The sequence below is a fragment of the Lates calcarifer genome, linkage group LG18 (genome assembly GCF_001640805.2).
Source record: "Lates calcarifer isolate ASB-BC8 linkage group LG18, TLL_Latcal_v3, whole genome shotgun sequence".
NCBI classification, from domain to species: Eukaryota; Metazoa; Chordata; class Actinopteri; family Centropomidae; genus Lates; species Lates calcarifer.
In genome coordinates this window covers 7,514,700-7,719,630 of record NC_066850.1, presented here as the reverse complement: position 1 = coordinate 7,719,630, position 204,931 = coordinate 7,514,700, and the positions used below count along the sequence as shown (strand labels likewise).

At 42.1% G+C, this 204,931-nt stretch overlaps 4 protein-coding genes across 5 annotated transcripts; 2 read left to right on the top strand and 2 right to left on the bottom strand.

The window, feature by feature from the left end:
* Positions 1–8,023: 8,023 nt before the first annotated feature.
* snd1 (staphylococcal nuclease and tudor domain containing 1) lies at positions 8,024–172,402 on the bottom strand. Its single transcript, XM_018670981.2, is given in 25 exon segments — positions 8,024–9,052; positions 11,353–11,397; positions 24,148–24,351; positions 28,163–28,276; positions 30,676–30,745; positions 32,849–32,868; positions 32,870–32,973; positions 47,073–47,214; positions 70,228–70,416; positions 119,530–119,639; positions 128,995–129,136; positions 133,241–133,313; positions 134,920–135,030; positions 136,678–136,778; positions 144,667–144,768; positions 154,456–154,560; positions 160,147–160,237; positions 160,775–160,881; positions 160,986–161,144; positions 161,866–161,957; positions 163,628–163,788; positions 167,854–167,935; positions 168,356–168,476; positions 169,300–169,449; positions 172,179–172,402. Coding segments are annotated over 25 exon segments (2,736 nt in total). The 5' UTR covers positions 172,254–172,402; the 3' UTR covers positions 8,024–8,986.
* On the top strand, positions 93,906–99,602 carry lrrc4.1 (leucine rich repeat containing 4.1). The gene is made up of 2 exons (XM_018670980.2): positions 93,906–95,745; positions 95,871–99,602. The coding sequence occupies exon 2, from the start codon at positions 96,165–96,167 to the stop codon at positions 99,027–99,029; it is 2,865 nt and encodes a 954-aa protein (XP_018526496.1). The 5' UTR covers positions 93,906–95,745; positions 95,871–96,164; the 3' UTR covers positions 99,030–99,602.
* A 4,368-nt stretch (positions 172,403–176,770) lies between the features above and the next one.
* pax4 (paired box 4) lies at positions 176,771–180,678 on the top strand. Its single transcript, XM_051077652.1, has 10 exons — positions 176,771–176,892; positions 177,080–177,210; positions 177,368–177,583; positions 177,677–177,767; positions 178,061–178,201; positions 178,302–178,384; positions 178,468–178,540; positions 178,695–178,768; positions 178,912–179,017; positions 179,842–180,678. Exons 1-10 carry the CDS (start codon positions 176,859–176,861, stop codon positions 180,153–180,155), a joined length of 1,263 nt encoding a protein of 420 aa, XP_050933609.1. The 5' UTR covers positions 176,771–176,858; the 3' UTR covers positions 180,156–180,678.
* A 1,841-nt stretch (positions 180,679–182,519) lies between these two features.
* Positions 182,520–204,650, bottom strand: hgfa (hepatocyte growth factor a). 2 transcript variants are annotated; one of them, XM_018670994.2, is made up of 18 exons: positions 204,380–204,650; positions 200,624–200,786; positions 200,376–200,488; positions 199,610–199,724; positions 195,946–196,088; positions 195,625–195,745; positions 195,317–195,435; positions 192,918–193,089; positions 192,570–192,721; positions 191,578–191,671; positions 190,327–190,466; positions 188,119–188,151; positions 187,792–187,900; positions 187,620–187,694; positions 186,587–186,724; positions 186,237–186,343; positions 186,002–186,135; positions 182,520–185,428 (listed from the first exon to the last, which is right to left on the bottom strand). In XM_018670994.2, the coding sequence occupies exons 1-18, from the start codon at positions 204,441–204,443 to the stop codon at positions 185,252–185,254; spliced, it is 2,169 nt and encodes a 722-aa protein (XP_018526510.1). In that variant the 5' UTR covers positions 204,444–204,650; the 3' UTR covers positions 182,520–185,251. The 2 variants fall into 2 exon arrangements, with proteins under 2 accessions (XP_018526510.1, XP_018526512.1); XM_018670996.2 differs by having other exon boundaries at positions 192,570–192,703.
* Between the last annotated feature and the right edge of the window lie 281 nt (positions 204,651–204,931).

Below are 204,931 nucleotides of genomic sequence, written 5' to 3'. Positions count from 1 at the left end.
CCTTACTATACTATGACATTTTTGACCATTTTTGACCCCTTACATACTATGACATTTTTGACCATTTTATACTATACTATGACATTTTTTGACCATTTTTCATGCCATACTATACTATGACATTTTTTGACCATTTTTGACCCCTTACTATACTATGACATTTTTTGGACCATTTTTCATGCCATACTATACTATGACATTTTTTGACCATTTTTCATGCCATACTATACTATACTATTGACATTTTTCATCATTACTTTATGACATTTTTGACCATTTTTTGACCCCTTACTATACTATGACATTTTTTGACCATTTTTCACAACATACTATACTATGACATTTTTTGACCATTTTTCATGCCATACTATACTATGACATTTTTTGACCATTTTTGACCCCTTACTATACTATGACATTTTTTGGTGGTTTTTGACCCCTTACTATACTATGACATTTTTTGGTGGTTTTTGACCCCTTACTATACTATGACATTTTTTTGGTGGTTTTTGACCCCTTACTATACTATGACATATTTGGTGGTTTTTGACCCCTTACTATACTATGACATTTTTTGACCATTTTTCATGCCATACTATACTATGACATTTTTTTGACCATTTTTTGACCCCTTACTATACTATGCCATTTTTTGACCATTTTTCATGCCATACTATACTATGACATTTTTTGGTGGTTTTTGACCCCTTACTATACTATGACATTTTTTGACCATTTTTCATGCCATACTATACTATGACATTTTTTGACCATTTTTGACCCCTTACTATACTATGACATTTTTTGACCATTTTTCACAACATACTATACTATGACATTTTTTGACCATTTTTCATGCCTTACTATACTATGACATTTTTTGACCATTTTTGACCCCTTACTATACTGTGACATTTTTGGCCATTTTGTATGTCTTACTATACTTATTATACATTAGTCATTTTTGATGCCTTATTTTATTACATTTACTGTTACCTCTAATATCAGATTACTTCCCCATTACATATTACTTTTCAAATTACATATTAACTCTAATTTTACATAATAACTTTCACTGTTGCAAATTAGATTTATTAACAAGAGTATTTTGACTATTACAGCTTACTTCTGATAATGCTAATTACTTCTACATTACTTCTATTATACAGATTGCCTATACTTTATTTTTATATGGTAGATTACTTGTATTATTACACATTTCTGATATATTGAATACTGAACATAAACATTGTCAGTGCTCTGTGTTGGACAGTTGATGTAAAGCTGTTTGTGAATTACCTTGTTTCTGAAATCATGGGCAATGTTTCTGCGATCGTGGACAATGTCTCTGCAATCGTGGACGACGTCTCAGTGATCGTAAATGATGATGTTGACGAAGTAGTGACACCTGGAGGGAATTAAAGACAAACATACAAAGGAAAATGATCAGTACACTACTACCTATTCCTCATCCACAGTTTAACCATGAAAACACAGATAAATATTCAACATTACGGCTGAACGACAACATTTAACTAGACATGTTTATGCCTTACTATACCATTTTACTTCTTATAATGCAAATTACTTTTACATTACTTATATTAATACAGACTACTTATATATTATGTTTATATTGCAGATTACTTTTATTCTAACACTTTTCTGATATACTGAATATTGAACATATTGGACAGTTGATGTAAAGCTATTTGTGAATTACCTGGAGGCCTCAGTCCTGGTCTGAGAGAACTTCTTCAGTGTACAAAGACTCTCTGTGATCACGGACAATGTCTCTGAGATTATGGACAAAGTCTCTGCGATCATGGACAATGACTTTGTGATCGTGGACGATATCTCTGAGATCATAGACGGTGCCTCTGTGATCATCGACAATGTCTCCATGATCGCGGGCAATGCCGTCAAATCGGTGACCCCCGTCTCCGCCGATTCTATCGCAAGGTCTCTACGAAGCATGGGACAATGTCTCTGATCATGGACAACGTCTCTCTCATCTTTGACAAGGTCTCTGCGATCATGGACAATGTCTCTGATCGTGGACGATGTCTCCCTCATCCTCAACAATGTCTCTCCGATCATGGACGAAGTCTCTGCGATCGTAGAGGATGTTATGGACAAAGTGGTGTCACCTGGAGGAAATCAAAGAGAAATATACAAAGGAAAATGATCAATACACTACTACCTATTCCTTATCAACAGTTTAACCATGAAAACACAGATAAATATTCAACATTACAGCTGAACCAGAACGTTTGATGGCTTTACATGCCTTACTATACCATGACATTTTAGTATAGCAAGAAACATATCATGGCTTTTTTTTAATGATATTTTTAACGACATACTATTTTACTTTTTTAATGACATACTATTGTCTATACTATGCGATGACATTTTTGACATTTTTATGCCTTACAAACTATATCTAGTATTAGATTACATTGATTACTACATCTTACTTCTGATATTACTCATTACTTTTACATTTCTTCTACTTAATATATATTACTTTTACATTATTTTTATATTGCAGATTACTTCTGTCATTACACTTTTCTGATATACTGAAAACTCAACTGAAACAATTTAATGTCAATGCTCTGTCTTGGACAGTCGATGTAAAGCTATTTGTGAATTACCTGGAGACCTCAGTCCTGGTCTGAGAGAACTTCTTCAGTGTACAAAGACTCTCTGTGATCGCGGACAATGTCTCTGAGATTATGGACAAAGTCTCTGTGATCATGGACAATGACTCTGTGATCGTGGACGATGTCTCTAAGATCATAGACGGTGCCTCTGTGATCATCAACAATGTCTCCATGATCGCGGGCAATGCCGTCAAATCGGTGACCCCCGTCTCCGCCGATTCTATCGCAAGGTCTCTACGAAGCATGGGACAATGTCTCTGATCATGGACAACGTCTCTCTCATCTTTGACAAGGTCTCTGCGATCATGGACAATGTCTCTGATCATGGACGATGTCTCCCTCATCCTCAACAATGTCTCTCCGATCATGGACGAAGTCTCTGCGATCGCGGACGATGTTGTGGACAAAGTGGTGTCACCTGGAGGAAATCAAAGAGAAATATACAAAGGAAAATGATCAATACACTACTACCTATTCCTTATCAACAGTTTAACCAAGAAAACACAGATAAATATTCAACATTACAGCTGAACCTGAACATTTAACATTTTATGACCATTTCTGACGCCTTACTATACTAGGACATTTTTTGAGTTTTTGACGCCTTACTGTACTATGACATTTTCTAATGCCTTATTATACTATGACATTTTTTGAACATTTTTGATGCCTTACTAAACAGTGCTCTGTGTTGGACAGTTGATGTAAAGCTGTTTGTGAATTACCTGGAGGCCTCTGTCTTGGTCTGAAAGAACTTCTCCATTGTACAAAGACTCTCTGTGATCTTGGACTACATCTCCGTGATCGCGGACTACGTCTCAGTGATCGCGGACAATGTCTCTGAGATTATGGACAATGTCTCTCCGTTCATGGACTATGTCTTTGTGATCGTGGACGATGTCTCTGAGATCATAGACGGTGTCTCTGTGGTCATCGACAATGTCCCTGATCGCGGGCAATGCCGTCAAATCGGTGACCCCCGTCTCCGCCGATTCTATCGCAAGGTCTCTACGAAGCATGGACAATGTCTCTGATCATGGACAACGTCTCTCTCATCTTTGACAAGGTCTCTGCGATCATGGACAATGTCTCTGATCATGGACGATGTCTCCCTCATCCTCAACAATGTCTCTCCAACCATGGACCATGTCTCTGCGATTGTGGACGATGTCGTGGACAAAGTGGTGACACCTGGAGGAAATCAAAGAGAAACAGACAAAGGAAAATGATGAATACACTACTACCTATTCCTCATCAACAGTTTAACCATGAAAACACAGAAAAATATTCAACATTACAGCTGAAACATAACATTTAACAAAACATGTTATGTCTAACTGTAGTATGGCATTTTTTTATATTTTTATGCCCTATTATACTGTGACGTTTTTGACCACATTCTATACTCATGAAACTTTGTGCAACTTTGTACAACATTCAAAAGTGAACACCCCATTCAGCAGAAGAAATTCACACCACATAACATGCCCAGATGTACAAAATGTCTTCTGATGCCATGACCTCAAACCAACAGGAAGTCAGCCATTTTGACTTTAATACACAAATGTTGTTCATTTTTTGCCACGTGGGGACATTGTATTTGAAGAAACTACTCCTAGAGATTTAATCATATTGACTTCAAACTCAGTCAGTATACTTTTAACACCTTTGTGATTAAAAGTTAGCAAAAGTTTGAGTTTTTGTCAAATGACATGGCTGTGGCGACACCTTAAATTTGCTGTTTCTAACGTTGACATCCAGATGTAAAGCAGCCAGATACAGATGCAATATAACACAAAATGACCATAAATACAAAATGATGACAATGACTTGACAGACCACTATAAACAGAGTGATCAGGATGGAAAACAAAACAAACAAAAGTGTGGGGTGCGTCCCACCAGTGGGGAGTAGACATGTCATTATTATTTCTTTAGCTATAATAATAATAATTATTATTATTATTACTACTATCTACATTTTGACTTATTCTGTGTATTTGCAATGTTGTCTTTCTCTTACCTCATCCCCCCACCCCCTCTCTGTCTAAACCCAACCAGTCGAGGCAGATGGCCGCCCACCCCGAGTCCAGTTCTGCTTGAGGTTTCTGCCTCTTAAAAGGAAGTTTTTCCTTGCTACAGTCGCCTAGTGCTTGCTCATATAATATACAGTGCTTCGAGATAACTTCTGTTGTGAATTGGCACTGTATAAATAAAATTGACTTGACTTGACAGGTGAGGCGCGACGACTGGGAGGAAATTTAACTTTTTTGACCCTATCAGTATTACTGCTGTTATTGACAATAAAGAGAATACACTCAAAACATTCACACAAACAAACAGTCATTAATACATGTAATTTAAAACAATATCAGATCCAGGAAACCGGGAGGAAAATGTGACGTTGAACCATAGTGCGAAAATGATAATTTAACGTCGGCATGTTAATTGCAATGGAATAATAAACAAACTCTCTCACAGAGAGGCAGTAGTGAGCATAACGTTAAGTAATGGATCAATTCACGACAAGAGCGACAACGAAAACAGGCGATGCGGTGCCAGCAGAGGAAAACCGGACTGACGGAACTTTATAACCAAAAGGCAGCCAGAAAGAAAACATTAAGAGGCGTATCTTGCTGTCGGATTCACGGTGGGCGTGGTGGAGGCAGCAGACAACATGAGACCCGACAAATTAAGACGACACTTAAAGACCACACACCCCAATCATGTCAATGAGCCACTCAACTTCTGTCTAAGAAAACTGCCAGAACACCGTGAGCGTGAAAATCACATGGTAAAATCTGCATCGGTAAACAGCAAAGCACAGATGGCTCCATTCAAAGTTGGATACACAATTACTCGGGCCAAGAAACCACACTCCACAGCTGGGCAGCTCATTCTCCCTGCTGCTGTAGACATGGTGACAGTTATGCTTGATGAGACAAATGCTGCAAAACTGAAAGCTAAAATTGAAAGTGCAGGCTCATTGCAGCCACTAATGCAGTGATACGACTCGCGTATTGACTTGTTCACCTTTCTTTCCAAATACATTTGCAGGTTTTTTTTTGTTTTTTTTTTTATCACAGTGGTACCACAATTGCACTTTCCCCCCATTTTTGAACTTGATGTTATGTGATGCAAATGATGATACCCCTGCAGTATAATTGCCTGTGTTTTCAAACTTTTAACTTGGCCTATTTTGCAACCATTTTGTTGGGGCTATGGGGACCAGACAATCAAGAGCTCCTGGTGTTTTCACCCGTCCACGTTGGGGGTCCACAACTCATGTCACGGACGCCTCAGTCACAGAAACACAAACACACTCTTACCCATGCGATAAAAACGACTGAAAATGGAAATGAGGTCAAATAAGGAATTAAATGAGAAGGCTAATGCTAACACTCGCCGCTAACGCACATGCTTACGCTAGCCGCTAGCTAGTTTGCTCCTTAGCCTTACCTCTGCGCCGCAGGTGTGCTCAGTGTCCAGCCTCACTCCTGTTCGACAAAAAACAGCTTCAAAGCTTATTTTAGCATCCAGGCTTCTTCCGTAAGAACATTTTCTCGCAGTACTGACAAACCGAAGCGCCCGCTCAGACCTTAGTTTAAATCTGGTTTCCGGCGTCGTCTCTCCGCCCCTCTGCGCTCCTCTCAGAAGCTCGTAGCCGGTGACGACACACGCAAGCCAACAACGGCAGAAAAAAACGCCAATATGGCCTTCTGATTCTGTTCCGCTTAGCAACCGCCTCTGATTTGTCTTTATGGATGTAATATTTGTGTCACAGTCGGTAACGAGGAAAAAATTTTGGACCTGAGCAAAAACAGCAGCCTGTGGATACAGCCCCTGCCGGTAGGGGGAGCAGTATGCCAATATGTCGCCTAGTGACGTAGACAAGACGTGGAACAAAACAGTGGAACTCAAACCAGTCGTTTCTTCAGGAGCAGTGTTTTCTGCTGATTGTAGGCATTTGTTAAGGAATACTGATGTATTTATTCCAGCAGGGAAAAAGGGTGTGCAGCTACTGATTTCTCAAAAGTATGGGAGTTATTAAGTCGCCGTAAAGAATTTTGTAGTCTAACACCCAAAGTAAACACTCAAAGGCATAAAGAAATAGGATTCAAATGTCTGACCAGCCTGCTCTGAAATTATAATCCTTATGAGAATCAAATAGCTGTAAGACATAATAAAGGTTTAAAGTTTTCTTTACATTCAGTTCTGTCAGTATAGACAAAACTCTACACTGAGATAAAATGTTTTGAACACAACTTTGCTGGCTTCATGAATTCATTTTATTTGAACTAAAGTTTATGTCCTATGATCATAACATTTCCAACTGTTTTCTGTCTTTTGTAGAAACCAAAGAAGGAAAGCAATACACAATATTCTAAGTGAATAGAGGTTGTTATACTGTTGCTATTGGATACTGATGCTATGAAGACAACAGGACAGACCGGAGCCCAGTGTTGTACATTGCTAAAATGCTGAAATGCATGAAATGTATGAAATGTGTTTATTAGCCTGGGCTAATTAGTGTGATACTCATACCTTTTTTTTCTAGCCTTTGAGTGTTGACGCTGGATGTTGGACTTCAAAAATCTGTCACTCCTGGTAAGACTCAAACCTCCAACCTCCAGTCTACAAGGCAGACATCTCTTAGCTTGAGCTAAGCAGTCTGATGGTTGCACATGTTTTCTTTTAGCCTTTGGGTATTTATTTTGTGTTTGTGTTTGTGTGTTGGGAGTTAAAAATTTACTGCACCTGGTAAGACTTGAACACACAACACCTAAAAACATGGGAAAATAAAACCCACGTTCAGAAATACTTCACCTTTGGGTGATCCTTTTAGAGATTCATGTCTTATCTTGTCTCTAGGTAACACATTTCAGACATGCATTCTTCAAAACAGTGCCCTGAAAAAGGGAATTTCATCACCTCATGTAAATTCAGAGGTTGCCCTCCTGCACAACTGGCATAAACTAGCAGCCTTTAAAAAGTGTAAATAGTCTTTTACATTATTGTTACGTAGAAACAGATAAGCAGAACTACTGCAAACTCATGATAAATTTTAAAGGTTAAACTAGTTCAAATGGAGACAGGCTTCTAAGCATTATCAGCATTGCTAATTTCAAATTCATTGAAAAAATGTCCAAGCTTTTAGTCAAAGAGCTTTATCAGAGTGTTTTGTATTACAGGTAACAAAAGCTGTTTTCTGTGCAAAAGTGCTCTTCTATCGTGGCACCAAAAAATAAAAAAACAACAAAAAACCCATCCAAACTCAAATTCTCAGTCAACCCCAGTCTGTGAGTTTGAGAAAATGCATGCAATTTTTAAATGAAAAAATGACTACAGTAACACTTTTAGTTTGCTTATTTTTATTCAGCAGATTTTTAATAGAATGCAAAGGTCCATTATGTGGAAATAAATTCAAACACTGTTTCTGCTATGGCATACAGAGACAGAAAGAGAAGAGACTGCCAGAGACAGGATCATAACCATTATTAGAATGTAAACTTTACAGGAGATTGATGATAAAATGCCACACAATGGCGTCCATATTTACCGGTCATAAAAGTGTGACATAGTGAATAAACGACAAAACACTCCCCACAAAAACATCCGCAAATGTCATCATCACACAGATATACACTGAAGACAAAAATAAACTTGTCCTTTTTTTTTGTCTGTGTGGCTCCACCTACAGTATGTCTCTAAAATAAATCCATTTACACTTTTCAACATATCCTCACATTTACATGAAATTCATTAGGGAAGCATTTGTTTGCAAATAGTTGAGCATTCTCCCCCAAACACCCAGTCCCTTCCTGTACAGAGGAAAGCAGGGATTGGACAAGAGCATCAGAGAACAAGGAACATGATTGGCCGAAACTCATATGTAAGTATCATAATTATCATTCACACAGGAAGTCTGCTGAAAGGGTAACATGGCAAGTAACACAGATTGGCAATAGTGCAGGCTGCTTGAGCTGGCAGTGGCCCATTAGGAAAATCAAGGATGAATGGAAAATGATTCTTGCATGATTAATTTTTTTCTTTTTTTGCTAGCATGCTCTAGTTGGAGCTACAGTGGGTAGCTGAAAAAAAAAAGAAATGGTATTCACAGAGGAGAAGTCAGGACTAGAGGGATGAAATGTCAAATAAAGAGGAAGAGTGAGTCAATGCTTGTCGTTTAGCTTTTTGTCATTTCTTTACTCTGTCTTCCGTCCAATGCGTCACTTGCCGTCCATGTTGGTCTTTGGAATGGTGTTGATTGGATGGTCGATTTTATTTTTTCACTTCTTTATTTTTTTCTTCTTTTTTTTAACGGCTGTAACCAAACTCATCAGCATCGTCTGCACGGAAGTCTCCGTAGCGCCAAATGTTGAGCTAATGAGAAGACAGAGACAGATTTTATTGACCATAATGAAACAAATAACCATAAAATGCTGTAACATTCCCAACTGCTTTGAATGGGACCTCAATAATCTCTCTAGCACATTACATGTTAAATGATCAAGAGCAAAAGAAGAAGGGAAAAAAACCCCAAACAAAATGCTTTTGCAGGCCAGTGCAAAGCCTGCATCATCATCATCATCATCACCATTTAATCTAACTCTTTGTGCTTCCCCATCCAAGCTGGAGGCCCACAGTGTCTCAAATACCACCCAGTCTATTACTTCCCCTGTTCCATTACATTCACGCTCCAGCATCGCTTCATGAACCGTCACACGCCTTTCCCGGCTAAATGTCGCCTTTATCACAATGCAATTGGCAAAGTGTGTGTTGGCGCAGCATCCAGTGCGGTATGGGTTATTTAAATGTGATGGAAATTGTGCAGTCTTAGGGGTGTTTTTGTGTGTGTACGTACACCGGTCCGTGTCTGTGTGGGATGCTTCTTTTTTGGCTCTCAGAGGCACGAGCGCTCAGCTGTTAATGCTGTGATTCATAGCTAATTAGCGACTGTGCTAATTAGCACTAGTTATTAGGATGAATGAATGAATGAAACCATTTGTATGTGTTGCCATTCTGCGTCTCTCACTTCGCTGCATTTTTTCCCCCTCCCTGACACCCTGAAAACATGGTAGTAACTCTGATTGTGATTAGAGTCAATTCCACCTTTGACTGACTCATTGTCTGGGTATGCTGTATAACCACTGGGTAACTGAAACAGCACAGGGGGGGGCAGCTTCCTCTAGGATTTTGAGGCATCATGCTTGACATTTACATGAGTAAAAACAAAATATGATCCAGGAGTCTATGCAGGCCCCCCCCCAGGGTTCTTGTGAAATGCACCCCGGATTTGTACAAACATTTTGCTGTGACTGTCTAAAAAGTGAGCCTTTGCAAACACAACTCAAACACTGACCCCTATTATTGTTTCTTATATAATTTCTTAAATATTAAGAATAAAAAAAGGCTACATTATTTTCTAAAACAGCTGGGCATTGTAGTTTTTAGCTAAATGTTACTCAAACAGGAGTAAATCATGCATTTGTTGGGGACTATTTTCAGTGGTGGATTTGTTGTGCTAGTGAATATTTACATCACAAGGATGGTGATCAACACACTGGGTGACACGTTCCTTCTTGGCATCTCATTAATGTTTTTTTTTTTTTTTTCTTTTGACAACAATGGAGCTCTGTACAGTTTCCCATGCATAGACTCTATTTGGGTGGCCCACCCATATTGGTAAAATCACTTGCTTTGACCTTAGGTTAAATCTTAAATTAGAACGCCTCATTACACCTCAAACTAACTAAATATTGGACCTGTCTGAGTTACATGCGCTGCAGTGATTGAGTAGGGGACTAAAGGCTCGTCTGTGCTCAGCTGCTTAGGTAGCATCTACCAATAATTTGCATGTGAAGCATTTAGGGTACATCAGTAAATTGCAGCTTCAGAAAATAAATTGAGTTAAACTGTCCCCCTCTAAACTGTGCGAGGGCCGAGTCTCAAGCTGTGGAAAACACTGCTACAGCACAAAGAAATAAGCTATATCGGGTTTTTGCAACAAAGGCAATACATGTTAGCAGGATTAATGTATTGCCAGACTTGAACTTTAAACATAGATTTGCTTTTACATGATGATTAATATATTTTTTGTGATAGCCATTAATAGGTCCTTTCATGTACCTTTCAGGTTTTAATTTCCTATGTACCTTTTAGTTCTTTTGCTGTGACTGGCCAGGTGGTCTACTGGGCTCTGATTAAGACATTTCCACTGGACAGTGTTACATCAAAACTCTCAGAGTGATTTGACTCATCTCATGTCATTTTTCCTGAGATGGCACCAGAGCCCTGTGTGTTATGTGCTGCCTCCTATTTGTTCTCCAGTTCTTTCTTCCTCTCTTTCTGTCCCTACTACACATTTTTGCACACATCCCCACCCCCATTTTCACAGTATGGACCTGCACAGACTGTGGGCAGCAATCCATATGGGACAATGGTGACTGCCAATGTAAAGTGTGTCACATCTTGAGAGAGAAAGAGGGAGGCAGCACAGAGAAACGACACTTTCTCTCTGGTAGTTGGTGTCGAAAAGTAATTAGCGTTGTAATGTATTCTTGTTTTGGCAACATCAGATTTATCACAGAGTCTCAGACAAACCACAATTATTAGGAGGCGGCAGCGACAGAGAAGCTGATGAAAAGACAGAGAAAGACAATGGCTGGGATGGAGTGACTCACCCTGGCACTCTTGGCAGATTCTTGACTGTTCAGGTACTCTGTCACCTAGGGCAGAAGGAGACAAGTCATTAGCATATCACATCACTGTCACACAAAGGATTTTAAAGGATTAAGGTGAATCAGTGCATTCTTTCAACCCGCTCTGCCCCTGGAGACATTGGAGACAAGTTTTTTTCATAAAGTTCACATTTCTTTTCAGAGGGGCACTTGCTCACCCTCCCAGCAACACTGGATCGAAAGATCAGAGTTCTCTGAGGATCAACAGGATCAGGATACACACACATAGACACAGAGTGACTATGTCACTACAGGGAGTGTGGAGGGCACAAACGAAGTGTGCACCCAACGCCACGTCACAGCTCACTGTCCGGGGGTCACTGCTTTATCTGCCGTGCGCGGGGTATCACTTTGCGCTTCATGCTACAACTCACACTAGCTCTCATACCCCCCCCGTGCCTGCTCGCCTCAGGCCAACACGTCGCTGGTTTGTAGCAGCAATTTATAATCAAGTGCATTTACAGGACGCCTTAAGGAAGCTACTGGCTCAAAGGGGATGAGCCCAAGATCTACCTGTGTTTCATGTAGAAAATAAATCAGAGCTCTGTTGTACAGTATGGTGGTGGAGCAGGGTGGGAGACAGAGTAAACAGGAATGTTGTTGTTTGCTGATATTTGCTGATTCTTTCCTTCGTTTCAGTAAGACTGTAACATTTAAAAGAATAATACTCTTGAAAATGTTATTTTATAGGGAATAAAACGCTCAATTCAATGTCAGCAGTAATGAAAAAAGCTTCCCATGGTTTCCCAAAGTCTAAGTCGACATCCTTAAAGCTTGTTCACCTGCCCCCCCAAAAGACAGTCCAAAAGCCCAAAGAACAATCAATTTGCAATTAAAAAGATTAAGATTGAGAAGAGAAGGGAAGGGAAGCTGGTGCCAATAAATGTTTGCCATTTTTGCTTGAAAAATTACTTTAACAATTAATCAATTAGCAAGTTGCAGATTATTTTCCTGTCAGTTCACCAATTGAGTAATTCCTTCAGCTCTAGTCTCGTAATGACCGTTAGCTTGTAGTGGCTAGTGTTAGCAGACTTTTGATAGATACTTCTGAACAACAGACATTACACAAGCAGTTTGGTAACCACCGTTACACAACATTTTAACATTTACCCATATTTTAGCAAAGTAAGTCATTGTTTTGAGTATGCATTTCTGACCCCAGACAAACCTGTCACATGTACACAAATGTCATCCACACCCCTCTCACAACCATTAACGTCATCCTGCCGCATGGGAACATTAAATTCTGTCACCTGTTTGCTTCCCTCAACACAAAGAACCTGACATACTGAGTGTATGGAGAGGATATAAAAGATCTGGATGAAGAGAGAGGAGGAAGCCAATGTGCAGTGCTGAGCATATTGACTGTTTCTGCTAGAACAGCCATTTGAACAGAGATGAGAGAGAGGCAGCGTTCAGTCAGACGGGTTCAGTCTAAGTGGATGTATGGACCTTGGAAAGCTCGGATGGCCGACCCTCTGAGTGAAGAGGTCCTCCACCATTACAATGTCAGAGTGGATACTGAGTGGTCAAGCCCTACGCAAGGCCTTCACACACACACACACACAAACACACCTCACTGACACCAATGTTTAACCTTGGCCACCCACACCACTCACATTCCATCTGTGAATGGTGGATGTATAGTTCAGAAAGTACAATTTATACAGCTGAGGCCTGTGAATTTGAATATGACTGTTGCTGGCTTCTTATTAGATGGAAATAATAAAGTGACAGTAAAAAGGAAACACTTTAAATAAATAAACACAAAGAAAGCACAAGTCACTTGACAGAAGGAGACAGTAAAGAAGAGTCATTGTGTTCTTGCAAAGGATTCAATTGTGCACCACATTTTGTAGCTTATTATAGTAGCAGATGAGCTGGCTTTCACACTCAGACGCACACACACACCAGAACAAGGATGCCAGATGTTAAAACTGTCGAGTGTGGATTGGGCTCTAGAGTTTAATTGCTTAGCTAGCTCATGCACATAGGTTGGTTTGATAGCTACGGCTGCACATGGCACCACCGAGATAACAGACCTGCAGCTGGATTGTGCCACGCCACTATGTCTAAGCAAGTGCACGTGCGAGTGTGTGGCTGGGGAAAGTGCAGCGGCTGCACAAGTCATCCATCAAAGCCAACTAAAGGAGAGATTTTTTGGAAGGTGCTGGGATATGGCATCTTGGTCCCATCAGGCAGATGTCACCATATGGACGACCCAGCCAACGATATTTCACAGACACAAAAGGCCAGTGATGCCATTTTGGCTTTGGAGGGGCACTATCGGTGCCCATAGCACTTTGAGCTGTCTCTCCTAGTGCTGCACTTGGAGAGCTAAGGGAGAGGCTGAAATGATGTGGAGGGTTTCATATCTGCCAAAGTGGATTTGGCAATATTCAAACACAAAACTGAAAATTACATTTTTGAGAGAAATGGCAAACTAGAAAAAGCTCAATATATATTCCGTCAACTTTTTCCAAACTCTACACGGCTGAGAGTCTGCATCCACATGCAAAATATCTGTGAAAGACGCAAAGTCAAGAGCACTACAGCGCAATATGCACAGATGATGGCTGCCATATTGGAACTATCACGGTGAGCCTTCTTTGTCCTCTGGTTGGGAGGGTGCCTTTCCTGGCTCGCTCCTCATCTTTCACTGTTATGTTCACTTCAGCTCAGTGTAACACAACGGCCAATCAGCACACAGCTGAACACCGATGATGACTGCCTTCGGGTTCTGTACAGCACCACGTATCCTGTCCCGGAACCTCCTTTCACAGCTCTTCTATTGGCTCCAGTCGGGAGGCATAATGGCTCATTTACAACACAAGTAGACACAAAACTCATCTGGAGATGACTTAAGTGGCAAAGGAAAGGAATGTTTCACGTCATGGGGAAAACAAGAGCGCCGTTAGATACAGGGGGAGAGGAAGCTGAGGGAGGGTGATGGAGGGAAGGTGTGATGCGAAATTGTCAGTAAAAAGAAATGATGTTCCCCCAAAGCTAAGAGAGGCCAACAGGCTGTTTAAATGTTCCAGGTGAGAAGCAGTGAAGAGAGGATATGGCAGAACAGAAATAATGACAGTGAATGAGGAGATGAGGAAAAGAAAACTCAGTGTTTGGGGGGAGGTTAGGGAGGCAGAAGGCAGCGGGTGACGGTGTGCTTGTCTGGATGACCCTACAGAGCTCCCATATGCCAGACAGATGCCATGTTTGGTGAGCAGTGGCCGTGGACACTGGCAGTAGCAGAGAATATGCTGTTCAGCTAAGGAGGATGCTGTGTGTGTGTGAGTGTCCCCTCAATGTGTGTGATTAATTCTTAGCATCCATTTAACTCAGAGCTGAACTGATTACAGAAGTCAATTTATTGTAATTTCACGGCAACAGTTTACGTTTAAGTAAATTTATCGCAGCATTCTGAGACTAGAAAACAACTATCTGATGCTCCATGCACATTCAAGAAAGAGGTTATTTACAACTTCTGTCTGAGTCAGTTTTAATTTATGCAGGTAACTAGCGGGAGACTGTAACTGTGATGCTTTTCGTTAGATGAACGACAGGTGGTGTGGGTCTGGTGTTTTGGCGCGAGTCTGTGTGTCTGCCTGACTGTGAATCTGTCTGCCTGAGAGTGAAAGAGGGAGAGAGCGACTGTATTTCCCTCCGCTGGCCGGCAACGCCATGCCCAGGTGGTGTTCTAGTAAGCATGGTGTGAAAGAGATGGATCTGAGAGGGAGAGCTAACGTTGCAGCTCTTTTGACAGGTTGTGCGCGTCTGGTGCGTAGGTGAGCTGCCACTTTTTTGGGGGGGGGGGTTTCACAGCACGCAAAAACGCTAACTGAAACTAGATTTTGGATGGGGTGCATATGAAAAGCGAAGTGACTAATCAAAGTTTCAGCGCTGGGTGTTCTCTCTCTTGGTCCTCTCCCTGCCAAGATGGGATGTCAGGCGACGTAAAAACTGCTCGGGTGGAAAGGGAACAATGAGGCTTGTCCTCCACGCATGTTGAGCTTTCCTCATTAACAGCAATGACGATCAGACACTCAGCCTCCCAGACACCAGCAGTCAAACCCCAACCAAAAACAAACTGCCTCCAACTCGCTTCTGTCACTGTTTCTTTGTTGTTGCGTTGCTCTTGTTTCTTCATTCTGCTCTCTCAATCCTCATTTCATCTTTTTTCATTCTTCCTCCACCTGCCGTCTCCTTCTGACTCCACCTAAAGCAGAAAACTCAGCACAAGACAGGTTGTCTGCAGAGCGTTTGCCGGAACACGAAGCCTTTCATGTCATGTAACTCGCACTGTTTCATGTTGAGTGTACTTGGCTGAGCTGTGAATTGTAGTCCTAAGAGACATCTCTCCATTCAACATGCCACTGCATGAATACTGCATGGCAAGCGGAGAGGAGGCCAGGGTTTTTGGGAGAGTCTCTTCAGGCTTATGTACAAGTGGCTCAATAGGGAAAGGTTTGTTATATATCCAGCATTGCCAACCAGGGAAGGAATCCTTGAAAGCCTGTTGTTTGTGTGTGTGTGTGTGAGGGACAAATAAAAGTGTGTTTGAGTAAATGCAGGGTAAAAAGACTTTGAATTGGTTCATATTTATAGATACAAAAAAATGAGGGTGAAATTTGCATTTAAAAAGTAAAAAGATCCAGGTGAAGACTAACAATTTCTTGTGTTTAATTACCTAGAGTCGTATCAATCAGCATCTGATTTGCATGAGCTTCCAATTGTTTTCCTAACTTTGTACTACATGAATCATTCTCTGAGCTGTCACTGTAAACCGCAGCAATCGCCTTTTCTTCCCTTTTGCGGTAAATACATTTTGGATGTGTGTGAGCAAAGTAAAAATCAGTTTATGCAGATATGGTCCTTCTTCCAAATCTGACCATTTCTCTGTGAAAGCCGTGATAAAATGAAAACAACAAGACTTTTGTGTACATCATGTGTAGGAGTGTCATTGTCCCTTTATGAGGTAAACTAGGATTAGGCCCTGTTGCACCCCCACCTCCCACCCCAGCATGACTGTCGGAAGAGATCAGGGTCTTTGGCGGGAACGTGGTATGACAAGCCCACCAGCATGGGTTCATAGAGCTAAGGAGGACGTGCGCACACATACACACACATAAAATGTGCACAAACAACAAATGCAAGGACTAATAACGTATACTAGAGAGAACACTCTCCAGTGCTTTCCCAGGGGCACTGGAAAGAAAACGGGTCTTATGTAAACACTACTGTATCATAGAAATACATCGCACACCCATGCACACACACACTTACTTTTATAAAGGCTGTGTAAAGAGTTTGCTCTTCCTTTTCTCCAATATCTATTCTCCCCTCCCGCGAGGTCTCACACAACTCAAAATAATCTAAGTTTGAACAACCTGGTGCCTCAACTCCCCTGCTGTCTGTCCTCCAAGCACCCCCAGGGTGTGTGGGAGGGAGGATATAGTGTACTACTATGTGTGTGTGTGCGTGTACATCTGTAGAAGATGGAATTGCATTTGGGAAGTGGCGCGTGTCAGCTAGGACATGTCAAAAGGGCCCTCAGAGCAGTGGCAGCAGGCGAGGCAACTGCGTGTGCAAGTGAGTGTGTATGAGAGTGTGTGTGCAGTCAATAACAGGGGGAGCAGAAAATGTCCATTAAAAGGTCCCATCTCTAACTCTACTTGTAAATTAGGTATTGAGCCATTGGTGAGGAGCGGTCATGCTGTCAAATACCCGCTCAGTGGGTGTGTGCGTGCGTGTTTATATGTGCCCTGCGGTGTTTTTTTGGGATGAGGTGGGGGGGATCTTGATGGGCTGTGACAGGCGGGCGTTGGGGTTGAACACGGAGGGCAGCGACCTGAAAGTTAGTCAATTGGTGGTCCGGATGCAGCTAAAAGCCATTTGTAGATGACACGGTGAATAATTTTTGGGTTGGGGTGGAGGCGATGGAAACCTGATCCACCGTGGCAGGATCCACAGGGTGCTTACTGGCTCTACTTAGACACAGAAACCCCTCCCCCTCTACTTTTGTTTCTCTTTTTTTTATTCCTTTCTAGCAATTTTTATCCTCTGTTTTTCCTTTATCAGGTGTTCTATTTGTGCATTGTTCTCTACATTTTAAACAAAGAGTTAAAAGTAAATGTGTTTGTGCTCATGAGGGACCAACACATGTACTATGTTTGTCCTCTGTTCGGGGACAGCCCATAAGTAACAACAGCCGTGCTACTACATGAAACATTGTTTACCCATGAGGCCTCATTTTGTTACAGTGAACCTACTGTAAAGACACACCAACAGTCCCATGAGGCCTATCATCAGTGTCCAAGCCAGTGCCTTAACAGTGCGGTCTACATCACATGAGCCACCTTGCTATGCAGTATGTGTACCAAACAGCACAATTGTGCTTTGATAAATGAAACAACCCATCCCTGGAGGCATCCTGTGTATGTGTAAGCCTCCTTCCTGATTTCCAGTATGGATTCCCCACATGCAGCGGCAAGTGTGCCTACACCTCTCAGCACGCCATTTAATCTTCATCTACGGTTCCAACCCCCCATTAACACAATCACTGTGCAATGCAACTGCTGTGCTATTAACTACACTGAGAACTCTAACTGCAAGCTGCAAGAAAACTACATTACCCATGAGGCAGTTGATGTGACGCAGACGCAGGCTTGAGGCTTCAGTGTGAATACCGCAACAATACACAGAGAGAGGATAAAGGAAGAAATAAAACTACATTTCTCAAGGGGCAGCTGGGTAATTAAAGATTCTAGGACTCTCATCTGCTGCTTCTGCTCTCAGGGAACCACCTTACAGCTGTTTTCCCCACAGTCTGCCTTCAGCTCACACACACACACACACACACACACCATTTTAACATTTTAATAAAGATGTGTCTTCACAAACATTTGTCTAAGGTGTGTGAACACTATTTCTATATTGTAATCCTCTCACTAGGGAATATAATGGAAAACCGAGCCTCGGTCGATATAGCAGGCTTCGTCTCTGTTGGTGATTGATAATAATTGCGCTGGCGAGCGAGTGACAGACACTTCCGTGTTTGTAATTGACTTGTAATTAGCAAACGGGAGATTATTATCTTGTAACACTAATGAACTTTGGGGGCTAGCACTGATGCCAGTTAGATGAGGTGACTGGGCGAGACGGTTAGCACCCGGTGGCCTGCCAGAGTTCGAATCAGTCATGTTGTTTGGCAGCTGCTGACAGAAAACAGTGGTGAAAAGCAGCAGAGCACAAAAGATTGCGCCTCCAACAACGCAGCCTTCTTCCAATTGAGCTGTCATGACAGACTCATTTCAACTACATCTGCAACAAAAAAATATCAGATCTGGGTGTGAGTTTTTGTGTGTTGGTTGAAGATAGCTGCTGCAGGCACTGACTACTTGTGAACCCAATCAGGTACAAAGGAAATATTATTAATGTGTCTTGTTATCTGTTGAGCCCTCTACCTTTTTCACTTTCTCTCTCAAATATTATCCGACAGAAACACAGTACTACTCTACCATGCCATCACTTAAAATCATAAAAGAGAGGCATTAGTTTCAGCAAAGTGTGGGCTCACAGGGCAGAATCAGCTGATTCAAGTTACAAATAATTGCAGGTAACAGCATTTAAATCACAGCTCATTATGAGGCCAGCATCAGGTCTGATCTGAGCGCCTCTCCACTTTAATTCCTGGGGATTATTGTACATCATGACATAGAAGTGAAAGACAAAATGCAAATTAGCAAATTAGCGCATGCAAAAAGCCAAACAAGCCGCCTCCCCATCCGCTGTCGAAATGAAGTGTTCAAGCTCATTTTGGATAACTTGAACAGCAAAGGTTAAAAAAAAGAACACATGGAGAGAAGGGTGGGTGTGTGTGTGTGTGTGTGGAGTGAGTGAATCTCTCAAGGAAGAAAAAAATAATAGTGACAAGTACGGTGAAGTGAGGGAGTGATGTGCAGAAGGTGGAGGAATGGAGGGGTAAGAGGAATGGAGAGTACAGGTGCAAGTAAACAAGAAAGGAAGTGATGAAGAGGAGAGTACTGGAAAGATAAGAGGACATAGGAGAGAGAGAAGGAAAAATTGAGTGATGCTGAGAAACTGGAAAAGACAGAGAGGAAAGTACGGGAAAAAAATCAGACCCTGAACAATGAGTGGAGGGAGACATTAAGAGGGATGAAGGACGAGAAAGAAGTGTGTTAGTGAGTGTCTGTGTGCCAACGTGGCAAACTGCCATTCTAGCAGTGGATAGTTGATGGAGCCAGGACAATTTAAGGATGGCTTAGTACATCTACTGCGCCTGGGGTGGAGAAGGCATGAAGTCAGTGTGAGAGTCTCAGGTCAGAGCAACAGATAGAGAACTCTAAATGTGGTGTTATAAATACAGGAAGTTTGGCAAACATCCATCACTTTTTGTTTGCCAAAGTTTTCCATTACTGTTGAGCTTTGCTAACAGCTCATTTATGATGCTAATATACAATTGGCAGACGGTTGTACCTGCCAGTCGACTGTGTACAGCATTACTGTGCCTTAGGGAAAAGTAAAACAAAACACATTTGTACATGCTCATACACTCTTTTGTGTTACAACTTGATTTCCACAGAAATAAAGGTTTTCAAGCTCTGTATCCAAATAGAAAGTGTCTGAGTGCTGACAAATGAGGAGGAAGAGCAACCAAACAAAGATGAGTAATGTAATCCAGTAAGACAACAGAGACATATGAAAGAGACAATATGGTAGAGAGCAGAAAGGAAAAAAAGGTCCTAGGCTAGAACTGAAATCAACATGACATAGTTGCTAGCCCACGATGCCTGAAATACTGTAGCTACTGGATATAATCTAAAGTACATAATGTGTCACAATGCTGCACTGGTGATACAGCAATGATATCACTCTCTGAGCCTCATAAACAGAAGTACACATGATATGCCAGATGCATGACAGATTAAACTTTATACTATGACATTAAAGCTGTTCGTCAGCTTAGATACAGTATGTGTGCGCACTCTAAGCATGTGTAAAATGGATATGAGCAGTGCTGTGTGTATATACACTCAGTTGGCAGTTTATTAGGAACACCTAGCTTAAACTAATGTAGCCTAATACAGCAATCCTGCAGTAAATCCTCCCTTCATGAAGGTTAATTTTTTGTTGTTGTTGTTGAAACTGTGTTAAAGAAGTGTTTATTCCACTATAGCATCATCTTGGAGGCTGCACTATGTGGTGCTGTTGAACAGTACTGCATTATACAGAGAGGTGTGTCTGTTGTTCAGTCTAGCCTTACTGATTTGAATGAGGTGGACAAAATAGTAGGACCACCCATCAGCATAATGCAATGAAGTTTTAATAAAAACTGAACACTGGAGACCTTCATGAAGATAGGATTTATTACAGGGCTGCATTTGGTTTAGCTAACTGAGTGCATATGGGCGTTTTGATTCCATCTCTGATGTTAGCCTATAGTTTTGGATCATTTCCATGGTAGCGAACAAACTGTCAGCTGTACTTTAATCCCATGCTTTACTGTCCATCTGTACCTCTAGGTCATTATCTGTTTCCCCTCACTAAGTACACTTATATCAATCATAATTTGGTTTACTGTTTGTCCACCCACCTCTTACTTCCCTGTTTCCTGCTTCATTTTAACATCCCACTTCCCTTCAATCAGATACCAGCAGCTGGCACGGCATCATCTTTTCACCTACACTTTCACAATGACTGTTTATCCTTTGCCATCATACTGTTGTATAGCTGCAACAATAACTATATAGTCCATATGGTGTGCATAGTGGGCATCTATGAGTGAAGGGTTTAAGGCTCAAATGCGATTGAACAAAGAAATAAAACCCCAAATGGATGAATATCCCTCTCTGCTCTCCCTCTGCTGGGACAATGCCATTCTCAAAGACTGGTGTTAACCTTCAGTGCACTTATGACTGACAATTGATAGTCGCTGAAGTGCCAGTGAACATTACAGCCCATCTGTTACGCAATGCTTAGCACTACAGATTACAATGACCATGTTCCAATCCCCTGGAATGGATAATGAATAAAGAATAGAGCCAAAATGGAACAGATAGGAAGGACAAAAGTCACTTATACGAGGAGGCTGATAGTCTGGATGAGTGAAAAGACAAAATGGAGGAGAGAAAGAGCCCAGGGTGCGCTGGCTTCGATACTTCACTATCAAAAGCTCACGGGGAACTTTCTAGAAGATGAAAAGAATTGGAGGCATGGATCCAGAGGTCAACAAAAGGTTGTATCTTAGAGCACTTTTATTTGGCTCTATTGCCCCTGGCAAGATAATGTTTTCTGTTGTCGCACTGGCAGCAGCTGCAGTACTGCTCATAAATATTTGAGCCAGAAGTGCACCTTGCAAACAAATGATTCTAGGTCAACTCCAGCAGAAAAAAAGATAGTGTACAGCAAATTAAAAGATTAAATTGCAAATGCCTTCATCCAAAAGAGCATGCAAGCCCATACAGCCTAACAAATAGGGACAGGTGAGACTGAAAGAGTCAAATAACCACAATAGTTTTGATTTGCAAGAAAAAGACTGTCCATTTCAAGGCAGCAATTAAATTAATCAGCCCATTATCCCCTCAATTGTTTAGTCTACAAAATGTCAAAAGAGCCCATGGTGAGTCTTTAAATGTCTTGTTTTACTAGAAAAAGAACAGCAACAAATGTTCAGCTTTGAAAAACTATGATAGAGTGGATTTCTTGAAAAATGGAAGGGAAAGTAAATCGATTGTAATAATAAAAAAAAATTCTGTTGAACAACTTATCAATATAGAGTTGATAATCCAACTGTTCCAGCCCCAGCACATTTAAGTTCAGAGAGGTTCATCACCGCCAATGAAGGCAGAAGAGGAACCATTCAAGTAAAATTACTGAGTCTGATATAATAGATATTTACACTGTTAAAACCCTCAGCTCTAATAACAAACTTCCAACTGAGTGATTAAGCTATTGTGTACAACAGAATAAGTCCACACATTCTATGAATCAAAGGCACATTTACTCCATTTAGAGTTTGAAAAGTGGCCTAATGACACTTCAGCTTGCTTTTACCGAGGCGGAAACATGCAAGATCTCAGCAATGCCTTTGAGTGTGGAGGAAAGACTTGACAAGTGGAATCAACAAGAAAATGCTGTAGAACGTACTTTAGCACACTCTTGTAAGCAACACCGCTGCCTGTTAAGCTTTCTCCAGATGAAAATATTCATCTGTAGCTGGCAAGGTAGAAGCAAATGCTGCAGACACAGCTGCTGAATACTAAAGAGAACCTAACCTAAATCTGTGCAGTCTATAAGGCTATTAGTTGTATGGCTAGGAGGTTTTAATCACTGTCCTTTGTCTGTAGGGTCCATTACCCAGAGGCTGCATTATGGTCCCTAGCTACTCTTTAGAGGTTAGGGGTCAAAACACTCTAACAATGATCCACACTGCTTTATTGACAGGAAGGCAGGAAGTGCTTTTATTGGTGCTGTACAAAAAAGAGTCAGTAACTTCATCATCATGTGTGAGTGAATAAATATTGTGAAAGAATGTGTTCAAATGTGTCCTTTCCACCAGCATCTAATTTATATAAATATACATTTTGACATGTGTATAAGTAATTACACTCTGGTGGACATTTTTCTCAATTTCTTTGTGCGTTTCCGTTTTTAAATGAACAGTAGAGTGATTAATATCGGAGATGTGCGGAAGCAGTAATTGCAGCAGGAATAAATATCCTCCATTTTCCTTTATCTTTCATGTACAGAGTGACTCTGAGTCTACTGTGTGAATTAGCATAATGAGAGGAAAGTAAATGAGCGACGCTTGGTGGTTGACAAAATGGCCACCATCCGAGGCAAATTATGGCGGTGGGTAAATATATATTGCGGAGCGGTGGATTGACAAGGGAGGAGAGATGTTTGCAGTACAAAACCTACGGCCATTTAGTGCAATACATGTATTTCATGTATCAAAAAAAATCTATACATGACAAATGCTGAGATGGAAACGAGTGGGTAGATGCATGCTAGCATGGAAATGTGATAATTATTGGACTGTCAGAAAGCCACGGGCAGCATGTGGACCATTTAGTATCAAGTAATACACAAGGGGCCCATTTGCCAATAGGAATGCTAAACACATTTACTGTGTGCTTAAAGTTAAATAGCACCTGCTACCATTTGATCAACTCACTTAACGTCTCTGTCTATTCCGAACAGTGGTGGCACAAATATTGATCCATACTGTGCATTTCGACAGCGCTGTGGGCCACTGAATAACAAGCAAGAAGTATGTGGCGAAAGGTAAGTAATATTATAAAAGACCACTCTGATGGCAGAGGAACAAACTACAGTCAGAGTAGTGCTGGGAAATCAATCTAAAAAGTACAGAAACTGACATTATGACCATAAATTCAGCATTTCATGGTTGGACCTTTGCTTCTAATGCATCTGAAAGTACAACAATAATTCTCATCTTGCTCTAAGTGCAAACAACGAATCACTCTCAGTCAGCATTGTTTTCGAAGTGTGGATTCACGCCAAACAGAAAGTCGAATCTGCACTATTCCACAGGTTTTGGTGATATAATTAACCACGAGTGTCCAGTCTACAGTCCCAGTGAGACCAGAGACAGGGACTGTACCAATGCAACACAAGAAACCAACCTAGAATTCAGTTTTTGGTTGAACTGAAGAGTGGATTGCTTTATTTAACCGTGCTCTCATTTTTGCTCACCATCTTCTGCAGGTGCTTTTCCTTGCGGATGTCCACCATGACCAAACCCTCTTTGACCAGGCCGAGGCCCACGTCGTCCTTGGTGTCTCCGAACTGTATCGTGACGTGTGGGCAGGTGGCACCCGAATACTCCACGTTCAACAGGCACTGGCTGTTCTGGATGTCCCGCACCACGCAGTCCACCACGTCTGCACGGGCGTCCTCCTGAAGAGAGAGAGAGGTTGATAAGGGATGGGAATAGGAAGTAAGAGAAGGAGAGTAAATGGGGCAGTAATAGATGGTGTGATCAAAGAGGGAAAAATGATTGAGGAGATAATGGAAGAGAAGGAAGGGAAAGTGTCAGGAAGAAAAGTGAAGGGATAATTAGCATGTTATCACTGATGATTCCTAAACAGACAGACATACACACACACAGACATGCAAACACACTAAATATGCATAAATTTAACTGTGATTACATCAGACCATTCTTGGCAAGGGGTTCAGTAAGAACGCAATCATACACATCATTCACCAATCAATAACAATTACATGATCACTCACACAGCAGTCTGTCAGTTGTTTTTATAGCACAGCAATTATCTACTCAACCAGTTCAAGAGATTTTAGTTTCTGGCAGAACTATCTAATGGTCTGACTCTCACCTGCCCTCCGCCTCCTCCTCCCCCTCATCCTGTCTCTTTTCTTCTCATTCTTCAGCTAGTTACCTCACCCTTTCTTATCCCTAACCTTCTTGAATGTGAAAGGCCGGTATCTGATTGAACACATGGTGGAGGAGGAGGTGGAACAGCTGCGATTGCAGTCCTGACCTCACGTCCTCCGGCAGTCGGGGCGAAAAAGCAAAAAAAAAAAAAACAAAAAAAACAAACAAAAAAAAAACAAGGGAGCTGCTGCTTCTTCAAAGGCAGGGAGACACTTAAAAACAAAAATCGGTCCCTGGCCATCGTCCATCCCTCCCCTTACACCATCCATCTCTTGGCTTCCCTTCTTTCTCGCCCTGGTCTTGTCTCCATGGCAACCCCCTTCGAGCTAGCCGCCCTTGGGTATGTGCATGTCTGGTGTGTGTGTGTGCGTGCGTGCGTGTGTGTGAGCATGTGTGGGCAGGGAGGCTTGTTCAAGGCACAAAAACTAAGGGCCTTTTTGTCCCCGCTCTCCCCCTGGTCAGCTTGTCACAGGCGCTGCAGGGGAGCTCAGGGGCAAGAGGGAGAGAGAGAGCGAGGCAGAGGAAGAGTTTGTGCGTGACAGAGAGAAAGAGAGAGAGAGACGGCAGACACAGGAGGAGAGAGAAGAACACAGGGAGAGAGTATTACTGAACAAGAATGCACTGACACTGGTGAGGGGGCAATACAAAATTAATGAGAGCCTCCTAGTGACCCTCTCTTGTCGACCATATGTGGAGAACAGACCTGGTTAAAACACTGACGTGTTAGGCTAACATATTTCAACTTTACTTACTGTCAATCAGTCGAACTGGATGTTTTTTTTTTCTTTAGAAAATATTCAACACTTGAGCCGATTTGACTTCTCAAATTTCAGCACCACTACTTTATACTTTGATACCTTCTTTGAGAAATGCAGTTTTTTTCTGCAAAACCTTTTTCTTTTGACATGTTTAAGCCAAACCTCTCAAATGCATTAGTGTGTAACTTCACTTTGACACAAAGCATCTGTTTAAGAACTCTGTAGACAACAAATCTGACCGAGCATTTAGTCCCGAGAGGGGGAAAGAGACAAATTTCAGTAGAAATGATGGTAGACGGTGGTGTGTTAGAAGTAATGCAAATGAGCAAAAAAAGGAAATATGCGTAACCTCCAGCAACCTTTTAATCTGAGTGTTTTTTTCCATTTGTTTACAAACCAGTGCGATCATGGAGTGGCTATTGTGTGTTTTTTTATGTGGCATTTTTTTAGAATTTATTCTGTTGTTGATCTATTTTACAAGCGCACTCTTGGCATAAAGTTCTTCCTTCAATTAGCTGAGGAGGCATAATAAAGAAGTGGCAGGGTGTCCTGAGAGCAGGCAGCTCAGAGGTCCCAACATCCGCAATAAAACTGGATTCAATAGTGCAAAAGATGCTGTAGGATGGAAGTAACTGCTACACTTACATAGCATGGAAATAACATGTGCTGTGTGTGAGTGTTTTTCCTACAAAACTGACATTTTTTGAAGATATTGTCACTTTATGGAACAGCTTATAAAACTGCACTGGAAAGCAGCAGAATGATCTCGTCCTACTGGCAGAGTTTTGGTGTTGCGAAAAGAAAGATTTTAAGCCGTGTAACTTGCAAAGACAGACATTTTGTGCAGGGCATCGGGTGGCAGGTTGAGAGACAAAAGCAACAACCTTGCCTATGTGCAGCAGCAAAGGCACAGCACAAGTGGGGCACCATGCTGTCAGTGTGAGTGACACAGTAAAAAGCTTCAGACAAAGCAGACGGCAAACACATGAAAGGAAAACCAAGAGAAAATAGAAAGAACGGGGTAAGAGTTAGACAGATGCAGAGTGACAGAGGAAGAGTGAGAAGGAGGGGTGGAAGGTGCGTGTCAGCTTGCAACATGTGGTATAGCCTTGTGTGTGCGTGTGTGTGTGTGGTGTGTATGTCTGGGGGCTGTAAAGTGTAGGTGATGCCTGTGTCCCCTGGGCTGGACCAACAGATGGGCCACTTCATCCTTCAGGAGACACTGACTCATGAGACAGGTGACAGCATGCACGCAGGCAGTACTAGCTCACACACAAACACACACACACACTGATGTCTGCACAAACAGCTTCCACTGAGCCACTGAACTGAGTGAGTGATGTACAGTTAGAGGCCGGTGGGTTCAAATTCTGTTGGAAAAACAGTCTTGTATTTAAGTGAAAGCACAGTAACAATAAATCTTTTGAAATGTAATGATAAATAATGATTTAGGATTCAATAATGTTGAGGTTCATGTTGTTACTGGTCCTTCACCACATAAATGAGCTAGAATAGCATAAGCAGAATAAGTAGAAAACCAAGACCAAACAATCCTACACGTCTGTATAGCTCTTATGCCCCATCTCACACTGTTAAGGAAAGTGATTCCTGGAAAACAATTCAATCACTTTAACTATATTATGTGTTATGTTTTGTATTATAAAAAGAAGAAATAAACAATAAATATCAAAATCAGCATATGAAAAGCACACTGCTAATGATCATGACATCTAACAGCCGGTTGCCAGTTGTCATAGTAACGTAAAATACTTTGAAAGGACATTACAAACATGCAAAGTGGAACAAATTCAGTTTAAACTAGCACACTCCTGAAGGCACGCACACACAACCAATTAAAGACGGGGCTTAAGCACTGCTCCAACCAGGCACATGCCAGAGAACTATTCTGGATGCTGCTGGCTCAGGATGCTACCAGTGAGCTGACCTCCTGACACACACTCAAAACACAGTCACTCGCACACACAGAGGCAAACACACACAGGGGGTTGAGTAAATACACTGGGATGTAAACAAGAAGATTAGGGCTGCAGAAAAAACAGTTACTGTTGCTCGGCTATCAGATGGACATTAATGCACAAACACATTAAGTACCTGGATGTTTGTATCTAGCTATAGAATGCTAGTTACTACTACTGCTGAGGAAATATAGTATATGTTATCAAACTGTTCATAAAACATTTATGTCTCTGTGCTACTATGTCATTATTCTCTAATTTTTTGCAACCAAGTAAATCAATGGCTTGGTGTTTGTCATTGCTCTCTGTCAGCTTTGTACTACATGCATAATGTATGAGCACAATTTTCACTAACACTTGCTGGGAATGAAAACTCGACCCTGTCTGTCAGTTACAGACTTATCACCTCGTGCGATAAGTGAAACTCAAACAGTTTTTATGTCTTGCCAGGAAAGTCAACTTTCGAAAGCTGGCAGAAAATGAGACTGAAGAAGTTGATATCTCCAAGTTAATTTTGAAGCTTTCAGCTGCGACACATATCTCTGCCGCCCGGCGCGCGTGCTCGCCCGTGCACTTACGTCCTGTGGGACCTGGATGAAGGCGAAGGTATACTCGGTGGCCTGTGCTGGCAGGGTCCTGATGCTGAAGGCAGGGGGGATGGCAGCCAGACGGGTGGACGACACAACTTCTCTCTGAGGGGAGGGGGGATGAAGGAGGGACAGAAATCAGACCAAGATATAGAACATTTTTCAAAACAGCCCGCATGATGTTGATCTGTGCAACCAAACGTTGAAACACAGTGACATTTGTTTTTCACTCAGGCTGTAATACTATGTGCAAATACTGTAGGTGTAAAGGTATTAAAGTCTGAGTTCATGGTTTAAAATATTTACTCTTTGGAAATGATTTGATTTATGAGTTGGAGGGTTTGAGACCGTGAAGTGAAGCTCAACAGCAACTGGAGTGTTTGTTCGTGATGATGACTGTGTCTAAGTAAACATGACAGACTATCTCTTGCTACAACTACACTAAAAGAAGTTGAGGCGGATGTAGGGAGAAATGTCTGGCTTGTTCAATAAGGATTCAGATAATAAAACAGAAAAATGGAACAAGGTTGTCAAAAGCTTGTAATGAAAGTTTACTTCCTGAATTTCTGACGTTACAGAAAGCACCTCTTAAATCAAATGCCTCTGTAAGTGAAGGACATTCTTAAACAAAACTCAACAAAACTCTGGCTCTAATTCATCCTGTTGCCTGTCATGTAATTCTACATTTCCTCGATTCTGAATCAATTCTTCAATCCGTGTGTCACTTTAACGATGATAGTTTACAACTGTGAAAAGAAGGACAGATGCCATTTTGTAGCTTATGGGCTGCATGCTTGTATATGTCACCTTACCATTCATCTCACAGCTGTTTCTACTGAAGCCCCTTTCACTAAGCTCCATCTGCTGTCTAGCTCAGCTACAAGCTAAAAGTAAAGAAAGAGTAAAAATGACAATAGTCGTCGGGTTGATAGTCAGCAGACTTGCCAGGTTAGAAAACACCCCAAAATGAGTAGGATGTAAAAAGTTGCCAGTGGTACCGTGTCTCCGAGTACAGTGTATTCAGAAGCATTCCAGTGCTACATAACAGCGTGCATTCATAGTATATTATTATAAAAAAAAAAGCACTTAACAGAGACAGTAACCCCAGTTTAACTGTGTAATGATTACAGGCATCACATTTTATGAATTCATAATCTTTGAAATGACATGTTTACCTGCATTTACAACCTGATAAAACAACTCTGTTTGTTTTAAAGCCCTGAGGATGTATTGTTCACTACTACCGATTACAAGTTCAGCGCTCTAGTTTGGCTCTGTTCCCAAATTTAAACAAAATTCACATTGCTACAGTATGAAACATGAAGCATTTAGGCGAAGACATCCTGACACGTATAAGCCAATGAGAGTAATCATCAATCCCTGATCACCATAGGCTACTTACAGGGAGAACACAGTGGCGGAAAGTCAGACAAATAGAGCTGTTGGAAGAGGGGAGTTAATTTAATGACCCCTATATCTTAGGTTAATGTGTTCATTGGACTGTACAGTCTAGACAGAGAATACCTTCAACATTTATTATGGATTAGAAGGTTAAAATTTATCGGTGCCATATTAGATTTTGACAGCACTGTAAATGTGGGCCTTAAAAATGGAAGACAAAAGTGCTCTGCTGTGTTTGCTAATGATCACATAATAATTCAGGTACTGAGTTGCACCTGAGACAGGTGGCAGTATTACTAAGTAATAGCTCATGACACAGCAGCATGAAATCAAGGCCAGAGTGACTCAACACAAAGTGACGCAAAACTACAGAGAATGAGGTAGGTATCAGCTCCGTTTTTTATATTGTTTTATTTTTTGTGTGCCAGGTCGGCCTCGGAGAATCACACTTTCAGCAACATGCCAGGACGCATCGCGTCTGCCAGCCAAACCTCGAGCTGTCCCCTCTCTCTGAGGTCAGTCACACACTGTGCCGCTCCGCTGCATCATGGGAAATGTCCCGCAGGCCAGGGGTTGGCTGCATGAGCCACTTGGTGATGCAAGCATGCGTATGCACGTGGGTAGAAATACAGACAACAACGCACTCACAAGGACTGAGACGGAGTGTCTTCGTCATCGCAGAGTAAAAAAAAACAACAACAACAACAAAAGAATGAGACCCAGATAGAGGGGGAGTTCTGCTTCCGTCGGTGGTATAAAAAGGAATAAAAATGATATACTCAGTTGCACTCTTTGCTTCAGTCATAAACAATAGATGGAAAACAAACAAGGTTGCATCCTATTTGTCCTAAAAAAACTCAAGCTGAAAGGATACATAAAGGCTGTTAGGCTGCTTTGAACATGGAAATAAGCAAACAACTGGTGTCTGAATAGATGCAAGAAAAAGAGAAGAAATCCCTTTTCAGATACTAGATTGCCTCTGGCTGTGGGTTTGGCTATAACACCCCCCCCCCACCACACACACACACACACACACACACACACACACACACTTTGTCACACATGCGCACACAGTCAAAATTTGTGGTCACAAAGTTACTCACGTTGCCATAGTCGATGTAGAAGACATGAACCTTTGCCGGAGACTCAACTTTCTCCACTCTGGCTCTGTACCTGCAGCAGCAAAAGAATAATTGAAAGAGATAGAGAAAGATGAGGAGAAGGGGCGGTGGGGGGGCGAGAGAGAGAGAGAATAGAGCAGAGGGAAACAGAGATGAAGACAGAGGGCACAAGAGGAAAAGGAGATGAGTAAATGATTCCATGCTTATTTCCCTGGAGAGAAGGTGTTGGAGGATCTGTCTGATGTGATCGTGGGAGAGGAGCAGGTGAGGATGAGCAGGCCGGGGGAGTGAAGGGCGGGGGGGCAGAGGGGATCTATCAGGACATAGCAGGGCTGTGAAATTGCACAGAGGCCTCTTTGCAATAAAGGACAGAAATTTAAACCTATTTTTGCCTTGTAGCAAATAACTTTAGTGCATTACTGCTAATCACAAAACCCCAGCAGTTTCACTTTTTAAGGTTTGATTTCTAGCACATTTGGCAGGAAGAGGTTGAATTAAAATAAACCTGATATTTCAAGGACAATGAGATTGATAAATTAAAGGAAAAGCAACATCAAGTTTTCTTATGAATCTATGTGGAAGCTACAGAGGAGCATGTTTTCCTCAGTTCAATTTAGGAAGTGTCTCTTCATCTGACCATCACTTGTCTGACTCTCAGCTCCGACAAACAAATGAGAGTGAGGAAAGACAAATTGGCTGCGAACCAAGGACAGCAGGAGAGGGCCAAATAATTAGGCCCACATGGGCAAAGAGAGAGACAAGAGAACAAAGTTAAAACCGAATAAGCGATTAACAGGAAGACATAAAGAACAGCACCGAGTGCAGAGAGCAAGGGGGAGAAAAAGAGTGAGAGACAAAGTGCGAGTGACTGATGAACAGAGGTTTTTCCCTTTCTTTCACTCTGGCTCTGTGGTGTACTAAAAGGCCTTGAAAGGGGACGAATTTCTAATTAGCCCCCTAATGAAACAAGCTGACGTGCGTCAAAGAATACAAAAATATGGACATAGAACAATGCGAACATGAGTATAATTAGCTCACTGAATAATATGAAGCTGAATTAAAAAAAACAAACAAAAAAAAAAGACAAAAATCTCAGACATTTGCCACCTGGTGCAGGATTTGTGTTTTGCTGTTGAAATAAACAAGAAGACATACTTCTTCATTCGTCTTTATGACTCACAGGTTAAAGAAAGTAAAGGTTTCATTTTCATTTTCTTCTATTGGTGGCCAGGGCAAGAGAATAACTTTAGTTTTGCCCCCAAAAACGAAGAGGAAGAAGGAAGGAGAACACCTGTGTCGGGGGAACATTTGGTTTTTTAATCAGTTTTGTGATTTTTTTTTTTTTTTTGCCGTCACCTTCTTGTCATAGAGGCTCTCTCTCCCTGCCTCGATCACTGTGACTTCTATCTGTCCCCATGACCATCTGTAAACTTCCAACATCCGGTGTGGGAACTAGATGAAGAAGAGGTGTGTGTGTGTGTGTGTGTGTGTGTGTGTGTGTGTGTGTGTGCACTACTGTCAAGCGACTGCTGATTCTACAGGGCTAAAGCAGTGGCAGTGAGCTAATTACACCCTGTGGGTGTCTGCAGTTAACGCATCGCAGGCTTAAATAGAGACAAGGTAAAAATGAAATGTCAGGTATTCATAAGAGGGAGAGAAAAAAAACATGCAAACATATATGTAGCTCACCAAACTGTATGTAATATCTTAGTTGTTGTGGAGTCAGATAATTCTAGATAATGATAAATTGTATGTTTAAAGGTCAAGATACTCAGATCAACTTTTTTTTTTTTTTTTTTTAACTTTTTTCCAACATTCTGGTACTTGGACTCAGGGTATCTGCTAAAAACACACACTGATTCATAGGAAGATATAATAAACCAGGGATTATGGCACAATCCCAACACTGAGCTGGCAGACCACTTTAACTAAAGGACTGTAAATTAATTTCACAATGACAATGATGAAGAACCAGGATTCAAGGTGGCTGGTGTGCGCTGACCAGTACAGATCTGATGGATTGGAGCGTCTCTATCTTTTCCATTTGTCACAAGAGAGGGTTTGCACTTCAGAGTTCAGGATTCACTTTGGAGAGTATTGCTAATGGGTTATGGTCAATGTAAAGCCCTTAAATATTGTGAAAATGTTTGCTCACCATTCACCATCAGCAAACTTTGGCTATGCAGTAGTCCCCTCGGCGTGCGGAGTAGGATCCTTCCACAGGTGGCTGGGCGGCAATCTCTGCTCTCATGGTCTCCATCAGACTTTCCAACTGTCCTCCTGAAAGACACACAGACCTGAGTGAGAACTACTTGAGAGATTGCAATTCATTGCATCACAAGTATTCTCCTCTTACTTTGACACTTTGATTGAGTGATTGCCAGAGAGCAGGTCTTAAAGAAACAGCCGAGGATGAATACACTTGTATCCTACCCAGGCAGAGCTCCTAAAGAAATGCATCAATATAAATGAAATAAAGTCTGATGCAATTTTGCAGAGCATGACCGTGTGCTTCTTATGCACAGACCCAGACTGAGGGGTTTTTCTGAGGGTTGTTTGTGCTGTTTGCAACTGAATGGGAGTGCTTCTCATAATCTCTCTGCCTTTTGTTATGAAAAAATTTAATTAATTACTTGATTGCACGCTGCAGCAGAGTTTATTATAAGGTGCTCAGGTTCACGTTAAATTGCATCACTGCCTTGGAGAAGATACTTCAAATCTTGATTCATATGGACAGGCACAAAAAAATACAACTTCACCTGGGTAGAGTACACAGCTTCTCATACACACTCTAAAAGAAAAGGTATAAAAAGCTTTATCTTTGGCTAAGGAGAAAAGACAAGGATGTTTTTTTTTTTTCTTAAATACTTCAGTGCTAATGGTATGCCACAACATATCTGCTCAAAACCCAAATCAACCCCAAATGCTCTTTGAGACTGAGACCAAAAATACACAGAGGAGAAATAATCTGTGTTTTTTTGTAGCTGCTAGCCCATTAGCACCACACAGCTAATACTGGTTTGACCCTGTTGGAGAAATACAGCTTTGAGTAAAGCAAGCCATTTCTCCCAGTGGGCCTTTATGGCCTATCAAGCCATTATATCATATGCAGCAGACCTATTATGGTGGATTCAAGGCGAGAATGTGGCTGTCGATATGGTGGGAGTTGGAAAAATCAGATAGTGAGTCAGTGCTCCACAAATTCAATGACTGCGGTAAATGGCAGCCTGATTTGCACCCATCAGTTGCAATTGGGAAGCTGATTGTGAGAGCCGCTAAGTGTGCGCACCTCCTAGAGAGTCACTTCCTGGCGCTTGTGTATAATGTACAGAATATTTGTTTGTGCACGGTGGAATATGTTTACGTGCACATGTCTATTAGCACTGGCAAGTGGCTGTGTGAGTGTGTGTGAGGCAGTGTGAAGTGTGCGGAAGCAATTACAGCAGCTAGTTTAGTAAAAAGACCCATATGAAATTCCATGGCTGCATTTTTAGAACCCATTTTCACTGATTTACCACCTGGAGGGAGTTTGTGGGCAGGAGGGCCAGGAGCATGGGTAATGGTGCATCTTTAATCACATATTCACACAATAGGAGGGTTTATGGAGGCAAAAAAATAAAATTTTAAATAGAAGACACTTTTCCATAGTCAGAGCCACAGTTAAAAAACACTAACAATAAAACTGGTATTGATTTTCAGCAGTGAGGAGATTTCTTGAGAGAAATTCAGTTTCTTTGCCGTGTATGTGACATGGCTTCATACACGGCTTTCACATGTTGGAAACATATTTTGGATTTTGGATTGGAAGGAAAAGAAAATCACTGTTGCTCTGCTGGAGAGATATGAAAAGATTCTGTATTCAAAGCATTTGAATCCAAAGCCACTTTCATAAAGGTAATAACTGAAAACTGGGTAAAAACAGAACCTACCAGACTTGGATGGACACAGAAAAGGAAAACGTTTTCCCCAAGAAATATGAGAGAGACCTTCCCCAGAAAATGGAGGGAATTTAATGGCACGATATATATCTAGATAAATCTGAGCAAATATGGACATTAAGACAGTAGAGTAAGAAATTAATACCCTATTTGGCTCTGATACATTTTTCTTTCTAAATCTTGAAATATCACAGGTCCAACTAAACCAAACTGACACTAAGATGAATGTAAACAAGTTGGTTTCCACAGCTGAACAGTAGGCTATTTGTAAAATTCAATGTGCAAACAGTAAGGAAACACTGTGAGCTCGAACACTGAGTTTGTTCTCTCATTGCGCCATTGGTCCAAAAATACTTCAAGTTGCTGAATTGTCACTAAAACACTTACAATATGTCACCCTTTGGTAAAAAAAAAAAAAAAACAACAGATAGAGGAGAAGTTTGATTACTGACCATCTGCATGTAGACATGGGTTTTTACAGTAACCAGGTTACTGCAGCACAGGTTAAGACATTCTCTCATTTCCTGTCTTAACCCGATTTCTCCCACTAACCTGGTTTCTTGCATGCGCATTAATGCAGTCAGTGTGTACCTGTGTGTGAAATTACAAAGTTCTGTTTATTATGCATGTTACTATCAAACAGCTTGAGGGCAGGCAGTGTACACACCTTTCTTTGCTCCTGTACTGCTGCTGTGAGTTGTTATTAACACCTAATATTATTTACGCTAGTAAATATATAAATGTATATGTAAATAATGATGCTGTTTTCCCAGGGTTATCTGCTGAGACAGCCAGGCAGCTGCCAACCAGCAGCAGACAGGAAACCTTCATTAGCATGATGTCAAACTTAAAGAAAAACACAGATGAAGAGTACGAGGGGATTTAGAGTGTGAAGGAAAAGCTGGGAGCTCAGTTTGATTGTGGAGGGGGTCAGGCCAGGAGGGGGAGGAGCGGGGTGTCCAAACACCTCATTGGCCACCCACTGCTACACCAACTGCTGATGAATGCAGCGAGGGGAATAAGAGTATAAATATACACACATATACACACACACACCAAACAGACGCATCCTCAGCATTTTGTAGAGAAGGCAGTTTTTGGAAAACACAGTCAGATGAATTGCTTCCCAAACCCGTCCCCTCAAACTCAAACACACACACACACAAGCACAAACATACACATGGAGGTGGTGTGGTTAAATCATTATGCTCCAACCACAGCAGCTTGGTGCAGACTTACTGGAATGGCATTGGACTACAGCCGTCACAGGCAACCACCTTTTTGATTTATTAATCTAATTAAAAAAGGTTAGTGTGTGCCTTCCTTCCCTCTCGGAGTGCACTAGTGTACATTTATGTGTGCATATTTACACTGACTTCTTTCCATTCCTGGGCCATGTTCCACAGTGGGTCCAGAGAGAACCAAATATATGACGCATGAACTTTTAGAGGACTCTAGTTGCTATATATATGTATTAACACTCAGGCAGCTTTAATGGATGGCCTAGCATCTTAGCCTATTTAACAATTATTTATTCATGTAACTGGTAAAAGCAGCGCTAAGTGACCATATATAGGTGCTGCTCTAATATGTGATACATTAAATAAGGAGAAATTCAAACATGCCATGTTATGAACAGTGTCCTGATTAGCTGATGGTGAGACGATATGACTGCCAAATCTGTGTCTGTCACAAGTCTGACACTCAAATCCTTGCTGTCAAATCAGATGGTTTGCATAAACGCTCTACCACGCCATCAAGGTGTTGACTTTGAATTACACTTAACAGTGCAGTCATAAATCCTAATCACGCTTTTTCTTCCTACTTGCACGATGGCAAGGTCTTGTTTGCAAGCTTGTGCCGATTTCTCATGCTCAGATATGTCAACTTTAACCCACCTGAAGAGCTGCACAAGCCATCCGTGTCAAGCTCTTCTCTTTTATAGAGATTTTAGACCAAAAATACCAGGATTCCTAAAAAAAGAGCTGATGTATTTTAACTGATTTTCACACATATTGTACAGTATGTTCCCAGGCACCTAGAATTTGTTGGATTTCCTCTGGCAAAAAGGCACTGATCACTGCAGTTTACAGGATTTGTGGTTTTAAAATGAGCATCTTTATGTAGGCCGGCAAAGGAAATGAGCATCTGATGTACAACTGCAGGCACACATACACACTATGATTTTTCATGATTAGCTACGATGAACATGTTAAACCCCAATGTATAATGTACTGTATGGCACCGAAGGGGCTTTTTACAGTCTGTTGCATTTATTTCCCACTAGTGCAGTGATGTTTGGTACAGCTTGTGTTACAAATGTCAAGAGTCCCTTTTTTTCTGATGTCTGATTGGGGGAAAGAAAAAACCTTGGACTCTGTGTTCTACTATAAGTACTTTATGGGTTTACTCTGTGGTCTGGAAATACCCTCTATACACTATACGGGCTCTGGTTTGGGTTATGCAGTCAAAGGGCACTGTCAGTGCAGTGTTATGGATCACCAATTTTAACAAGTTGATTTATGATCTGCTGTGACCCATAGATTCACTCCAATTATTTCCAAGTCAAGTCCAGTCACACTTCAACAATAAATCCATGCCCTTCCACTGACTGACATGAATTCTGGATTCTTTGAAATTAAATGAATAAATAATAAAAACATATCCCCTAATATCTCCCTCCTCTATTTTGCTCTCCTATAATTTGATTCATGATTATAACAAAGAGCAATAAACTGCTTTATTGTAAACAAATCAATATGTGATACAGCACTTTATAATGTGCATGTCCACATTTTGCGTGTGTTTGATTTAGTATGCATAGTATGCCTCATACATTATCATTGTTGTTGGAGATTTAGTATTCTTATTTGCTGTGCAGACTTCCTGGACAGAGCTGAACTGACTTTGGGGTTGTGAATTTATGGGGAACACATCATGCCTGTGTGCAAATTTAAGTCTAGGTGAGGGCTCGCCCAGAGAAAATCATCTATGTGGCGTAAATGCGCATATCACAACACAGATAAAGATGCAGAAGAGGCAAGTACACAGAAGGAATCAGACATAAATGACCACATTAAATGATACGACTGTGACTGCAATCACCAGGGAGGAAGCTGAAATGAGCTTTACATGCTGCAGACGAGCACAGAGAGAAAACCCAGACCCTCTGGGGTCAATCAAGCAAAGTCTTATGCAAGTGCAGCATCCCAGTGAAATTCTGAATGAATGTGAACAGTCACATTAGGAAGGCAGTGCAGCCAGGACACTCTGCATTACAGAGGCAGATTCCCATTTAATGTTGGCATAAAGACAAATAAATATCTGCGCGCAGAAGGGGTAAACCGTGTCGAGCGTGAGTGCTCATTTTGTGTTGAAGGGAGAGCCAAAGCGATGATCCAAAAAGCAGCCAAACCACTGACTGCGTCTGATGCTGGCCAATTTCTCTCTGTCTTCATCTCTTTATTCCTCCGTTTTTTTTTTTCTCTCTCTTCTCAATCCGTAATTTGTTTATACACCATTATGACTACAGCTGTTTGTAAATCATATGTAATTACATTGTGAATGCCCAGTGCAGAGTGAGGGAGCGATTAGGCTTAAAAACAAGAAAACAATGGAGAAGGAGAGAAAGAGAGAGGAGAGAGAGCGAGACTGGCGACAGTTTTACAGGTTGGTCATGATCATATTTGATTATACTGTGGCACACTGTGTGAGCAGAGACAAGGGGGGGACCAAAGAGCCAATGAAAACAGTGAATCATGTGCCCTTTTGCTACGCATCCCAAGGCCATACTGAATTCTATTAAGCTGTTTACGAAAGCCATTAAACCACAGAAGGGTAAATAATCACAATATGACAGAGGCAGAGGCCAAGAGAGCAATGGTTGCTTATGAAAGCTTTCTAATTTCCTGGCTTATAAGAATGAAGGAATTAAGAGACAAAGTAGAGAGCATCTATGAAAAGGACACCTGCTGGGGGAAACAAGTGACTGGAGAGGATCCGGAAACATAAACCTTGTTATAATTGACAATAATTCATGAAGGAAAAAGGAGGACCGCATCCAGAGGAGTGAGATAGTCAAACTGAAGCTGACAGACAAATATTTCTTCCACTAACATCCCTGCTTTTCTTAGAAATGCCTCTGCTGTGCACTCTGGCTGACTGGTCAAAGATTGTGTGGACACACGGATGGTGCATCATCCACCATCTGAGAAATTCACAGCTGCTGAACATAGCTTTGTGCTTTAGCTCACCTGTTAGTTTGAAGTGTTAAATATGCATGAGGTCTGGGCGGGCTTTATCCTCTGGGGTAGAGGAATGGCTGCGTTTCAGGACATGCAAGCAACACTTCAAAAGGTAAAAGGCCGTACCGACAAACAACCAAACACAGGCTCAGTACAGTATGTACTGGCTTGGGAGGTCTGCATTTGTGTGTGTGTGGGCAAAAATATACAGCTGTTATGAATCCAATGCCCCCCCCCCCCACAGTTGGTCAACAAAGAACCAGCGCTCGCCCGGGGAATATTTGTACACTTTCTGAAGACACAGTGTGACAAGGAGGGAGCTAAGACAAGAGAAAGGCCATTTACTCCCCTTCCTGAGTGATGTTTATAGTAGTGTCAGCATCTGCCGAGCGTTGAGGGAGGCCACTATAAAAAAACAAATGATCCCCCTGCTTGACTAATGCTGCTCCACTCCCACTGGAAAGTGATATGGATTATATCTCATGTGATGCCCCCCCAACCAACCACCACCACCAATTACCCCGTTCCATTCTACCCTTCCCGGCAGTCTGGAGCCTTTTACAGCAAATTACTGTTTCTGTAATTGGAAAAGCCATCACTGAAAAATCTAAACAGAGGCAGCATCTGTGGCTCTCTTTTTGCATCAGTCTCTCCTGCTCCTCTCTCTGCCACCTGTCGAGCCTCATTGACTGCAGCTAATGCCCTGTTTTGATTGTGAGGAGTCCAAATATACTCATAAGATGGCCCTATGCACATTTGGGGAAGAGGAGCAGGAGGGTGTGTGGGGGGGTGGGGGTGGGGGTGGGGATGAGCCTGGCCAAATTTGAAGAGAACCCTATTTGGGCCTGTAAGTGGCTCACCACTGTGAAAAGTGTCATTCAGCCATTTAGTTAATAGACCCAGAAGTTGACATTAGTGCGAATTATGCTCGCTAAGACAGTGAAGAATGAGGATGAGGACGCTTATTTTCCGCCTGAAAATCAAAATCAACGGGCCTCAAACCGACAGGTGAGCTGACCTTTTAGAAGCTAAGTTGCGTATCTCATTTAATAATGAATGTCTAGGGAGGAGGGGGAGGAGGAGGAGGAGAACGGGGAGGGGTTTCATTCAGGCAGGGTCTGACCTCTAAATATTGCATCTGCTGCAGTGGAAGGGAGCTGGGAAAGTGAAAAAACAGCAGCATCAGCTAGGGCTCCTACTGCAACTTTGATTCACCTGCTTGGTTACTTTGTTCACTGTAGGTATATGGTCGAATGGCACCACAACAAGGCCTTGTACACACTTTTTGCTGAATTAAAGATGAGACATAAAAGGCAGATGGACAGAGATACATGGTCCACGATGTGGGTCAAGACTTCACAGAAAGAAGTATAATTTTTTTTTCAGCCTGTCTGAGACCCAGTAAACTTTCAGTCTTAGCTTGAAAACAATCGCATCCATAATGGGAGAACAGTATAGCAATTAAAGCCATTCTTTCTGTGGTTGAAGGGGCCCATTGAACACATTATTCAACATAATCATTAATTCAGTTGTCACATTTAGCACTTTGTTGCATTTCTTTTGTCATTTCCCTATAATCTGAGTTCATTTTTTCAATGTATAATTAGTTCCCTTACTTCATTGTCTTAATTAGACTGTTGAACAAAGAATTCACATGATTAACAAAAAAATAACTTTCTCAAATGCCATAGAAAAAAGGGAAAAAAAGTAGTTTCATAACACACTGGTGTAGGAGTTAATTATCTCAACCCCTGACTGACTTTGGCTCGATGCCAACAGTGCCACAAAAAGATATCTCATCCAAAATGGGAAAATATAAAATAAAATGAACAGTGCAGGCAGCCTTGCAACAACATTTCTAAATGTGCCCCCTTGTTTTTTATTAAAGCTCTATTGTACAAAGTAATCATCACTTGGCTGCCTTGACATGACTTCCAATTAGTGGACCACTCACCCTGATCAATATGAAATGCTACAGTAATTCTCATGTCCTCTTATTGAAATCAGCACTCTGAATACCAGTGTTACAGTGGTAAGTTGGACTTGAAAAGAGAGATACTGATGCAGTGATACTGTGAAATCACTGTAGGGAGGCCATACTGGCTGTGTATATCATTGTGAGGGAACCAACACAGAGAGGGAACAAGTAAATAAACCAATATCTCATGACAAAATAAGATTGAAACATAACATTTCATAGTAATGGAATTCAGTTTCAAAAGGCAGGAAAGGGCCTGGTTTGAAGTCTAGCCAGAGAGAGAACCACTCCCTGCCTGCCTTGCTCTATCGGTAGCTGGGTCCAGCATCATTAGGTGATGAACAGCTGCTGTGTGTAAAAGGTAGAAGTGTGAATAATGTGGACGGAGTGGCACCTGGTTGGGGGGGAACGACTCCACTCATTATGAGTCTGTATGGGTGCCAGGAAACAAGCAATAGACAGGATGTACCGCCAACTGCGCTGCAGCTGAGGCTTGGGGTGGGCAGAAAATGTGTGTTTGTTGGTCGGGGCCGGGCTAAGCAATCCAGTCCCACGGACGTGACAACTGAGTGAGGTCCAAATCAGTGGGAGGCTGCTAGCTATGAAAAGAAAACCCTGTAGGAATGTTGCCCAGTGACACAATCTGTAGACTAGGACAGCCCATGCAGGGTAGACCTGACATGTCTGAGTTTTTTAACCAACGTATCATCTGCAGGAGTAAGGTGTGTAAATATTACGTGATAAATATGGCCACATAAATGGAACAAGCATCAAGCTGAGGATATGAAAGGCCCAATTCTAAACAAGGCAAGCACTGTGTCCCAAATCCATTCCAATAGCACACAGTATGTACTACATATTAATTCTAGTAGTACACAATCTCAGCAGTATGCACACAAGACAGAAAATGATGCATTATGTATTATGTATGCCAATGGAAATCAGTCAAAAACTGGTTTTCTGTGATCTTCCTTGTGCTTTTAAATTTTAGCAGTGTCTCTTCCCCTGTGAAAAGGACACCTGCTGATTGACACTGTTACACTGTGGAACAACTGTGTCGATCAAGAGCACACTCAGAATCTGAATTCTGAGTAGACTGACGCTGACAGTTTTGCCTAAAAAAAAAAAAATAGCTATATAAAGTCCCTCTACTTGACTGTTTCTTTGTCTGTTTTTCCTTTCCAAGGTACCAGAATGTTTTTACTGCTCTACACTCTGACTAATCAAAACGAAAAAAGTCGATCGATTGTAATACCCATAACAAACAAATATTTTTGATAAGGATTATTATTATTCTATTGTTTGGTTTGATTTATTCTCTCCAGAACTCTGACCTAGATATACTTTGTACATACAGTACATTTTACAGTTACTGGCTGACCATATGTGCCAGCACACATCTGCACTAAGCAGCAGATTTATCCCTCTAAAGCTATTGGAAACCTTCCTACACAAGTACATACTGTGGACTACTGTATCTCCTGTACTATAAGTCTTTGATGAAAAAAAATGGCAGAGCATCCAATAGTCAGGTTCCAGCCATTACAGCTACAAACCAATGAAAGACTTCAGGGCTATATTTAGCAAGTTTTTAATTATGTCAACTCTCCAGCATTGTAGCAAAGCTACAACGGCGTACAGCACAGAGTCACTTTCCCCTCCTGTGCCTGGAGTGGCCTCTGTCTTTTAGTGTCCAAGGTCACACAGATCTATACAGGTCCCCCTCTGACAGTAATTACATATAGCCTCCGGAGAGAAAGCGACACACACAGAAAAAGAAACGAAAAATAGGCACAGGGAAGAGAGACAGCAGTACAGAAGAGAGACAATGAGTAGGGGGGAGGAAAGTGAGACAATGAGAGATAAACGCGTAGAGCAACAGATAAAGACCCCTAAAATAAACTGAGGATTAAAGAGCACAGTCCTTCAAGCTTCTCACTGACTTCGAAAAACCGTCGCTAACGTCCGATTAATCACTTATTGAGCTTGTGTAAAGATATCCATACATCAAAAAACCCGCACTTCAAGAGTAATTAAATGTGAATAATTAAAAGGGGTAAAATACAGAGCACTTGGGACCCCTGGAGAATAAAAGATATTACAAACTGCATTTTCTCTATAATGTTCAAGAATCACTTAGAAGATAACAGCATAGAAATTTATTGCATGGGCCTATGTATGTTCATTAAAAGTGTAACTAGAGCTGTGACTTTTTTATCACCATTGCCTTTAGCAGATCACAATAAATAAATGATAAATACATCCCGGTCAATCAGATAGCCACAACTCCTACAGGGTTGATGGTTCAGAAAGTGCATCTAAATATTAACAGCTGCAACCCTACTGTTTTTATGACTTTTTCCCCTTCGTCCTCTTCTTTCTACTACTGTAATAAATATACTGTCCATTTGCTGTATGCTACTGGACTGCTTTTTATTACTTCACTGCAATATCCGCTGCCATCTGCTTCAGACTTTATACGCTCTTATCAATTTAAGGTCATTTTGCATCATTCTTTTTTCTACTTTATGTCGTCTGTACCAAATGGCGCTATCTACAGACACCTGACCCCTATCTCCCATAATCCATTCTCACTAGTGTACAATTTTATTCCCTTTTCTTTATCGTTCAAAGCGGCACTTTCTATAGCACACTTTACCTCATGCTGCTTATTGTTAGTATCACCCAGGTACCTGGAATATTTCACTACTTTTTGTTTTCTTCTTCTTGCTGCTGTGACACTTTAATTTTCCTACATGGAATCAATAAAGTTCATCTTATCTTATTGAATCAACGGTTGAAACAAATGGGAGCTTAACTGCAGACAGAGAAATGAGTTTCCCTGCCAGTCCCAGCGGTATTTTAATCATTTTGTTTCTATAAATACAGCTACCTTTCATGATTACTTTTACACCCGCAATAAAAGCTGGTGATTACTGAAGTTAAGTAAATGGGCTCACACCTATCATCATCATGATGTCAAAGGCAAAGCTGTGGCAGTATTGTTTTATTCTCTTGTTCCAAGTTACTTTCACTGAGGCTTGCTCCTGGCTTCAAAACTGAACATCAGGACGAGAGTCCAGACCAGGGGGAAGCCAGTTACTGTAGGCTTTCTCTCCATGTCGCTGGCGTGCTATATGCCTCAAGAAGGTCAAGGTGTATTCAATAAAAGTGTTTGCTCCATCTGCCAAATGGGAGCGCTGGCAGTGGCTGCCAAAAACACTGACTGAATTTGTCTCTGATGTTAGCTAGACAAATTCTAGACAGGAGAGGTAGGTGCCGTGGTAGAGACAATTCAACTCATAGCATAATGTGGGTCGTAGGTCAGTTTTTGATAAAATGCATCAGGGAAGGTGTTAATTCAACTCTGTGGTAACTTTCAAAAGAGGGCAGCTGTCCATACAACCTCTCGAGCTGCATAAACACTGCATATTTTCAACAAAAATGTCACAATTTTAATATCGAGGGGGTCATATTTGTTACAGTGCCTTTTTGCTGTATTATATTAAACTGATATAGACACTGTTAACAGTATTGCGTCCATCTCCTTTTGCTGTGTGTAATTTTAGTTCAGTGTTCTGAATCAATTACTTGATGGACAGGATTTGCTAGAGGTTAACTGGTACGGCCCAAGTGTCATGGAACATAAACTGTGGCACAAACATGATATCCACTTTGTCATTTCTGTGAGGTGGCATGTTGTCATCAGTTGCAATCACAAGAGTATTTATGAAATTCAGCCTCTGCCTCCGAGCTTATCTGAGTATATAAATTACTTCACCTCTGAAATTGTGGGAAAGGATGGGGGGGGGCAGGAACATGTAATGATATTGCAAAGCACTCAGCTTGTATGATTTTACAGGCCCTAACACTTTGATGTGCTCTTCAAGGGGTTGGTATGACTTAATGTAGCTTTGAGGAAGCGTCAGCGAAAATGGAAGAGACGAAGGGAGAAAAAGAGATGGAGGAAGGCGGGGAGGGGCAAACAACGTGATAGAGAGGGAGATGAGGGAAACAAGGCAGGGGGTTAGGGCCGGTCAGGTTTTGCCTCCCTGCTGAGAATAACATTTTTAAAAGGGGGAAAAAAACTAGCACATAAGCTTCCTGGTGGAAGAACACGGGCCAATTAAAGGAGAAAATAAATAAATAAAAAGGACCCAGCATTGCTGGATCATCTAAAAATCAAGCCTTTATATGAGAAAAGATTAAATAACTCACAGCTCTCCTGTCAAAATACACTGAGAGCAGCAATATAAAAAATGCAGTTTGTGTACAATTTCTTAAAATGCAACACTTAGGTTGCTACTGAGGAAAAAAGTTGTAAATGCTTTGCATCTTGCAATTTCCCCAGGTCCCTTATAGATGTAAGGAATTTATGAGAAATCAATAAAAACATTTTGATTTGCTCTTTCATGTGTAGCTCCAGCACAGCATGTTTCCCAAAAGCCTCCAAATAAGGGCTCCCTTTTAGATATTCCATAACACTAGGAAAAAAAAAAGCTCCACTCCACAGTTTGCTTATACATTTCCTGCTGACAGTAAGTAATGCTGAAGGCATTAACCCTAGCTTCAGGTTAACATGTGCCATGTACTGTGCATTTCAGCCTCTTCTCGGTGACACGTGATTTTGATCAGCGATAAAACCTTGCACATAACCTCAACATCACTCGGCTTGCAGGGGAGTGAAGCTGAAGTGGCCACAGGCGGTGTAAAGGCTTTTAGATTTGAATCTACAGCTCCTGGCAAGAAGATGAATAGCAGATTGTTTCTGCACACTTAGTAACACCTGGAGGTTTCAAGAGAGGAAAGAAAGGTAGGAGGTCTTTATGAAGAACAATTTGGGCCTGAATCCTTTTCACACTTGTATATGATTGGATTATTATGGTGTGAATGATGCTCAGGCTCAGATTGGCAGTAAATGAAGGAAAATTAATTAATTATGGCACTGAGGCAAATTATGAGGTGGCCAAAGTCAATTTCATGGCCTCTGACAGTCGACTGCCAGTGAAACCAGATGTGGGGGACGGCTGAGCGAGGAAGACCTCCGCATCCCGTACCGCTCGCGCACACAAACTGGCACTGGATGAAGGGACAGTGATTGGCATGAGGGCTTCAGATCTGTTCCAGCCAGTTTGTGAATGCAGGTTTGAGTGTAATTGTATGTTTCGGAGTGTCTAATTGTGTAAAGTGATAATTAAGTCACAAAATCCAAGGTGTCAATGAGAGGGTGGCTCAAATTCTCCTTCATGGGTCAGAATTCAGTCACACTGAAGCAGCCAAAATACAGCCTTTTTGGCTACACCACATTTCTCTCAACATTACTCTGGATTATTTCTGAAAAGACAATTCTATTCTCTCATTATCTGGACCTTAAAATATTGAGTGCAGTGGTAATAATAGAAAAGGTGCTGCTCAGTGAATTGCAGCCGAAGCATAACCTCTGTCTGCCCTTAGTTACTGTTGCAACTAACTGCTCCTATGTAAGCCCTCGTAAACAAACACAGATATAGTACATATGTATACACATACACACAATTTGATTTTGAAATTACAGAAGATGGCCCATTAAACATATTACTTGAAAGATGGACCGTTACCCAGCACAGGGGGGAGGTTTTATGTGTGCATTCATTCATGTACAGAAACACACACACACACATATACTATATACAGACACAAACAGAGCTTGTCAGTGGGAGCAGCCATGCGGGAATACCAGGGATTGTTAGTTTTCCCATCTCCAAACTTTTCTCTCCCTTCCCGCCCCATGTCAGCGGTGACAAGAGGGGGATGGTGTGATTTATTCCTGTCATTCAGTAGTAATAACAAGTGGGACGTCCTTTCCTTTGTCTCTGCTGGTGGGAGGGATGCTGCAGCAAGGGATGAGGTGAATGTCTGAGTGGTGGAGATAATTGTCATTCATAAAGCCAGCCTGGTATTAAAAGGGAATAAAAAGAGAGGGAGCCTTTGCTTGCAACTCTGTGTGGGGAGATTGTTGATGCTGGTGTTTAGTGTGGGATTGCATGGGATGATGAAATAGTCGCTGGAGCATTAAGTAATACAACATGTTTACAGTGATTTCAACTTTTACTCGTTCGCATTTGATCTACCCACGTATTCTGCGTCAAACTTTTGCATTTGTCTGACAAATACATAAACATACATTACATGTACATTAAATACATTTCTAATTCAAACTGTCATCTGTGCGCTCTGTACCTGTCTCCACGTCCTGGGTGTAGAAGTGCAGGTTGTCAGTGATTTCGGTGACGTAGACTGGTCTGTAGTTAGCCACGCGTTCCTTCTCCTCTGATAGATGCACAACCTCCTCGACTGGTTTCTCCTCGTAGTTGGCCCAGATCTACAACACAAACACACACACAGGTGAGAAGGACAAGTCAGTACAAGAAATACTAGACCTCGGCAATACAAACACGCTGCTAAGACACTAGTGATTATTCTTTATATACGTACAAATATGAAGAATCAAGCTAATGAAAAAGTGACAACCATTAAAAATGTCTTGGATATGTCCACTCATTAAATGTTGAGTATTTTTTACTATATAATAACAACTGACACATTTTGCACTAATGATTTGGTCTCATTTTTATGAGAGCACCAGAATACTGAGAGAATATGAAGCAGATATACCAGGCTTTGATTGTGTATTTCTTGAGCATCAAAATCACATCAACATTCTTATTCCTTATCATCTTGGGCCAAACTCAAACCCACATCTTTCAGAACAACCATGATGCTTCAATTCAGAGCAGATGTTTGCAAAGTCCTTTTGTAACAGATTATACTGTATGATTAATGACAAAAAAAGTAACACCAACCCACTGATCTAAGTTTCTCTCTCTGTGATGATTCCAAATCAATAAAGGCTGTCATGTACAACTCTGCACATGATTAGAACCTAATTATTCTCATGATGAAAGAAGGAAAATATTTATACTGTACTTGAAAATTAAAACATTCAACTGACAAGAAAAAAAAAAATACAGAGCAAGGGAGGTGCTTAACATTAACAGCAGGACCCAATATGTCCCAGCTCATCTCCATGAATTCTAAAGACAGGATCAGAGTCACACTTTGCTTATCCATTTTGTCCCAAACAGGATCCATAGAACTTAACTCTGGACACTGTGGACAGGTCAGGGCATTAGTTTGACTTGTCATTTGTGTGCGTTACTGTACTTTTATCAACTTGAGAGTAATTGATTCTTTTCAGGGTTCAGTTCTGATTAGAGATAAGCCATGTAAATGCTGGTGGTAACGTAGCATGTAGTCAGTGAGGTTCCTCACAAGCATAGCAGTTCATGCGTGTGTGTGTGTGTGTGTGTGCGCGTGCATGCATGCGTGTAAGCAGGTTACATCCTTTCTATGCTGCATCAAGGTTAGTTCTCTTTTGGCTCCCCAGGAGAGACAGAGGGCACGAGGCTCATTAGGGAGAAGTGCTTTGCCTTGGGCCACATATCAAACTGCATGGATGTCAGTACGCGTGTGTGCGTGTGTCTGTGTGTGTTTACAGAGAGCAAGGGATGCAGCAGAAAGAGTGGGTGGTTGAATGCAACGTGTCTGTATACATCTTCAAGTACAGGAAGAGAATTAGGCGTGTGCAAAAACACAAGACGGTCAGGATGAAAGCGAGCTAATCAACTCACTGCAGATGAAACGCTGGAGAAGGGGCGTGAAGGAGATGTATAGGAGGAGACAGGGAGTAAAGATGGGCGGGAACTCAAAAGTCAAAAAGTGCAACCAAGCTTTGCAATGCTCCAACTCCTTGTGCAGCAGCAGCAGCACAGCTTGTTACCATTCATTTCCCCAGGCTATTTGGGAAGTGTTTACTTGTAAAGGTTACATAAAGAGAGGGAAAAGAGGCAGACAGATTTTTTAACAGTACAGTGATATTAGCCAATTAGGTTCTGGCTAATTATTTAACTGCATGGTATCATGGCGCTAATTAGATTAGCTAGTTTTAATGTTGTCATTTTTTCACTCTGCTTTAGCTCATCTGCAGAGCCACGCTAGTGTTAAGGCTTAGTTAATCACACCCGAGGCTTTTTTTTTTTTTTTTAATATGCTGGCTCTTCAGCATGGTTATTAGATTATCATTTTACCTCATTGATGTTATGACGTACAGCGGCACAAGTCTTAAAGGAGTGAACCGTGTGTGTGCATGTGTGCAACTGACAGAAATCAGTGGAAGAAAGAAAATGTTTCCAACTGTTAGCCATGAAACAAGTGACAGAAGAACTGAATGCTGCCGCCCTGCCTACCCACTAACAAAAGACAGGGTCATACTACCCAATTACTTTCAATTATTCAACCCACAAATGCTGCAAAAAAGAAAAAAAAGAGCTGGAGAACAGAAGGGAAAAAGGAGGGAAGGAAGGAGGAAAGAAAGCAGGTAGAAATTCTGGTGGATTGAGGGCGAGCTAGGTTAATGAAGACCGAAAACATGGCCACGCTTCGTAAACCCCGAGATCAGCCACAATATTTTCGTGTGGCATTAGATAGCCATGTGCATTATTAGCACACACATACACAGCCATAAGCGCGCATTATATGCACAGTCACAAATGCTGGAATACAGAGTGTGGTAATAAGCATGCTCTCCACATTGCAATTGAGCTGACATGGCTTGGCTTTTAATCAAACCCGCAGCACCAATTAGGGATGACAAAGATTAGAGTGTCACCATTCATTAGCCTGGTGGCCATCACTGCAACACCTTTAGGGTGGTAACAAGTGGGTGGGCTTATGGTGGGATTGGATGCCAAGCACAGCCACAAGGCTTCCTGTTGACCTCTGGCTTTGTGTTGAGTAGGGATGTCACAGCAACGATAAACAGGTACACAGAGAGATTTGCCTCCACAATGAAAGTTCTCTATGAAGCACTAGATATACTGAAATCACAAGGAGGCTGCTTAATTCAAGTTTAGATGTTGCAAAACTATATATAAAATCAATTAAAAGACACAAAGAGGCAAACAGATGCAGATTAGCTCCAACAGTACGTTCACAAACACTGATACAAAGACACAGCAGTCTCTTGCCTCTCATTAAATGTAGGCTTTTTGTGGACAGTGCAAAAAGTCCCATTTTGCTACATGTTATTTACATTCAGTTCTGATTCTGCAGATGGACAGTTGTGAACTGCTGTGTGTTTGTTCTCTGCAACATAAGGGTTATTGTTTCATTCAAGTTGCCATCCAGCGTGCTTTTTCACACCCCTAACATTGCTGTCATCTTGTGTGGCAGGTTTCTGCCGAAAATGACTGCTGCTTCTTCTGCTCTCTTTGAAGCAACACATGTTAAAAAAAAAAAAAAAAAAAGAAAAAAAGGGGGGGGCTAACATGGTGTCGACACAGGAGGCGTAGTGCAAGCAGCGCGTTAACAGAGTAGTAGCCGCCGCTTCAGTGCTCGGTCTGTGTTTAGGCACAGTAGTGAATGTAGATCACTCAGATTTTGACAGCACTCAGAGCCATACTCGCAATCACTGTAGGCATGTAAAACAGGAAAATGGACTATAATGTGAGTGACATGTGAACCCTTACTTGGCCTGTGTAGACAGCTTAACTGAATACAATAAGTGTACCTGTTCTGTCAGACAGGTGTAGAGGCACAAATTTAATGTTAAACAAAAAAAGCTGTGGTTAACCAAAGTCGCATGATTCTAGTTCCAGGAGAAAGTCTGGTGCGAAACTAGTGGAAACAGCCGTAGTTATGGTTAGTATTAAATGTTAAGTGTTTACTGGTAATTACTAACATCAACATTGTCAACTGTATATTGGTTATTTGTGGTCAAGACTTGCTAAAAGGCTCCAGTGGTTGAACACTGGTTTTCCCTTGTCTCTGACTACACCATTAGAAACATTGTAGAGTTTCATCTCTTTTTAAAACACAAATAAATGTGCACACACACACACACACACACACTCTCTCTCTCTCTCTGTGCCCAGGGCTGATGACCTTCCGTGAGCAGCCAACCATCCTGTTTGTTCCACTTGAATGCAGGTATGTGACTGCTGCTTCTGCTGCTGCTGCTGCTGCTGCTCTGCAACTGCAGCCAGACGCTAGAGCCACTAAGCTGCCAGAGACAATGAGAGAGAGCACCAGAGAGAGCACCAGAGAGAGAGGAGGGGAAGAGAAGAGAGGAGAAGAGATAGAAAGATGGGAAAAAGGAAAAAAGCAGCAGGCCATTAAGCTCAGGCTGTAAGGACAACAAGTACTAATAATGGGGGCCAAGCAGAGAGAGAGAGAGAGATGGCAGGTCATCCTGACCTTCACCACTTCTGAAAACACACTTACAGACAAGTGAGTGACAAGTGAGTCCAGCGGGGTAATGTGATGATGGGGCAGGGGTTGCTCTATTGTTGCATGTGGTGACTATGAGAACCCACATGAGAAAAGGCTGGAAAAAGTGTTCAAGCATGTGAGGCAAGGATTAGGCCTGTTCCCATTTCCATTTCACAAAATCAGTTTTCGTTTCCTCTACCTTTCATTCACTTAATCTTCTATTCCCCTGCTTCTTTTCTCTGGCTACACATCAATAATCTTATGGTTTCAGTCAATCTTTTTATCATCACATTCTTTTATATAAATGTAATAGAATTTTATATATTAATATAAAGTGAGGAGGTATGAATTAAAAGGTATTTTCTTTTCATAAAGACTTTCCCAGACACTAGCCACTCGAATTTTTTAAAGTCAAATTGGATGAAAAATGCCTGACCCTGAAGAAGATATACCTTGTTATGGCAAAATTGTTGCAGCAATTCACTGGTGGTGAGTCTTAATTTCCCAGCCTGGCACACCAGATACCTCACTGATGGAAGAGTAGCTCTTTGACAATTGGTAAGTGCAGCTCCGCTTTGGAGAGTCAAGTAGTCTGCTGATTAGCTTAGTGTTGATTTGTCTGAATATTTCTAATTTGATGAAGAGAGCGGCAGTGGCCTAGAAAGACTAGGCAACGGTGCTGCATTCATAGATTCACACATACAAGCACAGGTGGGTGAATACACAGACAGATGGATGACTGAACCCACACATAGTGCCAGAACGAGAGGGTGAGGGCTGATTTGAACACTGATTAAAGGTGGCAGTGTGTCAATTTTCGTAGTGTGTGTGGATGGTCTGCTGAAACAAAAATCTCCATTGCTACCCAAAGTGCACACTGTGCAGTTTGTTAGTGGGCAAGTGCCAAAATTATTCAGTTAAGAAGGCCATGCAAACACAAATACAGGACTGAAAATGAAGATAAAAGGGTTTGGTTTAAACCTTGACTTGTTATGAGAAACCTCCAATGATCAAATCCAGGTTTACATAAAAGCTGTTTTGAACTAAATCTCTAAAAAGTTTTCTATGATTTTCATTTTCACTCTATATTAAGGAAGTTACACCGAGTACAATTAACACGACACACTCAGAATTGAGTGCTCCTCGAAAAGAACATCATGAGCACGACTCTGAAAACAGCCTGCACAATTCCTCATTAACCTGTCTTCACATACTGCACTCACAAATATAAAGCGCTTGACAGCTGCAGTGCAGCATATGTCGCTGCCCTCTGATTCAAACACACCTCAGTGGACGAGGTTGCTCTGCCCTCGCGACCCCCGTGACAAACTTGTGTAGTTGGAAAACAATGGAGCTCACTAGCTGAGCCGCAGAGTGATATGGGCAAAGATACTGTAGAGTGGTCTCTCTTTGTACATGGGAACTTACACAGTTCCATTGTTCATTCATTACCCAATCACATTTAGAGAACAATTGAAATCAATAGGAGCATGTTATTCATAAGAGTGCACTTTGTAAATCAATTTAGCCCCTATTATATCCCTGATGAATCCCCTTTAGAGAGAATGGTTCATTAATTCAATCGAGGGCACGTTTTTCTCTTTCGGTCTCTCCGTGCTCACTTGGAGCCTTTTTTTTTTTTTTTGGAAGCTCACATCAAAAGGCTTAAAGCTACACATAAGAATAGAAAGGGACCGCATTTACTTATGACTAATATTATCCTGTAAAGATGATAGATGGGTGAGCTTATCTCATACAACAACAAAACAAAAGATGCTATCAAAGAGTAAAGGATACATATAAAAATGAAAAGTTGAACACTTTGTTCTAAATCTCATTCCTCTCATCACTCAGTGTACAAAAGCCTTCCCTGTAAAATACAGTAAGCTCCAGAGAAAAATTTGATTGGCACATAAATTGAGAAACAGCTCATTAGAAAGCTGCAAACAGCGCCATGTTAAAGACTGGGAGAGGCTGGCGTGGCAGAAAGGTGGACGACCCTGGATTTCCTGTTGCTCGATGTTGTTGTCTGTATCGACTAAGCCATTAGAAGCGGAGGATGATCAACAAGATGGACAACTGCTTCACTGAGAGGCATTCTGCCACATTGCAGCTAAGACCTGGGGTTCAGCTCCTGGTAGTAGTAACTCTGGGTTTGTTTGTGGTGTTAAGAGGTTACCTAATCTTGTTACTGCAGCCAAACAAAATTATGAAACATAAAAATAAGTATTCTCCTATCAGGGTTAAAGGACTCTGGTGATATGATTTCTCAAAGAATAAACAACACAAAAACAAAACCCAACTAACAGATATTACATACAGGAAATAACACTAAGAAATTCATTTGAGGACCACTTCAGTGGAGCAGCTTGTTATTTTGTTGTTACCAGAAATGATAATAATAATAATAACATGCTGCCCTTGATAAACAGGTGAAATGTTAATGGCTAATGAAAGATTGTATTTATAAATCCAGGTAGTGCTGATAGAATTTACTAAGAGCAATGTTATGAGGGCTATCAGAGAAAAAATCACCCATGTGTGAAACAAAAAAGCAGAGGAATATTCTCCGTGTGGCCATTTCAATGAAAACACATGTAGAAAAGTAGAAGTAGAAAATGCATGTAAGTAGAGAAATGACAAACCTGTTTCCTCCTGTTTGTTGCTAAGTGCAAATGTTTCCATTTCCAACTCTGGCTTTTCAGACCATTATGACTCATATGCCAATAACTGATGTGACAAGAGGTTGGTGTGAGGTAAATCCCGATAAAGGTAAAACACAGGCTGAGAGACTGACAGGCGGGCCCTCACTTGGATCAACTGTTTTAGAGTTCATTTGAGGAAGTGTGTACAGGCCTGCAGACAACTGTTAGCCCATTGAACTGAATTGGAGGGTTGATGGGACATGCTCGGTTGACTGGACAATGAGTTTAGTGACAGGTGTCGGGGTGTCTAAACTTCTCTTGTACACTAAAGAGAAAATACATTAACCCAGTGCAACTGCCTAGCCCCTATAAGGCCTGCCTCCAAGGTTAAGGGGGGTTGGTGATGGCACATTAACCTGGATGACTCACCTTGTCGTGGTGGGCCAACTAAGAGAAGCAGCTGTGGTAGTGGGGAACAAAAATGATTTACTAAATGCAGGACAAGCTTCCTTGTCAATCCTTCCCTGCTGTCATCACATTCAGATATAATGCGCAGCAGCCTTGCATCATAAAACACCCATAGTAGGAAAAGCACACGTGTGTGCTGTGGCCTTGGGACGAATTGTTCCAGGCTGAGCTACAATGTGGTAGCAACACTGTTCCTGGCACAGTAGGCTAATACAATACGACTGCTTATGGGCCCCTGCAAGGCCACACATGTGGACATGGTAACAAAACATGTCAGCTGCACACAAGCCTATTTGACAAGCTGTAAAAACTGAAATCACACAACACCAGTATATTATGTTCGATATAGAGGCAACTGGTTTAACACATCAAACAACACACAGAGAATTCCAGGGGCAATTCTTTTTCATAGCAAATTTTATCTGTATAAAGCTGCAGATACTTGAATATCACTTAAACTTAAAACCAACTGTATAAAGCAGGAAGAAAAAAAAAAGTAAGATAATTTATAGTTGTGTATGGGGGATTTCTCACTGGGAAGAAAAGAAAACAGCGTTATCTTGTATATATATATTATACTATATATATATATATATATATATATATAAAGAGAGAGAGAGATGTATATGTACAGAAAACTTGAGCACAGGTGAAAGTCTGAGGATTTGCACCTCCAGCTAAGCTTCAACAGTGATCAATAAGATCTGTAAATCAATCGTATTTTTGACTGCCTGCCAATGGAGAGAAGTCAAGATAGAGGTTATATGGTTTCTTGGTCTGTTGCCAGTTTCGATAGTAGCTGCAGCATTCTGAAAAATCTGGACAGGTTTTGTACTAAGAAAGAAAAAGTGAGTATTATAGTATTCTAAAAAAAAAAAAAGTATGATACCTAAAAACTCTAAAAAAAGATGTTGATGTTGTCATAGCTGGAGATATCACTGTCTCTACTTTTCTCTACTAGTTAACTGATTTCAAACAAAGAATCAGTGGTATTTGAGCCAAGGGGTTGAAACATTACAAACACAGTCCAAACCTGGAAGAGGTACAGGCCTAAGACAGATCTAGGTTCAAGTCGAGGCCACAGGGACTGTGGATTTCAGCACTTGGCTGCACTGTCCACCACTGGAACCCTATCAATCCTAATCTGCTTAAATAAGAATATTAAAAAATAGGTGTCCACTTCCATGTCCCAGGCCAAACCGCACTGAGAGGGAAAGCAGGAGACGGGAACGAGGGATGAGTCTCTCGGATGTGGTTACTTAGCAGATAAATTATGCATTAAAACTGCACAGGTGGTGCGGGACAGGGTTTTTAGGTGAAGGGAGGGAGCCGAGCAGCTGGGGAATTCATAACAGAAACAGGAGAGCGAGCGAAGGAGTGAGGGAAAGAGTTACTCCCTAGCTTCATATCACAGCCAACAGATGTTCTCCCATCAAAGAGGCGGCAGGCAGGCGGCGAGGCTACTCAATCCTGGCTTACATGGCGAATGTGACCCCCCCCCCCATGCTTACATGCACACACCCATACACGCGCACGGACCCCCCCCCCCCCACACACACACACACAGTCGAGGTCTTGAAAACGACCTAAGGCTATCGTGGTGGCAACTTGTTACACTTTTTAAATTGACACAAATTGATCCACTTAGACATGTGTGTGTTAGGGTAGGGGGTGGGAACAGGTCTGTCGGCCCGCTGACAAAGTACTTTTAGCACCAAGCACTAACTTACATCTGACAGAGATAGGTGGTGGTGTGTGCATGTGAACTGGGGGGGGGGGCATTGTGTTACCATGGAAACAGGACATGTAGGTGCATATGTAATTGGGGCGATACACGCATACACAAACCCACACCTGTGCTGCTGTCCTCATGGGCGCCACCCTCCTCGCCTGGTATGGGAAGCCAGACGGTTGAGTATGAACCAGGCATTGCTCACAGTTCAAACACACACACACACACACACACACACACACATAAAACCACACACATCATATCTGGAGGCAGTCACCCCTGTTTATGGTGTCTTATGTCAAGTGGGTGTTTTTTAGGTTGGTTGGTTGGTTTGTTTTTTGTTTTTGTTTTTTAACCCGAGCAGTGAGTGTGTCTATCTGCGGTCATTAAAGGATGATCAAGCCAAGCAAGATGTCGTCAGAGCAAAAACAAAAGCAGCGCCAGGGAATAAGCATGCAATTAAAGCCGACCAGCTGCAAGTGCAAGGGCACATGATGCAGACACTCAATCTTCAATTGGCGTTAGACGGCGAGGGAGAAGGAAAGAGACAGAGAAGAGGGAGAGAGGTAAAATAATTAAGTTGTAGCCAAGACAAACACTTTGTCTGATTGTGTATCATGATAACCTTGATAAAAAAAAAAATAGGTGCTGCAACAAGAAGAGATGGACGGCTGTACAGAGGGAGATTTGCTTGATTTCTGTTCGATAACTAGATTTGCTTGTTGTCCACTGATTTTTGCATTTGTATGTGTGATAGGCCAGATTGACTGGCTCCACTGTCATTGTCTTTGTCCTTCACATTTGGTCTGTGTTTATTCCAGCTGTTCTTATGACCTTGAAGCCAAATGGGTTAGGTTCTGTCTTTCTAAAAATGCACCCACCTGGCTAAACACCACGCGGGGAAAAAGAAGTCGGCCAAAATTAACAATGAATAGGACAGTGTTTCAGCCCACCCCCTGTCCCTTCTGCTCTCTGCTGTGCCTCTCATCCTTCCTGTATAAGATATGTTTATCAACTCAAGTGGATTATTGTCCATGAGAGCATGCTCTGTCTGATCACTGGAAATATAGAAAGGGAAAAGAGAGAGAAAAGAAAAGAGGGGGTATAAAGTAGAGTGATTAAGAAATAGGACTACCTCAATGTTACAATGTATAAGTATGCAATTAAAAGGCAATTAATCAACTTTTTAATTAACAGGCTAGTCTGTCCCGGGTTGCCACAGTGTTGCCATGACAACTGGTTTTCCAGGGTGGTGTTTATCTCTCCTGCTCTCTCTCTCTCATTTTTCCTCTCTGATCACACCTTCCACTTCATTGTTCTTCCACTCCCTCTGCTTTCTTCATTTAAATAAAGAGGGGGAAAAAAAACACCAGAGGTATGAGAAGGAGGGAGACATGCAGGAAGGCTAGCAAGTGCTGGTGGGGATTAAGGGAACAGGAGAGATGCAGGATAGCAGAGAGTGACAGAGAGGTTAATGTGGGACTGGCCGTACCGGTGGAGAGCGAAAAAAAGAAGGGAGGGCGAGAAGGAAACGGGGGAAATGGAGAGGGGGGAGGTGGGGAGGACTATGGGGAGAAAAAGATGGTAATATTATCACATCAGAGGTAAAGCCCCTTGATGTCTCTGAATCACTTCCCACATCTCACAATTTGTAAAACGATTCAAAGGAAACTTCTAAAACTAGTTTCCCAGGTTTAGAACACTGTGAATTGAGGGTGTTTATGCAGAATAGATATTCTCTTTCTTCGCACTCTTGTTGAAAGAAAGTGTGTGTTCAGAGGGGTTTGATACCTAATTCCTCTATTGCATTGATGGCTGATCCTGATGACCACAGCAGCAAAATAATAAATGGAAACGTAGGTGCTGTCCAGCATGTCATATATGGTCATTTGAACCTCATCTACGAAGACTGTGATATTCAATGTTTATATAGATTGTTATATGACCATGACAAAACTGTCTGAAGAGTTAACTGACTGCATAACTGCACAGCCAAATGCTGCGTCTAAGGTAAATGTAAAATTCTTTAGAGAGACACATACTAACTCATAGAGGAAGTAGTAGAAATAAGCAAGAACAGCAAGTAATAAATATGTAATATGTGGGAAATGTGGGGAAAAAAGACAAACAAACAGAGAAAAAGAGAGGTAAGGGGCTGAAGAGAGACTGGTACCACAGCGGGAATCGGAAACGCAGGGATGACGAGAGCCTGTTTATGTAACTGTCTCTCCCCGAGGCATGAGTGAGAGAGGAAGAGAGAGACTCTGTAAAATGCACAAAAACACAGTCCCAAAGCTAGCAGAGTGGTCCCATTCTCTAGATTTAGAGTGTTTTCTCCAGGCTAGCCAGCCAGGAGACGAAGCAGAGCAAAAGTGGACTGACCTAAATTACAATGGAATGCAGAAGAATTCATCCAAAAATTCTCTCAAACCTGGATTTTTGCAAAATAAAGTGTCATGTTGGTGAAAAAAAGGCAACAGGGGAACAGATTTATTTCTATACCTTGCCCGCCTTGTTCATAAACCCTTCCAATACCTCTTAGTTTGACTGATGAGGAGGAATGAGCTAGCCACGCCTCTAATGGTCTGTCAAAGACAAACACACATACACACTGTAAAGAATGCAGGAGTAAACACATAAATGGAAACATACATGAGCTAAATTCATTACATTTTATATGTTGTATGGGTGCGCCAGGTGAATAAAGGCTCTTGTTAAAGAAAACATTCCAAACATTTAATTTAATTTATAATTTATTTAATTTATAACTGTGGAAATAAATCGATTAGGCTAACCGTCCATCTGAATGCAATGATCATCAACCATGACAGCATAACTCACAAACAATCCAGTCTGTCAGTCCTCAGAGCAATCCCTCCAATCCTATATCTCTCCCTGCTTCATTGTATTCATCCATCTGTTCCTCTCTCCCCATGTCACCGTACTCCAAGGTTGACAGCCCATGAAAAAGGACCCATCAATTTTCTATTAAGGGCTACCATTTTTTTTAAGGTCTGAAAAACATGTTCAATGCCCTACCGCAAACCAGCAACGGCAACCTGCACTGCACCGGCATTTTATAACTTAACTGGAGTCACAAGAACAGATTTTATTTTGTTGGACAGTGTGACGATCCCAGAGCTTTTTATTTCATGAGAGGTCACTAAAATATGAGTCTCACAAATAAAACTTGAAATGACAGGTACAGCCCTCTATAGTTGCCAATAATGTGGCCCATATTATCCTCCTGCTGGTAGAGCATGACGCACAAATAATTCAGAAAACTGCAAACACAAGGATGTAGGGTAACACACAGTAGCTAGCCAGTTAACCGCTGAGCATCTGCTCTATCAAATGACTACTCTAAGACAAGTGAGCTGAAGAAGAAAGTGTCTTACTCAGAGAAACTGCAGTGATTCAAACTTCTTTTTGGGTGCTCTTGTTAGAAATTGCACATCGAAGAAGTGCCTTTAGAAAGACCAGAGGACAGCCGAAGAAAAAAAATTGCATCAATGAATCAATGCACTTTGCATTCTCCTCACAGTGAGAAAGCATTAGAGAGCATGTGAGGTAAGAGGGAGAATAATAAACTGAATGCCTAATTCAGCGCTTAGATTGGGGAAAGTGTAGAAAGGAGGAAGTGAATAAGAGAGCCAGAAAGAGAAATGGCTGAATTAAAGACGAGATGATGGGAAAAGAGAGCGATGGGGATGAAACTGTGTATGTACTGAGGCAAGAGCAAATGAATGAGAGGAATAAACAGTGGAGGAGTTGTAGAGGGGGAAAAAAGAGTCGGAGGAAGCAGAAGACTGAAAGGCAGTAAGAGTTGTCATAAAGCAAATAGAGGGAACGAATAAGCAAATGCATTTTAAAAGTGGAACTGGCTGCTCAACCAAGACTGGTCTGCCAATGAGTAGAGGGCTCTGTCTGCGAGCAGGTAATAAAGCAAACTGATGAGGTGTTCACATACACACCAGCTTTAAGCTTCTTCCCATTCTGTCTACCAGTCCAGCAGCCTGACCTGCCTCAACCTTGGTGAGGTTGGAAGTACCTGCATTTATTGGAGTAACCATGACAGCAGCAGCAATATTAATCTTTATAATAATATATATTTAGAACAGTCAGGGGTGTCAAGTGTAACTAGCTTATGTCAAAGCCCTTTTAGGTGACAAGGAAAAGTCAACAAGGTCTGATCTTAATGCCATGGAACTAATAAAACCACTACTCATTAAATGGGGGGGAGGTTTGTAGATCCCAACCAGCAGAGAGAGCATTTAAATGGTGCCCTCAAGAAACAAATATTTAGCATTTCATTAGACAGCAGAGAAAAGCAAGGGAAGCAGGGAGGGGGGGTAAGGGAGGGGTATTTCACTGCCGACCCGTACTAAATGGAGTTAAGTGTGGCTCCGAGCAGAGGCCCTAAAAAATGTCAAAGTGTGTGTAAATGACTATAACTTGCGTGTCTTATTTTTAGTGCAAACGCAGATAGCCCACACGGTTTTCCTTCCTCCCCTGATTAAACAAGGGCGATTAGAGAGGACACCTGAAGCAGGGCAAAAAAAGGAGGGGGTGGGGGTGGTTAATGTTTTCACAGCATCTGCTTGATGACTCCAAAAGTACATAAATGTCAGTTATCCACAGGGGAAAATGTCATCACCGCCTCTGCCTATAATGGGTGTTCACACGAATAGTGTGGCCAATACATCATGACAAAGATGTCTGTACAAATTGCTGCAAGGTCACAGAAATGTCATCAATATAAGCTAGTTCAAATAATCCAACAAATCAGATTCTTTAAAGCTTTAAAAGTATTTTCACACAATGACAACGAAATGACTTTTTTAAAGGATGGACAGGAAAATATGCCTTGAAGTAGACATTTATTTATTAAGGGTACTCCGAAGGGAATACTTTCAAGGATAAGTAGTTTCAAAGAAATTTGTTCAAGCATATGACGTCATTTAAGTAAACACCCATTATACTGCATCAATTAACAGCCACTGTACAAGGTAATAACCTTTGCTGCAACTGACTAATCAAAGCTCTGCAGTCTGAGGTCAAATACGCCTGTGTTAAAATTCAAGGCTCGCTGCCCGTATTCCATGTACTCCTTCTAGTGGAGGTAGGAAGCAGTCAGCCACAACCATTCTTTGGCAAACCAAGTGGAAAAGTGTCTCCTTACAGTGTCCCAGGAGGGACAAACCGGGAAAAAAGGAGAACAAATAATCTGCTCGCCCAAATCCAGTCAATGCATGTCCTTCACACTCACTTTCATTAGTAGAGACAGGGGGAGAAATTGGGGCAGGAAGAGGAGAGAAAGAGAGAGAGAGAGAAAAAAAAAGGAGGGAAGCCCCAAGATATAAGAGAGAGGGGTGGGAGGGGGAGACAAAGGCAGGCAGGAAGACCTGGGGGTTTGTGTTTTTCTGTTGCGGGTGGCGTAGCTGGGCATGTGTTAATCAGCCATAATGCAACGCACTATGTCATATCACATTATGTACTCTGCTAGCGTTTCACCTCCTCTCACTCTTTTCAGCCCTCTCTCCTCTCGTGGCCTCAGCCCTTCATCCCGAGAGCAGAGTGAAGGGGTGTGGGGGATTTGAGGGACTGCCTGAGTTATTTCTGCGCTGATGAACCAGAGGCAGCCGCAAACCTGCCCCTGAGGAACTCTGCTAAGAGCCCGCAAGAATCCTGTGCATGACTGGAGAAGGGGAAAGCACAAGGCCAAGGACATGCAGACAAATGCATATCAGCACATGCGCTGGATCATATACATAACAATAAACATGCACACACACATGCAAGTTAATGGGAATATGCAAACAAAACAATGACACATGGACAGTAAGGACCACATGCACACTGCTACAAGTACACAAAGTACAACAAAAAGGCCTACTTCCTGTTTATATGCTTCATCAAGTAGAATATTTCATCTGAGTGTGTGTGTGTGTGTGTGTGTGTGTGTGTGTGTGTGTGTGTGTGTGTGTGTTCCTCAGGATTGTCCTCATGTCCTTGTGGCTGGATGCATTTTTCAGATGACATTTTCAAAGTCAGTGTGTAATCCTGCAACTCATGTAAATGTATAATTCAGCACGCGGAAGGTGAGACCGCTGAGACGGACTCGCTTCATTGAGCGCGTCTTATAGTTTTTTAAGTTTCTATGTGTGTGTCAATTTGCCGGCGACTGGCACGTGCACGAACGCGCAGCCCGCATCGCCCGTCCGACGGAGATAAAGATGGAAAGAATGTTTGCATGTGTATTCACAAGACTGCGAGTGGAGCTGACAGACTGCTGAATTTGCAGCTTGGAACTGGGGAAAAGGAGGATGAAGACAGACAGAGAGAAAACTGGGGGTTGGGGTGTAAATAACGCACACATCACTGGGTCCACTGATCTCTTTCTCGGTCTTTCTGTCTCTCCGCCTCAAGGCACCGAGCGTCCAGCTTGCCATCTACAGCAGGGGGGATGTCCCCGGAGAGTGTGTGGGTGTGCATGTGCATGTCTGTGTCTGCACTGTCGGCCCGCACATGCTCAAAGTGTGTTTGAGTAAGCAGGAAAAAGACAGTGAGAGTATGGTGTGTGCACGTGTGGCGCCTCCCTCCATCTGCAACCAAGTTTTGTGTGTGTGCAGATGTGTACACAGCGCACTGAGAATCATATTATGTAATCTTTCAGCCATATAAAAAAGCCGCCGTCAGCTCTTTGCTTTTGTGTGGTAGCTGGTTCATTTTGTGAACACAGTGCTGAGGAGAAAGATAACGGCAGGAGTAAACTCACAGGCATACAAACATTATGGTATAGTAAACAAACAGAAAGGAAATGGTATGCGGTCACACACACAAAAATACATACACATCTGCACACATGGCACATATGAATGCAAAGACACAGACAGAATTTGTGGTATTATAACAGAGCGAACAGTCCTCTCCATCTTTTCCAGAGATGTGAGGTCTCACACGGGTCAGCTCTCCCATTGTGGCCACCCTGCAGGCAATAATGTCCCCTTGCTGTGAGCCCGCTGTCCTCTCGCACTTGCCAGCAAATCCAACAACCTTCATCTTCCTTGTGTGTTGACACGTCAGCAACGGGGCCAAACGTTCTCTCGCTGAATATGCTGATGATTTCCACTGTGGGACGGGGTCTCCCGAGCTACTGATCCGAAAGGTGATAGGCTATCATCGAAAGCTTTAATATCGTTCTGTCTCATATGGCATTGCTTTAGAAAAGCTTCTTTTAATTCCATCTTATTTCAAATTTACTGCCTCATGATTTCACTTTAATTAAAAACTGACAAAATGATTATTTAGCTACAAATTTAGTAAATCACATGACATTTCTATTGATTAATAAAAACTTATCTAGATATTATGCTGTACTTTATTAAACCGCTGCAAACTAATAAGCCTGCTGTGGTATCACAGAGCAGGGAAAAAAAAGTTCAGGCGCTTGAGGCATATTCATTAGATTGCAGCAGATATTTTCGGAGCATGCTGTTGGTTAGCTTGTGCTGCAGAGATGCTGTGTTGTATTGTGCTCTGGTTTCTAATGCTATTTCATCATCAGATGAATCAGATAATCATCATCAGTAGTAGTGGTGTTCTGGTGAATACCTAAAAATAGGGTGATATGACCACAGTAGGCTGAGGTCTGCTGAACAATGAGTCTTCAAACTGTACTATCGTACACACGGTTAAAACACTGTATTCTGATGAGGCAAGGGGGTTAGTGGTTATTTGACTAGCGATTGTTGCTGTGTTGCACTATGTAATATTGTGGATGATATGTATTCGAAACACAAGCAAGACTAGCATCGATAGATTGCCTATGGGTGAGGTGATGTACTGTGAGGTTTGGCACAGTTTTAGCCACTCATCTCCTAAAGGGCAAAAAAATGCAAATCAGCAGCAACATAATGACTCTCCTGACCCTCCATCTTTGAGATAGCTGAGAAATGCTGCCACTGACACCATTTCATTCTCCCATCAGTTTTCTGGTGTTTGAAAGGGCCTCTGCACATAGCTGACATGTTAATGTATTTGCTCTTTAAGCCATCAAGTACAGAAACCATATCAATACTCACAAGAACTGTAATAGATACAGAACGTTTAACATTTGCTCCACAAACACCACTCAATCCTGTCGTTTACAGGTAAATAACATATCTAAATAACTGTTGGATGTTGAGACATTAGTTACATTGAATCAGTGGTTTTAAATGCAACACCTGCATTATGCATGGTCTGCAGGGTGCACGCAATGTGTTTGCTGAAAGTCTTCAGCTTATTTTTCAGGCCCCTTCACTAAAGAAAAAGCACAGACAGACCAAAAAAAAAAAAAAAAAAGGAAAAGTAAACCTCAAAACCAATGTTGGCAGAAGTCCAAGTTTATTAAATTAAGATGAGGGAGTTTGCTGCAGTTGGCACTATAGAAGCAGACAAAGTGCCTTTCTTTTTTATCCAAAGTTCACCCATTCAGAGCCTCACAACGGACTGTTCTGAAAGCGTTCCAAATGGCAATTGAGGAAACGCAAACAAGCTGTGCATGCTCATGTCCCCAAGAATATAACCAAAGCTCTAAAGATCTATTAGATTATATTAAGGAATTATTTTCTATTATCTCATTATCCAATACCAGTTTACAAGAAGTCTTCAGATAAAATTCACATTCAAAGAAAAATGTGACATTTCATTTTCATCCAGGCAAAAGAGGCAGTTTCATCAGTCTACATTCACGTTACCTCTCAAATGGACTGGGCAGACATTTAACACAGTCATTAACTGAATATCACTTTCTGTGATTGGCCATGACATGGTCGTTGTTCCTATTTCAACACCACACAGCCTCCATTTGTTAAATCACAAGGCAACAATGACAGCAGTAAGCAATAGATGAGAGAGACAGAAGGGAGGGATGACTGAAATGGTAATGCAGGTGCAATCATCCTGTTTGCCCCTGAATGCCATTAGGGCTCAATTCTGCATGAGGCCTAATGTAATTTGTGTTACAAGAGTAATAATAGTAATGATTTCATATTCACCAAAAATCTCCAGCTAGGGACAATCACCAAAATGGCTGAAGTTAACAGGAGATAATTTGCAGGAGCAGCAATGAAGAGATTTGACTACAAGAAACCTAAGCTGGATGCAGAATGAGTCAAATTTATTTTTGTTATTTCACTCAAAGCCTCCATAGATGAGCTACTTTAATATTAATCCCCAGCATTTTTCCATGATATTGCCTGACGACTGCCACAGGTTATTTCTCTATGAGAGACCAAGAACAATGGGAAGGGGAAGAGAAAAAGATTGCAACCCTGAAAGCGGTTCAATGGCTTCAGGGCTTAAGGAAGCACTGAGCATGGTATTAATAGAAAAGAGACTGTCATCCATGGAAACCAAGCGAGGCTGTTTGTATGTAATTCTACAGCCTATTTACAGAAGACTGAGAATCAGCATGCCACATACATAACAGAAACAGGCCCATTGTACAAAACCTGCCTTTAAATTGAATGTAAATGACTCCAGGTAAAACATACAATACAATATAGATTTAAAAAATTCTATTATTGGTAGTGGACAGAATGCTAACCATAGCTAATTCTTGAGAGTGAAACCTGTCCACTAAAGGTAAACTGAACTCAGAGATACAAGCCAATTAGTTTCGCTAAAAGCCCAATTATCTTGATCCATCCACAGCATGTTCCTGTTTAGCCAGGTGTGTGATGTGCTGACTGCTGAGAAGACACAGCATAGATGGGAGGACAGGGAGATGTTGCTTTTTGCAAACTTTGAAAACAGAGTGGGGTGGGGGTGGGGATTTCCGGTTAGATGTCTAGATGTTTGGCTCGCTAGGCATGCCACTTGACCCCAGGGAGTGTAAGCCTGAGGCAACTGAAGTGAACTACAGGGCCAGAAACTGCAACGTACCGATATAATCAGACATGCTTACAATGCCAGTAAGCCAATCACAGCAAATCAAAGTGCTGCAATTTGCTTTGCACTACAAAAATGGTTCCTCTGTGCCATGTGTTAATGTATACTTGTGTACAGGCCCTTGGGCAAAGTGGCAGTCAAGTCGGCTGGACTTGCAATTCTGGATTCCGCCCAAAATAAAAAAAAAAAAAGAAAGAGAAAGCTGAAACAAGATTATGTACTTCAATCAGGCTCCGCCAAGGACACGTCACCAAGCTCAATGTCAAAATGATGCTGCTTCAAATACTCTGACAAGTGGCGTTGATGGACGGGTGAAGTATAAGGAGCGGCAGCACCGGATCCTGGGTTTATGCTTCCGAAGGATTTTTTTTTTTCTCAAAAAAAAAAAAAAAAAAAAAAAAGGTTTCAAGTGATGAAGTGTCTGACTGTCTGTGACCACAGAGAGAGCAGGCCAAGGAAAGAGCTGTCCTGCACCATCCAAAAACTGTAAAGCAACTAAGGGGAACAAGGGCATGACACAGGGCATCTGAGGAGACATTAATCCATTTAATAGGAAGGGATTCCACAATGATTAGTTGAAGGAGGACAGGAAGAGAAAGAGAGGGGGAACAAGTGAAGAGAGTGAGCATAAGGATGCAAGAACACTGCAGAGATTAAAAGAAAGAGTGGTCTGTGAAGGGGGCTGAGCGGGTTTGAAGGAAAGGGGCGGGCAGTGATGAAAGAAAGAGAGTCCCGTGACATGAAAATATCTTTAACAGGGGTTGTCACATCCTCTTTTGTTGTTTCTTCCGCCACTCGCTCTCTCTTCCATCTCCCACTTTCCACTCTGAGGCTCATTGGAGTGCGTTAATCTCCTTCAAGGTTGGATAATTACAGCCAAAAAAAAAACAAAAACAAAACTTCCTTGCTCAACAGAAAGCAGACTGGTTACTATTGAGGGCCAATTGTTGATTCACCTCATCATAATTAGGCCACTCCAATTACCAGCATGTGTCTTTCCTCTGCTAGCTTACAGCTATTAGGTTGATTTTCTCTCAAGCAGACATATGCCTTAATATTGACAGAAAACATGGTACTAAAAAGCATTCAACATAGGTCTAACCTGCAGAGAAGAACCAAGAGCTCCTGGAATTGCATTTCATTTTCCTTTTCATCACACATGCTTTCATTTCAAGGTATTTTATCTCATTTTTTGTTGAGTTTAAAAAAAAGTCCCTTGAGGCACAATCAAATATTGTCAAACCACACCTGTTCAATCTTAGGGGAACTTAAATGAAAGATACAGCCAGTGTCTCTACAGTCAACAATCTCTGCTCCCAATCCACTTTGAGCCAAACTGCTGCTATCTTGTCAAATTTATTTCTCTCAGCAGCAGCATGGGAATACTGGAACATCATATGAATAGCTGCAATGAGCCATCTCATATTACAATGACAAAATGCAGTGTTTTTGCAACGAGTCTTGTTTACAGAGATGCCTGGTAAGCAAGAATTAGTTTTTCTACCCCTAGGAGAATCCAAATATACACAAGAATGCTTTGCAAAACCAGGCGAGAGATTTAAGGAGAGGGCATGAGCATTGCTTGGCAACAACCGGCTCATTGTTAAAACAACATGAAATGAGTTTATACAGCGTCCCGGGTCTGTCTTCTAGCTGAATCATGTACACGTTAACACTGAGAGCATGACAATGGGTTCTGACAGGGCGACATGCTTTAGAGAGATTTATGTAAACAATAGCTCGGCCATAAATAAACATAATGGGGAGCAGAATTAAGAATGCGCCCAGGCCTACAACTGGAGTCTTCTGCATGTGTGGAGAATTGGGTTTGCTGTGCGGACAGTTCCAGGAGATGCTGATACGCAAACATCAAAACATGCTGAGCTCTAGAAAAGGCTCCTCTTCAAACCCTTTGGAAAGCTTCATTTAGAACACAATCACTTTGTCCCATTGGTCTCATTGTAGCAAAAACTCATATTCACTTAAGTCACTCGAACTAAGCAGTTTTGGTTCAGGATGCTACTGCAGCAAGCCTCAATCCCCCTTGTTGTCCCGGGTCCCTGCTGGACCACCAACGCAAAGTTTTTCTTTAATGAGTGTGTGCGTGTGTTCGTACACACATCTTCCGAATTCGCTTCATTACAACAACCTTGTTTTCTTGTAGGGATGCCTGACACAGCAGTACCACTGATGTCTTCCATATCCACAGCCGTAGGGACAATAAAGAGAGGGCAATGAGAATAGAGGAAGAGAGGGAGGGAGATGGGGAGGAGATGTAATCTGCCCTACCTAGCCTCAGCCTACACACAGACAAAGACCAGCCACGACTTCAAAAGAGAAAGCCAGAAAAAAAAAAGCCAAGCTCTCAGCTTTTCTCAAGATGGTCTCTACGGGTTAATTAGAACACCAAGTCCCACTTCATCTGCCTTCAAGTTGCATAGTATGCATTCACACACACATACAACTAACTGCCCTGTGCACACAACACACTCTCCACTACACACACAAACAAATCAGGCTGTGGTTGATCTGTGCACCGGTGCCTGTGGCAAACTAACATCAAACATAATCACTGTCTGTCTGGTCAACTCAGGCCCCATTCTGCCGTCTTTCCTCTCGGCCCTGTCCGCACTCAGGTTAGCTCAAGTCAAAACCTTGTGGTGAAAGTCAATCTGTCTCAACGCTGCAAAAGGGGGCTGGAAACCGGTAGTGAAATTGTCATCAGAGGTGTCAGGAATGTGCCTCCCAGCCCGAGTTGGATTTAACATGGCAGGGTCGGTGTGCTCACATCGCTGGCGAGATTTTTCCAGACCGAGGTTCACCTGCGTGCTCCACTCGAGATCTTTAGCTCTCTCTTTTGCCGTTTTTGAGAAAAGAAAGAAACAGATGGAGAGTATCTTTAAGAAAAAGAGGGAGGCCAAAAGAGCAAGAAAGACGAGTGGGAACACACTGACTATGAACATGATAGATTCAGAGGAGGAAAAAAAAAGAACACAACCCCTTCTTAGCTCCAGCAATACATCACATTTATACAGGGAGAAGAAGCATCTGTGACTCCTCGAGGATCCAAACAGGTAGGAGTGAGTGGAAGAGACAGAAGGAGAGAAAAGGAGAGAGAAGGAGAGAGGGAGGGAGAGATAGTAAAAGAAATAAGTAACAGAGATGGAGTGAAAGAGGACAAGGATGACAGCTGGCCGGGCACTTCATGCATCTGGCAGGGGTGACTCGTGGAGCCATAATGAAAATGCAGGGCAAGATCAGGATCAGTGTGAGAGAGGCCTCCATCCATCAAAGGACTCCCATTGAGGAGAGAAAGCTTCAACGATAACGGCAAATATGTGGCTATTCACAGCCCCAGATGGAGCATTTTATCTGTACTGTAGCTTTAACTCGAGGCACTGACTGCATGTTATTAATACATTTTAAGCAATTTTATGTCGCAGGATGACTTTCTCATCATCAAAAGGGGTGTCACGCATCAGATACTGATGTGTCCTGCCTTACCTTCCACCCTTATACGTCTTTATGAATGCACACTTCCTGGTGTGATTTTAAAAAATCATTTTTCTATTAATGGAAGCCAAAGGTCATGGCACCACCTGTCCTCATTGGCTGTCAGACTGGTAAGGGGGATGGGCTTTTGCCTTTGACAAGGGCAGTGTGTGGAAGTTAACAAGAGAGAACAGTAGAGTTGCTGTTGAGAGAAGAGTCAGGTGTTGCCAAAAGAAGCATCTGGTTTCCAACCTCTGAAAGAATGTGCTCCCTTATTAGAACAAACAGCTTTTTATGTTTTCTCCCCTCAGCTCTGAAGGGTCTTTATTCCTGTTGACTGCATCTTTACCTCTACTGATAAATAGTACTGATGTTGAAGGTGGAAACTGTACCCGGACCAGAGAGCAAAGTACAGCCATTTTCAGTTTTAGGCACAGCACAGACTAAAATATGTCCACAGGGAGTCAGACTTAGAACACATAGATTAGGGATATGAATGTCAGCATATTAAATCTTGATGTGGTAACGTTGTGACATAAGTCAGTTTTTTCATATAGCACCTGAGAGACATGACACCATGGCCTATGCTCAAAGATAGGCCAGACAAATGTATCTTGAGCTCCAACTTAACTACATGTCATGCTGGTTATCCAAGTCCTCCTTAAAATAAATTAAGGTGCTTCTTCCTCACTTCATGGAGACAGTTTTATGTCATTTGGGGGTAGTTATCACAGTGATAGTTTAATAAGATCTACAGCTTGTGCAGCTCTTGTCGCCTCTACATGGTACCTACCTTTTCTTTCCTCTGTCGGCATGCCTCCTCTGCTGAGACCAGGGTTTTGTAGTAGGCGCTGCGCTCTGCTGTGAAGTGGACCTTGGACAGAGCGTTTTCTACCAGCGCCACTGACAGATTCACACCCTCGATGTGCAGCCAGCCAATGAAGTTCCCTGCTTTGTCCATGCTCTCCACTTCAACCTCCACCTGGAGCAGAGGAACAAAGGAGAGGAAGAAAAGAGGCCGGTTAATGTTCTGCATCCGTGATTAGGTTCGAGATTCCATTACAGCAATGAAGTAAAGAGGGGGGTGGGGTCCTCGGGGGAGACACCACTGTTCTTAAATAGACACATCAATGGCAGCCTGTGAGCTCTTTATTGATTAGGTGGCACGTGCACAGAGATTTTGTTTCATTCCTCTGTGGTGGAGTTCCCAGTCAGTGGTCTTTGGTCTTGGTTGCCAGGGCACGCATTTTTTAAGCACAAAAACCCACCAGCATTGATGCTAACTTGTCCCTGACATTCTCAATTAAGCATTATTGTCAGCTTTCAGTAGAAGCAACATCTTTGTCTATCTGCAAATAATACGCTTCTTAAGTGTAGAAATCAGAGGCTGCACAAACAGTTAAGTGGTTCTGAATAAGTGTTGCGTATGCACTTCATCCTAATTAAGACTTAAATATTATTATCTACTTTTTTGTAATGTTAATCATTTTTAATTAGTGACAGCCAAGTTGCAATTCCTTTAAGTTAACAAATGAGGGCAATGAAATGGCTAACCCTGCTGACAAAGTAGGAAATATCTTACAACACTGCCCATGATGGACTGTAACCAAATTCTGCCTATTCAGGCTAATTATCTATTCATTACGTTTTGTTTCATAAGTGATGGACGACCAGGGAAAGAAAGGGGGGGAATCAATCGATTTTATCCTACTCTAAAGCCTCAGTCAGCGACAAAGTGAGAGGGCAGGTGTGTTGAGGAGATAGGGAGAAGTCAAGCGATTAAGACTCAGGCTGCTTAGCCCTGCAGCCACAAGGGAAATCTGAGGGGAATTAAGTTTGTAAACTGCTCTGCCTTGTTCTCAGCTAAGGCAAAAAGCTTTTATTAATGGATGCATAATTTTTTTTCTGTTATTAAGCATAAAATTGACAGCCTATGCATATAGCATGCATATACATATATGTCTGCTTTTTGGATGCAGTTTCCATTTGGATTTAGCTGTTGGAAAAATTGCTAATTTATAGTAACATTGCACGCACAATAGTAGCCATTTTCTATGAAATTATAACAATATGATAATTAGTCTAGTGGTCTCTGACATGTAAAAAGGTACTGTAGAGGCTCCATAAAGTACAAAAAACAGCTAGGACAGTGGTCTACCCTCCCAGGTCTTGATGGTGATACAATCTAAACTCAGTCATACCTCATCTGCTTCTGTATAATCTACTTTCTCTTACTCTCCTCCTGTCTTTTTCTTTGCCATCTCAGATACTCACCCCATTTTTATCTCTCTTTGTCTCTAAGTGCAGAAGCAAGTTACATAACTAGACTATTAGAGCATCACTGGTCCTCCGAGCACCCAAATGTCAAATGGGGAAGTGGGCGAGTGCTGGAATAAGGCTAGAATGGCTAGAACCAACTTGACTGTTACCAACTACCACTGAGGCAGCAAATGCAAAAATAAAAATAAAACAGCACTAACAACAAAAAACAACACTCTTAGCTGGGAAAAATTCCAATTTGGAGGGAAAATAGAAACTCTAATAGAAGTTGTCTACTGGGATTGGTGCCACCACTTGCAGGCCTAGAATCTGTTCCATGAGGTGCTAAAAAAATTGACACAAAAAAAGACTTAGAGCTCCTAAACCAAAAACTGTTTATAATTCCTAAAAAACAAGTCTTTTATCAGTCCTTTACTTAGAAAGGGAGGTCTAACAACCATCAATTACTTGAAAAATATAATGGTTTACGCCAGAAAGTCAAAGACAAGATATGGCTCTAAGAAATGGGATCATAGTTCAACAGGCCGAAATTACACACCGTGCACCTGCTTGTCTCTGTTTTGCTTATAATTTACAATACATTTCTCTAAAAGCTAAAACACACACATTTCAGTATGAGCGCAGGAAGCTATCTTGAGGTAAAGGAGATATTCTGTTTTAGACTTATTCCTGCACATCCAAAGGTATCCCAACGTAGCAACTAAATCTCACAGCAGGACAAGTCAAATCAGTCTTGCTTTCATGACCCAGAGAGGTGACAAGAGAAGGAGAGGCAAAGATATGCTGAGAGGAGGGAACTGTTTTAGTGAAATTGCTGGCAACACAGACAAGTGGTCCGACACTCTTCCTATCATAATAGAGCAAATTAGTCTGTGTACTTCCCCAGACCACTGATAGAAGAGACTTCATTTACCACATACTGCCAAACTTATGGAAGGAAAATTATATAATTAAATTATATTATTTATAATTATAAACAGGGCTACCGAGGAATGTCAATAATACGCTAGAATATACGCGTATTACATGAGCTGATTGGCAAGTAGCTGTGAAGTCAAGAGGCTACAATCACACAGGCTAAACATGCAGACCAACTTGTGAAATACAAACTGAGAGGACTTTCTGTATGCCCCCAGCAGAGCTGATAATTGCCAATTCATAAGCACAAACATCCAGCTTATCTGCACACCTTTTGAATTCTCATGACTCCTAGAAGCGTTACAATAACTCCAAAAATACAAGCTCTAACATGCAGATCTCAGTAAATATTACTGAACTGTGCAAATTAGGCAATTCAACATGACCGAATAATCAAGTTTGTAGCTACATGTATCATCATTATGAGAGTGTGACACCCAGACCAAAGTCAAACATATATATGAATTACAAACCATCGGTGGCCGAGACCTTGATAGCATCATTAAGAAGAAACTGGCATTTCACCGGGCAGCGGGGAAGAGATGAAAGAGGTTAATGGAGAGGCCAAATGTGAAATTAAGAAGGACAAATTAATTTGGAAAAAGAGAGCAGGGGCCCAATTTTCCACTGGCAGAATAAGATCATCCTGGAGAGGCTTTAAATCCATGGCAGGATCGCAGAGTAATACTAGTGTTAGTGCAATATGTTGCACTTAATAACACTAAAGATCTGAAAAATGGACCAATCACAGCTTGTTTATCCAGTGAGCAACCACTGCCAATGATGAGAATGAGTCATTTTCTCTGTCTTGCTGTTCTGGTTTTAGATTGTTTTAGGCTATTTGCTTAAATATATTTATTTATATTTATATGCTGTTTACAACATTACTCTTCTCAGTTGTTCCTCTGTTGCTGAGCAGTGTCAGCAGGTTAAGTTACAGCCTTTCTGACTTTAAAATAGGGTTATTTATTTTAGATAAGTTGTTATCAGCATTTGACTTATTTTTGAATGATTACTCAATTAGATAATCGGATTATGAAAATGATCCTCACATAATAATTATTGCAACCAAAGACAATCTGTTCCAACATTAACCCTGTGTGAAGACACAGTGCCACCCGACAGCTCAGGAGCATGATCTGACTAAATATCAGAGTTTTACAAAATACACACAAATTGAATTTGAGCTCCCCCTCCCTTTTAAAGTAAATAGCTTTGGTCACAATGTGGAGAGGACATGGGAGGCGGAGTGGAAACTGCTTTGAGTAGAGCCCAGATGGTTCCCAGCGGAGGTCTCCTCCGAGCCAAGATGGCTCCCGCCGGAACACAAATGGGCTCTGGTAATCTCATAAACGCTAGGATTGTGTCGACAGAGTGGACGGAAAAGAGAAAAAGGCAAAAAAATATGCATACACACAAACCCGATGCGTGTGTGCATGCGGGCACATACACATGTGCAGTTATTCACGAGTACAAAAGACAAAGCCATTTGGTACCACTGAAGTGAAACCTGGCCCAAGGGCATGTTTTAAAACTGCAGCAGATTTAATTCACTTAGCTGTTTGAAAGTGAACAAAAAAAAAAAAAAAAATCAAAAAAGACTGCGGTAGGTGACACGTCATGTCAGAGCCGTACCCCCACGCTAGAAAGAAATGAAAGAACACAGTGGGCTGGTAATTTAAAAATTGGCAAGCAATGGGACTTCCTTTTATCACCACATCCAAACAAAACAAAATTTGAATACCTGGAGGGTAAAAAGCAAATTCAGAAATGACCAAAGGTTACAGAAAACACAGAGTGCCCACTTATGTGTCCAAGCCATTTGAGAGCCCATGCAGTCAAACCGGGCAAACAGGTTTGAAACTCAATTCAAGTATTGCTTTATGTATTCATTATGTGCTATGTATTCTCTCATCGGGAAAAGAGAGCAGGCTATATGCATAATGCAAGGTACAGAGGAGATCAATCTGTCAGTTAGTGCTTTCAATCATCACTGACGGCAACTCTGCCACTACTTAAATCTGAGTTTTACTGCATATTTCAATTACTGAGATCACGGTTATCACCATAGTGATTTAAGTTTGCACAAGTCAAATTACCAGCTCTGGTCGTAAAAGTTTAAAGGCTGAGCCTCCGACAATAGCAAACATCCAGGCTGCTGGTGTGTGTGTGTCAGTGAGCAAAGTGAGGAAGTGTGTTTGCGCGTGCTTGTCAAAAAGAGCCTCTGTAAAGTGCAGATGCAAGCAGTGAACACTGGGAAAACAGACTGGCAGGTGGAGACGTGTTGGCATGTCTTCATTCATTCTCATTAAGCAACAAGGAGGTGGCTGCTTTTATGGCTACTGTTGCCTGACACTTAGCTGGGCTCTTAAGTCGGTGCATGTTTGTGTGTGTGTGTGTGTGTGTCATATGTATAAAATAAAAGTGAGTAGTAGTTTTCAGTTGCAAAATTAAGTAATGCAGGGGATACTATTTACATGAGTTAAGTTTGTGCATGCTTGAGTGGACACATATCCGTGAATGTGAGTGTTATGGGATTAGGTTTTAATCACATTAATGAATCTGGGTGTATGTGTGGAAGCGTAGCAGATGTCAGCACACACGGCAAATATGACAAGCTTAGGGCAGGCCAAAAGTTACTGACTAACCGAGAGTATCAGCATCAGTTTTTCCTCACCACCTCAGTCATGCTATCTGTTCATCTCAATCATAAACCTGACTCAGAGAAAACACATACAGCAGGCAGACAGACACAAAGACAACCATGAAAAAGAACGTCAGAAAGGAGGGGAAAAAAGAAAAAGAAATACTGGAGTCACTCCCACCTGCAGCCCTTTGCTCATCCAGCAGAATAAGCCATTTATCAAACTGAGCCTTGGAGAAGATTGAAGGAGTGATGTGGAGGCGTGTAGTGTGTGCGTGTGTGTGTGTGTGTGTGTGTGTGTGTGTGTGTGTGTGTTCCTTTGTGTGCTGGGGTAAAGAGATCAAAACTCTTCTAAGCAATGAGTGATTCTAAGCCCTAGGTTGAGGTGCAAAGTGGAGAGAAAGGGGGAAAAGGGGGGAGAACAATCAGATAATCTCTACACCTTCATTCATATTCCTAACCTTCTCTATTCACTTTAAAAAAATCAATGGCTCTGAACACTTAATTCAGAGTCATGAATGTCACATGAAAAGGACAGTTTATCCTTTTCATGGGCACATGTGGATTTAAGCGGAGAAAGCTGAGCATCGACTGGTCAGCTCCACTGCTCTGAGCCCAGTCTTGTGTGAAAATTCCATTTGGGGGTAGGAACAGCCCCAACCTACAAAAGTCCATCATTTCTCAATACTGCCCCATATGCTGGCTTATATGGATCATTTTTCTAAGTGAATGCGCAGAGTTTCTTTAAATGATACATTTGTACCTCCAAGCAGAACACACAACCACAATTCTGATCAGATTTCAACCAAAAACAAAATCAATATCTGGTGAGGGTGTTCCTGCTGGGTGGAGAGAGTTAATCAAAGCTAAATATCAAACTGAATCAAAGTGTCCAGGACGGCAGATGAGTGAGGTGAAAAATAAATAAAATTTAGAAAAGAAATTTTCTTACACCTTGAAAATGTTTATGGGGAAGTCAAGAGCACGCACATGCTCACTACTCCATGTAACCCTCTAAAAATCATCCCACAGCCCTATTATCAATAGTGCATAGCCATTACTAAGGTCCATAAACTGCTGTTAATGGAACATAGTAGCACAGCATGGCCAGGAAACAGGGGTGCACGCCAAATCCTTCAAAATAAACATTTGTTATCTGATTATGGTAATGGGCACTTTTCAGGTGTAGTTATCCTAACGTCCTACAGATAAAAAGCCCTAACCATAACAAAAGACCCCTTTTTCTTAAGTGCTACACTTGCTTAGCAGTTATCTCGCTGCCTCACATCAGGGAAGCCTTGGTATAAAATGGCTAAATGCGCAAGCATGTCATTGTGGTTGAATCGAGAGAGGAAAAGGCCAGTCAGTTCCGAGAGAAATCTATAAATATAGATCACCTTTTAGGAAAAAAAAGAAAGTCAGAGCAAGAGAGAGAGACAGAGAAGAATAAATGAATGAATTAAACAAACCGCTATTGATCCCTTAATGGCATAGATCAGGCAGGGATGTAAATAGTGTGTTAATGGGGCCTGTAATTAAAAAAAATCTTCACATGGGGAGAACAGCTGCATCCAGTGTTGAAGATAGGTAAGCTGGCAAACTGGTTACCTCTGTGGTCCCCATAACAAAAAAAGGAGTTAGGGTAAGTGAGGATAAAAGAGGTCAACAATAACCCAAAGGTGGTAAAATGTGGGTAATGAGACTACTGCTGGTTTTACAGATTTACATCAGATAATGATGATAATGATTGACCTATTTTTTTTTATATCCAATCACATGAGAAAATAAAATATTTAATTGAATGAGACATTATCAACCTCACGTGTACTGTTTAGAGGCAGTGGTGGACATCAAATGAAAGGACAAAAAGATGACAAATCATGTCAAAACATAATCTCTCAAAAAAAATGAAAACAAAACTTTGCTGGCATTTTAATATTTGGTTGGTAATGGGATTTCCTTTTATCACTATGTCCACACAAAGCATATTTTAAAAAACCTGGAGGAGACAGACTACATTATGTGCAACAACAAAACAGTGGAACTTTTAGAATGAAAAAGGTCGGATGAGGTGAAGCTTCCCCCCGTCGGCTATCCTGAGCCAGTAGGATGCCTGTGGGTGCCGGTTATTGACTGTTCCTGCTTTGGCGAGCTAGCAACACAGCTAAGCTCCAGGCCAAGGGCCAAACCTCTGGCACCAACCAATTCCAAACTAGGTTGGTTCATTAACTATCGGACCACGGGGTCATGGCAGACAGCTATTTGTCACATGTTGATCGAGTTAAGCCTGGGGAGGGGGAGGTTGTAAAATATGCTGGGGGAAAATAACATGCTGCATTACTTCTAAGCAAGGGTTTTTAAACATGCATATAGTGTGCTCATACCCTGAAACAGGAGAAGTAAAACCCAAAGGGCTGGTCTGGACTGACCCACAGCTTCAAAAGAGTTTCCATTGTACAAGAACAAGAAACAGGTGGAAATGGAGGGCAGAGCTCATGTTAAAAGAAAGAAGCTCTCCATTTACAGAGTGGTGTAAGGTGAGGATTGGCCTCACCTCGGCAGGATATTGCTGTCCACACTGCTCACTGCAGAGCTGAAGTGTATCTCAATCTGGCTGTCTAAACAATTTGGTGGCAGAATGACTGTTTTGGGGGTTTCAACAGTAGTTGCATTGAAGAAAACAAATCTTTTTACTGGCTCTACAGCAAACAAACCCAAGCACATGTCCAACTGTTCTAGAACAAAAAGTACATCTCTTAAATTTTCAGGAGAAGCAGGTTAACTTTGATTGACGCTCTTGGCTGTTACACAACAGTTGTGCTTCTATATCCTGTAGGAATGACACCCAAAATTTGATTTTGACCAATATCAGCAAAGGATGGTGCTGCCAGCAGTGGTATAATAACATGCACACTGGGCAGGAATGTATTGGTGTGTGTGCCTATGTCTGTATAGACTCTCCCAGGGTGATCAATGTGACTCAGGGGGTCCCATGCATCACTGTCAACGGAGGGCTGCTGTCTGTCGGTGGCAGGGTGGGGAAAAGTCAAACAGCTTCTCGAACGGCCAAGGCCATTAATGGTCAGGTAAACAAGCATGATCCCCACCATTAAACCTGCCTGATGCCCATTAATGAGTTTTTATTTCATCAATAGATAATTGATGTTTGCCCTGGCATCACTGTTCTGACAAAACAGGTGAATAGAGGAGGGCCGGTAGAGAGGGTTAAGAGGGAAAGAGGAGAAGTGGGCAAGAGTCGGCTGAATGAGTCGGATATGATTCCAGTTAATGCAGGTGGGAGACAAAATGATTTGGCATCATTACCTGCTAGTCTTTTTGAATTGGTTATTATACACTGCCATCACTCGCCTTTCAAGCAGAGATCAAACTATGGTCGCTCCATGCATCACAGGGGGAACTGTAGAGAAAATGGAGGAAAAAGGCCAACAGCAGAAACTAATATAAAAACTTAGCTGTTGTTTTTCCCTGTGGTTCTCCTTGGTAAGAGTTAAGATGTGGACACAGGGTACATTAGGCCATCTCCAATGAACACAAAGTAGAAACTGTGACTGTCACCGCCAAATGGACTCATGTTTGCCTTGGTGTTTTCATGCCATTTTGCTTTCATAACACAGTGAGCCAAAGAAGTCTTTAGCCAAACTGTAAGTATTTTAACATAACCGGAGCAGCTGGGAGGCGTTTAAGGACAATTTCTGCATGGTTTCAAAGTTTTAATAGTAGATGTTAACATTTTTGCATGTATTTCATAAATGACAGTCTTTTTGCGATAGGCATATCTGTTGAGATTCTAATTGTAATGCAAATAATGCTGATGAGTCTACATTGTCTGTATGATTTGTTCTTGCAAATTCAAGAGTCATGACTAATTGTCTAATTTGATATCTAAAATAACTCATTTATTCAATGCTCTGTGGCCTGCCTTAGCTCAAAGAAGAAATATTCAAGTCATAACAATTCATGTCTATGGTTTGAGTTACAGCCAGCACTGCGGAAAGTAAAAAGAGTTGAACATAGGGAGCTTTTCAAAGGAGGGCTTTGAAAGACTTATGAAGCCTTCACAGAAAATGGCGTTTTACGTGGAGTACTGTCAAAACAAATTTGTCCTTTTGCTAGTGACATACAATCTGACACAACTGAATGACTTTGCATCCTTTTATATTCTGGTGGTCATTTGTTGGGAGTTATGGACAATCCACAGCTACCGCATAAATTCACTAAGCTAGTGACTTTAACCATTACACTCTAAGGTTTGCATTTTTTGCAGCTCTGATCAAAAACAGTTATAACCCATTAAAACTAAACATGGACATATGACCAAGGTCATGCTGAGTCGTGTCAACGTAAATGGGCTCTGGTTGAAACCCGCAGGCCTCTGTGATGCTCACTGACCTTTGTGATCCTGCCAAAGCCACTGCATATACGACAATTAGACACCATGGGGAATTGACAAGTCCCAACATTGAAGAGGTCAGTGACATTGAGTAATGTAAGACCTGTGATGATGTAATGACCGACAAGATTCTACATCAGTCAGTGTCTCTCTGTCTGACCTACTGGATCAATAGTGTTGTGATTGCTTGATCCTTCAGCTAACACATTACACCTTCCTAAGGCCTCCCATTTGAGTCCATTAATTGGATCCTGTTAGTCCCATGATTTCCTGTTAAATTAACTATATTTATATGTGTAACCATGGTTTGGGGGTTTGATGGAGGAAGGGGTACAGAATACATATCATAAAACCTAGTGTATTCCAGAAGGTTTGAAAACAAATGGAAAATCTGCAAGAGTCAGCAAACCTAATCATGCTAAACCTGTAGTTAAATTAGTTTATAGATCCTTTGTTATCCAGATGAAAGAATAGCACAGCCCTCATACAGCACAAGAGGTATCTGGGCAAGAGCAAGGCTCTGCATTGGGCCTTAACAGGCTGGTTATTAAAATCAATAACAGCAATAACTACAATCCATCTCATTTTTAAGAGAGGGGTGACATGGCGTGCCGGTCGATGAATATTGAGCTACATTTGTAATATTACTAATATCATATAATTCCCCTTAACTGGATGGTACGTGGTGCAGGTGGGAAAACACAAATTGAACTAGGCTGTAAGTCATCGAACGGCTGTTAAAAACAAATGTCACATAGCTCTGTGGAAAGTTATTACTTTGGAGCAGTTTTCATTTTTTGTCAACACAGCCTAGCTACAACAGATCAGCGACAAAAGGGTGGAAAACTCAAAATTAATTGCAGCTCTGGACGCATTGGAATGGACACTATAATATGATTTTTAAGCATTTTTCACTTAGTTCTCAGAAGTACATTGTGTTCTGGTTTGAGACGCCCAGCTTCTTTAGAGGCCCCGGGGTATCAGAGAGCAATGAGAGGTAAGAGTCCAAATCTTCAAATCGCTGCCTGAAGCAGTGAAAGCTTGGTGGGAGCAGTCAAGCCACATTGAGCACATTTAGGGGTGGTCAGAATGATTGGAGAGGGCATTAAGCCACATTACCTCTCAAAATGACAGCATTGCTTTCCTGCACATCCATTTACACATACACCTTGGAGTACATAACCAATAAACTCTGGCCATTATTTTGCAATCACTGAGCAGTGCAGCAGCAACAAGGACATGGAGAAAGAGGAAATAACAATGACATGTTTTTACTACCAATTTTGAACACTGGTTAAATAGGAGAGCAGATATTCTCTCGCGTCAAGAAGACTGCACATTTAATGCGAGCACTGTCGTTCAATTGGCCAGTATAGCACACTGTACAATGCGGTGGGTAACCATCTTACCACCCTGTGTATTAATATCCCATATAAATGGAGCTTGTAACTGTACAAGTGGCAACAAATGTAAAATGGTGGGCAAGAGTCTTTATCCACCACATGAGCAGCTGTTTTTTCACTCATGCTCCACTTGCTGCAGCTCTATGAATCGATTTAAGATTTCATAATGGAATTTTAAATATTTATAATTCTGCAGCTGCAACGACCAAACTCTAGTTGTGCGCCACAGATAGCCCCTCAGTAGGGAAAACAGTGGGGTCACATGATTCCTTGCTGGACGTTTCAGTGCGCTGACAGCTGTAGCTGATGAGGGCATTAAAGAAGAGTTGGACAAAACCCAGCTGGAGTCTTGTCAAAAGACTGGAGAATGAAGAGCACGGGCTGATTGACAACAGCAGAAACTGGATTACTCAAAGTCAATTTAGATTTCCTTTTCCTCCATTCAAAGGAAAATGTTCCCAAGAGGGGAATTGGGCACAAAACTACAAATTAGACACAGACAGACAGGAGCTGTGATGTGGCTCGGTTCATTATTCACCACTGACTTACAGTATCTACTCGAATTTCCAATTAGGCTAAGAGAGATTTCATTAACAAGTACTACCTAAACGCAAGAATTCTAACTGTGGAGAGATAACTTGGGTAGTAAGTGGGTAAAAAAATTACTGGGGGAAAAAAAGCCAACCCAAAATGAGATGAAGCTATATTTCAGATGAGAAAGGAAAAAATTCCAAACACTGAAAAACATTTGTACACCTACTGGCATTGTGTGTCAACGCTATTTGGACCTCAGTGACCTCGGGGCGAAAAGATGGTGGGTGAAAGCTAGAAGGGGCGCGGAACAATCATGGCCAGGCCATCATCATTTGTCTCCACCTCCTTTTCCATCCTCTTTCACCAGTTGACACGGCAAATGGCATAGCCAGCCTGTGTCACTCAAAAAGCCATTTCTGTCCTCCCAGCCTCTGCCCGTGCTGACAGAGTGAGAGAATGAGGAAGAGGGGGAAAAAAAAGGGGGGGGGGGGAGCCGACAGAGGCATTTTTCAGCATGGCTTTCTGTCAATTTCTATGTGCTTGTCAGAACAAGAGGCAGTGCCCAGTTGCTAGGCTGGTTGGAGAGTTGTTAGGCAGGGGTTGAAGTCTGAGTGTGAGAAAAGTGGCGGAGCATGCTTTTGAAGAGGTACTCCATGTTGCTATAAAGCAGCGGTACGGTAAAGAGTCAACATAGTGGGATAGAGGCTGCCAGGTGTCTGATAGACAGGGAGAGATTCCTGCTTCATATATCTAATCTAGCTACACTTTTAAGTTTAAGGGAAAATATCTAAAAGTCCAGCAGAGTATCCCTCCTGGTTTCAAGTGGAAAATCATGTACAGACTCCTGAGTGGTGAGGGACACTAAGAGAGCATATTCTAGCCAGCTAAAATGAATCTTTCATGCCAACAGGTAGTCAGAGATCTTAAACAGGAATAGATGATCTGAACCTAGTCAGCAGCACAAGAGATAAAAACCTCCAGACAAATCATCCTATAATCATTCTTCAATTTAGGTGATCTAATTCAACCTTCCCGTACCTTCACTCACACAAATGGCAAGCGATTATCAACAAATGACAGGGGGAGGGGGGGGGTCGAGGTGGGTCATGTGTGGTTGTGTGTGTGTGTGAGAGAGAGATACGAGAGGGGGAAGTGATTGAATCAAGTCATGCCTATTAAATTTTTGTCTGACTATACTAACCTGCCAGTGATAGTTAATTTCATCAGTGTGGGAATATAGCCATGCTGCTCCTGTGCTTGCTTCATAGGCAAGGCCCACCTTTAGGAACATGCTACCGTGAAATAGAGCTTGATTACAGGTTGGAGGAATAGAGGACAGGTAGGTGGGTGTTATCATCTCTTGCTAGCAATTTTCCACAGCTTGGTCAAGTGCTTTTAGCCGCAGTGAAGAATGTTTGGGCCACAGTCAGAAAGGCATGGATATTTGGAAAATAGAGCGCTAGTTAATGGAGTACTGACCTTTAAAGTTAAGATGACCCCCTCCCCCCTTTTTTGGCTTTAGTTTTAACAGCATTTTGTGTGCTGTTAAAGTGTTGTAACTCTTTACTCTTTACCAAACCAAAGTCCTGAACACACAATTAGAAAATAGTCTGTGTTGCATTAACTTGGCTTATTGAAATAATTATGTCCTTGGAAAGGCAATTTTGCTTTTACCGCTTACTGTTAATATTTGAACAAAAGTTTCAAATGCAACACCATCGGTTTGTTATAACTTTTCTCTGTGACTTTATTCCAATCATCCCTTTCCTCTGTTTTTTTTTCTCCTGCCATTTGGGGAAAAGGAAGGGGAAAAAAAATCAGTGTCAAAAACAAGACTGGGCCTCCAAACACCTCCATAATGAGGAGACAAGGGAGAGAAATGGGGCTAACATTTGTGCAATAAGATTGAGAGCGAGCGGGAGAGAGAGAAGTGTAAGTAGAAAAGCAAGGGATGGGAGGAGGAAGACAGAGGAAACTGAGGCCACAAATGACGAAAGAGTGTGTTGAAGGCACAGGGATTTTTTTTTCACCCCTTCCCCGTTCCTCCTCCTCTCTCTGCCCCACAAGACTGCGGACACGCAGATGCTGCTAATCAGCACTACCTTAAAGAGGACATGCTCTGACTAGAGAATCAACACAGTCAGAGGGAGATGGAAGATGCAGCAAGAAATGAAAGCAACAACAAAAAAAGTTTCATTTAGCTGTTAATTAATCACACAATAGGGTTGGGCTGTGTGACCTAAAATTTATAGTGTAATTCTCATTTAAATTGGTGTTTAAATTTTCCCTCAACCAACATGATTTAGTTACATTAAAGAACTACAGGATCTGAACATGATTCATAATACTTAAAGTAAAAGCTTTTAAACGACATACTGTATATTGAAATACTTTCTTTCCATAGCTGGGTTGCTCTCAACATAAGAAGGGCAATGAGTCAGTCATGAATCAGTCAATGATGTCAGTTTTTTTTTTTCTTTTTGCAGCATCTCTAAGGCTAGGGCTTGTGTCAGAGCTGTGGTGCTCTCTATTTATTTTTTTACTTGTGATTTTGAAGCATGTGCATAAAAGAGCATGGCTCATTCAAAGCTCAATACATACATATAATACAACTCAGTGCCATACGTAGGAAGATTGAGTCATTTGTGCAGGCAGATGGACGAACGGACATCCTGAAGTCGAGTGATGTCACTGTCAGTACGGGTTTATTACAGTTTGACTGATGCATTTAGTATCTTTTGTTGTTAAAATTCAGGTAAAACCTTTCCAAGGCTACTGCAGTCACCGTCCTTGGCATGTGCTGTCACTATAGTTACATGTGTTCTCATTCATGACAGCACTAGCTGGAAACTGGCTCTTTTATCTGTTCATACATTTGGGAGTCCTTTCAAATATGATAGTAAATTATTAAATACAAGACAGTTACAGGATAACGCAATGACAAAGCCAGTGTGGTCAAGATTTGTGGATGTCTACTCACCAGCATATATTCATATGACTGAACACAAATACTGTAGTAACCCACAAAGTAAGTCTACACACAGGCATACTCACAATACATTCAGTATGTGATTGTGTACTTGATACATTTGGCTTCGAATGCACTATTTCCTGCAGGAGAGCTTTTAACTCCACCAGGTGTGCAATATGACAATTGTGCTTCCAAATTGGATGGATAACACTCACTTCAAAACAGGCAGCAGCACACACGGTCTCTTCAAATTCAATTTCAGCAATGTGGCCACAGGCAAAAGCAGACACCCCACTACTGTATTTGGAGTTACAAGCTACAACAATCTCACGGCCAGCTCAACACTCATGCTGCCCAGACTTACTGCTTGAATACTCAATGGAGCACCTTTTAAGAAGTAAAACCCTATGCCCAGAGGCTGTTGTCTCGTGGTATTTCCACTGAATGAGTAAGTGAAGCGCTCAATTGTTTCCTCAAAAGAAAATTCAAACCAATGTAACTCAGTGGTTTCATCAATTTTCAGTCATTTATTGCTGTGTACAGCTGAGACGCTAAAATGGATGGCAGAGTGGTGATAGGCAACAGGAATAAACAAATGCCAGCCCTTGAAGAAGACTGTCTAGACAGTTAAGTCAGCAAAGCCATCTCCAGACAAAACATGCATATTAAAATGCACACACAGGCACTTGCAGTCTTGCTAGCGCTGGGTTTTAACCATACAACAACCTGAATGAACTTTAAACACATCTGAGCTAGCACTTCAGGGACAATAGAGAGTGGAACAAATTGTCTACTACCTGTACCTACCACAGCAATGACAAGGGATCATCACGTGTTCACTAATGAACAGGCTCCCATACATCCTTACTATTACTGAGAGTAATAGTAGTAGAACTGAAGCAGAAACTTAGACATCTTGCTCGCTGCATATAGCAGTTTCGCAGCATTTACAATGAGTTTCCAACACTATCATAAACATAAAGGCCAAATGCCATCTTTTGGGGCTCATGAGCTTCAGTAATAATCAACAGCAAATATTCAAATATGAATCCATTTTTGGCCGATAGGGATGGCATAGCGCTGCATTAGGCTCAGCTACTCTACCTTTTTAAGCCAATTATTGCCTTAACCCCAGATGTTTCCACATATATAGATTATCTATTTTAACTATCTGAAGCAGTTGCAACTATTTTGCAAGCAAGGTAATTACATATTTTTAATCACGTGTAATGTTACTGTACACAGCTGTCAGCCAGTTTGTTGTTAGCGATTATTGATAGCCTACATTTAGCATAAAATTAATTCTCTTGAAATGAAAAAAAAAAAAAAACAGCTAAACATAAAATGAGAATAAACCAATAGGTTTTAGGTCAAAATGATCATTTTCTGCAGGATGTCAAACAATGAGTGGCAGGAAAATTAAAGTGAAATCAATGTCTGCCTGGGGAAATTATCACTGTTCATCCATGTGTCAAGCCAGGCCTGTGTGTGGCGAGGGGTTATTATGGGTGGGGAGAAAAAAAAAAAATAACCGGGCCACACGCCAATAAACAAAACTAGAGTCCAAGTGACCTAGACTGATGCCATCAGTGAGAGAGAATAGAAAGAGGGCACCAGCAGGAGGACTAGTAGGCAGTGACCTGTGTGCAGCATGGATCTATACAACTTCTACCAGTGAACAATGACGGAATAACAGGCAACAAAAGCACAAGAGAGATAATGTAGATAAAACTTATGGAATGCACTTAGTTACTAAATGTTAAAATGGCGGTTTTTTAATGTGTTGTGGAGATACAATGGAATGTTTAAAAAGTTAAAGAGCCCCGTGGATGAAGAATAGCTTCACACTTCATTTAGCTTATTCCCCTGATATCATGTAAAATTTAAACATTTCATTACTTTATAAAACCACTGACATGCATCCGAGTACGAACATATGTGATTGTGTGTGCTGTCCTTTTCTCCAGATACTGGGAAAGAGCAGAAACAATCTTACATTCGGGGATAGTGCATGACTTTTACATTAATCTTTCACTAACAGACTTATTCTCTCACATAAATACAAAAAAGTGGCATTTATATACAAGAGCTCAACATCCAGCCATGTACAGAGGCTGACATATAAATGTGCCTTTATCATAAAAACATAAGAAAAAACATAAACTCGTATAAGCATGTCAGCACACTCATGGGAACATGCAGTATTAAAACTGCAGCCTGTTAACTGTTTTTTACCATTTGGCTCAGCAAAAGTAAGCAAAAGTGTGAGCCCCTAAACAAATCATGCCTGTTCCATGCTGTGCGGATGTGCAGGTCCCATTATATAGTCGTCATCAAATTCAAATACAAAGCATGTAAGCTTCCCACACATTGATCAACACACACAGCCAAACTCATGTCAGCCGGATGTCTACTCTCTCCCAGTCACTAATTTCCTTTCCCTTACCCCTAACACAAGGCAGGCCAACCATCCCGGTTTTAATCCCCCAAAGCTATGTAGAAGTGCTAACATGCGAAAAGGGATTAAAGGCAGAATAAGGCTGCGTGTGCATGTGTGTCCCAGATATGCCTGCATTAGCAAGATTTCATATAACAGCTAGATGTAGAATAGAGGCATTTTCATGTAACAGGCTCAGAGCATTTGGTCAGGTTTGTTTAATTCTTTCCATTCCACGTGCTTCCAAGTTGTATGTTTTCGTTTTCATTTTAGATCACTGCTGCAACTTAACATTCAATTCTTGTTGTGGAACTGTCAATCACACATTTGAGTGGGAAACAGAATAACAATTACTGTCAGTTTTTTTTTTTTAAAGCAAGTACAGTTTTATGAGGAGTACCGGACTGGTGCCACGCCTCTCTTACTGACACCACTATTTCCCCCTTGTGTGCGCTTCACCCACACAAACACATGGTGCCATGCGTAGAGGTACTTTGGAGAACTCAATCGACATCCTACCCTCAGCTCTCCTTAGTGACTATAAGCGGACTGTGTGGGAGGACTGGCTCTGATAGAATGGACTGCTGTGTTATTGACTTCAATTTAGAAAGTGCTGCCTGCTACTCCCCCCCCCCGCCCGCCTCCCTTTCATTGCCAGGACCCTGCTGGCCCCCAGCCGCAGCCTACCTCCGGGGGATATCCCTGATTGCACCGCTACAGAAAACACATTTAAGCAAGGTTGTGGGGCCCGGAGTTACGGGTGCGGCAGGGTGTGTTGGGGCTACTTTTTCATTCAACCCATATTCCATTTTCATCTTTCTTCACTTTTTTCCCTTTTATCCCGAAGGCATGCTTTTTCTCACATTACTTCCTCGTCCACTGAGGTGTCTGTTTCTCAACCTTCAGCCCTCCTTATCCTATATTGTCTCCTACCTGCTTGGGTGGACAGCTGCTGAAGTGTTTTGTTGGAGGCGGCAGGTACATTGGCACCAAACATTTGACGCTGTGCTGGCTGCGCTCATAGATTAGACACACTTAGCTTGGCTTCTCAAATCCCCAGTATGGGCAAAAATGGAGGGAGAGAGAGGATATTACACAGGAAAAATAACTGGCTGAGAGGTGAGGAGTCGCATTAGAAAATAGATACAAAACACACATCTCCTTCACACTAATACACAAACTCCCACCCATTCTCGGCTGAATATATAAGTAAAGTATTATTTCATGTCACAACAATGATCCTTCACACCTCAGAGTATACTTGACTAGTGTCCATTTCTTGTTATTATGACCCCAGTAGGGAGCAGATAGGTTGTCTGAACACAGATAAGGTAGACAAGGCAACTATCAGTAATGAAATCCAAATTGGAGGCATATTAGAAAAAAGCTCTTTTAACTCCCTACCTCCTGTCTGCTTTCTAACATTGGAATATTATTGGAAAGCAGGGTGCAATATTATGTTGTGTCCCTTCTCAGATATCTGGCAAAGTACACAGTAAAATAGACGAATAGGCTGACAAACACACAAACATGGGACTGGAAAACAAAGATGACTAGCGTGCACACACACACACAACCTCTATCTGTTGGATGGCACTGCCGTAATCTGGGTGTGGCCAGATGGATTGTGTCAAAAATGAAAAGCTGTTTCATTCTCGTCTGTGACGTAACAGGCCTCAGTAGGGCTAATCCTCCCCTGCCTGAAGCTGGATGGAGATTGTGGGATTAAAAGTTTCACAGAAATAAATTGTAAAGAAGGTAATTGTCACTGTGATTTTAGGGATAGGAGGATATTCGAAGGTCAGGGGCATCATATTGGGAGAGGAAATAAAGATGGCCACTTTGGGTATAACAACAGGGGGTTGTCTGTGAGGCAGGTAGGTCCAATTCACCACCCAGAAGACTTTCATACTTGTTATCAAGGCAAGACATGACATGCTATGCACTGTAACTCACTATTAAGACTCCCATTCAATCCTATAGAAACAATTAAAGGAACTGAGACAAGTGAAAGTAATGCAAAAGCCCAACATGGGACTAATGTCACATACAACGTTGCAGATTAACAGCTCACTAGTTAGGAATTTTGTTTTGACCAAGCCAAGGACATAAAAGCAAAAGGAGGAGAGGGAGGGGTGGATCTCAATGAAGACGGCATCTTTGCTCCCAAGGAGCTAAAAGTCCAGAAGATTTAGCTGCTCCCTCTGCGGTGAATTACTATGTTTTTACCTTCACATTGCTCAGAGAAAGAGACATCCATTTCCTACGGCCTGGCAGTTGGCAAGGCAACATTGTGATGAACGCACATACAGGGATGCTCCATGAATCCTAATGAGGCCAGCTGACCAGTGACGCGGCCAGGGCAAGACATGGTGAGCATTAGCATATGGTGAGAAAAACATAAAGTGAGAAAACACTGTATTATATCACAGGCTCAGCACAATGACATACAGCATTGAGTATTTGTACACTTAATTAAAAATCCCATTCTTGAAAAATGAACAGGAGTGGCAGGAGTTAGTAAAAGAAATGTTGAAAAAGTTTTTAAAAAAATCAAGAGGCAAAAGTAAGTGGACTCCTATTTCCAAACATGAAGAATCTCCTCCTATCTAGCTATCTTGGCTCATGCTGATTGGGTTAACAGTGCTAACCCTAGCAGTATCTTTCTTCTGCTTCCAGCTAACATGGCGCTAGGGCTAATCCCTGCTCTGGCAGCCAGTATGAACACAGCTCAACATAATGAAGCCCATTAGTCTGGAGACAATGGCTGCTAGCAAAGCTCAAACGCAGGATGACAGAAAAGAGAGGGGGGGAAATGGTCATCTTTTACCGTGCTCCTACAGTTTCCATGACCTGATATTGGCCTCATTTGAGAGCACACACTTTGTCTCACACGTACACACAACACATGCTGAACGAGCAAAGACAATTAAGTCAAGACAGGCCTGCAAATAGTAGACCGGAGGAACACTGTAGGAAGTAGCAATTTAGAGGAGGAGAGTGAGGGCAAAAAGACAGAGGAAGAGAAGGCAAAGGACAGGAAAGAAAGGGGGAAATAGCACAGCAAGAGCAAATGAAAAAAATCAGGGAGAGAAAAAAGAAACAGCACGAACAAAGGCAGGGTAAAAAGAGTGACAAAAAGGCCAGGGATATGGAGACAGAGAGGGGGAGAAAGAGGAAAGGGGCATGGGACATGGGACATGTTGAGAGTAGGGAGGGATTAAGAGAAGACAAAAAAAGGAAATGACAATGAAACATGACAAACATATGGAAAAGGAGAACAGGAACTTAAAGGATTAATGACAGAGCAATTCAATCAGAGTTGTCTGAATGACCTAACCTAAACTTAAATGTTTGTCCAAATTGCTTTAAATCAAAGTGTCAACTAAGGGCATTAAATGAAACGGTCTTAAGGTATTCAAAAAAACCATATGTACTGTTTTGAGCCAGTATATGAAACACAACACTTCATCTAACCTGGCAGAAGGAAGCCACTAATATACCCTATTGCCCATTATAATCTCTTGATACACTAAGCATATGATTGGTGTGTGTGTATGTGTGATGACAAAAGTGATAAACAGAAAAAATCTGCACCAAGCAGTTTAAGCCTTTACTGGGACACTGATAGCAGCATGTGTGCGTGTGTGTGTGTGTGTGTGTGTGTGTGTGTGTGTGTGTGTGTATGTGTGGTGTGAGTTACACATAATCTCCTGCAGAATTAATTCCTGGAGATTGAAATGAAAATAGGAAAGTGTCTAGTTGCAGGTCCTTTACCTCAAGGTCAGCATCATAGAGTTTGGGGGGGTGTCCGTGTGTGCGGGTGGTGTGTGTGTGTGTGTTGCCGTGTGCGTACATGTGGAAAAATTGGTTTATGATAACATCGTGCCAGGGTGGGCACTGGTATGCAATTGGCCACTGGGACATTACTGGATACTTAGAGGACATGCTTGCTCCCACACACACACACACACACTCTTAAATGCATAAAATTTGTAATAGCTCTCAAAGCACAAGACAAGCCCAAAAATAGTGTGCCTCTTGTCTCCTTGAGAAAATATCACTCTGTCTCCCTTGTACACACACAGAAAACCATATGTGGATTGCCCAAGGGCCTGTACTGTAAATCCTTGATCCTGGCAATGGCAGAGGCAATGACATTATCATTAGATCTATCATTCGACTGTACATTTTTCTAATCCGATTGTCACTGCTGTTATACCATATTCTTCAGGCCATTCATCCAAATGGAACTACTGACACGTACACACATGCAAACAGACACAGGCTGCTGACCTACATGTGACTGGCCGCAGCCCAGATTTGCAAGCACTCACCCCAAGGGATGGGTTCTGTACCATTTGCATATAGCCCTTGAACATGCTGGCTGACTGGTGGACAAGCCACTTCAAAGTAGGTCGTGCGGTACCCCCAAACTACACCCAGTGCCCTCGTGGCCTGGTGGTGGTGATGGTGGTGGGGTTTCTCCATAGAGCCTTAGGTGATGCTGGAAGGGCAGGGATTGCACAGCAGGGGCAAGGGGCTGGCATGACAGCGTGAAGGTCCCACATATCTGACAGCTCATCAGGCCATCATCAGTCAGCAAGTCCTGGAGGTAAAGTCTGACAACACTTTTCTTGTCAAGACACTATATGTTATACTGTGAACATATGGGACCACTGTTTGACCTGGGTGCCATGGATATACTGGCATAAACAGTTTGCAATTTTAACTTTGGCCTGAACCAGCAAATCAGATTTGGAGAAGAATTCTTGTATGGTGCACCCTCAGCCCCCCAAAAAGGCCACTAGCTTGGAAAAGGCTTTTCTGGTTCACTTCTTTGCCTTTGTCAGGGATGCCATGTGTGATGTGCCCACATACATACATACATACATACACACACACACACACACACACACCCATGTGGACCTTGAGAAAACCTTGCTGTGATCACAGACTTTGGCTGACCTTCCAGTCATGTTGGCCATTCCAGGTTAGGATCAAACTATAACGCAAGGGGTTGACCACTTTTGGTCAGTGGAGCATCACAGAGTTTGGCAGGCCATGACCCAGCCTCCATCAGGAGTGAGGAAGCAGAGTGTCCACTGACAGACAAAAATAGAGTGGGAACAGAAAAGACAGGAAAGAGAGAAATAGACAGGAAGAAGGCTAAGAGGAGGGAGCTGGCCTTGCAGCGTTGGTCACGTTACGGGTCAATGGACGATTTTGGTTAGATAGTGGTCCGAGATGCACTGTGCTGGGTGGGTAAAACACAACCTGAACTCATTCTGGGTCACTTGCTCATCAAATGGTGGCACACCGCACCTACTGAACAGTGCACAGGCACCATCTGACACACAAACAAAGCTAGCAGTGCCAGTATGCACACTGCACTACATCTGATTTTTTCCATCAATAAGGACACAGCGATCCAGAAGCATTCATATGCAGTTGGCTTGACTGACAACAGATCAATGAAATGTTGATGTTTTGAGCAGCATATTTGCCAAACATCCTGCATTTGCCTCTCTGAGAATGCAGTGAAAAGGGATGTAGTAGTGCAACACACCTTTGGTATCGCCCTCTGCATGGCTGCGGCGTTAAAGAATCCCCTGTGGAAAGAAAAGGAAATAGCCCCTCTTTCTTAACGCAGGAAAATCCCTCCATATACTCCCGTGGCTGCCACCTCACTGCTACACGTGCTTCATTGAAGCCCATTCGTATTCAACTGCAGTGAAGTCAAGGAGAAAGTCTGTGTGTATATGTGTGTGTATAATATAGGAGTTGGCTCTATACTCCTGTGCCGGTGGGAATAACATACTGTGCTACAGGCAGTGTGACCTTTTCTAGCTCGCATGTTTTCTCTCCTCCCTCTCTCTCTCTTTCACACGCTTACTCTCTAGCTCGGACACAAACACACACACACACACACACAGTGTGTACTGTCACAACTAGCCTTACCAACCATCAATTACCCACATTGCTTCCTAGTTTAATGGACATGACGCTTGTACAAATCATTGGAGAGGGGAACGATGGGACAGTAGGGTGCAATTGTTTTGCCTCTTCTCCCGTGGCAGGAAGGTAAAGCATGTCTTGTTTTCTCCTGTTTGCTTTCCTTAACATGACCTTTACGGCGGTGTGCTTCCTGAAGCGACAGTTTGTGCTCAAATTGAGGGTTAAGGCCTGCCTGTTTAGAGTGCTCTAACTACTTGCAAAGGCTTATGTGATGGAGGGGGCAGGGGGTGTGGGAAATGAATAAAATGCAAAAGGTGGAGAGACGGAGTCACAAATGATGTCACGACTTTACATCATATGCTGTACTTGTATATTCTCAGTATTTCACAACTCACTTCTCGTTTGGATCGACCTATGTGTAATAGGAAAGTAACCTAATCACATTCTTACTATCTAAACTTTTTGTTCCATTGCACAGAGGAGTGAAGTCGAGATGGAGATGGCTTAAATCACTCTTAATGTCCTAACAACCCAAACATAAAACTGAGGAGGGGACTTACACAATAAAGTAAAAAAGGATGCAAATGTGAGCTTCTGGGAGATTGTATATACAGAGATAGACAGAGTGACACAGTGACGGACAAAGAGTGAGCAGAGAAGGGAAGACAGCGAGGAGGGTGGGTGGGTGGTTGGGGGGGTGAGTTAATGCACAAAACACACTGCATCAAACCAAAGCACTGCTCCGAGCAGGATGCGTCAGCAGTCCATTCATGTTCCTCTACTTTCCACCAAAGGACAAAACGAAAAGAGTGACAGAGCAGGAAGAGAGAAAGTGAAAAAGAAAAATCAAACCGAGAGAGAGAGAGAGAGAGAGAGAGAGAGAGAGAGAGAGAGAGAGAGAGAGAGAGCAGAGATGGGGAGAGAGAGGAAATGGAAACGGTGTCCCATCTGCCTGCCTTTGCCACCAAAGTAATGCTGGAAAGCTTTGCCAGGCTCGTTGGAATGCCTGGATTATTGCTGGGGAGGAGGGGGTTAAAATCTGGTTGCTGTGGGGATGCCACTGTCCATCTCTGTCTTTTCTTCGGACAGCCTGTCTATTCCCTTAAGCCACGCAAAGCCCCAGAAAACCACAGAACAAGAGACTATGAGTATTAAAAAGAGAGCGGAGGACAGCAGGAGAAAACTGGTTTTTGAAGAGGTAGATCTCTAAAAAGGTCTGAGTGCTTTGAGCTCACCCAACTACCTCAGGACACTGCAGAGAGAGCAGGAGGGAGGCAGGGAGAAAGAGAGAGTGTGTGAGAGAGAGAGTGAGTGTGTGTGAGAGAGAGAGAGAGAGAGAGAGAGTGCAAGAGAGAGAGTGTAAAAGAGAGGGAGGGAGAGAGAGAGGGAGAGAGAGAGAGATCCAAGCCGGCGCACACTCTCTCTTTTGCTGCTACAACGGATCCTTTCCACATCGACGCTACTGTTAACGTCACGCCTGTAAGCCGCGCTCGCCCAGCGCTTGCCTTCCCTGTCTTGCTCCTCTCCCCAGTCGGACGCTGCATTAGCGAGAGGGTACTGATCACCACGAGGAGAGGAGGAGAAAAAAAAGAACTGGAAAACAAGAAGAAAAAAGAAACACGCCGGAGAGGGGAAGGAGAAACTGCGCACCACCCCTCCTCCCTCTAACCCACCTCGATCAACCCAGCTACAACACCCCCACTCTTCCCAGCACCCCCTTCCATCCCCCACCCCTCTCCCCCTCTGAAGAAATTGACGGATTATTGGGAAGTGCACGGGAGGCAGGCTGCAGCTGCTGCTGTGTGTGCTCGCTACTGCTGCTGCGTGCTTCACAGGGATGGTGTGTGTGTGTTTGCAAATGCTGCTGTCGCCACCGCGGCTGCCGAGGCTGGAGCGTGTGGCTAGTTAAGAGGAGGAAGAAGCTAATGAAGGCAGAGTGTATCGCCTAGCCTTCTCAATCCCTGTCGAGCACTCCTGGAGGAGAAAAGAAAAAAATAAGAAAAATTAAGTGGACACGACGCCACATTGAGAAAGGGAGTGAGGGGAAAAGAGCGAGAGAAGGGCTGTCAGACTGACCAACCGACCAACTGATTGACCACTAAAAAGTGAACAGAGGAATACAGAGAGGGGGGGTCTGTTTTTTTTCCCGGACTTGTCAACCTCCCCTCCTAACCATCGCAAACAAAAGGCAAAGAACATTTGCAAAGGACTGTGGAATTTTCATTCAACCTTCTTCTATCCCACCCCCACCTACCTCCCTCTTTTTGTCCTTTCTGCCTTGGCTTTTGGTGCACAACAAATTGTGCATGTGTGTTTGTGTGGTCGCCTGTACTATGGAGACCTGGGTAAGGTGTCTAGCAGGGGGATCAACTGTCGGATTCCAAGGACAAGCAAGAGAAGAGGAGCCGACAGCAAGAGGCAAGCAAGGGAGCACTGCTGCTTTGGGAGCCTAACTGGATTCCTATCTACAATCTTTTTTGTTTTTTTCTCTTTTTTGTAATCAACAAGGAAAGGGAGAAAAAACACTCACTAAGGGCCTTCGAACCTTTCTCTTTGGATGTGTGGATTTACAAAAGGGCTCATCTTGCTTAAGCTCTTTGGCATTGATACCTGTTTTGACAGAGCAAATATTAAAAGGCTTTCTTTGCAGCTCTTGGATATATATACATCTGATCTGAACACCACAGCTCTTTCTGATTGCAAAAAGGAGGGAAGCTATATATCTCAGTTCAAGGACCTGTAATAATAACTTGAGGTAGGTGTCTAGTGTTTCAACCCGTCTTTGCATCAATTTGTAACACCCTACCCTCCCTTCTGTCTTGTAATACGGTTTTTGGTTGTTTAATTTACCAAAATGTTCTTCTCATGCACACGTTTCAGAAAAGCCAGCCCTCTCTACCCTCCCCTCTCCTTCTGCCCATGAGCACAGTCCATGGAAATAAAACCATTGCTTAATTGAGGATAGGTCAAGTCCTCTTGCCCCTTAGCAGACACCCCAAACCCACATCCTCTCCCCTTGTCCTCTTCAGTTCCCTTAACCTCTTTACACTGGTGCCCTTAACACTACCACCAGCCAAACAGCTACTTTCCCTGCCCCCAAAGCCCCAAAACACTAGCCCCCCAACACCCCCATCCTCCCCCCCAGATGATGCTGAATTATGAACGTGCCACATCATGAGTCTCCTGGGGCGGGTAGCTGTGCATCGTGCCAGGAAAGCCGCCCTGCTCTGTGTAGTCTTCCTGATGGCGCGAGCGTGGAGCAGCGCCTCCCTGGCCTTGGCGGGGGCGGCGGTGTCTCAAGGACCCCAGGGCTGTCCACCGCAGTGTTCCTGCAGTAATCAGCAGGGGAAGGTGGTGTGCACCCGACGTGGCCTCACCCGTGTGCCCCCCGGAATTCCTGCCAACACGCGACACCTCAATCTAATGGAAAACGCCATTGAGGCGGTGCAGGCTGACTCCTTCCGCCACCTGCACCACCTTGAGGTGCTCCAGCTTGGGCGAAATGCCATACGGCAGATTGAGGTGGGCGCATTTAATGGACTCACCAGCCTCAACACACTGGAGCTGTTTGACAACCGGTTGACGGTGGTGCCAAGTGGGGCCTTTGAGTACCTGTCTAAACTGAGAGAACTGTGGCTGAGGAACAACCCCATTGAGAGTATCCCATCCTATGCCTTCAACCGGGTGCCCTCCCTCATGCGACTGGACCTGGGAGAGTTAAGGAAACTGGAGTACATCTCAGAAGGAGCTTTTGAGGGCCTACAAAACCTCAAGTACCTCAACCTGGGCATGTGCAACATAAGAGGTGATATGCCAAACTTGAGTCCCCTCAAGGGCCTGGAAGAGCTGGAGATATCTGAAAATCACTTCCCAGAGATTAAGCCAGGCTCCTTCAAAGGCCTGCGCTCACTGAAAAAACTATGGGTGATGAACTCACAAATCACAGTGATAGAGCGCAACGCTTTTGATGACTTAACTTCATTGGTGGAGCTTAATCTCGCCCATAACAATCTGAGCGCTGTGCCACATGATCTGTTCTCCCCGCTCAGGTACCTGGTGGAGCTCCATCTCCACCATAACCCTTGGACCTGTGGCTGTGAGGCTGTATGGTTAGCACGCTGGCTACGGGAGTACATCCCTACTAACTCAACTTGCTGTGGACGCTGTCACTCACCTGCCAGCATGAGAGGTCGACAGCTGGTTGAGGTGGACCGAGGAGAGGGCGCTGCAGTCCAGTGTTCTGCACCATTCATTGCTGATGCGCCAAGGGACTTGAACATCTCAGCAGGGCGAGTAGCTGAGCTTCGTTGCCGGACGGCACCAATGTCCTCAGTGCGCTGGCTACTGCCCAACGGGACTATCCTGACACATGCCTCTAGTCACCCGAGAATATCAGTCCTCAATGATGGCACTCTTAATTTCTCAAATGTCCTGGCAGCAGACACTGGCACTTACACCTGCATGGTGTCCAATGCAGCTGGGAACTCCAATGCCTCAGCCTACCTCAACGTGAGTGCAGCTGAGCTTAATACATCCAACTTGAGTTACTTTACCACAGTGACTGTGGAGGTCTTGGGGCCAACCACTGAGATGCCCAAACCTAAAACCACCACAGCCACAGCTGTTGCTGCGGGGGCTGGGGTAGCTGGAGGAGGAGGAGCAGGCCAAGGGACAACAACTACAACTGCTTCTCCGTCTGTGTTTCAGCCAGTCTTCATCTCCACACCAACTGTGCTGCTGCAAAGCACTGACAGCCCACCAGGTGCAGCTAAGCCATCTGTGATGCCAGGACTGCAAGGTGCCACGGGCAAGCCAGGCAAGTCTGGCCCTAGCCTTGATGAAGTGATGAAGACCACCAAGATAATAATAGGTTGCTTTGTGGCAGTGACACTCTTGGCTGCTGTCATGCTCATTGCCTTCTACAAATTGAGAAAGCGCCACCAGCAGAGGAGCACAGTGGCAGCTACCCGGACTGTGGAGATTATCCAGGTGGATGATGAGGACCTTCCTCCACCAGCATCTGCAGCTCAAGAGACGGCACTTACATTGCCTGAAATCCGGGACCATAACAGCATACACAAACTGGATTTTATCAGCCACAAGACTGACTACAGCTTTCACAAACCCAAGGCCGAATACAAACCCCAGCCTGATTTCACCCTTCACAAGCCGAAGGCTGAGTATACAACATATAAGCCAAATATGGACTTCAGTAGCCACAAATCCATCCCAGATTACAGCACCCACAAATCTACACCAGATTTCAGCCTTCATAGACCAAAGCCTGACTACAGCCCATTTAGACCAGACTACAGCACTCACAAACCTAAAGGAGAATACAGCCCATTCAAACCAGACTTTGGTACTCACCCAAAAGCTAAAACAGACTACAGCCCCTTCAAACCAGATTACAGCACTCATCCTAGGCAGAAAACTGACTTCAGCCCATTCAAACGAGATTACAGCACCCAACCAAAACCTAAACATGACTACAGCCCATTAAAATCGGACTACAACACACAGCATAAACCTAAGGCTGAATACAGTCCATTCAAGCCTGACTTCGGCACTCACCCAAGATCTAAACCTGATTACAGCCCTTTCAAGCCTGACTATAGCACTCAACCTAAACCCAAAACAGACTACAATGCCCAGAGATCTAAAACTGACCTTACCTACAAACCCATGGACCCTTATGCCCCCCATAAGACTGCAACCGATTACAGCGCCTTCAAGACTGACTTCAGCCCCCACAAAGCGGATTACAGCGCCTTCAAGTCTGACTTCAGTCCACACACTCAGAGACCTAAACTTGATTACAGTCCACACAAAGTGGACTACAGCCCCCATAAGGTGGACTACAGCACTCTAAAGCCTAAATACAACACCTATAAACCAACTGGCCATGGGGCTAAATGGACAGACAACAATGTTGGGAACTCTTTGCCTCGAACCTTGCCCAGTACCATCACAGCAATGGCTGAGCCCTTTGTCATAAAAACTCACACCAAGGAGAAGGTACAGGAGACTCAGATTTGAAAGGCCCCCCAAAAGGCTCCCATTCCTTTCCCTAGGTCCCTCGCTCCCACTCACCCCTGTCCCACCCCTCCACCCCCCTCCTTTGTCCTTTCTTCATAAAATCATGCAATAGAATGCACAACGAAAAAGGACAGGAACTACTTTTTTGTACAGAGAGCAGACTTAAAGAGACTGATGATTTCTTGTTGTACATGCTTATAAATAAATATATATATGGACAAATTGAAACTACCATGGGCTGGTGATAGAGAAACATATATTAAAAAGAAATTGAAACTATTTTCTAACTTGTAACTTCTATTTAAAACAATGAGTTGTTTAAGATGCTGTCTTGACTTTGACAAATGAGGGTAGTCTTGTTTTAAAAAGGGGCATTCTGTGTGATTTTTACACCATGCTACAGAGAATGCAGTGATAAGAAAAAATATTTATACAGAGAAGACTTTCTTTAACAAAAACCGAAAAAAAGGTCAGTGTCGATCTTTACAGGTTTATCTTGTAAAAGCACCAAGAATTTGTACTGTGCCAAATGTTATAAATGCAATAAAATGGATTTTTGGAAGAAAAAAGGAAGTTTTAGAGAGAGATGTTTTTTCCCCTTCTCTTGTTCTCTTGGCGTATACTGTAACGATCAGCCAAATGCTTTAGACACTGCAGTAAGACGCTGCAGCTATACTTTAACCCTACGTGTGCTGAATGACTCAGGCAGAATGAATCACGGTGCAGAAGTGGATGGTGCTTTTTAAAAAAAATCTCTTATCATGTCCTATTATTGTATTATTTACATGTAACAGAGCAGTTTGTTCAGTTTTTATTTTACTCGACCACTGAATGACGCTACAAAGTATGGCTGATCAAAAAAACTGATTTAATCTAAGTTTTTAAGCTCTATAAATGCCTTCAGATGTTAAAAGATGCAATGATGTGTCAACAGACAAGTATAGCAGTGCTATCATAACATCTACTGTTAACTGAAACGCTCATTACATAATGCTTTTCAGTGATGCAAGCTGATTGTGTTACCTAGCTTATTTTCTACAAACTGTGTTATTAGTCATGTATCTAATGAGTGAAAAGGTGATAAATTAAGGTGAAATACTGTTTGGGTGTTAAGACTGTCTTGCACTTTGCCAGAAAATATAGATCCTCATTTCACTTTTCATTGCATTGCCAGCTGTTGTGCCTTCATCAATCAGTATGGGGGGCTTTTTATGGTGACAAATGCATTCGGGTCTCGCTGTTAACTGTGCATCTTTCATCTTCGACAATATCACCCTTCTCAATCATAATGTAGCCTCACAGTTCTCTGTCTAACAAAGAAAGATAACATACAACATAAACAGTAGTTAGTAGGCATGTATTGTAGGTGAGCCAGTTTGTTTTTTGGAAGCCATGGTATGTAGGAATTGATGTTAGCATTGTTTCTACTCTCTCTCCTCTGACAGCGTAAGAGTGTCTCAAGCACATTGGTTTTTTAAAGATTAAAAAGAAAGAAAGGTGATGTGAATGACCCTGGGAGCACATATCAGTGACAAACATCATAACACATTTGGAATTGGCAACATGTTGGTGAGAGATAACAAAAGAATACTACAACCAGAGATTAAGATACTTCTACCTCTATAAACCACTAACATAAACATTTATCAAAAAACAAAAAAACTAGTCTCTGGAGATACAGAATTTATCAGCTCCACAGTTAGAGGCCTGCACAGGCAGACAAAACCTCAGCCTCGTAGTGTAGTTGAGGACACCAGTTTACATAACCAGTAAGAAGCGTGGCAAATGGAGAGCTGGTTAAAGAGAGTACCTGCAAGGACCACAAGAGCAATATAACGGTTTGACTCTCCAATACTGTAGAATTTCAACATTTGAGGCAGAGGTAATAAGCGGGGAGGGTGTCTGAATTGAAAGGAGAGGGAGAAGTTGACATGGTGCATCACTAAAAGAGTGCAGCAGTTAGTTGAGAGCTTGTGATGTGCTTAACCTACAGAGGAGCTTGTCAGAAGAGGAAGCTGATATGTATGTTTGTGAGGGTGACAGTCCAGCTCTGACAAATTAGGAAGTGACAAAAAAGAAGGAGAGTGAGATCGACAGAGTAAGAGATGGAGGTTAAAATGGACAGCTGAAGAGGGAGTGTGGCCATTTTTACATTTTGTTGTTTTAGACAACATCTTGTGCCTGGAAATATGTCAAAATGTTGCGTACTAAGGCAGCAGTTGTTGTGAAGTGTCCTCAAACATTGTGCTACATTAAGGAGGTTGGGGTAGATATGATGAAGACTACTTTTGCAGATGAAAAAAAGAGCAGAGGCAGAAAAATATATCAGAGAAAAATCATTTAACCATATTAAAAAGGAAATCATGAACTGTTCCTTCCCGATAAACACATTTTAGAGGCAGCACACTAGACCCTGTTTCTGATCTTGGGGACCATGGACATCTGGCTTAGAGAGACAGGAAGGGTCAGAGAGACAGATTAGTAGAAAATTAAACCTTTTTCTTCTGTCTATGTAGAATAATATGATAAATGAGGCTAAAATATAGGTGCGGTTACACACCGAGTGCTCATGACTGAGAGAATTCTACTATCGTCTACTGACTGTCAACATATTGGGGTAAAATAACCTACTGCAGTGTACCCAGGGCTGTCACAACTGGTCACAAAAATCAGATATGATCAAATCTATAGCAGCTCTCGCTTTAGTCTGCTGATGACTCACCCTGCATTTTCAATACTGAGTATTTTCTGCATGTGCAAGAATGAGCTCAACGTTCAAGTCTGTATTTGTCCATGTATGTGTCTCCTGTGCCAGCTGTGATTTCTGTTGTGTGTTGGGCTACGTCAAACAACGGAGACAGAAAGAATAAGAGCTCGACAGTGCAGGAGAATCAAGGGAGGAAAAAAAAGGGAGAGTGAGCATAATGAATCATCTAAACTTCAAATTCAACATGGCCATTTCATACTGTACTGACCATTTGTTAATATGCTGACTCATACCTCAGGAACCATGCCTCTGTCTCCCACTCTAGTTGTTTACTCGTAATTGTTTTGATAACATAGCTATGCAAAGCCGGAGAGCGGTTTCCCAATTGTTAACAACAAGTAGGTATCAGTGTGTAGTTTCAAAATACATACAATAGTGTAAGTGGGTCAGATGGATTGTGAGCAGTTGTATGTACAGATGTAAGAATGTATTAAGCATAAAGCTCAAGTTGTGTTATGGGATTCTATCATAAGTTTGGACATGCACTGTACCACACTTCCTATGACTCAGTATGGTACAGCCAGATTGTAACTCCGCAATACCAGACGGTTCAATACCGAAGTATGTTGTGCTATGTGGTGACATATTAAGCTGCACTGTGCTATAAAAGGCTCTGTCATACTAATCAGTCAACATGGCTACAGGGTCATCAATCAGCCAATCAGCTAGCCAGCCACGGAAGGGCCCGTCTCCATGGGAAACACATCCCTCCATCCTTCCCTCCTCCGCATCATGTTACTTTTTTCTGTCTGAGTGCTTCATTAGCAATCATGAAGCCATTTGAAAGAGGAAGCAAGGCAAGATGTACCTATTTACCCACAGCTCACAGAGCCTGGGGAGGGAGGGGAAGGATGGGAGATTGGAATCAGAGGAGGGAAGGAAGATTAAGCGGTGGAGAAATTGAGATGAAGGAAGGAAAATTTAAGTGGGAGGGAAAGCATGGCAGATTGCTAGAATAGAAGTTATTAGGGAGCAAGCAAAAGTGAAAAATTTGGTCAAAACAGAAAAGAGTTGGGGGTAGGAAAGAGGGCAGATATAAGAGGCAAAGAGCAGACAGCAATGAGAAAAAAAACAAGATATACACAGAGAAATGTGGCAGAGCTGGATGCAGTGGTTGATGATAGATGGAAGTGTTTCTGGGAGACTATAAGAAATAGCTATGAGAACAAGAAGTAAGAGATAAGGAAGGGGGAAGAGTTAAGGAAGAATGGGGACATGAGGAAAAGATACGCAGGCAGGGAGGAGGTAAAGGCAAAAACAGAAGAGAAGGAAAAGCAACAGAGGAGGAGGAAACGGACAAAAATAAAATGAAAATGAGAGAAAAAGAAGAAAAAGAGGTAGAGCTGGTAAAAGAGGGGAAAGCAAAGCAGGGAGAGTGATAGGAGGAAAGAGCAAAGGCGCTTGGGAAAGGAGTAAGCAGTGCAAATGTGATGCAAGAGTGCCAGCTACAGATGGAATGGGGGATATATAGTCTGGCCATCATTGCTCCTGCATCATTGGTGAATGGCCTGGACTGCACCACACCGGGTGTGGTGGTGGTGGAAGGGGAGGGGTGGGGGTGGGTTTGAGTGTGATGTTGCCATAGCAGAGTGCAGCAGATAAGAAGTGCTGATACCAGTAATGGACTGGACCACTGGGGGTACTTGAGGAAGGGAGACCAGAGAATATGAAAGCAGAGAGGATGGGAGGATCAAGAGGTCAGTGCAAATGGAACTGTAGGGACAATAACAGTGCCACAGTGCAACTGTGTGCATGCCTACGTGTTTGCAGTGTGATCGAGAGGACACTGAATTTAACAGGTCAAAGCCCTTAAACAAGCAGCAAAGACAAAGTATATACTTTCTCTCACATTCAATTTAAAAGAGGAGCTCACTCTCAAAAGGGTTTGCAGGACATTTTGAAACCTTATTATTTTGATGCAATCTCTTAATTAGTTTTTTTTTCTATTTGTAAATTATTATGCACTGAGGCACAGAAGATGTAATAAAATGTTATCCCATTAAAATGACCTACACCAACAGGACTTATAATCTCAATTGCATTAGCCATTTATCAACCAAAGCCCCACACTCAATAATATCAATGCAGCAACAAGATTGTTTACATATTGTTTAACATTTTCTACTTCTCTCACAGGCTTTAAATTATATTGTTCTAATCTGTTTCTGGTAAAACCTAAAGTGTTTATGCTGGAATTCTTAATGATCCACTAACATATTTTTTACAGTGATTATAAAAACATGATGGCACAACTTTATTTCTGCATTCTTCTACCCTTGGTTCCATGCAGATGTTTTATGTACATACAGTTAGGATTTCTACCGCATATTTGATCAGAGCCTGTGATGTGATGAGGGTTTGGCACAAGTGGTTGTCTAGATGACAGAACAGCAATGGTAAAAGGTGCTTCTCAGCCCATTAGTTCTTTATGCTTGATATATGTAGCCCCTTATGTTAATAGGAAGGGTTGGTGCTGTGCATGCTGAGCTTCATGTGTTTTGTTTTTTTTTTTCTACAGAAAGCCTGCAAGTTGGGCAAAATTAGAATGTTTAATGTTGGAACTTTGTTTCATTATTCGCTGAACAGTAGTGTGGAGTGGAACAGCAGGAGCAGCAATTTTTAATGGCTGCGTTATCACAGGATTCAAACACCTAATTTACCTGGGATGTGCAGCAGAAATAGCCCCTGCCAATTGCTTTAATTGCGCTTTCATGCATTTGTGTTCGCTCGTCTTTTATTGATTAATTGATTATAGATAATTAACATACTGTAGCCAATGACTGATGCCGCAAAGTGCCTAATATCCACACCCCTGATTTGGAGTAGGAATGTGTGCTACACAGCGCACGTGCTGGGATTTTTGTGTGAGCACTAGCCAGTGTGCTAGTGGAGCAGACGCAGGGAGGCTATTCTAAGCAGGCCTGCAAGCGTGCTGCCTTGTGAGTCAACATGAGTCAGGGCCAGTGAGTCGTTTGGTCCTAATGTCAAATAGAGGGACTGGACAGGGAACGGAGTCAAAGGTGGAGATGGCACACTATCTCAGCAGAGGGCAGGGCAATGCTCATTATGACAAAAGAGAAGTTGAGTTGGTTTAAAGGAAGAGGAAAGCGAACTCACCCCACCTTAAATATTTGGCTTTACTGAATGATTAAATGAATTCTATATTTCCACATATGGTTGAATATACATATGAATCTACTCTTAAATATCAAGAAACAGATCAAGAAGGTAAAGGTGAGGATGTTGTTGGTGGGCTGGAGGAATGGGTGAAGACAGGCTTATGTCTGCTGGTGCATCTCTGTCTCTGACCATGTAAAAAACTGATGCTAACAGCCACAGTCAGTGACCAGCTGGTGGTTGGATTTGTTGATACTGAGGTCAAAAGAGGCAAGGAAAAATTTTCATCACAGTATATACTGTTGGCAATGAGCCCAGTGCCGTCCAGGCTGTAATGTTGAATAGGTGCATGCCAACAGAGTTTACAGAACACGGCGGTCAAATTCACACAGATTTCACTGCTAAAACTGAGACTCAATGGCAGGTGGGTTGTGTGAGCTATTGCCATGTGGATGACCACTCAAGTGTGTTACTCTGTGTGAGACAGGGTTTATTGCCCTTTTGGTGGGTGAAAAACATCCCTGTGTTTTCTCAGCAGCCAGCGACGATGAAGCCTTACTTTTATGATCCTGTCCAGTAGTTCAGGCCGAGGTGTGTGAGTAGTAAATCATGTCCGCTGAGAGCAGCAAACGAGGGAGACTGAGACATATGTGAGGGGGGGGTTTCAGGTTTTTGTGTGTGTGCAAACACAAATAAAGACACAGACACACTAAAGCATACACATACACACAGAACTAAGAAAAAAAAAATGAAGTCATTGACCATTAATTTCACTGCTTTTGTTGAGATTTACAGCCTGGAGAGAAATCGTGATCACAAGTGCAGCATCACCAAGGATACTGTGGCTCTGGATCAACCTTCATTCACTCACTCACAAATAGATAAACACGCTAACAGGACAGAATAAAAATCCAAAGCCACACAGTTCAAATGCCTCAAATACTATCTTTTCAACCTAGACTGTATGAACATGCTGTTTCTTACCATTTATAACTGAAATAAGCACAGTTCTGCTTCTGTTTAATCTAACTCTTCAGGCAGCTCTTTCTGGGCTTAAACAAGAGAAAACCATGATGCACAGTCAATCACGTTCTTCTACACAGAATCAGTCTGTATTGCCTTCATCTAGCACAGCTTCCTGCCTCTGGTACACTGTATTAAAGCCCAGTGAGAGGCTGCTACAGCTGAAGTCAGGTTTTGTTCTGCACAATCGTAAACATTAAAAAAAACAACTTAATAAAGTCAAGGATGGAGAACAGTGAACCCATCCTTTGACATTACTGTTTCGAATTGCATTGCTGCTCAAGCATTTCTTATCGCCTAGGCACAGAAACGGCAGTACATGTACACTGTGGTATGCAGTTGAGTGACTGGAGTGTGAAACCTCCCTCACCTCCTGTAATTTCCCCAGCTACTCACAATCATGTATTTATGTACAGAATCCACTACTAAAGGTGCATCGATGGGATTTTCCAGACCATTTTTGTAGTTTCCATGGCAGTCCGGCATGTTACCATGCAAATGCAGGGTCTATGAAAGACTAGAGAAAGCCCACAGACAGTGTGCTGTCAAGAAAATCTTTAAGCTGCATGTATGGTCTGAAGAGAGAAATGAGGAAAAAGGAAGGCTTTCTTGCAAACCAGGAGACTGATACTCCATGAAATAAGCAGAGCAAGTTTGGGGGTTACAGAGGGCCTTTTGGGATTTCATCTTTTCAAGGGTGACAATGAGTATATCTGGGCGTAGACATTTTGGTGATTGTGGAGGGATGGAAGAGGAGTTACAAAATGGCCTCCTGCATTGCTCAAGACATAAAAGAAAGGAGTTAGTGAGAAAAACAGACGAGGGTAAGAGAATTAGCTGAGGTGGATGGTGGGGGCGACACATTACCTATGACACCCTGATTTAGTATGTCAGGGGACAGCAGAGCTAGATGGAAAAGGGACACGTAAAGAAAGAAGTGGGCAGGAAAAGTGAGAAAGACAGAGACAAAGTGCTAGGGTGAGGAACAAAGAGCAGCAGAGATGGAGAAGAAAGAAGGGAATTGACAAGGTGACTGCAAGAAAAGAAGCTCCCATCAGCCACATAAAGAAGAACTCACTATTCGTTCTGTAGTAACTGTAGGATCATGAATTTACACTGATGTGGACTTCGAGATGACAAGCGGTGTGCTAATGTCAAAGACTTGCTGAGAAAACGTGCACTGCCGAGCGCAGAATGCCACATGAAAGCAACGTCAAGATGAAAGCTGCGTCGAGCATCCACGGCTTGAAACACAGTTTTCATGTGGTGGCAGAATTATTCAGCCTCTGCAGCAAACTGCTGTGTGTGTGTGCAGTTGGGTCAGCAGTGATCTTTAAAGATCAAACAAATCAATAGCAAACCTCTGCTCAGGTTCACTGCATTGTAGGTAATGAAGACTTTTTTTGCCCTCACTTTTATTATTTTACGAGGGGCATTTGGAAATTTGTCAAACTGTTTAATTCCTGAATGTAAGTGGAATAAAGTATAGATGCAACTCTCGTCCACTCAAAACAGAAAGTGAGGGAAAATAAGCAGTTTTTATGAGGCGGCAGGGTCCAGGCGCTGATCCCAGCCACAAGTTTTAATGGATCCCAAATAAACGATGTCACCAAAAGTGCTTGCTTAAAATACAGCTCTTACTTAATAGAAAAGGATGTGGGTTTGCTGGCAGAAGACTGTGTAAACATTTAGCTCACTCCTTTTTTTCCTTTAATTCTGACTTCAAACAAATCAGCATAAAGAGGAAGGGTACAAGAGTGATGTGGTCTTTGTATTTATTCATTGCATTTGCTCATTTGCATGCATATAGCACTAAATGTTGTTCAGTTATTGTCCATTGTCCTGTACAGATGCAGCTGTCTGTAACAACACCTGGAGTACAGATGTGTAATTGCATGTTGTCTATGTCAAAGAGCTTGTATAGGAGTGACAGCAAGTGAACCCATGCCAGTCTAACTATGCCACCTCCGCATAAAGACTAATCAAAGAATATAGCATCCCAGAAAACAGACAGCGAAGAACATTAAAAAATCCAGTAGCTGCTTATTAATGTCAGACGAGACAACGCTGAAAACTTCTAGAGCTGCACAGTCTGCAACAACCATTAAAAAAAAAAACAAGTCGTTCAAGTGCAAGCAGAAGAAATTATAAACATGAAGATGTAGTTAACTAAGCTGGAACTCTTAAACCTTGAAAATCCACACAATAGGCTTAACCCCTGTAGCAAGAGGATTGATTTAATTTTGTAAAAACATTTACAGGACATTACATCGCCATACGTGAATTGACAGACTGCAGGTTCCTTGAAAATAATTGTTTACACTGCCGTGCAAAGCATTTCAGAACCAAAAACTTCTCAGCGAGAGGTGAATCAGAGGCGCTGTGTGGCCCCAAGCTGAGCGTGACCTCGTCGGCCTGGCTGATATAAGAGTACCTGCCCAATGGGGGAGCCAATAATTAGACAGCCAGTTACGCTGCTCTTCTCCCCTCACTCGCTTGTCCCTCACTCCAGCTAATTAAACACGACCAGACACATCAAAGACGTGTAAGTGCATGCAGGCTTGTGTTTGTCCATCAATTATAGTTGTTGTTGTTGTTATTGTTGCTGCGGTAAAATGACTTCAAAACCAAGTTGTGAGCCATAGTTAAGGATGTACTCAGAGTGTAAACATCAGGGACCGGTGCCACAGGACAGAGAAAAATATAATACAAGTAGGTAGTATCATGCAGTGGTGATATGAGAGACAGAGGGCCTATAGAGGAACTACACTAATGGGAGTTTAATACTACGAGGAGGAGAGGGGGATGCGTCTCAGCTCATGGGATGAGTAAATAGAGGGAGTAGAGGAGGAGAGGGAAATGATCTAAGAAGAGAATGCAGAAATGGGAGATGAAGAAAGGTGGCTCAAGTTTGAGGAGAGGAAGAGGAGAGGAGAGGAGAGGAGGCTCAGGGTAGAAGAGACTTGGCAAGCGTTCACCCTCCCACTCTGTTGGCAGCAGAGGCACAAACTGTTTGCTCACAGCAGTACATGCATCTATTAGTATTGTTCCAGGAGATAATAACTCGGTGTGTGTGACTGCGTGTGTGTGCGTGGACGTACATGTGTGCTTGGGTGTCAATTCGCAGCCAAAAGTGGCGAACGAGTTGCGGCGAGGTGGCAGACAAACAATATGGAGCAACAACAGAAAATGTATGTGGGAGCGAGCGTTTCTGTCTGTGGGTGTGTCAGACTATAGTGCTGACGTTTAGCACTATAGAAACACTAGAGGCCATGGTGCTAACAACCACACAGCTCCTGACAGCTTCCCTGAGTCTTAGAGGCAATACAAGACAGGCTTTCTAAACATTCCGTGTAGCAGCAGAATGCCAACAGAAACTGCTTTATCCTGGCTAGAATGGTAAGGTGTTCAAATTTTATTGTCCAGTAAACAAACAGATATCCATTCAGCTTAGAATATTAACTGTTTAAGGAATAGAACAGAAGCTAACCTGTAAGTCATGGTACTTTGGCTCTGTGGTTTACTAATTTAACTCCCTGCCCAAGCGTGCATCTTCATCAAGCAACCATATGTTTCCCTGACCAGCAGTTACATTAAAGATGACACTTTATGAACATACAGGCACAGTCAAATCAAAGATAGTGAAATTCATTGTCGGCTTCGGAAGCACTGATCACCTTTCACACAAGTTTATTGGAAGCACTTATACAGAAGCACAAACACTCTCACTTTAAGAGAGATTCAGCTGGCAACGGAAGCATTTTAAGAAACTGCAGTGCCCCGGCCAGCCTTTCTTGGAACTTCCCCTGCATACACCCCTGCACATTCAGAGAGAGCGAGAGTCAGCCAGCAAAGGGGTTTACAGAAACTACATTTCTATAGCTGGCCTCGATTGAAGCTACGCTCGCGCACGCATACGCGCAGCTCCCTGCCTGTCGCCCACTTCTGCCATTAGCTTTATCTGTGTGAATTCAAAGCTGAGAGCCCAATCCCCGTTGGTTTTCTGAAAAGATTTTGCCAGGCTTGTTATTCCCTTTATGCCCCCCCAACTCTCCTCTGGGAAAACATAGAAAAAAAAGAGAGCAGGGGGAAAGAGATGCTGATCGCTGACACAGCCGCTGAGATAGCCTCTCTCTTCTTGGTAAGGGATATAAAGAAATGGAATGAGAGAGGAGGTAGATGGAAGGAGATGCTGAGATGGGGATAAGGGTGCAGGCGTGAGGACGTTATGCTGGGGTAAGCTGACGGAGGATTACTGCTTCAAATCTCTCCTCTTTTTGGCCTTTATTCGCCGCTTATTTATTCAGATCTTTGAGGCTATATTCCCTACTACGCTAGGTGCGCGCACACACACACACACACACACACACACACAGACAAAGGAGAGAGGAGGTAACAAGGCGAGAGGGAAAAGAAAGGGATGAAACAAGAGAAGATGGGAGGTCTAGGTAGGTGTGCCCTCTACGCAGCAGGGGCCAGACGTTGACAACTCAATAAGCGAGCGAGGGACTGAGGAGTGACATGAGACATGAGAAACACACACATAAGAGGATGTGGGGAAGAGAACAGGTGAAGATGGTCTGTGTGAACAGCAGCATGAGTGTTGGTCTGCAGCAACCATATGTGAATTCTGCCATCATAGAAAAGGAATAGAGACAGGGAGTATAGGGGAGAAAAGGCACTGAAGAGACTGATGGGCTCTTTTTATCATGACAGCTGACTTGCGTGCGTATGTGTGCGTGCACGTGTTGTGTGTTTGTGTGTGTACATGTGCAAGCCTGATTGTCTGCGCCTTTGTGGTATGTGTTTTAACCCTACAGCCAATACAATGTTCATGTGTAGCAATTGCTGTGTTGTCAAGGGAACCATTAGTGCAACTGAGAGGCTGGTATCTGCTCTGCGCTTGCCTGCACACACACACACACACACACACACGCATATGTCAACCCTCTGACACGGATGTTAGTGATGACTGAGAATATTATTCCTCTGCATAGGCTCCACATATAGATCACACTTTTAAAGAAGCTACAAGTAGAGCTACACTTGATGCTGCCTGCAAAGCAATGGAAACAACATCAATACACCACTTTATTACATTCTATCTGTCTATGTATTTGCTGCATTCAGGGTGGAGACACAAAGAGAGATGACTGCGTACTTGTCTGTCAAAGCTGTCAATATACAGTCATCAACAGAATAGGATCAATCTAAGCATCAATAAAGCATAAAAGCCCAGGGCAATTTCCTTAGGCGTGCTCATCAGAGATTCAACTAACATATGGTGAAGGACATAGACTGTATACTGTTTCTAGTACTGAGCACTATGTAGGTCAGACTGCAACAGTGAGAATTCAGTGAGGAGACATTAAAATTCTAGCATTATTCCAGCATTAAATGTCACTTTCTTTTAACTGTGTTTTTATGCAGACACAGCTTTAGAAAATTTATCAGTAAGGGACAGAATTTATTTGCGGATGATGAATATAAACAGACTGTTAATTTTGCCTCTGATGCCAATCGCATGCCATTTTTGCTACAGTGTCAAACAGCGTTCATGTTTAGATAACAAACACCTAGCGGCCAGCAGCTCAGAAGGCAGCGCAGCGGGGGTGGAGGTGGTGGTGCTGGTGGTGCTGGTGGTGGTGGGGGGGTTGTGTGTGTTCGAGTGTGCGTGTGACTGTGTGTGAGAGAGTGTTTTCCCTGTAGGTCAGCCTCAAAGGGGGCAGACTGGAAAAAGGGGGTTACTGAAAGAAGCATGTGCACACAAAATCACAAAGAGGGTCAGGGTAACGAAAGATGACAACAGCGACATAAAAAGGAGAATCAAAGAGCGAGTGCGAATGCTAACATTCATTTAGCGAGGGACATAAAATGCCAGTCAAGTGAGAAGAATGGGGAGGCAAGACAACAATGATAGCAAATTAAGAAATAAGCGATAAAAATGAAGCTGCCTCATGGGGCAGAACGAGAGATGAAGGAGAATCAGCTGACCGAAGGAGGATTAACAAGATGACACTTGGAGAATTCAAACTCCGGTCAAAGCTGAGGCAATTCCTGACTTGTTTTTAGAGCCTAAGATGTTGTGCCTGCCCAACCATTCAAATATCTCCCAGGATTAACTTGTTATCTATTATTTTCGTGGTCAAAAGTGCAAGCAGGAAATTCCTGTGTATCAAACTCACATTTTTTTCCACACACAAATCTTCAAATCACATCTATTCCCTAAACTCCTAGAAATTAATTAGCAAGATTTTAAATCAGCCTTTTGAATAACTTTATTAATATAACCTCTGTGTTGGTGATAAAAACCCAGATTAAGAGAAGTTGGTCCAACTATCAGGCAACAACTGAGCTAGTGAGAGCGCCCCAGTAGACTAGCCTCTTTCAGTATTATAGTCCTAACTCCCAACTCTGAATTTAACATTAATTCTTTGTCTTTCCTTTCTTTTTGGCTGGGCTGTGTTGACTAATGGAACAGAGAAACTCAAACTGCAAATAAAACTGTTCTTTATTAGAACAATGGACTGGCAGTGAAGGAGAAAAAAATAAGAGCCAAAAGAAGAAAAGGAGAACAGCAGCCGAATAATAAGACAGGTAATGGCGTGTCTGTTGACACAGCCACTGGCTATTCTGGCTGTCTGCCTCCAGTATTCTCAGACAGACCAAAATTCAATATGTAGTTTGGCTATTTTCTTTTTAAGTGAGAGGGACCGGCGTGTAACCAGGGGAAAGGCAAACAAAGACACGGCAGAGACAAAAGAAGCCTTTTCCTGCTGCTTCGATCACTTATGAAACCTCTTAAGTCTTATGGCCTTAGGTTCAATAATAATTTCACAAATGTGTTTGTCTAGGAAAGTGAGCACACATGCTGATGTACCATGTCCATTTCCCCCCTCCCTCTCTCTCTCTGACACTAAGTTTTAACTTTAAAATCTGGTAGAAAAGCAGCTATAATGTAGACTAATGTAGGGGAAAGAGTGGGGTGCAAGAGAAAGGAAAAGACATAGAAAGAAAGAGAATAAAAAAATGAGATGAATACAGTGAGTGATATACTGTGAGACAGTACAGTGCAAGTGCAGAGGAGCATTATACTGTTGCCCTCATTGATGTGGAAGAGTACTGCAGTGCCCTTCATGTAGAGGAAAAGGCTAAGAGGATTCAGCTGGTCCCCAAGCACTGTGTGTGCCTGTGTCTTTGCACTGTTTGCAGGGTATGCTTATCAGGGTGGACGGCGAAGTTGCAATTCCATCACACACACACACACACACACACACACACACACACACACACCACACCCACACACGTTGAGCGCAAGGTCGCCCTAGTAAACGAGTTGGGGCGATAAAGCAGTGAGCAGGTTTCTCCCTTCCTCTCATCTCACCATCTCTATTCAGGACCATCTATCTCTCAGTCACCGCGACGGTTTGAACGCGTTTATGTGGGTCGCCGTGTTCACCTTCAGGGTGTAATTCACGATTTTCAAGGAACAAAGCCGCCCGACTGTGACACTGATACGCGCAAACAGGCTGAGCAGTACTTCTTTTTTTTTGCAGACTGTTACAAAACCAAAAGCTGAACTCTACCTGTGACACCAATTAGTCCAAAGTAAAATAGACTGTCTATTGAGAGTATCAGAATTTATGATCAGTACTCAACAGAAACTACTGTTTAATGGCATTATGCTCACAAGGTGGGTTTCAAGGTCAAACTTGAAATTACAAATTTATTCTCTATTTAAATTGCAAACTAGCACGGTTTGCCAGTTATCTTACCGCTGCTGCTCTATTTCACCAAGCGAGACACATCCACTATCAACTCAGAAACAGAGCTAGTGCTCAACTGTGACATGAGGCCAGAATATGGGATATAGATGGATAATCAAATCGACAATACAAACACTAGTCATGAAATGAATGGATGGGGACAGATCCTGTCTAAGGCTATAATGTAGCAGTAATCTGGATACAGGGCTGCCTTCTGCGCTTGTGGTTTGTTTAACTACAGTGTGTGGTTGGGGGAAAAAAAAGGGCCCAAGGGGCAGTTCACCGTCCCCACCGTCTGTCTGTCTCACTGACCAGGAAACCACACCATGCATTATTCATCACGTGTACTCATTCTCTCTCCCTCTCTCCTTCTCTCTATCCATGCATGTGCCAAAGCATGAGAAAGAAAAACAAGTCTGATGCAACAGATGCAAAAAAAAAAAACAAAAAACAAACGACGACATACACAAAATGGGCCCATGTGAACAACAGAACGTGAGGCGAGGGTGTGAGAGAGACAGAGGGGGGTGGGGGAGAGAGATAGGAAGAGACATGGTCAAACAGTGTGAGATGCAGTACTTGTGTAATCGGCCTCATGCCAAAATAATTCAGGCATGATCGGAAATCAATGCGAGAGCATGGAAGCTGTAGAGAAATCCGATGCTGTCCTGCGGCCCTGAAAGGCAAAATAAGACGTATAAAAGAGGCGCAAAGCCATGAAGGATGCATTCTGCGTGCCTGTATGTGTGTGTGGAGAATGCTAAATGAATTGATTGGAGTTGCACTGACCACAGATAGATAGATGCACAGAGACGGAGAGAAGAAGAGACACATAACTAGATAACACTTCAATTATCCACTTGCCTCAGTGTGCCTATTTATACTTATGGTAGTGGTACAAGAAGGAATTACCACACACATCCACACAGAACAGAAAGTAAAATCCTTTTGATATTGCAAAGGTGCTGGATTTATTAGTGTTTAATTAAAATGCTCACCAAGAACAGTTATTAAAGCAGAGAGCTATGAGATCTGTAGGGGCAGGCATTAGCCGGGCATCTGTGATGCCACACCGGCACCGTGACTCATCAGCGCTCCACAACGCAACCTCCTGCAGGTTTGAAGGCAGCCTGTGCCAACCCCCACCCATGGCAGCCCGGTGCACACAGTGTTCATGTCACAAGGCGGGGTAGGTGGGGGCCCGTTTTGAGCACAGCCGGGCTAGGTTTAGGATGCCATGCACGGGGGGGAGCAACACACGTGCCACCTGACACAGCGAAAAAAGAAAAAAAAAAAAAAACACTCCTCACAGAGACAGAGGTAAGTGACTGTGTGTGTTGTGTGTGTATGCATAGTACGACTGTGGCAACTACATTAAAATGCTATTCAACTTTTGTTTTTGTTTCCTCACTTTGTTTTGTCTGAGTACTACAAATACGATTATCCTTTTTTCAATGTCAAGATCTAATTTCTTTCCAACCTCAGCTGAAACAAGTGGTAATAAAATGTTTAAATGGATGAGATATGCCACAAACTGTGTAACTGTAGTAACTCGACCATGGCTGCTCCTGCCTTGTTTGAAAACATCATGTCAGCAGTCTGTTTAGAAGGAAACAAGCCTTCAGAGTGGAATGACTTGGAATAATGATGTGTGGCGTTTGCTCAAAAATCACTTTTGCTTGAGGTTCAGTGAAATGTAAAATAACCCATCACAAGCGCATAAGATACAGCTTAGTTCCTAAAAACAAACCATTGTATGTTTTAGTTTACTTGTTGGAAATCATCTCTAACAGCTTTAGGTATAAAACAGCCGTGCCCAACACGCTGTGACCAGGCCCCTGTTCATGTGTTCGCGTTTTTCATTCCAAGTAAGTGAAAGATTATAAGCTCTGATGAGCGTTCCTATGTGTGAGATCAAGAGAAATTGTTGGTGAGTAGGCAGCCGGGGCAGGACAGTAGATGAGAGACCACCCAGACTGAATGAGGTCAATAGGACTGACAGCGTACGTAGGTGGAACAGTACACCGCATATTACTGTCCACTTAGCCCGCTCTCGTCCCTGCTCAATCAAACACTCCATCTCTGCTTCACTCGCTTTTCTTATTCTTCCTTCCTCTCCTGTCTGGTGATCACTTACACAACTGTGAATATATATGACAGCGGTTCAAATCAGGAGACTTTCTTGTGTTGTTAAATGCAACACAAACAAAAAAAAAGGCTTTGGAGCGGATTAGTTCAAACCATTTAATCTTAGATAAAAGATTACATACATCACAAGCAGAACTTGGAAGTATGACGTGTCTTACTCTGACGGCAGCATCACACTCTCATCACAGGCATCAAATTCTTCACATTGCAGCCACCACTGCCCAGAATGATGCTCATTAAACACACTGTATTTTAATGAGGTATGGCGGGGGAATAGTTTAAATATTGTTTCACCGATTAATGTCCTTTACTAACCAACACTGCACTACTAATTACGTCCCGTGTCTGGCTGACTCATCCTGGATAAACATATCAATGCAGTAAAATTTCTCTGTTCGTCTCCCTCCTGGTTAGGCTGAGCTTTTGAAGTTGCCACCCAAAAGCATTTAAAAAAAAAAAAAAGAAAGAAAGAAAAAATCAACAGAGAGGCTCAGTGACTGAGATAGTGAATGGATGTTTTTGTCAATGGAAGGTGGGAGGTGAGAGAAATTAAATGGAAGACATCAAAAAAGAAAAGGAAAATGTCTGGGGAGTGGTGTTTACCAATGTGTTTTGCTTTTTTCCTCAGAATTCTGTGCTGCTGTTTCGGCTCCACGCTGGGAACGGGAACAGTGTCTGTCAGAGATTAACACTACACAGAGAGAGAGAGAGAGGGAGGGAGAGAGAGAGAGAAGCGGACAGACAGAGGGAGAGACAGAGAAAGAGAAAGGAAGGAGGGGAGGGATGGATAAAGGAAGACAGAGAAGATAAAAACAAAAGTGATTTTTGAAAAGAGAGAGTCTGAGAAGTGAAAGAAATGTTTAAAAAGCGACACTGGAGAGACAGAGGGAATGAGGGGCGGCAGTGGCCGTGGTGGGGGGTTATAAATAGAGGAGACAGAGACCAGGGCCTCTCCCCACACTGGATGCCACATTAATTATGCGTGTCTGCATCAGGAGAAATTAAGACATGGCCGTGTGGCAGTTTAGAGACAGAAACTGAGAATGGAGGGGATAGGGAGAAAATGCAGGCGAGGAGGGACAGAGCTAAGAGCAAGTGTCAGTCAGAGATTTAGAACTAGACACCAAAGAAGAAGAGGAGGAGGAGGAGGAGGGAGACGAGAGTGAGGGGACAAATGAGTGGGAAAAAAGGCGGACGGCAGAAAAGAGAAAAGGCTATTAGAGAGAGACCAAAACAGCAGCACAAAGGCATGAAAAGAGAAAAGTGTGCTCGTGCCTGCACCCAAACTCTATTTCAAAGGAAACAAGAAAAAGCGAGTCGCTAATTACAGGGTAGTGAAATGCGGAAGTGTGAGGGGGGAGGAAAAAAAGCTTATGGACCATTGAGTCAACATGTCATCAGTTCAACAAAGCCCTAGAAAGCTCAAAATGGCTGTCGAGTAGCGCAACCAAGAAAAATATTTGATGAATGCAAATAAATACACCGCCAAAACTCAAATCAAACGTTATTCACGTGAGGCCATCTTTGGAACATCTTAAAAGGCTGCCGCAATCACAGGCTATTCAGAGACGAATCAACAGCAGAATCTCATGCTAATGAAATCAAATGATCCATATTCATGCCTGAGTGTCACACACCTTAATTGCCTGTTTCGGTTGCGCTCGCTATGCTCTAAGAGGATAGGTAAGACGGAGAGATATCGATTCAAGGGCATAGACCTGTTCTTACCCTCCGTCATACACCACGTCGCATCTCTTGTTAGAACTCCTGCACTTCCGGTCACATTTTTGCTCCACCGCCTCCAACTTTAACCTGTTTCACTAGCAAGCATTGTAAAACAGATTGTTTTGACCGTTTTCCAGCTAGATGTGTGTGTCTTCCACCTTTTTTTTCCCCTCTTGCCATGTCCCAATTTGTTCAGTGAACATCTTAACAGCGGGATTTCAAACCAGCAACTTTCTTTTGGATAATGACTTTACCTTTTCTTTCGGAGAATCGACAGCTCTTATGTGTGAATGCTTAACCGCGTTGTTATCTACTCTGAATGTGTCCACTTTGAGAGTGTGTGTGTGTGTCTGTGTTTGTGTTCATATTAGCCCATAACAGCAGGTCAGTGCAGCCAGCCAAGCAGCCCCCGCACTGGGCTCAGGACTCATTATATGGCTCAGTCCTGCCTGCTAACTCCCACCTACCTGTGAAAAACTTGCTGACACCACCAGTGACTGGCAAGGGAGAAAATGTGTGAGAGAGAGTGTGTGTGTGTGTGTGTGTGTGTGTGTGTGTGTGTATGGATGGGAGAGGTAATGTGCATGATAGCAAATGCTTAATTTAATCTGACCACACAGAGAAAAGAATAAGAGTGGGGTGAAGCATGTTTGCAAGTCTTGCAAGTCTCTCAAGCATGTATGCATCTGCAAAAAGAATAAAAATTCATATCACCACGCAAGTGCTGCAGCACCCCTACACTGAGTCATGGGGGATTTGTCAATCAAAATCCCCTGTCGCTTGCATCAATTATTTCACAGTCAAGGCTTTTTTGGTACAACCTATATTACTGGCTTGCACACACGCTCTGACACTAGTCCACCTCCAACGCCGGCCAAGGCTACATTTCCATGACAATTAAACACCGGAGGACAGCGGAGTCAGCCGGCCCGCGCGAAAAAAAAAGCCCTTTAAAAACGGAGATAGGAATGGAGAGGCAGGGAGTGAAAGAGTGCAAGAGAGAGAGGGAGTGTGTGGCCTGGATAAGTGGTGGCAGGATTATAGCTAGTTCCATCATGGCTTTGGTCCGTTCACTGCTTCTTATAAAAACCTATTAGCATGTGAATGAACAGGCACACAGTGGATGGAGTTTTCTAAAGCCCAGGAGCACTGATCCACTATCAGGTGAGCTTTCCATAAACTGGGAGTAAGCGAGGTGGATAGTGTGTGGCGTGTGTCGATGTGTGTGTGTGTGTGTGTGTGGGTTTAGGGGTAGTCTGCTTGATTGTGGCCATTTTTGTCTAGATTTTTGTTGAGATTTCCAGGCACTCAAGGTACAAGTACAGTTTTTTGAATGCTGTAATAATTCTCATTTGGAAGTACACTGTTTGCTCCATCTCTGTACAAACTTCACTGATAAAAGAGACAAAAATGACTTGAAATCAGAAACAGACAGTCAAAGGTCAAGAAATAAGTTGTAATTTTCCTCTCTGTACTACATATTTCAAAATACTGTCTTTTAAGTACTATATTTAATGATGTTAATGAAAGATTTCCTGGAAAATATTAAGATCAAATGTGGGAACAATCAGTGGTTTATGTCATTAAACATTTAGTATATGTTGACCAAATAAAACAGGTCTGGATCTTCACAGTGTAGCACAAAAACACAGCCAGACTACATGTTGGGAATATGTTTTCGTGCCAAAAGTAGTTGCTGTGATTATCAGTATCTGTTATTAAAAGTATAATAGACATTCTTCTCACATCTCTGAACCAAAATGATCTTGTGTTCGAAGCAAAACTAAACTTGGACTGTGAGTGTGAAAGTGAAAATGCAGCATTGTTGTTGCCAAAGTAGCAGAACATCAAGAGTTTCCAACATGGGAACGGGCTTTGTAACAAAAAGAGACCAAAAAAAAAAAAAAAAAAAAAAGATGAAATCAGGGCCAGAACGTTCTGCTATAGTGCTTACCTCTCTCTGCAGCACCAGCTCTTTGGTGAACAGCATGGCCTCGTCACTGAAAGGTTCAGCCACCTGCATGCCCCCAGGCAGATTCCTGGAACTGCGTGGACATTCAATACCTGGCCAAAGACAACACAGTTAAAGGAGTTAAAGGACAGCACAGAAGCTAATCAAAAGAACAGCAAGACGTCCTCAGTACTTTAAACATTATTTGGCATGATAAGTCATAAAAGACCAGGGGACATAACTGGATCAGTTAGAAAATGCAGAAATTCTCTTGCAGTTGATATAAATACCGACAAGTCAGCTAACAGAATAAACGTGTATCCACACTTTTCGGGACCTCTCGTGCCCCTGACAGCATCAAGCATCCTTCTCATCCTCTTAACAGGTCAAGCTCGAAATCACTTAGCCACATTATTTTACAAACACACATCATTGAGTGACACAATACAGATTAGCCAACTCCACTGTCATCTGCACTAAATGGATAATTGGTCATCAAGAGGTCAATCCTGAGCACATAAAGCACTTCTGTAAAAACCATTTTGACTGAATACAAGCTCTATTAGAGTTTGCGTCTTTGGGGCCCTTTGACATCAACTTTGGTGGATCTCTTTTACACAGTTCAAGTAAGAACGGATAAGCTTCAGGGCAGAGGTGGGGGAAAGAAGAATGAGTGGGTATAAAAGCGCTGTGAGACTGAAGAATTCCTACATGTTCGCCCTGTTTAAAAAAATATACTGCGATAAAAGAAGGTGTATGCAAGAAAGATATATGCATAAGAGAGACTTTCTGTATTTGAAAGTTGGGTCTGTAAGGTACTGAGAGTATGTGTGCGGAACTAAAACTTAAAGAAAGTTTAAGTTCTGTGCAAAGTTGTCACATACACTGTGAATTTTGCATGTACAGCTTCTACTGGAGCAGCATACTTAGGTTCAAATGAGACTCGCTGCTTTTGTTTCTTATCCCCCTCAGGAGTTACTGTGTGTACATGCAACATATACTACAGCACACACTGATCAAGCAGACAAAAAAGACTTGGCATCTGCAAAAGCTGAGTATGAAATGTACCATAACAGGAGCTGTACATTTATATGTTGAATTTCTGCTCAGCTCTTGTGCCAATGTGACATTATGACAGACAAAATTAAGTATTAGTGGATGTGTTTCTCAGATTTGGTGATGATATTGCACACCGTGCATCTAGGCTTGCCGTCTTAAGGTTTTTTTCACCAAATAAAAATACACATCCTTCACTGGTACTTACATCTTAAAACCTGTCAATACAACAGTGCTTTGCAGTGACATTAATCTGGGACACGGTGTACCAGGTGTGTCTAAACCCTGGCTGCTGTTCTCTCTGTAAGTACTAGCAGAGGAAATCTCTCAAGATCTGCTCTGTGAGCCACGATTGTATTATTATTCTGCTTTTACAGAAACCTAAGTGCAAAATTCATGTAGGGCTTTTACACCAGGAAGATTTCAAATGTAGAACTGGGTTTGAAATTGTACAAATTTAAAGCTTTAAAACATATGAAGCCTGTGTGAAGTCATTTTTATTTTTATTTGTTGTTATTTTGGTGCCATACAGGTTTTTGTCCGGTCTTAGTTTATTATGCATTGCCAGGACCAGATAACTACCACTGGTTACATAACCGACTACAAGAAGACCACCGTGTTGCAGATAATGAGGCTGCTAACATAACTAGCATGCATTCGTTTCCTTGCATGGTTTTATAACTATACAGAAGAAACAACTGGCTCTTTTATCCTATATTTTTGTTTAGTACTTTCTGTTCCCCATTTGCCCACGTCTGTCCCATTTACGAGGACAAGAACAGGAGACATCAGCGTATTCACGCTGGCTGAGGAGGGAAAATGACCCAGGAAAAGGCAAAATGAGGCCACAGGACAGTCAGCACCCAAGTGTTATGAAGAACTGTTGAGTCAACCTTCTGTAAGACATAAAGGTGATCAGTGTACAGCGCTGAGCATTAAAGCCAATTACACACATGCAAATTTCTGCTTTCCTCTCAACTGTCTGCATCTTTTCACTGTAGCTCTAATATACTGTTCCAGTAATCTAAGCTCAGGTTTTTATTATTGATACTGCACTACAATAAAAATGTGCTTTTTATATCTAAGAGATTATATTACAATATTATTGTTATAGCTATCAATACACAGTTAAGTATGTAGGTGTTTTACTGGTATTTTTCTATATTCAAACATTCAATAAAATACAATACAAAATAAAGCTTCCTGAATAGCAGAGAGGAGGAGGAGGAGGAGACACTGATGGCCAAGATCATCTGAAAGTATTTATAGAAGTGGACCAGGACAGGGCTTCCACGTGGGACACTGTGGCTACAACAGTGCCAGAGTAAAGAGGAAGAGAGCTGAGGAGTGCAGAATAAAGGGAGAAGAAAAACACGATAGAGAGGAAAAGCAGCGAGAAGGGTTAATACAGCACACTGCTAGCAAAAAACGCTGTATGAAGTAATTGCTGAGGGGGAGATATTTGAGTTTCTGCTCGAGTTGTTCGCAGCTATGATAAGGGCTGGAACTGTGGTTTTCTCAAGCATAATTCGGGGAAAGGACTGCTTAAGAATGTAATACACAAAGAAGTTTAATTGTAGAGTACATACAGTACAATGTCTCAAAGGGTTTATAGGCACACAGGAGCAAGAAAATGCAGCCCAAACTAAGCTCTTTAAGATGGCAAAATCACCCCAAAAAAACCTTAATACACACAAAAAAATAAATAGGATTATAATTCAGAAAGGAGGCTACAATAGGCCAAATAGTAATGTAATAATCCTAAGTAAGAATCCTTTGAGTACAGGCAAAGGAGTGCATCTGCAATCAAATGCACACTGGCATGCTCTCCTCAAATGACTTACAGCTTTCTTAACTGCACTCAGTACCCTGCAACTCACACAGATGCGCACACACACACACACACACACACACACACACACACACACACACACACACACTAACTGTAGTCTCCTCCCTGCAGCATTTAAACCAAGCCAGGGAGTCACTTAGCACAGCCAATTTTAACCTGCACCGTGATACATAACTCATGCCTGACACCAAGATAAACATCTGGGTCAAACTACAGGATATCCATCTTATCTGATCTCAGAGAGAAACAAGACATACACTGATCACTCCTGACATCGCACCACACATATAAGCGAGCGCGCGCAGGACACTGTCGTACAGCGTCACACGCTGCTCCTCACACCGGCCTGAGGCGTGTGGCCACGTGTCAATCATTCATATTTTGGTCTTTGGAAGACGCAGATATTAGAATTCTCATTTTAAAATGTGTGCATCAGGCTTTGGAGACAGAACTAAAAACAGAGTTAGCAATGACTGTTTGCTGGAACAAGTGAATGCACAAGTGAATAAACAGATTATAGAATCAATTTATGTTGTCTCCAGATTTTGCAACACAAACTCCGAAAAGACGACAAGCTATCAACTCTTTCATTTAATGATGCTGCGGGTTTGCTTCCTCCCTCCTCCCCGCTGTAAGGTTCAGGGCTCAGAGACGGGCAGTGAGACCCCATGGAGAAAATGTAATTTTTGGATCTGATGAAATATTCCCTGCCCATTTCAGCTCAAACACACACCTCACTCGCTAAAGCATGCACACACATGCTTTTATTCTCTGGCTTCACCCTAAAAAGATTTGTATCAACTTTCTCTTTCAACTCAGCAAGAAAGCAAAAACGTGCACATCCCATAATGTCAAACTATTCCTTTAACTGTTGTTTGATGATCTAACTGCCATACTACTCAAGAGTAGTCTAACACTTACAGCCATTAGTACCACGCAGATATACATCAAATCTAATCTAGCTGTAATTCTTCTCACAAACCATGACGAACTGGATGAATTCATATGAATTCATTTCTGCCGAGCGGATTCTTTCCTAATATATTTTTCATACTTTTGTAATTGAATGTGTTTTCAGTTGACCCGACAGCGAGAACAGGATTGAGTCGACCTCTCTTCCTCCACTAACCAAGCCGAGATAATGAGCTTCATCTCGTAGAAATGGGTCTGGAGGGAGAAATGTGGCAATGTGCGTCTGCTGCGAATTAGTGTCATCACTGCAATTTATACAAATATACATCATGTCTCAAATCCTGGTGCTAATAATGAGCACATTGATTAGCCTATGACTTTTTGTTCTTATCCTGCCAGACGCTTTGCCTTTGGCATGTCTGCAGGTATAAATGGATGCCTGGAGGATGCAGTCAGCTCAGTATGAATGCCATTAGTGTCTATCTTTTTAATGTTATTAAGTTACTAATTCTTGATTTTTGACAGGCTGTTGACAGGGCATAATTAGCGCTGCGACAGGGAAACAAACAAAGACCTAAAAGCTGGGGAGGTGTGTAAGTGTGCTCATTTGTATGTTATTTCAAGTCTAACACTTGGTTGGTTTTTTTTTTTTCCTTCACCACCATTACAAGTCAATTCCAAGCAGGAAGTTCAGCAGAGGGTGAAAGATGCAGGTGGGCATCGCACAGAGGTTAGAGTGTGTGTGATGGGGGGTGGGGTAGTGAACGGTAGGCAGGCGAAAGGAGCGTGCAGTTAAGGAAAATCCTAGGGTTGTATGACTATCCCTCTCTCTTTTATCCTCTCAATCCATGCCTGTGTCTACACCATCATCTCGCTACGGCCCTGGAATGTTCGGCTTCATTACCCCAGACAAGGCTTAGGCAACGCTGCACCCATCCCTCTAAAGCATACATCAGTGTCAAGGAAATTTTATATAACATTACATACATTATACATTACATACATCTTCAATCTGCCAAAATAAAACAAAAATGAGGAATGTTGTGAAAAGACAAGTCCTATAAATCAAGGAAAGAAAGCAAAAAATAAAGAAAAAGTCTTATGAAAGACCTGTGATAAGTTACTAATGCTTGGTAAAATTGCAGACCCCAGTTCCCTGAAGCACATAGTGTATATTTGGCCACCTTCAGTAGACAGCAGCATAAATTCTCATGCACGGCAAACTCAATTTGTTATTTATCAAAGTTAAATATTAGCTGTAGGGTTAGACGTGAGCATATTTCCAGGGGTTGAGAACTTTTCCCTCTCCCAGCAGCACACAGTGGGTTATGGTGGATGACTGATGTGTCTGTAGGCTGATGCAGCTCATAGCCTATGTTTAGGTTTAAGATTACAGCTTATGATGTAAATTTAACACCAATAAAGTGTTATTAAGCAAAGTTATTATTTCTCCCTCACCGGCATCTTTATTATGAGCCAGGCTTTAAAAATGCATCTCAAGGCCTCCGTACATCCCCGGCCCCAGGTTTCTAATAAACGTGTGAATCTCAATGAAATGTAGTGCTGCAGTCCCAACAAGGACACCAATATGTAGAGGTCACAGCAGAGCATAACAACATTTTATTTGTGGACTTTTTTCTGACCGACTTGCAACTATGCTAAAGTTTGTTTTTTTTTTGCACACAGACATATTTTTAGGGAACAAGTCTACAAATTTTCTGCTCCACTTCTCCACCATCTTTCCATCTCCTGCACTCACACACTGCAGGAAGTGTACCAGCACACAGGTGTACACACACATGCTCACGCACACACACAAACACAGCCATACACACACTCAGATATCAAAAATCAGACAAATGGCACTAAGCCACACACTGTGTGATGGCTAATGCTTCTTGCTGACACTGTAAATCTTTGTGTCCGAGTGATGGGTGTTTCATCTTTTTGACAGACTGCTGCTCAACATACCTTTCTGAGTAACTTTCAAAGTACACTTCACCTGCTGTGGCCTCCATCTGAAACTCTGTGGAAGCTATTGAAGCTAGTAAACTTTTACAGCCTTTTCACTGCCTGGTCTCCGTTAGCTTCAACGGGCCTTTATACCCTCATACTTCACATCAGTTGTACTTTTTTGTCTTCTCTTTTATCGCGCACCCCCCTTCTTTTTATCCTTCCTCTGTCCTTTCTGCCTCTATACCTCTTACTTCACCTCCTCCTGTCATCATCCTTCTATACCCCCCTAAAACACTCACAAATCCCTTTCCTGCGTAGTACCCTGCTTTTCCTTTCAAAAACAGGATGACTCCTTTACCCTTTATCAAACTTTCATATGCAAGTGACACTGCACAGGCCAGCAAGTGAGAAGAGAAGAAAGGAAAGGTGATGTGAGAGGAGGGGAAAGGGAGCTTCCCTTCAATTCCTGAAGCACACCTCCGGCCCTCTTTGAAGCACAGGCTTCTCTTGCTACCCTTTGTTTCCTCACCCCTCCCCTCTTTTTCTTTAAGTGTTGTCTTTATCCATCAAGGAAAAATCTGGAAAAGGAAGGACACTGCTGTGAGGAAGATACTGAGGCTTTGAGGTGCCTCGCCGGAAAAACAAGTCCTTGCAACGAGTGGGGTTCAGTGCTAAACCAGGACAAATAATATGGCTAAAACAAGGGAGAGAGACGCTGCTGGGCTGAGCAGGCTAGCAGTTCTGTTTCAAAAATGCCTGTGCTGTGTTATTGGTATGATAATTTTGACTTGCAGTGTTACATCACTTACTGCCTTGGGATCATTTCATTTGCAGCACTACTGTAAACAGTTTGTTCTTCAATGGCCTCCCACGACACGGTTGAAGAATAAAAATCTGGCTGCGATGAACACAGTATGAAGAAAACATGGCTAATGAAAAGGATGACTAATGCAAGACTTGTTTTAACAGCAGCGTCCTTTGAATACATCCTCCATTTGTCTGCATGTAGTCAGTATTTACTCTGAGTAAATTAGCTTATAAAAACATCTTTTAACCTTTAATACAAAATGAATGGAGTGACTATGAGTAATGATGATACTTAAGCTTGTAAAAACAGACAGATTATGATTAAAACTTACTTGTAAAACCATTATTGTTAAATAATGAATGCCTTATGTATGTGTATGTTTATATGTGCAATGCCCAATAGATTGTGAGTGTTGATGTACATTTCCCAAAAACCTCTTTATATACAAAATAAAACATTTATTTAATGCATTTGCAATCCCTCCATGATTAACTGTGCAGGATACAACACTACCAACAGTGCAACTTTTATGATAATTAGCCTGTTAAACTTCAAAGTAGTGAGTAATCGAAAACATGCATAACTAAGATCTGTTCTCAGCACACCTCATCATCTGTCAACATTATGCGATAGTTTTAAAAGAAAAGGTCCAAAGAACCTCTGCTGTGTTTCATACACAGATAAACACAAGAGGCTTGAGGCAGCCAATTTATCATGCATGTGTCATTTCAAACACAGCCCATGGTGCGGATGGGTGAATAAAACATGGGAAGATAGCTTTGACAGGAAAGAGAAAGTAGAAGGAGATAGGGTGCGCATGGAGATTACAGGTAGAGAGATAAGAGGCCGTTTGTGCTCAAGGACTTCATTTCATGTACGTTTAAGGGTTCGACATCAGTTACCACGAAGAAAATACATACAACATATATGTACAAAAAAAACTGAGGACCTGACCCAACAGACATTAGGTTTTATCCAATCTCAGAAAGGAAGAAAACAAGATGAAAGAAAAAAAAGTTGACAGTGAGATAACAAGAAAAAAACTTACATACACACCTACAGGGACACACAAACAAGGGAGCTCTTCAAGTAATACAGAGGAATCTAATTGGAATAGAACTTAAAAATACACAAGGTAGGAAGGAGGATCATCAATCAGCACTAATGCAGCTTAATGTTTGTATTAAAGACAATACGTGTCGTCTCATTTCCAGCAGATGATTCTTTTCTTCCGGGGACAACCTTAATCAGATCTACACAGGGGCTATCAGCACTAATGTTCTTCTTACAATTTGCTATTAACCTTTGATTGAATAAAATCATGCCAAAAGTTACCTATGTAAACACCAGCTCACAGATACCAGACATCATCTTCATTTGTTTCTGCTGAACACTCTTATTAAGGGAGGATTGTCAAATGCAAACCAGTGCTGCAAAAAGCTTATATGGTTCTATATGCATATTGCTTATTGGCTGGGGTTATGCCAATACATGGAGTCACAGGGAGCGGACAAAATAAAATGTAATTAGGAAAACCATCAGCGGAGAGCAAAAACAATCACAAGCAAATTACAGAATTAATGAATGCATCAACAACTCAGCCACACGTAATTACACTGAATCTGAGTGTTTGTCAGAAATATATGGTGTTCTTCCAGCTGGAAATGGAGGGAAACTGTATGGTGGGGCAAATGTCTGGCTGAGATGGAAACGGATTGAAACAGATTTTTATTGCAACAATAACAAAGAGTATCGGCGGTTGTGGAGGGGATAAGCATTCTCGCCATTTCCCATGATCTGAGAGGAAGTGCAAATCATTGTTGGCTGCCAAAGATACAGTCTCAGTGTTTTTATTACTAGCGCAAACTGTCAAGACAGTCAAGGAGCGGAAATAAATGACTGGACCTGCTATCAAACACTGTGTATTTCATCCCATCTGCATCTTGCCCCAGACTCCATACTGCTGGATTCTCGTGCTGAAAATGGTTAGAAAACTTTAAGCAGCAACCAAGGATCACTTTTTTCTATCATTCCACAATATTCTTGATTAATTGTGAAATATCAACTTGTTTGTTTCACTTGACCATTGGGTGCCAAGGTGCCTACTGATTTCTGTCAATTTACTAATGAACTAATTGTTGCAGCTCTATTTGTTTCCATCATTACCTGTCCTCTGTGCCCTTGTATTTCCCATCAGGGAGAACACAGACAACCTTTGGTAGGAGTAGGTAGAACTGCTGACTGACTCTTGCTGAATGCCAAAGGGAACAAATTTACATTCTGAGAAGATATCAAGTTTTCACAATATGACCTTCTCATATACTTCGGGTAAGAGAGGAATAGGAAAAGGTTGGAACAAGTGGGTTTAGCACCTCAACAATTTTTCAAAAAAATGGTCAAGTTCATACACCGTTAAAAACCTGCCAATCCACTAAAGTTTCAGCCTCCCTTTGCCTCGATACGGTGTCCAGTTTCTAATGAAGATGACCACTCATTGAGACCAGAGCAGGAGTGTGTTTCAAACTTGGCAGAGCCGGGGGGTGAGGTCAAAGGGGACACATGCTTCACGACAACCCTGGTGTTTTGAAAGACAGTCGGCAGTGGTTGGCACAGACACCCAGCTACTCCTCTTGCCCTGTCAGGGTTGGCTGCTGAGAGGTGCGGTGAGGGCTTAAACTCTGACCTTTACGCAGGCAGCGGTCGCGACGGGGCACATTCTGTATATACTAGCTGCAATAATATCCTTTGTCCATTTCTAAAAGATATGCCAATGAACTTTCCCTTAGCAGCGACTAATGTCCAAAAGCAGACCCAGAAGTGAGTCAGTTCGAGGACTCTGAATTACGTGACCTGCGCATCAGGACAGTAAAAGAGCTCTACCCACCGGCAAGGAGGAATGTGATGAGGCAGGTTTCTTTGGGCATGTAGAGCTTGAGGCGGGAGCCGCTGAAGACGTATTCTACCACAGCTTCTGACCGGCCAGCCCTCTGCAGGAAGGGCAGGAACTGCTTGGCTTTCTGTGTCTCCTAATTGACAAAGAAAGAGGGAGAGAGATGATGTTAAACAGTAAATATAGTTTCTAATGATCTGCCGTTTGTCAAAATATACAGTATAATTGGTTTTGACAGACAAAGACACCTAGATAATCCCCTGTCCAGGAGATTTTTCAAGTGAGTGCCATTAGAGCTGAAAAAAATAAAGCACTGAAATCATTTGTCACAAAAAATGTGTCAAAAATCAACCTGGATACGGCATCCGCAAAAAACTCAGCCAAATGAAAAGCAACCAGAACAGACAAGTAAGACTGAATATGTTTATTTTGATGACAGAATCTGTGGGCTTCTTCCAGACATCTTTAAATCTTGGTCTGGACTAATGAAGTCCGCTCCGCTCGTCAGCGACACGTCTGGAACCTCATGCAATCAGAAATAATTCTCTCCCTTCCTCCCTCCATCTCTGTCTGCAAGGGTGAGTCACTAGCTTACTGGTGTGCCCAGGCCAAAATTACAAGCAGAGCTAAATCATGTGTATTCAAGCAGGGCTGGTGATGCAGCGGCAAGGGGTGGGGGTGGGGGTGGGGGGGTGTTCATAAACGATAAAAAAATAATTTAATATGTGCCTACTCCAGGCATGAGCATGTAGGCACAACAGACCAGTGAGTCACAGAGCAGTGTGCTGTGTGTGTGGCAGTGTGGACATGGGAGTAGGAGCAAAGGCTTGGAGGGAAGGACAGAGTTCAAACAAGGAAAGTCAGAACTGACAACTGAGTTTTTTTTTGTTTTTTTTTTACTGTAAGTGGATATACAAACCCAAAAATAACAAAAACATTGACAGAACTTGTTCCAGATGAGATTTTCTGTCAACACATATTACATAAAGCTGTAACAGAAACGATGGACTGGAGGCATCGCACAACTCACGTCACCAGTGGGACTCAAACACATGACATGATGTTCTGAGTAAAGGGTATGTGCTTTAGCCATGAGATGCATCACCTGAACTCCACCCACTTAAGTCCAAAATAGTCCCTTGAGTGGGAGACAACACAACCAAACACTTTCTCGTTCACACAAACACATTTGCAGCACCTGCAGTGTGTGGGCTGTGCAGTCTAACTTGGTTCAGAAAAAAGGAAGAGACATGAGAGAGGAGAGGACCTCATTATGCAACCTTTAGAGGTATGAGGTGAGTCAAGCGCTTTATCCACTCTCCTCCCACCACCTCTGTTCATCTCCTACACTATACGTTTATAAACCTATCTCTGCTCTATTTATGACTGCATCCCACTCAATGTACATAATCCCTTTCAGTAAACCTTTACCACCGAGCTGAGGGATAGGATGCTGACGTATAGGAGTGTGTATTTCCATGCACGTCTGCACGTGTGCAGTTTGTGTGTGGGTGTGTATCACAGAGGAGAATAGAAAAGAGAGGAGGGAGGGGAAGGATGTGTATGGGGGGGGCAATGTTGCTATTTTTGTCCTTTTATTAGAATGCTCATTACATTAGCCTAGCCAAACAACTGGTGCATGCGCGCGCGCGCGCGCACACACACACACACACACACACGCCTACCGGCCACACTGACTGGCAACGATCCTGACCTGCGCTGCAAATCCTGCATGTCCTTTTGGAAACTGACAGAAATGTTAAGAAATGGAGGGGGGGGCTGGCGCTGCGTATAATGGCACTGACCTGAACCACTGACAGGGTGGCGCTAATAAGGAAGAGCTTAGAGGGGCTCCACAGTGCTGATGTGCATGTCGCACACAAACACATGACACAGCACAATCGTGTTAAAATGGACAGAGCGCTAAAGCCTTTGCCAGGTTACTGGGACACTTTTTAATGAGTTAGACGTGTAAAATCTCCAGTTGGACGCAGGGTGTGGCATATATTGCTTTTCCTCTGTGTTATTAAAGTGAATTCATTATTGAGCCCCTCCCCCCTGCAACTACTCCTAAGTCATTGCTACATATAGGATGTGGTCAATTTAGCTAGTTAAGTAGGGTGGGGGGTTTATAAGTATAAAACACACTAAAACCCCCGATGAAAAAGCAGAGAGTTACTCAGTCAGCACAACAATTCCCTACTATAATTATTTTTACAGGGTCCAGTAAATTATCTGTCCTGCTGACACAATAAGACATGGGGACATTATAATGATGATAATGTAGAACAGCATCTGAGAGCAGTTATGCAGAGTAACATCTGACTTATTACCCAGACTCCAAAGCCCTCTTGGTGTTAAAAGAGATTTAATAACTTGGCTTGTTCAAACGCAAGGTGATGATACTTTTTTACAGCAACGTACAGAGCATGTTCATGACCACCAAATATGGTGGAACACTCTGAGCTTAAAAAAAAGACTAGTACAGAAAAAGAGAGCCTGATTAATTTAACCAAATGTCTCTCTAGAGGCTACAAGTACAAGTACTACAGGAGAGCTCAGGTGAGAGAGACAATGAGGTGCTAATGTTTCTCAAGTTCAATTTTGAGTCGTTCACAGTGGACCATTTAATGGCTTATCAAAATCTATACGAGATGACCAGTCGACAAGGACAGAGATACATAAAGGCACTCGAAATATTCTGAATAAAAGAGTGTTACAGCTGTTACATAACTTTTTTCTGGTTTAATAGAGTTTCCAGTTGTTAGACGATTTCAAAAAAACACCCAAGTGTGAGGGTGATAATATGATGGGTAATAGATCCAGCTGAGGTCACTCCAAATTGGCATGACCTCTGACTTGTTTGTGGGTGGGAAATAGGTGAGGGATCATGAGGGTACCTGAGGGCTCTTTAGGTATTCTGTGTCAATGAGGGTAAAGTAGTAAATTCTACATGTAAGGCCTTCCTAGTGAAACTCCTCACAGTCAGAGGGGAAAAAAAGAAGCTGGAATGGACTCAGATGAAAACATAATGCAGTCCTTGCCCTCCCCACTCCAACAGAGGGAGTTCACAGAGGCAAAGGTTGCAATAAACTGAGAAACTGGCACTTTTAAATTGAGAGAAATAGAAAAAAAATGCTGAAAAATACAGAGCAAAAAAACTAAAACATCTAACCTGCGGAAAATTGCATAAGACATTACCACATTTGATATCACTCAGGTACAATAGCCTAAATAACTCACTGACCTCCATCTCCCTCTCGGGCTGAGGGAGACTAATACAAATGTTAAAAAATAAGCCAAAAGCAAGGACAGTGCCTAACAATTACTATGATGATGTCAGCTTTTTAAGTCCTTGTCTGTGCCATCAGAACACATTTTTGAGCTTATCTAACGCAGTCACTCAGTTTGACAACTTTAAACAGCTAACAACATTGCAGCATATGGTGAGTTACTAAAGACTGCACTTCGATGTATAAGTATACTGTGACTCCCTAGAGGACTACACCTCTCATGGTACACAGGGGAAGCTCAAGAGACAGATCTGCAGTCAGAATCAGGGAAAAAACAAAAGGTGGTAAAAGGAAATGTCGCTTTAGAAATAAAAAAAATGAATACAGCAAAATTACAATTTGAAAGAGGGAGTGAGCATGGCGTGTGCAGTCAAGATAATACATCATAGTGATCAAATTTAAATACCAGCTCCCCGTTCCCGTCGCATGAACAAAAACACACGCTTAAAAAGAATGAGAGCCAATCGCTCATTACTCGTTACTCACAGATTTTATGGGTTCCCCACACTAATGTTCATTTGGATGATCACTCCCAATCAGGCTTCATTAGCCAAATGATGCCTCTATCAAGCCCCTGGGCACACGTAAACAAGCTAGGACCAAGCACCGCTGATGGTTTTATTAATGGTGCTGATTATTTTTAGAGGCCGCTTAGTTTCTTTAAGATGAGGAAACCGGCTGTGAGAATCAGAGATGGGTGAGTGGAGGATCAGAGTTTGTCTTCTGAGAATTATTGTGTGACAGAACAAGTCAGTGGCTTTTGGGCATTGAGGGCCTGATGCACCTTTGAGAGTCATGGGGGTTGTGCGTAAATGAATCCACAGAAAATATTAAATTATTATCAGTGCATACTGGGAGATGTTTATCCTATTATACACATCATGGAAAATCTTTTACTCCTGTATGTGGCGTATTGTGTGTGTATATATGTGCAAAAAAATACTTACCCCAGAGATATCAGCCACTCTGTGGATAGGAACCTCCTTCTTGCTGTGCAGGCCTTTCCCGTTTTTGATGGCCCTGCAGTCAGTCAAAGCACAAAAACACGTGCACATCACCAACATAGCCCAAGCACTATTATAATACATTGAGAAAGCATAAGGCTGGAGGCTTAACAGACCTGGAGAAATGGGAGCTCTTTGAGTAACTGCTGTAGATACAAAGAAAGAGCTATTGTGGCTGTGGAAAGTAGGATGTAAATTTATACCAGTTTCTCTTCCCTGAACTGCCATTATGGCTCAACTGGAAGAGCTAGAGGGAGGATCTTTTTCCACCCAGATAATCTACAGGCCTGAGATGAAAAGTGGAAATGGTGGTAGAGAAATTACATTGGAGGAGAAATTATTGTTAGACTGGAGGGATGAGAAGCAGAGAGATATGGGTTGCGTCTTTAAAGCCAGCTAGGGGTTTAGCAGTGATGACCACTGCTGGTGATCACTGCCTTAAAAAGCCTCAAGGGTCAAATGAGATGATGATGACCGCTGCGGTTGCAGGAGTAGAATCATGCCACCTCTGGGTTACTGGGATGCACACCATTGCCTCTAAGATAGAGTGTGTACATTTATGAAAGCATGTATATATGTGCATTTAATAGCCAGGAGGAGGTTCCTTGAAGGCTGCGGGCCATTGGCCTCGTGCAGAGGGAACTAAAAATAAAACCAAGGCTATAGACAGAAACCTCTCATCAACTCTAATAAGACCCCACCAGGGACAGAGAGGAGGGGGGGGTGGGAGAAGGGAAGACACAGAAGAGCAAGGCCAAAGAAGGACAAAACTGAAAACAGCTATGGTGGAGAAATAAGGACAAAATGTGCAAAGGAAGAAAGAAAGCGGGAGGAGGGAGAGAGCAGAAAAAGAGGGCGGGTGGGCAGTGACACTGAAAGGGGAGAGAAAGAGTTAGTCTTATAAAAAGAGGCTGTGGCTGCATCTGCTCTACCTATAGCCAGCAGATCTTAATCTATGGCAGAGTAATAAAGCCCACACTAAATCTCTCCACTGCACCTCCATATAATTATATTCATAGGGCCTGTGTAAAGAGAGCCTCTGATTTAGCATCCAGCACTTGGGAAGGTGTATGTGTGGCCAAGCATGTATGGGGGGGGCAGCAATACATGTATGAGTAAATATGTGAAAGCAATGACATGTTTCCTGTGGAAAGTGCAGCAACAGCTATGATAGGATGTGACTTATGGTTGTGGCACTGCTAAAATAAATTCTGAAAATAATAACAAGAGAGTTGCTCCACCTATTTCACGTTGGATGGAACAGCAAATGTAAAAGCAATATGAAAAAAAAGCCTCAAGGTCATATTGAATTCTTTTCCACTTCCCAAGAGCAAAATTTGTCAAGGTCACACACAACTCGTGGATGGTAGAGAGTGATTGAGTGTGTGTCTGTATAAAAGGGTTTGATAATAGAGATTAGGGCAGTGTGTGCACACGTGTGTTTTTATTTGAAGTGAACAAAAATGTGCCTTTACGCGAACAAACATGCGCTTGAGAGAGCCATTGTGCCAAGTGCGTAGCTGCGTAGGTTCATGTAAAATGGAGGCGAAAGAGAGTGTGTGTGCATATGTATGCATATGCGTGTGTGTGTGTGTGTGTGTGTGTGTGTGTGTGTTCCTCACCGTGCCTCTGCGGCAAGCAGCTCGTCGTAGTGGGAGGAGCGCTGGTCGTCATCCTGTCTGTATCTGATGACCGTGGCAAGGCCTTTGCTGACCAGAGCCTCTGCTATGTTACTGGAGAAAGAGGGGGTGAAAGAGAAAGAGAGAGATTACTTTAATAAAAAAAAAAAAAAAAAACAACAACAACAACGAGCAAAACCCTTTGACCTCGTACAGAATTCTAAGTGAGCTAGCTCAACAAAAAGAAAATAAGGACATGACAAATCCCAAAGGTGGCTTTGCGAAGGAACAAAGGTCACTTAAATGTTGACTTTGCACACTTGACTAACCACTTCCTCGCCGTGTTACTGATGTACATAAGAGGGTATGAAGGGCAGAAAGAGGGGAGTATTGTTATACTTAATGCAGCACTTAGTGGCTAGCCCTTGGACAAGAGTGTTCCAGTTGAAGTGTAGGAGAAAGAAATGAAGGGACGGGAAGGAACTCTTCAGAAATAAGCCTGTGTCGAGTGCATTCATCTGTCCCTGTGTTACAAGCACATGGTACAGGAACAGACACAATATAACAGTTCTTGTTATGCTTATAAAATCTTTTATTGACTTTTTCTTACACCTACATCAATAGTTAATTGGATGACAAGTGAGGGCAAGGTAAGAAAAGAAAATACAAAGAGACAGCAGACACCAAGTATTTTTTTTTTTCTTTAAATTTAGACAAATTTAGTATAGGACTTCCTGTCTGCTCCAAGCCCCTTCACCTTATCACCTCCACACAGCTTTTGTTGTAGCATGGTTTTATAATTTAAGTGCCCACAAAGTCTTACACAGAGCCTTAAGCAGAGCTAAAGCACCACATCTCAAAGCACAAGGAGGAAAATTATGAATAATACAATGCAACATAAGACAAGGTCATACAAGGTCAAAAACATCCACCCCACTAACAGCCTCACCCCTGACCTCAGCATTCACGAGGGGCCATGCCAACTGTTATCTGAGGATCGGAGCTGGGTTGCAATGGGCTGCACATGAGGCCGGGTCTTGACCTCTGTGTACATATGAACTATCAGATACAAGACTGCTGCTCTGATGACGAAGAGACATCACGTGTACATGTGACTGTGCTTTGTGCCTTGACTGACACAGATGGAGAAAACCAGAGAAGTGTAGCTTTCAACTCTTTTCTTTTTTCTGAGGGAGATACAGACCTCTGAAGGCTGATTCCAACTCATGTGGCATTAAAGCGCCGTATTGATTAAATTTGAACCTCTGAATGGCTTAATAACGTTTATATCTGTATAAAAGACATGTTTCAAATGAATAAACCACATTCCTTCAAAGCTGTGTTTGTAGATAGAAAATAATTGCTTGCACTGAGGCGACCCTTCCCATGGAAATTAAAATACAACAGAGCATTTTCAGGTTACTTTGTGATTCATGAGGAGATTACAACTTCTGAGCATTTAAAATTACTCTGTGTCATCTTACATCAGATGAACCCAACTTTTAAAATTTCACACAAGGAGACAGCTAGTGTAATAAAATGAAATGTGTTAGTGAAGGTTCTTTCACTAACAAATTATATACTCTGTGATCTCTCAGTAAGGGCTGCTTATTTGTAACAAACTCCTACTGGAAGATTGTGTATCGCAAATACAGAAATAAAAGGCATGTTTCACTCATGTAGCAAGTTGGTCTTAACTGGTACATTATGTCAACAGCAGGAGAACAAACCTAATTAGCAAAGATCCATCTCATTACTTACATGCCGCCAATTGTGACTGTAGCACAGGTGCGTTCTGGGAAGGCAGGGGTGCCTTCTCCTGGGCCAGTAGCTGCTCTGATGTAGTCCACTGTCACGTTGACCTGAAGGGGCACATAAGCAGGATAAGGTAAAAAAAAAAAAAAAAAAAACATGCCAAGAGTACAGAGACAAACTAAAGGCAACACCAGTTACGGTAATAATTAGTGTAGGGAGTGTTCTAACTGGTGTGTGTCTGTGTGTTTGTCCCAGTTCTCAAGGTCACCCCAAGTCAGCCGTGAATCACATCAGGCAGCACTGTAGATCTCCCCAGAGGAGGAGTATTAACACACTGTGGGTGTTTGGGACAACACACACACACACACACATACACACACACACACACACACACACACACACACACACACACACACACACACACACACACACACACACACACAGGGAGCAGAGATGGAACCCAAATAACCCTACACTGTGTGCTTCCAAGGGACAGACTCCAACACACCCACCCTGAAGATACAATTTTGTCACTTAGTTGCATGTGTGTGTGTGCACATATCCACAGGCATGCAATGGGGAAAGCCTACTTTGAGGGCCAGACACAGGCAGACAGTGCTAACGGCATGGTTTCATGCCATACCGGTGCACACAATCTGCACTTTAAGGGCTACATGTCAACCGTGTCAGACAAGTGTGACGGAGGGAAAAAAATAAAAAAAATAATGTGGGAAGCTGGCTCTGCATCACAGCATTATGGCATTGACACAAGTCAAACAGAGACAACAGAGACAGGCCTATTACAGGGGCATGAAAGAGACGCCAACCAGGACATGGAACGACATTGACTCGTCATGAGATGGACGGGATGAGGACATGGTGACATGAGCAGGGGAAGAGAGGAGTTTCTGTCAAGGCAGAATGGATGCGTCATAGTCAATTGTTCAGTTAGAGGTGCTGTCTACATTTTAAGGGCAGGTGAAAAATAAAAGGATATCAGGAGATGTTTGGTTTTCTGAAGCCACAGTTGGCTGCAATGCTAAATGCTAAAAAAAAAGGATGTTGTTAAAGTAGCTCTATAGCAAAAAAAACAAATGTTTCAGTTAGTGCTGTACACAGGTGAGGGTTTTTGTGCCTAGATATTATCCTAAACATGAAACAGATGGGACAAAGGGGAACATAATGTACAACTGAAACAAAAACCCTTAAAGGCAGTAAAAATCTACACACCAACAAATTTTACTCAACTTTTATATCAGGTGAGATAACATTGTCATCCAGGCTATATTATCAGCTGACATATCAACATCTCCTTGCATCATAATGCATATTAATAGCACCCATAACCTCACTAACTGTCATATTATCAGCAACAGAATTGGTTTGTGACTCTCTCAGCCGTAGAACATTTTGCAATGCCCCCGCTTTTAAAACACCCCCAATTTCATTAATTTCGTAACCCATTCTCTTATTGTCACGACGGAAATGATTTTATCCCGACTCCCACATCAAAGCTCTTCATTTCCTCAGTGGTCCAAACATGAGTTCCATTTCTATTCAGCCTCATTGTAAAGTGAAGCCATTTAAATTATGAAAAAAACATTTTTGCATTGTTCTTGGTTAAATTTGGGTTTAATGGCCGTGCATGGCCGGGCACGGGTAATTGAAGGATGGGGGACAAACAAAGCAGTGAAAAACAGGAAGAACAGAAGTTAGCTGGAGAGGGTGAAATGACATCAAGTGAAATAGGGGAAAAAAAAAACAGAAAGCCAACACAAAAAAAAAAAAAAAGATTCGAGGAGCACATTTAAACACACAGGCAAAATACAGTGCTGGATACTATAAACTGTGAAACCAGAACACCAGTAGTTCCCCATTAAGCGAGGTGATGACAGATTATAAACTTTGACCAAGCGATGTTAGATTAGAGGAGTTCCAGGCCCATTCTCCACGGGCCATCTAGCGGATCTCCTGATAAAGCAAAGCCATCTATAAGAACCCCCCCGCCAGAGGAGAGTGAGATGGAGGAGGAGAGGCAACGGATGGATTAGAAAGTGGGGGGAGTGATAAGGACGAGGACAGCAGGACGGCAGTGAGACGAAATGTTTTTTGTTATGCTGACGTGACAAGCGGTGTGGCGAGATTCAGTTCGCTCTGCCAAAGGAGTCACATTTGTTGCATGTAACGAGAGTTTGTGTTTGTGTTTGTGTGTTTGTTTGTGTGTGTGTGTGTGTGTGTGTGTGTGTGTGTGTGTGGAATAAAACATCCTCAGTTGGTGGTAACTGTTGGTGTTTCTGCATGTGCAGAGGTATACATAAAGATATGGAAGTATGCATGTGAGTGTTGCTATGTTTATATACCTTACATGGAACCAAAGAAAGTTGTATGTATAATTGCCAAGGCTTTCGCAAACAACTTATGCTGAACTATGATAAGGTGAGGACGCTTGTGCTGTGCTGTATCGTGAGCAACAGTAATGGTAGCCTATCATGGAGCTCAGCATGAGTGGTTCTCCAGTGAAATGCGTCTTATCCTCACCGAGTGTAGGAGGTTTTGGGTTTCCTCAAACTGAAATAAGCACCTGTCACCAGCACCTGCTCATTTAACCCAGCTCCCACAGGTGGCAAAATTTTAAACCGTTATGGTGCAGACCACTTTGTAATCAAAGAGCACATTTAACACAGTTTGAGTTCTCAGTGGAAATGTTTATGATCAAAAGTGCTGCTGGTGCAGGTAAAGAATGTTATACTGAGGCAGTGGAAAGGAGACATTAGACATGCGGGAATCCACACAGGACAGGATAATGATAATCTGTACACACAGGTGTTGAAGGAGCCTCACACTGCACCATGGATATTAGCCAATCACAAGCTAAATTTGGGTTTGACTAAAAAAATATTTCTGGACATATTTAAGACTTGACGACACAAAGAAAGACAAAAAAGAGAGAGGAATGATGGTAAAGAAAATGAGCACAAGAGGGAAAGCAAGGTAAGAAGGTGTGGTAAGAGAAGAGTGTGTGTGAGAGCGAATGAGAGCATGTGTACGAGAGGTGCTTAAGTTGTTAGTGTGTTTTAGCAGGCTGTAATCGCAGCTGGCCATCATTTAATGAAGGGAGCTGTGCTGCAAGGAAAAAACCTCAGGCTGGGACAGCACAACGTAGAGGGAAAGAGAGGGGAGTGAAGGAGGAGGAAGAGGGAGCCCCATCTGGATTTTCAACCATGGGACTCGGTGACGCTTCGGTCTACACACTTTGCATCTGCTTGAGCGCACACACCTCAAGCTTTCCCCTCAAATCGAGTCTTAACCTTGCAAACACACACACCACATAAAATGCCACGTTGCGCCACGCGGCATTCTCAGCACAACACACTCGCACGCACACCAATAAGAGGGGAAAACTCTGGTGCTAACAGTACTACACAAGCAGCTGCATAACAGGAGCCACTTTGAGCACGCAGGATTATCCGAATGTGCTCAACCCTGATAAGTGGCTTAATGCAACATTTCCATTGGACTTTTTTTCTGCTGAGGCTGAGACCCAGGCGCACAAGAAGCACTACTTATAAAGTTAGCCAAATCAAGCTTTTTGGGATTATGTCACCATGCAAGTGCTGCCGTTTCAATGGGGGTGGGGATATATATACGACAGAGAGAAGGAGACAGACAGACAGACGTAGCGTGACGGAGAGAAAGGAGAAAAAGGAAAATGCCTCCCTGCATATTTAGCCGACCTTACAGGGATAGTTCAGAGGAAGTTTTGTGGGTAGACTGAATTACTCAAAAATACCTAAACATGTCCTCTACGTGCAAATTTTTGTCAAAATAAAACCCATACATACCTTTACAATTACTTTAGTTTACTCAGAGTGATAATTCACTGTTGAAGTTATGGATTCAAGAGTTCTGTCAACATGAAACTGATCAAAGAAATGTGGTTGTTGGAGCTGATGCTGTGAATAGGACAAGATTTCATCACCACCTGAAGCTGTTAAGTCTTCTTTCAAAGACCCAGCCAGGTACTGCACCAATTCCTTTCTACCTCTGAGAGCTATTTAATATAGACTCTGTTTGGCCAAAAAAAGAAAAAAAAAACCCAATCTTTTGAATATGGATATTAGATATGCTTTATAAAAGATCAAAAGCACCATGCTCTCCTTATAGATATGAGGAATAGGGGATTTAATAGAAAAAAAGCATTTAATGTAGCTTTATTCTCCTAAAGCGGAGCGGTGGCATTAAGGCTTTGAGCTTTAGCTCAGCACACTGAGACTCATAGTTAATGCTTAGTCACGTCCTAGAAGGTTTAGTCAGGGGAAAATCTGCTTGTTTCCCAATTCATGCAATGTATCGCACTCTTAGGCAGTTGCAGAGCTTTGAATGGGAATGTTGTCAAAGGGAATACTTGTAGGTCAAATCTGCACCTTAAGACTGGACAGGACAATTAGCTTCGGTCGAGTCCGGTTTGAGCTAGTCCACGCAAAGATCTGCCTTTTGTGAGCTGCCAGTAAAAATGAAAGTCACACCTTTGTAAGTGACTCAGGTTCTCTTCCCCTTTTTTTCTTTCAGGGAAGACCCAGATCAGACAGACAGTATTTCCTTTTAAATCCAACGGGTCAAGCCCCAATTACCTCAGTGCCAAGGTAAAATCTTTGTCTCAGTTTGAGAAGGAAAAAAAGAGCAAAAAATAAAAAATAAAAAGATAAAAGTGGAGTTCTCCGGAGCAGAATTTCAAGGAAAGCAGTGGTCTTATAGTCTTCTACTAATGCTTACTGCTCCAAATCTGTCTCCATAGAGCTTAGTGTTGGGAGACAGGATGACAGTAAGTGGGTCGACTAAACTCCACTCCTTGTTGCGAGTGCAACATGCATCTATACACTTGTGCATCTACCTGCATCCAACTTGACAACTCAAGTAGGCCAAGGTAGCATAGATTAACATTAAAGCCTTGAGGGTTAGTATTGTGCTCGCACAGCCTGTTAGTGAGCCTGTGATCACTTCATCCGAACTAATTCTTTCTTGTTGCCAAGGCAGCTGATGCGTGATGCTTGTACCTTCAAAAAACTGCAGTTTTTTAAGGCTCTGCAATTATTGGGAGGAAAAAAAGAGATGATACGTGGTGACAGAGGGTTTAATTCAGAGCTTTAGCCTTGTGTCTTAGCAACAATAAAGGAATGGGAGGGAAGCAGCGTTCCAGAGCTCTTCCGTTATTGATTTTGTAGAGTGAGGAGGGAGGGGGCTGTACTGCTGGCAAATGGGCGAGAGCTCTCCACTTAAACCTAACTCACTTCAAAGAGCATACAAGCACACACTTGGGAGATTCAGCTTCAATACTAATCAAATGTAGAGGAATTCAGTGGCGTATACTGTATATATTTATACATTAAGCTTAATGATGGAGAAGGGAAGTGTGAAGCCCAGATCTAAGCAGATTTAAGTGAAATGCCAAGCAGAGATAAAGGAAGAGCAAGAGAGAATAAATGGTAATTTGTTCTGGGTGTGGGCTGTGTTTTTGAAGGTTTGTTGTGCTGTTCACATGTAACTCTAATTAGTTGGCCAGGGCTACATTTGCATTCACACCTCACTAGATGTGGACAAACAGTTCCCTGATGACCACCACCTCCAACTGTAGCCTGGGTGATCAAATCTCTCAACATGTCATGTAGCGCACTCCCACCTGCATTTAGGGCCGTCCGCGCGTGATTGGATCATCCATGATGCATTTTAATGCTGGCTGTAAACAGGGCCATTGACGCACTCTGATGAAAACGTGCATACTCTTATCAGACTTAAGACACTAACCACTTTTGACGCATAGACAATCATGCATACTTTCCTCTCTGATAAACACTACAAACAGCAATTTGCCTGAGGCCTACAAAGGCACAGGAACATTTTAGCTGAGTTGACTTTTGAAACACCCTGGAGTCTAAGCAAGCAATACTGTGAAATCAAACTCTGTGTAAAAACAGCACAGATTGATCTGAGCAATGGCAGATGCTGTGCGTGTGTATGTGTGTGTGTTGAGCACATAAAATGTGAAAAAGGCATTTAAAGCACAGAGGAAATATGCGCACCTCATAATACATGCATGATTATTATGTACTGAATTATTTTACTTCATTTTTATTCTTCCCTTTCTTTGGGTTGCATGCCTAACCACAGTAGATGTTGTATGTTTCAGGCTCTGAATAGCCATATATATGTATTATGACTTCATCTAGATGCACACATACAAGCCACAGTGTTTTAAAGCCAACATGAAGTTCTATAAAAGAAGCCCAACATGCTAGTTTACAATTACTATATGGTGCGATATGAGGCTTAATGTTACAAACCTGAGCTGTACACACATTTTATCATCATGCTACTGGTATATTTTCTACAGTATTTTACACCTTAACAAAGCTAGTCTCCCTATTCCCCATCACACGCACTCATTATCCCCTAACACAAACACCACAAATAAACAGCAGAATCATTATTCTCGCTTCACTCGTCAAAAGCCAGCTTACGGCTGAATTTTCTGTCATTAAAAAAACATTAATGAGGATGATTAAAATGACTGTGATGAGAGGCTGGGACAGGGATATGAATCTCACTCCTCTGCTGAACGCCAAAAGGAACTCCTTTGGCTTTTGGCTTTGAGTGGGTGCACGTCTTTGTGTTTACCAGTACTATACTGCAAATGTTTTTTTGTTTGTTTTGTTTTTTTGTTTTTTTTAACATGGTACACTTATGAAAGTGTGTGACACAGCAATGTTTGTTTCATCCATTATCTGGCTGCTGTGGTTTGGACCCCTGAAATCTGTACATTTGCTTAGTACATTCTCAGTCAAAGAGAAACACAGGCTGAGATTTTAAAAAGCACACTGAGAATTGATTTGTGAAGGTCTAAGCTCCAAATGATCTGATTGATGTTGATCTGATACTTGGGAGTCAGCTGCAAAACAGCATTGAATTTATGTGATAAGTTCTGACTAGGGAAGTCATTTTGTCAGTATGATTGCACATAAATGCACCATTTTGACAGAGTTTTCCATCAATCTGCACTTTCAACTGCATTTTCATGTAGATTTCTGCAAGAAAGATTGCAATCTTTTCCAGCATTGTTCCATTATAGTGCGCCCCCTCTGCATCTGACAAGTGTTACAGTTAGTTATTTGGAAAAACATAAACCATCACTCAACTCAGGCCATGGACAACGACTCTGGGCGTGCCTATGAGCAACAGCTGGCTTCTCTGCCTGTGCCATTATTGGCACCGAAGGCGGCAAAATTGCCACTCTGCGGACAATGACAAGAATGTAGGCGTCGTTTTACTGATTTACTGAACGGACCCCGGTGTAAAAAAACAACCTACAGAGTGTGCTGACAACTTGATATGCAAGACAAAGTTTGTTAGATTTCAAAGTAGAAACAGCTGGTTACAAATCAGCACTCACTAGTTGTACTTTAACTATTCCAATGTGTTCCCTCTCTTTCTCTGAGTCGCATAACCAACCTCAATTCATAGTTTATCTATTCAAATTCGACACAAAAAAGGCAGATGTTCAAGCTGTGGTGTGTGTCTTAAGTGCTCTCTAGCTCACTGCTGGGATCTGCTAGGTCAGATGTGTGTAAATCATAGGAGCCCCCAAGGTGTACAGACCCGGTAGATCAATAGACACAAGAGGGGGAAATCAACACTGCTTGTTTAACGGGTGCGTCCGGGCCAATACCGAGCCCCAGGGCATTTACCGAGAGTACTTGGTATTCACACTGAGAGAAGGAAAGAAACGGATATCTAGCTTAGGGCTTCAGAAATGTGTGCTTGGCTACCGTTGGGGGTGGGGGGGGTGGGGAGGTGTTGTAACTTCTGTACAGCCACTGGGGGAATTGTTGAGAGACATTGTTTAATTCATTAAAAGCTGATTAGAGGCAATCAAGTTCATTCACACACTAGCATATGCACACACAGAGGAGACCAGTGACTGAGTCTGTCACTGGTTCTTACCTTTTTCCCAATGAGCTTCTTCCTCAGGAACTCACGGGCCTCGAACATGTAAGGGATGTCGTAGAGCGGACGGAAACGTTTGTCTTTGTCCTTGTTCTTCTCCTGAATAAAGATGGAGGGAGGTTGGAGGAGACATTGGGGAGAAGGGTCAGGAAGAGGATGTGGGAAGGGAGAAGACAATACGGGAAGAGAAAGAAAGACGGGGAAGGAGAGAGTTATTCACACCGCACAAAGCCGCGTGGCTTAACACATCCGCTGCACGCGGAGACCTCTGAAAAACATCTACACACACACACACAGAAAAACAACCCCCCCCCACCCCCACCAATTCCACCAAACACATACAGACGTAAACACAGACACAACAGATTCACACACAGTCAGTCTGTTTGTTCCTTCTTTCCCCTCTACTTCAGTCCTGCAACGGGGAGGATCTGGACTCTGAACTCACTGTCAAATACTGCAGTGTGAACGGCAGCATTTCAGGCACGCACAGTCGCTCGCACACACACCTTCCTCAAACACAAACATCTCTTTTGCTGTCAATACTGACACATTGCACCAAAAAATAAAAAATAAATCACAGTTACCAAGGACACACAGATGCAGCCAGGGCAAAGATACTTTGTGTTAAACAGATGCATACAGGCAAGCTGATAGTACGCGTGCGCACACATGTATACACAGACGTAGCCACATGCCACACACACGTGCGCATACTCACTCACACACACAGCGGCATACAAAAACTTCCCTCAATACGCTCACCCACTCTCTGACAGGAGCAGGCCACAAATAGAACCTATTTGCATTTTCAAAGGAGGCTGAGGTTTTGTGTTGCTCCCAGTGTGACGAGACAAACACACATGCACGCACACGCACGCACACACACGCACACACACACACACACACACACACACTGACAGGTGCCGTTTTTGTAGGGGCGGGAGAAAAAAAAATTCAGCAAATGACAATGACGCAGTGGGAAAATAAATGACAGGCGCTAACAGGAGGAATAAGGCTATGAATGACAATACCAGTGTGCTCGCCACCCCTGCCCCTCCCACACTCTTCTATGAACGCCATCATTATCTGTCATACAAACAGAAGTAACACTCTTCCAAATGAACAAACGGGGTTGGATTAATTCCTCATTTCCTCCTCTCTTCAATGGTTTTCATTCATTTTTAATGCCTCTCCAGTTGCTCCGAGATGCCAGGTGTGGTGCACAGCTGGGCAGATGGATGTTGGAGAGAAGACACATGGGGAGCAAAGGGTGTGAACATGTGTTATATGATCAAGCATGTGCTTATGGCTCTATTAAAGTCTTTAAGACAAATCTTGCAGGACAAAATCCAGTGGTATCAAACAGAAATCCCACTCCAAGCAGTGTTTCAGTGACAGTAAATTTTCCCTCCAAAAATACTGCTTATAGTTTGAATAAGTCAACATGACTCCACAGAGGGCCGGCTGGATTGGCCCTGGTGAGGGAGCACTGAAAACTGCCAAATCTACCAGCCAACAGAGTTCCCTTAACCTTGGCAGGAATGTAATAACCTTTCAGTTTAATAGCTTTCTATCTTTCTTTTCTCACTCCCTCGCTCTCATCCCTCTCCACTTTCACTAGCGGAGTCAGCACAGCATGGAACCTCGGAGGTGAGTTAATCTCACACATGGCCAGTGGAAATCCCGCACTGCTCAGCCAAGAGCCGATGTCCTCCATTTTGTGTCAGCCGGGGCTTATTGTCAGGGTCTTTCATCCCTATCAAGTCAGTTGCGGTGGGATGATGGGGCCCTTTTAGGAGCACTGCCAGCCAGGAATCCTCCATTTTGTGCCTGAGCTGCGGGCTGAGCCGTCCACTGCTGGGGATGAGGATAACTTTTACCAAGCTGAAATTGCTTGAGTGAAATCCCTCTTTTGGAGCGTATTTTCTTAATGTCATACATTAAGATAATTCCCAGGCACTGGATGATGGTGTGTTTGCATCCTGGGAGGCTTTTACACACAGCCTATTCAAGGCAGACCTCCATTTTCCGGGCCATTAGAACTCTGACAGACACAGGTCAAAATAACAGGATAACTTCAACTGGGAGAAGTAAAGAATGAACCTAAGCAGAGGGAGAAAGAAAGAAAAAAATAATTTCTAACTAATAAGCTGTTTTACGGTGGAAGGGGAGCTATGTCACTGAGGGCGAAGAGTGCAAATGTCAGCACTCTATGCCAATTAGGCACAAGGAGTGGAGAAGCAGACAAGGAGGACAAAAGGTACTACTCCTCCTCCTTTAGAAGGTCTATGGGGAATGAAGCGAGACTGAGTGGATGACGGCAAGGTGAAGGAGTCAGAAAACAAGAAAATGAGACAATGAGAGGAAATGTTACAACTAAAAACATCGGCATTCTGGAAGAACGCGCTGATGATCACATTCTCCGATGTCCTACTCCGATATGACCCACTGACAAACTGATAGCAATCTTGTCCCCATGATAGTTACAAGCTAAAATGTGAGGGGGGGGTCTGGTTAAAAACAAAAGAACAGTAGTGGTTTTTAAAGGGCAGCCACCGAGAGCTTTAGCATGACCACGGATCAATAATGCCAACTGATTGCAACAACTGCACAATATTTCATAGCTTTGTCCACTTTATGTTGCAACTGCCAAGGGGTCCACATCAGTTGCAGCGCTACTGGAGGAGAGATTAAGCATCCCCTGACAGTTAAGTGCAATTCAAACTGTGTGGAAAAAGTAGACTGTGACGCCTTCAACTTCAGCCTCCAGACGCGGATAAACCGCCAACATCAGCATCGTTAAATTACTCCAGACAAGGCAAACTCTGTGTACATCATCTATAAACTGTTGCAGTTGCAGGAAGGTTACAGACAGAGGAGAGAGTCACTGCTATGTCTCAACCGTGACCCAATAACAACAGTTTGCTCTCACTGTCCTCAGGGGGAGTTCTGTTCTATTTGGGGTAAATTCCCTTCGTTCCAAATTACCCACTAAAGCTCAGGAATCATCTTTGACTATTGCAGAGGCATGACGCTGGCTGGATTGTACAGTGTCGCAGGGCTGCAGGGGCTGGGGCTGCAAAATGTGTGGATGCTACTGCTGGAAGCATCAGTAGCTTCTGGAACTTCAAGGGTGAAATCATGACTCAGGAGCATGTCATGCTCTCTGATGTTTGGCTGTGGTGTTGGGGGGGTGGCTGTGTGTGTACAGTATTAGGCCTGAGTTTTGTATTTAAGAGATTGAGTGGAGTGGGTTGTTTTGTGTGTAGCCTATCGTTTGAGAGAAATACGCTGCTGTGCGAACGTGTCCCGGACAAAGTGAACATTATTTTTTGATTAACAAGTCCACTGGGGATCGTAGACAAACAGTCAGCATTTACTACTGTACAACTACAACATTACTCAATTGTGCATGTATACACATCAAATGAGAGGAAGACAGTGCAAAAGAGAAAGAGAAAGAGAGAGAGAAAGAGAGAGAGAGAGAGAGAGAGAAAGCACACTTCCTGAAGAAAGAGCATAAAGGATATTGCTGGTTATACTACTACAATACAAAAATCACATTACAATTTCAGAGATATGACCCATACTGCCAGTCATTACTGTACCGACTTCAAGTGATCCTGCAATAAACACAGAAACAAACCTGGATTTCAGAATGAAATTACCTGTAACACCATAAAAACAAACAGCCACTTGATTCATGATTAGCTGCCACCAGACTGATGCAGGTAAAATTACTGGGATGCTGCGACAGGTTGCTGCCCATGTCCTGATTGTGCTGCCATTAATAAAGATGTCATATAAACAAAAATGTGAGCTAAAGCACCACACTGGCTTCCTGAGTGAGGCAGCTACACTGAGACTCAAATGTGCAGTGTTGTGTTTATAATTTTTGGACCAGACAGACGGTCAGACTGGCCCTGCAGACAGACATGGTGATGCAGTGTTAGACTAACTGCAGTGCCGCCTGCTAAAAGTCTCCAATATTGCTGAGGACTGTCGGTACAGCTTATACTGGATATTATTGAACATACTGCATCTATCTTGAACCCAAAAACCCCTATTTATAAACGGCTTGTAACAAAACAAGTTCTCCTCAAAAGTGATTACAGGTGGCGTGTTCTCTGCTCTCTTGATAACACTATAACCTACATCTTTCAAAAGCAACAGTCACATTATCTTCCAATGCAGCCTCCTGAATAACTCTCCTGCAGTAGCACAAACACAAGCAAGCCAAGTCCTTGCTTTTTCAACAGTGACAGCCAAATGGTGCAACAGAGCCAAAAAATATTCATCCAGTAGTGAGGAGGGACACTGGCTACCAATCTGCCTTGTCCAGCCAATAGTGCACGAATGAGTCATGAGGTGGGTGACCCTCCTCCCCCGTCATCTCCCCCCGAAAAATCTGAGGTCAAGGGAATGTCGTGCCGGGCTAGGGGCATGCTGAGGGCACACACATGGCCAGACATAAGATTTGGAGGATGGGGACATAAGTGAGGAGGGAGGGAGTGGGTAAAAACAAAGAGGAGAGTAGGAGAAGAGAAAGCAAAACACTGCAGAGAGCAGATGGGTCTGTCTGTTTAGAGATTTGGTCATTACAAAACTGTATCTCCTCAGATTTTTTTCAGAAGCTCTATCAATCTTCATGAATTCTGTGTCTACTAATGTGTGACCTGATTTTGCTCTGCAGATATTTACACCTTACTGTATTAAAAAAAACAACACCCGAGCTTTGTTCCAAATTATGCCTTTCACATTGTTGTTTTGTGACTTGTTTATTTGGCTGCTTTCCTCTACCCCGTCTGTCTTTTGGTCCCACATGGTGTTTTTTGCTCAGTATGCTGTCAGTATGTTTTCTGTCTGGCCAAATGTGGATGATGTCAGCTTCTTTAGCTTCTTTCATTGTACTTGAGCACCCTACATTACACTACAGTTGATAATTAGCTGGCTAGCTATAACAACATTACAACACATTTTGTATTTCCATATTCTACCACCTTTTCTTAAGACCCTGATGTCTTGACAGCACTTGTAGACGTGAAACAGAATTCATCATCATGTGAAGACACTAGGAACAAAACCTTACTACTGTATAGCTATCATTCAAAATAACAATATGTGATAAGACAGAGGCAGTGCAACCACAAAAAGATTACACTGTCATTTGTTTTGTGACATACCATCCAGGCTTGTCCACTGATTCTGATGTACTGCATAGGTATGAAGCTGTGGAGCTTGTCAAATTCTGCCCACATACTTTGCCAGACTTTTCAGACCTGTGCTGAAACGGCTGTATTTACAGAAAATGCTAATCAATGTGCAATGTTCCAGTGTAAAAATAAACCCAATAATGTGAAAGTAAAAATAAGAAGGAGACAGAAGAAAAGAAAAGGGGGAGGGTGGAGAGATAGATGGTTTATGGGAGGCAGCAGCAGAAAGATGAAAGATGTACTGTGAGACTAAATCATCTATAAAGTCAACACACACACACAGAGGTGGACTGTGGAGAGGTTAGACGAGTAGGTAGGGCTGTATAGAGTAGCGCGGGGATGAGCCATAGTCATTGTGTTGCCTTATATAAAGACAGCGAATTGGCCTCTCTATGTGCTCCATTAGAACTCTCCTGAACCCTACTTAAACCACATAAGCACACAGATACATTACAATGCATGGAGAGAGAGAGGAGAGAGGAGAGAGAGGAGAGAGAGAGAGACACAAACACTCGAGACTAAACGCATGTGCATCGTCAAAGCAGATGCACACAAACACAATGAGTGTGAGTGAGTGAGTGGGTGTAACAGTGAGTCACCGAGTAGCATAGACATCTCTCCCCACTCGTGTTTTACGCTGGGCTTGTCCTACTGCACACGAGAGAGAAAAACGGAGGAAGAGAGAGAGAGAGCAAAAACAAGAAGGGGGGGAGAAAAAGCTGACTCCAACTCCCAAGCTCAAAATAACATCTGAAGATATGCCACAGCAGTAACACTGGGGGGGGGGATCAAAATGAGAGAAAAAGGAGAGAGAGGAGTGCAAGTGAGGAAATTTGGGTTTTGCTGCAGCCAGACACCATTGGTCGAATAATCCGTCAGTCTGAGCACTATTAGTGTTGTCGTGAGTGTGGGGGGGTGGAGGGGGGTGTTAGAAGACTAAAAGGAACCAGAGGAGTTGGGAGGAGGAGAGGAGGAAAGGGGCTTGGCAGTAACTGTCACAGTTCATCAGTGCACTGGTACATCGCATCTGGCTTCAGTACCCCCGAACAGTACACACACCCAGACACACCCACACACACAAAGTGTACGGCCTTGTTTGCAGAATGCACAGTCAAACAGTGCACGGACACATCCAGACAGACAGAGATAATAATGACAACTGGCACAAAAAAATCCCTACAGACCTCTAGAGAATGCTACACACACACATACACATACACACATAAGCACACAACACCAAATTTCTGACTTTGTTTTCTCTGGAGATTTTCCTTCGGGGCTCACAGATAAAGCTACAGTGCTAACATGCACACATCTGGAGCGCCTCTATACGGACAAGTACAGCACATGCCTGTGTAATCCATGTTTGTGCACACACTGACGCCAATTTCCAAGATGTTTCCTGACATAGGCTAATGCAGCTTAACCAAGCGTGTCTCTCCGTGTGTGTGCATGTGTTTGTGCATGTGCAAATGTGTGTGCGTGGGGAAGTAAGCTGTGCCGCAAACCGTGACGATGTCTTTGTGTCTGTCTGCTGCACTGTAAGCAAGAAAGCCAGCTCACTCGTGACAGTGTTAGCCAACATGATGTCAGTGTGTGTAGAGCTGCTGGCTGAGACATACCTGCTGTGACCTCTCACTCACTTGACCTTAAGGTAAGAATCGCCAAAAAGAAAAGGCTTTTTCAGACTGCGCATGCCATTACTGTGTGTGTGCCTCTTACATGTGCACGAACACGCTTATCATTTGGGCAATTTGAAGGGGGGAAAAAAAAAAAACCCAGAGCTTTTAACCATGGCTGCCAAGTCTGTCTGCTCTGGCAAGTGAGCACCAATATTTGGAGGCTCTACATAATAAATGTGATTGGCTTTCAACATAGTTCGAGCAACACTAATGAGGGGAAAAATTAACAGATTACAATGTCTGGAATAACATCCACTAATGCAATGTGAACTACTATATCTGCATCTGTAAAGTAGTGTAGACAAGGCATGAAATTAAGTTCCCCTGCTTGCCTAAGGTAACCACTCACTTGCCCAATTTAGTGATCAGACACACAGGCCTGCTGGCCAATGAGACTGGACATTAAACGCACATGCATGGATCTAAAAAAAATATACTTAGTTAAGATACAAGAGACATTTCAGTGCTTCTCTTATCAGTTGCCTTTATTCTACCTTACAGACCAAGGGCTCATCATAGCCTTAGTAAACCCATCACAACTCTGCATTGCTACCATAGCGACAACACTCAAAGCCGAGCCAACAGCATTACAGACAGGCAGGCAGGCTCTTTAGCTCGCAGACAGAAATAACTAGCTAACAAACAACACCAGCAGCAGCACCATGAACAAGCCTTATTAAAAACACAAAAATGTAGCGACAGTTTTTTCATGTAACACCACCTCCGAAAAAAGACTGTCCTCCAGCAGGCACAAAAAGCCAGATCTGCCTGTGGGAAGCAAGGACATATATAAACTGACTGTTAAAACATGCATACCTTTTGTTGGTGATCTTTCACTCCAGTCTAAGGTATATATATGTTTTACCTTAGCCACATCTGCAGCTGGTAACAAACTCTGTCTGCCTGGTTCAAGATGGATATTACATTATCTTTGCAGGGCTGGTAGTATTTCATGCAGGCTAGTATAAAGTTCACTTTGCTGGCCCAGTGAGCAGGTACCCAGACAGGCACTGTATTTACATGAGAAATCAGACCAATACAATACACACAAACATTCACATCTGGGCTCACTCTCTCAGCCTCCCTGCAACATACGACAGTTTAATGAAGCACAAAACACATACTGTTGAAGCATCTGGTGCAAGCAAAGACGGAGCGACAGACAGAGCAGAGACGGGTGCTGAAAGAAAGACAGAGTGGCAAGCATAAGGAGGAGAGAGAGAAAGACAAGAGTGGGAAATTAAAAGTAAAGGGAATGCAAAGGAAAAGGAAGAGAAAGGCTAAAGTGAAGTAGTCAGCAAGTGAAGTAGTAGAGAGATATTCCAAGACAAGAAAGGACCAGGCCATAAGCGAGCAAAACCTGTGCAATGCAAGTGACGAGAGAAAGGGCAGAAAGATGAAATGGAGGGGATGTTCTTGCCTTAAAGTTTTGTTAGAGCTAAGGAGAAGAAACACAAATGAAGGGCAACAGCGCAGGTCAATCTGACCACAGTGTGCCCACCCAGAAGGAAAGATCAGCAGGAAAAAGTGACTGTGGAGGAGAAGGGAGAGAACAGAAGGAAGGAGGGAGCCAGAGAGAGATTCAAAGCAGTATCTTAATGATGCAAGGCACTAACGACACCCAGGGAGAGACGGGGACGGAGACGAGGATGGGGGGGGGGCAGGAGGGAGACAGGAGGGAGGGAGGGAGGGAGGGAATAAAAACTAAACTAGACAACAATAAAGAGCAAAAGATAGAAAAGAGTAAACCATAAAATGGAAAAGAAGCAGTGAGAGGGAGTCAATAAAACAAAAACAATCAAAACAGAGGGAAAAAATAAAGGACTGTTGCAAACATTCTGCAATCTTGATTTTTACAACCGTTTCCTAGACAGAAACACAACACCCCCACTGTCTCGTACCTCTTTGAACAGGGAAATGTTGTGAGACATGACTTGTGTAGAAATGGATATTACAGTAAACAATCCGTCGACTAGAGGAATGGTTGTCAAACAGCCTCAGACATGTTAAACAAAAGGGAGGAAAGGGTTTCATTTGAAATGTGGAACTCTCCCTCTGACAAAAAGGCAAAATCACTACTATTGTGACACGACAACTTTCTAATTATTGGGAGTGCCATTTCCAGACATCTTGAGCCCTTTATTTACAAAATGATAGCTTTTTAGAGGACAGACACTGATGGTAACTGAGAATTCTAAGTTGATCAATCCCTTCTCTTCCAAAAATAAATACACAGTGTTGAAATTAAACCTTTTTGAAGCATAAGCAGCAGTGAAAACAGTTTTCACCACCATGCACAGTAGATTTCTGTATCTAGGTGTAACTGCATACATTTTTCAATACAATGCCTACTGTTACTGTCACTAACATACGTGTGTAAGCATATCTATGTGTGTGTTTTCACAGTCTTTCTGAGAAAAAGGGGGAGTGTAGAGAGGAGAGGGAGAATGAAAAAAATCGATCTGCCTCACTCTCTGCAGTGCTGCAACCACTGGGTGTGTGCAAGTGTCTTACTGTGTTTGCATGTGCCCCAACTACCGGGGCGCCACCAAGTGGTCAAAATGATTCCCACGGTCATTTAGAGGGAGAGGGAATGAGTAAAGAAGGAGCAAAGGGCATGAAAATTAAACAGAGAGAGACAGATAAAATAAGGAGACGTAAACAGCTTGTGTTTGACTTAAAATAAACAGACTGTCGAGAAGATGAAGACTGCAGTGACACCGGTCGTCTCTGCAGAGCTTCTAATTAACTGGCTGACCACAAGAGCTCTCCTACATACAGTATGACAACATTCAGCCAACTATTCATACACAAGTATCCACTCGCTCTGTGCAAAGCCGTTCACAGACATAAAATGCAGACAGACACACAAACAGGTTTGTTTGTACCTCTCCCTCAATCCTGGGGGGCCGAATGCTGGACAGGTGGATGGTCTTGTATTCGCCAGAGTTCAGCTTGACCACCATGGCATCAGCATTGACCACCTGCATCACCTACAGGGACACAAGAACAAAGAAGAGGGAGTGATTAAAATAAAAACAGAAGGAGGCACGTCTCGGAATGTGATCGGGCGAACATAAAACACAAAAATAAGCAAATTAAAAATTAATTCAAGGGTCCAAAAATCAACAAATCTTTGAGGGACGTGAGGGGGTGTTGGTGCAAGAAAGACTGGCTTTGCATTCTTGTTGAGTGAGTGAGCAGACAGACTGAAAGAGAGATGGGAAGTGAAGGAGCAGGTAAGGGATAAATGGAGAGGAAGTGATCTATTCAAAGGCGTAAGGAGAGTGACAGTGCAGATCGTGCACTGTCACGAGCAGAAGGCACTGCGAGCGAGGTAAGAAAGAGTGATCCTTGAGTGACTGAGTAAGTAAAGCGAGCTAAGTTGTCCCAGCAGGCCGGTGAGGTTTGGAGGACGGAGGGAGGACGTTTCGCTATCTGGGGGACTGGCACCGGGAGGGAGGGAGGGGAGAAAGAGGGAGACAGAATCCAAGAGAAAAGCTTTAAAACACAAACATCCTGTTAAAGATAGACTGGTAGACTGGCATTACACAGCCCTCTGCCCAACAACTGGCTGGCAGCACTTTGTTCTGGAGACCTTTACAAGTGTAACCAAAGACACACTGTAATTTATGTTTGGCATTTAAATGCTATTTCTCTGCGTACCAAAGGTAGCAACCACAGTTTAGAGCAGGTATGGGTCAGAAGAATCTGGGTGGATGTTTAAAGCTACAGCTGTTAAATTACAGCTAGCAAGAGTATTAGTCTACTGTGGGATTGCAGCAGTTATCAACGCCACTAACACTGTCTGGTTTTAACCAATCATTCCGCAGTCGTATACAGGGATGCGCAAACTCCTGTCCTAGTCCACAAATTATACAAATCTCAGAGGAAGATAAATTCATGAATAATAATGAAGTGTGAAATAAATATTTGTAACTCAACCCAGTCTACATATAATATGTGCCTTGCTATGTGCCTGTGCTATCCCAAGTAAGAAGACAGATTGGGGGTATAATGTGACTGAGATGAAGGAGGCATCCAAACCCAGCGCCTTTAAGTAGGCCGCTCGCAAGAGACTGAGAAATCGATCGCCCTACACATGTTGCCACCCACACATGCATTAAATGGCCTCCTCATCACTCAAGCTGTAGTTGATATGTAGGCTGCACTCAAGCTGAAGTCCTAAAAGTGAGAGATGCAGGTCTGAGCCATGTTTCAAGCACAATTTGGACTGTGTGGGTGTTCTGTGCCTGACTGTGTGGTAGAAAAACAAAACACCAAAAAATCCTTTTTGAGTTATTAAGACTAAGTTGAACCTTTTTGATAATGTGTATGAGATACACACAAATCCAGGTGTATTAGGCTTTTTGGGAGATTCATTATTCCATGAAAACAAATCAGACTGCCATCGCATTTGCCACCAGAGAACAGAAATTAGACCAGCCCACATGCTAAATAGGCTGCCCACAACAGCAGCCAAAATACATCATATACTAATCACTGAGCTGAGTGGGAGAGATGCAGAGACATAGGGAGCAGGAGGGAGAGAGACAGAGAGGGGGTGAGGTGTAATGAGTAAGTGCGAGGGGGAGCATGTATGCACACGGAGACACGCACACATGCGCGCACACACCAGCCTACGTGAATTCACACTGTAACAAGGTCATTTTGTGGCCTGCCCAAGTAAATAAAGTGCAAGAGAGAGAATGTGGCAGGAGCAGAAGAAAGTGGCTCAGCATTTACTGGCTAATTATCAGCCGGGGGAGGCGAGACAAGAGAGGGGAAGGAGGAACGGATCAACACGCGTGCTGAGATACAGGAACGGAAAGATGGAGCGCGCCAGAGAGACAGAGCGTAATCTCTCAGCAAATATCACAGGAGCAGAGATGGAGGGAAAGATGGAAAATAGATAGCAAAATAGAGCAAAAAGTCTTTGCAAAGTAGCTGCCATGAGGGTCGGAGGGAGCAGGCAGAGAAGACAAATAGGCGGGCAGCATGACTCACTGGTCTAATCTGATACTTAAGAGGTGGGGATCTACTGCCACCCTCTGCCCATGGCTGACATGACATCTGCAGTGGCCAAGATCAGTCACAGCACAAAGAGGGATCTTGGCTACTGTCAGGGAATGTGTTGGTTGTCAGTCGAATCCATTAAGTTGGTTTTAACCACAGGGCCAAGCATGGGCTTAGCCGGGACTTACTCATTACTCATGTCAGATCAACTCCCTCAAAAGCAACACCTATGGCAGTGTTTCAGTCCTGCCGCCAGTGGAGATGGTTTGTCACCCAAATTACACGCTTTCACATAAACTAGTGGTGTTTTGATGCCACGATAAACACCTTAAGCTGGCGTCTAGCCACTGGGTGCTGCTGGGAAAAAAAAAATTGAGACTGATGAGTATGTAATGCGTTAGGAGGACAGGTACCAATAATCTGGAGACTTTTTCATCTTATTGCCCTTCCACTTGACTGATTTTAACTGGGGCACGAACCAATTTACCCTTTTCTCATCACCTTAACCTAAAAGTGACTTTTTAATCCTGTGTGACCTTGTAACCATTCTGTCTGACTTATTTTAACTGGGACATACTGTATACCAACAGCTAAAGAGGCTCTCATGTCATCTCTTTCCTAACCAACATACAGGTATTGTAATTAGGTAAAGAGATGAATTGTGCCTTTTCAGCAGGGAATTAAAGAGTACTTTTTTTTTTTTTTTTTTTTTTTTTTACAAACTCCCACCATATATAATACATTCACCCGTATGTACAGCAAATAATATACTTATTAGGAGTATTATCAGATGTGGGAATCATGTAAATCAAGGGTAATTTAATGTGGATTTTCATTCACACAAGCACTGCAGGATAAAGAGGCACATATGCAGGAGTATAATATTTGAATGAACTTTAAAATGTTGTGACAGTTTAAGTCCGCTATCATGCTCACAGGTGTTATCTGGCAGGTTGTGGGATTGGCATTTTTGTTATTTATTTTTCTAGAAAAATGTCTCGCCACTTGTGAATTTGGTAACAGGATAACATTATTATGAGAGCAATTGAAGAAAGAAAAATTCAAATGTCATCAGCCAACATAGTTTCACAAATACAATATCTACACTTCTGTTAGTCTTGAAATAATCCTCAGACATTACAAATACATGCTAGTTTTATCTATCATATTTGTAGGGATTTTGTGGACCTAAAAGCAACAGCAGCAGCGCTCCTGAAAAGCTAGTGATGAGAGGTCGGTAAAGAGGTTTACACCACGTCACCTTTTATCCATCACCTCTCAGGTCGATGGTTTACCCGGGGGAGAGGAGAGGAGAGGAGAGGGGAAGATGGGAGGGGAGGGGAAAGGAAAGGAGGGGAGAGTAAGACTATTGGGACATGGCCTACATCCGCTTCTCCAGTCCCAGTAGGGATGGGAGGAGAGAGGGACGAGACAGTCGGAAAGGAAGATGCGTCAGCAGGATTGACTTGTGGGGATTGGACCTGCTCTGCCTCTCCACTCTATCCATCACTCGGATAATAAGAAGTGAAAAGTGGAGTGGACGAGGAGAGGGGAGGAGTGTATGATGATGGGATTGATGGATAGATGTGTCCCTGGGAGAGTCGGTGCATTGCAGCAGTAGGTGCCGACAAACGTCACGCGGACAAGTAACGACAGCTCTGAGTAACCTTAGCCTGTCCGATATGTACCTGGCTTTAAAGCAACTCAACCATTTGCGGGGTCTGCATGACATTTTCCATCACATCTGCCAGACACTTTTTGAAGGAACGTTTTTAGAGTCACATGCTCCTGCTGCCGTTTCAGAGGCCTTTCACTCCGCTGCCAACAACTTTCCGAGCCACCTCATGTTCTAGAAAATGATTCTTTGCCGAGGTGATAGCAAGGAGAAGTCTTTCGCCCCAAAGCGTGACGTCCCAGGAGCTGCCGATGGGCTTTCTCATCCCTAAAACAAACTGACTAATATAGCCGCAGCTGACAGGGAGCGAGCCTCCTTTTTGGCTCTTTTGGGGGAGAGCCGTTGCAGCAGGAAGGAGAGGACAGAGAAGAGTCTTACAGAGATCAAAAAGTGCATCAAGGTTTAACTGGGGGCATCAACAGTGCAGCACCGTAGCAGCAGAAAATAAAACGAGAGAGAAGACATGCATAGTCCCAGGGATCTTGATTAGGTTTTTTTCCCAGCTCTTACTTATCATGTCTTTTCATCCTTCTTCCTTTAAGTCTCCCTTTACTGCTCCACACAGACCCACACTTTCAGTTTCTTCTTTAACCCTCTTTTTTTTCCCCCCTCATACACCCTCCTGAGCTCACCAAATGTTCTCCCACCCCCCCACCCCCACTGCCCACATCCATTCCTCTTTTATTGAGGGGGTTCAGAAAGATCTTAGAGCAGCTCACACTGATAATATAAATGTTTTATCCTTTCTCCAGCCTCTTCCTTCTGACTCAGGAAAAAAAAAAATATACATACACACACAGTTTCTTTTTGCGGGTTCTTTATGTGTGTGCAGTTTATCAAATTCATTCTGTAAGCAGATTGCCAAAGCAACACCTTTTATGTAACCCTCAGGCTCGCCATGAATTTTTCAGGGTCTTAAAAGTTCAGGGTCTGGAGGGAGCAAACGCAGACAAAAGGCAAACTTTAAGGGTATTAAATTTTTTTTTTAACATTCCTAGAGAAAAATATACCAACTGAGAGGAAGGGTGGGGTGCAACTCATCATCCAAATACATACAGAGGAGACCAGATTTAAAGCTGATGTTTTAAGGGTAGAGTTGCTTTACTACGTTAAAGCGTCAGATTGGAACCTATAATGTGTCATCTCATAGTGACAATAAGGTTAGACTGTATTACCAAAATGTATCGAGGAGTCAATCTCACTTGATTTGAAGTAACGTGTGCTGACAACTTGGAGGGAATGCACTCCCTTGTACTTGATATTAAGGACACTTCTTTTCCCGCGAGGCCCCGGCCAATAACCTCCAAAGCTAATATCTCTAGTTCTTGGCTTTTGGGGGTCGTTTTGTGCCACTGCTACAGCATACGCCAGCGATTTGGCCCTAATTTGACTGGGGAGCGCTTCAAGGTTGCTGTTAAGCATTCCTCCTCATACCTTTAGCAAAGGGATTTTTTTTTTTAATTATTATTTCTATTCAGTTGGTGAGGGGGGGGCAGGTCAGGGAGGTGCAAATGTGAAAATAAGAGGTGTCGGGAGGATATAATTCGTTAGAAGCCTCAAAGTGGCTCCGCTTTTGCTGCAGTGCTGGGAGAAAATTGGAAAGGCTGCTGTTTGACATCAAGAGGTGGAAGTGAGGGAAACAACCAGCTTCCCTTAAACACTGGAGCCAAGTCTTATTCATGCTGGATAATGTCATGTTAAAAGTTTTATACCTAACCCAAGCTTTTTTTCTGTAGTAGTTCAAAGATAAGTGGGGATTTTCAATGCAAATGGAAAAACATTATGTTAGGGGCCAGAGGGGGAAAAAAATGGCATTAAGACAAGATTAAGCAGAAATAGCACCTTCACCAACAGGACTCAGCTCATAAAAGCCACGTCGGGATCTCACCTTGGCTACGAATTGTCTGTCCTTCTGATCCAAGTTGGCTGTGGGTGCCACGTAGTCCTTCCAGATGCGGACCTTGCGCTCTTTAGCAGATCTGGCCAAGAACAAAATCACATCATCATCATCATCGTCGTCAGTGATAGCCCTCACCATCAGCCAGATATTAGGACATAAAGGGCTTAATCAAGCGACTAAAAGTTATCCACTTGGCTGGAAAAATGCTACAGAAGCTCATTAAAGCGAGAGAAATTCCTACACGATTAGCCAAAAGTCATTGCTGCAATGACTGCAGAGAATGAATGTCACTGCAGCAGAACAGAGTGCGACTGTTCATCTCAAGTAGTGGTGACATAAATGTGTACATATGACTATCTGATTTTCCCCTGTTATTTCCAATACCTCAAGAACCTGCATATTATCTCTTTGTTCATTACATCTTCAAATCAGTGATTTCCAGAACCGACTATACTGTAAAATGGACTTCTACACTTTTCTCTGCCAGCTGAACAATAGCTGGATTTATTTATGTATAAGACAGCTTCTCTGCCACTTGACTAAAACAGTTAAAGATATGTTTACTAAAAGTTAACTTTTTCTGTGGACAGCTAATTGTCCTGTTCTAGTTGCGCACCGTTCAGCAGCTCTGAGTTTCTCAGCTCCCTGGGTGTAAACAGCCATGGACCAGTCCACACAGCGGGCGAAGCCTTCTTTCAGCAGGAGCTCTGTAATGTTACCGTTCTGAGACAAAGGGAAACAGGGAAAGACAAGAGACAATTAATGGCATGGAAAGCCCTGAGTTGTAATGACACTGCCACGACTGGGTGCTCATTCCTGTGTCTTACCGGGTGAAGGATGGTGCCCAGTATGATCTGGTTGGGGCAGCTCTCCAGGATGATCTGAACGTCTCTCTGCAGAAGCCGGGATTCAGTGAAGAATTTGGCCTCTGCTGCAAACGGCTCTGGTGTTTCTGTACCGTCCGCTTCCCGCTTAAATGTGGGACACTAGAGAGAAGAAGAAAAAAACACACACACACACACACATTAACACAATAATACACATGCCTCAATCAATTATTATTTTGCATTCAAAAATATGTTAAAATGTGCCCACTTTGATTACTTCGGTATTGAAGAGAAGCACACATCTGATCTACTGCAGTTCCCAGTAGTCAACCAGTTAATTCTAAGAGTTTTCTGTGCGCACATTCTTTTGATATAATATGTTCTGTGTACTACTCTCATCCTCTTTTAACTGATGTCACCCTGCTGCACATGGCATCTGTATTCTCCTTTTGAGAGTGGCAAAACACCAGACGGATACAAACACAACAGGCGCGACGAACAGACAAGCCTTTGAACAACGAGACAAAGAACACCTTGAAATGGATGTAATATCTTCAAGTGGGAGATGAAAAAGATTAGTTATCTTGAGTGGTCCATTGGCAAAGCTGGGCTTGGGGGAAAGAGATTGATGGGGAAATTTAGCAGAGCGGATATGACACTGCTAGAACAAACACAGACTTAAAGAAGCAACAAAAATGAGATGTTGCTCTTTTGTGTCTTTATGGGTATTTTTATTCACATGTGGTTACCCATGTGATATGCGTTTATTTATGCTAACTACATGTTGTTACTGTTGTCTCTTGACTATAACGCAGTTTGTCAACAAAGATAAATTGTTCAGCATTTGACCACATCTGTAAGTGCAGCGAGTGGTTGTTACCTTAATTCCAGACAGCATGACAGTGACCAGGTAGTAGTCGGGGAGCAGCAAGGCACGAACAACACTGCCGTCACGAACATGCTCGATGATGGCTGGAGGGAGGGAAGAGAACAAAATGTGTAAGTGTTCGAGGGAGGAGAAGAGACTGTGTCAAATTACAATGAGTATAAAGAAATCAAGCTCTCAGATTAGACACGCTTATTTGTTTATAAGCCCTAGGTTTCATAGTGGGAAATATAAGGTGAAGATTGAATGATTATGCATCCATGGTGGAAACCCAACATCAGGCTTACGAATCTCTGAATTTATTTCATTCATTTTAATCTTCCTTCGTCCTGGGAAGATTAAGAATATTGTCATAGCATATATTGTATTTTTCAACAGTGCATTGCACAACATTCATTGATTCAAAAACAATAATACCTGTGATCTGCTGAAAACAACCACAGTGTTTTAATGAACAATGGAACTGAAGTGTCTGAAGTGAACTGAAGGACTTGCTGTCTAGGGCTTTTGAAAGAGCAGAATGCCATGCCCTCCTTTGCAGACTTAAAGTGATACTCCAACCAAAACCCATCTCTATCAAACACTCAACACTGTAGACTGAAAAGGATGCTGTAACCAGGTCTGCAGTTTCCCTCCTCACAGCACAGACGGGCTGTTGCCAGCTTGAATTTTTTTCAGTTACGATGGCATTTAAGTTTTCGCAGCAGAAAAATCAACTAAATGTTGACAGGAACTTCAGAAACCACATAATCCTGCAGCATAATCCACTGCTATGTTGTCAGTATGCTAACAAGAAACTAGCCAAAACGCAGCTAATACACTACTTGCTAAGCTATAGTTGTCAACACTAACACTCAGATGGCAATGGTAAGAGGGAAACTACATTTTCTTCTTTCAAGTCTGCTACGGGGAATACTTTATATTACACAAAACAGATTCTTGATGGAGTGTCACTTCAAGATTTTGACTATGTAATATGCAACATATCAAGGTCTGAGGCTAGGTCAATTCTTTTGGAGAGCTTTTGATGTATTATATTGTACTCAACTGTTAATCCTAACCTCTAAAGCACCTCAATAAAATGGACAGGATGCAAGTTACCTGTGTGAGAGGCATTTCACACATAAATGATATTCTAATGATGGGTTCTCTAAAGTCTAAACACGCCTGCCTTCTGTCTACAACTTGTGTGCATGTATATGTCTATGTAAGTGTGTGTCTGCATAAGGGGATGAGAAAGAAATTGGTATTCCGGTTTTCACAGCGACTCAGTTGGTGCACATTTAAAGCGCTTCGGCTGAATTGCTGCCTCAAATTCCAAAACAACCCTGACGGTCTCTCATGAATGGTAAGAACAAGACATAAAAGAGTGAAAAAAAAGAAGAGCCTTCCCCTGTTCATTTTGCCATTCAATTAAAGGGTGGTGAAATGAGCTGAGCCGCTGTTAACGGCGGTCGCCTGGAAATGAATTGAGTGGCACATTATACTTCGGGTAGGTCAGAGATGAGAGAGAGGAGGAATGAGCCAGTGAGGGGTGATACACTGCGTGCCATTACATGCCCTGAAGTGAATATTTAGAGTGAAATATCTTCAAACAAATGGTGGATTTCTGACATAGCCTGTAAATTTGTTTTTTATAGGAAAATAGAGGCTTATGTAAGAGTGTGTGTTTTCATACACCATGGGTCTTTGTTTCCTAGGCCAAGCTTTGTCTGTGTGAGTGCGTCAGTGTGTGTGCCCCTCCCACATTCATTACCGTTGATAGGTTTCTGGTGCAGGGAGTCAACAAAGTTGCGGGGATTCTCTATGGTGTATTTGAGGTCGCGGATGGTGTGTGTGCCGCCGCCCTCGCTCCACAAGCCTTTCTTGGAAGACTTCGCCTGATCCTCCAAGTCACAGAGTCTGGCCTGCTCTGGGCTGGTCACGTAGAGAAATAAATAAATAAAGGAAAGTTTAAGACACAATAAAAGGAACAACACATTACATCTAAAACTCTGGACAACTCTTAAAGTAAAAACATCTATATGTAGCTCTCTGTATACATAGTGGATAGAAGGTAGCTGTAAAATCTTCTTACAACCAGACAGTTTGACTTTGAGTTTTTTGCTGCCATTTTTCAAGTTGTGAACATGGAACACATATTTTCTTTCTCTTTTCAAGCCATCTCCTTCAGAAGAACCTGCATGCAGCCACAGCGTGAAGAATACCTTCAGATGAAAGCACTGCTTAGAATAAGAAACCAAAAGAAAATTGCACAGCAACTATGTTAAATTCACTCCACTGCCTTACACCTGAAACTTGCAGCTGAGTGAAGCTGACACTGAAACTTTCACAGATGGCTTCTTACTAACTTTGGAAAACGAAAATCCTGTTAGTGAACACAGCTGCACTGACACTGCGGTAGCTCGAGTTAAAATATTGCTCATAACTAGGTTACAAACAGCTCTGTAAAGATCAGAGGGTTTTTGAGTGCCGTAAAACCCCTTTGACGAGCTCCTTGAAAAGTAACAACTAGCTCAGCCTGTTAACAAGTTGCAATTAATTTCACACCAGGCGGAAAGGGACACACATTGTATCCACCAAGCAGAAAAGGTTTGGATTGTAGAGTCACACCTCTTGTTAAGTTTAACATGCTATAATTGCTCTTATCCAGGCTGTGTTAAAACATGCCCTACCTGAAGCTTTGTTCCAACAGGTAAATATTAGCATTACAAGAAGTACAACAACTTGTGGCCAATGTGAAAGGTCTTTTAACTTCGTTATGTTTGATTCATTACAATTCATCGACCTCCAGCAACAGTTTTAGCTTTTGAGTGCAACAAAATTGCCATTGCCTGTAAACTTCAACGAGTACAAGTGCTCATTAAAAGTACAGGTCTGTGTGAGTTTGGTAAGGCTCCAGCTTTGTTGAATTAAGTGCTGGATGAAGTGCTGTTCCCGACAAACTGCACTGTTGTTTTAGTGGCAACCAGCTGATGACCAGATTATAACTGCTTTAAAAAAAATCTACCCGAGCAGTTTGCGAAGAGACAATAACAGTGTTTGACAGCTCCTTCAAAAGCAACCACGCAGCTGGCTACAAACGCCACAATTAATTCCATGCTGGCTCTCTAAATTGTGCAGCCTAATGCCTTTTGAGGGCCCTTGTACAACTTTAATTATTCAGAACTTCAAATGGCCAACAGGCCTTTGTGTTTCCAAGAAGCAAAGGCTGCCCGACTGATATGGCAGCAGCAATGTTGACTGGAGCCTTTTAAAAATGAACAGTGCATAAACTGAATTTTTCACATCTTGCTGCCTAAAAGGACACTGTTCACTTTGGAGAGGCAACAAAGTAGGTCTCAATTCAAATGCCACACACATAACCTGTTCTCCAGCTGTGTGTTCCTAATTGGGCTTTTGGACTCGTGCCCAAAATGGCGTCAAGTCTGCTTTCCCCTCTGCGCTGATTTAAGTACTAACCTCAAATTGAATCAAAACTGTTTCTTGCTTACTGAGCAACAAAAGTGAAACTTTCTGTAAGAAGTCAGTTGCGCTTAAGCTACTTAGAATTTAAGCGCTAAACAGAAACAGAAAGCTTCAAAGATAGAGTGAGAGACTCACAATGTAATCAAGGAGAGCAGACACTGTAAACCCACAGAAATAAATGGAAAGAAATTCACAAGCAGATTGGTTAAGATATAGAAATAACTTCATGTGTGGAGGCAGATGATAGTGAACTTATCCATGTCTCTAAATAGATTGGTTGCTTTTTTAGGTCAGCAGCTCCTTCCAACCAACACACTGCTTCATATCAAAACAAATATTGATGGGCAACAAAGTGCAGCACTGAGCACAACTACTGGAGGAACAAGGGCCAAGGAAAAAAAACTCTCCAAGTCCCTTATATTTGAACATGCTGTAGGCTGCATCTTTCATCTCCATATGGCTTCCTTGTGCAACCAAAAATACTTAAAATAGATACAAAGTGTTGAACCTGTAAACTGTTTTAGAGCTCCCTGTTGTCTTTATACGGTTTAAAGAGGGTGTGGGAAGTCCTGTTCCCTCGTGTACTTGACTGGAAGGGTTCCACTCCGAGGGAGCAGCGAGGCCCAAGACAGCACAGTTCACCCCCCGGACGTTTACACCCCTCAGCCAGCACTCCTCCGAGGCTCCAGTTGGAAAAAAGGAGCAATGGGGGGTTACAAAGCACAGTTGGTTTCCATGTTAATATAGCTCCCGTCTGCTCTGGTGGGTGGGTGTTACACAAACCAGTCAGTCATACTCCCCACCTGTGGTTTTAATTTCTCAAAAGGGAAGTGTAATGCCATGGAATCTGACCAATTTTCACCTCAGTGAATGGATTAATCATTTTTGAGGAGAAGCAGTCTGACTGAGCGACAGAGACTGAGACACAAGCCCGAGTGGAGAAGATTGATGAACGTGTCTGTTTCGAACACCGTATGGCTCAGCACCAAGGACAGCATTTTTTATGACTGATCAAGTCAAAGTGAAACTCTGTCAAATGATGAACCAAAAACTCATCTGTTTGATCTAAATAAATATAGAAATCTCCCTGACAGCATCAAAGTATAGGTAGGATGCATTTAAAATTCAAATCATATTTTCACTTCTAAAGCTAGAAAAAAAAAACACAATTCTTTAAACAGTAACATACAAGTACGCACAAGTCAACAAGCAATGAATTAGATTTTGGTTTAAAAAAAGTGAAATTAAACTGGCTTGATATAGTTCAGGAATTTTAGTCCATGGAAAAATGGAATACAAAGTTGTTTACATAAATGGACAGAAGTGAACATTCAGTCCAACTTGTGTTCTGTTATGTGCGTGAGAGGCCGTTCCTTTTTGCTCTAATAAACCAGTGAAAACCAGCCTGGGAACAACTGTGCCTCAGCCTGCTCTGGTGCACTGCTGAACAACTGGCCCCAGCCCTTATATTCGTCAGTTGGCTGGACGTTTTCCCAAGTCACAGTCAGCTCCTGAGCACATGTTTAACTGCACTGTCCGAAGCCATCATCGTTATCATCACCCCCATAATTATCATCACATTATAGTTAGTGTGTTCAGCGTAGCCAGTCATGAGGGGTAATGATATTGGAGGTTTGAGCATTGAGAGAAAAACTAAGGCCTAAAGTCCTCACTGAGTAATGGGCCTCCCCTTTGGCCAAATGATGCCCGCTTACACTTAAAGCATCATTTACATTAGCGCTTGTTCTGGGCCATTGCACAGAATGCTTGAGATGGGTCATTAGTGGCAAAATATTCACATCATCTCTGTTCATGTTGGAAGATACAAATGTAGCAGCATGAGTCAAATTGCTTGTAATATGTGTAATGTGCAAATACTGCCACTGGGGGGGATATATAGTACTTTGTCATATAGCACTGGGTGTGCAAGTGTATTTAGGGGATTGCTGCTTAAGGGCAATGTGGCAGAAAAGGGTTTCAGAGGGACATCACTGTAGCAGCAGGGTAATACTGCCACCATCTGGGACACTACAGCTTTATCTCAATTCTCTCCAGTCTGCCAGTTGATGACTTGTGTATATCTCGCCACAGATTTACCAGTGTTGCACTGCTATAAGCTTTAAGCAAGCAGAAGATTACATCACGTTGCCAGCAGTGATTTTCTCCTCATTCTGTGAAACAAAGTATAGGATTGCAAACAAAAACCAGCCTCGACATCCAGAATTACTTCAACCACACTGACTGAGCTAACAGTTCTGGAGGGGAAAGCATTTAATTTCAGTGCCTTGCATAATAACACACCCATGGTCACTCATGCCAACAGATCTGATTATAGCATCATAACATTATACACACCACAGAATCTGATACATAACTGCAAAATATTCCAAAGGGAAACTGTGATATATGGTATAGTCCCATATTGCTTGGGACATTTTTAGCTAAATGGGCCTGACAGAGTATTAAGCTCTTGGAAGTGTACAGGTGCAGGCAGCATAAGAGAAAACATCTTACTTGTTCCCTCGGATTCCTTCCCTGCGGACTGTGGCGAGGCCCTCGTTCACCAAAGATTCAGCAATGTTCTCGCCTGTTGTGTCTAAAATGAGAGCACAGAGTAAAAGCATTTCATAAAAAAACTGAACTAATCTTTTTTGATTTGTTTTATTTTAGAATGGTATGTTTACAATCATACAGCAGTTAGTTCAGGTCAGGTAATCTGGCTGGACAAGTGGCAATTCAACTGAGGGACACTTAACTACACAAAATCTCTTTTTGTAAACAATTCTCAGTGAAATCTTACCTGCGGCTAATAAGGTAGCATCAGGTACAACTTCCTGAAAAATACTAAACAGTACTGTATCACTATCAAACTGCTGAGTTGCACTTAGTAACAGTTACGTTACTGTGTAAGATGTTAGTTCCATAATGCTGGAAGATGAAGGCCAAAGGAACATTTATGAAATGTGTATGATTTATATAGACATTGTTCAGCGCCAGTTTGTGACAGGGCACTCACCTTTCCCCAGGTAGACCATGCCGTACTCCCTGCCCAGAGCAGTCTTGATTTCCACAGTGAAGCACACTTCTTTGCCAATTAGCTTCTTCCGCAGGAACTCTCTGGCTTGAAAGGCCCAAGGCTGCAACACAGACAGGAATGTTAATGTACACCACTACACAGTGATTCAACCAAAAGTTAGTCACAAACAACTTATCAAGGTCCACTTTACTCACGAGTGGCAGCAGAATGAAACAAATAGCAGCAAAGAGAAACACTATTTTTAATTTGAAATCCAATTTAGAATGTATTATTTTCTGACAAAGTAACACTACGATCACAGTTGGTGGCCCACACTGCAGGTTAATCCACCTATCAATCTACTGTAATGAGGTGAAAACAGTACGCACAAAACACAATAATTAGCATGTTAGAAAAACCTGCTATAAACATGTTTTTCACTAATAAGAAAAAAAGAAAAAAGATGTGACCATCTGTCAAGGCCTAATTAAAAAATAAACAGCAGACATTCAAGTCTTGCAGATATTAATCAATTTTAAAAAAAAACAGTAATATCTTGCTGCTATAAATAAACTGTTGGACTCCAACTTTTCGAAGGCTTGATAAGAAAATGTTAAATTACACCAGTGGCATCTTAAAGCCTCTAGTTCAATTGAGAATTGACTTGTTTATCTCTAGACTACATCATCATTTCAACAAACAGGCATGATCTGAATACAGGTACAGTTCATACACAATTATGGTACAACTACTCAAACAAAGGATAGCAAAGTCATGTGACAAAAAATCCAAAGCAAACTACTGACAGTAAGAACAAAGACCCACACATCAGCATTCAAATTGGAATATCAGTGTGTGTGTTGTGGGGCTACTAAGCAGGACCTTGTTCTGCCTTTGCCAAACACACACAAATTGTAAACCAACACAATCACAATGGGACTCACCTCGTCAGGGGTGTCCTTGGTGTCGGGCTGGCCCTGAGCAGCTCGGCGGGCCATGGCCCCAGCTCGGATATTACTGAGATTGATCTGACGCTCCGGGGGTGGGCCGCCTCGAGGCTGGCCCCGAACAATGATAGCACAGCCCGACAAGACCTGGAGAGATGACAAAAAAGACTGTCAGTTGGAAAACATACAATCAGTCATAGGACTGACCATTATTTCATTCAGCAAATGCAGATAGCATCTTTGAGTTCTCCCTCTTCTTGCTTCTCCACGGGACAGCTTTCAGTTTCTATTTCCTCTCAGACAATACATGCACTTTACTTCATTCAGTAAACCATTAAATTTGCATTTACAAAGCAGCAAGTGTCAAACTGATAAGCACAATGGGAGGGTCATGGGAATTAATTTGAAACTGGTGTAACATAAACAAGTGCAGCAGGTAAGCAAATACAGAAGTCGGCAATTTAAGCAGTGAATTACATCCAAGCTCGTGTGCTGAGCCTGCTGAGTGGATGCTAATCAGTTTCCAAATTACAAAACCGTGCTACCTTTAAATTAGCACAGTCTTAAAAGGTGTAGCAGGAGTCAGCACAACTATGATAGCTATAGAGCTGGAAAGCAACTTCACACTACACGTTGCCATGGTGACAGTCTGTCATTCAACCGCAAGGTGAGATCACGCTATCTGATAACGTGGCTAAATACAAAAAAAAAAAAAGATAACCTACTCTTGGGTTTGACAACCATGGCATTTACACGAATCTGAGCAAACACCTTTTATCTGCGGACTCTCCGGTGTGTCTGCAGGGAGCATCACTGGGGGCTGTTGATCTAAGATGTGGGCAAGATAAACTCATCCCTTCAAAACACCACTGTTCCCCACTAACAGACTCAGTCCCTTCAAGTATAGGTTAAGCAGAGAGGTTTACACACCAACCAGCCATGGAAAAAAAAGGGCCAAAGAGGCACTACCCCCCTTTCTCTGTTTACAAAATGGCCAAGTTCCATTTGGAATGCACAACATGGCTTTGCTTGACTCCATGATCACCTTTCACAAGGCACAGACCTGACTACTATATTACTAAATTATGTATTCTGTGCGCATAATAAATGAAGGGCAAAGTTAATACAAACCTGGAGAAAGCTAAGAGTTAATTTGAAATTCATTTCTTACCAAAATCATATTAATCTACCTACTCTCTCTGGCGCACTAAAAAAGGATGCTATAATTATCTACTCCCAGAACCCTCAACTCCTTTAGTAATAAACCCCCAAGTGTGTAGCCTACTCACACATGTCCTTCTCCAGGGAGAATGTCTACCTGTTTACAGCAGTTACCACAGTTCTAAAAACAGCCCTTCTTCAAATGCCTGGATACAAGGGTAATTATGTGTTGAGTCTGTCTATGATACTTGCTGATGAGGGGTGACATGTAGCTTTTTTAACTATTACTAACATCTAAAACAACTTAACATATACCACAAGAGAAATTATAGCTGTGTGTTCCAGCCTGTTGACAATAATATGTAAATTTATTTAATCTAATCAATCCCAGCAAATTCAAGTTCTAAAAGCAACACTTGGGTATTAATATTAATATTGTGGGTAAGAAGGGCCAGCTCAAAGCCTACTAGGAAAATATGAAAAAAAAAAAAAGTTTCCCTGAGTCATCCACTATCATTGAAGTTCCCTTGAGCGAGGCAATATTATTGTTCCAGTAGAGTTTCATGGTGGCCGGCAGATTCAGCACCGTGGATCTACTCAGCACCTTCCACAGGTGCTAACAAGCTAACTATGCAAAGTCATACAATAAGAAAATCTGTTAACTTTATCTGGACGAGTAAAGGTTAACTTGCCTTTAGAACAAAGTGTCTGGCCATGTCTAAGTTAAAGAGGGTTAAGTAACATATGGACGAACAGAGACTACACACAACTAAGATGAATGGGAGATTTTAGGGGGGCAAGAAAGCTGTAGCTACGTGTCAGTTTCCCGTGGCCGGTTTGACCCGGCACACTGAAGAAGTGCTCAGTCAGTGGCTAAGGGTTGAGCACACTGAGCAGCTCAACTAGTGTGTGAGCTGTGGAATCTCAGTTTTCCTTAATGTTAATGATCGGTGCTTTAACCGCTGAGACATTACACAATGCCACTTACAGGAAACTCTGAGAGGGACAAAATGAAACGGTGTTAGCTTTCATGCTAGTTGTCCAAGGGCTGATTTACATGAGGTCAATAAGATAAATGTATTCACTGTATGTAAACGCTGTCAACTTCGCGTATAGCAGCACCACAGACCACGAACTTTGATCATACAAGTTAACACTTGCTGGGCAGTAAACGCTAGTTAGCTAATAGCTAACAGCCGTTAGCTGGGAAACTAAACATCTGTTAACCTTACAGCTAAGTTACTTAATGGCAATAGTGTCCAGTGAGCTGGACTATTTGTAGATATAAATCTAATTTGTCTCATCACAGTGGACTTTTGACATCTTAATATCTGTCAATACAGTTGCAATTTCCTGTGAAATGGATAGTTTGGGTTACTTATAGCTAGCTACCAAGATAGCAACACATGTGCTAATGTCAGTTGGTTTCAGCTCATTAGCTGGCTAGCAAATTTAGTAGCAAACCAGCTAACTAATGTTAGCTGGCATGCTGCCGTAGCCAGGTGAGCTGCATGGTACTGACAGTTGTTAATAACATAATGCCAGCACCTGCATTCAACAGATACTTATATTTATATTGTCAAACAAGTTAAATTAAAGTTGTATGCCAATCGACAGTTAGTTTAGCCTTCATTAGCCCTTGTCTCACTAAGCTAACTCGCTGTATCCCTTGATTCACCGAGTGAGTTCACATATTCATATGTTAGGATTCCTACCATTTTCACAATTCCTCTTTGCAGAGGAGCAGTCGGAGCGGGGGCTGTCTGAGCTGGTGCCGAAACAGATGCCATGTCCACCGGTTTGAGATATAACGCCGTTAAGGGGTGACCAGGTAAGGGAGCTGGGACTCTGAAGTCAGTGACTGTTCTACTGAAAGCCAAGAGAAAAAGGCTGAGCACCGATCAACACACACGTTATACCGGAAACACACTTTGCCATGCATACACACACGTCAAAACCTTTCCGGGTCTTAGGATCTGAATGAATGGGAGCGAATGGAGCCGCCTGTAGACCGCGTAAGCCAATTGAAATAAAGTCTTCCGGAGCAAGAGGTGCGACACGTCAGCATACTGTTAACCCAGCTAACGGTGCCTTCAAGGTGTATCGGAAAGTTCTGATTTCGGTCAGAGCCTTGCACGACGGAAGTGTATTGCATTTACAAAAGAAGAAAAAAAGCTTAATGTCTCTGATAAATAAATTTACCACATTTTCATGCATATTTTGTCCTTGTCATTCTGCCCCTGCTACACTTTGTTCAATATATCAAGACTGAAATGATATAAATCAAACAGGATGTGGTTTTAATTACAAGATTTCTAAATTCAACAGAATGTCACACCTGCAAAAACCAAAATACTATTAAAACTTAAATGTTCTAAAGAACAGAACAACACATAATTTAACATATAGCTTTTTCTAATAGTAGACATTTTGACTAGTAAAAGCAGGAAAAGCACAGGTGGGATTAATAACATTAATGATGGCTGCATTCCATTTTTGTGAGCCAGTCCCAGGGCACTGGTATTGTGCATGTTCACTCACTGTCATGGTTTACTGGGACACCTAATGGATTGTCTGCTGTGAAAAGCGTCCAATTAACCAACTGAGAGGTCACTACCATGTACATGTGGTGATAATAATGATTATTAATAATAAGTAATGGGTAGAATCAACATCAAAATTGTGGGGATATCATAAGCCCAGGGATAATCTTCCATCAGATTGATATTTATTTTTTTGCTTATTCTGTTGTTCTAGTGCTTAGTTGTACATGGCAGCTCCCAGGCGTGATTGTGAGTAACTGTGTGAGAGGGAAGCCGAGCGTTACTGAAAGAGAACATTCATACTCTGGGGACGTACTCTAAATATTTGGAGGCCAAATATTTTGTAATGTTTTGTAATGACTCATTTAATGCTCAGACATTAATCCCCAAAATAAGTGACTTGTAATGACTACCATGAACTGTGTGCATGAGAGAGATGGAGACAGACCCCTAGCAGAATTATGTAACTTGAAGGATGGACATTTTGGTTTCCTACAAGCATTTGTGTCTGAGTATGTATGGATGTTCATGCCAGTCAGTCAATGGGGATTTTTTTTTTTTTATGAGCGAGACAACATTACCCAACCTATATATATTGATTTTATCCTAATCAATTTGTGTACCATAATAAGCTCAGGCAATTCAAGAAAGTTGCCAAGTACGAGAACATCTCCTGTTCTTATTAGTCCTGATGAAAATGAGTCAGCTGGAAATGTACTCACTTACTTCAGCAGCTTCAGGAGAGAGGCTGGCTTCATGATATCACCTGAGGAGAAAAAAGAAAGAAAAGATGGTGATTTACATGGCACATTATGAATATTAAATCAGATTAGTATCAGTCTTAGGAAAAATATGACATGTCTGTTTCTAAAATGGTACAATGGTATAATGTGGAAGTCATTGGGCACTAATAAGTACTGCATACCACTGTACATGCAGCATATATCTTCTCTCTTACTGAAGGCACTAATGTAAAATTAACAGTCATGCATGAACACAACTCAAAACACATGCACCCTGACACTGACGTTCAGGCCATTGTATTAAAATTGTCCACGTGTTCCACTTCAGGTAAATGTGTAATTACCACAGGCTTAATTGAACAGAAAGAAAAGATAAGGTTAATTAAAACAACCTTTCACATTCCTTGGCTAACGCGCATCATATGACCACCACTTCAGGTTTAGGAAAGGTGCACTGAATGTTTCTTGTACCAATGAGACGTTATTATTAAGAAAGCTATCATAACCTATATCCAGTCGACTGTCTTAAGGCGTGCGTTTGAGGAAAAAAATCTACTTTTGTCACTGACTAAATCCTCCTTACCTACAACCCTAATGATACAAAGCAGGAATATCAATGACTTGTTTGGAATTTGATGTCATTTAGCCTGTTTAGCATAGTTTTTTCTGCGGGTCTGATTATAAGTGTGCAGCAAATACTCACCACAAACAAGGACTCAGGCATGGTGATGTTCATGTAAGAACCTATTAGAAGTATGAAAAAGCAGGATGTTCAAGACGATGGTGGAAGATTTTGTGTTGTAGTGTTAAGTATTATAATCACATATACTTGAGTCAGCTATCTAATTCTGAATCATTAAATGTGTTAGAAATAAAGCTCCACCGTGTTGTTGTTCTAAGGTCACAGCCGTTTACGTGTTTTGATAAAGCAGTGAACACTCAGTTAAAATTAAACGTCGTGTTAAGACAGATGTTTTTTTTGTGCTGTAGCTTACTGCTGAAATCGGCACATTTAGCCACAGCCATGAAAATGGACAGATGGAAGACCTATTTACAATAACAGACTAAAACGCTCGCCCGCGTTAACAACAGAAAAACATTCACTGAAGTAAGAATCAACATCATGGGCATTTCATGAATCTCTTTGCTGTCTCGTAACAGGAAGGAGAAAACTGCAACAGGAGCAGCCCCGTTGCGCACACGGCACGTCGGTGCGCTTTGGAGAGGTTTTGGTGACCTTTTTACGCGGCTGAATTATTCCCATTTTTCAACACTTCAGGACGCAATAAAGCACGGATTTGTGCATTCTCTACAGGGGACCAACACCCAGAACCTGTAATTACAATATACACTCGGTCTGTGGCGTGATTTGAGCGCCTAAACTCCCGCCCCTTCCTTCGGCGAGCCCAGATTTACATTTACGCACCACGAATATGCGGCGCTGCCTTAACAACACAACCTAAGTACTTTAATCAACCTCGTTTGGCACAAGCTGAACGTGCAATAAAGTACTATAAATCAATGACCACATCAACTCCGCGGTAATAAATAAAAAGGGCTCGCCTTATTTGTCCTTTGTCTCGGTTGGCAAGGAGATGATGGTGTCCAAAAATGGCTGTCCTCTATCTAACCTGACTGATTGTACACAGAGAGTATTATTGTCCTCTAACTCATGGTTAATGTATAATTTGGGCCATATGGCATTTTAAAATGTGAGCCTTTATTTCGGTGGCACTTCGATCTGTGTGGACCCAACTAATGATATTCAATTAGTCATTAAACAGACCCAAAGACGAGCCTTGTGTGGGTTTTCACATAGGCTAATATTTGCTCGTCAAATATTTCCCTTTGAAACGTTTACAACGCATTTTTATCTGCTGGCTGCCCAAGGAACATCTGTGAGGGTTATTTTAGCCTCCCTCTTATGGATAAAAGAGGTCCCCCAATTGGCCCTTTCCTTGCGCCCATATACGAGTCTATTTGTTCACGTTTTGAAAGAAAATGTAATAAAGAGAGTCTGCGTGATGGATTTATGATTTATCAAAAGCACTTTACCATATGGCAGTCGTCATTGGAGCAGATTTCCAAATGTTTGTTTTATGAAAGGAGACCAGAGATCCTTTTAATCTGAGCCACTTCACCTGGGAAAGGATGCTCAAGTCACGTGACCACGAAGGCCCCCCTAAAGGATGGGAAACATACCAGTGTTGACTATTTAGGTTCTTTGAAAGATGGAATTTTTTAAAACCTTCGTTAAGGCAGGATAACGCCGCACCGGAGTTTAAGGAGGTGGATGGTGTTGCACTGAAAAATGAAGTTTGTCTGATTGAGACTGTGTCAGCCACTGCGCAAAAAGAAACCAGCCTGAATTCCCAAACTTCAATATTACAGTGTTGATTTGCTGATTACAGCAAGATGATGAGCTTTTGAATTAAAAAACACAATTTATAAGAATTCAGAGGTGGAAATTTGTGAAATGTGCTGTAGGCGAGAAATCTTGTAAACTCTGATCATTCAGTTTTCTGGTTCAGGTAAAGCTGCGTCTACATGTGTGTAATGACTTATTTCTGGTCCATTTTAAATGTGTGATGTGTTTATTAACAAGCTCGATCAGTGTTGGACTTAATAATAAATGCTAGTTACTGTGGCATTCTTTGGAGGAACCTTTCTGAATCATGGATCAGAATCTCTCTATTCTGCATATTTGCTTAAATCAAAAACACTGGCCCATTGTTTTTGAAAATGCCTGATACATATAAACGTGGAATGACAATTTGTTTCATGTCTTTTTAAGATGACATTTTGGCAGCACAGACCTACTAATCTGAATCCTATTTTAAGTTTATAATGCCCACATCCACTTCCAGGCAATGTTGACATTTCTGGTAATAGAATGTGTCCCTCCACGTCATGTCGAGGTCTGCAAGGCCCTATAAATTTCTGCTGAAGGGCGTGATTCCTCTCATTGTCGTTCACCAGAGGTGCGTGGGACTTTTTTTTTTTTTTTTTTTTTTGGTGTGTGTGTGTGTTGGACATTTTTCACACAGCGAGTCTGAGGTCGTTTCTTATTGGGAACGTTTTTGTATTATCGTCGAGGCTGGGGAGAAAGATGTGCGGAATAAACACTGAGCTGCAACACAAAGGTTAATTTTTCTTTTCTATTACGCACTTTAAGACAGAAATTAGATTTTTAAAGCATCTAATTAAACCACCTGCTGAGACTTTGTTGTGCAGTAAGCATAGATTAGAGTAAATGTCATATTAGAAGGCAATTTCTACAATAATTAAGTCTTGTAAAGACCATTTTAATTTAGTCTGTGTTATGCTAAGGTGGTGGAAGTGTCAACCAACTAGGAGGGCTGTTTCTCAACGGCAGACCTCTGCCAGAATCCAAGAGGAGGAAAATGATAGAACTGGCCTCGGAAGGGGTCCGTCCAAGTCAGATATCCAGGATACTTCGGGTAGGCAAAACCTTTTTGGCAAAGCTGCACTAAAAAACACATTCAGATTTTAAAGTGAATCAGAATTTGGGGAAAGTAGTTGTCTGCTGTGATAGTTATACTGGTGGATCGGGTTTGGTGAATAAAAACATCAGTTTAACAAAGTGGCGTCTTCCAGGTGTCCAACGGGTGTGTCAGTAAGATCCTGAGCCGTTACCGCCGCACGGGACTCCTAGAGCCCAAGACCATTGGAGGGAGCCGGCCTCGGCTTCTCACCCCCGGTGTCATCTCCACTATTATCCAGTGCAAGAGGGAAAACCCGACTATTTTCGCTTGGGAGATTCGACAACGGCTGGCAACAGCGCGATTATGCAAAGTCTCAAAAGTTCCCAGTGTAAGTGATATTGGAATTCATTTGTTTCGATGTAGCATGACAGAAAATATTCCAGCAGTTGGTTATATTTTGTTGCATTTTGTGTTCTATAAGGTGTCATCTATAAATCGAATTTTAAGAAAGATCCACTTGGACCTCGGGCCCATGTGCATGGAGATCAATGCGCACATCAGAACTGAACAGGGTAAGGTCACTGGAAATACTGACAACAACTGAAAGAATGGCGGAAACTCCAACTGAAGACTGTTATGAGGAACATAATTACTAACATGCACGGACAAGATGCATCAGTTCCCAAATAAACTCCATCGATTGATCTAGTTTATAAAATGAAGCCTGTTGATTTTCCACATAAACATCACAATTTGGGTGAATTAAGAAACAGAGAGAGGGGAAATCTCTGGAAATAACATTTTCTAGCAAGCTGACGTAATATGTGTGTGTGTGTTCGCGTGTGTCTGTGTGTGTCATTCGCAGATGTTGAGTCTTTGATTCAACAAGAAATGAGTCAGAAAGAGATGCTTGAGACAGCGTGCAGCAGTGATCAGAAACCTAAAGGTGTCCAGCACAGAAACCGCACCACCTTCACCCCAGAGCAGAGCAGAGCACTCGAGCAAGGTGGCTTTAGTTTTTTGTCTATGAACAGTCAAACAAACACAAAACTGCAATTTTCCACTTAGAAAAGCAGTTAAATATATGTTTCTATTTCCCAAATCAGAATTCTCCCACAGCCAGTATGCAGACATGTACATAAGAGAGAAACTGTCCGCCAAAATCAAACTTCCTGAGGACACCATTAAGGTAGACTCATCGTTTTTCACATCAAAATTGTTCAGATAGAGTGTCAACTTGCTATTGATGTGATATTTGTCTGTCTCTCAAAGGTCTGGTTTTCAAACAGACGGGCTAGATGGAGGAGAGAAGTCAAACAGAGGAGTAGCACACAAAGTGCACAGTGTAAGTGTGTGCAAGGCAAGGTCTGGGAAGAATACTGAACACTGTCATTCAACCACAACAAAATGAATCTAACTGAACAGTAATTGGAAGCACTTCAGCACATGTCCATTCACATATCACAATCATTTTAAAAAATTGTATTTCCCTTTCACAGCTGCAGACCTTCAAAAGCAAAGAGATTCATTTGCCATGATTCCAGTAGGGCCGCACAGCTTCACATCTCAGCAGGTACAGCGTGTTTAGACGTGAATATTTTATGTTACAAAGCAAGACTTAAAATGTTGAAGCCTGTGAAATACAAAATGGCTTTCCACAGATGACAGAAACATACTGTGTAGTCACATTTGGGCTATTTTTGTATTGATCTGAAGGCAACAGGAGTCTCAGCGGTCTACTGTCAAAACGCAGATGCCTTCTCTTCGTACAACACATCTGCCAGGGGATTGCAAAATGACTGCGTTTTCCCAACAGAAACAGGTAACACCTTATAAAATCAAATCAGTGTGTTCAGTTGTCTCCATAGTATTTGATTGTCTGGATTCTAAAATCCTTAAACAGTAGTCTGTACTGTGTGTCTGTAGCAGTAGTGTTCATCCTGAGGGTAACTGTTAAAAAATATAATAAAATATAAATATAAGCGTAGCTGGAATGTTTAGCTGTAGTTATCTGAATATGGTGGCTATATAAGGTGTGATTCCCAATGACACATTTGGGCTTTTATTTATCATACCACTATAAGTCACACCATTTTTTTTATTGTTTTTGTGAAAGGAATGAAAAATTCCTTTATGGTCAACAAGAAGAAAAATGTCATTGATTTTGTCAGCAGTTACCTTCTGTACATCTTATCATTGTGGTACTAAATCCACCTGGTTATCACTGTACTAACAATTTATCTGCTTCAGTTTATTTTTCTTTTTGTTTCAGCAAGTTGTTAAGTCTAATTAGATATTTATTTATTATACATATATCAGAATATTGTTCTTAATTTATGTTCTTGTGTGGATATTTCACACAAATACAATTAACGTAAAAAAAACTCTGCTTTTGCAGAATAACTCAGAAAATGTTTGAGATTTTTAAAAGAGTGAATAATGGGGCAGATGTCACACAAATTCTTGTGACTAACTGGCTATTGCCTGAGTGTACATGTGATTAATCATGCAATCTCTTAAATGTCATTCTTACAGTACGTTGCTCAATAAATATGTATTTTTACTCCTAAATTGGCTCTGAAGAGGGAAGAGGAAGTAAACAAATTTAACTACTGACTAATTTCATTCTTTCAATCTGATATACAGGTATTAGAAATTCTGAATGTCTGGCATCTGTCTCAGTTTCGCCTGCACACCTCCACCAATCAAGCAACATGATGATCCAAAGTGTAGACAGGACTCCACTGGCCCTCCACAATGATGGATTCACTTTCCCACTGGTTCACCATCCCACAGATGTGAGGACATCCCTCTCTTTGACAACTGAGACAACAAGAACAGACTGTCCAGTGACTCAGTGCTGGAACCAGCAGGGAATTTCTTTCACTTGGAGCCAGTTTCAGACAGATGAGAGGTTTCTGTTTTCTTCCCAGCAGCTCTGGGATGTGAACCCACACTAGAACCTGGACTAAATGTGTGACAACATTTCTGACATTAGTGAGTATGTTACATGTTCAGGGTTGATAATGTAGAGTTTTTTTCTTCTTACTCTTTGGGTGCTGCTCAATGTCTGAGCTGAAGGGACACATCCTGACCAGCAGAGGGCAACAAAGAACTGAAGTAACAGCCTTGCCCCTTAAACTCATTATTTATTTATTTATTTATCTTCAAATGCACTGCCCCATCACTCACTTTTCTGTACTCTTGAAATGTCATTATTAAGGAGTTCATAGAGGAAGTTCATATCTTATGTTTTATTCAGAATAAAAGTCCTTGTTGTGATCTTTCATTGTTTACATTAGGAAACCCAACAGATCTTAAATTATTAGACTGACTTATAAAGAAGACAAAGACAATGCAGTTCTATAAGTGCTGAATAAATCTGGACAGATGAGTTGGTAATTCATTTTTTAGGGGTGATGATTGATTTTACTGATGTGAATTTCCAGGAACTAAGGTGTTATGTGCCAAGGTGTGACTGAGCCAATAAACACAGGTTCTGCTTGAAAGGGTGTAGATTTTAGAGGGTGCATATTAAAAGGGAAATTATACATGGATATTTGAGCATAACTTTAACTGGATGCTCTACAGTATATCTGGTTGGTGACATAAATCAGAGCTGCATGGATCATTTAAGGTTACCACTGGATAATATGGATGTTATCTCTTTTATAGTCTTGGGTATGCTGTTTTCTTGAAGTGCAGAGGGCGGTTCAGGCGCTCTTCCAAGATTTCTTCACATGGACGGCCAGTGGGAAAATCTATAAAAATATAGCTTCAAAACGTCTAAACACGATCTGATATCTGCTCTGCTCGGTATCAGTTTTTATGACTGCAACAGAGCAGAAGCATCGAATTCCTTTATATCCCTTTACTACAGCAAAGAGACAGTAAGGCTCTGAGTTTCTTGATAATTGGTCACTGGGGGGAAAGGTTGGGATCAGAAGGCAAACAGCTTGGTCAGCAGCATGGAAGTGGCCTACTGGCAAAATGACCTGTTAGAATTTAACACTGTTATGACAGTGTGTGTGTTTGTCTTGTGATTTCTTCTGCTGTGAATGATCCTTCTGAATTGCTTTTGTTCCATTAATGAAACAGGAATATGACTCTCCCTATCCTACAAAGATTGAGGCCAACTTAAGTCTTTCTGATGGTGGTCTATGGGCTACCAATTGTGGTACTAAGTACATTTATTCAAGTATTGTACTTACGCACTTACTCCACTAGTATTTGGCAGCAATGGTTACTAGTTACTTTACAAATTAGGATTATACAATTAAAAAAATCAATTAGTTTATAAAGTACAACCCATTCATACATATGAATACAATATGTATTGTATTCATTGTAACCAGTGGTTCTTAGCCTTTATGCTTTTAACCCCCTACAAAAAAGCCATGTCCAATCAGGGCATAGTGTTCATTATCTAACATTTCACAAAATAACTGGTTAGAAAAATGTCCAAAAATGAATACATATTTGTCTAGCAGAACTTTGTTTTTCCTTCTTTTATAATCATTATCTCACGATCCTTCAGATTTATCTTGAGACCCTTTGGAAGGGCAGGACCCCAAGTTGGGAAGAAGTGGACTAAACTAGCTTCACACTGACACACTACAAAAGTAAAATGCAACTTAGAAGCATGTATGAAATACTATATATATATATATATATATATATATATATATATATATATATATATACACAATAACATATCAGTCACAGGAATGCAAAATAACTTTTGATACTTTAAGACCATTTTGATAATCATAGTATGCGTGTACAGTACATCCTTTTACTCCATGGATTTTGATGCAGTACTTTGGCATGCTTCTTATACTTAAGGAAAAGATCTGAGTACTTCCTCTACCACTGGTTACCACGAATTCTGTCAACAAAATGACAGAAAACAGTTTTTACCTCAACATAATAATTTGACACACACATTAATCTTACATTTGGAGCATAAAGTATATCTTATCTCATATTGAGCAACAAAAAGTTTCACATTTGCTGGAAAGCTTATCCAAGTTCAACTGTATATCACTTAGTCTGGGATGTCCAAATTTGTTGTCCAAATGTTTCTTAAGGGATGTTATTATTTATCTTCTTCAGTGGTTGTATGGATGACCTCTGTTGCTTTTCACCACTTCAGAATATTTATCATGCACTAGAATTCGCTGCTCTGAGTAAAGCAGTGGGGAGTAAACTGCCAAAAAGTGAGTAAACAGATTCTGAGTGTGTTGCTGGCATTTTCCCTACAACATATCACACAGGGGAAAATGCCAAAGGAAAGGAAGAGAGAAACAGAATACAACCAAATGTGATGTCAAGTTGTTTATTAAAATAGGAATAATACAAAGGCTAAAAAAGAAAAGGTCATAGATATAAAACGATTCACTAACACAAAATAGCAGCTGTTATATTTAGTTTACATTATACAAACATATAAACAGAATGATCATGAAGTAAAAATACTTAAGTATGATATTTACAAAAATTACAAACTGTAATTTACAGAAGGCACAAGGCTATTTACATAAAGGTAAATTAAATAACAGTTACAACTCCATAAGAGTGTGGTTGACTGAGATTGATGAGAACTGATCAATTTACAACACAGTTATATGATCTGCCACATAAGTGAGAATATTTGGTATTTGGTTTCACCTATTTAATCAGTCACTTTTAATGATGCATCCTTTTAAATTACTGCTTCACAGACTTCAGCCTTGGCTGTAACTTGTGCAATGCAATTAGAAGATTCCTGAATTTGGTTGTACCATCTTGTTATCCTAGAGCTGAGACTAGAATTTCACACTTAAATTCTCTATTAACAACTGTCATTGAATGGGACACTGGAGCATCATTTAGGGCATTTAAGGCTATAATCAAGTTTTGACTAGTCAAACGTTCTGGTAAACAGAGAATCTCACTACAGCTTATCCCTAATCAGAAAGTGTTGATCTGACTTTAAAGTTACTATATGTAAGTATTTGCTATCACTATATAGCCAGTGTTAGCATCAACACCTGTTGACTTCAGCCATCATTACATTTACATGACAGGAGGTCAGAATAAGCCCTCTGGGTAAGTCTGCCTCTCCATCCTCTCATGTTGGGCTGAGGGCAAACTGGACATTACAGTGACTTACTATTGCAAGGTGGTATTACCAGGGCTAGCTGGTTGGCTAACTTCAGCAGAAGAAAAGTGATAGAAAGAGCAGCAAAACAACAGGTAACATTGGTGTTGGTTTTGACTGCTGGAGACAGCTCTTGGTGACTAGGCGCAAGAAGTTTGATGCTGTTCTTGCAGCATTTCATCTGGAGTGATAAGTATATAGGCGTAAATGCTAACAATGGCTATGTAGGGATAGCAAAAACCTACATATAGCACCTTTAAAGAAACATCAGTCATATTAATAATAGACCAATGCTCATTTACTTGATCAAAAGTGGCCGACAGCAAGCCAATGATTTCATAACATCTGTAGTGGTTTGTTCCTTATTGATGGTTTTATTTTAGCTCAAATAATTTTACCCTTGGGCAGAAAAACACAAACAAAGTTAAGTTTGATGTATAACACAGACTGTCCAGGGCATGCTGTTTTATGTTTCTGTGGCTTTAACCTGGGAGTCAAACATGCACCCAGTCATTATGTGGTCTTTAATTACTCTCAGAATAAAAGAAACAAAAAACAAGTTTCATACCAAAATTTGGATTTATCTGCAATGTCTTCTGCTAATTAAAAAAATAAATATACCTAAATACTGCTTACAAGCTACTGGTTTCTTTAAATATTAAACATAATCAGAGGCAGGAAGAAGCCATTCTGATGTTACTAAGTGAACCAAAAATATTCCAGATCTATAAGACCTATAAAATCTTACAGCACGGCAGAAACATTCTCAATAAATCTGCAGTTATGTACATACGGAGTCACTTTCCATGAAATTAAAAAAAAAGTATAAAATATCCTACTGACCACACACAGCCCGCCAGGGGCCACAGTTCCCTCCAAACTGGAGACCAAATAACCATGTTATATTTGGCATGGCTCTTCTCTCTCTCATGCCTCAAATATTAGCATAAGATTTTGAGCAGTTCGCTCAGTCCTACTTAGACCCTCTCACGGGGGAAACTAACAGTTACAGCTAACTGGGGAAAAGGTAGTCCAGCTACTGCACACAATTAGCACTGAATGGTTTGCCAAGACTGCTGCATTTAACTTTTCAAGCAGCAATAGTGTATTCTATATGCTTGACTACTCATATATCTGAAGTCAACTTTTAACCTTTGCTGGACTTACGGGTTTGGATTTACAGACTAATACTGCATTTATAATGACTTTCTAATGTTCTAATTTTCTTCCTTTTTGGTATAACCACATTTACTTGTTGGATATTTTTTAGTTTCTGTGATATTTGTAGGTATCCTAAAACTTATGACCAAACTGGTATATTTGTAGACGTTACTGAACACCATTTCTGTTCATCCACATCACTTGTGTTGGAGGTAAAAAGACATGTTTTGCAGTCCAGCTCAACACATTAGGGAAAAAAAGAGAGAAATCCCAGTCACAGAAGGCTACCTTGAGTGGTATCCAATGGGGATCTGGGTTCTGTCCATATTCAAGTATATTCCAGGAGATAATACTGAGTCACAGGTGTCATTCTCATTGTCTTTGTTTGCATGGCTTCAGAAACTCTGAACATGTCAAAATACACTTAGTATGCCGTCCATGTGCCCGAGACTTTGGTTGTAAAAATCATATTAAGGCTAACAACCTGCACATCTTCATTCGCAAAGTAGAAGAATGGATGAGATTCCATTTCATTACATCCAGTCTTCAATCACTCATCTCTGTCCTCTCCGCAAAATGACAAATTCAGCCACAAAATCCCAAAATGGCCACTTTCCGCAAGGTGATTTTCTGAATTTCTCCCCCGTGATCCATGCTGGAGAAGTCTTGGAATTTTCTGGCCCAAAGCTGCCCCTCCTCTCACAGGCTGTGGTACAGTCCTGTACGGAGCTGATTTTCACACCACATTTTTTTTTAGTTCCTCTCCAAACTGGGGTAAAGTTTGAACACCTTATATATCCACTCTGAGTAGAAAGCAACATTAACAAAAAGTGCAGGCTGCGATGAGGCACATTTTGTCCTTTGGATGCTCACACCGATGATTACTTTGCGCTCATGTTCCTGACAGACCAATGGACCACCATTGTCTTTCTGCAAGAAAAGGATAGAGTGATACATCAGATACCACATCAACAGTGATTATACTACACTACTGTATATGTTCTTGTTTGCCGAACATGGTTTCTTATGGTGAGGTGATGGCTGCTTGACAAGCTCTTTAGCAATCACTGCATTTACAATACAAAAACCTAAGCAGTAGCTAAGTTAGAGTGACCTTGGAATGCAACGAGACAGGCTGGCTTTAAACCAAGCCTTTGTTTTAAACCACTGGAGAGAGCTCTTGGTGACCGAAGGAATGAAGTTTGATGCTGAACTCACAACGTTTCTTCTAGACTGCTAAGTAAACAACTAAATGCTAAAGTTGGCTATGTAGCAATAGCAAAACTTACAAATAGCTCCTTTAAAAGTCACAGTTTCTCAAGATAATCCACAAACTTTGATGTTAACCATTTTCATTGGGACTATTTCTTCAGCAGAAAGTAGTTCCAAAGAAAAATAGATTTCTAGATGTTTCCATGATATTTGTTATTTGAGTGAATACCCTTTTAAGTACTGTACATTCATGGTGTATCCATGAAATAGACACTGATTTGTGATACTTACATCACACACACCCTCTCCTCTCTTGCCGCCAGCACATATTCTGCTTTCCCCGGCATCCCCTTTGATTTGTGAACACATGTCATTGTCGACCATAGGCATGGTCACAGTGTTCAACGCCTCATCATATCCTGTATCTGAGAAGAACGCACAAACCAGTGAGTGTTAAAGGTTACACATATCCACCGTGTGTGAATAATGAAATGTGGCATGACATATTGGTGGAAGAAGGCAGTACTTTTGGTTTCCCCCCATCCATACATGGTGCAGTTGGTGCCTTCGGTGATGTGACAGTCTGTCACTGGTAGATGAATAGTGGAGGCACCCTCAGACACAGGAGCAGGACTAGAACAAACATAACAGTCAATCAATTCTAGTCATTTTACAAAACATACTGTATGCAGATGAATAAATAGCCTTTCTTATCACAATACTTGAACAAAAAAACTTACTAAAAGATTACTAAAATTTGACTGCATGGGAGTGAGGAAAACATTAAGATGGACAAAGTTTTCCATAGCACATGTTCTGCCCTAATATTAGGATCCTAATCATCAGTGAAAAGCTTGTGTGTAGATGGAAACTTACTCTGCTAGTTTCAGCATAACCAGGTTGGATCCTTCTGGGCCACAAATCAGACGAGAGATGTGCAGTCTCGGGTGGCTTGAGGACTCATTGAGGTGGCGCAGACCGACCTGCACACTGTAATCCCTGAGGTCTGGAACACTGATGACCACAAGGACCAGTGTAAGATAGAAACCTACAGTTTTGTTAACTGTAGAGTGGGCTGCCACTCCCAGAGAACGATTTAACTGACCAGCAATTAAACTAATTTGATAAGATTGATTCATTAAGGAACCACAGTGGTTTTACTTTTAAACAATCCTAAGACATGTATTGGGATTGTTTAAAAGTAAGACCATATAATAACAGATAATAATACTGATAATTGCACTGCAGCACAATAATCAGTGTTATTATATTGCACATGGTCATTTCAGTATTCATCAAAGCACAGGGTCTTCAGAAATGATTTATATTGTATTAAATGTACATATATATATATATATATATATATATATATATATATAATATATATATATATATATAATCACCTCTTTGCATATTGCAAAAACACAAACCAAACACAAAATAGGAAGAAAAAAGGCAAAGTTTCAGGCTACCTGGGACTCACTCCGCTACACACACTGCACCTTAATGTATCAGCTAAATGCTGCTGATCTACACCATATGTAATACTTAGAGTACTGTACATTACTACAGAGATAGGGAGGCTTTCATTAAAGCCACTGCTGCAGATGACAGAGATACTATATGTACAGTATATGAGTGGCTCTGACAACTGCAGAAGTTAAACAGATCTCCAGTTCAAAACTGTTTTGTTCCATATCTCAGGTCAGGCCTGTCTGGGAGAGGGGAAGTCCCAGTAAACAGGATCCAGCCTGCATCTTCACTTTAAACATTATTGAAAGACACATGTTTGAGTGATAGGTACTGTAAATGGAAGAGGTTAACGAGAAAAGGATTTGGTGAAGGTAGGTCAGACAGAATAAAAGGGATACGTTTCAGAAGGGGACTGTATCAAAAGGTGGAGTATTACCAGGAGGTGAAGCACTGTTGGTCTGTCAAAACCCAGTCTTCTCTGATCAAAGAGCCACCACACAAATGAGCCTTCCTATGAAAATTTAAGATGATTTTATTCATTGCCGAGGTTAGCATAAAGAGGGAGTAAAGGAGGTTCTGTAAAAACACAAAGAAATAAGATCACTTACTCTCTTTGGATGCTTACAACCCAGCTGCCATCTGTACCACGCACTTGATGTCCTCCAACTATTCTGGTGTTTATATGCACGAAGCATGATATCTTGGGTCTGGTTACAGCTAAACAAGGAGATATTTTTGATACTGTATGTTAGATGGATGTATTATTTGCATTTCAAGGGGAAAAGGTTTCAAAAGACAACCACAAAATATGATTTGTTTAGTTAGGTAAATGACAACAGACGGATTCGATATAAAGTTAAAGGAAATGGGATGAGATTAGTGATAGGAGGAGGAGGAAGAAGAAGGAAAGCCAGATAAGCAAAAATAATACTCACTGTTTGGTTGAGGAGCCACTGTAGCTGATTCACCTGATAGACATAAAGAGAAGCACACCAGTAAGAGGAGACGGAGGAGCAACAGAAATAATTCAGAACTCCGACCACTGACACAAAAAGCATGAAACTTGACTGAAAAAAAACCTTTCTTTACTTAACCAAGACTTAAATTTGGAATCGGAATCACTGTTGGCCACTATATCAGTTAGCAACCGCAGAAAATAAATTTGCTCAAGACCTCAAAAACTTCACAGAAGACATGTTTTACATTATAGAAATTACTGTGCAGCCATTCAAAAGAGGCTCTTGAATGCGACCTGATTGAAAGCAGCCAAAGAAAATGTTGGGTCTAGCTGCTTAAGTCTGTTTTCTCAAATAAAAGGATGGCAGCAGAGACCTGCATCTGTTTGCTGTTTGGGCATCACGTATTCTCGGCCAATTGGACAAAACCACGGCTAACACATTACGTAAGCCACCAGCCGAGCAGTATAAAATAAAAATTATGGGACAATAAAGGCCGCAGAGCTAAATCAATTATGTTATTTCATTGTACTTTACCCATACACCAACACTGTCGTCTTCTATATACTAAATGCTGATAGATGTTCTCTCAGAGGTGCTGTTTGGACAGTCTGAAAGGCTCGTGAATTACTTGTTTCTTTTTTCTTAACCAGTGTATATACACAGACAAGCAGCTGGGAACTGAGTGGCACTGTTCACATACTTGTCTCTGTATTCTGTGTATACCTGGAGGTTTAAAGAAGTCAAGGGGGCTAATCAGGACCAAACTGCCCTAGGATAACTTCCATGAGAACTTGCATGACCTAAATATATAAATGTATACACTGGGACACTTTAAGAGTTTAATTTATTTTGAATGTTTAGCACTGCCTCAACAAGCTCTATTAGTTTCTTTTCCTGACCTGCTTCACATCCTGACATACTGCACCATCCCCTCTGTTCATGGACTTAATCGCATGTTGCAGACAAGCAGTCTTAATTTCTGAGGACATAAAAGATTCACTTGAACAGCATGCAGGACACGTGGAGTAGCTTTCATGTGTCACATCTTTAAAAGCGAGTATATCATGAGCAAAGTGGTGAAAAGCTGCTCTCAGGTGTCTGCACAGTGCCAATTTTTGGAACTTTCCAAAGCCAACAATCCACACCTGCTTTCTGCAGCAATTAGCCAGGTGCCCACAGGTGTGAAAACGCACTGAGCTTCAAACAGTCTGCAAATTCTTTTCTCCACATCGCTCACATTTCTACTTCTCCCTGCTTGTACATGTGCATGCATACTGGAATCATTTGCATCTTTCTTGGCAGCAGAAGAGGTGCTGTGCTTTCAGAAGTGCCACCGAAACAGAGATCCAGGGTCAGAACAAAAACACAGATGGAAAGACACATTCTCTATGTTTTAGGATTAAACTCTCACAGCTGAGATTAAACACACACCAGGAAATGTAGCAAACTGTTTGCTGCTTGCAAGGACAACATTTTAAGTTTTATAGCCTGTGCATTTTTCACTTGTACCAACAAACACTTCAAAACAAACACACTAATTTTCACGACAAGCTTCTAGCTCTAGCATCTAAGGCAGTTTTTTTTTTTAACTTCTGATCTTGTTCTGAAACACTCTCCATCTTAATCTTAAAGTAACAGTTCGGCATTTTGGGAACTATGCTTTTTTGCGTTTTTTTGCAGAGTTAGGTGAGAAGATCGACACCACTGTCATGTCTGTCTGGTAAATACGAAGCTAGCGCCAACAGTCCATTAGCTTAGCTTTGAAAAGACTGAAAACGAGGGAGGACAGTTTGCTTTGTTCTTTCCAAAGGTAACAAAATCCTTGTATTACCACCTCTAAAGAAGCTCACTAATGAGCATGTTTAATCTATACAAATGTTTGTTGTGGTTTCACAGGTGTTTTGACCCTTTCTGCTAACCCTAAGCTAATAAGTTGCTACCTCTAACAGCATATTAACCATACAGACATGAGAACAGCATTGATTTTCTCTCAGCAAGAAAGTGTATAATTTCAGTCTACTTCTTTATGGGTCACAAAAACTGTACACTATGATGAGCATCATTTACAGCCCTTCTTCTATGGTGAACTAAGACTCTGCTAACATTTATGGCTGATATAATACAGATGTATCTTCTTTTACAGAGATGGACATATGAGGGGACAAGGTTATTTAAGCCACTCACAGTGTTTCAGTTTGCAGTAGTCCCAGGCCAAGCGGTTGTTTGGATTGGTGTAACACCAGGGGCCATGTTTGTCCCGGTCTGGGTTCCGGCAGTAGTTCTTCTCCAGCCCTACATGGGATACTGTAGAGTGAGAATCCCCACTGTAAAACACACAAATACAGGTTCTCATGTTCCATTTGTTATTTTGCACACAGTGTATCAGAACTAACACCGGTCCATGTCTCATTGAGATTCCTGCACACTCTCGCACTCTAAAAACACCCAAACTTGTGCATACATGGAGTCGCACATGCACTGTTATGCACATACAGTACATACACAATGTAAGTAACCATGGTATGCCTGGAAAGTCTGACTCCAGCTTTTCTATAGTGCAATGAATCCTCTGCATTCGCTGCACTGAGCCCGTAGAAGGAAACACAGAGTTTTGTGAAGAGTGCTCATGGGAGTATGAAAGTATGCACTCTAAGCATTCAGCAGGGCTCAGACCAGTAGGAGCCACATCCTCCATGGAACAATTTGGTTGTGCTCCCGATTTGTAGGAATTCACGTCTAATCGTGTTCCACTTGGCTCTACAGGAGTTAAACATAATTTTCTAAGAATTCTAAAATATCCCTGAAAAGCAATTACTGGGTAAAAATAATGCTAAGCGATAGACAACAATTTGTCAGGAGGTGAAGATAATTCCATTTCCCAGGAGAATGTTAAACAAGCTGTGGCTCTCAGCAGTTTTTCCTGGGATGACCCTTAACCTTGAGCAGGGTAGACTTGCTGGCTGCAGTCTACGTGAGGGAGCTGATTGGCTTTGATCTACTTTTCTCAGAAAGCACTTCCTGGGGTCAGGGGTCAGCTCTGGAACATGTCCATCTGTCTGTGCCATTTTGGCTTTTAAAATTCCTATAAATTAAGTAATTCCAACAGCCTGACTTCAGCATGAAGCAACAGCCCTGTAGTTGGCAGCCCCTCTGTCAGGATGGGTCACCCCAGGGTTTCCTCTCGTCAGTTAGATGAATAATAATTGAGCTGCGAATTGACCCCTAAGGAACCCCTGATTTCCTCTCGCTGTTTGTTTTCACTGCTTAGCTTCATTCGTATGAAAGGGATTTTCACAAGGCAATGGGAGCTAAGTTGTCAACAAACACTCATCAACTGAGCTGAAAAGAATGTCAGCCCCTCTAGAAAACCCTGGCTGGGAATTAGCAGGAAGGGCAACAAAACCAATTTAAATACAGAATAAATGACTGTGTTACCTGTTTATGTGATGTGACCAGTCTGCACAGGGAATCCCAGAACGAGTTATTGATAAACTGCCCCGGTATGTCTCTCCGTTGTCTTTGTAACACTCTGAGGAAAAACAGGATAAAGTCATTTTCGACCACCTTGGTAAGTATTCTCAGGAGCACACAGAACTACTGAGCCCAGCACTTTCTCAAACACGTACACGCACACTCGTGCATGTGCAGAGACAAAGAAGGGATTGGGTGTATGCTTCTCTTTGTGGTATGGATTTATTTAATGTCAAGGGCCCCTGTGTAACTGGCGGTTCTCAAATGTAATAGAAAATTTAAACCTTATGATATCTTATGTCTTAAACAGAATCAGAGGAGAGCCTATAGTGACTAAGTGACTGGCTGCATTTTGACATGTGTGGTCCTCTGAAATAAAAAGCAGAGAAACATGGGAAATGACAGTGAGGACTATTGCCAAAGTCTGGTGTTTTTGTTCTTCCATGAAATGGAATTCACTGGGCAGCACACTGCCAAGTGGCCCAGTCCTACGGGAGCAATATGTAAAGTGTCTGTGTTGAGTTCCAATTTGCAAAAACGTGACATGTCTTTTCAAGCATCTGTAGTGCAGCATTTCAATCAAATTACTGTATTCAAGAAATGAATTACATAGTAATTTGCCATTGTGGTGGTGAAGCTGGGACTGTGAAAAGGCTTTGTAGGCTTAAAGGAATAGTTAGACATTTTGGGAAATACATGTATTTGTTTTCTAGAGAGTCAGATGAGAGGATTGATACCAAACTCTTGTCTGAATGGTAATTATGTAGCTAGCGCCAGCATATGTTTAGCTAAGCTTAGCTTAGCATGAATATGGGGAAACAGCTAGCCTGACTCTGATCAAAGGTGACAAAATCCTCCTTTTACAATATATACAAAACCACAATTCAAAAACTATAACTATATTTCCCAAAAATGTCAAGCTGCTCCTATAAAACTGCAGTTGTTCAGTAATTTACCTATTTTCTGTGTGGCCTCAGCATCACACCTGGGGATGTGGGTGCAGTTGGCTGTCCTCTGATTAGGGTCTGTAGTGAAGCACCATGGGTAATCTGCACCGTCAGGGTTACGGCAGTAGTTCTCTCTGAGGTCTCTGTAACACACACACAAACTACAATTTAAATGATGGTGCTGGTGACTGTGTTTTGTACAGCCAGGCTATCAATTTTTTAGTGTCACTTTTATCACGTCTACTTTTGGCATTTCAACAGTAAGACTCACAAAATGTACAAATCACCTCCTTGATATAGCACAGAGAAAGAACTGAATCCAATGCTGTCAGGAGCCATGACACAAGCATTACTCACTTGCATTTGAAGTTCTGAGGAAGAAATGAGTGGTTATGGGGGAACTGAGAGTCCCAGCGCTGACATGTCACACCCTCAGGAGTGACATTCATTGTGCCTCTGTAATCTGTGCCCCTTCCCTGGACACAGGATGTTGTTACATTGACATCTGTGTCCTCACTGGACTCCGACTCTGGCAAAGAAAAAAAAGAACATTGTTATTGCGAGTGTAAGTATGAGAAAGAAGGCAAAGAACAATTTTGCTAAAGCAAGCAAGATGCAAAAACTGAAGGCAGGAATGAGGGAGGGAGAGAAGGCGGGAGATATTAATCCCCAGAAGAATGTGTCATGTTTAACCTAGAGACAGATGATCAAAAACAGTAGCAGCCCCCCCCTCCTCATTTCAACTGCGATAGGAAACTTTCTGTGTATTCATAACACCGGTGCCCCACATTCTTGCACGTAGGGACATCCATGACAGTATGCAGTTATTTAACTTGCTGACAGCACACAATGTCACAGGTTGTTTAAGAAAAAAACTGGATCTTGATCATGTTTGGGAACACATCTTTGCCTCCCCATAAAACAAAACAAAATTCTGTTTCTGGTGAATTTGTTTATTTCAGCCCAACCAAAGATATCACATCCAACCCCAGTCTGGCTGGGGCAACTTTATCCACCGGAAAACTATTCCAAACATCTTCAGATGGGATTCTGCTTTGCAGCAGAGCAGGAATAGCAGTACATAGGGAGCGACTTCTCCCCTCCGGATTTCTGTCTCTGTTTCTTTAGCCTTTGACAAATGAGATTGGAGAAGATGGAGGAGGAAAGGGAATGTTTTGAGGCAGAAACGAGAAGGCGGGCGGAAAAGAGGGATTCTTTGGCTTGATGTAACGCATGCCAGTGTCTTGTGTGCTCTGCGTAGCACAGGTCAGTGGTTTTTATCTTACCGAGGGCAGGCATTGAGGGATACACACATCTGGACAAATGCAGATCCCCTGCCCTGGCTGTAAATCATAACATGTACTGTAAAGTGCATGTGTGTATGTGTCTGACAGAGACAAAGGGAGATGCTCTCTGTGTTTGTGGGTGAGCATGTGGGAATATTTCAATGTGCTTTCAAAAAAACAAACAAAAAAAGGACCAAATTCTCCAAAGGTGTGACCTGTTTTTGGCATCCATCCTTTTTCCTTTGCCTCTGTCTTTTATACTGTGTATGAAGGCAAAAGTTATCTAGACTACAGCTCTGCCAGAATCTGCCAAATGTAATAGAGTCCAGTCGAGTTACATTATTTATGCCCTTATCACACTCAAAAATCTATTAATTACATTAGGGGTTCAACTAATGATTATTTACCTTATGTTTAATCTGTAGATTGCTTTTTATGATTGATCGCGTCAATTGTTGCCGTTATCTGACAATCGACTAGTTCTTTCAGCAATAATATTCTTATCAGTGACAAGGAAACCCAACATAGAGTTTTTTAGTAAGGTGTTGGGTTACCACAAGCCTGCAGAACTGCTTCACTGCTCCTTGGCAATGATTCTGCAAGTCTCTGGAACTCTACTGTAGGGATCAAACGCCATTCTTTCAAAAGATATTCCATCTTTTGGTGTTGTGACGATGGGGGTGGAGAGTGTTGGTCTAACACGTCAGTCCAAAAACTCCCCACAAGTTTTCAGTTGGGTTTTCATGCTCTTCACACCATCCACTGACCCCATGAGCCCTGCACGGAAGCATCTGCAATTGTTTTGGCCTTGTCCATATATGTCATGATTTTAAAAACAATGTTCACACCACTGAAACGACTATTAAACCTTCCGATGGCTATGTGACGCATCTAGGCATAGTAGCCTCTATTGTACTCCTCCGCTTTATAGCCCCTTGTCATCTGTGAGTGGTCTCAGTAAAACACTTCTGGCTCTCTGATGTCAGACTCTCCCATTAACAAACAACCTATTTACACTCCCTTGTTGAGGTAAGGGGATTCTAAGCCAAGCACCACATGAAACACCCAGGCGGGTAAACAAAAGTCTTACGAGACTCTGCAGGGGAGAGGGGGAGCTTTTATACTCAGCTGACCGCAAGTACCCTAAAACCACAAAAGTCCTGTATGTTAACAAACCCCTGTGGCGCACTCCAAACCACTTGCTGGTAGCGCTAAACCTCCATCTGTCTGTCCAAAAACCAAGCAAGGGATCCCCAATGCTATGACCACTTTTGAATCTGACAATAAATTCTGGACTGCGTGACACATACTGTTATAAGGTTATGGGTACATGACATTGAGAAAAACTGGCAACATAAGAGTCATAAATCAGAGTATGACAATAATTTAGTCTTCTGATGATTTGTTGGAAGAGTTTGTCCGCAAAGCCCAAGCCCTAGATATGAGTATATACAGTGCATAGGTCCATACCACACACAGTGATGTTGCAGTACTCCCACGGAGTTTTGGGATCCATGGTGTAGCACCAGGGACGGAGTCGATTATCTGGGTTACGACAGTAGTTGTCTTTTAAATCTTTGTCCCGATACCTGAGAGAGGAAACAGAGAGGATACGGGGAGGAAAGAAAAGAATTAAGAGGGATAGATGTAAGTCATAACAACTGGTGAGGTCTACTTCTCTCGGGTATTAGCGTCATTTCTTTAAGCATCTGTCATGGGCGTGTGCTGGTGCTGTCCATGAGAAAGGTTAGTAGGCGATTATTGGCTTTGCGGCTTACTTTTTGGGCTGGAAGTTGTGTTTGTGAGGCCTCGCTGAGTCCCATCGCTGGCACTCCTTGCCGCTCTCTGTATGGTCCATTTTGCCCTGGTAATCCTCCCCATTACACAACATACAGACTTCTGTCAACAAAGAAACAACATTTATCGAAATCCTTTCTCTAGTAATGAATGCAAACAAAAATGATGACATTTAGAGAGAAATAAACCACATAAACATTAATTAAATGCTCAATCACCTGTCAGTTTTGCTTTCTGACATGAACCTGCGTTACTCTGGGTGAATTTTATTGTCCAGTGGTAATGTTTTTGCAGGGTCTTACCCTCTGAGCACTGTGGTAATCCACACTCCTCAGCTCGTACGTTGGGGTCAGTGGTGTAGCACCAAGGACCACCAGGATCGTTGTTGGGATTCCGACAGAAGTTCTCCCTCAGGTCTTGCATTGGGTACCTATCAGGATAAAACCTACAAGGGAGTAGACAGGCATTATTGAAAGTGTTAACTGATACTGTGAGCTGTATAAATAAATTTTAGGGAGTACTTGCACACTCGGCTCCTCCGGTAATATATACAGTACTGTACCTGCCTGCTAATGCTCTCAGTAACAAACCAAATAAATTTAAAAGGCATTTACATTAGGATGTAAGCTTCATGCTGAGAAGTGATAGCGCCTACAGTGTGACCAGGTTACACTGTCATTGCAACCGTATGCAAAGCAAGTCATCAATATGTCTCTCCCCTCCAGGTTTGCACCTTTTGCATGACTGCCTTACTGATTCCTACCACATCCCAGCTCCCTCATGTGCGAAGCAGCCAGACTCTGTCACAGCACAGTGACCGCAAACAGCACAGAACAATGCTACGAGCCACTTGGAGCAGCCCGAGCAGGTCGTCTGCTGGCAGCCCCTGAACACGTTTAAACCTAATCCCTCTCTGTCAACTGCTGCATCACGTCAGTGTGAACAAGCAACTGTAAGGCTGTAAGAAAAGGAACCTGTCTGGTCTGAACATATGGGGTGCAACAGTAGGGAGCACACCCCCCACCCTCACCCCCACCCCTCTGTACTAAATGGACAGTGTGTGAAATTTGTCTTCTGTCAGGGCAGGATAATGAAAAGCTGGCATGTCAGCACCCCATGATCTGTGCTGACCACATTCCCCCTCCCACCCAGGGAGACACAGAGAGGGAAGATGGGAGAAAAAGTTATGGGCATAGGGGAAGGGTAAAAAGAAACAAGTGAGCAGGATGGAGTAAGCAGAACGGTGGGAGCTTTGTGTTTAACTGATGATGTAAAAAGAGAAAACATGTGCAAGAGAAGAAAAAAAAAGACAAAGAAAAAGAACCAGAGTCCACCCTCCCTTCAGCAGCTTGTCTGAACATTCTACCCCAGGCAATGACTCTTTTCTTGGGAGACTTTGCTCTGCGCTCCCCTCCGTGCCCTGGGGCTTACGCAAGGCTTCTACACTAATGCACAACATCATTCAACCCAGAAGTAGAGGAAAGCTGAGGCATCTAACTTGGCTAAAAAAAGATAGAGATGGAGAGAGGGGGAGAGAGGGTGCAAATGAGAAAGAAGGGGAAGATCTTCTAACCATGTAGTAATACCTGCAAGTGTCAAAATATAACAGGGTTAAGTCTAACACCAACATTTCACTTTCTCATTTAACTAAAACAAAACACTTGCTCCCCTCCAAAGCAGCAGGCCTCCAAGCGCCAAAACTCACATCTGTTGTGTGTAACTCACAAGCTCAATATATTTCTATCATACTACACTGTCCTTAATTCATAAATGGAATTACAAGGTTCCTCACGTCACAAAAAAAGGGCTGCATCTGGTGAGAGTCCGTAAAAGGCCGTGGCATGGGAGCAAGTTAGCCATAATGATGTTGTGCTAACAGATGTTGGCCAGTTATTCATCTCCTTGCCAAAGTCTGTTCCCATCGGAGCACAGGCAGACACTGCGCACACATGCTTTGCTCTCTGGACCCGGCTACACATATTGGCTAGATTTTGGATATCACTAAAGATGAAATCTAGACCTGAAGTAACTGCTGCAAAATGTCTAGCAACATGCACCTGGTGAGTGTGGAACAAACGTGGTCATGCGTCACTGCTGCAGCATCCAAAGGAATAAAGTATTCAGAGATTAAAGTAGGAAAGCAGGGACTTTATGAATCTTAAGACATAAATAAGGATTTTTGGAAGCAGAGCGCGACAGCTGACATCTGAAAACTGCTGAAGTGTCCTGAAAGGAAGAGTTTGAAATTTTGGGAAACACACTGGTTCACATTTTTGCTGAGAGTTAGACAAGAAAATCAATAGCACTCTAATTTTTGTCTGTTAAAGAGGAAAAAACAGCCAGGAGACTGTTAGCTTAGCTAAGTTTAGTTTAACTTCACTCAGCAGCCAGTTGGCATCAGATGTGCCATGCTAGCAGCCTTTCTGCTAATCTAACTGGCTGTTGGTGTAAGCTTCCAAACTTACCACACAGACGTGAGAGTCATTTAACTCTCAGCATGAAAGCGAATAAGCTTTTTTCACATAATGTCTTTTCCTTTAAGCAAAACATTAAATCCAAGCAGCAGGGGTGTGTTTCTTTAGCTAAGCGCGCTAACTGACCTCCCAGTGGAAATGTGTAGAAAAATAAATGAATGTCTCTGTGGGAATGAATAAATGACTGCGATGTTATCTATTATTATTAATTACGAACAGAAATTTTCCATTCCATTCCTTTCTCTGCGCTTGGCTGGACATCAGTACACACTTCTTTCAGAGCCTCAGTTCAAACACTAAATATAGACAACAGGTGGAAGTCCCATTCCTGGAAGGGAACCTCCTGAGAAATCACCCCTGCCCCACGGTGATCGGTCAAGCATGAAAATAATAGTTACCTGAAACTCAAATGGTGCGTGGCTCATTATGGTGGTAATTCTCAAACAGCGGGACAGTCCCATGTTAGGTAACCTCACAGTGGCACTAAATCTCCCTTAAGCAAAGCTCCCTTTGACCCATTGAAAATAAAAAAAAGTTGTTGACAAGCCGGGGCGCTGTTGTTGGACGCTACATTTGCCGAGACTGAAACCTTGTGTCAAATAAACAATGACGAAGGACTCCCAACGTGAAGAACTGAAGGACTGGGGGGGGGGCAGCTTTAGGATAGGAGAGAAAAAAAGAGGAGAGGATGGGGACTGACACTGTAATGTGTTTTAATTGCGGGAGATCACTGAACTTGTATTTTCTCTAAGTATGTCTGTGGCTTTGTGAGCTCAGCTGGACAACAGACAGAACATGACTTCAGTCCATAAATCCTTGTGCTTTCTTTCTTTCGTTCGACCTCCCCTCTGTACTTCTTCAAACTCTTATTACTGTGTCTCTGTCAACCCCACCTCCCTCCATCTCCCCATCGCAGTAAAAATATTTTGTAACTAATGAGCGCCGCTAATGAGATGCTGGCACAGGACCATCTTTGCAAAGTCACTGATCTTGCCTCTTTTGTAGATGGGGGGAAAAACACATATTTGGGATATATCTGATGGCCCATGGTGTAGCAAAAAAAAAAAAAAACTCATCGGGGAGGACATCCCTGCATGTGTTGAAAGAAATCTGACTTAACTCTGGATAAACGTTCAAACATCTCAGAACCTCCACCTTCCCTTAACCCCCTTAGGTGCAAGGGGATGGTCTGAAGATCAGTAAATCAGCTGCAGGGGCCTGTTCAATATCAGGCACGGAGAAATAGAGAGGGAGCATCCAGGATGGTGGTGGAGCCCTAAAGATTAGAGATGCTGGTATTGAAGGCTGCAGGAATGTGGACAAGGGAAATGAATAATTAACACCTTCTCCTCCCTAAAAACAACTGCTGACGTGCTGCTGAGCAAGGCGCTGCACGCTCAAGGTGACGAGTGAGCCTCTTCTCATGAACAGCCCCATATTCCCACCTAAATATGCACTTTTTTGTTTTTTTTAGTCAAAGGAGAGGACTTACGTGTGTTCATTGATGTTATTATCTGACCAAGCTTGGCAAGTGATGTTTGACTTTGTCCAAGACCTCCTCCCTCTGTAGTTGTCCTTGGTGCCGACGATACACTCCCTTATATAATCTGAGAAAGAGCAAAGGAATAAAAAGCATTTGAAAACATCCATTCATGTTTTCACTTTGATATAAACTGTCCCTGTGTACTCGTCGTGCGCCAATTTATACAGCGCTCGAGCAATTAAATGTTGATTTGCTATCGCTGCCTCAACCGCCTGGAGTATATATATCCATGTATGGTCAATCTGACTTTTTACAGCATGTGTTTTAGTATGTCCCAGCTTGTGTGTTATTCTCAAAACAGACAACTCCCTGAAGTTCATTAAATGTCACCGGGGGTGGGGGGGGGGTGGGGGGGGGGGGTGTTCCGGTAAATTTTGCAGTAAATTCTAAAGTGCTAGATTCCACGGCCCTGCGCTTGAGAAAGTCTCTGCGCTCTGACTGTAAACAATGAATTTTTTTGTTTACACTCCACTTATGTCTGCTGCATGTTTATGCATGCGACTAATCCCACTGGCGTGATGAAACAGCAGGGAGAGAAGGGAGATGGGGGTGGGGGGTGGGGAGGTGGTTGGCTTTTATTGTGTCAACAGAGAGACCCAGAGACCTTTAGCACAACCAGCAATCACTGGCAAACAATCTGCCCATGTAAATCCCTCCCTGCACCTGAATGTTCTCATGAAGAAAAAAAAACACAGAGAAAAATGACAGCATTCACCTTTTTTTTCATACAAAGTGAAGTTGACGTTGGCCTCTTTCTTCACACCGTGGGTAAAACGGTCAAAGGGAAGCAAGTGGCATTTCCTGTTGTGCCTCTGAAAGTTGAAAGCCCTGCACGGAGCACACAGGAAGTAGATGACCAAATGATAAACAACAAAAATATATAAATACTGAGTCCATACAGGGGAGAAGTAAAAGGAGTGTGGCCATAGGGCTTCAGAGACAGAGAAAGAAAGCGTAACTCACCTGCAGTTGAAGTTTTTCTTGACCTTCTTGCACTTGCGGGCGCAGTGCTCCTGCGATCGGCTGCTTCGTATCAAAGGGGGCTGAGGACAGTCTGTGCAAACCAGCATGTGGTTCTCAGTCTTCTCATACCTCTGTAATGACTGATGAGTCCTTCTACAGGAACCTGCAAGTACAGAAGAACACAACATAAGCACACCTACTGTATCTGTATGTTTTGATACAGCCATTAGACTTCTAGGCTGGAAGGACATGGGCCTCATGCAGGGTTCACTTCATAGGGGAGTTGGCTGTATGATTCTGACTTTGCTGATGGTAATCAAGCCCATATTTGATGGCTATAGTGTGATATTGTCCATGTACAGTATCTTTAACCCCTTAGATGACCAATTTCCCTTGTTTCCTGTCCTACACTGTCAGCTATCAAGTAAAGGCAAACAATCCTCAGAAACCATGTGGAATTATTCCATCTCCTCTTCACTGACAAAACATTGAACATTACTCAAATAGTGGAAGACATGGCCAAATGTTTCTCTGCTGTTGTCAAGGCGCTGGGGATGAAGACGAACTTGTCAAAGCGATGAGAACATTTCCTTGAGTTTCCTCCTGATGGTTTGACTTTTGGAACAGCGAGAAGCACGGACAACGGTTTCGGGGGTTCTGCCACGGCAGAAGAGGAGGAACAATTTAACTGTTCCGCTGTCACACGTCGAACTCGGTGTTTGCCCCGCTGAAGCATCCTTGCGCAACGCACCATAACCTCTTCAAGCCTCCACCGCTCTGCAGCTCTTGAGAGAACTTTTCCTCAGATCCTGCTTCAGCTGCGCTTTGTGAGAGGCAGCAGACTAGTTCATGTGTCAGAAATGCTGGCATGAAGGGCGTCCAGGATCAAAGCCCAAGCTAAAATACCCCACACCCCCCACCCCACCCCAACACACACACACCTCTCGTGCCTCAAACCTGGGTAGCTGCCTGAGAAATGCAGAGTGGGTGCTGATCTGCGAGGACAGCCAAGAGAACAAAATGATGTCCATCCAACAGGCTCCAGTGCCGCAGTTGGAGATTTGATGCTCATGAAAGCACATCTCATATTTTACTGCTTTCAGAAAGGGCCAAAACTCTTTGCTTTTTTCAGCAGTTTTACTACTTCATGGCATTTGTTATGCTACAGTTTTATGTTACTGTTGATAAATTTAATGGCTATCCGTGATTCCTACAGAAATCCATTGCAATAACTTGCATTCATGACTCCTTAACCATCATGAAAGTCTTATTAGAATCCCTGCTGTTTAACTACAGTGACATTTAGTTTCTTCCTTTTCATTTTGAGCACCAAGGGTGACATTTATTTTTTTAAGGGAACAAAACAAGATGCAATCAGAATTCCTGTTGCTTGGGAAAGCTTTAACATCGCTCATCATCTCTACTGACAATAAACTTTTATGTGTTTATGTTTTATGTACAACCTCTGAACTACTGGCATCCAACACATACTAAAAAACATAAACAGTATGTGTAGAGAAATGCAAAACTGTCAAAAGGACAGATTATAATTCATTGTTTAATTTATAGGCCTTTGTTGAGAGACATTTCTTTGGAAGAAGTACATCATAAAGAGAATTATGTCATTGCAAAGACATAGCATAATGTATAAGAGATCCAAGTGGGTTCAAAAGCAGGACAAAACCATATTTTAAGTCTAAATCCTACGTGGTACAAATCATTCATTTTTACCCACTGGAAAAAGTTAAGAGCCCATCTTTCAGTAGAATGGAGCTCCACTGTAAGTGCTATTTCTAACGGCAACAGCAGGATCTTTAGATGCATTATGTGTTTAGTTACAATAGTTTTCCGTTTATAATTAGGGGCAAGTGCGATATAAATCAAACAGGAAAATCTCATGCTACCGAGTTACAGCTACATGCTCCTGTGCCAAGACCCGACACAAGACGTTGTGTGTGTACTTAAGATACTGTAAACTGTGGAGCGTTTAGAGGCTCCTCGTGGTTGAAAATGGTTTTTGGGGAGGGCGTGTTATTAATGTTTGGGCTCTGCTGGACCACATCTGGCACTCATCACAGTGTTGTTCCAGCCCTGATGTCTGGCCAGGCTGCTCAATTAGATTTCACTTAGTCTCTTCCTCTCCTCGCAGTCAGACTGCTGCTATCTCCAAATTCTGAGCATTTGCTGAAGTTGGGAGATTATAATAAAAGGTGCTCAGAGGGCGAGTACAAGAGGGATGATATTTAATGAGAGGAGGCAGCGATAGCTTAAAGGAACAATGTCTGGTTAGGCTTGAAAATGTAGATAGGAGAGGAACAGCCAACACTCTGACCTTCCTCAGACACTTCCACTCTTTTAAGTGTCAGCTGGATAAGTAGTTTAGCCAGGCTTTCCTGAGGGTGACAAACTGTCAGAAAAGTAATATTAATATTCACAAAAGTTATCCATTTTAAGGCAGTGTGGAGGAAAACTTGTATGAAGAACAGGAAGGTAGCAGGTTAAAGGTGCGCCTCTGTCTGGGAATTAAGCAGACATTACATCTGCTTCAGAGAGCGCAAAATGTGGGACTGGGCTCAGCAGCCAGATGTTACCACCCCACCCCATCCCTCTCCCTCACGCTCTCTAACACACACACATACACACACACTCTCACACGCACACCTCTTTTCTATCTCTCTACCGGGACAGATGCACAAATACCAACGTCCAGGTTTTTACTTTCCCCAATTTCAGGTCGGTCAGAGGTCAGGGTCGGCACCCCCTCGGAGGTGGTAACTACAGGATTCGGTGCTTTACTCAGTGACATGTCAGCGGGGGGGAGTGGGGTGGATGTAAAAGCCGGGATGGTCTCTTCTGTCTAGCGTCTGTAGCCACCAATGTACTGCGAGATGGTCGTGTGTGCACCCCTGAGCTGCGCTGCAACATTACATTACAAGACATGCTCTGCATCCTCTCAGCAGCTGGCATCAGTTCAGCAGATGCAGGAGTGTCTATTACTGAATTGACCATGACCTATATAAAAAGTTTAATGACAAAGCAGTAACATCAGCAGATGTACTTCAAAAACCAAGGGCTTTGGCACTGGTTTGTACCTTCAGGCAGCTGGAATTGCACGGCACATGTCTTTATTGAGGAAACTTTCTACTCATTGAATAAAACTATTTAAATCCATTAATTATACTTGTCTTCTTTAGATCCATTTCATTACTGCCTAATAGACCCAGTGGCACACTGAAATAGCGGGACGTCCAGGTTTCAATGGGCTCATACAAGGAGGTGCAGTTTGATGAGCAATTATTTTAATTTACAGTTTCAGCGTACATTAAATGTTTGGTGACTTTCCCTGATCTTCAAAAAACAGCCTCGAGCAGATTCATTTCACAATTAATTCAGTCAAGTCAGTTCAAACAGACTCACTCACTCACAAACAGTACTCTTAACAATTTTGCCACAGAAGGCATCAAACAGTGAGCCAAATCAGTGCAAGACAGGACTTGTGAACCTCAGTCAGTGCCATTCACTGTCACAATCTGCAATTAAAAACGAATAATGTTTACACAGAAAAGTACTCGTTGTTGTTGTAAGCTGCTTTAAATCAAGTCCTGACTGACAGAATCCAATTTCAAATATATGAGAAACAGGAGCGTTATTCTTCTTGCCCACTCATCTATCCAAACCATTTCTGCTTTTTATTCTTCAGTGTCATTTTCTTACATTTTATTTTAAAATGAAAAAAGTTAGGTTTTCATGTCTTACCTGTGTCCAATATAGTGACCACAACACACACCAGAGCGTGGTAAATCCATACGTTTGTCCTCATGGTTTTAGGAACTTGGTGAGCAGGTAAGAATCCCGATTAACAGAGCGACAGAGTCGGTGGTTGTATGAAGTCCAGAGCGACTGATGACCAGCACAAGAATCGCCTTCCTCACACAGATGCCACTTTTCCAAGAAACCACACGTCCTCGGTTCAACCCCCTTTTACTCGAGTTTGTGCTCCTCTATCAGCGTCTCTCCTCACTGCTGTCAAGTCCTGTGGAATAAATTGTGCAACTTCCGGTTATTTTTTTCCAAAATAAAATCGGATGTGACTGACATGCTTGATGTTAGGCATTTTTCAAATATTAAAGTCTGGTGATATTTAATATTTTTCCAACTGTTAATCAATCCAAAGGACATAACAAACAATGAATCCTACAAATAAATATCATCTGCGTTGCTTATTTCTCTATAGAAGACCACCATTTCTCATTCAAAAAGTTTTAAAGTGTGTGTATAAATCCACAACTGGTTATACTCATATTTCTA

Bases quoted from the DNA above. Each gene is read 5' to 3' on its own strand.
- lrrc4.1 (XM_018670980.2), top strand. From the start codon at position 96,165: ATGAGTCTCCTGGGGCGGGTAGCTGTGCATCGTGCCAGGAAAGCCGCC.
- pax4 (XM_051077652.1), top strand. From the start codon at position 176,859: ATGTGCGGAATAAACACTGAGCTGCAACACAAAG. The intron at 177,211-177,367 runs GTAGGCAAAACC...GGCGTCTTCCAG, and splicing joins AGATATCCAGGATACTTCGG to GTGTCCAACGGGTGTGTCAG. The intron at 179,018-179,841 runs GTAACACCTTAT...TCTGATATACAG, and splicing joins CGTTTTCCCAACAGAAACAG to GTATTAGAAATTCTGAATGT.
- hgfa (XM_018670994.2), bottom strand. From the start codon at position 204,443: ATGAGGACAAACGTATGGATTTACCACGCTCTGGTGTGTGTTGTGGTC. The intron at 195,436-195,624 runs GTAAGCCGCAAA...TTCCTCTCTCAG, and splicing joins CACAACTTCCAGCCCAAAAA to GTATCGGGACAAAGATTTAA. The intron at 187,901-188,118 runs GTGAGTATTATT...CTCCTTGTTTAG, and splicing joins AGTGGCTCCTCAACCAAACA to CTGTAACCAGACCCAAGATA.